Source organism: Megascapheus bottae, chromosome 14 (assembly GCF_031878675.1).
Source record: "Megascapheus bottae isolate mThoBot1 chromosome 14, mThoBot2.hap1, whole genome shotgun sequence".
In the NCBI taxonomy this organism is placed as follows: Eukaryota; Metazoa; Chordata; class Mammalia; order Rodentia; family Geomyidae; genus Megascapheus; species Megascapheus bottae.
The window spans coordinates 41,883,647-42,116,905 of record NC_143522.1 but is presented as its reverse complement, the minus strand read 5'-3'; the positions used below and the strand labels follow the sequence as shown (position 1 = coordinate 42,116,905).

Below are 233,259 nucleotides of genomic sequence, written 5' to 3'. Positions count from 1 at the left end.
GTGAGAAATGCATGAGCCCCTTAGTTAGGAAGCAGGTGTAAGCAGGCCGCTACAACCATAGTCCATTTTGTATAACTGACTACATCAATGAATCCGTAATTTTTCATAATGCACATGTGTAGTGACATGCTTCATAATTTTAAAATTCAAATGTAAACTATTAGAATGCAATAAAAACACAATACACAGGGCCGGGAGTTTGGCCTAGTGGCTCAAGTGCTTGCCTAGCTTAAGCCCAGGACTGACAAAAAAACCCCACAAACAATACACAGCTAAATGACTTTCAAGAATCCTACATAGCTACATAAATAGATATTTTCTGTATTCTTATATTAAAATACATTAGAATTAAACATTACTTAAGCATTTTTCTTAAGTCTTAATGTATAGATTTTCTTCCGGCTGAGTAATTTTACTGAGTCACATTTGAAAGTTTTTCTATCTATGATAGACTCTTCACATCTAAACCATCATATTGCATCTTTGCAGCTCTACTGATGATAATTGAATACCTGCTGCAATTTTGGACCAACAATTTCAGATGTTTCTTTACAGTTAAATAAGATGCGTATTATTTTACTTCAAGTTTAACTTTATTTCTAACGAAGGCAGGGCTGTCGTAAAGGCTTTGACAATGGATTCTTTGTCTTTTATTCCAGGAAGATCACTTAAAAACAAATACTTGAGGTTTCTGTAAAAATGAAAACAAAAATCATTTCCATTAAACCTTTCTAGCATTATGAATTAATTTCTTGAGTTTCAGAAAACTTATATGCAAAATGTTTTATATCACCTTACACTTTCAAAATGACTTTGATAGCAATTATCTTAAGAGTGCTATTTTAAATTGAAATTCAGGTACTAAACCAGATTTTAGAAATAATTGCCCTTAATTTCATCAATATTTCTCTATTTTGTCAGTAGTGGAGCTTGAACTCTGGGCCTGGGCACTGTCCCTGAGCCTTTTTGCTTAGGCTAGTGCTCTACCACTTTGAGCCACAGCGCCACTTCCACTTTCTGGTTGTTAATTGGAACTAAGAGTCTCACAGATTTTCCTGCCCAGGATGCTTTGAACTAGGATTCTCAGATCTCGGCCTTCTGAATAGCTAATAGGTGGCATAAGCCCGACCCCCAGTGCCCAGCTCATCAATATTTCTTGATCCCTAAAAAAGGAAGAAACAATAGGCATGCACTTTTTTTTTTTTTTTGCCAGTCCTGGGGCTTGAACTCAGGGCCTGAGCACTGTCCTTGGGCTTTCTCAAGGCTAGAACTCTACCACTTAAACCACAGCACCACTTCTGGCTTTTTTGGGGGGGGAGGGGGGGAGGAGGGTTTGCCAGTCCTCGGCTTGAGCTCAGGGCCTGAGCACTGTCCTTGTGCTTTCTCAAGGCTAGAGCTCTTCTACCACTTGAGCCTCAGCACCATTTCCGGCTTTTTTCTATGTATGTGGTAGTAAGGAATCGAACCCGGCAAGCACTCTACCACTAGGCCAAACTCCCGGCCCTAGCACTTCTGGCTTTTTTCTGTATATGTGGTACTGAGGAATCAAACCTGGGTCTTTGTGCATGCTAGGCAAGCACTCTATCACTAGGCCACACTCTTAGCCAGGAATGCTTTTTTTATTCATACCAGTTCTGGAGCTTGAACCTAGGACCTTATGTATTCTCTCAGCTTTCTTACTGATGGCTGGCACTCTATCACTTGAACCATGTCTCGAACCTGAGCTTTTTGCCAATTAATTTGAGATGGAATATAGGTCCACAGACTTCTGTCAGGTATAACTTTAAACTATGGTCCTTCAGGTCCTTCCTAAGTCAGTAGGATTACAGGTATGAGCTACAGGCACCTGGCTTTGGGGGAGTTCTTAAAGGTCTTCAAGTATCCACTAAGATGAAGCTTTGATGATTCAATTAATGTAAGAGATAAATAATCTAGTATTAATTTTTAAAACTTCTCAAATTTCTGTAGTACTGAGGTTATTGGCAATCTATTACATATTAAAGTAGAACTAGATATGTAAAGACCTTGACAACAGATTAAACACACTTCCATGCTTTCTTCATTATTCTGATAAAATTCAAAATACATTCTTCTCCTCAGAGCTGGCAGGAACATGGTAAGCAGGCTCTACACTACTCAGCTACATTCTGGCCTCCCTGGTAGTATTATCTGACTTTGCCTTGGGTTTAGGTAAATTGTGCAAGGCTATGCCATTGGTCTGGCTGGAGGTCAAACAGATACAGAACAGCTTTCTTTCTTTCTATTTATTTTTTGGTCAGTCCTGGGGTTTGAACTCTAGGTCTGGGCACTGTCTCTGAGCTTTTCAGCTCAAGGCTACCACCCTACCTCTTGAGCCACAGCCCCATTTCCTGTTTTCTGTGATTAACTGGAGATGAGTCAGTCACATTCTTTAGTGCCCAGGCTGTCTTTGAACCTTGATCCTCTTAACTCAGCGTCCTAAGTAACTAGGATTATAGGCATGAGCCACTGTGCCCAGCTAGAATAGCTTTCTTAAAGCAAGGTATGATGCTTCTTAAATTTATTACAGCATCAGAGTCAGAAAAGTGAACATGTCAAATTTTTCTCCAATCAGCAACTTAATTACAGGGTGAAACAGTAATTAGTAGATACTATATAGCATGAGGATACCAAAATCATGGAGAAAATGTTTTTAAAGGATGGAAAGGGAGTCAGGAGCCAGTGGCTCATACCTGTACAATTATAGCTACTCAGAAGACTGAGATCTGAGATCTGAGGACCACATCTCAAAGCATGCCTGGGCAGGAAGGTCCACGAGACATTTATTTTCAATAAAGTACCAAAAGGCTGGAAGGAAAACTCTGGCTCAAGTGGTAGAGTATTACTCTTGAGCAAAAATACTCAGTGATAGCCCACAGAACACAAGTTCAAGCCCTAGGACTGAAATAACAACAGGAAGAAAAAAAGATAGAGAGGAATCATAAATCAAAGTAGCTAATATTTAATGAGGGCTTATTATGGCAGGCACTAAGCTAGGTATTTTACAGAGCAAAAATGTCCCTTAAAAATACAATGAAGGGCCGGGAGTTTGGCCTAGTGGTTAAAGTGCTTGCCTAGCATGCATGAAGACCCGGGTTCGATTCCTCGGTACCACATACATAGAAAAAAAGCCAGAAGTGGTGCTGAGGCTCAAGTGGTAGAGCTCTAGCCTTGAGAAAAGTCCAAGGACAGTGCTCAGGCCTTGAGCTCAAGCCCAGGACTGGCAAAAAAGAAAAAAGAAAAAAAATACAATGAAATGGGCTGGAAGTTTAGCCTAGTGGTAGAGTGCTTGCCTAGCATGCACGAAGACTGGGGTTCAATTCCTTGGTACCACATACATAGAAAAAGCCGGAAGTGGTGCTGAGGCTCAAGTGGAGAGCTCTAGCCTTGAGAAAGCCCAAGGACAGTGCTCAGGCCCTGAGCCTAGTCCTCAGGACTAGCAAAAACAAAAACCAATAAAACTCTAATAACATCTAGGCTGATAATTTTAATAGCTTTTTCAGTATGATCAACTATTGGTCATTTTTTATTTTCTTCTCCTGATCATACCGGGCACTGAGCACAAGCCCTATGTAAGCAAGGCAGGTGCTCCACTACTCGTGTTACAACTCCAGTCTTTTTTGTTGTAGGGTTTTGTATTTTTCCCTGGGTCAGCTATCAAGGACCCTCCTAGCTTTCCTTCCTGAGCAGATGGAATGAAGGCATGTACCACCACAAAAGCCAGTATTTAGAGAGAGGGTCTCACAAACATTTTTGCCTAGATGACCCAGAACAGTTATCTATCTCTTTCCCAGTAGCTACGATTACAGGCATGCACTATTACACCTCATTTTCTTAAAATATATCTTTCTAGAACTTAATAAAACATATCACCCTTGGCTGTTTAAAGTTCTGATTATCCACTATATTTTATCAAGTTTTCATCTGGACTTTGAATACCTACCTGAAACGAAGCAAAGCAAAGATGCCATTGTCTGTGACATTCCCACAGGCAATGATTTCCATTTCCAATAGGCTTTTCTGTAAATTTTCAAGCTGACTAAGCTTCTGCAAACAGCTATCTTCAATATAATGACACTTGCATAACTTTATTTTTTCAACATGCTCTAGGCCCACTAGGAGAAAACAACAACATGTATTTCAAGAATCAGCTTTACCATGAAGGAAAATGACTGTCTGGGTTTGCCCGAGCAGTCTATCCTGGCTTAGGAGTAACAGGCCTATGAAAACCAGGATGACTACTCATCCTGTTAGCCGTATAAACTATTCACTACACAGGTTGTGCACATGGGCAGGTGCTCATGCCCACAGGAAAGAAATGCCCATTACCAGAAGCTGGATGAGCACAGTCTTAACCTTATTAAGGTGTTTTCCAATGACAGAAGAGTTTGACAAAGATAGCTGGACAAACAAACACAAAGTCTTTGACTTCTAAGTCAACAAAGGCACACAGGAGAGGAGAAAGGTATTAGTAACCTTTATTTACTTTAAAGAATAAGCTTGATGGGTGTCTCAGGCTTATAACCCTCACTACTTGGAATGTGACTGAAAGAATGCAGTTTGAGGTCAGCCTTGGCATAAAGTTCATGAAACTCCATATAAAAGTTGGGTGACGTTATGGATATGTGACATCCCAGTCACGCAGGAACTGTAAGCAGAAGGATCCTGGTCCAGGCTGGTCTAGGCATAAATGAGAGACACTATTTGAAAAATAACAAAATCAAGAGGCCAGGAGTTTGGCCTAGTGGTAGAGTGCTTGCCTAGCATGCACGGAGACTGGGGTTCGATTCCTTGGTACCACATACTAGAAAAGTCAGAAGTGACAGGAAGTGGGGCTTGATTCAAGGGTAGGGTAGTAGCCTTAAGCTGAAGAGCTCAGGGACAACACCCAGGCCCAGGGTAGGGCAGTAGTCTTGACCTAAAGAGCTCAGAGACAGCGCCCAGGCCAAGTTTAAGCCCTATGACCCTTTAAAAAAAAAATGAAAAGAAAAAGAAAAAAAAATCCAGAAATGCTGTGGCTCAAGTGGCAGAGCGGTAGACTTGAGGAAAAAGACCAAGGACAGTGCTCAGACCCTGAGTTCAAAAAAAAAAAAAGAAAGAAAGAAAGAAAGGAAGGAAGGAAGAAAGAAAGAAGGAAAGAAAGATCAAAAGTGACTGGGGCATGCAGTAGAGCATCTGCCTAGCAAGTTACAAACATTGAGTTCAAAACCCAGATCTACCAAAATACATATTGCCATACCAAACACAGGAAGAAGTAAACTTGATTGCACTGAAACAGGCAAAGAGGACATTCCTGTAATTGTAAGTAAACTATACCAAAATGGCTTCTTCAACTCACCCACATTTCCCATGAATAAAATGACAGAGTAGTTACCCATATGATCAAATCCGATGCTCATGATACAAGAGTCAGTGGCATCAATGGCTTGAATCTTGTACGTGTTCAGAGGGCCTGTGGGGAGGAGGTTGTAATCCTTCTGCCATTTCTCCTGGCCCCGGTAGCGTACCAAGGCCCCACAGCGCAGCAACCACTCAGATGCAGCCCTGTCTGGGCCAACAACCCTGATGCGTTCATAATCCACTCTGTTGAAGAGAAAAGAGAACAGTTTGCTTTTATTGTAATCAGCTTCTTAATGGTACAGGTGAGCAATGAATTTTCATTGCAAAATGTCTGAAGAGGGAGATAGTAATATAAATGAAATCCTCTTGAGGGTTGGAAGTTTGGCCTAGTGGTAAAGTGTGTGCCTAGCATGCACAAAGATGGGGGTTCAATTCTTCGGTACCACATACATAAAAAAAGCCGGAAGTGATGCTGTGGCTCAAGTGGTAGAGCTCTAGCCTTCAGAAAGTCCAAGGACAGCACTCAGGCCCTGAGTCTAAGCCCAAGACTGGAAAAAATGAATAAATAAAAATAATCCATGAAAAAAATGATAGCATTATCTACTATTTTTTTTTTTTGCTTTGGGTGTGAGGGCGGGGGATAGATCCTGGGGTTCACTCATGGTCTAGGAGCTGTCCCTGAGCATTTTTTGCTCAAGGCTAACACTCTACCAGTTGATCCATAGCCCCACTTTAGGCTTTTTTTGGGGGGGGGAATTGTTAATTGAAGATTGAGTCTAATGGACTTTCTGCCTAAGCCAGCTTCAAGTCACCATCTTCAGATCTGTCTCCTGAGTAGCTATGATTATAGGCTTGAGCCAATAGCTCCCAGCTTTGCTTTCACTTTTGTCTTCAGGTAAACTCTGTCATAGTGATTACTATTATTATTTCTTTTTCTTCTTCTTCCTCCTCCTCCTCCTCCTTCTCCTCCCCTTCCCCTTCCGCTTCCCCTTCCCCTTCTCCCTCTCCCTCTCCCTCTCCTTCTCCCTCTCCTTCTCCCTCTCCCTCTTCTTCTTTTCTTCCTCTTCTTCTCCTTCTTCTTCTTCTTCTTCTTCCTCTTCTTCTTCTTCTTCTTCTTCTTCTTCTTCTTCTTCTTCTTCTTCTTCTTCTTCTTCTTCTCCTTCTTCTCCTTCTTTTCCCCTCCTCCTCCTCCTCCTCCTCATTATTATTATTATTTGCAATGCCTCATTATGTAGCCCAGGTACTAGGATTACAGAAATGTGCCATGTACAACCATGTTCAACATAGTGGTATTTTTACTTCTTATTGGCAGTGCTAAGGATTTTTTTTCTGGTCCTGGGGCTTGAATTCAGGGTGTAGGTGGTATCCCTAAACCTCTTTATGCTCAAGGCTAGCACTCTACTACTTGAGCAAGAGCACCACTTCTGCCTTTTCTGAGTAGTTTATTGAAGGTAAGTATCTGGACTTTCCTCTCTGAGCTGGCTTTGAACTGTGATCCTCAGATCTCAGCCTCCTGAGTAGCTAGGATTACAGGTGTGAGCCATTAGTGCCTGGCAGTGCTAGGGATTGAACCCAAAACCTTATGCATAGCAGACACATACTTTACCACAGCGCTGCACATCAGCTACATAGTATTATTATCCCTTTTGTGTGTGTATGCCATCCTGGGGCATGAACTCAGATCCTGGATACTGTCCCTGGGCTTTTGTACTAAAGGCTAGTGTTCTACCACTTGAGCCACAGTTATATTTCTAGCATTTTTTTTTGCCAGTCCTGTGCTTGAGTTCAGGGCCTGAGCACTGTCCTTGGACCTTCTGAAGGCTAGAGCTCTACCACTTGAGCCTCAGCACCACTTCTGGCTTTTTCTATGTATGTGGTACCCAAGGAATCGAACCCAAGTCTTTGTGCGTGCTAGGCAAGCACTCTTACCACTAGGCCGAACTCCTGGCCCCTACATGTAGCTTTTTGATAGTTAATTGGAGATAATTCTTTCCTGCTTTAAACCATAATCTTCAGATCTCAGTCTCTGAGTAGCTAATTATTACTCATTTTAAAATTGTGTAGTGATGGAGCTTTCAACTCAAGTGCTCAAACATGATAGTTAAGTGTTTTACCACTGACCTAAAATCCTGACATATTTTTATATATGTTTAGAAAACTGGGTTGTCATTGATTCATATGCAGTACAGTGTTCGTTATCAGAGATACCTAGTTACTATGTAGTGAATGAATACACTTAATTAGCATTTTTATCCATGATAAGACTGAATCATTTTCAATTTTTTCATTTTCAAATTAAATCTTACATATATTAATATCTACATATGCCTTTTTATAGTTAGAAATCATAATGCTTTATTTAACAAGGAGATTATATCCATTTCAGGATGCTATTCTTAAATATGCCACTCATTAAAAAATTACCTTGATAATTGATGTTGTAGAATTAAATATTATAAAATATATTGAGTTTGCCTGTTAATAAAAGTCATAAATTCATTTCAGAAAACTTAGGAAAGATATCACAAGAACAATGACAGTTAATACTTGTTAATCTGTTCTTCTGGGTTTTTTCCATGTTTTGTATATATTTTATTTATAAACAAAATTAGGATTAAAAAAAAAAAGAACACTTGAAATACTGAGAGCTACTGAGAGGCTATCTTGAGGTAGCAATTCCCACATTTCTCCCATTCACTTACTTATTGAACACAGCGTTCAGCCATTCCCAGAAGTACCTGGAGTCACGTCGTGACCATGGGAGTTTCTTTAAGCCATACAACTGTTGGGAAATTTTTCCAAACAGCATCATTGGATCTAGATACACACAAGAGTACTAACATTAAACCATCAGCTGGCAACCAGAATCCTATAATCTACTAACTTATTTTACAACTTAAGAGCTAGTACTGATGCCAATAAAACTGATCATTCATTTGCCACACAACAGTTGTTGAGTAAGTTACTCCTCTCTCTGGTCCCTATATTTCTTTTCCTTCTTTTTCTTCTTTCTTTCTTCTTCTTCTTCTTCTTTTTTTTTTTCTTTGCCTGTCCTGAGCTCAAACTTGGAGCATGAGCACTGTCCTTGAACTTTCTCAATGCTAGCACTCTACCACTTGAGCCACTTGTTTTTTTCTGTGTATGTGGTACTAAGGAATCAAACCCAGGGCTTCGTGCATGCTAGGCAAGCACTCTATCACTAGGCTATGCTCCCAGTCCCAGGTCCCTATATTCCTGTTTCTTTTCTAGCTGAAAAACATGAGGGGTGGGATTGGCTAGTGGCTAAAATTCCTTACAGCATTCCATTGCATTGTCCAGTCCTCAGCTAGTGTCTGTCTACAGTGTTGCCATCTATTCAGGCAGTGTTAATATGAATTTGCTCAAACCACTTCTATGTCAATCTCCATTTCTAGCAGCAAAATGACAAATGATAGCACCAAGAGGGCAAAATGATGAGGCTAAGATGCCTTTGTTTATCCAGGAAGGGAAAGGAGACATGAAATCTAGCTACTTACGATAAAGCTGCAAGTGGATTCACCGGAGCAGCACAAAGAAGAGCTGGGAAAGATTGGGCAAGTAACTCCACCTCTCTCACCCTGGCCTTTTCACATTTGCAAATGGAGATTTGTTTAGGTGATTTCCAGCTGCAAAAGTTGAGAGTGACTCTTTGACTAGGTACCAATCTGATTTAACCCAATTTATGTTTCTTTTTTCTTTCTTTTTCTATTTCTTTTTTTTTTTTTTTTTTTGCCAGTCCTGGGCTTAAGCTCAGGGCCTGAGCACTATCCTTGGACTTTCTCAAGGCTAGAGCTCTACCACTTGAGCCTCAGCACCATTTGCTGGGTCTTCATGCATGCTAGGCAAGCACTCTACCACTAGACCACACTCCTGGCCCCTCATGTTTCTTTGATAGTGTGCTAGATTGTATGGAAAAACAAAGATGAATGAACATGACCTCTGCTTTTGAGTAACTCACAATTTAAAACAGGCAGAAGCAGCCAGTTACCAAATATATCAATTACTGACAGGACCTGAGAAATGCCTTGAAAGAGTTAATGTAAGGGAGAGAGAATTTAAACAGACTAAGTTGCCAGATAAGCTGATGCAGGAGCATTGTAGTTTTTGCTTAGCACATGGGGGGTTGGAAAGGGGCAGTTATGAAAAGAAGAGTCAGACAATTTGTCAGGAAAAGCCTATATTTTGCAGACAGGTAGGAGTCACAGGTTTTAAAACAGAAAGCTGCCATTGCTAGAACTATATGCCAGGAAATTTACTAAACACAATACCAACACTGAGAGTCAAGCTAGCGATTATGATACAGGCCCACAAATCCAGCTACTCCAGAGGCTGAGCCAGGAGGATTTCAGAATTCTTTGAGCCCAGGGATTCAAGCCTAGCATGAATAGCTGTCATCACCAACATTGCTAACATTGTCTTAAAGAAAACAAAAAGACAACATACATAGCCAACAGGACTTCAACCATTGTGGAAATGTGACTTATTCAAAAAGGGAAGGGAATGATATTAGAGATATGGAATGATATTAGATATGGAATCTAAATTCCATATGCCTCAGTGAGATGTAGGGGCAGGAGCCCTTTGAGGTGAAGATGACATTAAGTTTTGGTGATGGGTTACTGATAGGATGGCAATATTACTATCAGGAGATGAACATCAGAACAAGGCTGTAAGCTCCGTGGGTTTTTTTCTTAATCTTCAGATTTGCATAGTCTAAATATGATGTGTGGGTAGGACCCCTAAGTGGAATGACCAACAAATTACTGGAACCAGAATCATAAAGCCTTAGAGTGGGAAGGAACTTAGGTTGCTTAGACCAAGCTTCTCATTTAGAGATGAGGAAACTGAAGACCTGCTATTAAGTAACTTGCTGCCACCTTCAATCCTTTCTGGAACAAGGTGGGGCATTAATAAATGCATGTGTGTAAAGGGACTTGCACAATGTTTCATGGCTAATTGGTGTCAGTGCTGAAACTTGAACCCAGTTTTTGCTACTCCTAGTCTAGGGCCCTCAATCACAGGATGGTTCTAGAACTCAAGAAAGATAACTACAAAGATGTGTGAGTGGGGGGCCCGGGAGTTTGGCCTAGCGGTTAAAGTGCTTGCCTAGCATGCACAAGGACCCGGGTTTGATTCCTCGGTATCCCACATGCACAACCAAGCCGGAAGTGACAGAGACGAGACTGCAACAAGCGACAGAGAGCGGAGGCGAGATGTGTGAGTGGGAACCACGTGGAGCTGAGGAAATAAAAGATGGCAGAATCCTGAAATCATCTACTAACCCTCTTTCTTTCTCTCCAGCTCTTTCTGTCTGTCTCTCCTGCATGGAAAATTAAACCCAAGGCCATGGGAAGCCCTCTACCACTCAGCTACGACGTTAGTCCCTCTCTTCATTCTTTTTCTACCAATATTGTCTTAGTTACTAAAAGCCGCTGGCTGTTTCTTCTCTCATGTTCTCAACTCAGCTCCTTCTTTGAGCTAATCCACATACTCATCTCTAATAACTCCCTTGGTTGTCTGTTTATCTCATTTACAAATTTGGGCTTTTCTGCTGAGGTTTTTCAGTCTCTTCATTCCACCCTAGATCCTGTGTGTGGAAATTGTACCAAAAATCAAGACTATGCAAATCTTATGTCCATCATCTGTTTATTCATTCAGTCAATAAATGTTTACTGAATAACTGCTATGCTTAGTACAAAAGAAACAAAGGAAAGATGAAACAACAAAAGAGAAAATTACAAAGTGAGGAAGATCTGGTTCCTGTCTTCATAGCATGTAGAATCTACTGGAAAAGTCAGACGACAGGTAAACAGATAAACACTCTACAATATGTTATTCTTCTTAAGGAGTGTTACTAAGTGCTCTGAGAGGCTGGAAAGTGAGAGGAAAGCTTTGGGTCTGAGGTGTCTTTTGAGTTGGGTCTTAAGGGATTAAGAGTTTTTAATGAGTATGAAAGACTGCATGCAAAGCAAGAATAAGAACAGAATGGCATATCTTACTTCCTTTTCTATCAGCATGATGTAAATGTTTAGCAAAGCATTTGTTGATAGTCTTAAATAGTTGGCAAATATCCACAAATAAAAGTCAATCACAAAACTGTGGTTAAGTAGGTAAGGTCTTTGAAAACTGAATACTTTCACTTGATTCATTTCGGCCCATTTTATAATTCAGTTTAGTGGGAAGGTCAAATTTACCTTAGATATGATCTCTTAAAAAAAAAACAAAAAACAAAAAACAAAAAAACCCCAAATCCTAAGCAACAACACCCAGGCTGAGTTCAAACTCCATAACCCAGGGGAAAAAAAAAAGGCAAAAAACCCCCTAAGTGGGCCGGAAGTTTGGCCTAGTGGTTAAAGTGCTTGCCTAGCATGCACGAAGATCCAGGTTCGATTTCTCAGCACCACATACATAGAAAAAAGCCGGAAGTGGTGCTGTGGCTCAAGGATAGAGCTCTAGCCTTGAGAAAAGTCCAAGGACAGTGCTCAGGCCCTGAGCTCAAGCCCAGGACTGGCCAAAAAAACAAAACAACAACAACAAAAAACCCCAAAACCCTAAGCATTATATTTTAAATTACCATGAAAAATAAATTATATTTGGCAATAATGGTTTAAAAATAGTGCGGTTTACATTCTGAGGTGGATCTTTTAGGCATTAGTCCTAGTCCTACTTGAATTCAAAAAGCTCTCCCTGGGAATACTTTCTATATGGCCAGAAGAGACCTCTAGTGGTGAATTGGTATATTTGACTCTGAAAAATTAAAACCAATGAAAATCGAGTTGGAAAAGAACTATGATTAAATGGTGCTGTAAATAATCAAGGAATTCAAATTATGGGAAAAATTTTTACTATAAGAACATGGTTTGGCTGGGAGTTTGGCCTAGTGGTAGAGTGCACACTTAGTGTGCATGAAGACCTGGGTTCAATTCCTCGGTACCACGTACACAGAAAAAGCCAGAAGTGGTGTGGTGTTTCAAGTGGTAGAGCTCTAGCCCTGAGAAAGCCTAAGGACAGTGCTCAGGCCCTGAGTTCAAGCCCCAGGGCTGGCAACAAAAAAAAAAGAATATGGTTTATGACAAGTGTTTCTAGACTCTGAAATTATCTGTGACTTAGTGGATAGATCTCTAATAGGTTATTAAAAATATAAAGGACGGCCAGGAGTTTAACCTAGTGGTTAAAGTGCTTGCCTAGCATGCATGAAGACCCGGGTTCGATTCATCGGTACCACATACATAGAAAAAAGCTGGAAGTGGTGCTGAGGCTCAAGTGGTAGAGCTCTAGCCTTGAGAAAACCCAAGGACAGTGCTCGGGCCCTGAGCTCAAGCCCGGGACTGGCAAAATAAAATAAAATAAAAATATAAAGGAAAAAATACAAAGAGTTTTTTCTGAGCTCAACGGAGTTTTCTCATTTGTATAAAAACAAATATTTTGGGCTGGGGTGTGCTTCAAGTGGTAGGGCTCCTACCTAGCAAGTACAAGGCCATGAGTTCAAACCCCATTACTACAAAACAAACAAAGACACCCCGAAGTATTTTTTTAAGTGGATGTTAGGATTTTGTATACCAAACGCAATTACACAGCCAAGTGATAGAGGCCAGTGGCTCATGTCTATAATCCTTGATACTCAGGTAGCTCAGATCTGAGAACTGGGTTTTAAAGCTAGCCTGGGCAGGCAAATCTGAGAGACTCATAATCAGAAAGAAAAGCAAAGAAAAAGGCTGGAAGTAGAGGTATGACTCAAGTGGTAGAGCACCAACCTTGAGGAAATAAGAAAAAAAAAAAGCCAAAAAGTCAAGTGAGAGCATGAGGCTTCTGAATTCAAGCCCTAGCACCAGCACATACATACAATTAAGTAAATAAATGAAATAACTGAGTGGGATATTCAAAGTGATGGATAATTTGGTGGTTAAAAGACTATAGTTACTGACACTGGTGGCTCATGCCTATAATCCCAGCTATTCATGAAGCTGAGATCGAGGACTGTTTTCAAAGCCAGCTAGAACAGCAAAGTTCATAAGACTGTTATCTCCAACTAACTACCCAAAAAGCCACAAGTGGCTCAAGTAGTTGTTTTTGAGTAAAACAGCATAGGGATTGCACCCAGGTACTGACTTCAAGCCCAAGACTGGTGAGGATTAAGGGGGAGAAGTGGAGAAGGGCATCAGAATAGATTTCCCCTAACTGTCCCACTCATTTGTTGATTAAATGAGTAAATCACTCATTTGTTGATTGTAGTTCACTATTTGAACTGCACAGGCCTCTACCATAGGAGCCACACCCCAATCCTTTTGCTTTTTAAGTTTATCAGCTAGACCTTTCATAACTTTGATTCTGGGTGACTTTGAACTTCCAGAATACTTAAGATTACAAGTGCAAAGCTCCACCAAACCTGGCTTTCCAGTTCTTATCTTGAGGTGTGTAAAATCAAATGAAACAGAACAGCAGTAATTAATTGGAAACTAGAAGTACAGTTTCCAAAAGCCACTCTTAGGCCATCAAATAGCACTCCTGGAACTAATTTCTCCTAGACTTCAGATAGACATAAATTCTCATCTGAAGATGGGGGTCACAAACACAAAAGTCTCTACCCACAGATATTATTTATGTTATTATGAATGAAGTCAAGGTAAGCTCTTGATCTGACTTACTGAACTGAAGCAACTGCCATACAACCCTTGGTATGGGGGAAATAAGCAAAGACGATTTTATGAAAAAATATATGTATTCTGGGTTATTTACCTTTGCTAAACTAAGCACAATCTCAAAAATCACACCATATTTTTCAAATCATAACTATGAGCCTATCAGCCCAGAAAAGTCTGATAACAGCTCCTGGAATCATGTAATTCTATATTCAATCATGCATCAAATCAACTATAATCCTGTGAGAACTAAAAATAACTATCTCTACTATATATGTATCAGAATAGTTACCAAAAAATCCCATCACAATGTAATAGTCACCCAATGCTGGTGAGACTATAGCATGGTACAGTTATTTGGAAAACAGATTGTCTTTTACTAAACATGCTCTTATTACCCAGTAATTGGACTCTTGAGAACTTAGACTAGAGAAACAAAAACAGGTTCATACAAAAAAGCTGTACACTAGGGGCTGGGAATGTAGCTGAGTGGTAGAGGGCTTGCCTCTGGGTTTCATTCCTCAGTACCACATAAACAGAAAGAGCCAGCAGTGGTGCTGTGGCTCACAGGGTAAAGTGCTAGCTTTCAGCACAGAGGCTAAGGGACAGAGCGCAGGCTCTGATCAAGCCTCAGGACCAGAAAAAGAAAAAAAAAAAAGAAAGAACTGTAGGCTAATGTTCCTAACAGCTTTATTTATGACACCCAAAATCTGGAAACTCAGATTCGTACTGAAGTTTAAACTTAGATTCCTGATTGCTGTACATGACCTCTGCCACTTGCGCTATATATACCTCCAGTTGTTTGTGCTTAGTATTTTTTCAGTTTCTCAATTTTTTCCCAGGGCCCTCAGACTTTTATATTCCCACATACCTGGATTACAGATGTGCTGTAATGTCTGGCTTGTTTGCTGAAATAAGGTCTGCTAACATTTGTCTGGACCCTCTGGATGTCTGCTTCCCACAGACTATAGGAATAAGCCACATTCCCAGCCTCTCATGTCTTTCAAAGATGAAATGATTAAACACAGTACATCTATGTTGCAGAATGAAGTATTGAAACAAAAAAAACTGGATGAATCTCAAGTGATTACACTAATGCACAATGCTAATCCCCAAAGTTACATACTGGAGAAGTTGTGATGGTGTATGTGCATGTGGGGGGATCCTGGTGATTCTGCAACTGTTCTGTATTTTGACAGTGGTGATGAAAACAGGAATTTACACACAATCTAAAATTTTTTTTCTTTTTTTTTTTTTGCCAGTCCTGGGTTTAAATTCAAGGCCTCATACTTGCTGACACTCTACCACTTGAGCCACATCTCTTTGTGTGTGTTAGTCATGGGGCTTGGACTCTGGGCTTGGGCATTGTCCCTGAGCTCTTCAGCTCAAGGCTACCACCCTACCCCTTGAGCCACACTGCCACTTCCGGGTTTCTAGTGATTAACTGGAGATAAAAGTCTCACTGGACTTTAGTGCCGGGGCTGGCTTTGAATCCTGATCCTCAGATACCAGCCTCCTGTGTAGCTAGGATTACAGGTGTGAGCCACCGCACCCAGACTGACCCACATCTGTTATCGAAGATAGATTTTTTCTGGGCTGGCTCCAAACTGAGATCTCATACAGATGAGCCTCCAGAGTAATTATAGGCATAACCCATCTGTATTTGGCCACATATAATTTATATAACTACATGTAGAGAAATATAAAACTAGAAAAATCTAAATGTTTATAGATGTCAACTGCACAGTTTGATGTTGTATTATACTTTTGTGTGGTGCGCGCATGTGTGTGTGTGTGTGTGTGTGTGTGAGTGCTAGTTCTATGGCTTGAACTTGTGGCCTGGGAGTTGTTCTTGAGTTTTTTGCTCAGGACTGGTGCTCTACCACATGTCCACTTCCAGCTTTTTGCTGGCTATTGGAGATAAGCTTCTCTTGGATTTTCTACTTAGGCTGGCTTTGAAACTAGATCCTCAGATCTCAGCCTCCTGAATATCTAGGATTACAGGAATGAGCCACTGGTGCTCAGCTATGATCTTGTACTACTGTTTTACAAGGTGGTATCACCAGAGGAGATAGACAAAATATGCACAATCTTACAACTGCACAGTAACCTATCATCTCAAAAAAGGTTGACTTAAGGAAGTGGCACTGTGGCTCTAGGGGTAGCCTTGAGCTGAAGACCTCAGGGATAATGCCCAGACCCAGAGTTCAAGCCCCAGAACTGACCCCCCACCCAAAAGGTTGATTTTTAAAAATGTTTTTATTCAAGCAAGGAGCAAGGTGGCCACATTCTACTCCCCCCCCGGGCAAATAAAGCAATTATATGTAATTTTTAGGATTAAATCATTTAAACATAATAAAAGTTGCTATTTACCAATACTTCCCTGTGTCCAGCGTCTAATGAGCTGTTTCACAGGGAATCAATTCAATGGCTCTATACTACAGAAGGGATTCTGAAGTAAAGAAAGAAGTGAGTGGGTTTCCTGAGCCACCTATTTCATGACTGGAACCAAGATTCAAAGTCCTTCCAGAAATAAAAATATGCCATCCTATCATTAGTTTTAAAAATCTTAAAAATTTAAGACTGCTGTTAAGGAGAGAAGAATGCGTTTCACACTGGCAAGCTGGAAAAAAAAAATCACACATTTTTACACTTTAAAGGTCCTTTGGAAATTAGGTGGCCCATTACCCATGTTTTATAGATAAGGAAACCTGGATAAAGTAACCTACAGGGGAAAGTGAGGCCAAGGCTATTATTTAAACAAACAAACTTGTCTAGTGTCCAAATGCTGGTGGCTCAAGCTGGTAACCCTAACTACTCAGGAGGCTGAGACCTGAGGATCAAGGTGCAAAGCCTGCCTGGGCAGGAAAAGTCCAAGAATCTCTTATCTCCAATGAACACCAGAGGTGGAGCTGAGGTAGAGGTGGTAGCTGAGCGCCTAGGCATACTAGCCTTGAGCAAAAAAGCTCCAGACTAGGGAACAGGCTAAGAGTGCCCCAGAGTGGCCACTAAAAAGAATAAACAAACAAAAAGCCTGACTACTTCTTAAGGAAGAGTATAAGATCGAACTAGGTAGTACACTGTAAGATCGAACTAGGTGGTATACTCCTGTAATTTCAGCTGCCAGGGAGGCAAAGATTGGGATGACAGCGGCTCCAGGCCAGATTTGGCAAGAAAAAAAAATTGGTGAAATCTCATCTCACCCTGAAGTCCAGGAGTGCAGCTGCAATCCTAAGGCATAGGGTAAGAGGATCCTAACCGCAGGCCAGGCCAAGGGAAAAAACTAGGAGACCCTATCTGAAAAATGACCAACGCACACACAGGCTAGGGGTGAGGCTCAGGTGACAGAGAGCCGCCCAGAGAAAGCAGGAGGTCCTGAGTTCCGACCCCAGCGTACCTCAGGCCGAAGTTGTGCTGTATGGTTCATCCAGGGTCCAGTGGCCAGTCGGGAGAGCAAGCTCGAAATGCACAAGAGGAAGCGACGACGGAATAAATGACACCACTACGAGCCCATTGAGAAGTCCAGAAGGCTGCAGGTTATCAAGCATCCACCGGACCCTGAGCGTAGGAACGCAGGGGCGGGACCGGAAGAAGCCCAGTAGTTGATACAGAGCTCAACGCTGGCCGGTTGCCCAGCAACACGACTCCAGATGAGCCGGTGGGCGGGGCCAGGGGCGGGGCCGGGAGGGGCGGGGCCGGGAGGGGCCGGGAGGGGCGGGGCCTGGCCCAGAGGATAGGGCGAACGCTGGCCACCCGAACAAGATTTCGCCATAATGACGCCCACATTTTCTTCCGCAGCCCTATTCGTCTGGACAGAAAAAATTCAAGACAAGTGGGCTTGACGGGGGACATTTGTTGTCAACCCACCAGTGGGTCTGGGGAAAGGATAGAGCGTAACCACCCCCCCCAACCCCGCCCCGCCTGGGCCGGGAGCCTTTACTCACTGCGCTGCAGGGCTGCGGGGAGGGCGGGAGCGAGGGAGCGTGCCCGTGCCCGTGCCTACGTCACTGAGTTTTGCCCCTTGCCCTCCGCCCTCCGCGGCACTCATTCGCCGCCTCCCACGTGGCTCGAAGGCGCGCGTCTGATTGGCTGCTGTGGAGGCGGGACCAGAGCACAGCAGGACCCGCGCGTGGTGTGGTTGGGCTCTGGCCGCGACGTCTGGAGGTGTAGGTGGAGGACAAGGAGCCGGCGATGGTGGCGGCGCTGCGGTACCTCGGTGGTTCCTGCAGACAGGCCCTCGGAGGCTTCCTGGGAGGCTTTTCCGGGTGGTTCGGGCCGGCGTCGGGGAGACCCAGGCCTCTGTGCGCGGGTAGCCGCCGCGCCAGCACCAGGTGAGTTGCTTCGGGCCGGGCGCCAGCGCTCCTGCTTCCCTCAGGGCGTCTGGGGCCGGACTGGACGGGTGGCCCTGCCCAGGCGTCCCCGTCGCGGTGGGGATGTCACCGGAAGGAGGTGAGGTTTAGTGACGCTTTCCTTTATAGAAACTTTTCACATAGGGTCCTTGACTTCGACTGCAGCATAAGAATTTCTGGACAAGTCATGATAGTAAGAAAACTTGGCAGAGCTTTATTGAGTAAATAAATAAACAGGCAATGAGACAGATAAATAGAGAGCAGACAGAAGGTCAGGAGCACACTTACGGAGTGTGGATGCTCTCATAGGGAGCTAGACAGAGAAGCACACAGCTCCTTGGGCTGCTGGGGTATTTATAGGGTAAAGCTTGAGACGAGGAGGTGACCTGCTATCTGTATTTCGGGCAGGTAGCTTGAGTTTTCTCAGGAAGGCATACATTCTGTTAGCTGTTAAGTTGGGTGAGATATGCATCCTTCAGGAAGAAATGCATTTGGAGCAAAGATAGCTCTTCTCTCCTCCTCCTCCACTTTCTTCTTCTTCCTTCTCCTTCTGCCTCTCCATCCTGTCCTTCTTTGCTAGTCCTGGGCTTGGGCTCAGGGCCCTAGCACTGTCCTTGGGTTTTCTCAAGGCTAGAGTTCTACCACTTGAACCACAGTACCACTTCTGACTTTTTCTATGTATATAGTACTCAGGAACAGAACCCAGGTCTTCATGCATGCGAGGCAAGCACTCTATCACTAGGCCAAACTCCCGGCTCCAAGATCAACTTTTCTTAGCTTTTAAGCATTGGCTCCATAAATTCATACTGATCTTTAACGGTGCCTGATTATATCCGATTTAATAACTATCATCAACAAATATGCTATTTTAAAAAATAAAGTAGGGTTTTTTTCAAGATGGAAAGATGCACTTCACAATCTTACATCTAAGGGAATAGAGGAAGAGGCATCCTTGAGCTCTGTGAAGGTGATCTTAGGTTGAATTAAAGACAGGAAGATGTAAGCATTAGGAACAACAGAATAGGTGCATAAATCTTGAACTAAGCAGAAAGAACAGATGGGCTGTTTCATGGGCAGGATGGTGATATTGTAGGGGTGGGAATCCGCAGGCAGAGTTGAGATGATCAGTTACAGGTTTGAGGCTTTGGTGTCCCTCTCTGTCAAGGAGGTATTGGAGAATGGTTACGGGTGAGTGGAGTCTTTTTAAGGAGTTGAGAACAGGAATGTAATGTTAGGCCATAGCTTGGTGGAGTGTGTCCCAGACATTGGGGTTAATTTATGAAAGAAAGTCTTTGCATTAGGAGTCATTTTGAGTGATAGAAGACCCTGAAGGTGGAAGGAGTTGGGAGAATTGCTTTGGGTAGTGTACCTTGAATCCCAGGAAAGAGAGAGTGCTCTCAAGCAGTGAAGATCCTGACCCAATCAAGGGGATGTGCCATTGGGAAGGACTAGGAAGGAGTGAATGAAAGAATGGGACTCAAAGATGTAATGCAGTGAAGGAGTTTTTAGGGGATCTTCTGGAGTTCCCTCCATTCCAATGATGGAGAAGGTCTTTGTGCAGAAGTATCACTTTTCCCCTTAGATCAGTGGACTTGCCTGTTGCAGGGATTATACGATCCAGATCCCACCTGTCAGTCACTTAGATGGAAAAGTGTCTTGGAATCTGTTGTTCATGTAAAGAACGTGGTAATTGTGTTAGAACTCCAGGGATGTCTGCCTCCTTTGGAGGCAATCTATTTACCAATGTCTCTGTTGCCCACAGAGGGGCTTCTGCCGCGCTCTGGGGCTGATACAGACTTTGGCCCAGAGTCCTGGATTGCCAGAGCAGAAACAGGGCCCAGCCAGTAGGCTGACAGGGTGCTGGTTTGGTGGCTGCTTATGTAAGTGATCAGCATGTTGCTCCACAGAATGCCATATTCTTTCCTTCTCATACTGGGTAAGGTTGAGGAAATCCATGCCCAGGTAGACCATATGCATGGCTGGAAAATTCCCTCCTAAATTTAGTGGGGTTGTCTAAGAATGAACCCAATTTTTCTAATGTCTGTGTGATATCTGAGAATGCAAAAACAAGACCTTCAACTCCTGCTATTTCCCCAAGCTGGAGAATAGGAATGGTACTGGTGGTGTGGGACTAGATGTGAAGAGGGGACAGAGAAGACGGTGGGGGTGGGGGGGGGGGGGAGATGGTCAGGTCTGGAAGAAGGGAAAGGTTAGCTGGTCCAAAGAGAAGGTGGCAGGATCAGTGGGGATAATGGTGGGGACACAAATTGGAGGAGAATTTGGAAATTGGAAGTTTTGAATTCAGACCGTTAAGACTGGTTGTCCAGTTTCTGTGGTGTAGAGGTGAGTGAGGGTCTTTGGTTTTAGGTTACCTTTCATTTCCAGGGCAGCAGGATGTTTTAAAAGGCAGTCCAGGAGTAAGTCAGGAGAATTTTCATCACCGATTGTTGTTAATGGAAAAAGAATCAGCATTTTGGGTGCTCAGACTCCTCAGACTGTGGCAAATGGTCCATATCAGAGATCATAGGAGAAAGGGTGAGGAAGAGGGAAAAGAAAGGGAACGAGAGTAGGAGATGAATGGTAGGGATGAAGCCTGCTCCTCTTCTGTTCAAAAACTCCTCCTGGGTTTTGACACCAGATAATATAAGAGAGTGTTCAGCTAAGGGTGAACAGTCTTAATAATAGGCAAGCTTTATTGGAAAAAACCTGAAAGGGTCTTTCCCTGTCCCATCTTCCCGTCCAGAGAGAAAGAAAGATCATCTCGCATATGTTAGACACTTTGGTAATTGACCCCCGTATTAATTGAAAATCAAAATTTTGATTTACCAAGTTTATGCTAGTCCCTAGCTGTTTCTAGTTCCAGACGTGACCACAGACATGATAATGACTGTAATCAAACCATTGTGCATCTGCTGAGAAGATGCACATAGGGAGGATTCTAGAGCTTGAACTCTGTGCCTCTTGTTGTCTAACTTGTTCTTTTGCTTGGGGCTGGTACTCTACCACTTGCCCCATACAAAGTTAATTTGTTTCTTTGCTGGCTAATTGGAGAAAAGAATCTTGTAGATTTGTCTGTCTAAGCTGACTTCAAGCCTTGATTCAAATCTTAGCCTCCCAAATAGCTAAGATTATAGACATGAGCCACCAGTGTCCAGCCTCTGCTTAGCATCTTAAAATTGAAGTTTAGATCACTTTTCAAAAGGACCCAGTCCACTTACCTGACTTTACTCTGCCTGTAAAATAGATTGTCAGCATGATTTGTGGACCATAATGTTAGTGCTAAAAGTAATTTTTAAATTTTTCATTTCAGAGTTAGATAAATTATATACACTTTTTACATATTTGTAATACCTGCATAAATAATGTCATGTGGTTCTGAGCAGATCCTGACCAATTATTTCTGAAGCTTTGATTTTTCTCATTGCTTTTTCCTTAATAAAATATACATATATATTCTGTTAGGGTATGTGTTCACCTATCCCGGAGAATACTATGCATGAATTTAAAAGGATAGTTGGTAGAGAAAAAATAAAATGATTGACACAGAGTAAGCATTAATGTAACTGACCCAGCTAGCAGGTACCAAGCTGTCATTCTCCCTGTCAGGAAAGGCTATCAATAGCTAATCAAATAACCAAGCATATGTGGAACTTTTTTATTAAAGAATTCATTAACATTGATTTTTACATCTTATTTCAAATGACATGTTTAACAAACAAGTATTCAAGAAAGGAGTCTCTATATACAATCACTGGCACTTAGATTTTAGAACATAATTAAAATTAAGCTGAGGGTTTGTATGTCATAGATACATATGACATTATGTCTATAGAGTCATACATTTTTATGTTTATGTAGTTGTATTTATATTTCCAATACAATGTCTGTAGCATTGGGCACACAAATATTGAGCCATCACTCTAATACTGTTTGGATCTAATAGCTACATATGTGGAGCTTTTAAAGTTTGTTCTTAAGTGTGAAGAGAAATAGTGCAAAGCTATATATATGTGTGTGTGTATATATGTATGTGTATATATGATAGTTATTACAAATGAGTAGTTTGTTGATGATGAAAGTTGTTCATATGAAGTTTGGTGGGATCTATAGATGTCAAGTCTTTAAAAATGGCTTTTTCTTGCAGCTCGTTTGATATAGTTATTGTCGGTGGCGGAATTGTGGGACTTGCCTCTGCCAGAGCACTCACCCTGAGACATCCTCAACTTTCAATTGGTGTTCTGGAAAAGGAGAAGGATTTAGGTATGTACATTATTAATATTGTTTTGGGATTACTTGGATACTTGCTTATTGTGTCAGGTTTGAATCAATGCTGTTACTAATATCTTATTTGGGGTTCTCTTGAAAACAAAGCCTGAGTGAGACAATGACACGTATGTATAGGAGGTTGCTTTGAGAAGTTAACTGAAGAGACAGAAAGAAATGGGGAGAATAAGACAGGAAGAAAAGCCTTCAAGAGGATGGTATATTATCCAGGTTGCTGCCGGGAGCTTAATTGCACTGGATGAACATCTAAGGAGTATTGTGTTTCCCAGGAATGAATTCTTTTATCCATCAACTCCAGTCTCTTGATGATGATGGCCACTAGTGATATAGAACAGTTTCCACCATTTCTCAAAAGATAGAAAATGCCCTGAGGCAGAGTACAGAGAACCTTAGTGGGCCCTGAAATGGGTTAGTTGGTAATAGTAGATATGTCTTATTCAAAAGTTTAGTTAAAATCAGATGTACAGGTGATGTGACATGGTTATCAGGGACAGCTGCTAGTGGAAGTTACCAATAATCTGAAGACAAATTTTTGCTGGGTGTTGTGGCTCAGGCCTGTAATCCTAGCTACTCAGGAGGCTGAGATCTGAGGATAATGCTTCAAAGCCAGCCCCGGCACTAAAGAATGTGAGATTCTTATCTCCAATTAATCAGCAGGAAAAAAGTGGGAAGTGGGGCTATGGCTCAGGGGGAGGGTAATAGCCTTAAGCTGAAGAGCTCAGGGACAGAGCCCAGGCCCAGAGTTCAAGACCCACAACCCACAAAAAAAAAGAAATTTAGGCAAATTTTTAAATGATAAGGTATCTTAATAATGTTAGGTATAATTGTTCTCAGACCTGTTAGGATTTATATGAATCATATACTTCCTCTTACCCTCTTTTTCTGGTTTGATAGCTGTTCACCAGACTGGACATAATAGTGGTGTCATACACAGTGGAATTTATTACAAACCAGAATCTCTGAAAGCTAAATTATGTGTGAAAGGTTCAGCTCTCATCTATGAATACTGTAAACAAAAGGGAATTCCCTACAAGCAATGTGGCAAGGTATGGCATATGACTAGCTTATTATTATCACTAAAAATTCACTGTTGGGAGCCAGGGACATGGACTAGTGGTAGAGTGCTTGCCTAGCATGCACAAAGCCCTAGGTTTAATTTCTTGGTAAATACACAGAAAAAGCCAGAAGTGGTGCTGTGACTCAGGTAGTAGAGTGCTAGTCTTTAGAAAGCTCCAGGACAGTGCCCAGGCCCTGAGTTCAAGCCCCACAACTGGCAGAAAGAAAATCACTTTTGGGTTGTTTATACCTATAATCTTAGCTGCTCAGGAGGCTAAATTAGAAGGATAGTGGTTCAAAACCAGCCTGTCAGGGAAGCTTTTGAGACTCTTCTGTCAGTCTTGAGCAAAAAAGCTTAGGGCCCTAAGTTAAACCCCAGGACTAGCAAAAAAAAAAAAAAAGGATTAACTTTTAGGGCTTTAAACTCAGGGCCTGAGCACTGTCCTTGGGTTTTCTCAAGGCTAGAGCTTTACCACTTGAACCACAGCTCCATTTCTGGCTTTTTTTATGTATATGTGGTACCAAGGAATTAAACCTGAGTCTTCATGCATGCTAAGCAAGCACTCTACCACAAATCCAAACTCCTGGCCAAAAGCATTAATTTTTTTAATAGTATTGAAACCATGTTGACAAAAGGTTTCATAAAAAGGCAAGATACTCTGGGTGCTGGTGGCTCAAATCTATAATCCTAGCTACTCAGGAGGTTGAGATCTGAGGACCTGGGTTTGAAGCCAGCCTGCGCAGGAAAGTTTGTGAGACACTTGTCTCCAATAAACTACTCAGAAAAGGCCAGAAGTGGAGCTGTGGCTCATGAGGCAGAGTACTAGGTTTAAGCAAAAAGAAGCTCAGGGGCAGCACCCAGTCCCTGATTCAAGCCCTAGGATGAGATACACACAAAAAGCAAGATACAAAATCATGTCGTTTTTGTTGTTAAATTGTAAAGGTTCTTTAGGTTCTCAGGAAGCTGAGATCTGAGGCTTACAGTTCGGAGCCAACCTGGCTAGGAAAATCTTGAGGCTCTTTTTTTTTTTTGGGGGGGGGGGTCAGTCATGGGACTTGAAGTCTGGGCCTGGGTGCTGTCCCTGAGATCTTCAACGCAACACTAGCACTCTATCACTTTGAGCCACAGCGCTGCTTCCGTTTTCTGGTGGTTAATTGGAGATTAGTGTTTCACAGACTTTAGTGCCCAGGCTTGCTTTGAACTGTGATCCTCAGATCTCAGCCTCTTGAGTAGCTAGGGTTCCAGGCACTAGGCTGTAGGTCTATCTGGATAATAGACCTTTATCAGCTTTATGATTTACATAAATATCCTCCCATTCTGTGAGTGGTCTTACTTTCTTGATGTCTTTTGACTTCTTTTCTAGTTTTAAAATGATTTCTTGATCTAAATAGTCTTTATAATTTACTCTTACATAGCCAATGTATTTAGTTGTACCCACACTTGTTATTTTATTTTGAAGTTAATAGTAGCTGTTGATCAAGAAGAAATCCCCAAACTTCAGGCCCTATATGAGAGAGGTCTACAGAATGGTGTCCAAGGCTTGAGACTGATCCGGCAGGAAGATATAAAAAAGATGGAGCCATATTGCAGGGTGAGTGATTCACCAGCCTTACACACATGGGAAAAGGGGTATTTTCATGTAGGTCTCAGTCCTGTCCCAAGAAGGGTCAGTTTGTAGGGGACAGGAATGATCAATAAGTTAGATAACCTGTCACAGTAGCAGGGAAGTGGCAGACACAAGAGGGCATTGCTAATATAGTTCTTCTTTTTCTGTGAGAAAGAACTGGGTCTGACAAACAAAGGGCAAGGGGAAGTCTGAGACCACGTGACATGTCTGGGAAACACTGAACAGAGTGATGTGGTTGGAGCATAAGGTATTTAGGGAGAGATAGAGACAAGGCTAAAAAGGCAGGATTATGCCCCTGTAAAAGGACTGTCATTCATATTAATAACTTTGAAGTTTTCCGGTAGGCATGGGGAACAAGTGAAAACTTTTAAGAAGGGTATTGATAGTGTCTGCTCTGTATTTCAGAAAGATCAGCCTGGTATATATGTGAAGGGTGAGTTGTCAAGTATATTGCTTAAAAAAACACTATAGGGAAAAATATCTTTATTCTTAAAAGACATATAAATAATAATATGAGAGCTGCTCTGCATGTATCTTTCAGTGATTACCTTTTAGAGACTGTCAGTTCACTAACAGTTCCGTAAATTGTTCCCATAAAAGGTTATATGTCTCTTAATCTGCCTCATTTTACTAACATTATGTACAAATTGGACTCCAAGTAACCTGGCAGAGCATGATCTTGAAATCATAACTTGGCAAAAATTTGATTTCAAGAATTTCTAGGGCCAGGGCCGGGAATTTGGCCCAGTGATAGAGTGTTTGCCTAGCATGCACAAAGACCTCAGTTCAATTCCTTGGTATCATATGCATAAGAAAGAAAGGAAAAAAGGAGAAAATTAAAAAAAAGAACTACTAGGGTCAAAGCCAGGCACACATCTGTAATCCTAGCTACTCAGGAGGCTGAGATCTGAGGATTGTGGTTCAAAGCCAGCCTGAGCACTAAAGTCTGTGAGACTCTTATCTCCAATTAACCACCAGAAAACCAGAAGTGGCCCTGTGGCTCAAGTGGTAGAGCACTAGCCTTCAGCTGAAGAGCTCAGGAACAGTGCCCAGGCCCAGAGTTCAAGCCCCATGACTGACCAAAAAAAAAAAAAGAATTACTAGGGCCAGAGCATGACCTAATGGTAGAGTGCTTCCTTCCATGCATGAAGCTCTGGGTTCAATTCCCTGGTAACACATACATAGAAAAAGCTGGAAGTAGTGCCGTGGCTCAAGTGGTAGAGCACTATCCTTGGGAAAGCCCATGGATAGTGCTCAGGTCCTGAGTTCAAGCCCCAGGACTGGCAAAAAAAAAATTCCTAGTGATCTGAGGTATCTGGAGGATATGTAGACTAAATATTACTCGTGTATATCTCTCCAGATCATCAATGTAATGCCTCTAAATTTCAGTGTCTTCCCTCTCCTGTTTCTTGACTACAGTTACTTTGTTTTGTATCGTGCTTTGGTTTTTTGGCATCAGCTTATGGAGAAGGCCATTGTGTCACTCATTGTGGTCTCTGCTGTAGCGATGTGGTTGAGAAAATACATTGTTCACTATATTACACAACATCATTCTCTGAGAATCTTAAGGAGAAATTTCTGTCAGATCTTAGTTCTCAGAATGGTTTTGTGTTTTCTGAGTACAGTGAACTTGTTTTGATTACATGGGCACTGAATCATTTAACTGACTATTGTCCCATTTGCATTGACTACAAGGAAGCTCTGAAACCCACTTGTGCCTCATCCTGCCAGAGAGCTAAGACTTTAAGTATATTTTTTTTATTTCTTGCCAGTCCTGGGGCTTGAACTCAGAGCCTGAGCACTGTCCTTGGCCTTTTTCCTCAAGGCCAGAGCTCTACCACTTAAGCCACAGCACCTCTTCTGGCTTTTTCTATGTATGTGGTACCAAGGAATTGAACCCCAGTCTTCATGCATGCTAGGCAAGCACTTTATTACTAGGCTAAATCCCAGCCTTTCACCATGCATGAGCATTAACTCAAAATGGATCAAAGACTTCAATATCAGACCTGAAACTCTGAAACTGCTACACGACAGAGTAGAAGAGTCATTGGAACTCATAGGCATGGGCAAAAACTTCTTGAAAAGAGTCCCAGGGTCACAGCAGATTGGAGAGAGACTCAACAAATGGGACTACCTAAAAATAAAAAATTTCTGCACAAAAACAGCTGCTAAGTAGAAAGACAGCCAATAAATTAGGAAAAGCTATTTACTAATAATACATCAGACAAATGTTTAATATCCAATATCTATAGAGAACTCAAGAAACTAATCCCCTTCCCTCCCCGCACAAACCCAACAAACCAATCACTAAATGGGCAAGGGAACTAAAGAGAAACTTATCAGAGGAAAAATGGCAAAAAAAAAAAACCATGAGAAAATGTTCATCATCCATGGTCATAAAGGAAATGCAAATCAAAACAACCCTAAGATACCACCTTACCTCAATCAGAATAGCCCATATTCTGAACTCAGACAACAACAAATGCTGGTGGGATTATGGAGAAAGAGGAACCCTACTGCACTGCTGGTAGGAATGTAAACTAGTTCAGCTACTCTGGCAGGCAGTTTGGAGGTTCCTCAAAAAAGTAAGAATAGACCATATCACCCCTAGACATCTACCCTGAACATCATTACCTAGGATATGATAAGGACACCTGCACAGCCATGTTCATCGCTGCCCTATTCACAATCACCAAGCAACAGAAACAACCCAGATGCTGTACTACAGATGAATGAATACAAAAAATGTGGTACAGGGGCCAGGAGTTTGGCCTACTGGTAGAGTGCTTGCTACCATGCACAGAGACCCAGGTTTGATTCCTCTGTACCACATACATAGAAAAAGCTGGAAATGGTGCTTTGGTTCAAATGGCAGAACTCTAGCCTTGAGAAAGCCCCAAGGACAGTGCTTAAGCCCTGAATTCAACCCCAGGACTGGAAAAAAAAAAATGTGGTACATATGTACAATGGAATTCTACATAGTCACCACACAAGATGAAATAATTGCATTCGCTGGGACATAGATGGAACTAGAGCAAATCATGTTGAGTGAGATAAGCCAAAACCAAAGGAACAAAAGGCGCATGGTCTCCTTGATATGTGAATATTAGATCCAAACAGTACAAGAGCTGTACCTCAATACTCAGGTACTCAGGGTCATTTATGTGAACTCGGAGATATAAATATAACTACATAGACATAAAAATCTATGACGGGAAATATTTTGTATAGATAGGTTGATATGTTATATAAATTGATATGTATCTATGACATACAAAGACTCAGCTTAATTTTTTTTAATTTTTTATTGTAATTAATAAAAAGGTTACATGATATTTGCCAGATAGAAAGTGCATTAATTCACATATATTGATACCCGTTCTCATGTCTTGGTCCCCATTACCCTCCCCTCCACCCCCTCAGCTTAATTTTAATTATGTTCTTAAATTTATGTGCCAGTGATTCCCTTCTTGAATACTTGTTTGTTGTTTTGGGTGTTTTTTTTTTTGCCAGTTCTGGGGCTTGTACTCAGGGTGTAAGCACTGTCCTTGGGCTTTCTCAAGGCTAGAGCTCTACCACTTGAGCCATAGCACCACTTCCAGCTTTTTTCTATGTATGTGGTACTGAGGAGTCGAACCCAGGTCTTTGCGCATGCTAGGCAAGTACTCTACCACTAGGCCAAACTCCCGGCCCTAAATACTTGTTTGTTAAGCTTTGAAAATGATGTAAAAAAAATCAGTGTTAATAAAATCTTTTAACTAAAAAAAAAAGATGGCCTCTACAGAAGTGTTTCGTGTAGTTCCAAATCTTTACTGGTTGGCAACACAGGCAACACATAGTGGAAGGATGACCCAGCTGCTTTATCATCGGCCCTCTAGAAAGACGACATGAATCAGGGTGATGCTGAAGCACTTCTTGGATCAGATCCCTTTATAAAGACTCAAGTCCCATCAGGAAGAGGATCTTATGAATTTTGCACACACACACCCTGGTCCTTGACCTTAGGTCCTAGGCGCTGTCTGTAAGCCTCTTTGTGCTCAAGGCTAGCACTCTACCACCTTGAGCTACAGAGCCACTTGTGGCTTTTTCTGAGTAGTTCATTAGTGATGAGGGTCTCACAGGCTTCTTGCCTGGGCTAGCTTGGAACCGTGATCCTCAGATCTTAGCCTCCTGAGTAGGGAGGAATGCAGCTGTGAGCCATCGGCATCTGGCCATGAACTTTTGTTTTGTTTCTGGTTTTTCAATGTATTTTTATTGTTACTATAAAGGTAATATAAAGAGAGGTTACTGTTACATAATTTAGGTAAAGAGTACATTTCTTTTTGGATGGTGTCACCCCTTCCCTGGCTCTTTCACAGGTTTTCCCCTCCTGTCTCACCCACAAGTTGTATAGTTCATTTTCCACACAGTGTCTATAGTGAATACCAGTGTTGAACTTGTTCATCCTTTGTCATCTGTGTCATTGGTGGTGGGTTTTTTTTTCCTGTGGTTCTTGAACTCAGGGCCTGGATGTTGTCCCTGAACTCTTTTGTTCAAGATTAGCAGTCGACCGCTTTGAGCCACAGTGCCACTTGTCGTTGTTGTTGTTGTTATTAAAAGATTTTATTAACACTGAGTTCTTACATCATATTTCAAATGATGTATTTAACAAACAAGTATTCAAGAAGGGAATTGCTATATGCAATCACTGGCACATAAATTTAAGAACATAATTAAAATTAAGCCGAGTCTTTGTACGTCATAGATACATAAGAATCTGTATATCAATACACTGTGGAGTATATATCCCATCATAGACATTCTATATAGATATATTTACATCTCCAAATTCATGCCAATGACTTGGAGTGTTGAGTCATGGCTCTTGTATTGTTTGGATATAATACCCACATATCAAGGAGACCATGTGCCTTTTGTTCCTTTGGTCTTGGCTTATCTCACTCAACAAGATTTGCTCTAGATCCATCCACTTTCCAGTAAATGCCATTATTTTATCTTGTCTGGTGGCCATAAACTTTTAAGTTGCCTTTTTAAACTTTTTTACATGGAAAAAACTTTTTTTCTCTCAGTACTGAGGATTGGGCCTAAGGCCTTCTGTGTATTAGGAAAGCACTCTATCTTTTGAGTCATACCCATAACCTTTTTGTTGTGGTGTTTTGTTTCTGAGATAGGGTCTCACTGACTTTCCACGGGCTGGTCTTGAACTTGCCATCCTCCTGTCTTGGCCTCCTGAGTAGCTGGATTACAGGTGGACGATAACTTGACAGCTTGTGTGGCTAGGCAAATTCTCCCTGGTGCTGGTTTCTCTGATCCATCTGCCTTTTAGCATTGTTGGTCAACCACACACTCATTCGTTTCTCTGTTTGTTTTCTAATTGTGTACTCACCCAATATTCCTTGTACAGCATATCTTGTACCTTGTACTGTTCTTTTCTAGCCACTTGGAAAAAATGTGTGCGCACATACCATATATACTATATGTGATATATCTACCATATGCGCATATATACCATATGTGATAAATTTACCAATGTGAGGTATCCAGGTCCTAGTAGCTCACACTTGTAATCCTCATCTTGTAATCAGATGGGAATCAGTTCAGAATCAGAAACAGTGGGGGCTAAATACATCTGGAAAACTCATGATAGTCTCTGGAAGGGCCTGGCAAGCTTAACTCCTCTAAGCAGGGAGCATGGTTCCTGATTATAGAAATGTTCTTAGTTAGCTGGGCACGGTGGCTCATGCCTGTGATCTTAGCTACTCAGGAGGCTCAAATCTGAGGATCGAGGTTCAAAGCCAGCCTGAGCACTAAAGTCCAGAAGACTCTTTTTTTTGGGGGGGGGGAGAGTTTGAACTTTATTTTTTTTTAATTTTTTATTGTAATTAATAAAAGGGTTACATGATATTTGCCAGCTAGAAGGTGCACTAATTCACATACATTGATACCCTTTCACATGTCCATATGACTCTTATCTCCAATTAACTGCCAGAAAACTGGAAGTGGCACTGTGGCTCAAGGGTAGGGCAGTAACCTTGAGCTGAAGAGCTCAGGGACAATGCCCAGGCCTAGAGTTCAAGTCCCACAACTGACAAGAATTGTTCTTATTTATAATTTCTCATCTCTGTTCAACACATTACACTTGTGCTTACTATCAAGTTTAGGTACTTAATGAAGCAAACTTTTAAGCTACTTCTTTAAAACTTTGTTTTTGTCAGGCAAGGACAATATACACATCACCTATCAAAACAAACAAGTAATGACTTCAGCCAGAAGTAAAATTTGAATGAACCTTACTTGTTCTTCTTTGTATTTTGACTTTTTTGTGATTCTCTTCCAGGGCCTAATGGCTATTGATTGTCCCTATACTGGCATTGTGGACTATCGGCAGGTAGCTTTGTCATTTGCCCAGGACTTCCAAGAAGCAGGTGGCTCAATCTTAACCAGTTTTGAAGTAGAAAGTATTGGAATGGCTAAAGAAAGTGTTTCAGAAAGTAAAGAAGGTAGGCCATTCTTGCCGTTTCTCTTGAATGCTTGTCCTGATTTTAATGAGCTACTCTATTTTTGTTACTTGGTTAAAAAGGGGGGGGTAGGGGCAAGGAAAGTGGGAGAAAAACATTGGAAGAGGGATATCAATGTTCAAGCAGTAATGTACTCACTACTTGATGAATGTGACTGTAATCCCTCTATATATCATCTCAACAGTAAAAAAAATAAAACCTCAGAATGAAAACTAGGGTGCAATTTTGACAGAAGAATGTCAATTAATTAAATTTGTTATTAGTGTATTTCAAGAAATTGTAGTTGAGTTTTGCTTTAAAAACTCCTCTCATTGCTTTTTTTTCCAGAGAATGAATTTCCAGTTGTTATAAAGAATACTAAGGTAATACTTCTTAAGTAAAAGTTGATGTTCACTTCTATCCCTTTCCCTTTCTTAAAATGTCTTATTAACCCCCAGTGCTGTATTTTAAATCATTTAATGAAATTTGTCTAATATAAAAGTTAACTCTGAAAAAGTTTGTTTGGGATACATAGCCCAGACATCAAACTTATGATTATCCTGCCTCAAGATTCTTGAGTGTTTGATTATAGGTATGTGCCATCACACTCAGCTCAAAAATTCTTTTTTCTTTTTTTTTTTCGTCTGAGACTGGGACTTGGTACTGATGCTTTTGCTTATTGGCTAGCACTCTTACAACTGAGCCATACCTCCAACTCCAAGAAATTCTTTGAGTAATTTAATAGTCTTTATTCTAAGATGAATTTCAACTTAGAATGTCATCGTGATGTGACTATGCTAGCAAAGAAAAGAATTGTAAGAAATTAGAATGCTTTATGTGTTTGGCAGCGTGGGGGGCGAGGTAACTGGGACTTGAACTCAGATCCTTGCTCAAATTTTGTGCTCATGGTTGGTGTTCTGCCACTCATCCACTCATTTTTTGCTGGTTAGTTGGAGATAAGAGTCTCTAGTGTTTTCTGCCTCAGCCCTCAAATCTCAGCCTCCTGAATAACTAGAAATATAGATGTGAATCACCAGTGTCCATCTGGGATGCTTAATTTTCAGTAAAAACTAATACATGCTTTAACACTTCCACAGATGTTACATTCACTTGTTAACTCTACTAATTTGAGAACTTTGGGAGAGATGGGGAGGCTGTGCAGAGGGAAGTGGACCGCTTTTCTTTATCTTCACATGGTCTAAAACAAGAAGCATTGAATGTCATGGAGCATTCTTTCTAACAAGGAATCAGAGGATTAGAGGGGAGAGCAGAGTCACTCATGAGTATGAGAGGATTTATTGTAAGAATTAGGCCTGAGACAGTTGTGAGGAGGTCTGGAGAGTTGGCACAGTTGCCACTGTGTCTAAACTCAAGTGGTGACCTGGGGGTAGGTCATGGCTCATGAGAATCAGTAGTTGACATGATTCATTGGGCAGTATATGTCTACACTTGAGGAGGATACCTTCAGAAAATAGAGACTACTGATTTACTTTTACCTATCAAGCCATAGGCAGTTCCACTTTGGGTCATCTTTAAGTTGGAAACATTCAAAGGAGAAGATTGTCAAGCACAGTCCCCATTTACCAAACCACCACAGTTCAAACCCCTGCTGACTTCTTGTCAACTTGGTATCCACATGTGTTTCATAGATTTACATTTGTTTTTGAGATAAAGTTTCACTCCGTGGTGGCCTTGAATTAATAATTCTGCCCTAGCCTCCTAAATTCTTGGATTATAGGCAAATAGTGCCACCACTGGCCTGGCCCTTAAAACCATATTTATCTTACCTGAGATTTCAAATGGTTAGATTTCCTGAAACTGAATTGAGGGGGAAAGCTTACTGTAGCCCTGCAAAGAAACTTCTGAAGTTGAATTAAATGCTGAAAAGGGAACATGAACAATTGGGTAACTTAGACATTTTATGTCAGTTTTAACTAAACTGAGAAAAACCTAGTTCTTATTTTCAGTTTGAATTATAGATTTTGAATAGGTAGTCATGAGGTATTGAGGGCATAATTTGTATTGATATGAGCAACTATGGTTAATCAGTACTCCTGTATGCTTAGAACCTGCAGGAATGTACACACTGAGTGACTTACAGGTGTGAGCAACCAGCACTCCACTGAATTCAGATTGTCTTCACCCTCTGAGGAGTGGAGTGGCCAGTTTAAATAGCTTTTCTTCGGAGCTTGTTTTTACTGACCATCTGATTAAACAATTAGTGTGATAGCACATAAAGCTATCTTCCATATTACTATGAGTTTTTCCAGCTTCTACACCTAGATCAATGAGTATTTCTAATCATGCTCTTTCTTTGCTTAGGGAGAGGAAATCCGGTGTCACTATGTGGTGACATGTGCAGGACTTTACTCCGACCGTATTTCAGAGTTGAGTGGCTGCAGTCGTCATCCTACTATTGTTCCGTTCCGGGGAGATTACCTACTCCTGAAGCCAGAAAAAAGCTATCTTGTGAAAGGAAATATTTATCCGGTAGGTAATAAGCTGGGAAGGAAGTACTGTGGAGAAGATCCAGCTTCTTCCTCCTTCCTCCTAAGAGAGGTTTCCTTGGGGGAAATCCAGTATGATATCCAGCCCTTTTTCTCAGTTCACTGTCTGGAGGTACAGAAAAAGGATGTGGCTACTGTGTGGTTCTAGGGAGTAAAGACAAGCATTTTAAGTAAGAGTTCCTCCTCCTGTCTGGAACTACCCTGGGAATGCAAATGCCTTAAAATATTGCATATTGAACCAGGTGTTTTGGCTCTCATCTAGTCAGTTGCATCATGGCTTGAGGTGCATTGTCCCTAATCAAGCAATTCACTCTCACTTAGTTGCTCATCTCATGCCTCCAGGTATAATTTTGCTTCTCTAATAAATTAGTTGTTGCTAAAAATTAGTTCAGCTAGTTTGATTTTCTCTGGGGGGAGAGTGTGTGTGTGTGTGTGTGTGTGTGTGTGTGTGTGTGTGTTTGGCGTGCATACATGCATGCATGCACACAGACCAATTCTCAGAGCTTCATGCTCTTCCCCAGCTTTTTCTTTTCTTTTCTTTTCTTTGTGTGGGTCATGGGGCTTGAACTTGGCCTGGGCGCTGTCCCTGAGCTTTTCAGCTCAAGGCTACCACCCTACGCTTGAGCCAAGCCCCACTTCCTTCTTTTTTTTGTTTTGTTTTGTTTTGTTTTGTTTTAGTCTGTCTTGGGGCTTGGACTCTGGCCCTGAGTACTGTCCCTGAGCTCTTCAGCTCAAGGCCACTGCGCTACACCTTGAGCCACAACGCCACTTCTGGTTTTCTACTGGTTAATTGAGTGCCCAGGCTGGCTTTGAACCTCAAGCCCCAGATCTCAGCCTCCTGAGTAGCTAGGATTATAGGCAGGAGTTACCAAAACTGGCTTCCCCAGCTTTTTCGTTCGGTGTTGGTGCTCTGCCACCAGAGCCATACCTCCACTTTTGGCTTTTTTGTTGTTGTTAATTGGAAATAAGAGTCTCTTGGATTTGTTCGAGTAGGCTGGCTTCATACTGTGATTCTCATTATCTCAGCCTCATTAGTAGCTAGAATAATAGACATTAGGCATCAGTGCCCAGCTTAATTGATGTTTTTGACTTTGCCAAAACATCATGTATGTTTCACCACATACATTCCCACTTTACAAAAGTCTGGGCTATGTATGGATGCTTTTATTTTGGTAACCCTGACCTTACTTACTTGCTTGTCACACATCTCTAGTGTATCATTTGAGGTGATAATCTAGAGTGGGACTATTCATCCTCTCCTTTACCCAGAAACACGAATAGATGAGTGAGTGTGTGTAAGGGTTAATGGCACCAGTGTTTCCTGGGTGGCATGTCTAAGCAAGAAGCAAGTTAATAGGTAAATCTAAGTAGAACATACAAGCACAATTAATACATAGAAGAAAGCATTTCAGATTACCAGGTGGACAGTCATGTCTGTGATAAAGTAAAATGTTCTTTGCCATGTTCGATCTGTAGGTCCCAGATAGCCGGTTTCCTTTCCTAGGAATTCATTTCACACCAAGGATGGATGGCAGCATTTGGCTAGGGCCTAATGCAGTGCTTGCCTTTAAACGGGAAGGCTACAAGTTCTTTGACTTCAGTGCCAGAGATTTTATGGAAATAATTACGAACAGGTAACAACTTTTTTTTTTAAAGGAGTTTTGTGCTTATATGTTTGACGTGAGGACTTTATTATTTTTTAGTGGGATAACTACAGTTCAGTAAATTCTGTTTTATAATTGATATTGATTTTATTTATCTAAGTTATAATCTTCGTGGAAGAAGCAGTTCTCCAAGAGCCGTTCGTACATCTGGCAGTCCAAGTAAATAAAAGATGCTCTTAAATTAAGTAAATAGCTTAATTAAGATAATATAATTTTTTTTCTTTGCCAGTCCTGGGCGTGAGCTCATGGCCTGAGCACTGTCCTTGGATTTTCTCCAGGCTAGCACTTGAGCCTCAGCATCACTTCTGGCTTTTTTCTATGTATGTGGTACCAAGGAATCGACCCTGGTCTTTATGCATGCTAGGCAAGCACTCTACCACTAGGCCAAACTCTTGGACCAAGATAATATAATTTTACACTACTTGTCATTCTCTTATAAACCACTAAGAAATAACTGATGACCAAAGTGGTCCCTTTTATGGAATACTAACAGTACTGTTGTGTTGACCTAAGGTACCCTTTCTTTACTATGGTAAGAAATCACTTCATGAAGTATTTTTTGTTGGTCTGTTCAGTAGAAAGCACTTTAGACTATATACTAGTTTTCACCCTCTGTTGATTCTGAAATACAAGGGTTAGGATGTATTTCTCAGCCTGGGTGACTTGTAAAAGCTTACACATAGATTCTCAGATCTTAGCCTCCTGAGTAGCTGGGATTACAAGCATGTACCACCAGCACCAGATTAGGAAAAACAGTATTTTTGAGAGATCCATTTATATTTTGTTTCACTTGTTATTGTGAATAAAGTTTTATATTTAGAAAAAAGCTCACACATACATAGGCTCTGCAGAGTCTTATTTGAGAATCACTACTAGAGTATCATACCTTTGCTGACTAAAAGTGGGTTAGGTAACTCATTGCTTAGGTGTGTTCTGATGCCACTTGCATTAGAAAGCCTTGGTGTTGGAAAGTTGAAACAGACAACCTTTGGGAATTTGAAGTTGGAAGGAATTTACCTCTTCATTTGGTGAAGTTTCCTTATATTGGCTAAAAATTTTCCCTTGAGAGCCAGGCATTGTGGTTCACACCTGTAATCCTAGCCACTTAGGAGGCTGAGATCTAAGGATCTTGGTTCAAAGCCAGCCCAGCCACTGAAGTCTGTGAAACTATCTCCAATTAACCACTGGAAAACAGTAGCTCAAGGGGTAGGGTGGTAGCCTTGAGCTAAAGAGCTCAGGGACGGCGCCCAGGTCCAGAGTTCAAGCCCCATGACCTACCAAAAGAAAAAAGATTCTGCTCTTGAGCTCACCAGGAATGAAAGAAAGCTCCACCTGCCCTCCAGGAACAGCTGTGAAGTTCCTCTCCACAAGCACCTTCCATCCACTTGCCTTCGTGGGGCTGCTCCTGGTGGAGTCACAAGAGAAGATGTCACCTTACATGGACCAACTATGCCTCCACACATGCTGAAGACCAGATTTTATATGCCCTCATGAAAAATGGCATAAATCAAGATGAAATAGTCTGGCCTAGCCCAACTGCAAGTGCTTTCTTGTTGGAAAAGCTGTAGTCACAGAAAGAATGGCGGAAGAGCATGGTAATTCACTTCGTCCAGCCTCGAGGATTTCTTGCAGTACAGTGTGAGGGACGTTCGGCACCTGAAATTCATGGCAGCTAAGATTTATGAGTATATGGGCATTCCTTCCTATGGTCAGGACAGAACCATCCCTGTCCATTGGGGATCTACCTTAAGTTCTCTGCAAAGAACTGACAGTATGAACATTAGTACACTATGTTAATTAATGTTTATTTATTGATAATTTAAATATGAATTAATTTATATGTGATTGCTATTTATAATTGGGGGGGGGTATCATGGGGCTTGAATTCTAGGCCTGGGCACTGTCCCTGAGCTCTTCAGCTCAAGGCTGCTGCTCTACCCTTGAGCCACAGCTCCACTTCTCTAGTGATTAATTGGAGATAAGAGTCTCAAGACTTTGTAGTGCCTGGGATGGCTTTGTACCAAGATTTTCAGATCTCAGCTTCCTAAGTAGCAAGTGTCATTTGAATCTTAAATGTCATGGCTTTGAAATGACAATTAAAAGAGTCTAGGCAGTTTGAATAGCCTCTGTTTCAGAACCAGAATTGTTTTTTTGGAATGTGTAAACTTACCTCAATAAATTATGCACATTAAAAAAATGTTTTCCCTTGAATATGTAGTTTTCTGATTTTGCATAGATTTCTGAGATGTTGCTAAAAATCTAATAGGTATATTTTATAATAATAAGGAATTCTTTTCTCATAGTGTTTTCTTTCTTTACTTTCAGTGGCTTGATTAAACTAGTGCTCCAGAATTTCTCCTATTCAGTTAGTGAAATGTATAAAGCCTGTTTTCTTGCTGTAACAGTGAAGAACCTTCAAAAGTTTGTCCCTGAAATTACTATCAATGATATCCAAAGGTAAGAAACAGATAAAGGATTATAAATACAGTCCTGACTTAAGTAAACTTTAGATATACTTTACATAGGGTTCAACTGGTGATTAGTAAACTGCCTCCTGAATATTGGCATTACAGGCAAGTACCGCCACATCTGGCTAATAAGATTATTGCTTGAACTTTAAAAAATTTATCTTCTAAAGCCTTTGGATTTTAATTCTATGTGAAATCATAGCCAGGAGCCCATGGCTCTGACCTGTAATCCTAGCTGCTCAGGCTACCTGGAGGCTGATATCTGAAGATTGAAGTTTGAAGCCAGCCCAGGCAGGAAAGTCTCTGAGACTTATCTATAATTAATTTACAATAAAGCAGAGGTGAAACAGCAGCTCAAGTGATGGAGCACTAGCCTTGAGCAAAAAAAGCTCAAGGAACAGTATCCAGGCCCTGAGTTTAAACGCTAAGACCAGTACACACACACACACACACACACAATTGATAACCATGTTAACTAATTCGATAATTAATATATTGAAACTTCTTTGATTTTACCTTGCTCTCTGCTTCTTTTGTCCTTTCTGAGGCCCTCCCTCTCTTAGGGACTCTACTGACAGGACAGAAGTGTTAAACAGTGTCCTAATAATTAAAGTTCTTGATACAGGAGTTTAAGGCAAAGGGAAGGGAGAATGAAAGGAAGGAAGGAAGTTTTCTTAGACTAAAAGACTTTCTAGATTTGATCTGTAGAGTATCATAAATACCATCCAAGCCTATTATTTTTTTCTCTTTGATATTTTTAGTTTTACCTTCTTTCCTGCCAAGCCATCTGTTAGGCCTAATCAGCAATGTACTCAAAGGTTCTCATGCTACATTTAGAGTCCATCCCTCCAGAACACTGACGGACTGCTCCTCTGTAACAGCTGCTGAAGTAGCCTGGTGTAAAGTGTCAGTGGGCTGAACTGTCTTATCTGGAAAGATGTCAGCTGTCTCCCTTTGGGGATCATCCCGATCTAAATCTGACTCTAATGCATCACTCTAAGACTTGCCTCTTTGAGTCCTCAGTACTCTTAAACCTAGCTAATGTTTTACCCTTATCTCCTTTCTCCTACTTACCTCCTAAAATGAAAGGGATAAAAATATCTAGGCTGTATTTTCTTATACTCACTATACATAAAGCCTTTTCTGTTTTCAGTGGTTTGCTTTAGCAAACATGTAATGTTTTCTATCTAGTCAAATCTGCTTTCTATTACTGCTATTAATACTCCTTGGAAAACATACTAGGTGAGCATAGTACATTCTGTGTAGAAGTAGTTGAAGTAAGTCCACTCCCCGTATTGAATTACCACCCTTTCATAGAGGCCTTATGAAAGCCTAGTAGACCCATGGGTTTCATAGGATGGAGATGGATTTGGAGATTATGAGCATTAGTGATTCTGTCTCTGGGTGTAAGGATGTGAATTTCAGTTACTAGCTTCATTGGCCTCAGGTAGAAAAGGACACAGAGCACTGTAGACCAGGTGCATTTGAGATGAGGTTGAACTCAGTTACAGTTGGTTTCCTTGTTCTAGGCCAGGATGCTAGGCATAGTGGCATATGCCTGTAATTCCATTCACTTGGGAGATGGAGATGAGAAGAATCATGAAGTCCAGCTCAGGTGAAAAGTTAGTAAGACATCCGTCTTAACAAACCTGACTTAGTGCTTCATGCCTATAATCCAGGTGTGCAGGTGATCATAGATGCGGATCACAGTCAAAATGGTAGGAGAGGCAGAGAGAGAGAGAGAACACTGAGTATTGACCCTTGGGCTTTTCAGCTTTTTTCTCAAGTCTGATGTTCCGCTTCCTAGCTTTCTGGTGGTTAACTGGAAATAAAAGTCTCATAGACTTTCCTGCCTGGGCTAGCATTGAGCCAGTATCCTCAGATCTCAACCTTCCTAGTAGCTAGGATTATAAGCATGAGCCATTGGTGCCTAGCCTCATGTCAATTTTGTTTTTTTGATGGTCCTGAGGCTTGAACTGAGCCTGGGAAAGGCCGAGTGGTAGAGTGCTTGCCTAGCATGTACAAAGCCCTGGGTTCGATTCCTTGGTACCACATACACAGAAAAAGCCAGAAATAATGGGAGCCGGGAGTTTGATCTAGTGGTAAAGTGCTTGCTTAGCATGCGCGAAGACCCAGGTTCGATTCCTTGGTACCACATACATAGAAAAAGCTGGAAATGGTGCTGTGGCTCAGGTGGTAGAGCTCTAGCCTTGAGAAAACCCAAGGATAGTATTCAGGTCCTGAGCTCAAGCCCAGGACTGCCCTTCACCCCCCCAAAAAAGCCAGAATAGTGCTGTGGCTCAAGTGGTACAGCATTAGTCTTAAGAAAGCCCAAGGACAGTGCCTGGCCCTGAGTTCAAGCCCCAAGACTGGCAAAGAGAGAGAGAGAGAGAGAGAGAGAGAGAGAGAGAGAGAGAGAGAGAGAGAGAGAGAGAGAGAGAGAGAGAGAGAGAGAGAGAGAGATGAGAGAGAGAGGAGAGAGAGGGAGAGGGAGAGGGAGAGAGAGAGGGAGAGAGAGAGAAAGAGAAAGAGAGAGAGAGAGAGAGAGACACTGATCTGCCACACATAAAAGCAGGTCCAGGAAAACTCAAACGCAGAAAACTCTGAATAGCAGTGGCAACTTTTTCTAAGAAGGAAGGAAGCTGCTTTGATGAATTGAGATAAACTATGAAAAAGATGCAGAGTGAACTGCCCACTGGCCAGTACATCTTGTCCTAAGAAATGGCATCCTTTTGGTGTTATTCTTTTTGTGCTCTAGGTGATGTATCAGATTCTTACTTGGAAATTCTAGCTTAAGAATCTCCTAGCCACATGCCCTCCAGGATTACGTAGGGTAGATTCTTAACTTTGTATACAGTCTTTATTTTTGTAATTCTTACCACTCTAAAAAAAATGACCAGCATAGTCTTAAGACTTCTGGCATGAGAGTTAATCTGTTTCTTTGCTGCTAAATATAAACTACATCAACTTCTTGTTATGAAGAGGCATGAGATGGCTCCTAATACAATTTAAATAACAGCCATTCTTATCATTATCTCCCCATCCAGGCAGAGATCTAGAGGACAGCTGTGTTCAGTTCATTCTTTGTGTCTTCCTCAAGTACTTATCTTGACTTGTACCAGAATCAGTAAGAAGCGTTTCATATTGTGGCTGATTTGTGCAGTGTGTGAATGATACGTACAAGATAGTCTTTTTCACACTGCATTTCCTTGAACAGTTTCAAAGGAGGTAATTTTGGAATCAAAGTACTTAACTCATATGTTATGAATCCATTTTAATTGTGTAAACAAACAAGAAAAACCTAATTTGTGGCTAGGAGTTTGGCCTAGTGGTAGAGTGCTTGCCTAGCATGCACGAGGACCTGGGTTGGATTCCTCGGTACCACAGACATAGAAAATACTGGAAGTGGTGCTGTTGCTCAAGTGCTAGAGCTCTAGTCTTGAGAAAGCACAAGGACAGTGCTCAGGCCCTGAGATTAAACCCCAGGACTGGCAAAAAAAAAAAAAAAGAAAGAAAAGAAAAAAAGGAATTTAATTTGTGAACACAGTGATTGAAAAATCTTTAGATAGTTAAGTTTCTTACTGTTTAATATTGCTGCTAAATTAATTTACTTTGGTTTTTCTTATTATCTTTTAAATTGAAGGATTTCATAATATTGAAAGTTAAGCTGTTAAAAATAAAAATATTATAGAGTGGAGTAAATTTTAATGTTTTTCTCTGTAATTTTTGTGGTAGTATGCGAGCTTATACTCAGGGTCTCATGCTCTCGCATACTTTTCTTGGTCATGCCTGGTGCTCTGTTACTTGATCCCATGACTCCAGCCCTGCCTTTTTTTTTAAATTTGTAGAGATGGAGTCTCACAGATTTTTCTGCCTGTGTTGGCTTTGAATTGAGATCCTCTAGATCTCAGCCTCCTGTAACTAGATAATAGGCATAAGCCATTAGTGCCTCACTTTTCCTTAAATATTAATTGTTCAGTCACAATACAAAAAGCAAGTTGAATAAAGAATGACATGCAATGCCTAGCTTCTGCTTTCATATTAGCCAGAAGGGCTTGACTATTGCCATTAATTGATTTTTATGATAAATTTAAATACATATATTATCTCAGTTAGAATACATCTACTTTTAAGTGCTATTTTTGGTAAACAGGTGTTTAGCTATAATTATGTATATGCTTATTTTATGAGCATTTATTCCACGCATGTGTGATAGACATTATGCTCTAGTTAGGGGTATAGTTTTTCCAGGCTACCATCAAAAGCCTTTGGGAGAATGAAGACTATTGCTTTAAGAATGCTTTGAAGACCACTAACTTGTAAAGTGTCTTCTCTCTGAGTCAGTTGACCAGTTTTTTTTTTCTTTCACAGAGGTCCAGCTGGAGTCAGAGCCCAAGCCATGGATAGAGATGGAAGTTTGATAGAAGATTTTGTGTTTGATGGAGGTGTCGGGGCTATTGGAAACCACATTCTTCATGTGAGAAATGCACCTTCCCCTGCTGCCACTTCTTCCCTGGCAATTTCAGAAATGATTGCAGATGAAGTAAAGCAAAGATTTGGATTATAAATCTTGAAGAGAGGGGTAGGGAGTTTGGCCTAGTGGTAGAGTACTTGCCTAGCATGCATGAAGACCCGGGTTCGATTCCTCAGTACCACATACATAGAAAAAAAGCCAAAAGTGGTGCTGAAGCTCAAGTGGTAGAGCTCTAGCCTTGAGAAAGTCCAAGGACAGTGCTCAGGCCCTGAGCTCCAACCCAGGACTGGCAAAAAAAACAAAACAAAACAAAACAAAACAAAAAAAAACTTGGGGCCGGGAATTTGGCCTAGTGGTAGAGTGCTTGCCTAGCATGCACAAAGACCCGGGTTCAATTCCTGGGTACCACATACATAGAAAAAAGCCCGAAGTGGTGCTGAGGCTCAAGTGGTAGAGCTGTAGCCTTGAGAAAGTCCAACGACAGGGTTCATGCCCTGAGCTCAAGCCCAGGACTGGCAAAAAAAAAAAAAAAAAAAAACTTGAAGGGAGAAGGATCTGAGTGAATGTTTATCAACAACAGGAATGTAATACTTGGATTTTCTAAGTAGAACTTAGGAAAATGGTTTTGAACTCTCACTTTATGGTCACATTTTAAGAAACCACTCAATTACTAGTAAGATACAACATATAAGTAATAGTTTTTTAAAATTAAAGTCCATACTACGTCTCTTTTATTTTGTGAATGAAGAAGCATGGTGCAGTTTTATCTGTTCTAAATCCCTACTTCGTTAATGGTCTGTCTTTATTAACTATGGTCCACAAAAGATTGACCACCATTTTGGGGAAAATAGCATGAAATGGTGATTGTTCTCTTAAAGTTTTGGATTTATACTATGTAAGCTCTTTTGTCTTTCCTAGATAAGAGAAAATATGTTACAGTATATTGTAAGTTGTAAACATTTTTTGTGTGTGTGCCAAATCTGGAGCTTGAACTCAGGGCCTGTGCACGCTCCCTTAGCATTTTTGCTCAGGGCTGGTGTTGTGCCACATGAGCCACAAGAGAGTAGGCAGTGCACCTGGAAACAGGATGTCCCAAGACTCACATTATTTATAGCAACATTTCTATTTGAAAATCAAACATTCTTGATATTTAAGAAAATACATAAAACTTTTCATTTCTCAAAACAAAAACCTTAAGACATTTATTACAGTTTTTGTTTTTTGGGTTTTTTTTTTTTTTTTTTTTTTTGCCAGTCCTGGGCTTGAGCTCAGGGCCTGAGCACTATCCTTGGACTTTCTCAAGGCTAGAGCTCTACCACTTGAGCCTCAGCACCACTTCCGGCTTTTTTCTATGTATGTGGTACCAAGGAATCGAACCCAGGTCTTCATGCAGGCAAGCACTTTAACCACTAGGCCAAACTCCCAGCCCTCTTTGTAACATGTTGTTTAGTATCCTCACTGCATCTAAACATTTGCATACTGTGTGTGATTATGACTTGCCCTTCAGTCTTCTGTAGGATCCAAAAGCACCTAGAACTGCTAGGTTTTAAAACAGCAGTCTTGGAATCCTGACACTGATACGTAGAACTCTATGATTACAACAGATACTTATTTCTTAGATCTGTTCTTCAGTCACACTTCAGTTCTCAAGACATTGGTCAAGAGCATTAGTGAGTCACACCCATTTAGTTCTTTTAGGGTTTCTCTAAATTTTTGTGAGGGTATTTCTCCATGTTTGGTACTTATCTAACTTGGAGGCATTCACTTTTGTAAACCGCAATGGTGCCTTACATTCACGTGTACTTCATAAGTGCTTTAAGTTGGTGCCAGTGCCATGCTATGTATTGCGCGTGCATGTGATTAATTGGAGGAAACATATTGTAATTCAGAAACTTGGAAGTAAGCATATCAGTAAAAATGTGGACTGCCTGGACTGGGGATAGCCCCACCACTGTGAGACATTTTCATCTGTTCTTCATATGATCTCTCAGGACTAATCTTACACTCTTCTCCTTCCCTGCCCTCCCATTTCTCTAAGGCTGTGGGAACCATGTTTATGTTGGTTAATAGAAAAACCTTTTTCATTTTCTTCCTTTCTATTCAGCCCTGGGTGATTGCGTAGATTGTTCTACCTCGTGTATTAATTTGCTCCAGTTTCCAAAGCAGCCATCTTAGGAACAAGGCAAGTTTCTCAGCACTTGGGATGAGCTATTGAAAGCATTCTGAAATCAGTCACAGAAAAAAAAAAAAAAAAGCCCTACTGCTTCTTCATAACAAGCAGTTGCTACAAGAAAAATGCAGGGTAATCTTCTGTTCTGCTAAATGAGCACTAGGAGCTGGAAAACATTATCGGTTTTATTTATTTCATCAGTAGTAAGACTCAAAAATACACAGTAAGCTGTGAAAGACGAAGTTACAAAAATAATTGTCCTAATTGAAACCATCTTCATTCCATTTGTGTACAACCCTTCAAAATGTGATAGAACATTTGTTGAAGGTGTTTTGAATATGTAGGTTACTCTGTTTGTAAAACGGCAGATATTTATGTCAATAAGGTTTTGTTGTTAAATGTTGACAGTATTTAATAATTTTGTGTCTTTCTGAAAGAAGAAATATATATTGAATTAAAATATTTTAATGATCATGTATTGTGTTGAACATTTTTTAGTTCCTTAAAAGTTATTACTTGCATATTCTGTAAAACTGCCATAGCTTTAGTTAGCAGTTGATCTTAAAAGAACATTTCTGAAGGATGAAAATATGGTTCCAGTGGTAGCACATCAACTTATCCAGCATACAGCCCTGAGTTCAAATGCCTGTACTGACAAAAGAAAAAGGAAAGAAAAAACAGAGTGGGGAGGGGTTGGGAGTTTGGCCTAATGGTAGAGTACTTGGCTAGCATGTATGAAAACCTGGGTTCGATTCCTTAGTACCACATACATAGAGGAAAAAGCTGTAAGTGGTGCCGTGGCTCAAACTTCTGAAGCTACATTTTGTTGGCCGTACCTATAAACCCTGTACTCTGGAGACAGAAGCACAAGGAAGGAAGACCTCAAGTTGCAGGCCCAGCAGCTAGGCCACATAGGGAAACTGCCTCAAAACAAACCCTCCACCCCCTGCCATGTACCACCAAGGTTTTTAGTTTGTTTTTTCTTTTTTTGGTCAGTCCTGGGGCTTGAACTCGGCCTGGGTGCTGTTCTTGAGCTGTTCAGCTTAAGATTAGCACACTATGGCTTGAGCCACAGTCTACTTCCAGTTTTCTGGTGGTTAATTGGAGATAAGAGTCTCACAGACTTTAGTGCCCCACTGGCTTTGAACCTTGATCCTCAGATCTCATCCTCCTACGTGGGTAGATTACAGACATGAGCCACTGGTGTCCTGCTTTGTTTTGTTTTTTAAAGCCACCACTTCTGTATTTGTCCTATGAGAATGAGGTTTAAAAAAAGGTTTATATTTGGGGGTAAAAGTGAAGCACTTTAGGTTCTAGCTTCAATGTATTTGTACTTTTTTTTGTGTGTGTGGGTCATGGGGCTTGAACTCAGCCTGGGCGCTGTCCCTGAGCTCTTCAGCTCAAGGCTACTGCCTTACCCTTGAGCCACAGTCCCACTTGCCATTTTCTCGAGGTTAATTGCAGATAAGAGTCTCAGATCCGTTTTTTTTTTTTGCCCAGGCTGGCTTTGAACCTTGATCCTCAGATCTCATCCTCCTGAGTATCTAGGATTACAGGTGTGAGCCACCACACCAGCTGTACATTACTTAGCTCTTTTTTTTTTTTTTTTTGGTGGGTCACGAGGCTTGAACTCTGCCTGGGTGCTGTCCCTGAGCTCTTCAGCTCAAGGCTACCACCCTATACCCTTGAGCCAAGCCCCACTTCTCATTTTCTAGAAGTTAATTGGAGATAAGTGTCTCAGGCCCTTTTGTGCCTGGGCTAGCTTTGTACCTTGACCCTCAGATCTCAGCCTCCAGAGTGGCTAGGATTACAGGTGTGAGCCACCTCACCCAGGCAACTTAACTCTTTTATCCTTACATATACATCAAAGTCCTTCCCTTTGAACCTCTTAAGGTTTGAGCTCTTGGGATGTTGCCTTCCACTGCAGAGTTCCCCCTCCTTGAGGCCATTTGGAAATCTGCCTGTCTGACTGTAGGGTAACCTTCACCCTCAGAACTTTGTTCAAAGGGTTGTAGTGAGAGTGGTTTGTATTGCCAGACACTGGCATTTCCAAGTTTGTTGGGACCTTGGAAGCTGTCCAGTCCTGATGACAGCAGCAGCCCTGTTCTTCCAGTGAACCCAGGAGAGGTGGTCATAGTAAGGGATGGCTTTTTTCTGGGCCTTTGATTATGTATTGGTTTCTGAGTTTACACTAAAAATCTTGAAAACTGCTTTTTGCCAATCCTGGGCTTGAGCTCAGGGCCTTACCACTGTCCTTGGGCTTTCTCGAGATTAGAGCTCTACCACTTGAGCCACAGCACCACTTCTGGATTTTTCTACGTGTGTGGTACACAAGGAATTGAACCTGGGTTTTCCTGCATGCTAGGCAAGGACACTACCACTAGGCCAAACTCCTGGCCCTTGAAAACATTTTTGAGGAGCAATTGTGAAGTCACTTGCTTTAAGTTTTTCTAATGCATTTATAGGGAGTTTTTGAAATGTGTTCATTAGGATTTAATGTAAGAGGATGCCTAAGAGATGTTGTTAAATGCTTTATACTCATTAAAGTGTTTAAGAGTGCAAACAAATCCCCGAAGGAAAGAACAATGGCAATTTTAACCAGCTTTTTAGCCTCCGATTCCAGAAAGGACCACCTTCTTTTCTGCTAAGTGCTATTTTCTACTATGGTAAAGATCTCACATCAAAGTTGTCTTTTAAGATTGTTTTATCTTGCTAAGCACCACCGGCCCGTGACTATAATCCTAGCTACTCCAGAGTCAGAGATCTGGGGATTGCAGTGTTAAGTCAGCCAGGACAGAACACCTGTGAGACCCTTATTTTCAAAAAATCAGACATAGAGATGTAGTTCAAGTGAGAGAGTGTTGGCCTTGAGTGAAAAGGTGTAGGTTCAGCACTCAGAATAGAAGCACCTCTTAATTTTGTTGCACAAAAGCTATGATAGAATAGAATAAAAAAACCAGGGGTAGGGCAGTAGCCTTGAGCTGAAGAGCTCAGGACCAGCACCCAGACTGAGTTCAAGCCCCATGACCCACAAAAAAAAGGGGGGAGCCAGGAGTTTAGCCTAGTGCTAGTCCTTGCCTCGCATGTACAAAGACCAGGGTTCAATTCCTCGGTACCACATACATAAAAAAAAAAAGCCAGAAATGGTGATGTGGCTCAAGTGGTAGAGATTGAACCTTGAGAAAGCTCAAGGACAGTGCTCAGGCCCTGAATTCAAGGCCCAAGTCTGGCAACAACAACAACAAAAAGAATAGAATAAAAAAGCTGTAGCAGCTATTTTCCTGTGCCTTTCAGACATTTTTTAACTTTCTGCATGGGGTGGAATATCTTTGTGTGTCCGGGTGACATTGAAGACAGGCTTCCTAAGCCGCACTGGTTATGTAATCAGTTGCTTTTCCCATAATATCTAGCTCATTCAATCTTTGTCTTGATCTCAGATTGACGCACATGCGTGTGTGTGTGTGTGTGTGTGTGTGTCTCCTAAGGCTTGAACTCAGCACACCTGGCCACTGACCTGGAGCATTTCTTTTTCTTTTTCTTTTTTTGCCTCTCCTGGGGCTTGAACTCAGGGCCTGGGCACTGTCCTTGAGCTTTCTCAAGCCTAGTGCTCTACCACTTAAGCTACAGCGCTGCTTCTGGCTTTTTCTGTGTATGTGGTACCAAGGAATTGATCCCAGGGCTTCATGCATGCTAGGTGAGCCCTCTACCAGTAGGCTATACTCTCGGCTCTGTCCTTGAGCTTTTTGTCTGAAGGCTAGCACTCTAACATTAGAGTCACAGCTATTCTTCCAGCTTTTTTTTGGGGGGGGGATTAGTTGGAGGTAAGAATCTTATTTCCTTGCCCCAGCTGGCTTGGCTTCAAACCACAATCTTCACATCTCAGCCTCCTGAGTTGCTAGGATTATAGGTGTGAGCCACTGGTAGTCAGTCAGTGTGTATGAGTGTGTGTGAGTGTGTGTGTATGTGTGTGTGTGTGTGTGTGTGTGTGTGCTACAATATAGAGCGTGGACACTATCCCTTAGATTTTTTTGCCAGTCTTTGGGCTTCAACTCAGGGCCTGAGCACTGTCTTTGGGTTTTCTCAAGGCTGGCACTCTACCACTTGAGCCACAGCACCACTTTTTCTATGCATGTAGTACACCAAGGAATGGAACCTGGATCTTTGTGCATGCTAGGCAAGCACTCACTCTACCACTAGGCCAAACTCCTGGCCCCAATCCCTTAGTTTTTTCATTTAAGCCTGGCGCACTACCACTTTGGCCTTACCTTTCAGATTTTTGATGGCCAATTGGAGGTAAAAGTGTCATGGACTTTTTTTTGCCCAGGCTAGCTTTGAACCATGATCCTCAGATTTCAAATGGTGTGAGCCAACAGTACCTGGTTCTAATACTCTTAAGGGTGGTATTATTGAATGTTTTCTCCTCAGAATCAAGAACTAGACAAAGATATCTGCTTTTGCAGGCAAAAAGAAAGGTATCAGGACTAGAAAGGAATAGAACTAAAAATGTGAAGGCTAAGCTGGGCACTGATGGTTTACCCCACGTAGCACAGGCATGAGCCACCAGTACTCAGCTTCTTTTCCTCAGATTCTTGATCAGTCATTTTACCCAAGGCATACAAAAGTCTGGTTGTACAGATGCTTCTAAATAGGAGCCAACTGCATTGAGGTATTCAAAAGTAGAACATGTGCTTGATACTTACTCATGAGGCCCTGGTTCACTCTCTAGCACTATAAAAGTAAGTAGCCAAGCACAAGTGCTTTACTCTTGTGATTTCAGCACTTAAGAGGCTCAAGTAGGAGGATCCTGAGTTCAAGCCCTGACTGGACCTATCTTAAAAAAATTAAATAAATAAATGGAAATAAATACCAGGAAGCAAGTATGCTATTAATGTTATAGGTCAATAGGGAAAAACATCTGATCTACAATATGGTGATTCAGAATTTAAAGGTATAAAGATGCTTAAATAATTCTCTTATCATTACTATTAATGAGTAGCTACCATTTCAAAAATCAGGTCATGAGTACATATCTTTTTTCAGACAATGTCACCCCTTCCTTTGCTTTCTACCAGTTCCCCCCATCCCTATCCACAAGTTACACAGATCATTTTCTGTATAGTGTATAATGAACAGCATGATTGTATCTGTTTATCTTTCTTCCCTCCCTTTCTATACCTCTCTCTCCCCCTTTTATCCCTTCCAGAAGAAAAACAAAACCAAAACCAAAAACAACCACTACTATCACCAATGACAACGAAATTTTTTTTCATATCCTGCAGTTCATTTCAATAAATAATATTTTAAATGTTCAGAGAAGTTATACCTTTATGTTCCTCCCCTAAGGATATCCTCCTTTAGTCTGACTATGTGTGAATGCATAAAGTCCTGTATAGGCTATTGTGTCCAGTTATATTTTTGATCTAGCCACTAAATATGAAAGAAAATGTATCATTTGTTTCTTTGAGCTGGCTTACCTCACTTGAGTGAACTTTTGAATGTTTCTTCTTCATCATCATCATCATCATCATCATCATCATTATCATCATCATTATTTTGCCAGTCCTAGGGACTGAACTCAGGGCCCAAGCACTGTCCTTGGGCTTTGTCATGGCTAGTGCTCTACCACTTGAGCCACAGCACCACTTCTGGCTTTTTCTATGTACGTAATATCAAGGAATCAAACATGGGTCTTCATGCATGCTAGGCAAGCACTCTTACTACTAGGCCAAATGTACTTTTAATTTAGACTTCTCTCCAAAATAACTTGTTAAATCTGCTGGAATTAAGCCAAGTGTGTACTTCAGCAGCTTGTATACGAAGATTATAGTAGTAAAGATTACCATGGCTCCTGCTCAAGGATGACACATTTGTGAAAGATTCCAAACTTTTTCTTTCTTTTTTGTTTTTTATTTTTTATTTTTTGGTGGTTTATGGGGTTTGAACTCTGGGCCCTGGGCACTGTCCCTCAGCTCTTTAGCTCAAGGCTACCATCCTACCAAATTCCATACTTATAAAAAAGAAAAGATTGAAGGTGAAGATATTACATTCTTTCAATCGCTGGGAAGTTTTATTTTACCTAAAAACATCTCTTTTTGATGATGGTGAATTTGTGGGGGGTTGTTTGTTCTTTTGGGGGCTTCTTTGTGAAGGTTTTTGTTTCTGTTTTATGCCTCCATTAGCTGGGTGCCAATGGCACATACTTGTAATCCTAGCTATTCAGAACGCTGAAATCTGATGGAACAGTTCAAAGGTAGCCCAGGTAGAAAGTTCATGAGACTTTTAATCTCCAGGAAGCTACTGAAAAGCTCAAGTGGAGCTATGGCTCAAGTGGGAGATCACTAGCCTTGAGCAAAAATGTTACCGGGAAGATTGTTTTTATTTTTATTTATTTATTTATTTGCCAGTCCTGGGCTTTAAGCTCAGGGCCTGAGCACTGTCCTTGGATTTTCTCAAGGCTAGAACTCTACCACTTGAGCCTCAGGACCACTTCCAGCTTTTTCCTATGTATGTGGTACCAAGGAATTGAACCCAGGTCTTGGTGCATGCTAGGCAAGCACTCTACCACTAGGCCAAATTCCTAGCCCCAGATTAAAGGAGATTTAAGATATACTAATACAGAATATGAGTCATGTTTATGTCCTTTTGAAACAAACCCAATTATAAGAAAGTATTTATACAATAGATACATTTTAATGGTAGCAAAATATTTGAAAGTACTAAGACATCAGTTTTTATATGTGATAATGTTATGTTAATTATTTTAGAGAGTTAGAGACAAATACTTCAATATAAGTGAAATGATACAGTGTCTTAGATTTTTTGTTTCCATTCCTAGGGCTTGACCTCAGTGCCTAAGCACTGTCCTTTTGCTTTCCTCAAGGCTAGCGGCTCTACCACTGAAGCCACAGCACCACTTCTGGCTTTTTTATGTATGTGGTACTGAGGAGTTGAACCCAGGTCTTCATGCATGCTAGGCAAACACTCTACCACTCGGCCAAACTCCCAGCCCCAGATTGTTGTTTTTAATGTACTATGTTATTTCTCTTCTCTTTTGTTGCCCTTTGGTTAATCTCATATTGTTACTGTATCTGACTTTGTTACCTGGTATATCATATATACATTTATTTGATTATTTGAAATACGATAGGGAAAGGGGGAAAACGATGATTGGGAGGAGTTGGGGGAGGGCAATGGGAACAAAAACATGAGAAGGGACATCAATGTGTGAGAAGTAATGCACCTACTATCTGGCAAAATAACTGTAACCCCTCTATATATTACCCTGAAAATAAAAAATAAAATTAAAAAATGTTATGGGACAGGGGCTGGGATTTTGGCCTAGTGGTAGAGTGCTTGTCTTGCATGCACGAAGACCCGGATTCAATTCCACAATACCACATACACAGAAAAAAAGCCAGAAGTGGTGCTGAGGCTCAAATGGTAGAGCTCTAGCCTTGAGAAAGTCCAAGGACAGTGCTCAGGCCCTGAGCTCAAGCCCAGGACTGCCCCCCCCCTCAATGTTATGGGATAGTGCCCATGTCAAATTCAAGTCTGAGGACACACACACACATACACAAGGAGAAAGAGAAAGAGAAAGAGAGAGAGAGGAGAGAGAGGGGGGAAGGGAAGGAGGGAGAGGGAGAGAGAGAGGAGGGGGGGGAGGTAGGGAGGGAGAGGGAGAGAGGGAGAGGGAAGGAGGCTGAGATCTGGGCCTCTTGGATTCCAGATGTGAGCCACTGGTGCCCAGACTGACCAGAATGCTTAGGAGCACCCCATGAATGAACCACACTGTTTCTTCCTAAGCAGAGAATTGCGCATATCTTTAGAAAGCTAAAGAAATAGTGCGGTGTTCAGGTGGAAGTATCTATACAGCCCATTACTCAGAAAGCAAGAGGATTATTTGAGACCAGTGTAGGAGACATAAAGAGACAATGTGTCAAAACAACAAAAACAAATGACTGAGCATGAATAGAGTAGAATGCTGCAATCATAAAACAATACTTTGTTGCAGAAAGGTGATATAAACTAACATAAGGACTCATTTTCTTTCCCTGAAGGAGATTTGTATTTCTTTGTGTTTTTTATTTTTGAGTTCAGTTGGAAGGAATAGAACCTAGTCCAGTTAATTGAATGACAATAAATTGATTCTAGGGCATATAAAATCATTTGAAAGGTAATGAAGTAGACTCTAGGTACGGCTTTCTGGAACGCATCAGGCCACTAACAGAGCAGTTCCAAACAACTGTGATCCTTCTACAGGAAACAATCACACCATGAGGCTGGCTAGCCTTTGCTGTTGCCACTGTACAGAACTAGTAACTGGGGCTGGGAGTTTGGCCTAGCGGTAGAGTGCTTGCCTAGTGTGCACGAAGGCCTGGGTTCGATTCCTCAGTACCACATACATACATAGAAAAAAGCCAGAAGTGGTGCTGAGGCTCAAGTGGTAGAGCTCTAGTCTTGAGAAAGTCCAAGGACAGTGCTCAGGCCCTGAGCTTAAGCCCAGCACTGGCAAAAAAAAAAAAAAAAAGAAAAGAAAAGAACTAGTAACTGAGTAGTGCTTGTCCCCACAAATAGCCAAGGTGGAACTTCATGCCACTTCTGCTTTCTGAATCTCACTCAAATGTGTCTGACAGGCTCAACCTAAAAGAAATCACATCCTACATTGACTGCCAGGGAATCCAGTTTTCTAATCTGCAATAATAAGAGGGTACAATGTATTTTCCCTACCATATATCTATGTCACACCTAGTAATTAGTCACAAATAGTAAACAGTTTATGTAAATTGCTATAATTGTTAACACTTTGGGGCAAACAAATCCATGTTTGTTTTACTTCTTTTCTCTTTACTGAGCGTCCTAGCCTATAATCAGGCTGCATATACATACATGATTTCCAGCCCTCAACATCTGGCTGGAATCTGTACTGAACAGATTTTGAATACATTGTTGACAACTCAACTGATAACTGTCAGGACTTGGAAGGATTTGATTGCATTGATACAAATAGTAAGAACTTGAATGGGCTTCTACCACAGGCTGCAGAACCTGTAGCATCAAGCTGTGGGGGTGGGAAGTTGTAGTCATGCGGAACTGAACAAGGACATCTAAAGACATTTATCCTAGAAACATCTTTTGGGCACAGAAAGTGTTTGCAAAGAAAACTATATCAAGGACTGACACCTGTCTTGAAGGGAACATCCAGCAGAACCCATGCACAAATATCTATCTTGTAATGACCCATATTTAATAAGCAGACTAACCTCGGCATCTCTGGGTCCAACTGATGAAATAATGTAACAGCAAGAATGATAGGGGGGCTCAGTCATAGAGTGCTCCAGTAGCATGCATGAAGCCATGAGTTTGACGACTCAGTACCACATAAACAGAAAAGGCCATAAGTGGCACTGTGGCTCAAGTGGTAGAATGCTAGCCTTGAGCAAAAGAAGCTCAAGGGCAGTGCCCAAGCCCTGAGTTCAAGGCCTAGGACAAAAAAAGGGGGTGGTGGCAGTAGTTTGGCCTAGTGGTAGAGTGCTTGCCTAGCATGCACAAAGACCTGGGTTCGATTCCTTGATACCACATACATAGAAAAAAGCCATAAGGGGCACTGAGGCTCAAGGGGTAGAGCTCTAGCCTTGAGAAAGTCCAAGGACAGTGCTCAAGTCCTGAGCTCAAGCCCAGGACTGGCACACACACAAAAAAAAGATGGATCATGTAGGTATCAGAACCAAGTGCTGTACTCTCATGTACTCTCACTATAAACATTCCAGTGTTAGAGCACACATTCCACCAGTTTACAGATGTGTTGCATCTATGACTGGGTTGTATTCTGTCCTTTTCTCTTCCTTTTGTTTTCCCAATAAACTTCCTTGGTCCATAATAATTAATCAAAGAACCTGAATGGTGAATTCTTTATGATAGAAATTGTTATTTGGGGCAACTACTTAGAAAAAAATGAGTCTCCATCTTTCGGGAGGGGAGACCTTGAACTCAGACCATGGGCACTGTCCCTGAGCTTCTTTTGCTCAAGACTAGCATTCTACCACTTGAGCCCCAGCACCACTTCTGGTTTTTTGTTTTCATGTGGTACTGGGGAATCAGACTCAGGGCTTCATGCATGCTAGGCAAGCATTCTACCACTACCACTAAGTCACATTCATAGCCCCCTACCATGTGGGTTTTGGGTGTGTTTTTTGTTGTTGTTGTTGTTTTGTTTTGGCTTTTTTTTTTGCCAGTCCTGGGCTTGTACTCAGGGCCTGAGCACTGTCCTTGGACTTTCTCAAGGCTAGAGCTCTCCACTTGAGCCTCAGCACCACTTCCGGCTTTTTTGTATGTATTTGGTACTGAAGAATCGAACCCAGGTCTTCATGCATGCTAGGCAAGCACTCTAACCACTAGGCAAAACTCCCGGCCCCTACCATGTGTTTTTAAAAATAAATTTATTGCTCACTGAAGATTGTGAAGCCAGGCTGAGCAAGAGTCTGTATGACACTTGTCCCCAATTATCCACCAAAAGCTAGAAGTGGAGCTGTGGCTCAACTGGTAGAGTGCTATCCTCAAGCCTTGAGAAAGTCCAAGGACAGTGCTTAGGTCCTGAGCTCAAGCCCAGGACTGGCACAAATAAAAATAAAAATAAAAATAAAGCACAAAGACAGCACCCAGGCCCTAAGTTCAAATTCCAGAGCTGGAATGTATGTGCACACATACACACACCATCCAATTTATTAATCAAGATACTTGTGTCATACAATGATATTTTTTTCATATAAATCTTTGACACATTAGGACTTTCTGGCTGTGTAGCAATAAAGGATATGGATCCAGTACTTTTGTCTAGATGGCTCGCTTAACTGGACAAGAATCTTCTTTAGTAGTACCATTCTAGGGTTATATTCCACATTGCATGTGGATCACATTTCTGTTTGCCTAGCCCAGAGATCACAACTCAGAGCTGAGGCAAGTTATATAAAAGGGTGAAGACTGCCAGGTGGAGAACACAGCCAACTAGCAATGGGATGGCACACTTTTCTGAAGAAGGCAGCCACTACCCTGCTCCTGCTGATTAGTCCTTCACACAAATGCAGCAGGGCACAAGGGTGTCAGACCTTTGTCAAGAAAGCTGGAAATATAAATAAAAAAATATATATGTATAGATATGCAAGCTCGTAGTTTTAATGTAGTAGTAACAATTTAAACTTTAATACAGCTTTGGCTAATTGTTTTCAGGCCAGATTTGGCCCAGAGGAGCCTTCGTATATGTTTATCCAAGAATGAAACTTTGCCTAGCAACTTTCCCATGAGAAAATACAATTTGCTAATTTAACTGCCTGGTCGTTTATAGCTGTGATCTGGGAAGGGAGAGGAAAGGAAGGATGCTCTACCCAAGCCAAACTCTACCTTCATGGACTGAAAAGATGAACTGGAGACATACAAACTTTTGACTGCCTGCTTTTTATCTAAGTACATGGGAGTAAAATGTGTGGTGTCATTTATGAAAGGACCTTTTTGACTCAACGGATACTTCGATTAGAAAAACGATCTTTTAAAATTTCCAACGTTGCCATTCCCATTCTGCCAGGGTGACAAAATAGCGAAGGTTGGAGGTAATCCCTGCTCAGCGGCGGGTTCTTGGCAAGGGAAGAAGGACATGACTGCTAAAGTCACGTGTTCAGCGACAGAATTGATGTGGATCACAGAAATTTTCTAGAATTTGTGTCTCTCCCATGCAGTAAAGTCAGGGCGTCTTTTCTGGGCTGTTCCTGTGTATGCCTGCATCTCAGGGATCCAGGTCTGCAGCGCCTGAAAACGCCCTGATTTGAAAGTGTTATGAAAACAAGATCCGCCTTCGGTGAGCGCACAGCGGCCCTTTCGAGCGAAGCCTCCCTGCTCCAGTCGGTGAGAACATTGTTGCCTTCTTTCCCTTCGGGGGCCCCGCAGCCCTGCGCTGAGCTTTCCACGACCACAACGTGACTTTATAAAACAGCTACTGTCGCCTCTATGGAAAAGAGCCATGCAGGGCACAAACACTTGACGTGCGCGGTGTCCGTCCCACCCCGCCCCGGTCCCCGGTAACTGCAGTCCAGAGCGGCGTGGAGGCAGGGCAGCCCAGGGGAAAGACGACCGAAGGGAGTCCGCGCATTAAACGCAGCAGGAAAAAGTTGGAGAGGACGTCCTCCCGCCACAACCCCAGCCCAGCTCCCGGGGAGGCAACTCCCCTCCCGGCCCCCGGGCCCCCCACCCCCGCGCCCGGCCCGCGCCTCCACTCGCTCCGCGCCGCGCATGCTCAGTGCGGGTCGTCGCGAGCGGCCCGGGAGAATGAGCGCGGGGCCGAGGAGGCGGGCCGAGTCGCGGCTTCAGGGACCCAGAGCTCGGCGGTGGCGGCGGCGGCGGCCCCGGGGCGCTCGCGGCGGCTGCTGAAGGGGTGGCGGCCGGCACCCCGCACGCCGGAGTAGGGCGGGGGGGGGGTCTGCTGGCTCGCCGCGCACGCCCAGTCGGTCCCCAGGGCCCTCCGGAGGTGACTCGGTCGGGCCGGGCGGCGTTGCCTGCGGGGAGGGCGGGGATGGGGCGATGAGGAGACCGCCCGCCGCCGCCGCCGTCCGCCCGCCGCCGCCGTAGCGGGAGCCAGGGCGGGGGCGAGGCCCGCGGCGCAGTCACCCGGCCGCCGCGAACGCAGACAAAGGAGGAGAAGCCGCCCGGGGAGCGGGCCGGAGCCGCGAGGTACCGCCGGGGGGTGGTCCGGGCTCCTCCGGAGGCCGCTCGGCCGAGGCCACCCACGCCCGCCGCCCGCTCGCCGGCGCCGCCCCCGAGCCGCCTCGGCCGTCACCGCGGGCCGGGCGGGAGGCGGCGGCCGCCGGCGAGGCGAGGCGAGGCGGCCCAGCGCCCGGCCTGACAGGCCAGCGGCCCCGCGGGCCGCCCCCGATGCGGAGGCGCTGCCGCCGGTGCCATGCAGCCGGCCCCGCAGCCCTACGAGTTCTTCAGCGAAGAGAACAGCCCGAAATGGCGGGGACTCCTGGTCTCGGCCCTGCGGAAGGTCAGTGCGGGGCGGCCCGGACTCGGGGTGGGGGGGGCGGGGACCCCCTAGGTTGTAACGGGGAGCGGCGTCTCGCGCGGCGGGTAGCGGGGGCCCGAGGCGGCGTCGCGGCTCCGGCAGGCACGCAGAGGTGCCTGTTGCATCCGGAGGACGTTTTCTTAAGTGCGTGCGTGTGCGTGGCTTTTCATTTCTTCTTTTCCCTCCCCACTTTGGCCTGGTCCCGGAAGGAAGGTTTTGTTATGATCATAAAACTGGATTTCATGTGGTAGTCATTTCGTCAGCCAGCTTCCGCCCTTGACCAATGTGTTGTCCTCGGGCTGGATTCGGGCAAGAGAAAGTCCCGCTGGCATTTTTAAGACACTTTCTAAAACAAAAGCACATGCTGCAGCCGAGAGGGGACTTCCAATTAAGTTCTGGGGCGTCGGGGTGTGGGGAGGGCTCGCCCCAGGCACATTTGCTTACTGCGGTGGTCCAGGGCGTCAAAGGCTGTGCTTTTCCCCCTCTCCTTGCCTTGCCTTTCTTTCTTCATGGATGTGTTTCACATGTGGGAAATGTCCGTGACTCACGACGCCCGCTTTCCAGTTGTGGAGGTAAATCTGGAGCCTCCCGACTTCCTGCAGAAGGTATCTTACCTGAATATAAGAGATGGCACAGCATGGAGCGGCTCGCACAAAATCTGTCTTTCAAGCCCGTGTGCATTGCTCTCTTGCCTCTCTCTCGTTCATGGGGTCGGTCTGATGTGAAATTAGGTAATAATTATACTTTTATTTTTGCCCTTTTGTTGGTCAGGACGTTTGAAGAGTGTTCATGGATAAAGGGTTTGTTATCGTGTCTACTGAATTTCCTTTGCCATTCACGGGAATTTAGTTCCTTTCGTCTTTTGTGCAGAACAACCATGAATAAAAATTTAAATAATAAAAAAATATTAATTCAAGTCGGGCACTGTGGCTCACACTGAAATCCTAGCTACTCGAGACGCTGAGCTCCGAGAATCGCCGTTCAAAGCCATTCCAGGCACTAAAGACAGTGAGACTCTTGTCTCCAATTAACCACTAGAAAACTAGAAGTGGCGTTGTGGCTCAAGGGGTAGGGCAGTAGTCTTGAGCTGAAGAGTTCAGGGGCAGCATCCAGGCCCGGAGTCCAAGCCCCACGACCGACCCCCCCCCAAAATTAAAAAAGATGGTGCTAGCTAAATAATTCACTATTCACTAAATTCTTAGAAATGGGAGGAAATAGTGCATTTTAAAGGTAATCACATTTTTCTCATACTTTCAGAATTTTGAATTTTCTATTTTCATAATACTTGCAAGGAGGTATGGCTTCCCTTGATGCACTCACCACCTCTTCTCTTTTTGTAGAACTTGATGAAGGCAACCATCATTGCACTAGTGCACCAGGTGTTAAAGTATCAGATTGACCTTCCTTCTGTAAGGAGGCTGGGAGAAGTGGAAAGTGTGCCAAGCAGTGATAATGAACCCTGTCCTGAATTAGAAACAAAGGGATGCGTGGGGGGGGGGGGATTTTTGAGACTGTAATTGGCCCTTCTACCGGGGAGAAATGTGAGTACAGCTATCAGAGATAGGCCTGTGTTGTCAGCAGTGTGATAAGTATAATATACTCATCAGTACTCTTGGGTAGTAAATAGTATTTGAGTGTAGGTGGCATTGACTTTGATAATTCCATCCATCCATCCATCTCCATCCATCCATCCATCCATCCATTTATTTATTTATTTATTTGTTTGTTTATTTTTGCCAGTCCTGGGGCTTGAACTCAGTGCCTGAGCACTGTCCTTGGACTTTCTCAGGGCCAGAGCTCTACCACTAGAGCCACAAAACCACTTCTGGCACCTGATACCAAGGAATTGACCCCAGGTCTTTGAGCATGCTAGGCAAGCACTCTACCTCTAGGCTAAACTCCCTGCCAGATTTTTTTTTTTTAGGTTAGGTTACACTAGGGTCTGGTTTTAATTCATTGCTTTCGTCCTGTTATTTTTTATTCATGTATTGTGCTCATATTCCAGGTGCTCTTTATTCTGCTATATCTTTTGCTAACGAAATAAAGACATCTAGGATATTCAGTCCCTTAAAAACAGGATCTATTATTGATAGAATTGACACTTTTAAAAAAGTATTTTTAGGTTTAGTGCCTGCTAATAAGTATTATAGCTCTTATGGTGCTCAAGATTTACTCTTCACAGGAAATCTTAAATGCTAGTATGTATCTATCTGCCAACTGTGTCTGTGTGCAGTGCAGTGAGAATTCTACCAGTGCAGGAGAGACTATCTTTTTGTTGTTGTTGTTTGTTTTGGCCTGTCCTGGGTCTTGAAGTCTGTGCCTTGAAGTCTGGGCCTGGGTGCTGTCCTTGAGCTGCTTTTGCTCAAGATGAGCATGCTACCACTTCAGGCACAGCACTATTTCTGGTGGCGGCAGCAGCAGCAGCACCACTGCCACCGCTGTCTCCTCCTCCTCCTCCTCCTCCTCCTCTTCCTCCTCCTCCTGCTGCTGCTGCTGCTGCTGCTGCTGCTGCTGCTGCTGCTGCTGCTGCTGCTACTACTACTCCTGCTCCTCCTCCTCCTCCTCCTCTGCCTCCTCCTCTTCCTCTTCCTTCTCCTTCTCTTTCTCCTTCTCCTCCTTCTCTTGGCTTATTGGAGATAAGAGTCTCATGTAGTTTTCTATAGGGGCCGGCTTCAAATTGTGATCCTCAGATCTCAGCCTCCTGAGTAGCTGGATTACAGATGTGAGCCACTGGCTCCCTAGTTGGTCTGGCTAGGAGGCTATCTTAGCTTTTTTTGTGTATGTGGTATCAAGTAGTTGAACCCAGGGGTTTGTGCATGCTAGGCAAACACTACCACTAGGCCATGCTCCCAGTCGTAGGAGGCTGTCTTGATACTAAAAGCCTCTAGAACTTGGCTTCATTCTTTCCCTGATTATGTAGTTGCAAAGACTACTAAGATATGACTAAAGTTGACTAAAGATTCTCTGCTGTAGTTTGTATTGACATTGAACACGGTGGTATATTCTAGCTTTATTCACTAACATATATTGAACACATTTTAGATACTTTGTACCATTCATGCTGAAACCTAAGTATACAAAGTTGTTTTTTTTTTTTTTTGCCTGTTCTGGAGGTTGAACTCAGGGTCTGAGCACTATCCTTGAGCTTTCTCTCAAGGCTACTGTTCTATCATTTGAGCCACAGCAGCACTTCTGGCTTTCTCAAGGCTATTGCTCTACCACTTAAGCCACAGCACCACTTCTGGCCTTTTCTGCATATGTGCATGCTTTGTGCATGCTGGGTAAACATTCTACCACTAAGTCACAGTCTCAGCTCCTGTAGCTCTGGCCTGAAAGAGTTTTTTTTTTTTTTTTTAAAAGAAGTAAAGGCCATGCTGTAAAGGTACTTACCATCTAGACCAAAGTTTTGCATTTATTTTGGTTTATGTAAAGGAGAGCAATTTGAATTCAGATTCCTGTAAGGACTATTTATATGTATGTCAAATGAACAGTGTAATGTCATTGATTGTGTCAGATTTACAACTGTTAGAACAGAATTTTCAGAAAGTTTAAAATCATGACTTTCATGTAACTGGAAGTGAACTTGTCAGTAATTTCAGCTCATTGTTGTTGTTATTATTTTGCCAGTCCTGGGTTTGCTCAGGGCCTGGGCACTGTTCCTGAGCTTCTTTTGACCAAGGCTAACTCTATCACTTGAGCCACATCATTTTTGGCTTTTTGTTTATGTGGTACTGAGGAATCAAACCTACAACTTCATGTATGCTGGGCAAGCACTCTACCACTAAGTCACATTCTCAGATCCTATAGCTCATTATTAAATGGTGGATATAGTAAGATGTTAAGGCCACTCATAAGAACAATTATTTGAGGATTTATGGGTTATTTAATAAAGACACAGTAAGATTGTATTAGTCATAGAACATAGGAGAGTAAATTTTGGGTTGTCTTTTCCACTGGATAGAAATTCTTTGCATCTTGATCAGCCAAAATTCTGTGAGTTCATCTTAGAAGTTTGTGCAGTAGTCTAGTAAATAAAAAAATCATCAAAGGTCCAAGCAAAGAACTGCCATGGAAAATGCCTAGTATTATTTTTTGCTTACTTTTAAGTTTTGACTACTCTTTATGGAGACTGTGTGTGTGTGTATGTCTTTGGCAAAGTTAGCAATGTCACCACTGAAAATGTAGTATCACCTATGTAATACTTACCTAAAATTGAAACAACACAGAGAAGATTAACATGGTTTCTGCACAAGTTTGAAAGCAACTGTGTAAAGTATTCCATTAAAAATAAAAGGAAGGAGGGGCTGGGAGTTTGGCCTAATGATAAGAGTGCTTGCCTAGCATGCACGAAGACCCGGGTTTGATTCCTCAGCACCCCACATAGAAAAAGCTAGAAGTGGTGCTGTGGCTCAAGTGGTAGAGTGCTAGCCTTGAGAAAATCCAAGGACAATGCTCAGGCCCTGAGCTCAAGCCACAGGACTGGCAAAAATAAATAAATAGATAGATAGATAGCTAAATAAATAAATAAATGGAAGGAAAGAAAATGTAAAATGCTGATTTTTTTCTTTTTTATTGACTTTTATTTTTAATTGTATTTTATTGTTGGGATATAAAATGCTGATTTTTTTAAACCAACATTTTCATTTCATAAGGTAGAAACATAAAGGATGAGAAATAGATTTGCAGAAAAATAATTTCAAAAATAGAAATGTGTTTTTTCTTTTTTTTCTGGGTATTGGTACGAGGGTCTGAACTCAGAGCCTAGGTGCTGTCCCTTAGCTTTTTTGCTCAAGGCTGTTGCTCTACCACTTGACCCACAGCTCCACTTCTGAGATTTTTTTGGTAGTTAATTTGAGATACGACTCTCATGGATTTTTTGGGGGGGGGAGTTGGGTGGGGCCTGGGCTTTCTTCCAACCTTGATCCTTAGATTTTAATCTCTTGAATAGCTAGGATAACAGGTGTAAACCACTGATGCCTGGCCTTGTTCTTCCTTTTTTTTTTTTGCAAACTTTTTTTTTTGGTGGTGATAGAGGTTGAACCCAGGACCTCATGCATACTCAGCATCTGCTCTACAATATCCATGCCCCAGGCATACCATTAAAAACAAAACCTCACTTTGGGCATTTAAAAATATATAAGCTATAAAGCAGAGTGAAACTACTAATGGATGATACGTGGACTGTTAACATTACTGCTAAATTATGTATCTTCCCTAAAAGAGCCAGGAATACAAATGCCTTTACTACTACTCCCCAAGAATATTGAAGCGATCATATTACTTGGGGGAGGGATCTATTTATAAATGCATTTTATTACCTTTGTCTTTCTAGTACCTTTGTGTGTTTGTGCTACTTGGTTGAATGCCGAGATAAATCAACAGTCTTCATATGGGGAATATGCCTTAAAGTAATTTTATCGGGTTTTCCAGTCTTTCATGTTTCCTTTGGTTAGATGCCTTTTTTGTAAGATTTTCTTTACCAAGCTAGCCAGGGAGATGAAAATGTCTATTTTATCCATCTGTGGTTACAAATAGAGTATGAAAGAACTGATTGAATTCCCGGGCAAGAATTTGGCTTGAAACCCAAATTTGATTTGGGTTTGTATACTGACCTTTTTATCTAGTGATGATTTGCTTTTAGATATCTGTCTAAAAGGCAAGTGATGTGAGAGAGCATCTAGGTTAATTACTAACAAGGCAAAAGAAGATAGCATCTTTTGTGGAATCTGAAAGGTTGTAGTATTTTGGCCTTTATATTAATATCTCTTGAAAATAGTTTTTAGAAGACTGGAAAGGATCTTTTGGATGCACATAGAAAAATGTAGAGTGATTTCAGAAAGTACAAGTTTGTTTCATTGATATATAATAGAATCAAAGAAACCATCTTTAAGGAAGTGCAGTGTTCTAGGATCTACATTTAAAAATATTAATGAATGCCTTTCATGTGTCAGTCACTAGGATTTAGTAAGTGCCCTGCTGTAGAAAGCTTGCATTCTAAGTGGCTGTAGCAGAGGCGTGGGGAAAGGCAAAGTAATCTGAAAAATTAGGAGGAATCAGTGAAGCAATGGGAGAAAAGATTTAAGGTAAAAGGAAAGGTGGTAGATGATAAGCACTTGTTTAAAAGAACTAGGAGAATAAGAATGTGAGGTTCATGTGGTAGATTATATGTAGCCAAGATGAAGTCTTTATTTAAGAATAGGATAGCCTTCAGGATTTTCATTTTGTCTGGGAAAATAATTAGATAAACTTTATCATATTTGCTTTTTGAAAAAATCATTCCAGGTGAAATCCAGAAACTAATAGAGATTCTGTGATTTTTTTTTTTTTCAGTGTGACAACTATTCTGGACCATAACAGGTAGAACTCAAGTGAATCATGTGAAATGATTCCATACAAAAAAAACAAAATGACCCAAACTGACATAAGGGATTCAGCTAAAACTACATGACCATTAAGAATGCATTTTGACATAGTGCATTTATCTCCCTATTACCCATGTAAAGTGTTTGAGCATCACTGTATTACCACTTGACATAAAAGTATATAACTTTTATATTAATCATGATCTCTCTTTTAAAGGAACAATAATTTGACTATATCTTCTGTTAGCTTGCATATATGAATCAGGAAATAATTTTAATGGAACTATTGGGTTGAACATTATTATTATAGTCATGTTAGAAATTAACAACCTAAAAGTATTTTTTTTATAAAAAGAAAGTTTTTACAGTGATTGCATCTAGAGATTCCCTTGTCGAATACTTGTTTGTTAAACATGACATTTGAAATATGATGTAAAAAAATCAGTGTTAATAAAATCTTTTAATAAAAAAGAAAGTTTTATTAAAAACGTGATAATAAGCCAAGCATGGTGGCTCACGCCTGTAATCCTAGCTACTCAGGAGGCCGAGATCTGAGGATCACGGTTCAAAGCCAGCCCCAGCATAAAAGGACTTAAGACTCTTATTTCCAATTAACCTCTAGAAAATGGGAAGTGGGGCTTGGTTCAAGGTAGGGGCTGTAACCTTGAGCTGAAGAGCTCAGGGACAGCTTCCAGGCTGAGTTCAAGCCCCATGACCCACCCACACACACACACACAAAAGTGATAGTAGAAAGCTGTTTGAAATGTATAAAACCTTATTGACTTTATTTTTCGTGTTTGGTAGTGAAACAATAGAATGAAAATAATATGGCAGTTGAGATATGAATACTAATATTGACTCTTCCAAATGAAAGTTTTCTGTGCTATAGTTGTTGTTCATTAAATTGTTTTGTGAGCTGCGGGCTGAGAGTTTGGCCTAGTGGTAGGAGTGCTTGCCTAGCATGTGTAAAGACCCGGGTTCAATTCCTTGGTACCACATACACAGAAAAAGCCAGAAGTGGTGCTGTGGCTCAAGTGGTAGAGCTCTAGCCTTGAGAAAGCCCAAGGACAGTCAGTGTTCAGGTCCTGAATTCGAGTCCCAGGTCTGGCAAAAAAAAAATTGTTTTGTAGCTGAAACACTGCTTCTGATTCCTCCTTATTTCAGACTTACCAGCCACATCATTTGGATCCTTCCAGATATTAGTTGTTATGGATTTCTGTTCTTTATACCGTCACTCTCTTAGAAATCCTCCTACTCAGCTTTCTCTCCTGATTTACACATCATCTATATTTGATGATTTCTACATTATTCAAATTATTTCTTTCTCTCTTATTCTCTCTGTCTCTCTCTCTCTGTCTCTCTCTCTCTGTCTCTCTCTCTCTCTGTCTCTCTCTCTGTCTCTCTCTCTGTCTCTCTCTCTGTCTCTCTCTCTCTCTCTCCCTCTCTCCCTCTCTCCCTCTCTCCCTCTCCCTCTCCCTCTCCCTCTCCCTCTCCCTCTCCCTCTCCCTCTCCCTTTGGTACTAGAGATTAAACAGGGCTATGTACATGCCAGGAAAATGTTTTCCTACTAAACTACATCCCTGCTCCAATTCTTTTTTTTTTTTTCTTTTTTTTTTTGCCAGTTCTGGGGCCTGAACTTAGGGCCTGGGCACTGCCCTTGATCACTTTTTGCTCAAGGCTAGTGCTTTGCCACTTGAGCACCACTTCTGGCTTTTTCTAAGTATGTGGTACTGAGGAATTGAATCCAGGGCTTCATGTATGTTATGTGAGCACTGTACCACTAGGCTATGCTCCTGGGCCCTCCCTGCTCCAATTCTAATAACTAGAACTTGCTCTTTTTTTTTTTTTTGTCATAGTGCCCATGAGAGTATATGGCTGCTCTGTTTTTTTAGTTACTCAAAGTAAAATTCTGGAGTTATTTCTGAATCCTGTATTTTTTTTTCATACCACACATCAAATCTGTCAGAAAATTATTTTTAGCTCTATTTCAGACTGTAAGTATGTGCAGTCTCCATTTTATACTTGTGTTCCTCTTCTACAACCTGGGATCATGTTATCACCAATCTTCTGGAAAATTGGAGAAGCCTCTTTTTTTTGGGGGGGGGGGTGGGCAGTCCTAGGCTTGAAATCATGGTCTGAGCACTGTCCTTGGATTTTTCTCAAGGCTAGAGCTCTACCACTTGAGCCACAGCACCACTTCTGGCTTTTTCTATGTATGTGATACCGAGGAATCAAATCCTGGTCTTTGTGCATGCTAGGTAAGCACTCTACCGCTAGACCAAACTCCTAGCCTCCAATCATGTATTTTTATCATTTTTTTCTTATTGAACTTTTAAGATTGCTTTTTAATTTCTAGATGAGTTTTTTTAAATTTTATGTGCTATATTTATCTTCTCCCAAACTTATGTTTTTACTTTCTTTTTAAAATATATTTTTTATTGTAATTAATAGAAGGGTTATATTATATTCGCCAGATAGAAGTGCATTACTTCACAAACATTGCTACTGTTTCTCATGTTTTTGTCTCCATTTCTCTCCCCTACTCCTTTCCCTCATCTTGTTTTCCCCCTTCCCTATCCAATTTTAAGATTAACCCCCTTCCCTATCCAATTTTAAGATTAACAAATAAACATATATACAATATATTAGATAACAAGGTAAGATACTGTAACAATATGAGATAACCAAGGGACAACAAAAGAGATGAGAAATAACATAGTACATTAAGAACAGCAATCATACATTGTATGGCTCTTATTTCTATATTCTGGAGGTCCTTTCATTTAGCCTCATCCTATATGGCCTTATGTATCTAGGCTTTGACCTATTGTAAACCTCTGCTAGGAGAGTCCAAGGTTTACACTAATTATGATAAATGAGAGAAACCATTGAGCCTGTGTTCCTTTGAGTCTGGCTTACTTCACTTAATATGATTTTTTTCCAAGTCTTTCCATTTCCTTACAAATGGGGCAATGTCCTTCTTTCTGACAGCAGCATAGAATCCCATTGTGTATAAATATCACATCTTGTTGATCCACTCATCAACTGAGGGGCATCTGGGTTGGTTCCATATCTTTGATATGGTAAATAGTGCTGCAATGAACATTGTTGTGCAAGTGGATTTAGTCTGTCCTTGTTTCTGGATGATTGGGTAAATGCCAAGTAGTGGAATTGCTGGGTCATAGGGGAGCTCTATTTTTAGTCTTTTGAGGAACTGCCATACTGCTTTCCATAGTGGTTGAACGAGTTTAAGTTTACACTCCCACCAACACTGTAGTAGTGATCCTTCTTGGCCACATCATGTTTTTACTTTCTTTAAAGGTTTTTTTTTTTTGTGGTCAGTTGTGGGACTTGAACTCAGACTAGGCTCTGTCCTTGAGCTCTTCAGCTTATAGTGCCACTTCCAGTTTTCTGGTGGTTGAGGTAAGGGTCTCAAGGACTTTTGTGCTTGGGCTGGCATTGAACCATGATCCTCAGATCTCAGCCTCCTGAGTAGCTAAGATTACAGGTGTGAGCTAACATGCCTGGCTGGTAGTGTGCAGAGCCAGCCTGCACACTTTGACTTCTTTTTTATGAAGTAAAATAATTTTTCCAGTAAGTTATTAGTTTGGAGTCTCTAGAGAATCAAAATGAATAGAATACACACACTCACTTTTTTTGTTTGTATGTGTGTGTATGTGTATGCTAGTCCTAGGTTTTAAATTTAGGGTCTCATGCTCCTCTTTTGTGTTTTTCATTCAAGGCTGATATTCTGCCACTTAAGCTTTAGCTTTACTTTTGGCTCTGTTTGGTTGTTAATTGAAGATAAGACTCTCAGACTTTCCTGTGTGGTCTGTCTTCAAACTAAAATTTTTAGATCTCAGCCTCTGGAGAAGCTAAGATTAAAGGCATGAACCCAAGTACTTTAAAAATAAATTTATTTAAAGATAAGAATGACAGCTGGGTGCCAGTGACTCACACTTGAAATCCTAGCTACTCAAAAGGCTGTGATCTGAGGATTTTGATTTGAAGCCTGTCTGGGTAGAAAAGACCCTGAGACTTTTTCTTTCTTTCTTTCTTTTTTTCTTTTTGCCAGTCCTGGGCTTGAACTGAGGAATCGAACCCAGGGCTTCATGCATGGTAGGCGAGCACTCTATCATTAAGCCACATTCCCAACCCCCTCCCAAGACTCTTATCGCCAATAAACTACTCAGAAAAATCAGCAGATGGCTAGGAGTTTGGCCTAGTGGTAGAGTGCTTGCCTAGCATGCACAAAGACCCAGGTTTGATTCCTCGGTACCACATACATAGAAAGTACATAGAAAAAAGCTGGAAGTGGTGCTTGAGAAAGTCCAGGACTGGGGGAAAAAAAAAAAGAAAAACCAGTAGAGTGGTAGAGCACTAGCCTTGAGCACAAAGAGGCTCAGGAGAGCTGCTAGGCCTTGAGTTCAAGCCCTAGGACTGGCAAAAGAAAACAAACAAGAAAAACACATTCACAAAAGAATAAGAACAGCAACAACAAAAGCTCAGCATAGGTAGGTCGAAACAATAGGGAGCATATTTGAACACACTGTCTTTTTTTAGAGCATCTTTCTAGTTTGAGATGTAATAAGGTTTTTGAGAAGTGCTTGAATTGCTGGTGTTTATGACCTGTAGTATGCATAGGCTTCTAGTTTTCTAGTTTTTTTTTTTTTTAAAACTTGGCTTTAGGATAGCTGTGATTCTTCTGAAACTGAAGAGAATTTTTTTTTTTTTTTTGGTGGGTCATGGGGCTTGAACTCAGGGCCAGGGTGTGGACTGTGAACTCTTTTTGCTCAAGACTATTGATGTACCACTTTGAGCCACAGCTCTACCAGTTGTCTGGTAGTTACTTGGAAAATAAGAGTCTCAAAGCCTTTCATGCCTGAGTGGGCATGAAAGGATCCTCAGATCTCAGCCTCCTTCTGCATAGCTAGGAGTACAGATGTGAGCCACCAGCACCTGGCACAGTACTTTATGTGTTACTGTTGGTGGAGGGAGAAGTGCAGTGGCTTCCTAACAGTTTTGTCAAAAAAACCCCATTACTCTGTAGATTAAGAAAAGTTTACACGAACCAACAAATAGTTTCTTTTTGTTCTGTGTTTATGGTCACGTTTGAGTGACAATCTTAATCCATAAGATTGTCATTGATTTTTATTCATTTTATACTATTTTACCAGAATTTCAACTGAAAATCTTTCTTTTAAAGGTTCAGGAACAAGTACATCCCAATCTTTCAGCTAATGAAGAATCTCTCTACTATATTGAAGAGCTGATTTTTCAGCTACTTAATAAATTATGCATGGCCCAGCCAAGGACTGTTCAAGATGTGGAGGTAAAAATAATTCTGTTGTTTAAAAAGCCATTGAATTAACTTTTGTATCTAAATATGTATTGCTGTAAATTATTATGAAGCCAGGCATGGTGGCTTATCCCTGTAATCCTAGCTACTCAGGAGGCTGAGATTGGAGGATCATGGTTCAAAGCCAGCACGGGCACTAAAGTCTGTCAGAATCTTATCTCCAATTAACCACTAGAAAATTGAAGTGGGGCTGTAGCTCAAGGGGTAGGGCGATAGATAGCCTTGAGCTGAAGAGCTCAGGGCCTAGAGTTTAAGGCCCCCCCCCCCAAAAAAAATTGTGAAAACTGGACTCATTAAAACAATATCACATAGTTTTAATATAGTATATAATTGTAATCTGTATCAATATCAATCTGTGTGTGTGTGTGTGTGTGTGTGTGTGTGTGTGTGTGTGTGTGTATTACGAAACTCTTTTTCTTTATTTTTTGCCAGTCCTGGGGCCTGAACTCAGGGCCTGGGCACTGTCCTTGGGCTTTCTCAAGGCTAGAACTCTACCCCTTGAGCCACAGCACCATTTCTGGCTTTTTTTTTTCCCTGTGTGTATGTGGTACCAAAGAATCAAAGCCAGGACTTTATGTATGCTCGGTGAGCACTCTACCACCAGGCCATACTTCTGGCCTCATTTTTTTTTCTTTATTGTTGGTCATGGGGCCTGAACTCAGGGCCTGGGCACTTTCTCTGAGCTCTTTCACTTAAGGCTAGCATTCTGCCACGTAGAGAGACAGTACCACTTCTGGTTTTCCTGTGGTTAATTGGAGATAAGTCTCACAGACTTTCCTGCCTCCGCTGGCTTTGAACCGTGATCCTCAGATCTCAGCTTCCTGAGTAGCTAGAATTATAGGTGTGAGCCACCAGAGCCTGATTAAAGCTCAATTTCAATGAAGATACCAAGGTAATTCCTTGAGGAAAGCAAAAAATCTCAACAAAAACCAAACTACTAGCAAAACTGGGTAGATTTATAGATGAAGAAACTTTGGAATATATTTCACAAACTTGGGGAACCATAAAAGAAAATAAGCTGAGGGCCGGGAGTTTGGCCTAGTGGTAGAGTGCTTGACTAGCTTGCACGAAGACCCAGGTTCAATTCCTCAGTATCACATACGTAGAAAAAAGCCAGAAGTGGTGCTGTAGTTCAAGTGGTAGAGCTCTAGCCTTGAGAAAACCCAAGGATAGTGCACTCAGACCCTGGATTCAAGCCCAGGACTGACAAAAAGAAAAAAAATAGGAGGAGGAGAAGGAAGAGGAGGAGGAGGAGGGAAGGAGAAAATAAACTATTAGTGACTCAAGTCTGTAATTCTAGTTACTCAGTAGGCTGAGTTCTAAGGGTCTTGATTTGAAGCCAGCATGCACACACATACATACAGATAGTAATGAAGTTAAATTTTGTATGAGTTTTCTATTTATGATCTTTTATTAATAATGCTACTGTCCTGCTATGATCTGAACAGGAACGAGTCCAAAAGACCTTTCCTCATCCAATTGATAAGTGGGCTATTGCTGATGCACAATCTGCCATAGAGAAAAGAAAACGAAGAAACCCTCTTTTACTGCCTGTAGACAAAATCCATCCTTCATTGAAGGTAATATAAGATTAGACATTGGGAAAATGCCTTATAATATATAATACTTTACATAGTATTGGAGTATTTACATAGTATGTTCTGTTGTATATATGCGTCTACATATACATGCAGATACATATATGCATATGTTGTATATATGTATATATCTGTACATATACATGTTTATATATACAAACATATGTATGTATATAATGTACAAAATAAAGATAAATGTTGATGGTGTAGATCAGTAGCACAGTATATGTTTAGTAAGTATGAAAGTTTAGGTTCAAACTCCAGCTTCTTCTGCTAACAAAAGAACAAAAACAAACAAAAGTATTCCGATAAGATACGTTGCCTTTCAAATAATCAAGGAAAATAATCACAAATAATCCTTACAGTTTGTGGCATCTTGGTGGTATCTCTCAATGACAGCTACTCCTGACTGGTTCCTATATAGTAGACTTGAATTCTCAATCATTTATTGTTGGAAAAAAAAAAGTATGTCAAAAGCTACTGTGAGTCTAGAATTGTTTTAAAATTAATCTATATATTAAATAAATAAACTAGATAATATTTCACTATGGGCTTTTTTTTTTCCCTCTAAATTATTGTGGTAGTATTGGAACTTAAACTTGGGGCATGGTCGCTGTACTTGAGCTCTTTTGCTCAAGGCTAGCATTCTACCACTTGAGCCACAACTCCATTTCTGGCTTTATGTGATAAACTGAAGTGAGTCTCTCAGTTTTCCTGCCTGAATGGGCTTTAAAACATAATCCTTACTTTTCAGGATCCTAGGTAAATAGAATTATAGATATGAGCCACCAATGCCCAAATGTTTTAATCTATGAATATACTTGGTTGTACATGGATTTTGAAGTAATTTCAGGAATTCTCAACCTCTTCCTCATGTATTCCTCTTCTCCAAATCAAACTAGTTTAAATAAAAGATAGTTTTTTTTAAGGTTTGTAGAGAAAGGGGATGTTAATGCTGTTTAGTGCAAGATTTCTGTGTTAGAAGCAATTATTCTTGTAAACTTACTAGATCTTAAAAAAAAAGAAGCTTGTAATTCTCAGGGCAAAAGCTAACTTTATATCTTATGCTTTCTGTAAATTGAAAAATTTGCTGTATAGAAAGTTATTTATAAGGGCTGGGAGTTCAGCATGCACAGAAGACCGGGTTCAATTCCTCTGTACCACATACATAGAAAAAAGCCAGAAGTGGGGACAGGAGTTTGGCCTAGTGGTTAAAGTGCTTGCCTAGCATGCACAAAGACCTGGGTTCAATTCCTCCGTACCACATACATAGAAAGAAGCCAGAAGTGGTGCTGTGGCTCAAGTGGTAGAGCTCTAGCCTTGAGAAAACCCAAGGACAATGCTCAGGCCCTGAGCCCAAGCCCAGGACTGGTGGGAAAAAAAAAAAAAAGTTATTTATAAGCAAGATGTTATAGAGGAATTTATTTTCTTCAGTTCTCACCATTTCATCTAACCTTTTGAATATATGCCACTGAGATAATTTCTTCTCTCCCAATCACCATTAAGTAGAATTTTTTAAGTTATTAAACTAGTACTTGACAGTGCAGTTTTTAAAAATCAAATTGTTTTTTTCCACAGGAAGTTTTGGGGTATAAAGTGGACTATCATGTGTCCCTATATATTGTGGCTGTTCTAGAGTATATCTCGGCAGACATTTTAAAATTGGCTGGTAATTATGTTTTTAATATCCGACATTATGAAATATCTCAACAGGACATTAAAGTGTCAATGTGTGCAGATAAGGTAAGTAAGGTTAAAAGGCATTTAAACTTGAATAGTAACAACTGTAGGTCTTGGTGTGTGTGTGTGTGTGTGTGTGTTAGTTGTGAGGTTTGAACTTAGGGCTTGGGTACTGTCCCAGAGCCTCTTTGTGCTCAAGGCCAGTGCTCTACTACTTGAGCCACAGCACCACTTCCAGTTTTTGATTCTTTTATTGGGGAAAAGAGTTTCATGGACTTTCTTGTCTGGGTTGGCTTCAAACCATGATCTTTAGATCTCAGCCTCCTGAGTAGCTAGGATTACAGACATGAACCACTGGCACCTGGCCAAAAATGCATCTGTATTTTGCTTTATCCAATTTTATTTTAACATTTTTCACCTCTTTTTCATTTTTCTCTTTTTCTAAATTTTCTAACAAAATTTGCTTCTAGTATTTCTCATTGTTTGATAATGTCTTAGTATGAGACGTAAAAATAATTTTATAAAGAGGAAATGACTTTATACATTCATGATTTGTGTTTCTCAGGTCTTGATGGACATGTTTGACCAGGATGACATAGGTTTGGTTTCTCTCTGTGAAGATGAACCTAGTTCTTCAGGTGAATTAAATTACTATGACCTTGTGAGGACTGAAATTGCAGAAGAAAGACAGTATCTGCGGGAGTTAAATATGATCATAAAAGTATTTCGAGAGGCCTTTCTTTCTGATAGAAACTTGTTTAAGCCTTCTGTAAGTATTTCTGGGGGTTTGAAGTTCTGTAGACCCCTAAATACCAGTTTGAAAATAATCCGTACCAGTGTTATTTACTAGTATATAAAAATATTCCTTTTACATATTTGTGGATTTCACATGTGAGTTATACAGTATGACAAGGAAACTGGACACAGAATTAGAAGGGGGATTACACTGGCATGGCAGCCTTTTCTGCTTCACAGTGTAATGAAAAGAAAAATCTATGTTTTTTTACCCATCTTTTGGCAAGTCCTTTAAGGCTGTGACATTTTAGCAGTGGAATTCTTTAAAAGGTAAATTCTTTTAACTTTATTTTTTACCTGGCCTGGGACTTCATATGTGGGCCAGCATGCTATCCCTGAGGTTTTTTGCTCAAGGCTATCACTCTGCCATTTGAACTACTTCTGGCTTTTTTGATGCTTAACTGGAGATAAGTATCACATAGACTTTTTTTTGCCAGGGCTGGCAAGAACCATGATCCTCTTGCTACTCCTGGGGCTTGAATGAGCACTGTCCTTGGGCTTTCTCACGGCTAGAGCTCTACCACTTGAGCCTCAGCACCACTTCCGGCTTTTTTCTATGTATGTGGTACCAAGGAATTGAACCCGGGTCTTCATGCATGCTAGGCAAGCACTTTAACCACTAGGCCAAACTCCCGGCCCCCCCGAATTCTTTATGTAAAGATTTACTTACAATTTATGAAAGAAAGATATGTAGAATTTATATTTTCTGGTATGTTTATGGTCTGAAGCCCAGGAGATTTTACTGTGCCTTCAAATCTATGAGATTGGGTGATACTACATCCTTAACCCTTGCTTTCTATTTCTGTTTAGTAATTTTTAGGTGAAATTTTCAACCTTAAATGCCTTTACTTTTCTGTTTCTTTCAGGATATTGAAAGGATTTTCAGTAACATTTCAGATATACATGAATTGACTGTGAAACTTTTAGGTTTGATTGAAGACACAGTTGAAATGACTGATGAAAGTAGCCCTCATCCCCTAGCAGGCAGCTGTTTTGAGGATTTAGCCGAGGTAAGGTTGTAAAATTAAATTCTCATTTAAATACCTGATTTCTATATTAAGAAATTTAGTAATCTATTTTTTGTGACAAATTAGAAGAAACTGCTGGATATTGTTAAAATTTAACTAAAAGTAAGCTTAAATTAGATTGTTTATATTTTTAGTGACTTTTTTCTGTTTTTTCTTTTTCTTTTTTTTTTTTGCCTGTCCTGGGGCTTGAATTCAGGGCATGGGCACTGTCCTTAGGCTTTCTCAAGGCTAGAGTTCTACCACTTGAGCCAAAGTACCACTCCGGCTTTTTTTTTTTTAATGAATGTGGTATTAAAGAATCAACCCAGGTCTTTGTGGATGCTTGCTAGGCAAGCACTCTACCACTAGGCCAAACCCCCAACCCCTTATTTTTAATTTTTATTTTCTGTCAGTACTGGTCTTAAACTCAGAACCTTAAGGTCTGGTTTCACTTTTTCGTCAACACTGCCACTCTACCACCTGAGCTATACCTTCTAGCTTTTTTGCTTTTTAACTGGAGATATGTGCCTCAAAGACCCTCATATTTTAACCTCCTGAGTAGCTAGGATTATAGGCATGAGACACTGGTGCCCAGCCCAGCCTTAATTCGTAATAGAATGTTTTCATATTATAATATCATACTAGTTTATAACCTCTTATTTATTTTGATGCTCTACCAGTTGAGTCATGCCTCAAGTCCAGCTTTTTGCCAGCTAATTAAAGATAGAGTCTTGGGGATGTTTATTCCCCTGCTGGCTTCACAACATCATCTTTAATCTTAGGATCCTGAATAAGTGGGATTATAGGTGTTAGCTACAGGTACCTGGCTCTGAATTAGTTATTTTCAGAGTGATTGTCTATGTCTAGACAGACCTGGACTGTGATTTCGTATTTGTATTTTGTGCATAGCTTTGATGACAGATGGCACATGTCATCATGCCCAAACACTGGCTGGAATGTCAGAAACTTTTTTTGTCTGAGCTAACCATGAACTGAGATACCCCAATCTCTACCTACTAGCCAGGATTATAGGCTTGAAGTGTACTTGGCTAAGACTTGTTATCTCTTGTCTTCTTTTGTCCAAAGTCTGTGCTTTCATAAAGTCTGTGCTTTAAATTAATCAGCCCTAATTATTATTTGTCCCTGAAAAGTAAGAGAAAAAGGATAAAACCTAGTGGACTTGTGGGCCAGAAATTTGGCGTAGTGGTAGAGTGCTTGCCTAGCATGCATGAAGACCCGGGTTCGATTCCTTGGTACCACATGCATAGAAAAAGCTGGAAGTGGTGTTGTGGCTCAAGTGGTAAGGTTCTAGCCTTGAGAAAGCCCAAGGATAGTGCTCAGGCCCTGAGCTCAAGCCTGGACTGGCAAAACAAACAAACAAAAACCCTAGTGGACTTGAATAAAAATCGTTACTAATCTGTCATATTAGAAGAAAAGATTGTTTTAAAACCTAACACATTTTTATTTTTTAAATTTATTGTAATGTATAGAGGGGTTATAGTTACATTCACCAGATAATAGGTGCATTACTTCTCACACATTGATACCCCTTCTCGTGTTTTTGTCCTCATTTCCCTCCCTCCACCCTCTCCCAATCATTTTGTTTACATTTTCAATTTTTTAAAAACAGGAACAAGCATTTGATCCATATGAAACTTTATCACAGGACATTCTTTCACCTGAGTTTAATGAGCACTTCAGTAAATTGATGGCCAAGCCTACTGTTGCTTTACACTTTCAGGTAACTTAAATTTACTGTGCTTAAAAAAAAAGATGTAAAGAAATATTCTGTTGAAATGCTGGAGGGGATGTGGCTGGGAGGGATCACTACTACACTGTTGGTGGGAATGCAGACTTGTTCAACCACTATGGAAAGCACTATGGCAGTGCCTCAAAAGGCTAAACATAGAGCTCCCTTATGACCCAGCAATTCCACTACATGGCATTTACCCAATTGTCCAGAAACAAGGACATACTAAATCCACTAGCACAACAGTGTTCATTGCAGCACTATTTACTATAGCAAAGATATGGAACCAACCCAGATGCCCCTCAGTTGATAATTGGATCAACAAGATGTGGAATTTATACACAATGGAATTCTATGCTGCTATCAGAAAGAATGACATCACCCCATTTGTAAGGAAATGGAAAGACTTAGAAAAAATCATATTAAGGGAAGTAAGCCAGACTCAAAGGAACATAGGCTCAATGGTTTCCCTCATTTGTCATAATTATTAGAAACCTTGGGCTCTCCTAGCAGAGATTTACAATAGAACAAAACCTAGATACATAAGGCCATATAGAATGACGCTAAATGAAAGGACCTTCAGGATATAGAAACAAAAGCCATATAATGAGTGATTGTTGTTCTTAACGTACTATGTTATTTGTCATCTCTTTTGTTGTCCCTTGGTTATCTCATATTGTTACAGTATTTCAGCTGGTTATCTGATATATTGTCTATATGCGTATTTGGTTATTTGAAGCCGGATAGGGAAGGGAGGAAAACAAGATGAGAGGCAGGGGTGGGGGCAGGGAAATGGGACCAAGACATGAGACAGGATATCAATATATGTGAAGTAATGCACCTTCTATTTGGTGAATATAATGTTACCCTTCTATTAATTACAGTAAAAAATATATGTAAAAAGAAAGCAATATGGAGTTTATGGATAATATCTTGAGAGTATTAAATATATGAATAATGAAGCAAAAAAAAAGAGAAATATTCTATTGAGCATAGCCTAGTAGTAGAGTACTCTCCTCTCATGCACAAAGCCCTGGGTTCAAGTCCTCGGTACCACATACATAGAAAGAGCTGGAAATTGGGCTGGGAGTTTGGCCTAGTGGTAGAGTGCTTGCCTAGCAAGCACGAAGACCCGGGTTCGATTCCTTAGTACCACATGCATAGCAAAAAGCCGGAAGTGGTGCTGAGGCTCAAATGGTAGAGTGCTAACCTTGAGAAAGTCCAAGGACAGTGCTCAGGCCCTGAGCCCACGCCCCGGGCTGGCAAAAGAAAAAAAAAAAGAAAAAAAGAGATGGAAATGGTACTGTGGCTCAAGTGGTATAGCTCTAGCCTTGAGCAAAGCCCAAGGACAGTGCTCAGGCCCTGAGTTTAAGCCCCAGAACTGTCAAAAGACTCTCTGGAGAGTGTTGTGGCTCACACCTGGACTCTATGATGTGAGGATCACAGTTCAAAGCCAGCCAAGGCAGACAAGCTCATAAGACTTATCTCCAGTTAACCACTAGAAAATTGGAAGTGACACTGTGGCTCAAGTAGTAAAGTGCTAGCTTTGAGCTGAAGAGCTCAGAGACAGTGTCCAGGCCCAGAGTTCAAGCCCCTCTGCTGACACCCTACCTCCCCCCCCCAAAAAAAAGACAAAAGAGTCTAATGGACTTTGCTGCCCAGGCTAGCTTCAAACCATGATCCTCAGATCTCAACCTCTGAGTAGCTACGGGTACCAGGCCATAACAAGCAGCTTTTATAAATCTAAATGTGAAACTTATCTATTCATTAATGAACTATATTTGAATCATATTTGCAGTATGAAACATTCACCAAAATACATCCTTTCAAAGTATTTAAACCTAGAACATTCAGCCTCTTACTGCTGGAATTTATGTGTGCCTATGTACACTTAAATTTTTTTTCTTTTTGTTTTAATGCTGTTGTTGTGAGTCATGGGATTGAAGTTGGTCTGGGCACTGTCCCTGAGCTCTTCAGCTCAAGGCTCCTGCCCTACCCTTGAGCCAAGCCCCACTTCCCATTTTCTAGTGGTTAATTGGAGATAAGTCTCAGGTCCTTTTGTGCCTGGGCTGCCTTTGAATCTTGATCCTCAGATCTCAGCCTCCTACAGGTGTGAGCCACCTCTCCCGGCTCACTTAAAATATTTTTAATGGCAATTCAAAAAGTACAGCAAATTAAATAGTTATTCAGAGTTCTTTTAGAATATGTGGCAGCCTAAATTTTTGTAGAAAAGCTGTAGAAGTCTATGTCAGTTATTTAGCCAGAGAAGATACAAGAAAAGGCACATACTTGTCTAATAACTTAAACATGGAATGAAAGGGGAGGTGAATTTCTTTTTCTTTTTTTTTTTGTCAGTCATGGGGCTTGAACTCTGGGCATGGGCACTCTCTGAACTCTTCAGCTCAAGGCTACCACCCTACCCCTTGCCACAGCCCCAGTTCTCGTTTTCTAGAGATTAATTGAAGATAAGAGTCTCACAGTCTCAGGCTGGCTTTGAACCAAGATCCTCACATCTTAGCCTCCTGGATAGCTAGGATTACAGGCGTGAGCCATAGCTCATGCCCGGCTAGGGGGGTGAAATTCTATCTCATAAACTTCAATTTCAGTATAAGAAGTGCTTCCTGTTATGGCTTTATTAAGTCTGTCATATATTTTTAAGAGCTACTTCTGCTAGGTACTATAGTTCTGTGTCCATGATGTCTTTTTGCATTTCAGACCATTGCTGATGGCTTTAAGGAGGCAGTTCGTTATGTTCTTCCAAGACTTATGTTGGTGCCAGTGTATCATTGTTGGCATTATTTTGAATTGCTCAAGGTAAGGTAAAGACTTTATAAGACAAAAGTACTTGAGTTTCTGTGGCCTAAAACAGTGACACGGGTTTTTTTGTTATTTTTTTTTTAAATTTCTCCTAGTTGTGGGACTTGCACTCAGGGCCTAGGTGCTGTCTCTAAGCTTTTTGTTCAAGAATAGTGCTTTATCACTTGAACCACAGCACTGCTTCTGGTTTTCTGGGGACTAATTGGAGATTAGAGTCTCTCATACTTTCCTGTCCAGGTTGGCTTTGAACTGCAATCCTCAGCTCTAGCCTCCTATGTAGCTAGGATGGCAAACGTGAGCTACCAGTGCCCAGCTTAGAACCTAGTAGTTTTTTTTTAATTGAAGAATTTATTAGCATTGATTTTTACATCATATTTCAAATGTTATGTTTAACAAAAAAGTATTCAAGAAGGGAATCTCTATATACAATCACTGGCACATAGATTTTTTAGAACGTAATTAAAATTAAGCTAAGGGTTTATTGTCATATACATATTAATATATGTAATAAAACATAATGTCTATAGAGTATATAACCCATCATAGACCTAGTTTTTGACTCAATCATATTATTATAAATACTTTTTACTCATAATAGTAAAATACCTTATGACTTATGAAATGCTTGACTAGCTTGAAGGGGCTTTGGATTGATCCCTTACACTACAAATATAAATGTGTGTATATACACATATGTACATATGTATACATGTGTATAATTACACACGTATACATATGTATATCTGTATACATAGAGAAAGAGATAGCAATATTTTTAACATCTTTTCAAACGTCTTGACAAAATCCTGTATATTTATTTGACTCACCTGAAGATATCTGTCGGTTGGGTAAGGAGGGCAGAGGCTGATATGTACTAAGCTATGGAGGCATGAGAGAGTGTGACTCATAGTTTAGTATTTTCTATGTGGCATTTATGAAGTTTAAAATGTATTGTTCAAATAATCTTAACTTGGTAATTTATTAGGTGATAGCTCTTACTGCTGAAAATGAAAAAAAAATTAGCAGATTGCTGAAGTAAGGTTATATCAGACCTTGGCTTTACATATATCTATCACTGGGAACCCCCATTCTCTATATACCCTGACTTTCTTTTTCCCCATGGGTATTTGGAAGTGACATGCAGAAGAGTTTGTTTCACCAGACTTAAGCTAAGTAGATAGTAGAAGTTTGGTGTCTTTACATTCTTCAATTGACAAGCATTTCCCATTTTGGTAGAATCTCACTGTGATAATTTTGAAAGTTCTGTCAACAAAAAATCAATAATAAAAAACTTGTAAGCGTTTTATATTATTAACAGCCATCTTGATAAAAGTAGGTCTGAGAAGAATTGTTTTTTTTCAGTCCTTGGGCTTGAACTCAGGGCCTGAGCAGTCCTTGGGTTTTTTTTTCAAGGCTAGAGCTCTACCACTTGAGCCACAGCACTATTTTTGGATTTTTCTATGTTATACTGAGGAATCGAATCTTGGTCTTCGTGCTTACTAGGCAGGCACTCTACCACCAGGCCAAAATCCTGGCTCTCTGAGAATTTTTTTTTGGTAAGAAATCTATTTTTGCCAGTCCTGGGGTTTAGACTCAGTGCCTGGGCACTGTCTTTGGGTTTTCTTAAGGCTAGTGCTCTACCACTTGAGCCACAGCACCACTTCTGGCTTTTTCTATGTATATGGTACCAAGGAATCAAACCTGAGTCTCCGTGCATGCTAGACAAGCACTCTACCACCAGGCCAAATTCCTGGCCCTGTAAGAAATCTTTTAGCAAAGCAGAATATGTGCTCTTGCCAATTATTTTCACCTTTACATGTCAGAATAACTAAGAATTGCTCTTCTTTAAGCTTTCAATGAATTTTATTCTGCCCTTTATATTTTTAGTATTTTATATTTTAATTACAAGTTAGGGCATTAATTCTACTGAAAGTCACTAATTTTCATTGCTAATCATTGATACTAAGACTTTTTAAAACTTTTTTGCCAGTTGTGGAGCTTGAACTCAGGGCATGGGCACTGTTCTTGGGTACTTTTTGCTCAAGGCTTGCACCTTGCCACTTAGGGCTAGTGCTCTACCACTTGAGCCACAGCACCACTTCCAGCTTTTTCTAAGTATGTCATACTGAGGAATTGAACCCAGGGCTTTGTGCATGCTAGGCGAGCAGTACCACTAGGCTACACTCCCGGTCCCCATAGTAAGATTGATCTATCTATCCTTCTTTCTTTCTTTCTTTCTTTCTTTCTTTCTTTCTTTCTTTCTTTCTTTCTTTCTTTCTTTCTTTTTTTGGTGGGTCATGGGGCTTGAACTTGGCCTGGGCACTGTCCCTGAGCTCTTCGGCTCAAGGCTACCGCCCTACCCTTCCCACCACATCCAGCTCTATGAGCATCTTTTAAAAATAATCTGTCTTCTAACTTCTCAAACAGTTTCATTATCTACCTAATTCTTGTGAAGGAAGCGGAACCATTGATCAGTATTTTTGAGATGGTTCTTAGATTATAAGAAAAATTTAAACTTACCACAGGATTTCTAGTTAAGTTAAGGATAATAAAGTAGACCAGTGCACAGGGCCTGAGTTCAACCCCTCAACTGGAAAAAAAAAAAAAAGCCAGGTGTGATGGTTTACATCTGTAATCCTAGTTACTCAGGAGGCTGAGATCTGAGGATCAAGGTTCAAAGCCAGCCCAGGCACAAAAGGACCTGAGACTCTTATCTCCAATTAACCTCTGGAAAACAGGAAGTGGGGCTTGACTCAAGAATAGGTAGGTAGCCTTGAGCTAAAGAGCTCAAGAATAGTGCCAAGGCCCAGGGGTAGGGCAGTAGCCTTGAGCTAAAGAGCTCAGGGACAGTGCCCAGGCAGAGTTCAAGCCCCATGAACCACCAAAAAAAAAAACCCATTTCTGGGAATGTGTCTTAGTGGTAGAGTGTTTGCCTAGCACACATAAAGCCCTGGGTTTCATTCCTCAAAACAGAAAAAAAAACAAAACAAAACCCAGAAATGGCATTGTGGCTCTAAAGGTAGAGTGCTAGCCTTGAGCATGAAAAGCTCAGGGACAAGCCAGGCACAGTGCCACACACCTGTAAACCTAGTTACACAAGATGCTGAGATCCCAGGATTGCTGTTCAAAGCCACCTGGGCACTAAATATCACGAGACTCTTATCTCCAATTAACCACTAGAAAACTGGAAGTGGCACTGAGGCTTAAGGGATAGGGTAGTAACCTTGAGCTGAAGAGCTCTGGGACAGCACCCAGGCCAAGAGTCCAAGCCCCATGACTGACCAAAAAAAAAATTTCAGGGACAGTGTCCAGTCCCTGAATTCAAGCCCCAGGACTGGCATAAACAAACAAAGAAATAAGACATGTAATAGGGAAGACCAAATTATGAATCTTGACTCCGTGCAAGTTATAAAAAAAGGTTCTCTTGAGAAATTAAAATTTAAAAATATTTTTTCTGAAGAGATCGTTTTCCATAGTTATTATGTAAGTGCACATTTATATTTATAAAATATGTAGTACTTCATTCTGAGCTCATTAAAAGGTTTGAAACATATCAGTAAAATTTTCTAAATTTTAATTTATTTTTTAATTTTGAGAATTACTAAACATGAACTATTTATTTTAAGGTGAATTTTCCTGCCCTCTGAGAGATATAAGAGAAATTTTTGTACAAATGAAATAAAACCAAGGAGTCGGGAGTGTGGCCTAGTGATATAGTGCTTGCCTAGTATGCATGAAGATCTGGATTTGATTTCTCCATACCGCATACATAGAAAAATGTTGGAAGTGGTGCTATGACTCAAGTGGTAGAGCTCTAGCCTTGAGAAAGCCCAAGGCTCTGAGTTTAAGTCCTAGGACTGGCAAAAAAAGAAAAAGAAAAAAAAGAAATCAAGCCAAAGTTTGAGAGATTAACAAATTCATTTTAAAACTTTATTTCTTAGGGTTATTAGCTTCCAGGTTTCTTTTCGTTTGCCAGTCCTGGGGCTTAAACTCAGGACCTGGGTACTTTGCCTGATCTGCTTTTCTTTGCTCAAAGCTAGCACTCTACCACTTGAGCCACAGTGCCACTTCTAGCTTTTCTGTTTATATCATAGTGAGGAATCAAAACCAGGGTTTCATGCACATTAGACAAGCACTCCACCATTAAGCCACACTCCCAGCCCTAGGTTTCTTGATATTTGCTAGGATGGTTGAATTTTATATTATAAGAAACTTTAGTGGAGCAGGGTGTCAGTGGCTCATGCCTATAATCCTATCTACTCAGAAGGCTAATATCTGAGGATCACAGTGCAAAGCCAGCTGGGTACAGAAGTCCATGAGACTCTTCTCTGCAGTCCTCGGATCTCAGCGTCCTGAGTAGCTAGGACTACAGGAGTGAGCCACTGGTGTGCCTGGCTAAGAATGTCTTTTCCTGTATTTATATTATTACTGAATAAAAATAATTTGTAGGCTTCATGGGATAGATAATTTAAACATTTTATATGACTTTTTAAAGTGTCTTAATTTTTACAGTTACTTTTTTGTTGTTTACTAATTGCTATGTTAACAGAACTTTGTATTATATTTGTAGGGTTGGTTTGAGGGGTCAAGAGATATACATAATTAAAGTTATAGTTGCTATTCAGTACATTTAAAATTTATTTGAAGTATTTAGTATATGTTGCTGCTTTCCATGTGAAAGTTCAAGGAAGAATCTTAACAGTGTATTTTATTTTTTTCTGTCTTAGCAACTGAAAGCATGTAGTGAAGAGCAGGAAGACAGAGAATGTTTGAATCAAGCTATTACAGCTCTCATGAATCTACAAGGTAGTATGGATCGAATTTACAAGCAGTATTCACCTAGACGCCGACCTGGGTAATTCCAATTTGTTCAAAATATGAATGATTTTGAATGCTTCTTTGTATCTGATGCCTGATTTTTCTCTAGAAGTGATTTATAGTGATACTTACATTTTTTTTTTTTTTTTTTTTTGCCAGTCCTGGGCTTGAGCTCAGGGCCTGAGCACTGTCCTTGGACTTTCTCAAGGCTAGAGCTCTACCACTTGAGCCTCAGCACCACTTCCAGCTTTTTTTCTATGTATGTGGTACCAAGGAATTGAACCAGGGTCTTCATGCATGCTAGGCAAGCACTCTACCACTAGGCTAAACTCCCGGCCCCAATACTTACATTCTTGAATGCAGTGTTTTTTCTTCACCTTTTTTGTTGAGGGAAGGAAGTTAAAGATTACTTTTGGTATAATGTTAAGATATACTTAAATAAATCTTAAAACATTTAAGATTCTTTATAAATTTAGTTTTTATAGCTATAGGAATTCTAGAACTTACACTGCTTCTGTTTTACAGTAATGAAATTAGGGCATTTATTATTCAGCAGTAAGGTTAGAGAAAAGTAAATGTTGTATATAAAATCTAATACTTGGCTGTACATATAATAAGCATGTACTCAATCACTAAGTTACACCTCCCCAGTCCAATTTATTCCTTTTGTCTCTTGACTTGAGGTAGTTTATTCTTGAAGCAGTTAGGCTTACCTCATCATTGAAAAAACTTCATTTATCCTCTTTTTCTCTCCCCTTCCCCCCAGGGATCCTGTTTGCCCTTTTTATAATCGTCAATTAAGAAGCAAACATCTAGCCATCAAAAAAATGAATGAAATTCAGAAAAACATAGATGGATGGGAAGGCAAAGATATTGGACAATGTTGTAATGAATTTATAATGGAAGGACCATTGACAAGAGTTGGTGCTAAGCATGAACGGCACATTTTCCTCTTTGATGGCTTAATGATCAGCTGTAAACCTAATCATTGCCAGACCCGGCTTCCAGGTTATAGTAGTGCAGAATACAGATTAAAAGAAAAGTTTGTCATGAGGAAAACACTAATCTGTGATAAAGAAGATACCTGTGAGTGCAAACATGCTTTTGAATTAGTATCCAAAGATGAAAACAGCATAATATTTGCTGCTAAATCTGCTGAAGAGAAAAATAATTGGATGGCAGCCCTTATTTCTCTTCATTATCGTAGTACTCTAGATCGAATGCTTGATTCAGTATTATTGAAAGAAGAAAATGAGCAACCACTAAGATTACCAAGCCCAGAAGTGTATCGTTTTGTGGTAAAAGACTCAGAGGAAAACATTGTTTTTGAAGACAACTTGCAAAGTAGAAGTGGAATCCCCATTATTAAAGGAGGAACTGTGGTGAAATTAATTGAAAGGTTAACATATCATATGTATGCTGGTATGTGAAATTCATTACAAGTACTAACCTGGGGTCAAGAATAAAATGCTTTTAAAGGATGTCAAAAAATTGATTGCCGATCCAGAGTGTGGCCTAGTGGTAGAGTGCTTGACTAGCATACATAAAACCCTGGGTTCGATTCCTTGGTACCATATACACAGAAAAAGCCGGAAGTGGCACTGTGGCTGAAGTGGCAGAGCACTAACCTTGAACAAAAAGTGCCCAGTCCCTGAGTTCAAACAAAAAAAAAAAAGAAAATGAAAAAAAAAAAAAAAAAAGAAAATGATTACCTCCAAAATATAAAAGTACTTCAGAAATCACAAGGATTAGCCAGGCGCAGTGGCTAACACCTGAATTGTTTATTTCATTCAGTTATTCATAATAAAATATGCATATTTGTAAATTTGAAAACAATCCCTCATTTATCAAGAAATACCAGAATTGCTTTAAAAAAATAAAGTCTCAGTAGAGCCAAATTAAAAGGGCAAAGATGCCAGGCACCCGTGGCTCACACCTGTAATCCTAGCCACTCAGGAGGCTGAGATCTGAGGATTGTGGTTCAAAGCCAGCCTGAGCACTAAAGTCTGTGAGACTCTTATCTCCAATTAACTACCAGAAAAACGGTGGTGTGTGGCTCAAGGGGTAAAGTGCTAGCTTTGAGCTGAAGAGCTCAGGGACAGCGCGTAGGCCCAGAGTTCAAGTCTCATGACTGACTCCCCCGAAAAAAAGAAAAGGAAAAAAAGAAAAAAAAAAGGCAAAGAGGAAAAATATGGTACCTTTAATTAATTAAGTAATAAATTGAATATGAAATCTATACTGTTTTCTGCTTTTACAGATCCCAATTTTGTGCGGACCTTTCTTACTACATATCGTTCATTTTGTAAACCACAGGAATTGCTAAATTTGCTGATTGAACGGTAAGAAAAACATACATTTTCTGGTATTAACTTTTTTTTTTTTGTCAGTAGTGAGGTAGTGAGGCTTGAACTCTGAGTGTTGTGCCTGAGCTCTTCCGCTCAAGGCTAGTGCTCTACCACTTGAGCTACACACCACTTTTCCCGTATATGTGATACCAAGGAATCGAACCCAGAGCTTAGTGCTAGCACGTTAACTGCTTTACACCTTGCAGAGTACCTAGCACCTAGTATACACTCCATTATTGAGCATAATTTATTTGGCATTAATATTAGAATTACTGTTTTTTATCAGTGCCTAACTGAGGTAAAAATTAATTGTGTGTTTTATTAAAATCTACTTAGTTCCCTTTAAAAGGGATTTTCACCTTTTGTTTTTTTCTTTGGACAATCCTGGGGCTTGAACTCAGGATCTGGGCACTGTCCTTGAACTCAAAGCTAGTACTCTTCCACTTGAGGCACAGCACCACTTCTGGCTTTTTCTATTTATGTGGTGCTAAGGAATCCAACCCAGAGCTTCATGCATGCATGCATGAAGCCACATTCTCAGTCTCCCAGTTTTCACTTTTAAAGCTTGTTATGGAATTTTTGAAACCTGTTATGGAAAGTTTCAAGAGTCTTATTATGATGAGTAACTTGAAGAACATAATAAAACCATGTATTCATTGTTCAACTTCAATATTTACCAACTTGTGTTTTCCTATAGATTTGAAATCCTTGCACCCTAGGATTACTTTGTAGTAGATTGCAGACCATGTATGTCATCTGTAAATATTTCAGTGTGTTTCTAAAATATTTCTTTTAGTGTTTTTGTCTGTTTTAAACTGAGGATTATGCTTGGCATTATACTTTTTATACTCTACCATTTAAGTCATACTTCTAGGCCTTTTGATGTTTATTTTTCAGATAGAGTCTCTGGCTAATTTTGCCTGGACTTAGTCTGAAATCCTTCTCCCTCCACCTCTTTAGTAGCTGGATTACAGGTGTGGACCACCATGTCTGACTTGTGCTTCTTTACTTTCTTTCTTCTTCTTCTTTTTTTTTTTGTGGGTACTGGTGTTTGAAATCAGGATCTCATGCTTGCGGGTAAAACAAACTTACTGAAGAGCCAAGCATCCATCCAGTCTTGTTTTTTTGCTGAGTATTTTGAGATTGGGTCCCAATTCTTTCCCTAACATGCCCTGGGTACCATCTACTTATTCTGTTGTAGCTAGGATAATAGATGTCAGTAACACACTCAAGCTACCTTATCCAGATCTCCATTGACAGGGGGTTGTCTTGAACTTTTCTGCATAGTCTGGCCTTAAACTGTGATTCTATCAGTCTACCTCTCCAAAGTAGCTAGACCTATAGGCATGTACCATTAGTGCTTGGCTGTGGCTTATGAGTTTTTTTTTTTCCCCTGCCAATTTTGGGGTTTGAACTCAGGCCCTGGACACTGTCCTTGGGCTTTCTCAAAGCTAGTGCTCTCCCATTTGAGCCACAGCACCACTTCCAGCTTTTTCTACATATGTGGTACTGGAAATCAAACCAGGGCTTCATGTATGCTAGGCAAGCACTTTACCAGTAGTTCACATTCTCGGCCCTTGTGACTTACGTTTTTGTGGTGGGATCTCACAAACTTTTATTGAGGCTGGCTGGCCTTGATCCTCTTGTCTTGTAGGATTACAATTGTGAACCATCATGCCCAGTCAGTCCTAGGATTCTTATTTATGGAAGTCATTTATAAATTCTAATAAAATGAACAGTTCCTTTATTTAAACAAATTTTTTTCTTTTTATTAGAGTCCTTTACTATTGAAACGTTACAGATTATGTTACCTTTAAGAATAAAGCAATAGTTTTATTTATTTTTTGAAGCAAATAGCTGTTAGGAATTTCACTTTGGCTAGAGTCCAAGTTTATTACACCACCAGGATTTTGTCCCTTATGTTAAAATCTCTCTACCTATTGCCTATAAGAAACACAGCAGAGTATCTCTGTATGCCAACATTTAATGTGTTTTCACCCTTCTACCCTGGCTTATTTTTTTTTACATTATTAAAGGATAACAAAGCAGTCAGATCTTATTGATGACACGAGAGTTTTTAGAAATAGTAATTGATTTTTACATGTTTTAGAAGTCAGATTTCAGGGGTTTGGTGTTTTGCTTTGTTTAGTTTGTTTTTTTTTGGTTTTGTCTTTCTTGTAACCCAAACATTTTAGGAAGAATCCTTACTAATTAACTTTCATAATTTCTTGTAAATGAAGCTGAACTCCCCATGCATGCATATTGAAAAGGAAGGGAGACGAGACCGGGAATGGGTCAGTGGCATGAAAAGTTTTTTTCTTCTTCAAATCCAAATAACTTATATTTGTGTATGCCACATAAATTGACTTAGTTCTCCCAGTAATTTAGACATATAAAACAGTTTCTTCTAAAATATTTATGCCCTTTTGGATAGGAGGAATGAATCATTCAGTTACATTTCACAATCCTATTCTAAGACTAATTTACTGTCCACCACCATTCTTAGCTGTAAGTGAGCATAACGCATAATATGTTAAGGCGTCTCCTTTTCTAATCTTTAGGACTTGAATTTAAACCAATTTTTAAATAGAAAATTTTTTGTGTTTTTAACACTAAAATTACTGGTATTTTAACAGCTCTATAGGTTTCTATAGGTTAAATAAAGCCGTTAAAATACAGACTTGAGAATCCAGAATGATTCACGTCTCACATTTGAAAATTTAATAGACTATATCTTCATGCGTATGTATGTATGTGCGTGTGTGCACACGCGCACCCATACTGTGCTTGAACTCATGGAACTCATGGTCTTGGTGCTCAAAGCTCGTGTTCTACTTTTTGAACAGCTCTACTTTTGACTATTTTGGTAGTTAACTGGAGATAAATCACTTTCCCTGGCTAACTTAGAACTGGGATCCTCAGATCTCAGCCACCTAACTAGGTAGGATTGCAGATGTAAGCCATCAGCACCTGGCCAGAATTTTATCTTCACCTCTATCACTGTTTTTCTAGGAGATTAAATTTACTAGATAAAGTTAGTATAATGTCTTATGAACATCTGCTCTCTCCAGAATAAGGAAAACACATTTGTTAAGACTTATATTTTAGCCCCATTTCCTACAGAAGGACAAGGTTTTGTGGGGGTTTTTTGTTTGTTTTTTTGTTTTTTGGGGTTTTTTTGCCAGTTCTGGGCTTGAGCTCAGGGCCTGAGCACTGTCCTTGGACTTTCTCAAGGCTAGAGCTCTACCACTTGAGCCTCAGCACCATTTCCGGCTTTTTTCTATGTATGTGGTACCGAGGAATCGAACCCGGGTCTTCATGCATGCTAGGCAAGCACTCTACCACTAGGCCAAACTCCCAGCCCAAGGTTTTGTGTTTTATGATTTTTTTTTTACCTTTTTTTTTTAACCTTATCCTCATAGGGGATCCTTTAAATACTATTAAAAATGTCAATTGTGCCTCCTGTTTTTTTTCTTTTAATTGTTGTTATAAAAATGATATACAAGTGAGGCACCAGTTGCTCATGCCTGTAATCCTAGCTTCTCAAGAGGCTGACATCTAAGAATCACAGTTCAAAGCCAGCCAAAGCAGTAAAGTCTGTAAGATTCTTATCTCCAGTTAATCACCAGAAAACTGGAATTAGAGCTGTGGCCTAAAGTGGTAGAGTACTACCTTGTGTGATAAAGCTCATGGATAGTGCCTAGATCCTGAGTCTTTTCAACCCACCAATAAAATAAAAATAAATAAAATTTTTAAAATAAAGGTATTTTACAGAGGGTTACAGTTATATAAGTCAGGTAATGAGTACAATTCTTTCTGGACAGTGTTACCCCTTCCTTTGCTTTCCCAGTTTTTATCCTCCTGTTACCACTCACAAGTTGTATAGTTTATTCTCAGCATATTGTCTAGTGAGTATCAGTGCTGCATTTGCTCATCCCTGTGCCTCTTGTTTTGTTTAAGATGTATTCATTTATTTAGGGAAACTTATTTGTCTACCTTTATTTTAATAATATAAATGTTAAGGATAAATATGCCCTTTCTTTAAAGAAATTGCCTTTTCATGTTATTTAAAGAAGTTATTTTCTTCATGGATTAATTTATTGGCTTTTTTCCTTGGACTTTTTCTTCTGTTGATCAGTGCTAGTTATGATACTCTTTTTATTTTTTTTTTAATTTGAAGGTGGTTTTTATTTTGAAATAAAAATATTAAGTTTTTAATATTAAATTTCTCTCTCAGAGATGCTCCCATGTTTAAGCCAGAATGACACAATTCAGGAGCACTTTAAATATGAAATTCTTTTTGATCATATAATACAAAACCTTAGTTCTCTGTAGCTGAATGGTAGTTTTTTGTAGTATATAGTTCCTTAAGTACATGCTGAACAGTATTGTTTTTTATGGAGTGGTAGAAAAGAGGCTTGCTTAGTAAATATTATTCCTACTGCATTTGAGATCGTTACATGTCAATAAATTTCTCTCCTTTTGATTTTATTCTTAGATTTGAGATTCCAGAGCCAGAACCTACTGAAGCAGACAAATTGGCAATAGAGAAAGGCGAGCAGCCTATCAGTGCAGACCTTAAAAGATTTCGCAAGGAATATGTTCAACCAGTACAACTTAGGTTTGACCTGAATTTTATATTTTTATGTGCTGTTCAGTTTTCAGTATATAGTTAACACAAACTTCCTTAGCCCTTACTTAAATTGTGGTATTATAATTAACTTTTTTTTAATTGTAATTAGTAAAAGGGTTACATGATATTATAATTAACTTTATATTAGTTAAATCTGTTTCTTTTTTTGTGAAGCTACTTTTAAATAAATACCCTGAAAATTTTTCATTATTTAAATATTCCATGTTTGCACCATTTGTCTCTGACATGTAAAGATGCTTACATACTCAGATACCTATTTGTTGTAAGTAAACATAACAAAATTCTTATAAACTTGCCTACTGTACAGAGTAGGGCTGTGAATGTGGCTCATATGGTAGAGTATTTGATGAGCAAGCCTAAGGTTCTGTGTTCAAGCTCTAGCTAGTATTTCAAGGAGAGATATGAAAAGGAGAGAAGAGAAGGAAGAGAGGGGAGATAAATGATATGGCTGGGGTAAGATAGGTAAAGAAACTGGCCTTAGAAGAAACAGATAAAGTAATAGTGAGATGATATTAACCACATGGATTGGGGTAGAGTTGAAAATGATCTTGATATAATCAAGCCAGCCGAGTTGTTGAACCTGTTCTGTATTGAAGGATTTTCAGTAAAATTCAATATAATTTTTTGTGACATGAGTTTTTGTTTTTGTTTTGTTAGTCATGGGACTTGAACTCTGGGCCTGGGCATTGTCCCTGAGCTCTTCAGCTCAAGGCTCCCTCCCACCCCTAACCCTTGAGCCACAGTGCCACTTCTTGTTTCCTGGTAGTTAACTGAAGATAAGAGTCTCATGGACTGGCATGCCTGGGCTGGCTTTTTGAACCTCGATCCTCCGTTTTCATCCTTCTGAGTAGCTAGCCTGTCCTGGATATTTATGAGATTTTTTTTTTTTTTTGCCAGTCCTAGGCCTTGAACTCAGGGCCTGAGCACTGTCCTTGGACTTTTTTCCCAAGGCTAAAGCTTTCCCACTTGAGCCACTTCTGGCTTTTTTCTATGTATGTGGCTCTGAGGAATCAAATTCGGGTCTTCCTGTATGCTAGGCAAGCACTCTTACCACTAGGCCAAACTCCCAGCCTATTTATGACATTTTTAAGTAGAACAAAAGTGAATTTAACAGGAAATACCAATAAATCCCACTACCCAGCTCTATTGTTAACATTTTATTGCATTTTACCACATAGCCATGTATCATTTATCTGTACATATCTCCTTAAAATACTTCAACTTGTATGTCAGCAATTCAGTATTTATTGTTCATTTGCTTAAAAAATATATATAATGAAATATATACATCTGAAGTATACTTTGAATTTTAACAAATAGCATTTGTGTGTGTGTGTGCCACGTACTAGGGCTTGAACTCAGAGCCTGATCACTGTCCCTTAGTGTTTTTGTTTTTCTGTTTGTTGGCCAGTCCTGGGCTTGAACTCAGGGCCTAGGTACTATCCCTGAGCTACTTTGGCTCAAGGCTAGCCACAGTGCCACTTCTGGCTTTTTCCCCTCTTTTTTTTTTGGTACTGAGGAAATGAATCCAAGGCTTCATGCATGCTAGGCAAGCACTCTACCACTAAGTCACATTCCCAGCCCTGTCCCTTAGTTTTACTCAAGGTTTGTGATTTACCTTTTGAACCACAACTCTCACTTCTGGCTTATTTTTTGCTGTTTAATTGGAGATAAGAGTCTCATGGATTTTCCTGCCTGGGCTGACAAATACACGTCTTTATAACCCCTTCAAGGTATAGAATGCTGTCATGCTCTAAAAAGATCTTTTATGCCTCTTCTAATCAAATTTTGTCCCAACTCTACTGATTTTACCCTACATAGGCTAGTTTTACCTATTTTAGAATTTCACAAAATAGTGTCTTATTTTTTGTTAGACCACTTTCATTCAACATGCTTTTGAAGGCTAGAAGAGATGGCTCAGCAGTAGAGCAGCTCCATAGAAAGCATTAGGCCCTGACTTGAAACCCCAGTCTTGCAAAAACAAACAAACAAAAACCAAAAATCCTTTTGAGACTCATCCATGTTGCATTATTACTATTTTTTTTCTGTTTTTATTACTTAGGTAGTGTTTCATTGTATAAATATACCACAGTTTCTATATTCATTTTTCCCATTGAAGACTATGTGGAAACTCAGAATGTAATGGCTAGGTCATAAGATTAGGTTTGGATTTATTTTTTGGTGCCACTCCTGGGACTTGAACTCAGGGTATGAGTGCTGTCCCTGTTGAGTATTGTGCTTAAGACTAGTGCTGTACCACTTGAGCCCAGCTCCAATTGCAGCTTTTGGTGGCTAATTATAGGTAAGAGTCCCATACACTTTCCTTCCCTGTATGACTTTGTACCATGGTCCTCAAGTCTCAGCCTCCTTAGTAGCTAGGATTACAGGTGTGGGCTAGGCCATAAGATTAGTTTTAAAGGAAATTGTCAAGACTTTTAAAAAACATTTTCACCATCAATACTTGAGAGTTCTGGCTGTTTCATCTCCTCACTACTGTTTGGTGATGTCAATTTTCATGTCTTACAATCATACTGTTAGGTGTGTAGTGGATCTTTTAGTAGATATTAGGGTTAATTTGTATTTTCTTGATGACTAATGATATAAAGGATTTTTTTTTTTTGGTAGGTCATGAGGCTTGGGTGTTGTCCCTGAGCTCTTCAGCTCAAGGCTACCGCTCTACCCTAGAGCTAAGCCTCACTTCCCTTTTTTTAGAGATTAATTGGAGATAAGAGTCTCAAGGTTTTGTAGTGCCTGGGCTAGCCTTGAACCTCAGTCCTCAGATCTCAACCTTAATTATGTTGTCCAGGTGATGTCCTGAAGGGAAGATTATATTGGGATCTTGTCTTTTTGTTGATATTGAGTTCTTAGCCTTTTTTATTACTGAGTTGTAGTGTATATGAAGTAAGACTAGAATGTGGTCAGTCTTTACCAGAAAAATGTTTCACAAATATTTTCTTCATGTCTGTTAGATTTGTTTTTGTTATTGTTGTTGTTTAATGCTTTGATGAGCTGAAGATTTTCATTTTCTTTTCTTTTTTTCGTTTTTTGGTCAGTCCTGGATCTTGAAGCAGGACTTAGTTGCTGGCCCTGAGCTTTTGTGCTCAAAGCTTGTGCTCTACCACTTGAGCCACAGCTTTACTTCTGGCTTTTTGTGGTTAATTGGAGACAAAAGTCTCTCAGACTTTCCCGCCTGGTCTGGCTTTGAACTGCAGTCTTCAGATTACATGCATGAGCTCCTGGCACCTGGCTCATTTAAAATTTTTATATAATAATTTAAAAATTGTATCAATACTGGAGAAAACTGAAGAACTATTTGAACTAATCTCAGTGAAACCTGAAATCTTAACAGTTTTTTGATCTCTTAATATATTCTCTAAGTCACTGAGCTAACCAAAATAGAAGAACTTAAAGTTGCTTTAGGCCAGTAGCATGACAAAAACTGATATTAATGTGTCTTCCTTCCTTTCTACCTACTTACCTTTCTTTCTTTTTCTTTTTCTTTTTCTGCTGTTCCTGGGGCTTGAACACAGGGCTTAGCACTGTGTTTGAGCTTTTTTTTCTCAAGGCTAGTGCTCTACCACTTGATTCATAGCTCCACTTTCTGCTTTTAGGAAGGTAATTGGAGATAAGTCTTTCAGCTTTCCTTCCTGGGCTGGCTTCTTACTGTGATCCTCAGATCTGTCTCCTGAGTAGATTACAGACGTAAGCCATTGGCATTTGGCTAAATGTGTTTTTGTAGCCTTTGAGAAATATTATTGCTTATTAAGGAATACTAGAAACTAACCCGGTTTTGATCACTTGCTGAAATAATGAAAAAATGCTATTGTGGCTAAGTTACACTACTGATATAGCTTTATAGTAGTAAGTTAAAAGTTATATTTACATGTTTAATTTTCTTATCTACTTGTAAGGTTGTAAATGATCATTTTGTGATACTGTAAAAGAACCAGCTGTCAAAAGTATTTTTCATATTTGGTAGTGAACTAAGAAATTTTAGGCATATTTGTATATTTCATAGAAATTTGATGATAAAATTTAGTCAGGATATTTGTGCACAGCTATAATCCCAGCAAGGAAGCTGAGGCAGTCAGATCATGAATTCAAGCCAGACTAGCTACATAATGAATTTGAGAATAGTGAGACCCTGTCTCAAAAATACGCCAGGTATAGGTAATTCAAGCCCATAATTCTAGCTACTCTGGGAGGCAGAGATTATGATCAAGATTTAAGCCCTGCCAGAGAATTAGTGAGACTCCATCTTGACCAGTAGTTAGAAGCAATGATGTGTGCCTGTCACCCCAACCTATGAGGGGAAGCACAATAGCTGGATGCAGTAGGAAATACCTGTCATTTCACAACACTGGAAAGCACAAATAGGAAGAGTGCAGTCCAAGCTGTCCCAGGCATAATTAGTAAGGTACTGTCTAAAAATAACCAAGGCAAAAAGGAGCTGTTAACTGTATTGGCAGAGCACTTGCTTAGGAAGTTCAAGATTCTATGTTCAAACCCAGTGCTACTGACTTCCCCTCACCAAAAACAACTCCCTACATGTACATATATGTATAGAGTTTGCTCTTAACATCCTTTCAGCTTTAGAACTTAAAAATAGCTTTGCACTCTAGAGCATGAATTGTCAATACTTTAACATACTGGGCAATTAAGGATAAAAATCAATTTTTATAATTAAAATATTTTTGAAATGTAGTTTTAAAATAAGGAACAATCTAGAAGCTGGCTTTCTTCATATTACTGAATACTTAAGGTAGTAATTAAATATGGATTAGAGACTGTTTAAGTATTATATTGGTCTTTGTATGTAAAACTCACCAAAGCATTGGTGAAGTTAAAGAAGCATAAGTGAATACTTAGCTTTTACTAAAATATGTTTCTTTCCATTTTATCAGGGTCTTAAATGTGTTTCGGCACTGGGTTGAGCACCATTTTTATGACTTTGAAAGAGATTTGGAATTGCTTGAAAGACTAGAATCTTTCATTTCAAGTGTAAGAGGTACATTATTTAATGGTTTGATTGATGCTTATGTTGCATATGAGTATTTTAAAAGATTTATGACTTAAATTTTCATTTGTAAAAAGCTGAAATAACATTTTGTATAATTGTTATAGACTTGAAAAGCTTACGTATGTTTAGAATCATCTGTCATCTTAGAATCTTTTCAAGTGTGTTTGCTTTTCTCTAGAGTGATAGGGATGGAATCCAGAGCATTGGCCATGCCAGGCAACATTATCACTGCCCTCCCTGCCCTCTCTAAATTCTTGAGAATGTCTCTTTTAAAGATGTCAACACTGGGGCTAGAAGTTTGGCCTGGTGGTAGAGTGCTTGCATAGCATACACGAAGACCCGGGTTTGATTCCTCAGTACCACATACATAGAAAAAAAGCCGGAAGTGGCTCTGAGGCTCAAGTGGTAGAGTGCTAGCCTTGAGCAAAATAAAGTCCAAGAACAGTGCTCAGACCCTGAGCTTAAGCCCAGGACTGACAAAAAAAAAAAGATGTCAACATTTCTCTTTAATAAATTTTAAACTGACTTTGTCTTACCACAAAGTTGTTACCACAAAGCTCTTCCTTCAACTAAATATAAATATGCATAATTCTTTTTTTCATTTCCTTTAATTTTAAATGATGAACAACTTTTGCTAAAATACTTTATTGTCAAGGTGATATACAGAGGAGTTACAGTTACATATGTAAGATAGAATACATTTCTTGGCGAACATTGTTACTTCCACTTTCCCTCCCTTCCCCAGGCTGCAACCCCCACCCCAAGTGTAAAGTTCATTTGTAAGATACTGTCTTGGGAATACTGATGTTGCATTGGTTTACCCTTTGTCCTTTGTCTCTACTATTTTGTTGTTCCCCTTCCCTTCCCCAATTCGGATAAACATATATATATATATATATGATATATATGATATATATCATCTATGTACACGTATATATAGGTACATGATATATGTACACATATCATATATATTGATGTATATATATATTGATTTTGATACACAGGGTATCAAAATCAAATATGATGACAGTGGGATAAACCATGGTTGGGGGAATGAAAGAAAAAAGGAATAACTTCATATAGTATATTAAAACAACAACCACAAAGAAAAACCTCTTGTTTCCATATCTTGGAGTTCATTTTATGCTTAGCATCATCCTATATGGTCATATGTACATACCTGTTGACTATTGTGATCCTCTGTTAGAACTATCTTAGACATAAACTAATTATTACAAATGAGAGAAACCATGGAGTCTTATGTTTCTTTGGGTCTGGCTTACTTCACTTAATATGATTTTTTTTCCAAGATTTTCCACTGAAATATTTTTTTTGTACCTAAAAGACATGAATTTCTACTTGAAGTTTCAGAATCCTGGTCAATGAAATGAAACTCTAGGTCAGGAATTTTTAACAAATGTATATGTCATTAAGTATATGTCATTAAGTATACTTAATTAAACACATTTGTTTTTTTTTATCTAACAGTCTTAAAACATGGATTAAAAACAAAAAAAAGCCTAGCTTAATTCATGGCCTACTTGCTCGTTAAGGGGAATTTTAAATAAAACAGTTTGTGATTCTTGTGTTCTAACTTTGAAATATTTAAGCTACATTTTTATTGCATTTATTTAAAAAATGCTCGTAATGCTAGATTAATTTTTAAATGATATTCTTAATGAAAACATTAGATTATATGTAGTCTAATAAGTTTGTAAAATAAGACATATTAGAACAAACGAAGTAAATTGTTATGTTAATGTGTTAAAGTTTTTCTGCACAAATTATACTTTAAGATAACCAAATAGTTCATGAGGGATAGTTGTGTGTGTGTGTGTGTGTGTGTGTGTGTTGGTTCTAGGGCTTGAACTCATGGCCTGGGTACAGTTTCTGAGCTGTTTTGCTCAAGGCTAGCAATCTTTATCACATGGGCCACAGCTCTACTTCCAGATTTTTGGCATTTAATTGGTGATAAGAGTCTCATGAACTTTCCTGTACTGGCTAGTTTTTGTTTGTTTGTTTGTTTGTTTTTTGGTTTTTTTTGTGGGGCATCGGGTTTGAACTCTGGGCCTCGGCCCAGTCCCTGAGCTCTTCAGCTCAAGGCTACCGCCTACCCCTTGAGCCACTGCCCCACTTCCTGTTTTCTTGTGATTAATTGGAGATGAGTCTCATGTTCTTTAGTGCCTGGGCTGGCTTTGTACAGTGATCTTCAGATCGCAGTATCCTGAGTAGCTAGGATTACAGACAGTAGCTAGGATTATAGGCATGAGCCACCAAACCCAGTGGAAAATTGATTTTTAATAGAACTCTTTAAGATTTCACATGACTGTTGCTTAGTTCTAAAAAAATAATAGATCTAGAAATTTGAATGAATGAATGCTTAACATCACAAAAAGAGAGATAACCAGATATTGTGTGCTCCCTTTTAGAAATATTCTTGGCTACTCTTCTTGTAAAAAAAAACAAATTGATCCTTGAGGCCAGGAGTTTGGCCTAGTAGTAGAGTGCTTGCCTAGCATGCATGGAGACCTGAGTTCGATTCCTTGGTACCACATACTTAGAAAAAGTTGGAAGTGGTGGTGTGGCTCAAGTGATAGAGCTCTAACCTTGAGAAAGCCCAAGGTCAGTGCTCAGGTCCTAAGTTCAAGCCCCAGGACTGGGGAAAAAAAAAAAAAGTTGATCCTAGCCAGGCACTGGTGGCCCTTGCCTGTAATCCTAGCTGCTAAGGAGGCTGAGATCTGAAGACTGCAGATTGAAGCAAACCCAGGCAGAAAAGTCTATAAGATTTAAGGGAAAGAAAGAAAGAGAGAAAGAGAGAGGGGGGGAGGGAGGAAGGAAGGAAGGAAGGAAGGAAAGAAAGAAAGAAAGAAAGAAAGAAAGAAAGAAAGAAAGAAAGAAAAAAAAGGAAATGGAGCTGTGGCTCAAGTAGAAGAGCATTATCCTTGAGCACCAGGGACAGAGTGTAGACCCTGAATTCAAGCCCCCGGACCAGAAAAAAATTTTTTTTTAAATTCCAAATTAAACTAAGTTTCTATGTGTTTGGTTTTCAGAAAATACAGAGGCTAGATATGCATGGCACATTATACCATAGGAGTGGAATTGGTCAAATCTGAATTGGGAAAAACCATGGGACAAGCACTGCAGGATAATATAATTCACTTTTTTTTTTTTAAACAACCAGATTACAAGCATTTTGGTCTAGCATGGTAGAGGTGAAGGTATGAAATGGAAAATTTGAGGCCAATCTGGATTATATAGGAAGACCTTGCAAAAATAAACAAAAATGAAAATTAAAAAACTGATCATATTTTGAATGATAATAAGGAGAGTTATAAATTAAAGGAGAGTTATAAATTAAAGGAGATTTAAAAAAAATTTTTTTTTATTTTATCAGTCCTGGGCTTGAGCTCAGGGCCTGAGCATTGTCCTTGGACTTTCTCAAGGCTAGAGCTCTACCACTTGAGCCTCAGCACCACTTTCAGCTTTTTTTCTATATATGTGGTCTCAAGGAATCAAACTCAGGTCTTGGTGCATGCTAGGCAAGCACTCTACCACTAGGCCAAAATCCTAGCCCCAGATTAAAGATTTAAGATATACTAATACAGAATATGAGTCATGTTTATGTCCTTTTGAAACAAACCCAACTATATGAAAATATTTATACAATAGATACATTTTAATGGTAGCAAAATATTTGAAAATACTAAGACATCAGTTTTTATATGTTATGTTAATTATTTTAGAGAGTTAGAGACAAATACTTCAATATAAGTGAAATGATACAGTGTCTTAAATTTTTTTTTTCCATTCCTGGGGCTTGACCTCAGTGCCTAAGCACTGTCCTTTTGCTTTCCTCAAGGCTAGCAGCTCTGCCACCGAAGCCACAGCACCACTTCTGGCTTTTTTATGTATGTGGTACTGAGGAGTTGAACCCAGGTCTTCATGCATGTTAGGCAAGCACTCTACTATGAGGCCAAACTCCCAGCCTTAGATTGGTTTTAAGAATAGCATACTGAAGTTATAAGTAGGATTATATAAAACAAAAATTGGGTTATGAGTTGATAATTATTGAAGCTATGTGAAAGTTACAGATTGTATGATTATACATATTATATGTCTGTCAGGTAAAATACTTTTCTGTTTATATATCTTTTCCCCAGGAAAAGCTATGAAGAAATGGGTAGAGTCAATTGCCAAGATCATCAAGAGAAAGAAGCAAGCTCAGGCAAATGGAATAAGCCATAATATTACCTTTGAAAGTCCACCCCCACCAATTGAATGGCATATCAATAGACCAGGACAATTTGAATTATTTGAGCTTATGACACTTCATCCAATAGAAATTGCACGCCAACTAACACTTTTAGAATCTGATCTCTATAGGTAATTATTTTTAAAACATTTTACTAATCATGAGTTGAAAAATACTTGGTCTATTCTCTTGAGCTAGGTGTTTTTATTGTGTGTATGTATGTATGTATGTATGTATTTTTGCCAGTCTTGGGGCTTGAACTCAGGACCTGGGCACTGTCCGTGGACCCTTTTTGCTCAAGGCTAGCACTCTGCCACCTGAGCCACAGCACCAGCCACTTCTGGCTTTTTCTGTGTATGTGGTACCAAGGACTTAAACCCAGGGCTTTGTGCATGCTAGGAGAGCACACTGCCACTAGGTTATACTCCAGGCTTTTCTTTTTTATTTCTGAGACAGAGTCTTGCCATATAGCCTATACTGGCCTAGAGCTCAGCATAGTTTTAAACACTATTCTGTCCTGTAGATGAATGTCTTCTATCATACTGTTATTTAGGCCTGCATTAGGGACAAGAAAACCTTCACAGGAGGAATGGCAGGGAGATTACTCTAGTAGAATAGCAACTACTTCCAAGTCAGTACTTTCTCAGGTTGCCTTGGTTTGAAATTATTCAGATAAGCCATTCACTATGGATGCTAGGCTCTTATCTCAGAGAGAGAGAGAGACAGACAGACAGACAGACAGACAGACAGATGTGGATTTTTCTTCCTGGACAGGCTTCAAATTAAGATCCTCAGATTTCAGCCTTGTGAGTAGCTAGGATTACAGGTGTGAACCACTAGTGCCTAGATGGATGTTTTGTGAGGTTTGTGACAGGTAGGATTGAAAGAGTTTGTTATTTGAGGAAACAGCAAATTTAGTGAGCCAACTCTTTTGTTTTTTGTTGTTTTTTTGTTTTTTTTTTTAAATAGAGTGACTGTTACATGAGTGGACATTCGAAATAAACAAAACACTTCAGATACGTAAGGACCTAACTTCAGGAGATAGAAATACCTTTTTTAAGTAATGTGTGTTATAGAAGGGTAAAAATACATAAAACATTACTACTATCTTAAAAGTAAATAAGGAATATCTTCTTAAGAAAACATTCTAAAAACTGTTAGTCAAGTACAAGTTTGTACTACTGATTTAAAACAGGCTATTCAGCCATGACTGTAGGCAGTTTTAAAGTTAAATAATCCTGTCTTTTTTTAAAAATTGGCTGTTCTAAACATTCCAAAAAGTATAGAAAACAATGAGTACCTATGACTACAAAAAATTACAGATAAAACAAATTTTTCTTATAATTCTTCCAAATCTCACTTTTTTTGGGGGGGGGGGAATCTGTGGGGCTTGAACTCTGTGTCTGGGTGCTGCCCCTAAACTCTTCAGCTCAAGACTAGTACTCTCCTACTTGAGATACAGCACCGCTTCTGGTTTTCTGGTAGTTAGTTGGAGATAAGAGTCACAGACTTTCGTGCCTGGGCTGGATTTGAACCGCAGTCCTCACATCTCAGCCTCTTGAGTACCTAGGATTACAAGCATGAGCCATGGAGCTCGCTCCTATAATCCTAGCTACTCAGAAGGCTTAGATTTGAGAATCGAAGTTCAAACCCAGCCCTGGCTCTAAAGTCCATGAGACTCTTATCTCCAATTAACCACTAGAAAACTAGAAGTGGGGCGTGGCTCAAGGGGTAGGGCCATAGCCTTGAGCTGAAGAGCTCAGGGACAGTGCCCAGGCCCAGAGTTCAAGCCCCACGACCGACCAAGAAAAAAAAAAAAGTTACACAAATCAGAATTTGATGTTTATTGTTTCTCTGTCTTTATAATCTGTATTTTAGGAAAATAAATTTAGGAGATCTTTAGTTGTATTGATTTTTGATTTCCATAGGAAAGTTCAACCTTCTGAACTTGTTGGGAGTGTGTGGACCAAAGAAGATAAAGAAATAAATTCCCCAAATTTATTAAAAATGATTCGTCATACAACAAATCTCACACTGTGGTTTGAAAAGTAAGTTTTTATTTACTCTTTTACTGAATCTTAATAATGATAACATTGAGTCATATTAAAGTTCTAGCTATAGAGTTTTTTTTTTTAATTTTCTACATGAGATGAGAAAAATTTTCTAAGCATGAATATTTTGTTGTTATTAGATGCATTGTGGAAGCAGAAAATTTTGAAGAACGGGTGGCAATACTAAGTAGAATTATAGAAATTCTGCAAGTTTTTCAAGATTTGAACAATTTCAATGGTGTATTGGAGATAGTCAGTGCGGTAAATTCAGTGTCAGTATACAGATTAGACCATACATTTGAGGTAAGTTTTAGGTATAAATATTTCATTCTTTTGGGGGAAGATAAAATTAATGAAAGAGATTAATTTTATCTATCAGTAAAAAGTAAACTTTTCATAAGTCCATCTTTTCCTCTTATGTACAAGATAAATTCATGCGTACTAAGCTTAGGATGTATTAAAGAAAATGAGACTCATACCTCTATTTAATATACCTAACCTAAATATGAAAATTACAAGTAGATTTTTTTTTCTTGACATACTGATAGTCTTGTATAAATGATAAATAACTTCTAATGTGCTTTCTATACAGTTAAGAGAACAAAATGGAGAGAACTTTTCTCAAACTTAAATTTAAGTAATTATTTTATCTTAAATTCTAAAATGATGTGTTTTGATGTTTGTACCAGAAAATTCAGGAGTATAGAAAAATACTGCACATTTTAATTTAAAAATTGAGATTTAACAATTCTTTCTTTTTCTCAACTAGATTTGAACTCAGGCCTTTTCACTATCACTCAGCTTTTTTACCCACAGTTGGCACTTTATCACTCAAGTCTTGCTTTCACTTCTGGCTTATGTTTTCCTTTTTCTTTCAAGTCTTTGGACTTGAACTCAGGGCCTGAGCACTGTTCTTGGGCTTTCCACAAGGCTAGTGCTCTACCACTGAGCCACAGCGTCACATCTAGCTTTTTCTATGTATGTGGTTCCAAGGAATCGAACCCCGGTCTTTGTGCATGCTAGGCAAGCACTCTACCACTAGGCCAAACTTCACTTCTGGCTTTTTGCTGGCTCAATGGAAACAAGAGTCTCATAGACTTTCCTGCCCAGATTGGCTCTGAACCTCAATCCTCAGATCTCAGCTTCCTGAGTAGGATTATTTTAGTCATTGGAACCTGGCTTGTCTCACAGATTTTTATGCTGTTCATCTTTTTTCAAAAACCTGTTTCTATTTTATTAACTTATCTTAACAAACAGAGTTTAAGAATGACTACACAGGGCTGCGAGTGTGGCCTACTGGTAGATTGCTTGCCTAGCATGCACATAGCCATGGGTCCAATTCCTTAGAACCACATACACAGAAAATGCTAGAAGTAGTGCTATGTGGCTCAAGTAGTAGAGCACTAGCTTTGAGCAAAAGAAGCTTAAGGACATAATGCAAGACTTGAGTTCAAGACCAGGACTGGCTAAAAAAAAAATGGCTACATAAGTTCTGTCTTGTAAATAAACTATAATTTATTCCATCATTCTGCTTTCAGATGATTATTTCTAAGTTTGTGGGAGTAGGTGGGGGGTAAGGGAGCAACAAATCTTTGTGAATCTTTGATTATTTCCCTAAAATAAGCTACTAGAGGTCAGAGTCTTTTGGGCTTACAATATTTGTACATTTTAAGACCTTTGCAGGAAGGAAGGAGAATGACAGAAAGGGTGATGAAGATGCATTGCATACCTAAATGGACATGCTAAATTTGTTTTTTTTTAAAAGCTTTATAAAATGTTCTTGAATCCAGAAATGAAGTGTTTTCGGTTGTGATACTTGAACTCTGGGCTTGGGCTTTGTCCCTGAGCTCTTCAGCTTAAGTCTACCGCCCTACCCCTTGAGCCACAGCGCCACTTCCTCCACTTCCAGTTTTCTGGTGGTTAATTGCAGATAAGAGCCAGCCCAGGCTGGTTTTGAACTGAGATCCTTAGTTCTCAACCTCCTTGGTAACTAGGATTACAGGTCTGAGTCACTGAGCCTGACTGTTCTTTTGTTTTTGTTTTTTGTTTTGCCAGTCCTGAGGCTTGATTTCAGGAACTGAGCACTGTCCTTGGACTGTCTCAAGGCTAAAGCTCTGCCACTGAGCCACAGCCCCATTTCTGCCTTTTTTTTCTATGTATGTGGTACCAAGGAATTGAACCAAGGTCTTCATGCATGCTAGGCAAGAAGTCTACCACTAAGACAAATTCCTGGCCCAAGAAATGAAGTTTTTTTGTGAGAGGTAGAACTGAGATTTGAATTCAGGGCTTCTCTAACCCTTGCTAAGCAATCACGTGTTCTATCACTTGACCTATGCCCCTAGCTTTATTTTCTTTACTTATTTTTCAGTTAGAGCTTTATATTTTTATCTGAAGTCAGACTCCGGCAGTGATCATACTATCCACTGACTCTGCATAGTTGGAATCATGGATGGATATTAACTACTATACCCAGGTTACTGATTGAAGTGGGATCTCATTAACCCTTTTGCCCATGCTGGCCTCAAACTTCTGCTTATCTTTCCCTTTCAAGTGGCTGGAAATAAGAGCATAGGCAAGTCAACATACGTGACTAAGAAATAAAATCTTAAGAAAATAAGCCCTAAAGTATATAACTTTACAGAGATAAAGTGATTGCAGCACTACTTGTAATGGCAGAATGCTAGAAACAATCTGAATATGTATATGTATATGTATGTGTGTATATATGTATATATTCATTATCCATATATTCATTGACAGGTGAATAAATAAAACATTATCTTATATGTGTAATATAGATAATTGTTCAACTGTAGATAAGAAATGAATGGGATCATTGTGTTTTCCCTGCAGAGAATATTTGTGGTATTTATGGGAAAAAATATAAGGCTTGCCAGGCCACCTGGTAGCTCACACCTGTAATCCTAGCTACTCAGGAGGCTGAGATCTGAGGATCATGGTTCAAACCCAGTCTGAGCATGGAAGTCAGTCCGTGACACTCTTTATCTTCAATTAACCACCAGAAAACTGATCTTCAATTAACCACCAGAAAACTGTCAGTGGAGCTGTGGCTCAAATGGTAGAGCTCAAAAGTTCAGGGACAGTGCTCAGGCCAAGTTCAAGCCCCATGACTGACAGACAAATAAAAAAACAAGAAAACAACAACAATAAAAAAAACCCATAAGGCTTCAGAATGACTACAATATTATTCCATTTTAGTGTAACGAAACAGAACTGATCCTAAATTTCTTGAAGTGGGGTTGTGTAAGTATTAAAAAGAGTGTGGAAAAAATATACAAGCCTCTGAACTACTCTGATGGATGGTTTTTTCTATTCATGTATTTGCATTTTATTAAATCACTAACTTTATTAAGGATATTGGGTGCAGTTTTTATTTTCTATTTATTTATTTATTTTTTGTAGGTCATGGGGCTTGAACTCTGGGCCTGGGCGCTGTCCCTGAGCTCTTTAGCTCAAAGCTACTGCTCTACCCCTGGGTCTGGGTGTTTTCCCTGAGCTCTTCAGCTCAACGCTACTGCCATACCCTTGAGCCACAGCCCCATTTCTCCTTTTCTAGTGATTGATTGGAGATAGGAGTCTCAGGTTCTTTAGTGCCTGGGCTGGCTTTGAACCTTGATCCTCAGATCTCAGCCTCCTGAGTAGCTAGGGTTACAGGTGTGAGCCACCACTTCCAGCATTTGAAGCAGTCTTTTGAGATTAATGATTTCAATTTCTTTCTTTTTTTTTTTTTTAAACAAGTCCTGGGCTTGAGCTCAGGGCCTGAGCCCTGTCCTTGGACTTTCTCAAGGCTAGAGCTCTACTACTTGAACCTCAGCACCATTTCTGTTTTGTTTTTTTTTTCTATGTATGTGATACCGAGGAATCGAACCCGGGTCTTCGTGCATGTGAAGCAAGCACTCTACCTCTAAGACAGACTCCCGGCCCCTGATTTCAATTTTGATTCTAAAAAAATCTGAAATAACTTCTTGAATACCTGTTTGTTAAACACGTCATTTGAAATATGATGTAAAAATCAATGTTAATAAATTCTTTAATTTAAAAACATCTGAAATATGGCTGGGAGCATGGCCTAGTGGTAATGTGCCTGCCTAGCACGCATGAAAAGCCCTGGGTTCGATTCCCCAGAACCACATACATTGAAAAAACAGGAAGTAGGGCTGTGGCTCAAGTGGCAGAGTGATAGCCTTGAGCAAAATATGTCCACAGACAGTGTCCAGGCCCTGAGTACAAGCCCCAAGACTGGCAAAAAAAAAAAATCTGAAATATGTAGAGGTTAATCATTAGTTTAAAAATCGGCATTTGGGCCGGGTGTGGTGGCTCACACCTGTAATCCTAGCTACTCAGGAGGCTGAGATCTGAGGATCAAGGTTGAAAGCCAGCTGAGGCACAAAAGGACCTGAGATTCTTAACTCCAGTTAACCTTGGCTCAAGGGTAGGACCAAGGGTAGGACCGTAGCCTTGAACTGAAGAGCTCAGGGACAACACCCAACCCAGTTCAAGCCTCATGACCCCCCCCACACACACAAAAAATTGTATTTGTAGAATTATATATAAAGTATAGAGAATAAAAACAAAATCTATATTTGGCATCTAGTTCAAGAGCCCCTCCAATTCCAGCTCCTTCCTTTGCCTCTTCAGAACCATATATTATGAATTTTATGCCTTAGTTCTCTTTTTCTATAGTTTTATTATTTGTATCCATAACTTATAATGTTTCTTAATTTCATGTGAATATAGTTCAGTGTGTTTTACTCAACATATCCCTAGGAGTTATTTATTACAATTTTTTATGATTTTATCATCATAGAAATAAATTTATCAGAATTAATTAACTTGTTCACTAGTTTTGGGTTATTTCTAGTTTGAAGCCATTATCAAAAGTATTGCTATGGGGGCCAGGAGTTTGCCCTAGTGATAGAGTGCTTGCGTAACATGCACGGAGACCCGGGTTCCATCCCTCTGTACCACATACATAGAAAAAAGCTGGAAGTGGTGCTGAGGCTAAAATGGTAGAGCTCTAGCCTTGAGAAAGCCCAAGGACAGTACCAAGGCCCTGAGCTTAAGCCCAAGACTGGCAAAAAAAAAAAAAAAGTACTGCTTTGAATGTGATTTATATATATATTCTGGTATGAACACACATATTATTTTAAGTAGGATTTGGGGAAGAACTGTGCTATAATAGGATATGAATGTCTTGACATTTCCCGGACAATAACAACTTTTTCCAGATAGTTATACCACTTTATAATCATATCATAAATGCATGAAATATGATTATTTCACTTTATTAACAACACTTGATATTGTCAAGACAGTCACGATTTTGTCTTATATTTTCCTGATTTTTTTTCCCTTATATTTCTCCTATTTTCATATGTTTATTGATCCTTTGTATTCCTCTTATAGAAAGTCTTGAAACATTTTTGCTATTTTCTTGTGAGTTCTCTTATTTTCTGGATTGTAATATGCTGTTATTTTTGCTATAAATAACTTTTCTACATTTTTAAGGCATTGCAGGAAAGAAAGCGGAGAATTTTGGATGAAGCTGTGGAATTAAGCCAGGATCACTTTAAAAAATACCTAGTAAAGCTTAAATCAATCAATCCACCTTGCGTGCCTTTTTTTGGTAAGTTACTGAATATGTATATACTATTTTGAGAGTCTTTTTTTTGACCAAAGTTGTCAGTTTTTAGGGGCAGATTGTATATCTGTCTATATTTATTAGTTATGTTGATAAAACTTAAACTTACAATTTCCTTATCTATAAAATGAAGATTATAATTGCCTCATAGAGTTAAAAGAATTTGAAGTATTTTGTATGTTATACAGAGTATAACATAGCAAAGGCCCTCATGAACTGGTAAATTATTTCTTTCCTTCCTTCCTTCCTTCCTTCCTTCCTTCCTTCCTTCCTTCCTTCCTTCCTTCTTTCCTTCCTCCCTTCCTTCCTTCCTCCCTTCCTTCTTTCCTTCCTTCCGTCTCAATCATCTATAATATTTTAACTTGCTAAAGGTTTTATAGTGGCTTTCATTTATTAAAGGCCATAAAGCAATTTTTAAACTAAGAATTAAAACGTGTGTTAGATACTTTATAAAGGGCACTTTTTTTTGTTTTGATTTTGAGATAAGGTCTCTAATTTTTGCCTGGGCTGGCCTTAAACTTGTGATCCCCCTATCTCCTTTTCAGAGTAGCTGGGATCATAGGCATGTACCACCATATTCATCTGAACTTTTGTATAAATACAATTATGCTTCATTTAATGACAAACATGCATGCCTCAGAACTGCATTAGGCAGTTTTGTTGTACAAACAAACAGATGTACTTAATAAACCTAGATGGTCAATTAATTTGATATGACAAACAAAAGTTTGTTTTGTTTAAAACAGGATCTTATATTGCCTAGGCTGATGTCAAACTCCTGGACTTAACCAATATTTTTGTCTTAGGCTTCTACGTAGACAGGACTCCAGGCTCACATTATTATATCCAGACTTCTGTGTGGCCTGGAGATACAATAAACACCAGGTCAAATGAGTCTTTTGTTAGCCTAACCTAGCATATACTGTTTTACCATGAACTTTTTCTTTTTAGGTATACATGTACTCTAAAATAATGACAAAAGTGTCATATGATAGATGTAATAAAGCAGTAGCATAGTTGTTTTCAAGTATTCTGTCCTATATATAACTGTATTTGCTACACTATGATGAGCATGAATATATATATATATGTAAACTTATTTATGTTAGCATCACCAGAAATACTTGAGTAATACACTTTACTTCATTTACAACAAGTGCAACCATTTTTCAGTATTTTTTTCTTGGTGCAGAGGATTGAGCACATGGCCTTATACACTCCTATCATTTAATTAAACTTTAAACCTCAGATCCTCCATTAATCTTACAATTGTCACTATTGTATGTATAATTATTCCTTTGTTTACTTAAAACCATGAGGCATGTGTACTACTGAAATTGAATGATCTATTATATCAAAGTTTATCATCTTCAGCATTATTTGAACAAAATAATTATTGTGAGGGGCTGTCACATGCATGGTAGCCTACTTGTAGCTCATTCAGTAAAACTCAGAAATCTCTAGTTGTGATCCTGCAAATATCTCCAGATAGTTCCAAATATACTCTGAGACAAAATTGTTCTGAGTTGAGATCTGATATTTATGTAACTCAGTGTAATTATGCAAGAAAAAAGATTAAATGCCTTTTTACTGTATATAGATAAATAATTTTATATTTCTATGATATGGTTGTATCTCCGTGATCCCAATACTTGGAAGACTGAGGTAGAAGGATCTGAGTTCAGAGCACTCTAGGCTACATAGGAAGTTCCAGGTCAACCTAGGTTATATAGTGAGATCCTACCAAGAGAGACAGAGATGGAGATGTGAGAGACGATGGGGAGAGAGGCAAGGAGGAGAGAGAGGATGGGAAATTGGGAAAGGTAGAGAGAGAAGGAGAAAAAAAAAAGAAGAAAAGATGGGGAAATGAATGTATGAATTTTTAAAATTAAATCACAGGCCCTGAGCAATATTTTCTGTCTGTATTCTAACAAAATTACTTACTGCTATTTACTTGAAGACACTGAATATTTGTCATCAAACATTGAAATATTTGGTTGAATAAGATTTTGACACTCAGGATTTAAGAACGCTCCATCTTCCATTTCTTAGACTAGCAGCCTTTAATTTAGTAGACTTATAGCTTTTACTAATTCAGTTGTTAGAAAGTTCTATGTAAATAAATAGTCAAAGTCTATCCAAGTCTTGCTTTAGTAACATAGGAGACGATCGCTGAGTTCTGCAGTGTTTTTCAACTTCACTAGATCAGTTGTTTTCCTTAATGATGAATTCAATAACCAATTTAAATATAACTTTTCTTTAAATACCTTTCCACTAGGAATATATTTAACAAATATTCTGAAGACGGAAGAGGGAAATAATGATTTTCTAAAAAAGAAAGGGAAAGATTTAATCAATTTCAGTAAGAGGAGGAAAGTAGCTGAAATTACGGGAGAAATTCAGCAATATCAGAATCAGCCTTACTGTTTACGGATAGAACCAGAAATGAGGGTAACTATTTTTCTTTGCTTATCTTTAAAAAAGAAACTGTTAAGTCCTGTGTGATCTTTAAGAAATATCTTAATCACACATCATGCTGTTTATTTAACTTTGAAAATAATGTGCTAATAGTCAAATAGTGCTAAATATTAGGTATATACAAAATCTGCAATTATTAAGTACTTTCTCTTGAAAATATTGCTTCTTTGTGCAATTGATTTGAGCAAGACTTCCAAAAAGTGATTGACAAAAGAGAGTGGAAGAAGGCTTCTGATGTCCTTGCAGTAACAAGAAAAAACATTACTGTAATTGAGTAATAGTCTTTTTAGAAATTATATATGCCAGCATAACATTTTCATATCACTGGGTTTAGATGGATGAACAAGGTGGGCACTGGTGGCTCATGCCTGTAATCCTAACTACTTAGTAGATCTGAGGATTGTGGTTAGAAGCCAAGCATTCAGGGAAGTTTGTGAGACTCTTATTTATAAAAATGTAAAATACATTTTTGAAAAAAAAAAGATAGTAAGCTACAAGTGATCACCTATTTCATCCTATTCCTTTGCCATTGAGACTAAACCAGTTATAAGCATATTTCCTATAGAAGTAATGTTACATTGTAATTGGGTATACATGAAAGAACACTTTCAGCATTCATGTCTGAATGTAAATATATCTGCTAGTGGATGTTGGTGATCTAGTTAAACTTCTTATCATTTGTAAAGCATTTTGCAATTTAAAATGTAGACAAAATATCTATTCACTTTTCTATCAGTTTAAACAGTATTGAAAAATAGAGCAAAAGATGGAAAAAATTAAGAATAGAGCTGTTACAACTTTCTAAACATTATTACTGGTCCATAAAATTTAACTTAGCTCATTTGAGTATAAGAAAAATATTTGGGGGCCAGGAGTTTGGCCTAGTGTTAGAGTGCTTGCCTAGCATGCACAAAGACCCAAGTTCAATTCCTTGGTACCACATACATAGAAAAAAGCCAGAAGTGGTGCTGTGACTTAAGTGGTAGAGCTCTAGCCTTGAGGACAGCCCAAAGACAGTGCTCAGGCCCTGAGTTCAAACCCTAAGACTGGAAAAAAAAAAAGAAAAATATTTGTTAGGGAAATCTTTAGTACAATTTTCTTAAAATTGACAGAATGCCTGAAATACTGGTGTCTCATGCCTTGTAATCCTAGCTACTCAGAAGGCTGAGATCTGAGGATTGTGGTTCAAAGCCAGCCTGGGCAGAAGACCCTGAGAGACTCTTATCTCCAATCAGTAGTTTATTGGAGATAAGCCAGATGTGGTGCTGTGGCTCAAGTGGTTAAACATTAGCCTTGAGCACAAAGAGGCTCAGAGACAAAACCCAGGCCCTGAGTTCAAGTCCCAAGACTGTCGAGAGAGAGAGAGAGAGAGAGAGAGAGAGAGAGAGAGAGAGAGAGAGAGAGAGAGAGAGAGAGAGAGAGAGAGAGAGAGGGGGGGGGGGGAGAGGGAGAATGAGAGAGGAGTATGAGAGAGAAGGTAGGTTCATTTATCCTATTGCTAAAGTTAAACCCAGTGCCTACTTTTGTATTTGCTTCTAATCCCCTTCAAAATTAATAATCCTAACACTGTGGAGACTAAGAGAATTGTTAGTTGGAGTACAGCTTAGCTACACAATAAGAACTTGTCTCAACAAAATTAAAGCTAAACCCAGTAATTTGTGTGTATAGATTTTTAAAATAAGAAATGTACAGGAAAGTTTAATTTTATTTGATCAAAATACATTATATTTATGTATGACATACCACAACCCCTTTGTACAATTAAAATGGTTTTAAAATGCTATTATTGCAAGGAATTAGAAAGTATCTATATGTATAACATTGTATATGGAGATTAGTGAAATAAATTTGGAATATCTGTATAATGAAATACTGTAGAGTCAGAATTTGTACTTTGTGAGATAAGTAAACTGTGGAAAAACTCAATTGATTATACACTGTAAGATTTAAAATAACTGATGTTATCACAATTTTTCAGTAAAACCCTTTCATGCATTTACACATAGTGAAAAAAATAGAAGATATCCTAATAGTAAAATGTAAGCATGAAGTCTCAAGTAAGATTGCTGATTTTTCTTTTTTTCAAAGATATTTCCTTGGGACTGTGAATGTGGCTCACTGATAAGAGTGCTTACCTAGCATGCATGAAGCCCTGGGTTCTATTCTTCAGTTACACATAAACAGGAAAAAGTCAGAAGTGGCACTGTGGTTCAAGTGGTAGAGTGCTTACCTTGGGCAAAAGAAGCTCAGAAACAGATGCCCAGGCCCCAACCAAATTCAAGTCCCCAAACTGGCCAAAAAAAAAAAAAGTTTCCTAATTCCTTTCTGCTTTTTACTTAAACACACACACACACACACACACACACACACACACACACACACACACACACACACACACACACACACACACACACACACACACACACACACACACACACACACACACACACACACACACACACACACACACACACACACACACACACACACACACACACACACACACTCTCTCCCCTGTATCTTATTTATGAGCCTTTTTGTGCTCAAGGTTAGTGCTCCAAAACTTGAGCCCAAAGCATCACTCCTGGCCTTTTCTGAGTAGTGTATTGGAGATAAGATTCCAATGGACTTTCTTGCCTGATTTACTTTGAACTGTGATCTTCAGATCTCAGCTTACTGAAAAGCCAGGATTATAGGCATGAGCCACCATCACCTGGCTAAAATATACATTTTTGATAAATATAATTTTTTTGTGTGTGTGCTGATTCTGGGGCTTCACCTCAAGCCTTTTGTGAGTGGGGGGGAGCAGTATAAGTGAATTCAAGCTTTTTCATTAGAGGCTGGCCCTCTACTACTTAGGTCACATCTCCACTTACAACGTTTTGGTAGTTAATTGGAGGGAGTCTCATAGGATTTGCTGCCAGAGCTAGCCTCAAACCTTGATTGTGAAATTTCAGCCTAATCCACACCCAGCATACATTATTTTTGTATTAGAGGTTAACCTAGCTAAGTTTAAAGTTGATAGTTTTTCTTAAAAATTACTTTTTAATGACCTTGATCAAATTTATCTTTTTTTGTTGTTTATTCATACTTTATTGTGGTTTTTAACTATTATTTTTGTTTCTAAATTTTATTATAATAAGAACAGAGTTTACTAAGGGACAAATGATGTTTAACTACTAAAGTATGGTAGTAAGAAATCAAAATCTGTTAATCTTATTAATAGAATTGCTGGACTAGGCTGTAACTACATAGAAGTTGTATAATTTTACTCAAAATTAGAATAAAATAAGACTGTACTCTTTTGTAATTTTTCATACTGGTAATTTGTTGATCATTTTTGATATTGAAAGTATGAAATAATTTTTATCAAAAATTTTAATAAGATCTTATTGTAGTGAAATCTATAAAGTACTGTATGAAAGGAAATGTAATTGTAATCTATGTGTATATCACTTATAATAATAAAGTAAATTAATTTATAAAATGTAAAGGATATACTGATGGATATTTATTTAATTCCAGAGATTCTTTGAAAACCTTAACCCTATGGGAAGTTTATCTGAAAAAGAATTTACAGACTATTTGTTCAATAAGTCACTAGAAATTGAACCACGAAGTTGTAAACAACCACCTCGATTTGTAAGTCCATTGTAATTTTGGGGAAAAAAATAATATTGTGTTCAGTGTTTAACAACCTACCTTAAAATTGTAATCTAGTCAAATAGCTGTTCTTGGGTCTGTATTTTACAGTGCTGTACTATTTCTAAAATAGTGTAGGGCTGGGATACAGCTTATTGGTAGACAGCCTGCCTGGCATGTGTGAGGTCTGAATTTAGTACCTAGTACCACAAAAAGGAGAGAAGAAAGATTATGCTAGAGAGGGAAAATCTGTCTGTTGATAAAATCTGAACTTTTATCTTAGTACCCTGTATTATCTATCATCTCTCTTACTAGAATTTGCTCCTACTATCCTAGTTATTCTCGGATTTTGGATTTTGCAGTGGCACCAGAAATAGTAGAAGACTATTTCTTTTCTTTTTTCTTTTTTTGTTGGTTATGGGGCTTGAAGTCTGGGCCTGGGCGCTGTCCCTGAGCTCTTCAGCCCAAGGCTACCACACTGCCCCTTGAGCCAAAGCACCACTTTGGTTTTCTGGTCATTATTTGGAATCTCATGGACTTTCCGACTTTTGTGCCCAGGCTAGCTTTGAACCTCAGTCCTCAGATTTCAGCCTCCTGAGTAGCTAGGATTACAGGTGTGAGCCACAGTGCCGAACTAGAAGACTAATTCTAAGAACTGAAAGTGAAGCAAGATATAGAAAGAACATTAAACCTACTGGGTTTGAGCAAAGCAGTAAGCATGTTATTTTTACAACAGTTGTACTACAGTCCTTAATTCCTTCCTTTCTTACCTCCCCCCTCTGCCATCTTTTCATTCCTCCCTCTCCCTCCTTTCCTTTATTTTCTACTTTCCTCTTTCCTTCACAGTCCTGCCTTCCTTCTCCTTTCTTCCTCTCTTCCACCCTCTTCTCTCCCTTTTTTCCCAAGACCCATGAACACAAATCAAGCACTCTACCATGGAGCCACATGCTGAGCTCAGTTAGGATATAGATCTTTTCTTCTTTTTACAAATGAAAACACACTGAGTTGCAAAAGGACTAAATAACTTTTTTCTGGGCTTTATACCCCAGGTTCTGTGATTTTCACTATGAGTTTAACAAACGGGATGGAGGTTAGGGTTGGAGGATGGTGAAAGCAGTTTTCCTCAAAGACTTCTATGAAGTAGGCAGAATAATACGTTGCAAAATCACATTCCCTGTAAATGTTTGTAAAATTAACTTAGGTAATTTGAAAAAGGTTTAGGTTCAGGAATTTTAAAGAAAAAAGTTTCCCACAAAGATTGAAGAAATTTTATAGTTTTGTAAAAAGATTTACTTACATTGAAGTCCATCTTAGAGTTAATCCAATTCAGTCCGGCTGCCTTTTCAGATTGAGAGATTATTACATTCTCTTAAGTATAGCCTTGAGAATTAATAAGGTATCTCTCCAAGTCATTAAAAACAAACTACAGGGCAGGGAGTTTGGCTCAGTGGTAGAGTGCTTGCCTAGCATGCCCAAAGACCTGGGTTCTATTCTTACGTACCGCATTCATAGAAAAAGCCGGAAGTGGTGCTATGGCTCAAGTAGTAGAGCTCTAGCCTTGAGAAAGTCCAAGTAGAGCTCTAGCCTTGAGAAAGTCCAAGTACAGTGCTCATGCCCTGAGTTCAAGCACCAGGACTGGAAAACAAAAACATACAAATTAGTTATATTAATTATGTTATTTTCTTAGCCTAGGAAATCAACTTTCTCCTTAAAATCTCCTGGAATAAGGCCTAATACAGGTCGACATGGCTCTACCTCAGGCACTTTACGAGGTCATCCAACACCATTAGAAAGAGAACCATATAAAATAAGCTTTAGTAGGATTGCTGAAACTGAGCTTGAATCAACAGTATCGGCACCAACATCTCCAAATACACCATCTACTCCACCAGTATCTGCTTCTTCAGATGTGAGTGTGTTTTTAGACGTGGATCTCAATAGTTCCTGTGGTAAGTATTTTATGTAAACCATTTGCTAAGAAAGAAATTTCATGTTTAAGATAATTCTTACCTTTCAAACGAAGAAACGGTAAAATCCTTTGTAATCTATACTAGTGTAAAAAGAGATATCTGAATGCAAAAATAATGCTTAACACAAGATAGTAAAGTATCATTTATGCATTGCTTATACATCCTAATTGTTTTGTGGTTTTGGGGTTTTTTGTTGTTTGTTTGGTTTTTTGTGAGTCATGGGGTTTAAACTCTGCCTGGGCACTGTACCTGAGCTCTTCAGTTCAAGGCTACCACCCTACTCCTGGGCCTAGGCGTTATCCCTGAGCTTTTCAGCTCCAGTCTTCCACTGTCCTATCCTTGAGCCAAGCTCCACTTTCTGTTTTCTACAGGTTAATTGGAGATAAGAGGTACTTTTGTGCCCTGGCTGGCTTTGAACCTTGATCCTCAGGTCTCAGCCTCCTGAGTAGCTAGGATTACAGGTGTGAGCTACCCGGCCTGGCCATCCTGTTTTTTAATTTAGTCAACAAAAATTATCTTATTACTTTTTAGACCCTGCTGCCATTTAAAAGGGAGCAGTAAATAATCAGAAAGTTAATTACATTAGTTCTACGAGAGAAATTAAAAGGGACTATTGTAGGGAATCATGTGTGGTAAACATTCTAAGTAAATTTTGAAAAACTAGCATGGCATAAAGATAGCAATAAAATTTTATGTACATGTATATTACATATTCCGAAAGCATTAAAAAATAGTACCATACTTGTTACCTCTTTTGCAAATTATTCTTTCTCATTCAATAGGCAGCAATAGCATCTTTGCTCCAGTGCTCTTGCCACACTCAAGTAAGTAAAAATATAAATTGATTCTAATGAGATGACTGTAAAAATAATAAGCTTGTTTGTTTAATTTGTATTTGAATGGTTTGAGCTTAGAAACGTTTAAAGAATAAGAAATTAAAGGAATTTTTGTTTCCCTTTCCTCTTTTTTCCATTCCCTTCCTCTTTCACTTCCTCTCCCCCTTTCCTTCTCTTCTTAGTTATTTCATAATTTAACTCCTAAATTTTTGTTAACTCACTGTGATCATTTGTATAAAATAAGATAAAAGGGAACACAGCAACATCAGGAATAATTCAGAGGACCTTTGCTATATAGTAAAGGGTGTATAAGTCAAATAATAGTTAAGAATCCCCATCAGAAGAAAAGTAAAATAGTGATAAAATATTCTAAATGAAATTAACTCCAGCTCCTTACTTCTCTCCTTTTTCTGTTTTTGGCTCTCCAGTGATATTTCCACATTGCTAAATGATGTTTCTATATTGTTCTCTCTTCTGAATCATAACTTTTAGGCAAGATTTACTGATTTCCTATGATAGCAATGATAATTGTATGTTCTTTTACTTGTCATATTGAGAGCAAGTGTTCATTGCTAAATCAAGTATAATTCATGTTATACTTTAGACTTTTTTCCTTCCTTCTTTTTTCTTGTGTCATACTGGGCTTAAACTTGGCACTCAGCTCATACTAGGCTTTTTCAAGATGGTGCTCTACCACTTGAATCATGCCTCCACTTACAGGTTTTTGCTGGATAGTTGGAGAAAAGGGTCTGCAATCTGTCTCTTCTAGCTGACTTCAAACCTCAGTCCTCAGATCTCAGTCTCCTGAGTAGAATTACAAATGTGAACCACTAGCACCAAGCTATACTTCTTTCTTATGAAACTCTTATTTCCTGGAATTAATAATTACCTGAGTAATTTTTTGGTTGGTTGGTTGCTCAGTCTGCCCATACCTTATGTAACAGTTTTCTATAAGGTCAATTATCAGAAATTTTTCTTTTTGGTCATCCTAGAAATTCCACCTTCTACCTGTTTTGAATCTTTTTTTAATTTAATTTAATTTATTTTTATTTCTTGCCTTCCTTCTTGATTATTTTGGTAGGAATTTTTGTTGTTATTTATTTTATTTTATTTTTTTTTATTTTTCTCTGTCGTGTGGTTTGTACTGTGGGCCTGGGCACTGTCCCTGAGCTCTTCAGCTCAAAGCTACTGCCCTACCCCTTGAGTCAGAGTGTCACTTCTGGTTTTCTAGAGGTTAATTGGAAATCAGAGTTTCATGGACTTTTTAGTGCCTGGGCTGGCTTTGAACCGTGATTTTAGATCTCAGCCTCCTGAGTAGCTAGGATTATAGGTGTGAGCTGCTGCTCCTGGCTTTCTCTCCTGGCTCCCTCTCCATTTTTTTCTGCATCCCCTTCCTACTGAATATTTCTCTTACAATTTGTAGTTATTATATTTTTACTTATTCTCTCTCAAACCAGAATATAAATTCTGTAAGAACACAAATTTCACTTGTTTCACATGCTAGGGGGAAAAAACTATAGCAACAAACCCAGTGCTTATTGAAAGAACAAATACATGACTGAATGACTTTTAAAATAAGTGCCAGGTGCTAGTAGCTTGCATCTGTAATCCTAGCTACTCAGGAGGCTGAGAACTGTGAATCATGATTCAAAGCCACCCTAAGCAGAAAAGAAACTCCTTTTTTGTTGGTCATGGTGCTTGAACTCTGGGCTTGAGTGCTGTCCCTGAGCTCCTCAAGGTAGTATTCTACCACTTTGAGCCACAGTGCCACTTCTTGTTTTCTGGTGGTTAATTGGAGATAAGAAACTTGTGGACTTTCGTACCCCAGCTGGCTTTGAAGTGCAATGGTCAGATCTCAGCCTCCTAAAGAAAGTAAGATTATAGGCATGAGCCACCAGCGCCCGGCTCTGCGAAACTTTTTATCTCAAATTAACCACCAAAAAAGCCAGAAATGGAACTGTGGCTTAAGTGGTAGAATGTTAGCCTTAAGTATGCACGTGTGTGTGTGTGTGTGTGTGTGTGTGTGTGTGTATACACACACATAAATATATATATATATATATATACATACATACATACATACATACATACATACATACAAGCAAATAGCTTAGGTAGGAAATTGACATTGCAGAAACAGTCCAGTAAATAATCCTACATTCACTAGTTTGGAATATTGCAGACATTTGAAATGTTCCTGAAAACTAATTCAGTAGGAAAATGCTCTTAATAGAAAATAAACTTATTTGCACAGCAAATGTTATTGTGTGCCTGAGGGACTTGTGCCTTACATGCTGCATCACTTGAGCCAAATATTTAGCCCTTGAACTGTAAAATTTCTGTTTTGTGTTTTATAATTTCCAGATAATAAAAAAGGTAGATTTATTTATGACTTTGTAGATTTGTTTATGAGTGAAATAAAGTATAAAGCACATTGAAAAGAGTATGTTTACAGAAAATTTCTTCAATGTATCTTATGTCTTAAATGCATATTTTTAAAAGGCATATTTAAGTAATATTTAAGAAGCCAAACAAAATAATTATACAGTTAAAATGCTGTATATATTGTCAGTGAAAAAAAAACTATTTTGGTGGTATTAGGGGAGAAAAGAAATCTCAGTTTGGATGTTCCAAACTTCTGGTATATTTAAAGTTAAAATTGTCAACTTCTTGTTCATCTTATATCCTGTGAACCCTAACCCTATTTTGGTATAATGAGAAACAAAACATATTATGCCTTTATAATATGTGTGTGTGTGTGGAGACATGGACCATGTTTTTATGGACCATAATTGTGGATTTCTTAAATCATATGAAAAAGACGAAAAACCCATCAAAACAAATAGTTCGGGCCGGAGTTTGGCCTAGTGGTTAAAGTGCTTGCCTAGCATGCATGAAGACCCAGGTTCGATTCCTCAGTACCACATACATAGAAAAAAGCCAGAAGTGGTGCTGAGGCTCAAGTGGTAGAGCTCTAGCCTTGAGAAAGTCCAAGGACAGTGCTCAGGCCCTGAGCTCAAGCCCAGGACTGGCAAAAAAAAAACAACAACAACAAAAAAATCAAATAGTTCTTATTCTTTGTCTGATTGGGGTGAATTTCTCTTAAGGATCTTGTAATTTTATGAGTTTTTTTTAAACATGGCTTTGTATATGTAGACTTAGAGTTGCATGGTACGATCCTACCTTACGGTCTTCTATATGGAGATTTTATTATGTGCTTAGTAATGTTCCTAACTTCAAAATATATGGCCTCTGCTTAGGATGGTTTTCCTTTGGAGGTTACTACACACACACACACACACACACACACACACACACACACACACACACAAATATGCTTTTGCTTTTTTGCTTTTATTAAGTTTTGTTTAACATTAAAAAAAAAATTACCAGTCCTGGGGCTTGAACTCTAGGCCTGGGCACTGTCCCTGAACTTCTTTTGCTCAAGGATAGCACTCTACTGCTTGAGCCACAGTGGCACTTCTGGCTTTTTCTTTTAATGTGTAACTGAGAACTCGAACCCAGTGCTTCATGCATGCTAGGCAAGCACTCTACCACTAAGCCACATTTTCAGTGCTTCGTTTAACATTTTAATATCTTTTTCTTTTTTTCTGCCAGTCCTGGGCTTGAGCTCAGGGACTGAGCACTGTCCTTGGACTTTCTCTAGGCTAGAGCTCTGCCACTTGAACCTCAGCACCACTTCCTGCCTTTGGGTCTTTTGTGCACGCTAGGCAAGCACTCTACTACTAGGCCAAACTCTCAGTCCTGTTTAACATTTTAAAAGAGCTTTTAGGAAAATAAATAAAAGAGCTTTTAGAAGAGCAGAATTTCATTACTAAACTTGATTAAATAGTTAGACTTCATTTTGCCAACGTTCTATTATGCCAGACACTTTTGTAGTTAGTGATACAAGGGATATAAAAATATACAGTTTTGTAGGATGGATAGATAAAGCAACTTCCAGCTATATAAGAGATAATACCATCTGACAAACACCATGGCAGAAGTGATCATAAGTTGTGATGAAGCTTTGTCATAATTGCACTGTGAATTATGATTAATCTTTTCCTCCTCCAGAGTCTTTCTTCAGTTCATGTGGTAGTTTACATAAACTAAGTGAAGAGCCACTGATTCCTCCTCCTCTGCCTCCTCGAAAAAAGTTTGATCATGATGCTTCAAATTCTAAGGTAGTCAACAGGACCTGCATTTGCCATTCAAAATTGTTGATTCTCAGAACTATACTTTTAGTCTGTCAGTTGTATTTTGGCTAGCCTCTATGATTTTTCAACATTTAGATTGTTGTATTTGGGAATTACTTTAAGTTGTGTAATCATAAAACCTTACCTTGAAAGGAAGTAAAAAGGTGGATACACTCACATATACTGAGAAGTCCATTTTCTTCTTGGTACAGATGGAAAGAACTTTAGAATTCTAAGGATTTTTAAACTTCCAGTACTTCTCATGCATCAAAACACCTGGAAATTTTGTTAAAACATGATTGTTGAACTTAATCTGAATTTGTGGTTCAGTATGGTATGGGCCCAAAAATTTTCCTCTTGAACCAGTTCTCTGTTGGTGCTGATGTTGCTAGTCCCTGGGTCTCACTTTGAGATCCACTGCTGTAAACCTCTTGGGGTAAAGTAGAAATAGATACCCAGTATGTAAAACTTAGTATTGAGCCCCCTCTTGATAGCATATCCTTTTATGTCCACATAACAATTCATCTTTTTATTTAACCTGAAATTCATGAAATAAGGTAACTCACTGAAGATAAAGCTTTATGTTTCAAGATTTCAATGAAAGTATTGGGTATTTTCAGCTATTCAACTGGGGCCTTAAAACTGGAAATATACTAAAACTGGTTTTAGCCTCTAGTTTTAACAAAGAAGAATTCTTTAGTCTTTTTTTTTTTTTTTTTTTTTTTTTTGCCAGTCCTGGGCTTGGGCTCAGGGCTTGAGCACTGTCCTTGGACTTTCTCAAGGCTAGAGCTCTACCACTTGAGCCTCAGCACCACTTCCGGCTTTTTCTGTATGTATATGGTACCAAGGAATTGAACCCGGGTCTTCGTGCATGCTAGGCAAGCACTTTAACCACTGGGCCAAACTCCCAGCCGAATTCTTTAGTCTTTTAAAATCATCTTACAAATTTTTCAGAGTACAAGTACAGTTTAATTCTTTTTTGTTTTTAAGGGAACTATGAAACCTGATGATGACCCTCCTGCTATTCCACCAAGACAGCCTCCCCCTCCAAAGGTAAAACCCAGAGTTCCTGTTCCCACTGGTGCATTTGATGGGCAGCTGCACAGTCCACCTCCACCACCGCCAAGAGATCCTCTTCCTGACACGCCTCCACCAGTTCCCCTTCGGCCTCCAGAACACTTTATAAACTGTCCTTTTAATCTTCAGCCCCCTCCATTGGGACATCTTCACCGAGATTCAGAGTGGTTCAGAGATGTTAGCACATGTCCAAATTCACCAAGCACTCCTCCTAGCACACCCTCTCCAAGAGTACCACGTCGATGCTATGTGCTCAGTTCTAGTAACAACAGTCTTGTTCATCCTCCAGCTCCCCCTGTTCCACCAAGGCAGAATTCAAGCCCTCACCTACCAAAACTGCCACCAAAGACTTACAAGAGGGAGCTTTCGCATCCCCCATTGTACAGACTGCCTTTTCTAGAAAATGCAGAAACTCCTCAATGACCTTTGCCGTATATAGTCATTGACACTGGAATAGTATTTGTAAAGCTTTTTTTTAAATTATTCAAAAATGCATAGTATTTTAGTACTTTTTACAAATAATGCTCTTACAAAAATGCTACTGGTCAAATAAGCTTTTAAGAATTGGGGAAAACAATTACAAAAGTCCTTCGCCATTATCCTCAGGTGATCAGTAGCATTGCCCTGTCTTGGATCCTCAGTGCTGCCGGAAGGCCAGTAAAATGAATTTATATTTGCACTGTAGACTCTGCTCAAATATGGCTTAAAGTGATTTTGACTGCACTGAAAGGGGATAGTGCTTTTATGGATTTTTTTTCAAGTTTGAGTAATAGATGCCTTTTTAAGGCAATGAATTTACACAAATTGAGAGGGTGTATTATGGTTTTTAACCCTCTTTGACCATCTTCCAGTTTTTACTTCTAGTTTTTACATCTAAGAGAATTGTGAATAACACCCACTGTTCTTAAACTCTTTAATGCCATGTCTTAAATGCCAGTATTTGCTGCTGAAGACAAATGAGAAGTAGAATGGAAATAAAAGAATGAACTGTGTTTATTACTTTGTCAAAATGTAAACAAAGGCTTCATAATACAATTATAAAGGAACAAAAGGGCATGTTATCTCATTCAGATGTGCCTTTTGTTTTTGCAGAGTATGTTGTCTTTAGCTAATGAATTGCATATTGTTTTGGAAAACAAAGTTAATATGCCATGTATGTACAGTTTTGTTTATATTGTATATTTAAAGATAATGCTAATAACCTATATAAATTTAAGTGACTTGAGGCCTATAATACAATCTGCTACTTTACTAATTCATAAATTCAAAACAAAAGTTTCTTATGGCATGGAAACCAATTGAATCGCCTTCAAAATTTAGCAATGTTTTCTCTAAATCTCATGTTAACTGAAATTTTTTAAAAAGATATTTTGTTAGATTGGTAATATTTAAACCAGCAGGTAGTTAAAGCTTTATTAAACTTTTTAAACAGAGAAGTGAGTAAAACTTTCATTAGCTATTCGGACCCTTTCATTCAAAGTGATGAGAGTGTTACGCTAATAGTGCAGTAGCAGCAGTTGTAAAGTAGCCAAAAGCCACGTTGTTTATTTACTGGTCTGTGGCCTTTTACTGTGCTTTGTATCAGAGTTCTTAACAAGATTAATAAATCACCTCAGTCTTAATTTTTCAAAGGCTTTAAAAATATGTGTTTTCATTATAAGAAACAAGGGGAGATTGAGTCCTGAAGAGAAATGTATATGCATACACCCATTATTTTCAGTATCTTATGCAATGTAAGCTACATGATCTCAACAAATTGGTGGCCTAAAGGGTTGACTGTTTTCACTGTTAACCCAAGTGGCAGGTTTCCAGCAAGCATTTTAATACATTTATGCCAAAAACTAGAAAAGTGCCTATTGCCACTTTTGATACCTTTTGGAAAACCACTAGAATTTATGGTCATTAACTACTGTGAGCCGTCTCCAACTAGATATAAAAACACCCTAGGGGTTTACTTCGTTTATAAAGCGCAGATCATGGCATTAGATGAGTCTGAAGAAATTTAAACTGCCTGTTTGTTAAGGAATGGGAAAGTCGTGGGTTGCCCTGGGTTGTTTGCATTCCGGCCTTCGTTACTGCGGGTCCAGCGCGCGCATGCGCTGCGGTGCCAGCTCCGTCTTTAGGAAGTGAGGGCCGGGCCTGCGTGGATGTGACGTCACCGCGCACGCCACGTCCGGTAGTGACCCGCAATGGCGGCTGCCCCAGACCCGTCCGCCGAAGATCCGCTGCGGAGTTTTGTGCGAGTTTTGGAGAAACGGGATGGGACAGTGCTACGGCTGCAGCAGTATGGCTCCGGCGGCGTGGGTTGCGTTGTATGGGATGCTGCTATTGTCCTTTCTAAGTACCTGGAAACGCCCGCGTTTTCTCTCGAGGGGACCCACGCGCTGAGCCGGCGGTCGGTGCTGGAGCTGGGCTCGGGCACCGGGGCCGTGGGACTTATGGCCGCCACCCTCGGGTAAGAGCTGCGGGAGGACTAGCACCGGCCTTCCCCCGAACCCCTGTGGGAGACTTCATTCAAGGTTATTTTATAGGGCAGATGTTGTGGTCACCGATCTTGAGGAATTGCAAGACCTGCTGAAGATGAATATTAAAATGAACAAACATCTTGTCACTGGTTCTGTTCAAGCCAAGGTACTGAAATGGTTTGTATGGCCTTTCAGCTTGTTTTAAGATAATGATACGTAGTTTGTTTTACATTGTCCTCCATTAAAAGCATGGGCAAATAATACTTACGGGACTATTGTAATTTCTTGTATAGAAAGCAAGTGTTTTCAATTGTTAAAGATAGTTATTTGACGTTTTTAAGGGGGGAAGAAATAGAAGACATTGCTCCACCAGACTACATACTGATGGCTGACTGCATATACTACGAAGAGGTGAGTGCTCAGTGGGAGAGGTCTCTGGCAAATGAATCATATTTCCTGTATTCTGAAGCACACATTTCTTCATATTTAACAACTTTTGGTTCCGTTGTCTTGGCCTTACAGTTAATGAAGTTATGAAGAGAAGATAAAAATCACAGGCAACCATTTGTGGTTACCATGTATGTAGACCTGCAAATCATGTTGTGAAGAGTTGTGTGATCTGACTAGTGGCTTCTGTAAACATATCAGATTTTACATTCAGTCCCTGGTACTGCCAGAAATAAAGTATTTTGTTGGCTGGATATGTTAGGAAAAGCTGAAACCACTACTCCCCCCTCTTAGTTGTGCCCAATAAACATGTCAACACATTGTTAAGGCATGATATGCAGAATTAAGATGCATTGTAAAGAATGGATTCTTCTGTGGCAAGACTTGTTAGACCCATGGAATGATTTTTTTTTTAATACAATTTATGTAGTACTGTGGCCATCATGTTTTAAAATGAATATTGGGCCAACACACATTCAAATTAGGATTAAACTTTTTTTGTGTGGGTCATGGGATTTGAACTCCGATCAAACTAGTAGGATAAATCTTTGATTGTTTAAATTGTATGTTAGATGATGTTAAACTTACTTTTTCCTTTTCTTTTTTGGCATCAGTGCAGAGATTTGAACAGTTTCCTTATGGGATTGTCAAAAATGTAGTCACTTAAATCCTTATTCTAGAAGCAAATCAATGTAATAGTTGATCAGTGCTTACCAGCCACTAGTTAAAGGATTTAATGTGTGCTTTATTGGAATGATTAACGGTGAGAGGTTGTATGGAGAGTTAGTACGTCTATGTCTCAGCCCCTTGTAAATTAGGTTATATTTTTAGTCATAAATTTTAAAAATAATTTCTTTTTTGAATAGTCTTTGGAGCCATTACTGAAAACTCTAAAAGATCTCAGTGGATCTGAAACTTGTATTATATGTTGTTATGAACAGCGTACAATGGGAAAAAATCCAGAAATTGAGAAAAAATATTTTGAGGTAAGTACCCATTAGATCCTTCTTTGTGGTGATTACCCCTCAGAGAGGGTGTGCGTGATTGTTGTGTATTTTTGAGGGGGAAATGTTCTCTTTGAACCCAAAGAGAGGATCTTTCCACAGTCCACCATCCTACAAAGCCTTCTCCATTTTGATCTTTCTAAGTCTTTTATTTCTTTCTTTTATAGTTGTTCATATTGTCTCTACAGAATGATGTAAAATGATAATGATACTCTGCTTTTGTAAGAAAGTTTTCAATGTTCCTTTATTAGCACAGTGCTGGCATCTTTAACTTATCAGTGACTTGTATGGATATATGCCTTTTGGAGAATATATGATAAAAATGTGAAGATGATAACTTCCACTTCTGTAATATTTTTTATTTTTTATTTTATTTTTTTTTGTCATGGGGCTTGAACTCTGGGCCTGGGTGCTGTCCCTGAGCTCTTCAGGTCAAGGCCTACCCTGTGAGCCAAAGCCCCAGTCCTGGTTTTCTAGAGATTGATTAGAGATTGGGTCTTATGGTCTTTAGTGCCCGGACTGGCTTTGAACCTTGATCCTCAGATCTCAGCCTCCTGAGTAGCTAGGGTTACAGGCGTGAACCACCGTGCCTAGCTTATAATTTTTTTTTTTTGCCAGTCCTAGGGCTGGAACTCAGAGCCTTGGCCCTGTCCTTACACTTTCTCAAGGCTAGAACTTTACCACTTAAGCCACAGCACCACTTCCAACTTTTTCTGTGTCTATGGTACCGAGGAATTAAACCCAGGGCTTTGTGCATGCTAGACAAGCACTCTACCACTAGGCCATACTCCTGGCCCCATACTTCTGTATTTTTAATGAAACCTCTGACCTTAAAATTTTCAGCCTTTTTTTTTTTTATGGTTAGACTCACAGGAAGTTGTAAAGGAATACATACCACCTTAGGTATTTTTTTACCTCTTTCCCCAGCTGTAACCTAATGCATCCTGTAAGTGACTCTTGAGAATGCATCTGTTTAAAAGACAACTTCAGTTTATTGGAAAAGGGATTATATGGGTGCCGTTGATCAAGATGCATGGTACTTATAAACCAACTTGTTGAATCAAAACTCCTCTATACCACTACATAGAGATTACAAAAACCTCTTAAATGACTTCTTCAGATACTTCTCTAAAACAATGAAGAATGTTAGAAAGCTTTTGAAGTTATATGTAGTTGAAATTTTTGTAATATTTTTGTTGAAGTAAAGCATATAAAATACACCTACCAAGTATATTTTAATTTTTCATGTACTCCCATCCAACTGTTACCCAATATAAAGATACAGAACATACTTAAGGCCTCAAAGTTTCCACATTGCTTATTGCCAGTCAGCATTAGAGCAGCAATCTGATTTCTGCCACTACAAACCAGTTCATATTACTGAGTTTGATGTATATTTCTTTTCAACTTAAGCTCCTTCAGCTAGACTTTGACTTTGAAAAAATTCCTTTGGAAAAACATGATGAAGAATATCGAAGTGAAGATATTCATATTATTTACATCAGAAAGAAAAAATTGGTAAGTATACTCTGATTTTTTTTTTTAGCCTCTTTAGACTTTATCAGCTAGTTACAGTCCCTGGGATAGATATGTTCCAGGCCTTTATCTTGATATAAAAAGCTATAATGGTTCACTGACTCAGGTACTGAAGCACGCTAGTAAGATAACTTCATCTGCCTTCCCTTGGATTCTTGCTCTAAAGTAAAGCAGAACCAGGCCATAGTGTTCCATACACTCTGGTTGCAGCATTCGAAAGGCTGAGACAGTGGTGAGCCCATGCCAGCCTTGGCTATGGAGCAAAGGTACTGTCCCTAAAGAAATAAAGGCAGACTAGTTTTGCTTGCTTTGGTAATTTGTTTCTGTGACCCTGGGGATGGAACCAGAGTCTTAAGCACGTGGGTCTGAACGTTATCACTGAGTTATATCTCCACCCAGCCTTTTTTCTTTCTTTGGCAGGGCTTGATTAAATTTAGGACCTCATACTCTTGCTTGGCTCATCCCAGCTTTTAGCTGGTTATTTTGGAGAGGGAATCTCAGGGACATTTTGGCCTGAGTTGCTTTTGAATCTTGGTTCTTCAGCTCTCAACCTTCTGAGTAGCTAGGATTGCAGGTGTGAGCTGCCAGCACCCAGCCTGGTAGACTTTCAGAAAGATTTTTACCAACTGTAAATTATAATGAGTAGTCATGTACGTGTGGCAGAGGAAACCTGTTTACCTCGTGGCTGGAAAACGAAGGAGAGAGAAAAGTTAGGGAAGGGTCCAGCTATCACTCTCAAGGCACACTCCTCATTGCTTCAGAAACCTCCTGCTAGACTTCATCCCTTTAAGTCTGTAACACCTACCAAAGCAACTCCCTGCCCTGGGATCCAATCCTTTAACACATAGGTCTTTGAGGGTACTTAATCCAGACCACAGCTTTGGGCATTACTTTCAAACAGGTAATTAATTAGTCTTTTTTAAGTTTCTCTTCTGTAAGTTTTTAAAAGACTAGTTGTAACTTTTGAACTACCTCTAGTAATTTTAGTTTTATAGGGTTTTTTTTAGGGGGGGGGGTGTCTTGGGTTTGCTTTTTTTTTTTTTTAAAGGAAAATGAAAATGTAAGCTGCAGGCAGATCATTCCATAAAGGATGCTCAAAACTAAATAGAATTGGTTTTTCATTTTTTATTGTTATTGTAAAGGTAATACACAGAGTACAATTTATTATTTTGGACAGTGGGTTGTGAGGCTTGAGCTCTGGTTTTGGGTGTTGTCCCTGAACTCTTCAGCTCAAGGCTACTTCCCTACCCCTTGAGTCACGGGCCCACTTCCTCGTTTAAAAATTTCTTCTTTTTTGGGGGGGAAGGGGCAAGTCCTGGGGCTTGAACTCAGGGCCTGAGCACTGTTCTTGGGCTTTCTCAAGGCTAGAGCTCTACCACTTGAGCCACAGCATCCCTTTCAGTGTTTTTTCTATACATGTGGTATTGAGGAATTGAACTGGAGTCTTCATGCATGCTAGGCAAGCACTCTATCACTAGGTCAAGCTCCTTGCCCTTGTTTAGAATTTTTTATGTCCTTTTTTGGTTCAATTCTTTTTATGATACAAAAAGGCCCCATTTATTCAAGTTTTGCCTATGCATCTAGAATTTGCCCCTATGAAGGGAAGAATGGTGCCTGTGTTGTACCTCTAACACTTTCTATAAAGGTGACTTCTATAAGGTTTTATGACATTCTGTCTTAAATTGATGACTTAAAATTTAGTAGCCCCACTGGTTTCTATTATCTTTGCTCTGATTGAATTTGTTCAGGAAAGTTTTCTAATTATGTTCTAAAGAGAGAGATGGGGTTAATAATTCAATGAACATTTCTATGGCATGCTGTTGGAGATACAAAGTAAATATTTGTATTTTAAGGAATTGAGTTTTATCTGAAACTAACTTTAAGTAGGTGTGTACATGCTTGTACTCCTACTCAGGAAGCTGAGATCTGGAAGATTGCAGATTGAAATGACCAATCCAATTACTGTTAGTTCTGGAACGAATTTTAAAGTAGGTTTTGTGTGTGTGTGTGTGTGTGTGTGTGTGTGTGTGTGTGTGTTTGTTTGTTTGTTTTTTCTCAGTTGTGGGACTCTGGGCCTGGGTGCTGTCCCTGGGCTCTTCAACTCAAGACTACTGCTTTACCCCTGGAGCACAGCACCACTTCTGGTTTTCTGGGGGTTAATTGGAGATGAGTCTCACAGATTTTAGTCTCCAGGCTGGCTTTGAACCTCTATCCTCAGATCTCAGCCTCCTGAGTAGTTAGGATTACAAGCTTGAGCCACTGTACCTGGTGTGTTTTGTTGTTGTTGTTGTTGTTGATACACACACACACACACACACACACACACACACACACACACACAGATTTTGTGTTCCTGAATATAAAGGCTTTTTCCCCCAAAATAAATCCTTTCTCTTAAACTGGTCTGAGTCTGATGTTATAAAACTTGCCCTTTTAAAATGTGCAACTTAGTGTTTTTACAACATCCATACAGAGTTGCACAAACTGTCACTAGTTTCTAATTTTTAACATTTCATCACCCTAAAAAGAAACCCTTTGTCTATTAGTCCTGATTCCTTATTTTTCTCCTGTTATGATATCTTTCTAGGCATTGTTTCATTCTGCCCTTCATATAAATGTAATCACATACTATGTGCCTTTTGTGTCTAGCTATTGTCATTCTGTATAATATTGCCAAGGTTCATCCATGTTGTGTCATTCTTGAACATTTTACTCCTATGTCTGAATATCCTTTGTTCACATACATCTTAGCCATCCCATCATCTGTCGGTAGCATTATGCTTGCTTACTTTTAGGCTGTGGCAAATAATGTTGTTGTGAATGTTTATGTCGAAATCTTTCTTGGATGTATACCTAGAGTGGAACTGTTATGTTCTGTGAGAACTCTGTAACTATTTTGAGGAATTGGCAACCTATTCTAAAGACACACTACCATTTTACATCCCATCAGCAGTATATGTCTTCCTTTTTCTCCACATCCTAACACTTGTCACTGCCTATCATAGATGACTATAGCCATCATATTAATTATGAAATAGAATCTGACATGGTTTTTATTTTCATTTCTTTAATGACTTTATGATACTGAGTTTCTTTTTATGTCCCCAGAGAAATATTTGCCCCATTTTCAAATTGAGGGTTTTTTTCCTTTTGTTTTTGTTTTAAATTTTCAATTCTACAAGTTCTTTACATATTCTGGATTCTAGATACCAGATACATAATGTACAAACACTTCTTGAATGTTTGGGGACTTGCTTTCTGGGTTCTATTCTTACTTGAGCTCTGTACTATAATTACTGGAGCTTTGTGCTCAAGTCACACCTCCTGTTTCACATTTTGGTGGTTAATTGGAGGTGGAAACTCCCAAGCTGGCTGGCTTAAATAGCTCTGATCCTCCAGATCTCAGCCTCTTGAATTGGATCACAAATAGGAGCACTTTCGTTTTTTAAGGTCTTCAATTTTTAAATAAAACTTGTATATCCTATTTTTTTTAACTTTTAAATTAGTGTATATTAATTGTACAAAAGGATTTGACTGGATCTCCTGTCATACGTACAATGTGCTTATAGTTTTTACTTATTACTCTTTTACCACCAAAGGTTTTTCATTTTGATAATGTCCATCATACCTGTTTTTCCCTTCAGATGTTTGTGTTTTAGGTGTCAGCTGACCCATCCATCTCTTATACATGGTTATTCATTTCCATTTTTTTCCTCACAGAAATTGCCACCGTGAAACCTTTAGCCATCTGCCCCCAAGCTTCTTACAACCTGCGGGAGCTAGACATGGGGATGGAGCATGTGAATGTGGCATGGGAAGACTCTGTTTACAGATTTTTTCAGCATGTCCTTTGAGATCTGATACATGGATGACAACCACGTATGCTGCCTGCAGTATGTAATGACTGACTGCCTTGCCTGCCAGTGGGCCTGAAACCCAACTTAGATTTACTTACCCTCAGCATCAAGTTCTGCATATAAAAGACAGTGGAAATTGATTACTCAAATAAACTAGGTAGTATAATGTTAGCCTACAGTCTGCCAATATGAATAAATAATAAGCAGCATGATCCACTCAGCATAGTTCAGGAAACTAGAGATAAATTGATCCATTTTCTAAAGATACGTATCTATTACTATATACTGTTTTAAATTCAGACTAGTAAAGTTTAGTTTATTCTTGAAGATAAATTTGAAAGGTGACTTCACTTGTACAGAGGTATAGTAGTATTATCTTTTACTTCATCTTCAGTGTAGGTATTCACGAAACTTTTGTTCTGGTCCTCCACTGTGTGTGAACGCTTTTAGTAGTAAGTGAAGAACAAAGATATCTTTATACTTCTCATTTGGGAAGGATGACAATAGGAGCCTAGTTTCAGACTCTTGAATTTTTGTGGTTTGTACAGTTCTACTTGTGTGTAACTTCCAGGAAAATCTGGTTTTTAAAACACTTATTAATGGGGTTGGGGATTTAGCTCAGTAGAAGAGCCCTTGCCTGGCAAGGTCCTCAGCTCTGGGGGGGAGGGGAGCCACTTATTTGTTTACATGAACAATGGAAGTTGTTGTTTTTTTTTTAAATAACTTCAAATGTGGTTCTAAACCACTTATCAAATGATTTTTTTTTAAACTGTCCTCTCCATTTCTTTGTTAGGATAATCATTTGCTCATTTAGTCTAATCTGTGAAGGACTTAATCATGTCATCCAGAATAGTAACCAGATGGGATTCTGGTATTTACAGGCATTGGTGCTAGGTGCAAATTTTATGTGTTCAAATAAACATTGTCTTTGAGAACCTGTGACTTGATCTCAGAAATAGTTTTGAGGAGAATGAACGTTCAGAATAGGGGACTGCTTTCCAGAAAGTGCATGAGCAGCCCAGTGGAGAGACTAAAGATCAAAGTCAGTGGAACGTTTCTTCACTTTCAGTTTGCTTTTCCTCTGCTTTTCCAGAATACTTCATATTACCCTTAGCATTTCATTAAGGGTTTTCCCCAAAGCAGTTATTACTTAATCACATTGACTGAAGTGGCCCAGATTCCTCACACGACTCTTTTTCACTCTCCAGTTTCTAGGTTCTCCTCTTACTTTCTGTGGCTGAGGAGCTGATGGGCCCCTAGGTCCACTACTGGAAAGCCCAGCTCTTTTACCTCAGTGAGGTGCAACTTACAGGCCAAGCTTTCCTGGAGAAAGCAGGCCAAAGTCAGCCTCTAAACTCTCCTGAAATCACACCCATGCTTACCTTAGCTCCTGGTCTTGCTGGTCCACTCCCTTATTCACCACCTCCATAAGAAGTCATTCCTCTAGAGAATGACCTAAGATACTTACAAGAGAAGGGAGAGATCTATGAAAAACCCAAATCACGAAGTCACTGGTGCCATGTCCATGCCCCTCATTCTAAGATCAGAGAGCCACGGGTGGCCGGCCAGTGCTCTACCACCACTGCCATCCCACGCTGCCAGGGAAGTGAGGGTTCAGTATCAGGTATGGATGTGGCCCTGTGCAGGTAACTGTCTGCACTCCAGAACTATAAGAAGGAGGGTTGAGGGAATAACTCAAGATCTAAACGCTTGTTAAAAGGAGAACAGCATTTCTAACTTTGTTTGTATTTGTATTTATCCATCAGATTAACTCTAGTTGTTTTATTCCAAAGCCTGGAGACAGAACTGGAGGGGGTACATGATGTGGGCACATTGACAAAAAGGGCTAGGGAGGCCCTGCCAGCCTGGCACTTGAGGGCTAGAAGACTTCCACCGGGGTGAGGCAGTGGAAAGGCAGGTGCAGCCACATGAGGTGTGATGCCCCTAACTGTTCAGTCTGAATAGATCTTAACTGTCCAATCTCAAGGCAGGTGCCAGTCTTTTGGGAAACCACTCGAGTGACCCAGGGACTTTTGAGCAAGTGGGGGTGGCCAGTGTATAATGTAAACCAGTTGTAGTTAGCTTAGGAAAGGATTATGACCCTACTGAAAGGCAGTGTGTCTTGAACCAGGCTGCACAGGAGATCGCCTGGAAGATTGAAAGCAAGCAGAAGCCATCTCCCAGTTTCAGTTAAGTCATGTGTGCCATTGTTACTAAAGGATGACAGATGGTTTCAATATTTAACCTAAGTTGAAAACCATTGCAATAAAATCTTTCAGCATTTCCATCCCAAGGGGAAAAGAGCAGACTAGGAAGAAAACATATATTTAAAAAATGAAGTGCCTGTTAAGTGTTGCATAGTGAGGGAAAACAATCTGATACGGAATAGTCCATGAAATAGGTTTTAAAGAAAACAGGGCTGAGCTGTAGAAACTGAAGTAGACAAAATCACTGAAAATCCAGGGAATCTGGTCAATGACAAAGCAAAGGTGAGAATACCTGTGGACAGGAAGGGAGACTGAACAGGTGGAAAAAAGAAATGTGTTGGAAGTTTCATTTCCAAAGACTTGAATTTCTTCTATGCTATTTATAGCCAAAGATACTTGGGGTGGCATAGCTTTGTGTCTGCTCCAGTTCACCACCAACGGTCCATGTGTTATGACTAGTGAATTGGAGGGTAAGATTGGGTTCAATTGTAAGATGTATCAATAATTCAGAATGTTATTGGCAATTTTTATACCACATCTTTCCTTTTTTTCTTTTCTTTGAAGTTATCTGAATTAAATACATTAATCAAATTTTAGACATTCGGGCCATAGAGATATGACTGCTGTTCTACTTGTTCCCTGTAGGTGGCATTACTTGGCTTCGACTTTACTAAGCAGTTCATAACAGAAATTATAAAAACCAAATCTATTTTGAATTGGAGTCATTATTGGATTTTAAAGATGAATTTAAAAAACAAACCTATTACAAGTTCCTTGGAAAAAATAACATGTAAATAAAGCTGGATTGTTGTTTTATAAAATTGTACCTGACTTATCTGTTCATTTCGTTCGGATGCACATTTCGCATGTCATTCACAAAGCTTCAGAAATTGCAATTCATAAAACATTTTATCTGTTACTAAGATCTTTGAGTGGGAGACAGACATTTAAGAGGCTAATTTAGTTCAAGTGAGGCTCTAAAACAGACTCACCTTGAAAGTGCCTTTTACATAATGTATGATTTTTACATCTGAGATATTTGGAACTTCTAATTAATTTTAATTAGTTTTTCAAATCAGTGTTCTTTTGAAAAGATTTTCCACATAGAAGCCTAATTTTAAAAATCATGGCAACAAAGTCGTTACTGAGATGATGGAAAAACAAGGTTTCTGCTTTTCATAATTTTGCATAGGAAAAGCAATAATTATTCAAACTATTCTCCATAGTTAAGTTTAAACTGTTGTCTATTTGCAATCATTTTAGGTGTTAAGATCTTATGGGTTGTTGTGAGTACTTAAGTTTGCTAGATAGCCACTCTACCACCTGAGCCATGCCCCCCACTCCATTTTTGCTTTGGTTGTTTTTCAGATGGGGCTTGCATTTTTGCCCTAGACTGGCCTTGAACCTATGAACTCCTGAGTAACTGTTATTACAGGCATGAACCAACACACTAACCCAGTAATTTAATATTACAAGATATCAATAGTTTGCAAATGCAAAAGTATGCCAGCAACTTATTTATGTAAGTTGTTTTATCGTTTGCTTTTTGAAAGGACTATAGAGTATATATATGCCCTGGGACCAGATTATCTAGATTTGAATCCCAGTTCTATAATTTCCTAGTTGTGTAACTTTACATATTTAAACTGAAAATAGTTTTCCTCATGTATTTTGTTTTTCTATGACAGTAGAGGGTTTTAAGTTGGGAACCTGAGCTTGCTAGTTAGGTACTTTGCTACTTGAGCCACAGCCCTGGTCTGCATACATATTGAGGATTATATCTATCTCATAGGCTGCCTTTGGGGGATTCATGTTAACACACACAGTGTACCCCTCTGGCACTTCCTGTCAGCTCTGTGAGAGTAGGAGTGGGGCCTTAAGCTGGTACCGTATGAAAGCTGCCTGTCTTTTTCTGAGAGTGTGGAATGTGTTCCTTTCCCTAGATATAGCTAAGAGGAAAAAGGCCAAGAACTGTGGTTCAGACTATTAGTTGAACAATTCAGCAGGTGGAAGAAAGTCACTTTTATAGTCTTAAAGCATGGTGTGAATTGAAAGCCCAGTGGGGTCAAAGGAGAGCCTGCTTTTTAGCTGTGGAAGCTGGTTTCTACAGCCACGGCTACCAGATTAACATCCCATTGCCCTGAATCCTTCATTAATTATTTCTTAAAGGTTCTTATCTCGAACCTAAGAACAACTAGTTCTGTAGCAGGTAATTAAAGTACAGCAGGTCCTTCTGTCTTTATGTCAGTGTTTTCAGGATAGATGGTAGATTAACTCAAGTGTTGAAGCAGTGGCCTCCTGGTAAATGGTCTTTCCTGTGCTGGTGTGCAGGGGCTTCACTAATTCTTCAAGCTTCCTGACAGTGTTTTTACCATGCTGATGATGGTGTCTTTACCACACCTCAAGTTGTTTCTGCTTCTCCATCAGCCAGTATAAAGTGGCACATACACTTTATCCTAATGAACTTTCAAGGCCTTTTCAAAATATTTCATTATTAGAAAGGTGTTGTGCAGAGGGGTTATTTTATAAGTCAGGTAATGAGGTTACTTCTTTTTGGACAACGTCACCCCTTCCTTTGCTCTCTCCCACTTCCCAAGGCATTTTTTTTTGTTCTCAATTCATATAAAAGTGGTTGTGAATACTAAATAACTCAAATTTTAGAAACTTTTGTCACTTATCTGTAATATATTACCTACTTTAATCAGTGCACATTTTTAATATTCATAAGGTTGAAAAGCTTGCAAAGCAAAATTAAGATGTGAAAAAGAGCTAGCCTTTGTAGGTATTAATGTTTGAGTAGTTGGCAGATATTTTTTGGATTTTTAGCTACAACAAGCTGCTGATGACCATAAGTTAAACTCTGTATGGATCAGTGTGTTTAAACATTCTTTAGTAATTTTGAGGGAATTAATTTTAACACAGATTTGTTCTTGGACTCACATCTAGGCAATAACAGTATGAGTTCCAGGTCCAAGAGTTGGCTCATCTTTGCTTTGGTGAATCATTGCCAGTTGTTTGTGCAGTACAACAATCTTACGTATCTACATTCAATACTTGACCTTAGCCTTTGAAAAAAGAGCTGGAGATTGAAGTGCTGTAAATATAAATAGCAGGTTGTACCCAATACTTATAGTAGAGATGCTTTATACTTACTTATATTTGCAATAAGTATAAATAATAATCTCAATGTACATCATTCATTTAGAATATAGGAGTGGTTTCTTGAGGCTATAAAACAGGAAAAACAAGTTTAACACATCCACAAAACAATAAACATTTAACTAGAGAAAGTCTTCAGATTATAGTATCATTGATATAAGTACAATAACGTTCTTTGAAAGTAGTTATCTTTCTAAATCTTGTCTAAATCTTACAGTTTTGCTGGTCAAAATTTTCACTCTGAAGCTCATATTGCATGCTTGCTTCATTCTGTTACCCTCTTTGTGTGTCCCTGTGACATGAGATTCTGGTTGTTAATCTGAGATTCCCTAGGACAGGAGAGGCCTAATAGCTTGTAGGAACAGAGTAACTGGAACCTGGAAGACCCAGTTTCTTGAAGACCCAGTTTAGTCCTAAATGACCTTTACTTCTATGCACCCAAGTCTTGAAGAGTCTTTCTTCTCCTAAGGATAAAATGACTCATTTGTCACTTAATCTAGCTATATGTCCTTGGGCAATTTAAACTCAGAGTGTAAGTTTGCTTGCCTGTGAACTGAGAATGATGCTAATATTAGCCTTGAGGTGATGGTTAAACTGGAAAGTTTATGTGAGCCCAGGGTAAAGAAGGAGGCATTTGCCCCAGCTTAAGCATAAAGGTTTCTTATGAGACACAAAGCTCATATTCAAGTGCCATCTAGGGGAGTTTTGAAAAAGACTCAGTTGTCAGAAAGGAAGGAAAGGGGGATGGGGAGGAGAGAGGAGAGCCAGTACTGAGCCTGTCTTGTAGCTTTTTTGCTCAAGGCTGGTGGTATTCTACCACGCCTCTCTTTGATTAACTTCCTCTTAGATTCCACCTTCATTACAGAAGAGAGTAAGAAGATATAGAGGAAAAGAATTGAGAGGTTACTCTTTTAAAATAAGTAAAAGTCCTACATTGCTGGTCACTAGTGGCTCACGTCTGTAACTCAGGCTACTCATCCTCATGAGATAAGAAGGATTGTGGTTCAAGACTACATGGGGCAGAAAAATATGTGAAACTCTTATTCCAAAATAACCACCAAAAACTTGGCTTAGAGATATGGCTCGATTGGTTAAGTGTCAGTCCAGCAAGTGGAAGGCCCAGAGTTCAAGCTCCAGTTACCAGCTCCCAATCCCTGCCCCCCAAAACAAACAAAAACAGGTGACTTACACCTGTTATTCTAGCTGTCTAGAAGGCTGAGCTATGAGAGGATCCCAGTTCAAAACCAGCTCAAGCTGGCTTTGAACTTTTCTCCATTTAATCATCAAAAAGCTAGAAGTAGAACTGTGGTTCAAGTGGTAGAAAACAAGCCTTGAGCAAAAATGCTCAGTGATTGTGCCCAAGCCCTGAGTTCACACCCCAATAGAAGGAAGGAAAGAAGGAAGGAAGGAAGGAAGGAAGGAAGGAAGGAAGGAAGGAAGGAAGGAAGGAAGGAAGGAGTATTATAACTGGTCTGGTACTTGCCAATAAAATGTAATGCTAAACACAGAATCAGAGAAATAGTTGTCCTGTGAAAGCAGGCTGGTCCTGAGACAGCAGACCATGACAGCAGACAGAAGTTACTGGAGATGCCCACCCACTACACACTTACACACACCAATGTTTATAGAAAAGGTCAGAAAATGAAACTTGGCTTGTTGCTGTTACTTTCTCCACTGAAAGCTGAGCTTTAGTAAGTAAAATCTAGAATAACTAATGTAAAGGACCCTCAAGGACCAGAGGTGGCGCCAGTATAGAGCACTTGCCTAGAATGCGCAAGGCCAAGGTTTCAGGCTGCAGCTCCCCAAACCAACCAGGTATAATACCAAAAAGCCATTTGGAATGTCACTGCCTCCACCTAGGTATCATGGGTGTTCCTGTTTCTTCCTACTGTCTCTTGCTGTATTCCATTAACCTTTACTAAATTTCAAAACAATTTCTGTTCCCTTCTCTCATCAAATCAGTGCTCCGTGGCGTCTCTGAAACATTCAGCACATTTTTCATTTAGTTCAATCAACAGGCACTGTGTTGAGTATACACCATTATTCTGGCTAGGTATTAGGGACAAATAACCTATCTCCTCCAGAGCCCGGAACCTGCCACTCATTCATACTCTGAGGCAGAGACAGAAGAATTGCAATCTTAGGAGAAGTACCATAGCAAAGATATAAATGGGTATAGGGACTACAACAACAGCCATGTAGAGGAGGCAAGATGAATTTTACCTGAATTGTGCAATTCATCAGGGGCCCCCTGACTTGGCTAAAAAAAAAAAAATCTTCCCTAAAGATTTTTTTGGATGGTGGGGGTAGAGGGCTCGAACTCAGGGCTTGCTGTCCCTGAACTCTTTTGTCAAGGCCAGCACCCTAGCACTTTGAGCCACTGCTCCACTTCTGATTTTCTGGTGGTTCATTGGAGGTAAGAGTCTCATAGACTTTCCTGCTGGAGCTGTCTTTGAACTGTGATCCTCAGAACTCAGCCTCCTATGTAGCTAGGATTACAGGCGCGAGCCACCAGCGCCTGGCTCCTGAAGAGTTTTTAAATTGGCATACATTAATTGTGATGGAGAGATTGTTCCATTGTAACAATTTCACACATATATACAATTTATTCCAATCAGTCTCACTCATCACATTCTCCTTTATATCACTCCCCCTTCTTAAAACAATGCCAAGAGATCTCAGTGCTCTTCTCATGCCTGCAAGTAAACTGTGAGGGCTGTAGTCATCCTCACCCTCTTTGTTAGCCTTCCTCCCCCACACTAGAACCCACCTTTTCATTACAGCCTATTTTATTTTGCTGTCATTCTCTTTTTTTAAGTGTATATTTTGCTTCGAATAGCCTGGGGGACAGCCTGAACATCGAGGGTTTGGTGGCAGCTGCCAGTACTGTTCAGAGACAGTTCTGCCTGCAGCTTCTCAAAGGCCACATCCTGAAGGTTATGGAAGAGGAGGGCCAGAGTGCAGAAAATCACCCTGAAATTGTTGCCCGGGCACCATGTCTTCAGATGATCACCCTTCAGTTGCTGGCTAGAAGAACTGGGGATGCACGGCTCTGGAGACCAGGACCATGGACAGACTTCAGTCACGCAGACACGTGGGAGTCCTGAGTGTCCTGTGCTGCCTTCCTCCTTGCAGTGACACCATCTTGAGAAGGCTCCAGATATTTCTGACAGGCGCATATGGTATGCAAATTCCAGGTATGGCATTCACTATGGCTGGTGCTTGCACTTAACTATAAATTTATTCACACTCATATACAGAGAAGAGATAGCAGCTTTGGTGCCCCCCCAACCCTTAATTTGAAGGATTTTGTTCCTTTTGGGGTTCTGTTGACATTTTCCCATGATTCTCTAGCTGGCTAATTCCTCAGCCCTGTCCTTGAAGGCAAGAGTAAGACGTTGGCATCTTGCACTATCTCTGTATTTCTCTCTCAAGGAATATTTGAATATCCAATTCAATAGTTAATCTCCTGGCTTTACTTGAACACCTAAGATATATATGCCAGGCCCTGGAGAGTACAGAAATGAGTCAATGCAAATGAAAAATAGGCCAAAAGTGGATGGAGAGGAGGAGTGCCTTTCAGTTTGATGGGATGAAAAAGTCATTGCTGGAAGCTGGGTGAGGTTGCTCATGGCTGTAATCCTAGCTACTCAGGAGGCTGAGATCTGAAGATCAAGGTTCAAAGCCAGCCCAGGCACAAAAGAACCTGAGACTATCTCCAATTAATCTCTAGAAACAGGAAGTGGTGCTGTGGCTCTAGAAGTAGGGTGGTATCCTGGAGCTGAAGAGCTCAGTGGATGCCACCAAAAGCGGACATGGCATGTGTAACTCAGATATAGCCCAGAGGCCCTCATGGCGGAGGGCCAGCAGAAAGGAATGCGAGGATAGGGAAGAAGGGATCCTCTGCCTCTGGGTGGTGCAAAGGGACTTAGCCAGCCTTTTGGCACCTTGCAGGGCAGAGCTACAAACGTCTCCCCATTGTCACTAAACTAAATCCAAACACATTCTTATAGAAACACCCAGAATAATGTTTAATCAAATACATGGGCATGGTGGTCCAACAGCATTGTTGTCTAACTCAGCCATGAGTCTGCTTTGAGATCTTCTACAACCCAACCCATACCTCCACCCCTAGCTTCCCTGAAAACATGACAAAGGGCTGTGGGATAAAGTTGAGTCTTTGAACCCAATGCTTTCATCCTTCAGAAGAAAAGTGCTGGTAGTGAAGCAACATACTTGGTTTCTTAGACTGGTAAGGTTATGGGTGAACATGTCATTTCTTTTGATATGGTTAAATGCTTTCATTACATAGTAATTACAAGCTTGCCTGCAACTTAGTACACTAGAAAAAAATGGCTATAATCTTTACACTAACTGAGGTACTTGTTTAAGGTTAAACACTTCGCATTTTTTTTTTGCCAGTCCTGGGCTTGAGCTCAGGGCCTGAGCACTGTCCTTGGGCTTTCTCAAGGTTAGAGCTCTACCACTTGAGCCTCAGCACCATTTCCGGCTTTTTTCTATGTATGTGGTACCAAGGAATCGAACCTGGGTCTTCATGCATGCTAGGCAAGCACTCTACCACTAGGCCAAACTCCCTGCCAACACTTCGCATTTTTAAGTACATTTTTATGATTTAAAGTTTTTTGATTTGCTTACTTCAAAACTGGATATAAAAACACTCAATGTCTATGTGGAAATGGTGTAAAATTGAAAGCTAAGTTCTCTTCTCAAGGGAAGTATCACTCTTTAAGGCCAGGGAAAGGACACTCCTTAGAAACTCACCACTAGGTGGAGATGAGCCTGAAGTTCAGGCTCAAACAAAAGGGGTAGGTTTGTTGTGGCCATTAAGTAGAAGTTTCCCCCAGTAATCAATGGGAGCAGATCTGAGGCGTGTCAAATGAAGGAATCTACTAAATAAATTAACCACTTTTTTTTGTCTGTCTTGGAACTTGAACTAAGGGCCTGGGTACTGTCGCTGAGCTGTTTTTGTTTGTTTGTTTGTTTGTTTATTTGTTGCACAAGGTTAGGGCTCTACCATTTTGAGCCATAGCTCCACTTCTGGTTTTTTCGGTAGTTAGTTGGACATAAGAGTCTCACAGGCCCAGCACTGGTGGCTCACGCCACCAGGAGTTGAAATCTGAAGATTTCAGTTCAAAGACAACCCAGGCACAAAAGTCTGTGAGACTCTTATCTCCAATCAACCAGTAGACAACCAGAAGTGTTCGCTGTGGCTCAAGTGGTAGAGTGCTAGTCTTGAGCTGAAGAACTCAGGGACAGCACCCAGGCACACGGTACAAGCCCTAAGCCCCATGACACAGAGGGGGGGGAGGGACGGGGGGAGGGAGAGAACATGAATTTCCTGCTTTGAGCCACAGTATTCAGATTTCAGCCTCCTGAGCCGCAGGGATCACAGGTATGAGCCACTGGTGCCTAGCTAACCACCTGATATTTATCTGGCACTGTAAGATTTTGAAAGGTCTTCCATTTCCATCAAAACTGCTTGATTTGATCCTTACAATCATCTGTGTCACAGGAGAGCCTACCAGGGTCATCCTCCCCACTGAAACAGAGATCCCAGACCACATAGCCAGGACACGCCTGGGACCAGAAGAGCTACAATTAAAGTCTTTCTTCCTTATGCTCAGACCAGCATCCTTGCTGGATGCCTAGGATCGATAGTCAGGGAGAAGGAGTGAGGGGAGGAGACCCAAGGACCTAGCCCTACTTTACTAGTTAACCCATTTCAAAGAAAAGCAGAGTCAAAATGGCATTGTCTAGTTTGAATATGATTGAGTCATATGACTGTGTGGGTCTGTTCAGATATGCTAGAGCCAGAATCTGAAAAGGAAAGATGAGAACTTTAACACAGTTTACAGATGTCCTCCTTTTTCATTAAAAAAAAAAAATTCTCCTAAGCCTTGAGGAATAGAAGTGGAGAAAGGCTGGGGAGGGCGGGCCCAGGACACCAATTCCCGAGATGAGGGTATCATACGATCACATGTGAAAAATGAATCATGAATCATGTCTTCTACATCAGGACTTTGCCCAGATTTCCTGAGAAACTTGTCAGTGAGGGGGAACAACGGATATATGGCTGTCCTTTTTGGGAACTTGGCATTTTCTAGGGAAGAGTGTAGAACCATTGGGGTGAAACTGCAAATCAAAATGCTAATTACACATATGTCCTGTGAGGGCTGGGAATGTGGCTTAGTGGTAGAGTGCTAGAGTGCCAGCCCTGAACAAAAGTTCAGGGATAGGGACAGTGCCCAGGCTCTGAGTTCAAGCCCCAGAATTGGCACATGTGCCAGTGGCTTCACCTTCCCAGAGGTCAGCATTATCAGTTTCCTTGCTAGAGACTGTGGCAGACATGATGGACGTGTGTTTTAGTCCCACCTTTCTCCCTCAGGGTGGCCCCCCTGGGTGTATGAGCCACTTTCATTAGCATCATTGTACTTGAGATTCACTGAAGAAGATTTATGGGCCATATTTACTAAATGAGACCACAGCCATGTGGGCATGTCTGTGAGATTTCAGTTCAAAGTCCATGCCCCGTCCACTCAGCCACCAAATGGTTAGATGGGATCATGAACGCCAGGCCTCTCCACAGCTCTAGACACAGACACAGGCACTGCTCATAGTACGTGTGGATGCTTCTAACACTGTCTGAGAGTGCAGTGAATTCTTGCTCTTGGAGCCTCAGCCCTAGAAGAGGAAGATGGCTCCAGTTATTCCTGAATGGCTGAGGGCATGAGAACTCAGACTTAACACTTTCTTTTTTTCCCTACCAAGCTCCCTTCTGGAGCTTGAACTCAGTCCTGGGTCTGCTCCTGATCTTTTGTGCTCAAGGATAGCACTCTACTATTTGAGTCACAGCTCTACTTCTGCCTTTTTTTGGTAGCTAATTGGAGATAAGAATGTGACTGTTTCAGGCTTTGAACTTGGATGCTCAGATCTCAGCACTCGGCTACTTCTGCTTTCTTGTCCGGGGATAGGCTTGATTTTTTTTTAAATGTCTTTATTCTGAACTATAAAATATATTTGAAGAGTGAGCAAATGAATGAGAATGTGTGACAGAGAGAGAGAGAGAGAGAGAGAGAGAGAGAGAGAGAGAGAAATCAGCTGAGTACACTGAAATGCTTGACACAGGGAAAGCACATAAGACTAATTCTCCATTGCAGGAGACTCAGAGACTTAGCTATGTGTTTTGGAACCGGAAAGTGAGACCACACAGCTCTGCTGTGGTTCAGCTCTGCCCCAGCCTGATGCACTGGGACCCCACAGGAGAGAAATGGTGCAGGGCACTGACACCTGGAGAGGCAGAAAGTTTGGAATCAAGGGCTGCTTTATAAAATCAGCATGTGGAAAACAACACAACTTCAAAAGGTCCAGCCCAGGGATGGTGGTGTCTTTCCATGCCTGGTACATAAAGAGGAATCGCCCTGGATCAGGACCCCATCCCATCCCTACCCTCTGCCCAATGCACCAGAATGGGAAGACCAATTCCATGGATCTCCACTTCCAGAATGGCATAGAGCTGGAAGGGGCTGTAGTAATCCAGTCAAGATTCCTCTTTTTCATCTTGGTGCCGTTTAGTAAAGGCTTGAACTCAGTACCTGAGAGTTGTCCTTTCATTTCTTTTCACTTAAGACTTGTGCTCTCACACTTGAGCTTCAGCTCTACTTTCGGCTTTTTGGTGGTTCATTGGAGAGACGAGTCTCATGGACTGGGCTGGCTATGAACCATGATCTCAGCCTCCTGAGCACCAAGGCCTCTGTTGACCTCTGTGGCTATTTCGAAAGTGAATAGCTACCCAACAGGTTTATAGGGCAGCTCAAGTGTGATGATACTAAGTAACCAGCCCTTCCGTCCTCTGTAAAGGGAATTGTTTTGGTTTCAGCACATCTCTGTGTTCGGGTGGGTGGCAGGAGCTGTTTCTGTGAAGAGAGTCAGCTTCCTGAGACCGAGATCTTATCCAGTCGGAGCCTTTTGGACTGCAAAGAGCAGAATGGACTGTTCAATTCAACCTCTTCTTGGAGATGAGGAAGCAGGTCCCTGACAAGCAGGTGCTTGCTCACATCCCAAGCCCTGCAGCCCAGGGAAACTCCACGAGAACCTTCTACAGCAGGGGGCTCTAACACCACACATCGAGCCTCTGCAGGGTCTTTTCAACACCACCATCACCTCCATCTCTGCCACCTCCATAAGCTCAGAACTTTTCCTAAGGGAATGAAAGATGCTGCCTTTTCTCAAACACCCCTCCCCCCCAGATCATAATTAAGTCCCAAGGCAAGTCTGGCTTTGAAATTAATGACTGTGTGATTCAAAAATGATTTTTAGATAAAAGGAGGCATTTATGTATATCACCAGAGACAACATTGCATAGGGAAAAGTCCTCTGTAGAACTTTGAGAGACAAAGATCAGATCTGCTATTTTATTCAAACCTCAAGAGGCTTGGAGAGGAGGGACAGGGAGAGTTTTGAAATTTTGCTTACTGTGCTGAAATAGAACTGTTCTCTCTCTCTCTCTCTCTGAATTAGCTTAGGTTCCCATCCCCCGCCTCCTGCTTTTTGGGCCACTACTGAGGCTTGGCTCAGGATTTGCGTGCTGTCCCTGTGTTTTGTTGCTCTAGGCCAGTCCTCTGCCAGTTGAGCCATGGTTCTACATCTGGCTTTTTGGTGGTCAGTGGGAGATAAAATCTCACACAGTTTTCCAGCCTGGACTGGCTAGATCTCAGCCTCTTGAAGAGCCAGGATTACAGACATGAGCCACAGGTACCCAGCTAGCTCAGCTTTTAAGGAGGTAGTATTCTCTGACCCTAGTTATGTATATGCTATGTATTATATTTCTCTTTTTTAAATTTCCATGAACTCTTTAGGAGACAGGTACTAGAATTATCCCCAGCATGGAGGAGAAAATCAAGGGCAGAGAGTAGCTTTTTCAAGGTCAGATAGTTAGGAAATAGCAATAGCAAGGCATGTCTGACAATGGAGTATGCTTTTCTGTGCTGTGCTTATCATCTTTGGAGAATCAAGGAATGGAACTAAAGCTAGAAACCACTTAGCCCATTCTCACCTCACTACCTCAAGGTTAGCAAATGAGTTAAAACATAGACAAAGTCCCTGACACCAAGTTCTACCCTGCTGTACTGCTAGACTGCAAATTTCTTGAAAAGACAAACAGCTTTTTATCATAATCTCCTGTATTCATCTCTTATGTTTACATGGCTGGAAGGATATCAGGGCTCAGCTCTGCTGTTGAGTTTATACAGGGCAGAAGGACACAGCACTGCTCAATTGTACATAGATTATTTTTAAGATACCTCTCAGAAGCCAGGGATTGCAACTTCAAGGGAATGAGTGTTATATTTGATTAAGGAGGATTATGACAGTCAATGGCAGTCACTCTATTTCTGATTTTTTTCTTCTTGGATTATAAAGCTCCAAGTATTTTTTCCAATATCTTTCTTTTCTTTCCTATTTTTTTCATAGATGATGATGCATAGCTTACTTACTAGAATAAATTAAATTATATAATCATTTTTCAGAGAACTACAGTGAAGTTAATAGAAGCCATGGAGAAGAGCCACTTAGCTACAATTTAATAAGAATAAATCCTATCTTTGATAGACAAGGAAGGATTGTACACTTTACATAGTCTCACACCCTATATCTACTCCTTTGCACTTTTGATTTCTGTGTCTTTATTTATCTTGTAGTGTGTGTGTGTGTGTGTGTGTGTGTGTGTGTGTGTGTGTGTGTGTGTGGCTTTGAACTTTAGGGCTTATTGCTGTCCCTACATTTTCGTGCTAAAGGCTAGTACTCTACCACTTGAATCACAACTCTACTTCCAGCTTTTTTTCTTTTTCTTTTCGTGTGTGTGTGTGTGTGTGTGTGTGTGTGTGTGTGTGTGTGTCTGTGTTTAATTGGAGATAAAGAGCCTCACAGACTTTCCTGCCTGAGCTGGCTTTGAAGCACAATCCTCGAATTTTAGTCATCTAAGTAGCTATGATTATAGGACATGTGTCACCAGTGCCCAGCTTCTCGCAGAACATTCTATGTTCAATATTGCTTAAAGATTTACCTCATTCTGATGGATATGACAGTGCATACCTGTAATCTCAGCATTTAGGAGGCTGAGATAGGTGGTTTTGAGTTCCAAGCCAGCTTGGGCTACATAATTAGATTCTGTCTTAATAACAAAACTTGGGCTGAGAGTTTGACCTAGTGATAGAGTGCTTGCCTAGCATGCATGAAGACCTTGTTTGATTCCTCAATACCACATACACAGAAAAAGCTGGAAGTGGTGCTGTGGCTCAAGTGGCAGAGCATGCACTAGCCTTGAGAAAGCTCAAGGACAGTGCCCAGGCCCTGAGTTCAAGCCCCAGGCCTGGCCAAAAAAAAAACAAAAAAAAACCAACACTATGTCAGTTACAAATAATACTGAAATAAATATTTTTATACCCTTGCATATATTTTTATTTTGCCCTGCTTTCTGTTGTTATTTATGAAAACAAATACCCTAGAAGTGGAATAGTTAGGAATAGTCTCTCCATGTTTGCAAATCATAAAGAATTGTCTAAGTGCTGAGTCCAGCTGTGTTTCCTCATATACGTGCTGTGTGGTCAGAGGGAAGTTAGGAAGCAGTGAATATGTTGAATGAATGGAATACTAGCCAAAATACCTGGACTGCATAGAGGAAGGAGCGGGGCTGAACATCCCAGTTTCCTGACCGACAAGAATCACTTGCGTGAGACCCTGGCCGTGCAGCATGGGGGTCTCTCACGCTCTACTTGGGATCTAGTCTTGCGCTAATGAAGGGAACACGTGTGATAGGACCTTGCACACTGCTCTAAAAGTTACATCATGCAGAGCATGTAGCTCTCAGCTCCACAGCCCCCAACCCTTGAAATTCACATTCCCAGCCATGCATGCCAACATTGGGTTAAACTTACAGGACTTGAGTTTTCTCCTCCAGTTCTCATTCCTTAAAATTCACTCATCCTTTAGATTTGTCGACTCCCACCTAAGCTACAGGTAATTAATACCTGGGACCTCTTGTCTCCATCTGAACTTGTGATAGAGGAACAAAACTATCCACAACCTAATCAGCAGGAGAAGATTACAGCTCTATAGATTAGCTCTATACTCTCCATGTAAATTCTAGCTTTATTTATTTATTTATTTTTGCCAGTCCTAGGCTTGGGCTTGGGTTCTGAGCACTGTCCTTGGGTTTTCTCAAGACTAGAGCTCTACCACTTGAATCACAGCACCACTTCTGGCTTTTTTCTATATATGTGGTACTGAGGAATCGAACCTAGGTCTTTGTGCATGGTGGGCAAGCACCCTACCACTAGGCCAAACTCCCAGCCCCTAGCTTTATTTTTTATTACCACAGATAGCGTAAAAAAAAAAGTCAACCACATTCCCAGGCTAGTCTGTATCTGGCATAATTTTGCTATTCTTCTCTTTCTAAAGTACAGATGGCTCATGCCTGAATGTAATCCTAGCTACTCAGGAGGAAGAGATCTGAGGATCATGGTTCAAAGCCAGCATAGGCATGAAAGGCCACGAGATTCTTATCTCCAATTAATCACTAGAAAATCAGAAGTGGTGCAGTGGCTCAAGTGGTAGAGCACTAGCCTTGAGCTGAAGAGCTCAGGAACAGGGCCCAGGCCCAGAAGTTAGACACAGGCACATGGGAACAGAAAAGAATAGATAGAACCGTTGGCTAACTGTTCAGAAACAAGATGGGGAGAGCCTGAACTGCCAGAGTCCTAGCAAAGACACAGAGGAAGCAGCAAATGTGGTGCCACCCGAAGCAGAACCAATCAATCAGGCTAAAGGGCAGTGTAGTTAGGATTACAGGCTGGAGTCCAAGCTTCCTTACAACTGCGTGACCTCAATTTTCTACCTAAAAATACTCTACTAACTTGTGATTTTACTGGGCTACTAAGAAGAGCAGTGAAGGCTCCATGCTCACAGTGAGAAGCTCATGCCTGTAATCCCAGCTACTCCGAAGCCTGAGATCTGAGGACTACGGTTTGAAGCCAACCCAGACAGGAAAGTCTGTGAGACTCTTACCTCTAATTAACTTAAAAAAAAAAAAAAAAAAAAAGCAGAAGTTGAGCTATGGTAGAATGATAGCCTAAAGGACTGTCACATACACACACACACACACACACACACACACACCACGCGTGCACACACAAATGCATATGCTTTCTAGGTGGAGTTGTAAAACATGTAAAAGATTTAAAAAGGGAACTTTTCAGAAGGGGAAAAAAAGGGTTTGAAATGGGGAGTCTAAAGTAATGGGGAGACAGCTGTGCTGGTAGCTAGAAGCCCAAGGGCTGAAGTGTAGAGAGGTAAGTCAGAGAATTGGGGCGTGGCTGTGAGAGGAGGCGGGGTTGTATCTGAGGTCCTCACTCAGGCAGGGCCTCACTGCAGAGTTAACAGCTGCCACAGCTTGGCTGGGCATTGTGTGGTGTTAACTTCACTCCCCACCAAGTGACCAGGACTGTCATGGGTGCTGCACCCCAAACCAAGCCCAAGTAAGTCTTCTTGCTCAAGACCGTAAGCCCCTTCTCATCTTCCCACATGGAGACAAGAGGGACAGCCAGCAGGATCTCAAGGCCAGAGAATGTGGATAAAGAAGAGAAGGTAGGCACTGCTGGAGTGTGGAGGCCCAGCAGTGAGGTCTTCAAAGTGAAGCAGACATTGCATCACATAACACTCATGGAGTCTTAGCTGCTCTGGTTATGGGTTTCTGCAGTTCAAAATCCAACGCCTCATGGATGCTAATCACCCTCATCTCAAGTCATGGTAGACTTGAATTCAGAGCCTATTGTCTGTGCTCTAGCCCTTAAGCCGTACTCCCAGTCCTCTTTGCACTTAGTTTTTCGGATAGACTCTCATACTAACTTTGCCAGGGCTGGCCTTTGACTACTATCCTATCTTAGATTATTGGCTCCACCACCACACGTGGCCTTTTCATAGAACTTTACTTTTGTGTGCCAGTATTGGGACTTGAACTTAAGGCCTTGCTCAAGGCTGGTACTCTACCACTTGCTTCATACCTCTACTTTCAGTTTTATGATAGTTCAATGGAGATAAGAATTTTACAGACTTTTCTGTCCCAGCTAGCCTCAATCCTCTGTCAACCTCCTGAGTAGCTAGGATTACAGGCATGAGCCAATGGTAAGACTCTCTCTCTCTCTCTCTCTCTCTCTCTCTCTCTCTCTCTCTCTCTCTCTCTCTCTCCCCTCTCCCTCTCCCTCTCCCCCCCTCTCTCTCTCTCTCCCCCTCTCCCTCTCCCTCTCCCCCTCCCCCTCTCCCCTCCCCCCCCCTCTCTCTAAGTACGTTTTTGAAACAAAGGTCTGCTATGTAGCCAAGGCTGGCCTGGAACTGACTATGTAGCCCAAACTAGCCTTTAACTAGCCTCTTACCTCAGATTCCCAAGTGCTGGAATGTGTATGGTTAGTTATCGCCACCCTCTGGGGGCTGACAACATAGGAGGACATATCAAGACCCATTGTCAGGATTTCTGACTGTAGCTGATACCAACAGACAGGGTAGGAAAAAATAGAGCTCAGATTCTTCAACTTGCCACTTTTATGAGCTTGGGCAAGTCACAAAGACCTCTGAGACACCATCTTCTTTCTACAATCACAAACACCTCAGCATCACCACTGTTTTTGTTTTGTTTTTGCCAGTTCTAGGGTTTGAACTCAGGGCCTGAACATTGTCCTTGGGCTTTTCTTAAGGTTAGCACTCTACCACTTGAGCCACAGCATCACTTCCAGCTTTTTCTATGTATGTGCTACCAAGAAATCTTCGTGCATGTTAGGCAAGCATTCTACCACTAGGCCAAACTCCTGGCCCCCACCAGTGGGTTTCAATGAGCACATAGACTGGTTACAATACATGGTAGAACAAAGCTTCTTACCTCATGGCAGCCAGCGCAGGGAGAGAGGTAAGGATAAGGAAAGTTAGTTAGCTAGCTAGATAGCTAGATTGACTGATAGAGTTTGGATAAGATCCTTCCCTCCCCTTAATCCTATTAAGCTATGGGTCTATAAACAGATGTACACATTCATGAAGTCAATGTTCTCACAGCCCAGTAGTGTCTCCAAAACCCCACCCTCTGAATGTTGCTACACTAAGCCTTCAACACATGAGTTTAAGATCCAAACCAAACCATTCTTACTCAAGATATCTTTTAAACATGCATTTCTCACCGGGCCCTGGTGGTTCACAACTGTAATCCTAGATACTCAGGAGGCTGAGATCTGAGGGTTATGGTTTGAAGCAGTCTGGGCAGGAAAGTCCATGAGATTCCTTATCTCCAATTAACTAGCAGAAACCAGAAGTGATGTTGTAGTTCAAAGTGGCAGAGTGCAACCCTTGGTAGAGAAGCTTTGGGGTATCACCTAGGCCCTGAGTCCAAGCCCCACAACCTACAAAAAAAAAAAAAAGAACCAACAAAAGCATGCCTTTCCCTCTCCTCTTCCAAAAGGCATTTATTCTACACCTTTTCTTCCCCTTTGCTTTTTCTATCCAACTATGTGTCTTGAGAATTGCCCCATAACATCATGCAGAAACACTATATTCCTTTAGAGAATTGCACAGAACTCCACCATGTGTGTGGGCATACTACAGTGTTTTTAATCACTGCAGTTTTTCCTTTTTCGAAATTAAAAAAAAAAATGGCAGTAATTGAAATTTGAAGTCAAAGTCTTGTGCTTGCTAAGCAGGCCCTCTACCAAGGCCTGTCCTTGGAAAGCTGAATTCTCAAGCCTTGCACACTTGAGTCATACAACTCTTTTGCGTGTTATTTTATGCTATTTTATTTTGTGGCTTGTGGGGCTTGAACTCGGGGCCTGGGCCCTGTCCCTGAGCTTATCGGCTTGAGGCTACTGCTCTACCACTTGGAGCCATAGCTCCCTTTCCTTTTTTTGAGTGGTTAATTGGAGATAAGAGTCTCACAGGGACTTTTCTGTCTGGGCTGACTTTGAATCATTATCCTCAGATCTCAACCTCCTGAGAAGCTGGACTACAGGCATGAGCCATTGGCTGTGCTTCTCCCCCCCTCCCCCACCCCCGGCAATTGTGGGGCTTGAACTCAGGGTCTAGACTCTATCCCCAAGCCTCTCTGCGCTCAAGGCTAGAACTCTCCCACTTGAGCCACAGTGCCACTTCTGGCTTTTTCTGTTTATGTGGAACTGAGGAATCGAACTCAGGGCTTCATGTGGCCTACCAGAAGGCCACATATAGCCCCTGCACATTTTGTCCATGACCAGCCTCTTGACCCCTTTCCTCCTCCATATACACCACCACATTTGTTCAAATGTTGTCTTGCTTTAATTGTTTTGCCTAAACCCCAGACCTTGATCGTCCTGATCTCTGATGCGAGAATCGCTAGGTTATAGACAGGCCCTGACCGTGACCAGTTCAGTGTTAGTGGGCATTTGTGTTGTTGCCTGTCTTTTGCTATGACACAGGGTGGCGATGAACACACGATGTATATATCTCCTGTTTTTATTAGGCTGTCTTTGGAAAGGAATCTCAGAGCATTGTACTGCTGTCCTCATCCCCCTCGCTGCTCTTCAGAATGACAACACCAACCTCTACAGCCTTCTTCTCACACTGGGGACTAAGTATGGGCAGCAGTAGAAAGATGACCTCTGCTTCATGCTCGTCCTTGGAGTCTCACACCAGCACATGGATTAGCAGGCTTCATTCATAGCAAGAACTCTAGCTGCAAAGGAGTCTGGGAAAAAGTAGTTTTTATTCTTTGTCCTATAGGAGAAATGGATACTCCAATCAGCACATTTAAGTGACCAACTCAATTCTTTTGCTTATAAATAAGAAAATGGAGGCTTGGGAGGCTTATTTGCTCCAGGTCATAGAACTGGCCCCTAGCTAACTGCCTAGCTTTGTCACGTCACTCTCCTGGCTGTTGATCAGCAGGAATCTTTGTGAATGGGACTTCAGAGAACACTCGAGAAAATCCTTAGGCACTTCACACACCAAGAACTTTTCATGTGCTCTCTACAGCAAAACAGCATCCCCAAAGGCTCCTTTTGGGTGTATTATCATCAGTCACTGCGTGAGCTTCTGGTCCATCTCCCAAATCCTATGTTGAAACTGTAGCTCCTAAATCTCCCGAGGCTGGGTCTTTGCAGACTGAATTAAATGAAGTCAACTAGGCTAGCTCTAATCCAGTCTGACTGGTGCCCTGATAAGTCCACAAAGTTCTTCTAATTTTCTCTCCCAGGATGTAGTCCCTCTGTTCATTTGACAATTCTCACTCCGTTGAAGAAAGGTTGTTTCTATTCAGCCATCTTAGCCAAAGCTCCCTGGTGTCCTTCTAAGAACAGGAAATTCCTATGCACAAAGGGAAGATAAAGTAAGGACGTGGGGACAAGATAGCCATCCACCAGGCAATAGGTGACACCAGGGACAGGTCCTTTTCTCAGAGCCCTCAAAAGAAACCAATCCTGTGACACCTGTATCTCAGCTCTGATGCCTCTACAACTGTAAGCAAAGCAACCTCTACCCTAGCTTCAGGACTGGGTGATAGCAGTCCTGGCCGTGTATAATACAGTCTGTATAGTATATGTCTAATGCACTGGCTAAGATCTGGCAAGATCTGTTTTTGCCAAGCCAGGCACTTTCTAGACTCTTTTCCCAGGAGAGGGCCTGACTCAAAAACCACTTTCTGCTCTTTGCACAGTGGATTGGCTGCGGCTTTGAATGGCAACTGTGCCATCAACCCCACACAAGGCGACTGGAGCAGTTCAGAGCTCTTGCCTCATTGGCTGCCCAGTAAGGAGTAACCCCTCCTTTTCTAACCCACCCTCTTGGAGTACCATGGCAGTCTTGCCCTAAATATACTGCCCCATTTTCAAAAGGAGGCAAATGTAGCATGCCAAATGTATTTTTAATGATTGAACTGTGCATTTAAATATATTTTCCATCTTTGCTGGGTCATTAAGTTTCTAAACCTTTAAATATTTTAATGTTTTTTTTTTGTTGTTGTTGGTTGTGGGGCTTGAACCCTCAGTTTGGGCACTGTCCCTGAGCTCTTTAGCTCAAGGCTAGCAATCTACCACTTGAGCCACATCACCATTTCCTTAAATGATTTTTTTTTTTTATAGTCCAGTGATGTGTAGGTTTGCTTAAGTTATTATTCCTCTGTGCTCCTTGCACATAAGAGGCTTAGACAAGAAGACACTGAAGGGGCCTTGAACACATGATATCATTCTGAATGGGTCATTTCCTGGCATCAAAAGCCAGTCTGGAGGCCAGGAGTGTAGCTTAGTGGTAGAGTGCTTTTGCCTAGCTTGCATGAAGCCCTGAGTTCGATTCCTCGGTACCACATACATAGAAAAAGCTGGAAGTGGTGCTGTGGCTCCAGTGGTAGGATTCTATCTTTGAGAAAACCTAAGGACTGTGCTCAGGCCCTGAGCTCAAGGACTGGCAAAAAAAAAAAGACTATTTGTAGATAGATAGATAGATAGATAGATAGATAGATAGACAGACAGATAGATAAATAGATAAAAATATACTACTCATGAGAAGCTAGGATTATAGCTACTGGGACCTGGCTTGATAATTTATTTTTATGTCACACTTCTCTCAAAATTCTAGATATTTGCTGGGCACGGTGGTTCACACACACACACAATCTAGATATTTTAAGAATTTAGAAGAGCATTCCTCAGCCAGTTTCTAATTTCCTTGGGAATTAGTTGTCATGAATTGCTACAACAGGATATTATAGACTATGTGGTTTATAATTCCTTTGTAATTGTTTTGGAAACTTGGAAATTTGAGATGAAGGGCCTGACAGATTATGTGTCTAGTGAGGTTTCCTGGTGGCTTACACAGGTAATCTTCATCTCCAGAGGCTGAGATCTGACGATCTGAGTCTTGGAGACTCTCATCTCTAACTCACCAGCAAAAAATGTGGAAGTAGAGCTGTGGCTCAAGTGGAAAACACATACATACAAATTTGCTGTAAAAAAAAAAAAAAAAGCCAGGGGCCGGGAGTTTGTCCTAGTGGTAGAGTGCTTGCCTAGCATGCACAAAGACCCGGGTTCAAATACTGGGTACCACAAGCATAGAAAAAAGCTGGAAGTGGTGCTGAGGCCAATCCTGGAGTTTGAACTCAGGCCCTGGGCACTGTCCTTGGGCTTACTTAAGGCTAACACTCTATCACTGAGCCACAGCACTATTTCCGCCTTTTTCTGTGTATGTGGTACTGAGGAATCAAACCCAGGGCTTCATACATGTGAGCCAAGTACTCTACCAGTAGGCCATGTTCCTGGCCCAGCTTTGTCTTTTTTTTTTTTTTTTTGCCAGTCCTGAGCTTGGGCTCAGGGCCTGAGCACTGTCCTTGGATTTTCTCAAGGCTAGAGCTCTACCACTTGAGCCTCAGCACCACTTCTGGCTTTTTGCTACATATGTGGTACCGAGGAATCGAACCCCGGTCTTCGTGCATGCTAGGCAAGCACTCTACCACTAGGCCAAACTCCCAGCCCTCTTTTTTTTTTTTTTTTAACTCAGGGCCTCACACTTGCTAAGCTCGTACTCTACCACTGAGCCACTCCACTAGCTCTTTGTGTTTTGCTGGCCCTGCAAATGTGTATAAGTACCCTCTCTCATGTTCACATCATGGCAAAATTGCCCAATGATGCATTTAGTGCAGGGAGTTCTGCCATTCAGGGCATTTGTATCTAGAATACATGGGCTCAGGGATTCTGATGAATGTTCTCCTGTTTTCTGCCCTATTTGGGCTGTTCCTGAGCCCAGCCTACACTGCTGTTATACTGTGGTCTTGGTGCATTTGATGCTACAGTCTCCCTCTCCTTTTCCAAAGTGATTTCTAAGCTCGGTACTGGTGGCTCATGCCTGTAATCCTAGCTACTCGGAAGGCTGAGGTTTGAGGATACCAGTTTTAAAGCCCATCTGCACAGGGCAGCCCTTGAGACTCCCCTCCCTCCATTATGGAGCTTGAACTCAGGGTCTGGGCACTGTTCCTGAGCGTTCTACCACTTGGAAAAAAAGAGTCGCACAGGGACTTTTTCTGCCCAGGTTAGCTTTGAACTACAGTCCTCAGATCTCAGCCTCTTGAGTAGCTAGGATTACAGTTGTGAGCCACTGTCACTGGGCTGAGACTCTTATCTTTAGTAAACCACTGAAAACCTGGAAGTAGGGCTGTGGCTCAAGTGGTAGAGCATTAGCCTCAAGCAAAAAAAGCTCAAGATATCATCCAGGCCCTGAGTTCAAGCCCTACTGTCGACACACACACACACACACACACACACACACACACACACACACACAAGTTTTTCAAAAAGGAATCTAATGAAAAAAAAAACTTTTTTTTTTTTTTTGGTTAGTAGTGGGGCTTGAACTCTGGGCCTGGGCTCTGTCCCTGAGCTCTTCAGCTCAAAGCTATTTATTGCTCTACCACTTGAGCCACAGCACCACTTCTAATGAAACTTTTGATTGGCGTTGGTCTGAATTTATAGTTTATTTATTTGTATAATTGGTTTTTTTATAGTCATTCAATATAAACCATCTCATATAAGTTTACCCTACCTGTAAGCCTAGAATGTGCCCTATTTATACAAATCATTTCCTGTTTCTTTATTAGAATTTTAAAAGTATTTGTAGAAGTGGTGTCTGTTCTTGGTTAGCCAATGCTTGTCAATTTTGTAATTCTTGTTGCTATTGTGGATGGTATCTTTGTTTTTGTTTTTGTGTTCTTTTGGCCAGTCCTGGGGCTTGAACTCAGGGCCTGGGCACTGTGTCTGAGCTTCTCTTGCTCAAGGTAAGCACACTACCACTCAAGCCACAGCTCCATTTCTGGATTTTCTCTTTATGTGGTACTGAAGAATCGAACCCAGGGCTTCATGCCTGCTAGGCAAGCACTCTACCACTCAGCCCTGTGTTAATATTTCCTAGCAGCTTTTGTGGACTGAAATGGAAGAGATATTGAGCTTTGCAAGTTCATCTTGTTTCTGGTACACTTGCTAAACCTTGCTAGTTCTGGTTTGTTGGAATCTTGGGGATTTTTTTTTCCCAAACTAACAGACATTTTGTTTTTATACTGCAGTAGGTAACCCCCCCACACACACACCTCCATAGCCCCACTGTGGTCCGTGAGTGGTGAGGGTTGGGGGAAGTGTGACTCATTGGAAAGTTGTAGGTGATGTCTGGCCTCCATGACCACGACACTTGCCTTTCTTCTAGCTTCAGGAACTTGCTATCAGGCCACCCACCATGGAGGACAAAAGGTGGCCTAAAGTGCTGATAATGTGGGGAGAAAGAGATGGAAAAACACAGGAAGAAGGAAGAAGGGAGATAAAAGGCCGAACACCTCTTAGCCTGAGAAAGATGGAAAAACACAGGAAGAAGGGAGATAAAAGACCGAACACCTCTTAGCCTGAGAAACATCAGGGATGGGAGATGATAAAAGGTACAGGAACCCCAGAAAGGTAGCTGTCTAGAAGCTGGTGTATGTGGGGGGGGGGGGGGAAGCCGTCCTGGGGATCATTGGTCACATAATGGAAGGAACTCTACTTGGCAGATAGACAGGAGCTCTGCAGCCCTTCCCATACTGACCAGTGATAGTGGCCCTGCCCTGTCACAAGGGACTCTAGCCCAGCCTGGGCACTTCCCCTGGGTCTAACCCTACTCCAGGCCCATGTGCCTACAACTCAGAGTCCAGCACACAAGACATCCAGTGGGGGTGCCAAAGAGAAGTTCTTGGAGGCAGGGTGGCAGTGTTGAGAACCTTTTCCCCAGGCAGCTTGCTTGCCCAGTCAGTGACAAGCTGGAGACAGAGAGCTTTGTTCTGGAAACTTCTCTGCAAGGAGAGGCAATGAGTGGGACTGGCCTGTGCCCTGCATGGGGTTTGGCCGTTCTAGAGGCAGGATGTGGTTGAGCAGCCTGATTAGTGGCTCTGATCTCAACTGCTGGCTGAATTACTACAAAACCAGGAAGGGAGGGAGGAGGGCTTTGTGTGCATTGCACAGTGCCTGCAGCCTTCCCGGGTGGACATTACAGACACACTGTGGGAGCTGTGACTGAAATCTAAGTGTGCCCCCCTTTTCAGCCCCTAAAATCTCCGGAGAGGACTTGCTTTTTTTTTTCAACTGGAGTTTGAACTCAGGGCCATATGCTAGCTAGACAGTTATTCTATTGCAGAGCCATGCTTCCAGCTTTCCTTCCTTCCTTCCTTCCTTCCTTCCTTCCTTCCTTCCTTCCTTCCTTCCTTCCTTCCTTCCTCCCTCCCTCCCTCCCTCCCCCTCCCTCTCTTCTTTCTTTCTCACTGTTTGAGTTAGGGTCTTGAGATCCTAGGCAGACTTGAACTTGGTCCTCCTTTGGTTTCCTGAAATAGCTGGGATGACGAGTGTGAGCCACTACTCTCAGGTGCTTTCCATTGACATGGCGCCGTGTGGATTTGGCTATCAGTTCTTTCAATTCACTTTGCCAGGCAGGAATCTCAATTCTCATCTCAGATGACGACAGGCCTGTGCAACTGCACCCAGCTACCAGTTGAGGAGGGGTGTGTGTGTGCGTGCGTGCGTGTGTGTGTGTGCGTGTGTGTGTGCGTGTGTGCGTGCGTGTGTGTGTGTGTGTGCGCGTGCGTGCGTGTGTGTGTGTGTGTCTGTGTGTGCGTGTGTGTGTGTGTGTGGCGGGAGAGGTCTGGCCTCAAACATCAATCCTCTAGCTCACAGGTGTGAGCTACCCCGTGCCAGCTGGTTTTGAAATGCTTGGGGTGAGCAGAAACACCCAGGCAGGTCTGTTCTTGTGAGGAAGTGAAGATGCCCTCGGACCACACTGAATGCCAGACCCCAGGTTTCCCACGAGACAGGCTTGGCGTAGCTGGGATCAAAACCTTCAAGAGGCCAGACTTGCCTGCCAACACGTAAGTGAAATGAGAGGAGAGAGAGAGAGAGAGAGAGAGAGAGAGAGAGAGAGAGAGAGAGAGAGAGAGAGAGGGAGGGAGGGAGGGAGGGAGGGAGGGAGGGAGGGAGGGAGGGAGGGAGGGAGGGAAGAAGAGAGAGAGAGAGGGGGAGCAGGGGAGAAGGGGGGAAAGGGAGAGGGAGAGAGAGAGGGGAAGAGGCTGGGAGAGAGGATCAGGAGCTGCAATCTATTTTGGAGTAAAGGAGCCATGTTAAGGACTGGTGAGGGAACAGGGAGAGAGGCAGAGTGACCAGCTGGACCAGCTGCAGTCACCCAAATCCTCTGAGCTTGTCAAGGGCTTCCAAGGGCCACGCAGCTCAGCCTTGGCAGGACCCTGGCAACCCACCAAGGCCTGGGGTGAGGCGGTGTGTGTTGAGATGGTATGTGTCCCGGGTGCTGTTTCAGGTTGTGACCTGTCTCTTCTCTTCGGTGCTGGTGACTCAGCATTAGAACTAGGCCACTGACTGGGACAACGACAGGAAATTCTCCTGCTGGGCTGATTTTAAGTGTGCCCACAGCCAAGCTGGGTCCGCCTCTGCCCCTCCCCCCTTCCCTCTCCGCAGTGTCGTTGGGCGCCTGACTGTAGGCTGCCCAGGCAGGGGGAGACCACCTTGTGCCGTGGTCAGATGCCCCAGTCGGATGTCTAAAGCAGGACACCTGAGTTTCCACTGCAGAGCCCGAGCCATCCGTGCTCCCCCGCCCTCCAGTCGGATCAGCACTTGCAGACCAGGAAGCTAGAATTCCAACCAGCATATGACTCACCAGGAGATGAGCCACGTCCTCACCCTGAACACGGGCTAGGAAGGCGAACGGATCTCAGGAAAGGGGAACCCGCATTTTCTGGGTGAAGGGCGGTATCCTGGAGCCTTTGGCTCTTTCTCTCCTGCTCTCCCCGCTCCTTGTCTCCCTCCCCCTTCCTTCCTTCTTTCCTTCTCTCCTCCCTCCCCCCCTTCTTTTCCTTTCTTTCTTTCTCCCAATGACACATTTCTTGGCAGGAGCTCTCTGGAAAGGCAGAGTGGAGACTGGAGTTATGCAATGTCCCTGGCTGTGAGTGGCTTCGCTGGGAAAGCGGAGGGAGCTGCTTGCAGCCTGTGTGGGGTTGGAGGCAGCAGGCTCAGGCCCTAAATGCTGCTCAGCTATTTGCCCAACAATCCCCAGTGTGCTTTGGAATGAGCCAGCAGTCCTGGCTGAGAAGCCAGATGCTGAGACAGTCCACAGAAATGTGCACACACAATGTCTTCTAATGGCTCCCAGCTTCTTCTTGGCCAGGATCCGCTCCCCAAGGGGCCTGAGGACAAGGGAGGCCTCTGCTGTTGGGCTGCTGGACATGGTGACACCTTCTGGATTCTTTGGAGCAAGCTGGCACACCCATGCCATCCTCCGGCAGCTGGCACTGCCCACATGTTTCTGCATTCCAGAATTGTACCCCCAACCATCTGTGAGGCTTCTCTCCCTGCCTGTCCTTGAGCTTCTAAACTCTCCAGGTTCAAACTAGAGCAGCCGGCCAGCTGCCAGTGGCTCATGCTATGATGTTTTTCATAAGAATTCAACAGAGGTGATAGTTGATCCTTCTCAGACCTGACATTGAAACAAGATGCTATGGGCGGAGCTCCCCGACAGGAGGTGGTACCTGCTAGATTGCGCCATGTACTGCAAAGCAACACCTGACCTTTATACCTGGAATAATTCAACAAGCTTTGAACGGGCTTCAACTCAGGGAGACACTCCCTGTCTGCTCTTTGGAACTGTAGTCTGTGTTGGTCTCTCTTTGCCTCCGTGTGTGTGTGTGTGTGTGTGTGTGTGTGTGTGTGTGTGTCTATGTGTTTGTCTCTCTGTCTCTATGTCCCTATAAGAGCACCTACACTCTGTTAGAATGTGACTCTGACCTTCTGTTTGTCTGCTTCTTGTCTGTTTTTGTCTGTTTTCCTGCTTGTTAATTTACTCAGCAAAGCACTGACAAGTTTTCTTACCATTGTGTCCTGTCCAGAAATTCTTATTCTGTGATCCAAGTCAAGGACCCCACATGAAGAATTCCTGTATTTACAGGGAAGCTTCACTAAACCTCACCTCCGTCCAGTGACGAGAGCAGGGGCGACTCTCCTGACCTCATCTCAGCTGAATCACTCCGCAAAGATCCCATCTCCAAATGGCATCTTATTGAAGATTAGGGTTCAACACTCACATTCTGAAAGAACAAAACCCAATCCATCACATCCACAGTCACTGACTCACAAAACAGAGGGCTCCAGCACCCCATCTGCATTAGGCCAGTGATATTCTGATTAATCAGTGCCCAGAAAGAGCTTCGTAACTACCTGCTGGATGGTGCATGATAGAGCCGGGCACAGTGCCATGTGCATAGAATCCCAGCCATTGGGAGGATGAGACAGGAGAATCACTGCAGCCCAGGGGCCCAAGGCTGGCCTGAGCAGCATGGTAAGATTCTGTCTCTGAAAAGAAAGAAGGAAGGACAGGAGAGAGGAAAGGATGAGGAGGGGTAAGGGAGATGGTAAAAGGGTGGGGGAAAGCGAAGAAAAATAAAAATTAAGAAAAATACCAAGCATCAGTTTTCTGCGGTTTAAGACAGCAGTTTTCTGCTGTTTTTAAACAGCAGAAATAGCATGATAGGAAATAGCATGCTGGAAACAATATAGGATTTGTGTGTTAAAAAAATGAAAAAGAAAAAAACCCAAACTTTGTGCCTGCTTCCCTCCCTCCCTCCTTCCTTCCTTGTCTCCCTCTCCCTCCTCCCGCCACTTCCCTCAGGGCAGCCCTAGAGCTTAAACTCAGGCTCTTGCTTAGCTGGTTCTGTACCACTTGAGCTACATTTCCAGCTAGGCTTTTTTTCCTGATCGATTGAAGATGGGCAGGGGTGGCAGAGTCTGTCTCTTCTTTCTAGGTCCTCACTGCTTCAATCCACAGCCGACAGGCGACCTCCAGATCGTGATGTCCAACCTGGCGCATGCTTGGTGTCTGCCAGTGACATCATGGAGTCCCTACTTGGGGTGTGGCCTCACCCATCCGGAGCCACCGCCCTGACCCAGCCTCTGTCAGGGATGAGGGCTGAGGCAGAACATGGGCCTGGCCACCATCTTATGGGTAGAGAATGGGGGGGTGGTCCAGGTGGGATTTAGTGCTTTAGACAGCAGGGAGCAATAAAAGACAGGACTTGCCAAGATTTCAAGTCCAACGCCAAAGGCACGTGTCATTATCCCATTAGACCTCACTTACAAAACGCAAATTCGATGATATAATGAACACCAAATTCAGAGCTGGTCGCCAGAGGCTCACAGCTGTAATCCTAGCTACTCAGAAGGCTGAAAACTGAGGATCACCATTCAAACCAGACCGGGCATAGAGTCTGTGAGACTGATATCTCCAATTCGCCACCAGAAAACCAGAAATGGTGCTGTGGCTCAGAGTGGTACAGTGCTAGCTTTGAGCTGAAGAACTCAGGGACACTGCCCAGGCCCAGAGTTCAAGCCCCAGGACCAACAACAACAACAAAGAACCCACTCCCAACCACCCACACTCAAAAAATCCAAATCAGAGTAGAGGAGCAAAGGAGAATAATGCAGAAGGACAGGGAGAGAGAAGACCAGAAGGAAGAGCGGGGGTTAAATTTGAGACACCAACCTGGACCTTGGTGATATCAGATGCCAAATATGTCCTTCTTGTGCAAGCCCCTTCACCTTCTCAATTCTGAGGACCTGCAGGAACCAGAGCACAGTGGCTGCTCTAACAGAGAGCCACAGCAGTGCCTGCTTGCATTCGACTCTCCACTATACAAACATCTTAAGGCCTCCCCTTATATACCGTTAAATGAGTAAGAAATTTCCAACCAGGGAAGATGGACAGGAGTGGTGGCAGGGTGTGTGTGCCTGATGAGAGCCACCTGCCAGCTTTCTAGGTTCTGGCAGGCCACTGGTTGAGGCTGAGTGACCCAGAGAAGGTCCTACATCCACGAAAGCATTCCACAGCCTTTGCTGAGATGCTACACTCAGAGGAGTGGAAGCGCCATCCTGATTTGATCTCACCATCATCCCTCTCTAACCACTATTCAAAGTTAGTCACTTGGCTGGGAATATAGCTTAGTGGTAGAATGTTTGCCTATCATGCATGAAGACCTAGGTTCGATTCCTCAGTACCACCTAAATAGAAAAGACTGGAAGTGGTGCTGTGGCTCAAGTGGTAAGGGGAAAAAAAAGTCACTTACAACCTCCCTGGGGCAGTAGAGCCCTGGAAAGGTTAGTGGAAAGAAATTAAGCTAAAGATAATGTCTTCAGGGTGTGGCGCTGTGGCTCAAGGGGAGGGCGGTAGCCTTGAGCTGAAGAGCTCAGAGACAGTGCCCAGGCCCAGAGTTCAAGTCCCACAACAAAAAAAGAAAGAAAGAAAGCAAATATCTTCAACCCATTCATTTAGAATGACCTGAAAGAAAAGGAAATGTTCTGCCCTGTTTCTCTCCTTCAGGCTGTGGAGAGGTGTTTTGGATAAGTGCTGACTGAAGCAAAGAACTCAAACCATGGCCATTTAACTGAGGGTAGACATTTAACTGAGGGTAGACAGCATTGGGCAGTGTAGCCTTTTTTTTTTTTTTGCCAGTCCTTGGGCTTAAACTCAGGGACTGGGCACTATCCTTGAATGCTTTTTGTTCAAGGCTAGTGCTTTGCCACCTAAGCCACAGCACCACTACCGGCTTTTTCTGTGTATATAGTACTGAGGAATCGAACCCAGTGCTTTGTGCATGCTAGGCAAGCACTCTACCATTAGGCTACACTCCTTGTCCCAACGTAGCTTTTTTGTTTTGCTTTACAATTGCCTACAGGAAGGAAGGGAAGAACTCCAAGAGAAAAGTCAAGGAAGCAGTGAGTTAGAAGAAGTACAATGAGAGTTCAGGAGTAGCTCAAAGGAAAGTAGTTGTTTGTTATGTATGAGGTCCTGGGATCCACCTCCAACACTGCAAAGAGGAGGAAAAAGAGGAAGATGAAGAAGGAATTTCAACACCTTAGAGCCTGGACTTCAGCGGTATGCATGAGACTGTTCAAGACGGGCATGCAAGAGCAGGATGCTTTTTGTCATCCTTGGTTGGGGGTGGGCCTTGAACTCATGGCCTGGGTACTGTTCCTGGTCTTCTTTTGCTCAGAGGTACCACTTTATTACTTGAGCCAAAGCTCTACTTCTGGGTTTTTGTTGTTGTTGTTGTGTTTGTTTGTTTTTAGGTAGCTTGTTGGAAATCAGAGTCTCATGGACTTTATTGCCTGGCTTTGAACCAAAACCCTCAGATATCAGTCTCCTGAGCAGCTGGGATTACAGGTATGAGTCACCAGTGCCCAGCCTAGTTTGGTTTTTTGAATTATGATATCTGTGCGTTTTCCAGGCTCCTGCCCAGCCCCATAGAGGAATGTTGCTAAGTCTCAGGAAGTCCCTCGTACCAGCTACTTACCTTACATGCAGGCCTGCAGATAAGGTATATGAAAAAACATCAGGCTTGGGGACTTCTGGAAATGGTTTTCTTATTGCTTAAAATAAAACGCAAAATGAAGCCGGGCATGCTGGCTCATTCCTGTAATCCTAGCTACTGAGGAGGCTGAGATCTGAGGATCAAGGTTCAAAGCCAGCCTGGGCACAAAAGGACCTGAGATTCATCTCCAATTAACCTCTAGAAAACGGGAAGTGGGCCTTGACTCAAGGGTAGGATGGTAACCTTGAGCTGAAGAGCTCAGGGACAGCGCGCAGGCTTAGTTCAAGCCCCATGACCCCCCCCAAAAAATAAATAAATAAAAAATAAAACACAAAATGAGTACTTGCCATATCCTGACTTTAGACCGTATGGTGTGAGGAGGTGAGTGCGGAGCCACGGCAGCCACTGGAGCCACTGAGAGGATCTGAGATGCATTTTTTCCCCTCCCTCTCCTTTGTTTTTGTTTCTTCCTTATTGTTAGGCTGTGGCACATCCTATGCTCCAGCTTAGATCATTCTGGGAAGATGAAGACCTTGTCGAGGAAGAGCTTTTCCTCCTTTCACTGGATCTAGACCCTCCTCTCCAACCTGCACCCCACACCTGACACTTCGTTCTTTCCACTCAGTAAGTTTGCCCCAGCTTATTCCATCTTAGAGCTTTTGTGCTAGATCTTCCTCTTTCCTTTGACTTTGTCTTCCACAGATGGACATTGCTTGACTTGGAAGCTGCAACTTAAACATCACCTCTTCAGGGAGACATTCCCAGAAGCCTTTCCAGTCTACAGACCACCCATTCTCCATTACACTGTGCCATTTTGAGAAGCTCTTACTACTATGAGTGTTTTTCTATTCACCTCTGTATTTGTCTTCTCTCTCCTCTGCAGCAGGCAGTCCCAAAATGGCAGCCATTATGTCCTTCTCTCATTATCCATGCATACAGCCCCTCTGGTCATAGAATGATGCCTGTTTCTCCTTCTGTTGAATCTGCCAGGATTTGGATGGTTAACTGGAGATAAGAGTTTCACATATTTTCCTGTTGGAACTGGCTTGGAATCCCAATCATCAACTCTCCGCTTTCTGAGTAGCTAGGATTATACATGTGAGGCCCGGCACTGGGAAGAATCTAATTTCAAAGAAGGTTAAGAGGACTCAATGAAGGATCCGTGGGAGTCAATGGAAAAGAGAACTCAGGACCAGAGGTCCCCAATTCAACTCACAGAAACAGTCTCTAGGGACATTCTTTGCAGTGGGTGGGGTGGGGCTGAAGGTTGAAATGAGCACAGATGAGTCTTCACTCTGGGCAGGAAGGGAAGGGCGACCCCATGACAACACTAGGAAGGTTAGCTGGCCACAAGATTTGGGCTGGCCTCAAGGAATAAATATTTGATTTTCCTGCCAACACGTCCAGAAGATCGATAACGTTCACTGTTGGCAGTAACAGCAGCAACCTGAGACTGTGCTGGGGATTCCAAATGAAACACTGGCGAGCTGCGCGCAGGGCTGTGGGAGGCCCAGGCCAGCAAGCTCCGGACGCGCCTGGCCCTGTGGGCCAGCATGTCTGACAAAAGGGAGGAGCAGGTGTTCTGGGGTGCTCCGTGGAGCTGGGCTTCACAAGAAGAGGTAGCAGGGCTGCTCACAGCTAGCTAGATAGGATCGAAGTCTACATAGCACACTGGATATGTAAACAGACTAGGACTGAATCTTCAAATCCTGCGGAATAAAAAAAAAACCCACCTCATCATTGTTCTCTAATCCCCCCCCCCCTCTCTCTCACACACACACACACACATATAGAGAGAGAGAGAGAGAGAAAAACAAGTATAACATAAAAACTTACATTTTCAAATCCCCAAGACAAAAGGCCTTCCACTCCTGTCTCATTCTATGTATATAACAATGAACAAAAATCTGATGAATCTTTAATGCATCATTAAATTCTCATTTTAATAACTCATTGGTGGTCTCCATTCTTGGCCTTTTCTCAAGTGAAATGGAATCTAGCACAGGAGTGGTGATAGAAGCAAACTGAGTACTCCTTCCTATTATTCAAACTAAAAGAAATTTTCTGAAAGACATTTACACGCTAGTCAGAGCACTCTTGATTTTAAGGGACTGACTGAAACAGTTTAGGCCATACATATGAAACATACTGGTTCATTACAAAGAAAAAGTGGAGAGAAGAAGGAAAAGGAGGAGAAGGAGGGGGAGAAAAGAAGAAAACTAAAGCCAATTAGGTCAGTTGCTGAGTTCAATTATTGTGCCTTACTTCAGGCAGTATTCCCCAACCAGCCCCCCTGCAGCACTATCATGGCTTCCAGCCAACCTACCATCCCCAGCAAACCCCATCAAAATTCTGAGGGATGGTTCTCATTGGGTGAACCAGGGTCACATGATCATCCACAACCAGTTATGCAGAGAGGATGCAATGCTCTCATTGGCTAGAGTAGATCATGTTACCAGTGGGGACTGGTGTGGTTTGTCAGTTCCATTCCCGTCACAGAGATAGGGAGATAGGATTGCACAACGGGAGTAAACAATGAGCAGATCTGAGGGTCACTATTGGAAGCCAGATCAGGTGGGAAAGTCTTAAGACTCTTACCTCCAACTAATCACAGAAAAGCAGGAAGTGGCACTGTGCCTCAAGTGGTAAAGTGCTCCCTTTGAGCACAAAGAGACTCAGGGACAGTGCTCAGGCCCTGAGTTCAAGCCCCAGGACCGGGTGTTAGGAAAATGGAGGAGGAAGGAAAAGGCATAGACCAGATTCCATTGTCAACAGGTGAGGACTATTTATTGCCAATGAGGAGCACAGACTTTCCCGCGGGTTTGGAAGACAGTTTATACGGGTCTTAACAAGGAAATAAAAGAGTAAAAATCAGGCTGTAATTCCTGGGGGCTGGGTCTGTCCCTCCTGGAGTGATGCAGTCTTTTGTCCAGGCCTAGGTTGGAATAACCTGCCCGTAGCCAAGCATGTGGTCAACACTGCTCAGTGCACTTGGTGTCCTGCTTGACATGGAGGCATAAGGAAGGAGTCAATCCTTCACTGGCAAAAAGAAAAGAATAATAATTTTGAGCTAGAGGCTCTGCATTTTCACTTTTCACTGGGTCCTACTCATTTGGGAGCTGATGTTGCATGCATACTTCTGTGTGCGTGAGAAGGTTTCAAGACACCCATAAAGCACTGTTCCCTGAGAGGAAAAAAACCACGGGGAGAAGGCACAATGAAGCCAGTAAGGAAACAGGGGAAAGCACATTCCTTCATTCCTTCATTCAATATTTGGTTAAGGAGTTAAGGTGCCAAGGAGTAAGGAGAGAGAAAGAAATGGTTGTCACATCTCTCAAAAAGCACCTGCTATGTTGGGTGTATATATATGTGTGTGTGTGTGTGTGTGTGTGTGTGTGTGTGTGTGTGTGTGTGTGTGTGTACACACACAAAGGTTTAGACCAGCAGAATACAAATTGAATGGGAATCCACATGGAAAGCTTTGGCACTACAGCTCATCGCTGAGAAGGGAGAAGGTGCTTGTTCCAAAGCGGTAAGTCTGTGATTAGCTAATTGAAGTCAACAGCAGAATTGTGTGCTGAGCTTTTTTATTTTTTTCTTGGCCAGTCCTGGGCTTCAGCTCAGGGCATGAGCACTGTTCTTGGGCTTTCTCAAAGCCAGAGCTCTACCACTTGAGCCACAGCACCAGTTCTGGCTTTTTTTTTTTTTCTAAGTATGTGGGACTGAGGAATCGAACCTGGGTCTTCGTGCATGCTAGGCAAGCACTCTACCACTAGGCCAAACTCCCGGTCCCTGTGCTGAGCCTTTTGATTGACAACTGATAGGAAAGCTTCCAGAGATGACGAGACAGTGCAGGGCAATCAGGAGCACTGCTTGCCAGCTGTGCCTGAGCTGTCGTATAGACTAGTGACACTTCTCACCCGGTGTCACCCGAAGCCCCACACACAACCAGCAGCTGTGCACCTCATACCTGAATTGTTCAGTCATCCTGCACCTGATTTGAGGTTTCACAGTTTATGCAATTAAATTCAGCAGGTCTTTCTCTTTTAATATCTTTTTTTTTTTTTGCCAGTCCAGGGGCTTGAACTCAGGGCCTGAGCACTGTCCTTAGGCTTTTTCCTCAAGGCTAGCACTCTGCCACTTGAGCCACAGCACCACTCTGGCTTTTTCTATGTATTTGGTACCCAGGAATCAAATCTGGGTCTTTGTGCATGCTTGGCAAGTACTCTACCACTAAGCCAAACTCCTGGCCTCTTTTAAGATCTTTAAAAAAACATGTTGTTAAAAAAAATTTGTTATTATAAAGGTGATACACAGAGGGGTTACAGTTTTTAGGCAATGTCAGAGTTTGGCATAGAGTATCATAACTTCTGAATTACTCAAGGCAGACAGAGTATTAAATCACTTGGAAGCATTGTGCTGTACAATCCCTGGGCTTTTTGTATAGAGGAGTCATTTATATGGTATTGTAACAATAGAACCATTTGTTCTCAGTCCGATTTAATTTTAATAATACACAGCAGCATCGTTTTGTTTTGTCACAATTGCAGTGATTTATTTCTTCATCAGATGATCATAGATTTGACTTCATAAATTCAACCGGTCTCAGGCAACTAGAATTCTTTTCAATGCTAAAAAACAAAAAAAGAATAAAAACTAAAACAGGGTCACTGCCCTCAAGAAACTTAGATTCTTTTTGGAAAAAATAAGATCGAATGTGCATGAGAAACAAAGTGAGCAGAAAAATATCCGCAGTGTTCAGGGCTCTTCTGACGTACACAGATTTTCATGGAAGCTAAATGTCTTTCTCTGGGACAATAGCTTAAATCCAGTCCTTGTAGATTCAAATGTCTGATGAGAAATTGAGAAATTGGGGGGAAGATGGAGGTTGGCTAAGTCTCAGGCTATTGGGGAATGAAGAGCAATTGAGCATCGGGAGAGTTCACAGACCAACATGAGACTTCCTTACACCAAGTACAGAAAGACTCTTTACGATCAACGCAGGCTCTAGATCATCTTTTAGGTTGTTAATGGGAAATTGCCATCACTTTATCCATATACACATGGTTCTGGTATTGACCGGGATCATCGAGACTGGGATCACAGGGTTTCTCATCTCTGATTTTGGTGGTTAGTGCTGAGTGGTGCTGTAACTGGAGTAATCGCAAAAGCTTCCTTGCGTTTATACTGAGTGTTGGCTTGAACCTCAGCTAGGACTTTCTGCCAGAACACACCTCTCTGTGCCACCTGACTTCCTCAAGGATGGGTTCTGGGTTCTAGAAGTGGCACAGGACTTGGAAACTGCCAGCTTTTGGAGGCTTGGAACCTTTGTACAGGGCCCTGGCCCCTGTACCATTCTGGATGCAAGGCCCAGAGAAATTAGAATCTGCTTTTCAGCTTTCTTATACCATTTTAGGTATGTTCTATCTCTCAATTTTTCACAGTCAAAAAAAAAAAAAGCTCAGGGAGTAGAATTGGAGGCAAAAATAGCAACTCGGTGCTGACTCAGCACATTGACTTTGACCAAATCACCCAGTGTCTTGTCTTTAGTACTTTGTTTTTGGCCAGAATAATCCTTCTCCAGCAGGCAGTGATGCTAAGTCAACTGCTTAGAGTTTATAATGAGCTGCTTATATCTGTAATCCTACCTCCTTAGGAGACTGAGATTTGAGAATCCCAGTTCAAAACCGGCCCAGGCAGGAATGTCTGTGTGACTCTTATTTCCAGTTAACCACCAAAAAGCCAGAACTGGACCTGTGGCTCAAGTAGTAGCGCGCCAACCTTGAGCAAGATAATCAGAAGGGGCTAGAATTGTGTAAGGTCTATTCTTGCCTGTCTTCGTGTGAATCCAGGATGCTGAAAATTGTCTGTGTGTGGCTTCCTCCTGGTTTTGAAATGTAGTTACTAGAAAATACTGCTTCTTGTCCATGCCTTTTAGCTATTGCCTAATGTGCGACTAGAAGGCCCGGCCCCTCGACAAAGCAAGGTTTCCAGTGATGGCTACAAAATGTCTTTCAAATGTAGACTTGTCCAAGGCCCCCTGGAAACTGGAGATGGGGCCTGGGCCCCCAGAGCAACACACGTCAGACCAGATAACCAGTTCCTAGATAACCAGTCCCCAAAGCCAGAAGACAGTGCACGTGTTTTCTTAGAAGTGAATCACTGCCAGTCCTCATGAATGCCTTTCTCCAGTGCTCCCTGAGAGGCAGCCTTGGCCTCTGAGCTGCTGCCTAATGACACACGCCACCCCTGAGTCTTACAAAAAGGAAACAGGAAGTGGCTCAGAGTTGTATGGAGCACAGTCTAGAGAAGAGCTGTGGTGGAAGTTTCTTTGTCTCAGCTGCAATAACTTCCAGAGCGGGGCTATGACAGCCTCTCTTCCCCTCCATTGCCACCATGCCCTCTGGCCTGATGGGGGAGTGTCAGTGGAGGGTGGGTGCTGGGGTACTGTGCAGAGTCACAGAGGAGCGAGCCATGGCTACAGGATCTCTGGCCTCTTTCCACAGTGAGCCCCGGTGGGGTGACCTGCCCTCTCCACCCCATCTCTGTCACTGAGTTTGGGCTCTTGGGATGAACATGGCTAGATTTTATGAACACAGAGAAGACTTGAAGAAGTGCTTCCAAAAGCTAGACGTGGTGGCGCATGTTATGGAAGCTAAAGCAGGAATTGGAGAGTTTGGGCCAGCCTGGGTTACAAAATGAAATGTTATCTTGAGGCTGAGATTCCGTGGATTATGGTTCAAAGTCAGCCCAGGCAGAAAATCCCTTGAGATGCTCTCTTTAAAATAATCAGCAAAAAGCTGGACTGAAAATGTTGTCAGCAGAGTGAGGAAGCTGAGCCTGCACAAAGCCCTGAGTTCAAACTCCAGTACTGCCAAAAGGGGCGATGGGGGAGAGGAAAGTGCTTTCAATATCTCCTCCAAGAAGAAAAAGAACTTCTAACACTTTGTGAGAGTGTCTGAAACATACTCCAACATAGTGTCTGAAAACCGTTCCGGAAGGGTTTCCCTTCGTGGGCAGGGAGCCGAATGCAGCTGAATGCAGTGGCTCAAATGTAGTGGCTCAAGCCTCCCAGCTACACACGAGGAGGAGATCAGGTGATTGTGGTTTGAGGCTTGCGCACGCAAAAAGAATTTCATGAGCCTCCATCTCAACTAACGCTGCGTAGTGCACAGGGTGTGCCTGACCTCCCAGGGTAGGAATCACAAGTAGCAAGACTGTAGTCTAGGCTGACACAGGCATAAATAGATCATCTAAATAATCAACACAAAAATGGTAGCATACTTGCTTAGCAAGCATAAAGCCCTGAGTTGAATTCCCAGGACCAAAAAGGAAGAAAACACAAAATCCATGGTCATCCCCAGGAGAATCCCAGAGGGCGTCTGGCCCTGGGACATTCCAGCTGCAGGAAGGATGGCTGGCCCAGGGGAGAGCAGAGCACTGGCTTCCATCACTCAGGCAGAGTTTTCCCTTCCTTTCTGTCTTAAGGCAAAGGACCCTGGCAGTTGGGCTGGTGAAGACTGAGTCATCTAAGTGGTTCCTCTCAGCCCCTCTGAATACCTTTCCCAGACTCCACCCTGTACCTCCCTCATGAGGAGGAGGACAAGAATGTGCTTCTGTGGGGGTTTGTGGTTTAAATTTTAGTTATTTATTTATTTTGTCTGTCTTGGAGCTTGAACTTTGGGCCTGGGTGTTGTTCCTGAGCTCTTTTTTGCTCAAGGCTACTGCTCTACTACTTTGAGCCACCTCTCCACTTCTGGTTTTCTGGTGGTAAACTGATGATAAGAGTCTCAGTGATCCCCTCCCCCCCCCACCCAGTACTGGCCTTAAACTAGATCTCAGCCTCCTAAATAGCTAGGATTCTCGGCATGAGTCACCAGTACCCAGTGCTTCTGTATATCTATGCTTTTCCTGAAGAATCCTGCCTAATTCTGAACACCTATCCCAGCAGAGGAATCCTGAAAACCCACAGCTAGGCAAGGCCATGCCTGCCACTAAAGGAGGATCCCAGGGCGAGGTCAGTTCTACATGTAAATGACTCCACTGGACTCAGTTCTTTGCAACAGGTGTGTGGGGTGTTGTACAGGACGGCTCTCAGCCCTCTCTGCAGACCTCTAGCATCTTGGGTCCCCAGTGGAAGTCCTGCAGTGTGTCTAGAAGCACCTTCGTTGCCAGGCTGGCCAACAGGATAGCTTTTAAGAACCTCTCTATAGTAATTCCAGTCTCCTTTACTAGCCTTCCCAGGAAAAGAAAATGCTTCCTTTTCAACATCTTGAGACCACTAGAAATAAATCTGCAGTACTGGGGGTCTACTTACAGAAGACTTGAAATCACCTGTGCCCTACGTGGGCCAGGATAGAAGGGAGCCAACCCTAGATTGCCAGGCTACCAGTATCTGCCTTCCCACGGGCTTGCTGTCGTTCCTTACACACGCCTGTGCAGTTTCTCTTCTCCTTTCCATAAGAAAATAAGTGTGCTGGGGGAGGAAGCTGAGCTTCTGGCTTCTTCCACTCCGGGCAGTGCAGACCACCTTCCCATTCACAGGGGAGTGGGAGAGGAGTCCATCGATGTCTCCGCACGAAAAACACTAGCCTGATGGTCATGAATGCCACCAGGCTGTTGGGAAGCAGAGGACTAAGCACTCTGGGCTCTGATCCTCCCCTCAGCCATGCTCTTCTCCAGCATCCCCGACTCTCTACCCTTTGTGAGTAACAGAGTGGGTGCTGGTAAAGTGGCTTGCTTTCTGGAAAACAAACAAACAAGAACCTGACTTGTCGCATTGGCCATTTTTTTTTCCCCCCGCAGGTCCTGGGCACTGTCCCTGAGCTTCTTTATGTCCAAGGCTATGGCTCTACCACTTGAGCCACAGCACCACTTCTGGCTTTTTTTTTTCTGCGTATGTGGTACTGAGGAATCGAATCCAGGGTTTCACGCATGCTAGGCAAGCACTCTATACCACTAAGCTACAGTCCCAGCCTATATTGGTCAATTCTTGTTGGGTAAATTCTCACCATGGCAACTTTCCAGTGGTGAAACAACCGCTTCCCAAAAGTGTTGACTACTCAGTGATTGCCTCCTGCAAACCAGGAAGCAACAACTCCAGGAAGTCATCACCTTAGTCCTCTCCTCAACTCCCCCCCGCCTCACCCCACCACATGCAACCTGAGGATTGCTTTCGCTATGCCAGAAGCAGCAGTGGTTGAAGACCACAAGGGTGACAGGAGATGGACCCAATACAGGGGAGAGTTTGTGTCTCCTAAGTTGGCGATGAATCCTGGCATCGCAGTCTTGCTGTATCTCCCTTCAGGGCTGGGGAGTTTGGATGAGCCCTGGAGGGCTCCATGGGACCAGTTGAGGCACGCTCACCCCTGAGGCCAAGGCCGCACGCACTCTCTCTTGAGCCCTTCTTTAGACTCCTGTGACTCCATTGTCAAAGAGCACAGCATCCCTTTTATCCCTAATAAGATGAGTTTGAAGTGGTAGATAGGTTGGGAGTCTCTGGATTCTTGATTCTGCCTTTTATTTAAATACTAAAACAGACTTCTTAAAAAGCTGGCTTCAGGATGTGTCTGTATCATCTACAACATGAAAGCTGAACAATGATCTTTTTCTGACTTTCTAAGGGCATTTTTTGAGCAAGAAGGGCAAAAGATGGGACAGTAGTGCTGGCAAAAATCACCCAATCCCTCCTTCCCCTTTAGAGTGTGGGAGTGATGTGGGACCTCCTTTCTCCACACCACCCCCTCCCTGCACCGAGCTGTAGTACGGCACTTTCACATCTAAACTCCACCCTTGTGGCTGAAGTTTCTGTTCTGCTTCCCTCCTGGGTGTGTGCTGGCCTGGGCTGGTTGTGTATGGTGAAATTGCCATGGGTGGGGGAGTCCCCAGAAGCTGGTCTGACAGTTCTGTCCTGTACCCCTCCTGTTGAGTAGGGAATTTGGGGTGCCCAAATCCTGGCAGGTATACAGCACAAAAGGACCCATTCTTGCCTAACTCAGCTGAGAAGTGAGTTAGAGAAAAGAAAAGTTGGCTGGGTCTGGTGGGGGGTGTGGGGGGGGGAGGGAAATGGGTACCAAGACATGTGAAAGGGTATCAATGTATGTGAATTAATGCACCTTCTATCTGGCAAATATCATGTAACCCTTTTACTAATTACAATAAAAAAAATTAAAAAAATATTAAAAAAAAAAAAAAGAAAAAAAAAAGTTGGCTGGGAGTTTGGCCTAGTGGTAGAGTGCTTGCCTAGGCTGCACAAAGACCCAGGCTCGATTCCTCGGTACCACATACATAGAAAAAGCTGGAAGTGGTGCTGTGGCTCAAGGGGCAGAGCGCTAGCCTTGAGAAAAGCCTAAGGATAGTGCTCAGGTCCTGAGTTCAAGCCCCACAACTAGCAAAAAAGAAAAAGAAAAAAGAAAAGGAAAGTTGGCTAGATGTTGGCTCATGCCAGTAATCCTAGCTACTCAGGAGCCTGAGATCTGAGGACTGCCGCTAGAAGTCAGTCCAAGCAGGAAAGTCTGTGAGACTCTTATCTCCAACGAACCACCACAAAGCCAAATGTGGAGCTGTGGCCTTGAGTGTAGAGCTCCAGCCTTGAGTGAAAAAGCTAAGGGATAGCACCCAGACCCTGAGTTCAAGCCCCAGTATGGTACAAAGAAAAAATAAAGCAAAGGGACCAGGAATTTGGCCTAGTGGTAGAGTGCTTGCCTAGCATGCATGAAGACCCGGGTTCGAGTCCTCAGTACACATATATAGAAAAGCCAGAAGTGGTGCTGTGGCTCAAATGGTCGGGTACTAACCTTGAGGAAAACCCAAGGACAGTACTCAGGCCCTGAGTTCAGGCCCCAGGACTGGCAAAAAAAAAGTAAGCAAGCAAGCAAGAGTCTCACTGAAAATGGCTTTGAATGTGGAATATTTGAATCACTCCAAGTCAGTCACTTTCCAAATAAATCTCTGAGTGTAAAACCACTGAGTTTTATGGAGCCAGGAGTTTGGCCTAGGGGCAGAGAGCTCTAGCCTTGAGAAAGTCCAAGGACAGTGCTCAGGCCCTGAGCTCAAGCCCAGGAGTGGCAACAACAACAACAACACTGAGTTTGGGTCATTTGTTATTGTAGTATAACAGCTTATCCTGACACGTGAAGATCAAGTCAGGTTTCAAGAATATGCGATAAATGCAAGAGAAGGATAAAGGGGAAGCAGTGCTGAGAAGTCAGGCCAGGAATCCAGATGTCAGGGAAGAAGGACTTGAAGCTAGGTGATAAGAAATGGAACAGGGAAGTTTGGCCTAGTGGTAGAGCGCTTGCCTAGCGTGCACGGAGGCCCAGTTCAATTTCTTGGCACCACGTACATAGAAAAAAAGCCAGAAGTGGTTCTGTGGCTCAAGTGGTAGAGCTCTAGCCTTGGGAAAGTCTAAGGACAGTGCTCAGGCCCTGAGTACAAGCTCACGACTGGGAAAAAAAAAAATAGAAGAAGAAAATTTCAAGAGCCATTGTGAAGCAACATAGATCAGGTTTTGGTAACAAGTTGGAAACTATTTTGTTTAAGCTTCCATAACAACATACTCCAGCCTGTGAGTTAAACAACAGACACTGGTTTTCTAACAGTTCTGGAAGCCAGAAGTCCAAGATCAAGGTGCCAACTGAACTCATTTCTTTGGTGTCCTCTTTGTGGCTTGCAAATGGCCACTTTCTCTGCTTCCTTTTCTAGCTTTATCAGTATATGTGCACCAATGAAGAAAGAGATAGATTTCTGACATCAATTCCTCTTCTTAGAAGGATACTAATCTTGTGGGTTAGGCCTTCCTTCACCCTTGCAACCTCATTTTACCTAATTACTCCTTTAAGGGCTCTGTCTCCAAATACAGTTGTCATATGGGGGTTAGAAGTTTCGGGGAATCCTTAACGTAAAAATTTGGGAGACACATAATTTAGTATGTGAAGATTGGAACAGGAAATGAAAAGTAAAGGGGAAAAAATCCACAATCACTAGCTTAATATCACTGGAAGTTTCAATGAGTTTAAGGCCAAGATTGCAGGAGAAATTGAATCCAAGGTGTTGTAGTTGGTGACTGCCTGTGAACACTGAGTACAGGGCTCAGAGCAGGATGAGATTTCAGTCATCAGCAGGATACGAAAGGCTGCACTCATGAGTTGATGGAAACCGCCTCTGAGGATTTGTAAAAAACAAACAAGCAAACAAAACTTGGTTGTGAGAAATGGAGCCGAAACCCCATTTAGGGAGAGGTTTAGCAATATCTAATGATTGGAAAGAAGTAGAGCAAATAAAACAAAGATCTTCCCCACCCCCTCCACCAATGTGGGGAGGTGCCAGGGCCACTCAGTCGGCCTTCCAGAGAGTTCTTTTGGTCTGGTATGGCAGGCAGGCCAGGAGGAGATCTCACATGGATCCCTGGCAGCCTGGCCTGTGCTGTTCAAATGTTCCTGAATTGTTGTTATTAGTATGATGGGTCCGGCATCATTAAATGTAAGTTAGAGATCCTTTTCCAATGTTCAAACCTCATTCACACATATCCTTTCATTAACAACTCCCCCCAGAAAGCCCATAAGATAGGCATTATCTCCATCACCGAGCAGATGAGCCATTCAGAGACACAAAGGGGCAGAGAGCTAGGAAGTGGCGGAAGCAGGACTTGAATTCTGTGCTCTTGCTGGCACCCGACATTGCCTCTGTGTGTGATTCTTGGGGACTGTGCAAGATGTGGTTTTAGCACAGTTCAAGGCAGGACATGGTATCACATGAAGTAACCATTTCCTGGCTCTGCAGATCTCTTTCTTTCCTATGCACATTTCATTCTTGCAAAGTTTGGCTTTTCTCTGAAAAAGATTTGCATTGGATTTGAGAAAGGCCCCAAATAAAAGGTACACTATTTACATTTCCTCTTGTGTGAAGAGGCCACCAGTGCAACCACCACTCACTGGCGTGTCTGTGGAATCTCCATGCTCTGCAGTGGGCATCCCCTATCCCCTCAGATTCTGAAAGAGTAAATCCACATGTTTCCCTGGTGAGGTTCTCAGAGCAGGAACTGAATGTCCACCGTGGATTGTCACACTCCTGGAGGGTGCTTGCTGCTGGGTGACAGGCCAAAGCACAATGGTTCCCATTGTTCCTGTTGGCAGAAACTGACTTCTGGCTCCAACTTCACTTTCTTCTACATTTCAGTCTCCTTTAGGAGATTGAAAAACAGCTGAAGAGACGAGGTGGCTGGCTCTCACACAATAGACCCTGAGAATGCCTCCTGTTCTCTTCCAGCCATACCAAAGTAACTTGGCATGATTCTGTACAGTAGGAAAACGTGGCATGACAGAGTGACATCAGCCATTGCTGCCTTCCTCAACCCCATAGTGACAATCCCACACTGCTCTCATGTGTTCCACCAAAATCTCTCCCACAAGAAGGGGAACAGGCGTATTCTTGTCTAATCTTTAAACTAAGAAGCTAGGAAGTTTCCCAGAGGCTCTAAATCTACACTTCAAGGGCAAGTTAAGTAAAAGAAAGAAAAAGAAAAAGCATCATTTTAGCTGTTTTTGGAAATAAATGCTAGGCACCTGAAAGCTTCTAGCCATAGACTTTCCAGAGGAAAACCAAGACAGAGCTCAACTGGGGATGTGTAATGAGTAGGATGGAGGCTGTTGCTGAGATCCTGCCATTCTGGGGCCTCTGATGAGGAAGTCTGTCAGGAAAATGCACATGTGGCTAAAAGCTGCCAACTGGGTGCATTTATAGGTGCTTGTTGATCTGGCATTTTTCAAAGAACTTCCTGTCTTGGAAGTGTTCTTATGGTAGCCTGAGAGGGATCGACAGGGTAACTGGGGGGTGAGGGGGGAGATAGGCTGGGTGCAGGATCTGAAAAAAGAAGCAAAACAACCCCCCCAAAAAAAACATAGCATGGAAATGCCATCCTAAAGGGAAGCTGGAATCATGAGAAGTCATTCCATTGCCTTTAAGATTCAGAACTGCTACTGAACACTTTGAGAGTGGTAGGCGGTTCGTATATTAAGCATTTTATTTGGTTAACATTCGCACTGACCACACGATCACAACCTCTATGTTTTCACAGCCCAACCACTGGAATTCTTTCCTTTAGGCCTGGAAAGATCACTGAGTCTGTACCAATGAGCATCTATCCCTGAGCCTTCCTTTATTCTGGGGAAGCTTCTTTTATTCTGCCATGCCATGGTTTTATCCTTCAGAGCGATATAGGACAAGGCCTTGGCTGGTGAGGATGGGAGCAGGAATTTACCTTCATTTTACTTTTCCAGAGGGGGGAAAATGCTGTTCTCTATTACCATAGAACATATAACATAGGGGCCGGGAGTGTGGCCTAGTGGTAGACTGCTTGCCTAGCATGCACAAAGACCCCGGTTTGATTCCTCGGTACCACATACATAGAAAAAGCTGGAAGTGGTGCTGTGGCTCAAGTGGTAGAGTTCTAACCTTGAGAAAGCCCAAGGACAGTGCTCAGGCCTGAGTTCAAGCCCCAGGACTGGCCAAAGAGAGAAAAAAAGAGAAAAAAGAACATATAACATAGAGAAAAATGTTTTCCTCTGTTTGCCAACAACTCTTCAACTTAGTAGCTTAAAACAATAGGTATATACTATCTCACAGATTTTGTTGTTGTTGTTGGTCTTGGTGCTTGAACTCCAGTTGGGCTCTGTCTCTGAGCAATTCAGCTCAAGGCTAGCACTCTACCACTTGAGCCACAGTGCCACTTCTAGTTTTTTGGTGGTTAATTGAAGGTAAGAGTCTCACTGAGGGGTTGGGAATTTGGCCTAGTGGTAGAATGCTTGCCTAGCATGCACAAAGACCCAGGTTTGATTCCATATACCACATACATAGTAAAAGCTGTAAATTTTGGAAGTGGTGCTGTGGCTCAAGTGGTAGAGTTCTATCCTTGAGAAAGCCCAAGAACAGTGCTCAGGCCCTGACTTCAAGCCCCAGGACTGGAAAAAAAAAAAAGAAAGAAAGAAAGAAAAGAGAGAGTCTCATGGACTCTTAGTGCCCAGCCTACTGTTGAACCTCCTCAGATCTCAGCCTCCTGAGTAGCTAGGATTACAGGCGTGAGCCACTGGTACCCAGCTATCTCAGAGTTTTGTAGGGTAGAAATACCTGGTAGCTCATGGGCTCTTACAAAGGCAGCCAAGGTGTTGGCAGGGAATGTTACCTGAAGGCCTGGCCCAGGAAGGATCTGCTTACAAGCTCAGTCATGTGCTTGTTGTGGGCCTTAGTTTCTTACTGGATGTTGGCCCGATATATCAGTGTCTCACTACTGGAGCCTCTCATAACTTGTCTGAATGTGGTCAGGCAGCTAGATTCCCCAAAAAAGGAAGCCAAGAGAGCAAGAGTGTAGTGGGAGGGAGACAAGAAAGACCAAGCCAGAAACCACAGATAGTCCTTTATACTTCTCTTAGTAGTAACATCCTATCCTGAGGGGAGGCTGGACCTGTTCTGAGTTATATAGAATGACAGTTTAGGGCTGAGCCTAGTTTGGGCTTGCTTTGTTTTAGATAGCAACAGTTTCGACCTCAGTTACTCTATTTTGAGCGTAAGCACCGAAGTAGAATAATTCGTTTATACAAGTAATCCACCATTGGCAGGCACACTGGGAGGCACAAACTGACTGATAAATTATTTGAACATGCCCCTCCTCTGGGACTACAAAAGAATGAATAGCCCGAGACTGAGTTGTAGCAGGTACTCGGACCCACATCACTCAGTCAACTTATCATGAAAATTGCCAGAGGAGGCCGGGAGCATGGCCTAGTGGTAGTGTGCTTGCTTAGCATTCATGAAGCCCTGGGTTCAATTCCTCAGAACCTTATACACAGAAAAAGCTGGAAGTGGTGCTGTGGTTCAAGTGGCAGAGTGCTAGCCTTGAGCAAAAAGTGTCCAAGGACAGTGCCCAGGCTCCAAATTCAAGCCCCAGGACTGGCAAAAAAAAAAAAAAAATGCCAGAGGAAAAGACCTTGACCTCTGCCTTGGACTCCAGGAGCAGTGTAGTTTCTCCTGGCCAAGACACATAGCCCACTTCAAATTCACACTGTAAACTGCCTGCCACTCAGGTCTGCATGTGGCAAATCTGTACCCCAAACAACTCTGCACCTGAGGTTCAGAAAACTTCTCTGGTTCTCTTCAGAGACTTTACTTTGCATCTGTATATATATTTGTGGGTCATGGGGCTTGAACTCTAGGCCTGGGCATTGTTCCTGAGTTCTTCAGCTTTAGGCTCTCACCTTAACCCTGGAGCCACAGCACCACTTCCAGTTTTCTGCTCGTTAATTGGAGAGAAGAGTTTCATGGATTTTAGCTCCGGGCTAGTTTTGAACCACCACCCTCAGACCTCAGTCTCCTGAATAGCTAGGGCCATGGCGTAAGCTGTCACACCCAGTCAGAGTGCCAGCTTTGAGGGAAAAAATTAAGAGATATCACCTAGGTCCTGAGGTCAAGCCATAGTACTGGTACAAAAGAAAAGAAAGAGAGAAGTAAAGGAAGGAAGGAAGGAACACTTGAGAATGGTAAGCTCTAATTTAATATCTGTTGCCTTGTTCAGCCCTTCCAGGAATTTTTTAAACTATATATTTTATTTACTTATTTATTTATTTATTTATTTATTTATTTATTTATTTATTTGTCAGTTGTGGGGCGTGGATTCTGGTCCTGGGCGCTGTCCCTGAGCTCTTCAGCTCAAGGCTACCACCCTACTCTTTGAGCCACAGCACCACTTCTGCTCTTGTAGTGGTTAATTGGAGATAAGAGTCTCACGGACTTTAGTGCCCAGGCTGGCTTTGAACTGTGATCCTCAGATCTCAGCCTCCTGAGTAGTTAGGATTACTGGCATGAACCACTGTACCTGGCTAAAACTGGATTTTTTGTCTTTTCTTTCTTGGTATTGGGGATCGAACCCAGGACATTGCACTTGCTAGGCAAGTGCTTTACCACTGAGCTACATTCCAGCCCCCTTTCAAATATTTGTATCTGAGTGACGAATCCAGTGGGCCAGGTAGATTGTACTATTCAATCTGATGAGTTAGTTCACTTTATGTTTTATAACAAAATGCATAGACAGTTACTTATAAAGAATGGAAATTTGGGGCTGGGAATGTGACTAAATGGTACATGCTTGCCTAATATGCAGGAAGCTCTGGGTTTGATTCCTCAGTACCACGTACACAGAAAAAGCATGCAAGTGGCACTGTGGCTCAAGTGGTACAGTACTAGCCTTAAGCAAAAAAGCTCAGGGATGATGCCCAGGTCCTTAGTGCAAGCCCCAGGACTGGCAAAACAAAAACAGAAACAGAAATTTATTTCTCACAGTTCTGGAGGCTACTGAATCCAAAAGCATTGTGCCAATGTCCGTTCAGGCTCTCCATTGTGTCAAAATAAGGCCAAATTAGTCAGAGAGGCCAATCAGGAGAGCTCAATTCTCTCTTCTTTCTCTTCTTTTTCTTTTTAAATAAAGCTACGAATCCCATTTCAGGGACCCCACCTACAGGAGCTCATCTAACACTGCCTCTCCAAGGCCCCACCTCCAAATTACTAGGAAACTGGGGATTAAGTTTCTAAAGCATGTGTTTCAGGAGCCCAATTCAAACCAAATCAGACTAAGCCTTCTTGTGCATGCTGCTGGCTGAAAGATCAGGACTAGATTTAGTGCCTTCCTTTCTTTGGGTTCAGCATCAGGTAATTCTCAAAAGAGAAATGCATGGAGTTTTGCAATTCTTAAAGTGAGCAATTTTACGCAGAGATGAGCTATCAACTTCAGTAACAGTCTGGAGCGTTTCTGGGAGTGCCAAGGCCTCGTGATTACCACTGTCATGTTTTGGCATGGTTGGTCTGAGTCATCCCAGGAAGCATCCTGAAGGTCTATTCCCAAATGCTGAGGTTTGGTCCTCAAGGTTTGAGCTTCCCCTTATGACAGCGTCCAGTTCCAAGGTTCTCATTATTCAATCACGATCTTCAACTCCATCAAGAAGCCCCCAGGGTAAAGGGCTAGGGATAGGTCCAGGATTTGCCTCCGACAAAATCACCCAATACTCCTGCAGAGTTGGAATGAGACTGTAGGGGACTTACAGATGGGTTCTGGTTGAGCCAATCTGAAAAGCTAAAATCCTCAGCAAGGTTTCCTTCTTGAAAAAGTGAAAGAAGCCTACATGGAGAGAAAGTGGATTATCTAAAAGCCAACTAAGGGTTTTGCACACAGTAGATCTGAGACTGAGTGTCATCATTTGAACTGAGCTGGACTAAAAGTTGCATTCTCATATTAGTAGTCTCCCGAATAGCTCTGACACCTGGCACAGAGCTCGTTGGCCTAAGAAAGATCTAGAAGATCTACTTCCCAACCCTGAAGGGCTCAGGATGCTGGGCTCCTCAAGGAATAATAAACCAATTAACCACCACGAATTGGCCAGACTCCATTAGGATTTCAGCTTCCTTCTCTTTTCCTTTTCTTTCTCATTCCTTCTCTTGCCTGTGTTGGTCTCATAAGGACACTGAGTGATTCCAGATTCAGAGGTTCATGACTTTTTTTACCATCATAACCCAAGAGGTAAATAGGCCCTTAGAGATTATCTAGTTCAATCTCTACCCTAATTCATACATCGTCAAAGACTTGGTGGACATCTTTGCAAAAGAGAGGACACTGTGGCTCAAAGGAATCCATTTTCCTTGGAAGACGCTATGAAAACCAATTTTCCTATGGACTATCTTATTCTACAATCTACCTTCCTGAAACTCACATTGACTCTTATTTTTCCTTCTGGGACAAACCAGAATATAGCTACTCCTCTATAATAGCGTTTCAGATGTTTGAACAAAATTGCTATGAGGCAGAGTGACAGTCTAGTCAAGCACAGACTGGATTGGGGCTGAGGTCTAGATCTGCCACTATGGGTCATGAGTGACTTGGGGAAAGTTTCAAATGACCACAGAGTCCAGTGCTGGGCCCGCTGTATCTCCTCCCGCTTCTGCCTCCAGTAGCCTCACATTAGTCACTTGATATTAGCATTGTAGACGTATGTATGCCATGGAAATTGGCAAATTATACAAATTAGGTGGTTTGGAGGATTTTTGTTTTGTTTTGTCAGTTATGGGGCTTGAACTCAGGGCCTGGGCTCTGTCCCTGAGCTCTTTTGCTCAAGGATAGCACTTTAGCACTTTGAGCCACAGCACGAGTTGTGGTTTTCTGGTGGTTATTGGAGATGAGTCTCACAAACTTTTCTGTTCCAGCTGTCTTTGAACCGCAATCTGAGGACCTCAGCCTCCTAAGTATCTAGGATTCTGGGCATGAGCCACTGGCACCCTGCTTGGAGATTCTTACTTTACCAGCACGCTGCTAACCATATCTCAGTTTGATTACAATGTTCAAATAAGTGAGTACAGGTAAAGTTCGTTTTGTTCTTTTGCTGGTCCCGCAGCTTGAATACAGTCCCTGAGCTTCTTTTATTTGACTACCACTCTACCACTTGAGCCGCAGCGCCACTCCCAGCTTTTCCTGAGTAATTTATTGGAAGATGAGTCCCATGGACTTTCCTACAGCCAGTCCCCGTGTGTTCCGGCCATCCCGGCTGTGGCAGCAGACCAGTAAGGGAAGTCGTACGGACTCTCCCAGCCACAGGGGACCTGTCAGCTGCCTCCAGGTTTAGCAATGAGCCCAGCCCACACCGTGGCACTGCACATGAACAAATGTACAGCTGTTAGTTTACGACACTAACTTGTAGGTGTGGTTTCTACACAGTCACAGAAGTCTATTATGGTGATTATCAGGCCTCTTCAAGTCTTCCCTTGGCCAAGTCAAACTCTACCAGGTTCTCTGGCTGGCATCCTGGTCTTCCTCTGAGTGTGTGGGGCACCAGTGCCTGGGCTGTTCCTGGGGTGGATGTGAGTTTCTCTCCCCTTCTCAGTCTGTGCAGAGCCCTGGGGGATGTACACCCTGGATTCTGGCTCATCGCTACCATCAGAGACAGAACCTGGGCTTTTGGCACTCACAGCTGACTCTGTGAGCTCATCCCAAGCATTCTCGGTCTGCTCAGACCTCAGGCTGTGAAACTAAGCCCTCCCATCCTTACATCTTCTTAAACCTCTAAGTGTCAAATTTATAGTCATCACCATTATCTTGCCACTTTCGACTTGTTATTTCCGACTTTCAAAATCTAGATGCTAATTTGATCAAAAAATATGCAATGGTAGCATTTCTAAATGCGTCCCCTGAAGTCCGTGTGTTACAAAGGCAGCAATAGTGAGAAGTAGGGTGCTTAAGAGGTGATTGGATTATGTGGCTCTGTTCCCGTGGATGGACGAATGTCGCTGTAACAGGAGTGAGTTCATTAGCCCAGAGTGGTTTGTTATAAACTAAGTTTGGCTTCTCCCTCACCGCCCCCTCCCTCCCTCCTTCCTTCCCTGTGATGCTTTTCACCATGTTAGGAGACAACAAGAAAACACACAAGCCGCCAGCACCATAGTCTTGGACTTCCTACACGCCAAGACCACAAAGCAAAGACATTTCTGTCCATTCTAAGTTATTCATTCTGGTCGGGTGCCGATGGCTCACTTTTGTAATCCTAGCTACTCAGGAGGCTGAGATCTGAGGATAGTAATTCAAAGCCCATCCAGGCAGGAAAGTACATAAGACTCTTATTTCCAACTAACCTCCATAAAGCCAGAAGTGGAGCAAGGGCTCAAGTGGTAAGTTCTAGCCTTGACCAGAAATACTCAGGGGCAGTGTTCAGGCCCCGAGTTCAAGCCCTAGTACTGGCTCCAAAGAAACCCATACTGTGGTGTTCTATTGCAGCAGCATGAAATTAACCAAAGCAATTTCCTTACAACCATACATCCACTCCCACACCCAAAGCTGTGTCTATCCACATAGTGGCAATTAGTCGCTAGCGCACAAGCATGTCACAAAAGACAGAAATTCATTTCAGTCTTAACAGCAGCTACAGTGTCTTCCTAATTGTCTTGGTTCTCTGGCCTGCCTTCTCATTTCCTTCTCAGCTTGTCTCCTCAGTATTCCCTGTTTCAGTAGTAAAAGTACAGTTCTACTAACATAACCAAGGAGGTTTGGTTTTCTCAGGCTTTCAGCCTGGAAGTTGGGTGTCCATGCTTAGAAGTCCCACGATGCCTCCGCAATCAGTACATTTCTGTCTTTCCATTCTGCCATTCTCTGCAGAAATCATTCTCATGATTTCAAGATGGCTACCCAACTCCTAAGTGTTTTTACACACATGATTCCCCAGGAAAGAGACAGATAAGGAACAAAAGAAAAGGAAAAAGGCAAGTGCCACTGAATCTGTTCCCTTTTATTCAGAAAACAACAGCTTTCCTGAAGGTTCTGTTCAGGAGATTTCTGGGTATACTCATTAGCCAGAAATGGGTCACATGGTGACCGCAGCTGTTAGGCAATCTGAGGGGAGTGAGTATTTGTGACTGGGCACATTGCCACCCTGAAAATATTACTGAGATGCTGTTAATCAGAAAGAAATGAATAATGAACAGGGACCTAGCAGCGTTTGCCACATTCTCCCACGCATACTACAAGTTGTTATCTTTGTATGTCCAGACACATGCTGCATTTATTGAAAAAGAGTTATAGAAAACGAGATATGGCAGTTGAAAAACAAAAGCCACAAATTCCTCTTATTCCTGTAAAACAGCCCTTTCCCACCTGACTCCAAAATTCTGTCAAGAGTCTAGTTCTCAAGCTGGGAGACGTGGCACATACCACCTCACACCAATAATCCCAGCCCTTGGAAAGCTGAGGCAGGAGAATCACATGCTCCAGGTTAGTCAAGGCTACAAGAGTGAATGTCTCCAGAGTAAGACTCTGTCTCAAAACAAATAAGCAAGCAAAGCCAAACAGAGCCACAGAGTCGGTTCCTTCACTCCTTTTATCTCAGCACTCATGACTTGCTTTCATTGGTAAATTTTGCAAAAAGTGGTATTATGTCCTAGCTTGAACTTGGAGAGGCTTTTCAGCTTCCAGTCCTGCCCTCTTAGAACTTAGTACTACATATGAAGAGTGTCAGGGAAGCCTCCTTGAGGATGAGACTCCATTTATCTATCCATAGAAAAGCTCAGCCAACAGCTTGCATTGACTGTCAGATGCTTAGGTGAGGACATCTCAGCTGAATCAGCCCCATTCCAGCCTCTAGATGACAAGCACTGGCTCAGGAAGGAAAGAAGGAAGGAAGGGAGGGAGGGAGAAAAGGAGGGAGGGAGGACAAAGAAAGGAAGGAAAGTTATTCAGGAGGCTGAGATCTGAGGATCAAGGTTCAACACCAGCCAGGGCACAAAAGGACCTGAGACTCTTATCTCTAATCTCTAGAAAACGGGAAGTGGGGCTTGGCTCAAGGGTAGGGTGGTAGCCTTGAGCTGAAGATCTCAGGGACAGCACCCAGGCCGAGTTCAAGCCCCCTGACCCACAAAAAATGAAAGAAAGAAAGAAAGAAAGAAAGAAAGAAAGAAAGAAAGAAAGAAAGAAAGAAAGAAAAGAAAAAGAAAAGAAAAAAGAGGGGCCGGGAGTTTGGCCTAGTGGTTAAAGTGCTTGCCTAGCATGCACGAAGACCCTGGTTCAAATCCTCAGTACCATATACATAGAAAAAAGCCGGAAGTGGTGCTGAGGTTCAAGTGGTAGAGCTCTAGCCTTGAGAAAGTCCAAGGACAGTGCTCAGACCCTGAGCTCAAGTCCAGGACTGGCAGAAAAAGAAAAAGAAAAGAAAACAAAGGAAGGAAAGAAGGAAGGAAGGGAAATAAAAGAAAAGAGAGCCTGGGTCAAATCATTCCAGAGGCTTCTTCTGAGCTCAGTTCTCTTCCAGGGAGCAGAAGGATCAGGGAACGCTGTAGCAGAAAACAGTAAACACATACTCTGTCTAGACAGTGTAGTCCATACAGCCAGGAGAGCTCAGTGTGGTCACATGTACACTTTTGAGATGTCTTATTGTTTGGTGGTACTGGGTGTTGAACTCGGGTCTCTTCCTCACTAGGCAGGTGCTCTACGACTTGATCCACACTCCTAGCCCCTCACATTTTTCATTTCTGTTTCCTCAAAAGAACCCATAAGTCTGTGGCTCTCCTCACTTATAAATGTTGGGTTGAGTGGATCTGCAGTTTTGTCGGGTGCCAGTGGCTCACACCTATAATCCTAGCTACTTAAGAGGATGAGATCTGAGGATCACACAATAGACAAATCTGGTGACCCTTACCTCCAATCAACCAGCAAAAAGTCAGAACTAGAGGAAGGATGGCTCCAGTGATAGAGCTCTCGTCATGGGTGAAAAAGTTGAGCCAAGAGCTCAGGCACTAAGTGCAAGTTCTAGTACTGAGCCAAAAAAAGAAAGTCTATAGTCTTTTTTTTTTTTTTGCCGGTCCTGGGCTTGAGCTCAGGGCCTGAGCACTGTCCTTGGACTTTCTCAAGGCTAGAGCTCTACCACTTGAGCCTCAGCACCACTTCCAGCTTTTTTCTATGCATGTGGTGCCGAGGAATCGAACCCGGGTCTTCATGCATGCTAGGCAAGCACTTTAACCACTAGGCCAAACTCCCGGCCCCGAAAGTCTATAGTCTTATACAACAACAAATCTGTATACTCAATGTGTTCCCAAGCTTGTCAGTTACTACCATGGCAAATCTAGTCTGTGTTAGCTTTCTGTCACTGTGACACATATCTGAATTAACAACTTATAAGAAATAAAAGTTTCTCTGGGCCTGTACTGTAGCCTCAGTGCTGTGGGCCTGTGTGGTACAACACATCATAGCAAGAGCCACAGCTTAGAAAGCTATTCACCTCAAGGAAGCTGAAAGTAGAAAGAGAAAGGGCTAGAGTCCCCATATCCCCTTCAAGGGCACAATCACAGTGACCTCAACTCCTCCCACTAGGCCTCTCCTCTTAAAGGTCCCATCACCTCCCCATAGGACACAGGCTGGGAATCAAGACTTTGTAACTATAGGCCTCTGGGGGATATGCCCAATTCAAACTGCAGCAGAATCTAACAAAACCAGAATCCTGGATTCTAGGTCTTAGATTCAGCTTCTGATCTGCTCTGGATTTCCCTGCACTACTTCAACGCTGGTCCGTGGGTAACGGGGGTTGCCTCCTACCTGTGGACCCATCTCCTCCCCTCCAGACCCCTAAACTCTTCTCTGGCTTCTTCTTCCCAGGTTTTAACTGACTGCTGTGCATGCACATGCCTTCTAATAGATGAGACCTGCAGCTAAAAGTGAACCCTCCGTCAGCAGATGTTGCACTCTGCTTGGCTGATGGAATTCATGCAGATGCATCCTGGGTACCTGCGAACCATAGCAGGAGTGTTAGTGGCCAATCAGGCAAGAAGCAGAAAGAGAGGCTCTCTGGAAAATCTCTGATGGCAGATCCAGGAGGCAGCCATCCACGCCCCAGCCTTCTGCCTGCTGAAATCTCAGCCCCACTCCACTGAAATATCACTGCCTATGACACCGAGTCAAGAGAGCTGTTGACTTTCACAGAGGAACAGCAGGCAGGGGCTTGGGATTTGCTTTGTAGACTCTTTTCCTGGCCTCTTATTTCAGAAGTTAGGAGCAAGAGCCCCAGTGCTGTTCCTTTTATTGACCCAGAAAGAAAGAACCCAGGGGGTAATTCTCTGGAAAGTGCTCACCTCTTGCCTTGATTTCAGGGGATTCCATTCTAATCGGATAAGCCTTAATTTCTTGACATCTGTGATTTCCAGTCATATCCACCTGCTATGTATCATGGTCTTCCTCTCACAGGGCCTTAGCTGTTTTGTCCTTCAATTCACAATTGGGATTTCCTACCCTCTTCCTTTTGCCCTGCTAGCTTCTCCCTGCCCCCCCCCCCACTCTGTGTTGGTACTGGGGTTTGAACTCAGCATTGCCCCTTAGCTTTTTCACTGAAGGCTTACTCTCTACCACTCTCTACCAGCTCTTCTTCTGACATTTTGCTGATAAATTGGAGATAAACATTTCTTGGACTGTCCTGCTGAGGCTGGACTTCCAACTGGGATTCTCAGATCTCAGGCCTCTAACATATCCCTAAATAAAAGTCAATGATTTGGGGCCGGGAGTTTGGCCTAGCATGCACGAAGACCTGGGGTCGATTCCTCAGTACCACATACATAGAAAAAAAGCCGTAAGCGGTGCTGAGGCTCAAGTGGTAGAGCTCTAGCCTTGAGAAAGTCCAAGGACAGCGCTCAGGCCCTGAGCTCAAGCCCAGGACTGGCACCAAAAAACCCCCACAAAAGTCAATGATTTGTCATGGGATACAGTCTGCCAAGTTACACCACCCTGCTCTGGGGATACTTCTCTATGTTAAAGTGCTTTAAAATGTGAACCCAAGCCAGACACTGGTAGGTCACACCTGTAATCCTAGCTCCTGCAGAGATGCAAGGACAGCACCCAGGCCCTGGCCTGTGACAAGCTCAGGGACCACTATTTCCCTCCCTGGAACTGTGACTGTCAACATGGGAGAAGGTGGTTGAAGTTTCTGGCTACCACATCTGTCCTTCATTCACCCTGAGCTTGCAGGCAGCTTCCTTTAGAACCCCATCAAATGGGTTGTCAATGTTTTTTCTTTTGAATTGGAAGTGGGAAACTCTACGTCTACTCCTTCTAAATCTTTACCTTCTTTTTGACTCATGGTTCCTTAGCTTCAGAGGAGGAAGTGACAATTCAGGCCTGTCAAGTGACTGAGCCCCACTGGCACAGTCTTTTTTAGTCTATGCAGGTACCTCTGAGCTCCCTATGGACAACAAGCACACTTCAGAAAGGCGTGTGCTGTCTTGTTTTACTCTCCATGGACATTTTATCCTGTCTGCAGTCTCTCAGCACTCCTGACAAAAGTTCCCTGAAGATGAATTCCAAGCCAAACAGCTGGGGCTGGGCATGGTGGCTGATGTGTGAACCCAGCTACTGGGGGAGGGCGAGTAAAGGCAGGAGGATGGAAGCACGAGGCCTGCTCAGGAAAAAGCTGAAATCCCTACTTAAAAAAACAAAGGAAAGCAAGTGGCTTGTGTTTATAATCCTAGCTACTCAGGAGGCTGAGTTCTGAGGATGGTGTTTCGAAACCAGCCTGGGCGGGAAAGTCCATGAAACTCTGAACTCTAATTGACTACCAAACAGCTGGAAACAGAGCAAAAAGCTGAGGAACAGCTTCTAGGCCCTGAGTTCAAGACCCAGTACCCCCGCCACACACACACACACACACACACACAGTAAATGGATTGGAGATGAGGCTCACAGGTTAGAGAACTTGTCTAGGAAATGTGAAGTTCTGAGTTCAAATCTCAGTACCACCAAAAAAGATTCAATAGAAAACCAGTTCTCAGGAAAATCCATGTGCTTCAGAAATTGTTTTCAGTCTTATAGAGTACAAGGAAGGGAAGAAGCTATAAAGTTACAGAGTTATTTTACATTAATCAGAGGCAAAATGAGGCAGGACCAGCTTTTGAAGCAGATAACAGGCACATCAAAAGGTTTTGCTGCTGAACAGGTTCTTGTTCTTGTTTTGTTTTGTTTTTTTCAGTTATGGGCTTCAAGTTGGGGCTTGGGCACTGTCCTTGAGCCTGTTTGTGTTCAGGCTAGTGCTCTACCAGTTGAACTACAGTGCCACTTCTGGTTTTTGAGAGACTAATTGGAGAGAGGAGTCTCACCGGGAATTTTCTGCCTGGGCTGGCTTTGAACCGCGATCCTCAGATCTCGGGCTCCTGAGTAGTTAGGATTACAGATGTGAGCCACTGGTGCCTGGCCACGGAACAGGTTTTTACAAGAACACTGTTCTACCTGTGAGTCCCCAAGACCTGGCCACATGAGCCATAGCACCCCTACTCTGGTCTTTCAGAAGACTGATACAGGGATTTTGAAGTCAGCTTCTTTAGGATACTTCCAAGCTGGGCATGGTGGTACACACCTTTAATTCCAGCCCTCTGGAGACTGAGACAGGTGGATTGTGGGGTTGAGGCCAGCCTGAGCTACAAACCCTAACTTTAAAGGACCAAGGACTGGGGATATAGTTCAATGGTAGAGAGCTGTAGCCTGTTCAGGGCCCCAGATTCAATGAACCCCAATATAATAAAAAATAATAAGTATACAAAATTATTAAAGCAGGAAGCAGAACATCATGACTTTTCTGTTGATTAAAAATAAATTGGCATGAAATGGGTGGTCTTTTGAAATACCTCTGCTTTTTCTATTAAATCTAAGTTCCTTTGGGGCAGTCTGGAACTACCCACAGAGCTTAACACAATCCTTTGTACATGGGAATAGCTATTAATACTTCATAATAACAAAGAGGAGCATGTTTTTCCCCCTGGAGCCTTGAGGCCTATATTCCATTACTATTTCCCTAGCCAACCATCATCTGAAGCAGTTTACAAATGTCAGCAGGTAACTGGGGTAGGTAGGTTTCCTTCCCCAAGGTTGTCACATGACTGTTAATGGCCTGCCAAGATGGAGAGTACAGTTACCGGTCACCTCGGCTGCAGAAGGCGCTCAGACAGCCTTGAGTGGAATCCCACAGCTCACTTAATTATAAACAGCCCCTCTGTATCAATTAGTAGTGAAGCTAGCTTATCACGAAGCACTTCTCACTTCAGTTCTTCTTGAACAAAGCTGCTATTGTCTAAGCTCAGCCAGACGGGTCAAGTGGGGACAGGGCTCCCTTCTTTGGCCTCTGGCTCCTGTGGGCCTCCTATTATTGTAAGGCTAGCACTGGAGGTCTGCCTACCTATGGGTGATGCTCTCCCAGGGATTCAGGATGAAGGCCCGGAGGTAGCCTAGTGCACAAAGCCTTGGGTTCGATTTCTCAGTACCACATACACAGAAAAAGCTGGGAGTGGTGCTGTAGCTTAAGTGGTAGAGCACTGACCTTAAAAAAACTCAGGGCCAGCGCCCAGGCCCTGAGTTCAAGCCTCAGGACTGGTGAAAAAAAGGGAGGGAAAAAAGAGCTAGGATGGAGAACGATGGGGAAGTTCCCTCTGTGGTCCTGGTCCAGGCCATTCTATTAGCACCTGGAACAGGATTAAATATTTACAGATACGTCCCAAATAGTCGTTTCTGTCACCCAGGATCCTCCTGACAGTAGCTTGCCAGGAGGATAGCGATTCCTATGAAGATCTTGCTGTGGCAACTCAGATTCATCCGTTATGGCAGAGCTTCCTAGAGTCTGATGTGTGTGTGTGTGTGTGTGTGTGTGTGTGTGTGTGTGTGTGTGTGTATGTGTGTGCGTGTGTCCATGTGTGTGCGTGTGTGTACACTCCAACATGGGGGCTTGAATTCAGCCTTATACTCTGACTTAGCTTTTTCCACTCAAGGCTGGCACTTTACTACTTGAGTCACAGCTCCACTTCCAGCTTTTTGGCGGCTCATTGGAGATAAGAGTCCCAAGTACTTTTCCGCGTGGGCTGGCTTCACACCATGATCCTCAGATCTTCGCCTCCTGTGTACCTAGAATTATAGGTATGAGCCACCACAGCCCAGAAAGTTTCAGGGGTTTTTTGGTGGGGAAGGGTCATGGGGCTTGAACTCAGCCTAGGTGCTGTCCCTGAGCTCTTCAGCTCAAGACTACCACCCTACCCCTGAGCCTAGGTGCTGTCCCTGAGCTCTTCAGCTCAAGACTACCACCCTACCCCTGAGCCTGGGTGTTGTCCTTGAGCTCTTCAGCTCAAGGCTACTGTCCTACCCTTGTGCCAAGCCCCACTTCCTGTTTTCTAGTGGTTAATTAATCAGGTCCTTTTGTGCCTTGATCCTCAGATCTCAGCCTGCTGAGTAGCTAGGATTACAGGCATGAGCCACCACGCCAGGCTCCAGAAAAGTTTTTTGTTCTGTTTTGCTTTGCTTGTGTTCTATCCTGGGCCTTGAACTTAGGGACTAGGTGCTGCTCTTTAGTCTTCTCACTCAAGGCTGGAGCCTCCCCATTACCTTTCTTCCTTGATAGCCGACCCCCAATGTGTAGCTGGCACACAGAAGACAGAACACCTTCTCACCTCCCTCGCCCACACCCCTGCTCTAGCTGGTGATGCCAGTGGAAGTGGTATGTGGGTGGAAAGCAGGCTGGCCAGGAAGGAGGGGATGTGTATGCCCAGCGCTGAGAGGCTGGGAAAGTAGGTAGAAAATACCAGGCCCACAGCTTCAGGAAGCCAAAGTCCAGACTTCATTTTCATGAGAAAAAGGTAGATGTCTATCTTGTTCATAGCATTTGGGGGTGGAGGATGCGATCATGAGAAGCTGAATCTAAACTCTCATTCGCAGCTGGGTGGAACATGGAGTTGCTTGTCCCAAGAAGTCAACTTCAGCCTGAAGCTTGGAAGACTTCTGGATGGAGTATGTACCCCATGAATTACTTTCCTAGTGATGGACCAGTCCTTGTGGCCAATGCAGGAGCAGGCAAGGGACAGGGGTGTCGATTCCAACAAGAGAGGAATCCTTAGGGAATACCCCACTGTCACCTAAACACTGCATGCCCAGGGTAAGTCCCTCACATGTGCTAAAAATGCAATAGAGGGGAAAGAAAGCCTCTATTGCAGTCAATATAAAAACAAAAAGATCAGCTGATCAGCCATCTGCTTGCAGAATTGAAAGTCTTGGGGCATCACAAATGTCAGCAATGTCTTCGGGCTGTCTTCTCTCAAACCCCTTTCTTCTAGATGGCCCCAGAGGCTGCCATATTGGAATATGTTAGCAAGCCCTGTTTCTAGTAGAGCAAACATCCTGGAACTGGCCTTATTTGACTGTCTTGGGTGGGCAGCCATCCTTGATGATATGTCACAAAAAAAGCAGGGCAATGCTGAGTAGTCAAAACAGCATAGGTTTCCTGATATGATGCCCAGGGCACTTGGATTTCATAAATCCAGCCCAGGAGGCAACCTAGCCTGCTCTTTTCAGTGCTATGTACTGGAAAGACACAAGGAACAGAGAAGAAGGCAAATTAGAGGAGAAGGAAAGAAACTATTTCCCCCACCAAGTTCGGTGTCAACTGTATCTGGGTTAGGCAAAGGAGATGCCAAGAGTGTGGTGACATATAGTATAAAGAGCAAGGGTTTAGAAATGGATCATCTATAGTATCTACTACACTACTTCTGTATTATACTCACTCCTGACTCACTCCTGTATCTGGGCTGGCCCTTAGAACACTCATCCTTAGGAAGCAAGCCGTGCTTTTGTGCACATCACAGACGAGGAAGCTAAGACAGACAGGCCTTGAGCAAGACTCCCTATCTCTAAGACAATCCTGCCACCATGCTACCTGCACTGGTATGGAGGGAGGGCAACTGGGCCAAGGCTGAAGCGTGGTGGATTCTGCCTACTTCTTCAGCCTGGAAAATACAGTAGAGTTTGGCCTCCACCATTATCTGAGCCTTGGCAAGCAGACATGTCCACCAGAAGAGGAAGGAGTATTCTTTTCTCTGCTCCTGCCACACTGGGTGGTTGGGTGCTTTAGACTTGAAACGTCTAGGAGTTTAATTTATCTGCCATTTATAGCTGAAAATCTAGAATGGCCACTTTCTAACACCCTTTCTTAAGTCATTTCCCCAAATTAATTAAGATTACAGTCATCTCCAGGAGATCAAGACTGGAGACCATCTTCGATCCAACCTAGAGATGTTTATTCTCATGGACTAAACCAAACATAATCCATTTTTCCCTTTTAATCAAGACCAGAAGTCTCTTAATATTCAAATTTCATAGACCAATAGAATGTGTACCACAGAGTTAAATATAATAAATAAGTCATAGTGACAAATATTAAAGGTATTACAACACAAAAGCATCAGAGACAGCACCAAAATTTTGCTGAGGCCACCATTTAATGAATCCAAGTAGTACATATGGCATTGGTTACATCTGGTTCCCAGCCAGAGGCATGAAAGCCAGCGTTTATGGGAGAGCCAGGAGGAGAAGCTGCCAAGTCAGGCCACAGAGCAAGGATTGCCCTTCCCTCCCATACTGTGTCACTCAGGTCCCGGTGTCACACAGTATGCCTATCACCCAACTTGACCCTGCACCCACTCCACTCTCAGAATATGGCATTGCGAGATTCCTTCTTTCTTCTGTCAGCTTTGGGGTTTGAATTCAGGGCCTTGTGCCTTTTCAGCTTGCATGTTTGTTTGCTTAGCTGGTGCTCTACTTAGTTGAGCCATGCTTCCAGTTCTGCTTTTTGCTGGTTAATTGGAGATGGAAGTCTCAAGGAATTTTCTGCCCCTCTGGCTTTGAACCACAGTCCTCTGTTCCTGAATAGCTAGGATTACAGATCTAAGCCACAGGCACCTGTTCGTTCATTTCCTGAAAATGTTAATGTTGCTTAATTCTTTGTAGAAGCTGTGGCGTGCTTGTGGAGAAAATGAATGAATAATCAAGCAAGATGAATAGAAAGAGACAGGGAAAGGACAAGGAAACTTAATTTGCTAGAAAAATCCTCTATGGTCCTGGAGGGAGTTGGCTGAACAAAAGGCAATTATGGTTTATTCCAAATGTTCCTCACATTTTTAATTAGCTCGTAATATTTGCACATATTTACAGGCAGCATGTGATTATTTCAACACATGTATACAATGTGTAATAATCAGATCAGAATAGCATAAACCATCACTTCACCTAGTTAGCTTTTTTCTGTGTATTGGTACTGGGTCTGGGCATTGTCCCTTAGCTTGTCTGCTCAAGGCTGGTGTTTCGCCACTTAAGCCATACCTCTATTATTTACTTTTTGCTGGCTAACTTGGAGATAAGAATTTCATAAAGCTGGGCAGTGGTGGCTCACACCTGTAATTCTAGCTACTCAGGAGGCTAAGATCTGAGGATTGCAGTTCAAGGCCAACCCAGGCACAAAAGTCCCTGAGACTCTTATCCCTAGTTAATCCTCAGAAATGCGAAGTGGTGCTGTGGCTCTAGTGGTAGAGTGCTAGTTTTGCACTAGAGTGCTAGTCTTGCACTAAAGAGCTCGAGGACAGTGCCCAGGCTCTGAGTTCTAGTGAAACCTGGTTTAAACTGGAAACCGGTTTAAAGTGGCATTGTAGTGCAAGGAGTAGGTCACTAACCTTGAGCTGAAGAGCTCAGGGACAGTGCCCAGGCCCACAGTTCATGCCCCAAGATGGATTTAAAAAAAAGAGAGAGTTCCACAGACTTGCCTAGGCTGGCTTTGAACCAAGACCAGATTTCAGACACCTGAGAAGCTAGGATTATAGGCATGAGCTACTGGCACCCAGCTACATTTTTTTATGTCTTTTTTTTTTTTATGTGTGGAAACATTTAAAATCTTGCTTGCTGTTTTTAAGTATTTAAGTAACTGCTGTCAACCATATTGTGCTATAGAACATTAATCTTCCTATCCATCAGCTCCTCTGTACTCATTAAAATCATCTCCCATGCCAAGCACCAGTGTCTCACACTTACAATTTTAGCTACTCAGGAGGCTGAGATCTGAGGACTGTGGTTTGAAGCCAGCCTGGGGAAGGAAAGTTTATGAGACTCTTACCTCCAATTAAAAGCTGGAAGTGGAGCTGGGGCTCAAGTGGTTGAGTGCTAGCCTTGAGCAAAAATGCTCAGGGAGGCCAGACACTGGGGGTGGCTCACGCCTGTAATCCTTGATTACGCTTGAGATCTGAGGACCTTGGTCCAAAGCCAGCCCTGGCAAGAAAGTCAGTGAGACTCTTATCCCCAGTTAATCATCAGAAATGGGAAGTGGTGCTGTGGCTCTAGTGGTAGAGTGCTAGTCTTGCACTAAAGAGCTCGGGGACAGTGCCCAGGCTCTGAGTTCAAGCCCTAGGACTAGGAAAGAAGAAAGAAAGAAAGAAAGAAAGAAAGAAAGAAAGAAAGAAAGAAAGAAAGAAAGAGAAAAAGAAAGAGAGAGAAAGAAAGAGAGAGAGAAAAGAGAGAGAGAGAAACGAAAGGATGAAAGAGAAGGGAAGAAGTTTACTATTATGCCACTCTTCGCTTCTCTGCCATCCCCTTTCTCAGCCTCTTCGTATGAGAAATTCATTGGTCTTTCTGGGTCTGGCTTATTCCATCTGCCATATTGCTATCTTATAGTTTTATCCATGTTGTGGCAAATGACAGGACTTCATTCTCTCTTGCAGCTGAAGAGTATTCCATTATGTAGGAACAGTGCACTTTTTCTTCTTCTCATGCTGAGGATTGGAGTTAGGATCTCTGAATGTGAGGCAAGCTCTCGATTAGTGAAAAGCATGCCTTGCTCTGCTCCTTTGTTTGGTGGTGTTTAGGCAAGTGCTCTACCACTTGAGCCACACCTCCAGACAATTTTGCTTTTAGTAATTTTTTTGCAGAGTATCTCCTGTTTATGCTCAAGCTGGCTTGAACCTCAGTCCTACTTACGTTTCCCCATAGATAAGTTCATGCTTATCACAATATACCCAGCATTTATTGATTGAGATGGGAGTCTTTCAAACTATTTTCCAAGGGTCTCCTCCAACCATGATTCCCCTAATCTCTACCTCTCAAGTTCCTGCTATTACAGATGTGAGACACTGCACCTGGCTCTCTCATGTTTTTCTTTACCCATGGAAGATAACCTTCATTTATCTCCATCTCTTTGGCTATGGTGACTAGTGTTGGAATACACAGGGGAATGCAAAGATTTCTTCCAGATTCTGATTTAATTTCCTCTGGATCTGCACCCACAAATGGGACTGCTGGATCTGATGGGAGTTCTATTTCTAGTCTGAAGGAACTTCTATACTGTTTTCCATAATGACTGTACTCATTTGCATTCCCAACACTGAGATATGCTTTTATTACTTATATAATTATAGTTTTATTACCATCTAACATACCAAGTTATTATGGGAGGTGACAGTATGCATCAAGGACTTTTCCTAGGAGGAAGCAAAGACTTACACATTTCCCTCAGGCACTGTGGACTTTCTTTGAAGGCCACATATGGATCAGAAAGTAAGGACCACACACCAAATGATTAGTCTGATGGCAGCTCAGGAAAAACCACAGCACTTAGCACTTAGGGAGGTAAGGGGAGCAGCAGAACTGTGTGGAGCTGCTAGAGACCCCAGTGCAGCCCAGAACCCAGAGTCTCTCAGGAGCAAACACAAGGGCTTGGGTTTAATTAGGAGCAGAGGGGGAAGAGGAGGAGGGAGAGAGAAAGACAGAGACTGGGAAAGGCAGAAAGAGAGGGGGGGGCAGGGAAGGAAGGGGGAGGGAAAGAAGGGGAAGGAGGGAAGGAAGGAAGGAGGGAAGGAAGGAAGGAAGGAGGGAAGGAAGGAAGGCAGGCAGGATGTAGCTCCACACTCTAGTTCAGGGAGTCAGGTTGTTATCTCTGTATGTGCTCTTCCTGTATTTGTTGAGTGCTGACTGGTATCTTCAGACACCTGCTTTTCCTCTTTCTTGTACTACCAAAAATCCAAATACTCTCCTTTTAGTTCTCCTCGTCAACTCTGCAGGCACAGGGCCCTCAGTGTTGTGGTCAGACTGTATCTTCCTCTGCTGGCTGCCAACCAGCAAGTAAGCTGCTGCTTGAACCCATGTCTGTATACAACTGGCTCAGCCAGGCCTGGCCCTGGGTCATGGGATGACTGAGAAGTGGGGAGCTGGACAGATGCTCCTGGCAGGGCAGAGGGAAAGAAGGCCTTCTGAGGCCCAAACCAGACATGGCATGCCCAGGGTGGCAGAGATTACATGAAATACGTTGAGTTTGTATACTTTGGATAGTTGTAACTTATTTCTAGAAAGCATGGAGATTTCTTATATACTGCAAAGGTGGAAAGTGCATATTCCTAATGTCAACGTATGTTCCAGGGAAGGCAGAGGGTTCAGAAAGTGAACAGTAGGCTTTTTTGTGTGTGCATGGGTCATGGGGCTTGAACTTGGGTGCTGTCCCTGAGCTCTTCAGCTCAAGGCTACCGCTCTACCCCTGAGTTTGGGCGTTGTCCCTACACTCGAGCCAAACCCCACTTCCCATTTTCTAGGGGTTAATTGAAGATAAGAGTCTCAGGTCCTTTTTGTGCCTGGGCTGGCTTTGAACCTTGATCCTCAGATCCCAGCCGCTTGAGTAGCAAGGATTACAGACGTGAGCCACTGTGCCCAGCTAACAGTAGGCATTTTAATGTGCATTTCAAATGCTAATAGAAGGTTAATGGGGACTGATTTAAGGAATCAGCCACCCATTAATGGAATCTACAGCGGTAAATCTGCTTCAAAGAGGGTAAGAGAAACAAGGAATGCTGAAGAAAGATGGCAAAAATTAGATACAAAACTGTTCAAGTCAGCCGGTGCTGGTGGTTCACACTTGCAGTCCTAGCTATTCAGGAGGCTGAGGGCTGAGGATCACAGTTCAAAGCCAGCCCAGACAGGAAAGGCCATGAGACTCTTACCTCCAATTAACCACTAGAAAACATGACGTGGCACTGTGGCTCGAGTGGTAGAGAGTTAGCTTTGAGCTGGAGAGCTCAGGGGCAACTCCCAGGCCTAGAGTTCAGGCCCCATGACTGACCAAAGAATAAACAGACAAATAAACAAAAACTATTAAATTCCTGCAGAGCCACAGAATTGTAATCTTTTGTGTTAATTTCTTTGGTGGGGGGAGAAGTTATTTTCCCTATCTGAGAGAAATTATTTGCATTTCTACTGAATGGAAAGATCATTTACATTTTAACAGTTTCCACACAAGAACACCCAATTTTACAGTTATAAATGTCTAGGGTCTAGTTAACAACAACTAGTAGGTGGTGGTGGTGGTGAGTGTGTGCACGTGCACATACTGGGACTTGTTCTCAGGGCTGTTCCTTAGCCTTCTCCCTCAAGGCTGGAACTCTACCACTTGTGCAATCGCTCCACTTCCAGCTTCTTGTTGGTCTCACAGACTTTCTTTCCCAGGCTTGAAACCTCAATCCTCAGCTCTCAGCCTCCAGAGTAGTTAGGATTCCAGGCATGAGCCACGAGACCCAGGCATTGCATGGCTCTTAAATACACTGGACGCTCCACAGTAGTGTGGGGACTCCTTACCCTTGCAACAGGAAGTCTAGGAATGAACAGTCAAAAGGCCCTTGTGTTTCCACTGAACTGAAACACCTTCAGGACTCTGGGGAACCAGGAAGTGAAGACAACAGGAAGGAGGCCAGGGCTTCAGGAAACCACAGCGAGGATGACCTCACAAAGAAACCAGTGTGACAGACTCCTAACGCAGTCCGGCTGGCGTGAGGCGACACATTCTGAGCCACAGAAGGAGTAGTGTGACCCGTGCTTTTCATTTGCGTGGTTCAAGGAAATGAAAATAGCCCAGGTGGTTGGAGAATCGCTTGGGGATGAAATGATACAAATGCTGACAGATGGTTTGGAAATCTCCTGGCCTGCCAGCCAGCCAACCTCACCATGGAAAGCCTTGCCTGGGAGGTGGGTCACAGCAGCTCTGGTGAGAGGCTGGAAATAGAAGCCCAGACAGACCCAATAGCAGCCACAGTCCTCAGATGTTCAGAGGGGACTGAGAGAAGCATAGCCGAGTGAGGAGCCAGGGTCCCCTGCTCTACAAAACACAAAGAGTGGAGTGTTCAAGTCCAAGGATCAGGTTTCTCAAGATGGACACCTGAGCAGTGCCCGCTGAGCCTCAGACTCTCCTCCAAGGGTCAGGAGTACAAAACTATGCCTCTTCCCTTCCAGGAGGTGCCACTTTGCACCCCCATTCCTCCCAGAAACCTGGCAAGGATCTAGGGGGTGACAGGGCTCTGCTGCTTCCTCAGTAATCCTGGGGGAGCCATGCAGTGGCTGTCAGGGAATCCATTTCCCCAACTCCCACCCTCACCACCCCAGGTTTGCATATCTAGGTTCTGTTCTCCAAGGAGTCTAGGCTAACTCAAAGCTTCTCTCTGTGCAGTTTAGAAGCTGCTGGCACTTCAGTTTTCCAGTATAACTGGATGGACTGGTGCCTGGGCCCCTCTGTTCAACAGCACTCATCCAAGGAGAGACAGAGAAAGCTGCCTCACTTCTCCATGGCCGAGGGAGGCCTCTGCCTCAGCCTGATTCGGGTGGGGTGGAGGGGGCAGGACACATGGACTCTGTTTTCTTATAGATCACAGTCAGTTTATTAAACTTGGATGACAGCAAACCACAAACTGAGTTATCAGAACCACAAGCCTGGAGGCCCGGGCAGTTTCCTCTTCTGGAATCTCTCTTAGCCTCCGGTTCCCTAAACAACTCGCCTCACCAATCTGAAACCATCTTTGGTCACCTTCACCTCCCCTTAAGGTCGGTTCTGCAGGCATCATGGCTTCACGGCTCACCCCACCATCCCTGTCCACTGTAAGAACGTGGGGGCGGGGGTTGGGGAAGGGAATGAACTCATAGGCCACAGTACAACCCCAAGTCCTGCTAGGGCCCCCAAGAGACCATGATAGAAGGCTCCAACCCAAACCAAAGCCACTCAGCAGAGCTTCCTGTGTGGCGGCAGCCAGCGCTGGAGGGCACAGCGTGCAGCCCGGAGTGGCCCTGAGCTCTCCATTGTGTGAGAAGTTGCTGAGAACTTCAAAGTGACAAGAGGCCCCCCAGTTGCTTCAAAGACTGACTCCTGCAAGCCCGAATCTTCTGGGGAATATTTCCCCCCAGTTCCTGAAGCGACATAAAAAGGGTTGCTGAGGTTTACAATGAGTCCCTGGGGGCCCTTGTGTGTTTCTACCTTTAATCTATCCCCTCCCCCCTCCTCCTCCTGCCCCACACCCCAGGCCTCTGAAGCAACACGAGGACTCCACCTGTTTGAGGATGCTACCTTCAGGTGTCTCCAGCCCCAAACTGCCTCCCCCTCCTGTGCAGGTGCCTTAGCCTTTCATCATACGCAGCTGCCCTTCTCCAGCTGGGGTGGAGGGCGGGGCTTTGGGGGTGGGTGTGGTGCTGGGACTTGGACATGCCCTCTGAACTCAGGTGTTGGAAAGCTAATGCCCAATGCACCAGGGAGATGGGTGGAAATAATTCCTTTTTTTTTTCCTTCTCTTTTTCTTTTTTTTTTTTCTTTCAATCCTGGAACTTGAACTCAGGCCCTAGGTGCTGTCCCTGAGTCATTCTGTGCTCCAGGCTAGTGCTCTACTACTTGAGCCACAGTGACTTCTGCTTATGTGGTACTAAGTGATCGAACCCAGGGCTTCATGCATGCTTGCAAGCACTCTACCACTGAGCCCTAAACCTGGATCTTTAAGATTTTTTTTTTTTTTTTTACCAAGTCTGCTCTCCTGATGACAACATTTATTCTGACTATGGTCATGGGGCAAGCTTGTCAGAAAAGGGGCCGCCCGGCTCCTGCACGCTCCACCTCACTTCCCTGTCATCTGGCCATACCTGGGCCAAATTAGGACCAAGCAGAGTGTGCTCCCCACATACAGCTCCTTCGTCCCTGCATTTCCCAGCCCCCAGAACCTTGAAGCAAATGCATCTCTGTTCTTTGTAAATAACCCAGTCAGTGCTCTCCTATTATAGCAGCGCAAAGACGCGTGGGCTGTGTGACCATTATGCAGCCTTCTAGAACAGATTTCTAGTTGGAGTTGTTTCAGTTAAAAAGTATGGGCTGGGAGTTTGGCCTAGTGATAGAGTGCTTGCCTAGCATGCACGAAGTCCCGGGTTCAATTCCTCGGTACCACATACATGGAAAAAAAAAAAAAGCCGGAAGTGGTGCTGAGGCTCAAGTGGTAGAGCTCTAGCCTTGAGAAAGCCCAAGGACAGTGCTCAGGCCCTGAGCTCAAGCCCAGGACTGGCAAGATAGAGATTGAGAGGATTGTGGTGCTAAGCCAGAGTAGACAACAAATTCCTGTGGTCCTATTTCAGCAGATAAACTTGAGTGTAGTGGTGCACACATATCATCTCATCTATGTGGGAATTGTAAATAGGAGGATTATGGTCCAGATTATGGCCCTGGTGTAAGCCTAAGAACCTATCTCCAATAATAATGAATGCAAAAAGAACCAGAAGTGTGGCTCATGTGGTAGACTGCCTGGTAGACAAGCACCATCACAACTTCACACACACACACACACACACACACACACACACACACACACAAATGAACAAAGCAATAGTAAGGCCAGGTGTGTGGCCTAGTTGGTAGAGTGCTTGCCTAGCATACACAAAGCCTTGAGTTCTATTCCTCAGTACCACATATACAAAAAAAGCCAGAAGTGGTGCTGTGGCTTAAGTGGTAGAATGCTAGCCTTAAGCAAGAGTAAGGAATTGTCTGATGTTTAATCTTATGGTCTTCCCAGGAAAGCAGTAGGGGTCTCAAGAGATGGTGTTTATCACATTATCATTTCCTAAAGGAACAATATATAGTTTCTTTCTGTGCTCAAGATGGTTGTATATGTGTTCAGGTGAAATGCACGTTGAACAATTGCACACATATGGCCGCACATCTCCTTCACCATCTCAGCCTGTGTATTGAGCAAACTAGATGAGCCTGTTGGACAGAGCATTTGAGACAAAGAAATTCTACAGAGCTCTACACAAAAAGTGTAACTATGGCTATCCTGGGAATTGGCCCGAAGCCTCCACCTGCACTAGAAGATGCTCAGGGAAGAGTTTGCTTACTGCAACCATGACTTCCTGGCTGACCAGGAAGAAGCGCCATCTGCACCTGGGGGCAGATGTAAAGAGCAGTGATTGCAGCAGTGGCCCGGGACAGATGAAGCCCAGTGGACCTGTTTCTTTTCTTTTTTCTTCTTTGCCAGTCCTGGGCTTGAGCTCAGAGTCTGAGCACTGTCCTTGGGCTTTCTCAAGGCTAGAGCTCTACCACTTGAGCCACACCACCACTTCCAAACTTTTTCTATGTATGTGGTACAGAGGAATTGAACCCTAATCTTAGTGCACGCTAAGCAAGCACTCTACCACTAGGCCAAAGTCCCGACCCAAGCTGTTTCTGTTTTGAAGTGGTTTTCTTAGCCAGGCATAGGTGGCTCATGCGGGTGATCCTAGCTACTCAGGAAAATCGAGAGCTGAACATTGTAGTTTGAAACCAGCTCAGGCAGGAAAGTCTGGGAGGCTCTCCATCTCACCACCAAAAAAGCTGAAAGTGGAGGCTGAAAGTATGGCTCAAGTGGTAGAAAATTAGCCTTGAACAATAAAAGCTCTAGGACCACACCCACACCCTGAGTTCAAGCCTCAGGACTGGCATAAAAATGATGTTTGACAGTCAAACTATCTATTAGCAGATCAATTTAAGCGAGAATAGCATGAGCTCCTTCCAGCTGCTGATGACAGGTTTTCTCAGAAGGAATGATGGCCTTACAGTTAGTTATTAAATGCAATGATAGCCACCAATTTGGTGGAGGGTTGGTGGCTGGTGGGATTATTGATTTAAACACTGAAACTCACTGATTGAATACTTTAAAATACCAAACAGCAGCATTATGGTACCAGGAAGAATTCAACCACTTTCTGACAAGCAATGAGTATTTGGTCTAAATTATTCTATTTTAAATTGGTTTAAATTATTCTACTTATTCTACTTCTACTTTTCTAGAGCTTAAAAGTCTTTCAAAAGTGAGCTGTGACATGGGTGGGCCTAGATCTGAGGCACTCATGCTTGGTGTCTCTTAATTAAGCGAATCCTAAAAGGTTCTAGAATATACTCCGAGACGTACCTTGCTGGCTAACTGTTGCCAACAAGCCAGGACATTAAGCCCAGCAGGCTGCTGATTGGTAACCGTGAGTCATCCTGTCTCTGGAGGAGCCCATGGGGAAGGCAGCGCGGACATTCTTGACATTTTGCCCAGACTTGACTTTTGCAAGAAGCAGGTTTGGTTTTGTTCCGGTGCCTCAGTCGGGTGATAAGAATGCATTCTCTTGGTGTAGGGCCATTTCAAAGTTCTTAGCCTTAAAAGTATTTTTTTTTCCTAGAGCAGTGGGGGCCCACATTGCAATGAGTTGTTCTGATATCATCATGCCCATTTTCTTTCTTTTACATTAGGGTTTTCTAGAGCAACAGAAGCGGGAGATAGATGATAAGCAAGTAAATAATAGGTAGATAGACAGATGACAGATTAATCATAGATGGCATAGATAGATGACAGACCAATCTTAATTAGATTGATAGATAGATGATAGATAGATGATTGATTGATAGATAGATGACAGATAGATACCACGAGGGACTGGCTTAGGTGGTTATAGAGGATGAGAAATCCGTCAATCAGCTACCTACAGAGGATTTGATGGTATAGGTCTCAATTGAGGGCTGGAGATATCTGTCCCAGTTCAAGCAATGGGGCAGGCATTAGAGGACAAAAGCATCCTTCCTCTGCCTTTTGTTATCTAGGCTCTCGTGGACTGAGTAAGTGGCCACTTTCCCCATTCACCAGGGCACATACCCTGCTGCTCACTGACCCCAGCACACGTCAGACAGCCCCTCTCTACTTCCTGCTTAGCATGTGCCTGGCCTGCAAGGGGCGGCCAACAAACTGCGGCATGAGATGTCTAGATACACATTTCCTGGCTCACAAAGAAGCCCAGAAAGCCCAGGGTTTTGGGTTTGTTTTTTTTTGCCTCCTGATTTATGAAGTCAAAGAATGTCAGGATTAACAAAGAATGTCAGGATTAACTCCCGATGAGCACAAGGCATCATTAGCCTTAGCATTCCAAGCTCTTCATTAACACAGGGGTCTTCTGTAACTTGGGGACAGCTGAAGACATGTGACTGTGGATAGAGAAGCCCATATGGAGGGTGCCAGCCTCAAGGGAGGCCGGAAAGGATTTGCTCTCTGCTCTTTGGACTCAGGCCAGCTGGACCTGGCGTTCTAGCCCTTAATACAATGAGTGGTAGAGCAAGTGAGGGGGTGACTGCTCTTTCGGCCTCTGGTGAGCCTGCACACAGGCTCCAAAGCCATGCTGCTACTCCCAGTTAGTCCCTCACACCAAACCAGCCACACACCCTGCAATGTCGGGGTGCTCTTGGGGACCACGCCTTCTCTCATGGGAGTTGACTAGAAAGTTTGGCCATGTCCTTCGAGCTAAACTGTGTGGATAATTACGGGATGTGCTTAAGGGACTGGAGTCTGAAGACATAACAATAGCATTTATCCTGTGCTTCCAACAGCCTACATTTTTTCAGAATCATCTAGAACACTTCAAAACATAGTTTCCTAGGCTCTAGTACCCCACTCCCCACCCTGTCTAATGCACACACATGTGTGCTAGAAAATTTCCGTGAGCAGTGAGAATTGGGGAACCACGGAGACCGTCAGGTCTCCTACCTGAGTTTCTCAGGCACAGTGTTAGGTTCAGCAACTTCCAAGGGCGCACAGCAGGCTTGCCAGGCCTGGGCTTCAGCACAAAGCTCCTGACTGGATCTGTGGCAGTATCTACGCACACACCCTTTGGAAGAACTCGCGGAGAAGCTGTCAGAACAGCCAAGACTTCTGGATGTGGAAAACACATAGTGAGCACTGTTATTAGGCCTGTCAAGTGACCTGGGTCATTTCCCCAGACTGGCCTCTGGAGATTTGTCATCCAGATGTCCCAGTGCTGTCTACACAGTCAAGACTCTCTACCTCGCTGGATAGCCGGTGCCTCATACCTGTAATCTTACCTACTTAGGAAGCTGAGAACTGAGGCTCACAGTTCAAAGCTAGCAAAGTCCATGAGATTCTTCTTTCTTCCTTCCTTTCTTTTAAACCAATCCTGGCTTGAACTCAGAGCCTGGGCACTGTCCTTGGGCTTTTTTCAAGGCTAGCAGTGTACCACTTGAGCCACAGCACCACTTCTGGCTTTTCTATGTATGTGGTACCAAGGAATTGAATCTGGGTCTTCGTGTATGCTAGGCAAACATTCTACCACTAGGCCAAACTCCTGGCCCCATGCAATTCTTATCTCCAGTTACTAACCAAAAAGCTAGAAGTAGAACTATGGCTCTAGTGGTAGAGCATCAGCCTTGAGCAAAAGAAACAAGCAAGAGCATATAAGGCTTTGAGTTCAAGCCCTAGTACCAGCACACAGTAACACACACACACACACACACACACACACACACACACACACACACACACACACACAGTGTGTTTCTAGGTCTATAATTACTGTGCTTCTGCTTGTCCATATTGTATATATGTGGAGACTTCTGTGCCTCAGTTTTCCTCTTTTTAAACTTGACAAGATGGCTGGCACCCTTCTACCTTATTCCTTGGGGCTCTACAAATGAGTTAAATGATCACACAGAGAAATCCTGGGATTCCCCTCAGGCTAGGAAGAGGCTTTCTATACCCACCCAGTGGCCTCTTTAAAGACAGGGCTGTTCTTGTCACATATGGCAATTAGGCAGATGTTGTCAAACCCCTCATTTGAGTAGAACCTCTGGTTATACTCTATGCTTTGCAGGAAGGTCTGCTTCTTCCAGTTTAGGGAGGGCTGGTGAAATTTTTCCTAAAGGTAATCTCAAGGAGTATCTCAATTTCACAATACTGAACAAGATAAAAAATCAAATTCTACTGAATATTATAATCATAGCTACTCAGGAGGCTGAGATCTGAGGATCCACTCAGACTCAGCCAGAAAAGGTAAATTAGAGAGACTCCTCATCTTCAATTAACCAGCAAAAAGCTACAACTGGAGGTATGGATTAAGAGGTACAGTGCCAGCTGTAAGCAAAGAGCTTAAGACACACACAAAATTAAATACTACCACTACTACTAATAAATAGCATTGAGATGTCGCTATGATGTAGACATCATACCAAATATTTTTTCTTTTACTGTTTTTGTAAAGGTGGTGTACCTGACTTCGTAAGTCAGATAGTGAGTTCATTTCTTTTGAACAGTGTCACCCTTTCCTCTCTTCCTCCCAGTTCTCCTCCCCTACAAGTTGTATGGTTCATTTTCGACATAGTGTCTAGTGAGTATCACTGCTGCATTCTTTTCACCATTTGTCTCACCATTTCTGTGCTCTTCCTTTACCCTCCTCAAAACAGATAAACTTATAAACAACACAAAAGGTACAGAAAACAAAAATAGTAACAAAGGAAAAACAACAACAACAAAAAAATACCTCTTGTTTTCATTTCTTTGAGTTCATTTCGACATCTCATTTTATGTGATCATACGTACACAGCGATTGAGCCTTTGTGATCCTCTCCTAAGAATATCCTCTTTGGCTTCACAGTGTAAACGACTAGAGACCTGTACAACTTACCATGTCCAAGTCAAACAGAACCTGTCTTATCACATTTGGTCTCTTACAACAGCTCCCGTATGTAACATTAAATTTAAAAGTATAACTGTAAGTGTTCCCATTGCACAGATGTGCAAGATGAAACTTGGAAAAGTTAAAGAATTTCCTGAAATCATTCAAGTGCTAAATGGCACACCCCAGACTCAAAGTCCAACAGACTCAAGGAGCAAAGAGCTGACAAAGCAGTTGGTGACTGGTTGTTGTTATAAGCTTGAACTTTCCCCTTGGGGCCTCCGACCTCTGACACAGTTAAGGCCCAAGGGTGGCACGGGAGTGGTGCCTGTGACTGAACCACCACAGCAGCTCAGGAACTGCCTGACCCAACCTGGCCAAAGTAGAATGAGCTCTGGGTGTGTCATCATTTGACAGGTACAGTGGTAATGGACCCCCATGGGAGAAGGTTTTAAATAGAGACAAAATACCATGCTGTGAACTATTTGGATTATGAAACTCTTGGGCTCTGAATCTGACAGGAAGAATGAATTGTGTCATCAAAAACTGACAAGACCCAGGAAGTGGCTCTGGAGCATGAGGCCAGAAGCCAGCTGGGCTGGGGAAGGCCTGTGACAGATTTCACTGTCACTTCCTATCACCTTACTCTCCCCACTCCCCTCCCCTCCCCTCCTGCCCGCCCTCTGCCAATAATCCAAACTTGAACTAAGTACTCTATCTACCCAGCACCCCCTGAGAGGGCCTGCAAACTGCACTTACAAAGCCAGACCCAGAGAACTGAGAATTCTAGGTCAATCTGGGCAACATAACAAGACCCTGCTGAAAAAGACAGACACAAAAAGACAGAACACTGGACCATCCTTGACTTGTTGATCTCCTTTATCAGGTCTTACTGGAAGCCATTCACTTCCCAACAACATCTAGACTTCTTGGTAGTGGGAGAGAATAAAGAGATAAATATATAATACCTTTTTTCTTTTTTCTTTTTTTTTTGTTGGTCATGGAGCTTGAACTCTGGGCCTGGGCTCTATCCCTGAGCTCTTCAGCTCAAGGCTAGCACTCTACCACTTGAGCCATACCGCCACTTCCAATAATACCTTTTAATAACTAAGCTCAGAGACTATTTTGTCATTTCAAATCACCTTATCATACAATTAAACAAGGTAACGGGTCACTGAGCAACTCAATTTGACAGCAAGTTCAACCTTATACTATCTAAGAACCCTTAAGACACTTGTGATATCCCAAGTGAATGAGGAAGAATGGTTTCAACAAAATGTGAGCATCCTCTCTGGAAGAAGGGAAGCTTATTTCCATCTCCAAGGAAGGCTGGAATCATTGAGCCTGCAGCCCTACACTGTCATCAGTCTTCTGTCTTCTTTGTTCTCTCCTTAGTTATATGGCTTTCAGTTTTAGATAACTTTATGGCCCAATATAGCAGCTAGAGTTTCAGCCCTCGCATTGATTCTCTTATTCCAGGAAGATAAAGAGGAAGGGAAAATCAGGATAGAAGGGTGCACTGGTAGCCTGTCCCCTCTTCTAGAGTCACCCCAAAACATCTGCTTAATACCTCATTGGTTTAATAGCTCAGGCTGCCAAGAGTGGCAGCCCTTGGGAGGGGGGCAGGGAAAGAAGAGAGGGAACACTAGCTAGGCATCTGGCAGTTTCTACCCCACCCTACTTTTTAAACAAGACCAGCTTCTGTGTTCAGCTCTGCTGCTCAGTGTCCACTCCTCCAAAGAGACCTGTTGTTGAAAAAAAAATACTATCCCCATAGCCTTTAACATGGAAATCTGGGATCCTCCCTTAAGACACCCCCGCCCCAAGGATCCTTCAACTAGCATTTTCCTTTCTTCCCAATGAAGGCTATTCACTGAGCACCCTGTATTGTTTGTAATCTCCACGGTGTGTGAGTGTATCTTTATGTGTGTGTCTGTGTCTGTGTGGGCTCACACATGTGTGCCTATACTGGAGCTTGAACTCAGTACTTCACACTATTGATTAGTTTTTTTGCCCCAACTACACTTTTGGCTTTTTATTAACCAGCCTCCCCCTTCTCCCCACCTCCTAACACACAAATGAAGATACAAATTTCATTAATTTTCCTAACTGGACTGTCTTCAGATCATGATCCTCAGATCTCAGAGTCCTGAGTAGCTGGGATGAGACTCATGAGCCACCAGCTCCTGGCCAGAATCTCTACTTAGCTCATAGCACACTTGAATTTCTTTTCTGAAAAGGCTCCAGTCACAGCCCATTCTTATGTACCTACCTTCCTCCAGGAGGCTCTCCCTGGAACCAGATTCTTTCTAGCATAGTCTATCTTGGCTAGGCTCTCTTCTAATCCAGGGTGTAAGGGCAACACAGCCAAGTGGGGGCAGGTCCTCCCCAAACACCCTGAAAGACAGGCTATAGTTTGCTGGGAACTGGGGACCAGGTAAGGTGGATGCAAGGATGTTGTCTTTTCACTTTTTCCAAGGCTTCTGGACCCCTACTTCTATTTCAGACCCCACAGATAGCTTTGCAATAGCCTTGCACAGCACAAACAATGTGAAGTCAAATAAGATATGAATATTGTCTCAAGAAAAACATCTCCTCTGCAAGAAGCTTCAGAAATAAGGGCTAGGAAAAGTCTGCTAACACGAACAAAACGTGTTACCTTGACTCCTCAGAGAGAGAAGGCCTTCCAGAAGTATGTGCTTCCATTCACATTTGAATTTTAATTATAAATGGAAAACTATGGTAACACATTGCTATATATTCTCTTTTCAAATACAAGAGTCATCACACAGATGGGAACAATTATCCCCAGTTGTGAATTTAAAACAAAAGAAACACACACACACACACACACACACACACCAGCTTTGCGCATTGGCGACACACCTAAACTGTGTTTTCCATTACTGCTGCAAAGGGCATGGTGATTCACACTTGCCATCCAGTCTTTGTGAAGCTGAGACTGCAAGATCTTTAGTTCAAGGCCACTACCTGTGCAGTCTAGGGAAGACCCTGTCTCACAATCAAATCTAAAACAAACAAACCAAAAAACCCTGAGGCCTGATTGACCAGACTGTAATTAATATAGCCATCTCTTTTGACAAATAAGAACTGATGATAAGTGATAGAGGGTAAGTGGTAAGAAGTTTGAGGTTTGCAAAGCTCTGCTACCCAATTACCACCCTAAGACAGTAAGCAAAGAAATTCCAGGCTAGGATGTGGCTTAGTGGTAGAATGCTCACCTAGCATGCATGAAGCCCTGGGTTAGATTCCTCAGTACCACATACACAGAAAAAAACAAAAATGGTGGTAGACAAAAAAAAAGTGGTAGAGTGCTACCTCTGAGAAAAAGAAGCTCAAAAGAAGTTTAAGACTGGCAAAAAAAAAAAATGTAATTCCAGAGAAGGTGTTGGCCTGTGTTCTCTGCTCTTCTATTTCCTGCAACAAACAATCACGGCACAGTTGCAAACATTGATTGTTTGGACTGAACAGAGCAGGCAAAACAGGCTACATTAACTTGAACAAGGTGAATTTTGCTGATAAGCCACCCCGATTTCAGTGTGAAAGTGGCCCTGGTATGACACTACACCCCTAGAAGCACCCAGTGACCAGTATCCAAGGGTGACAGGAGAATGGGTGGACAGCAGAGGTCACATCTACAGGCAGCTGAGGGGACAGCCTGAACGTGGGCACAGGCAGGACTTAGCTGAGAAAGGTCATTTGAAGGAGAATTTGCCCAGGAGTGTTATCTCTTCTGCCTGAGGGTTGAAGACCAGCCAGGTCTCTGGCAGTCCTTCTGCCCAGGCTTCTATCAGGGCTTCTCTACCCCTCTAGGCAAGTGAACACTGTAACACCAGGCAGGTCTCCCAGGCTCACTTTTGGAGTCCTTGTGGCCACTGTGGCTTTGGGAACTCCCTTTTCTCTCCCAGCATGGCAGATCTTGATTGGTTTTTCTCTCTCCTTCTATGATAGTATTTTGCAAGGTCTATACAGCTAGCTGTGTGATACTGGGCAAGTCATTTACCTTCTCCGTGCCTTGGATCTCATAATGGGAAAAGGGACATTAGACTAGCATTCACTTCCTCAAACCGCTAATGGGTATCACTGAAATTTCACTTGTAAAGCCCAGGAGAACAAATAATGCCTGGGTATTTGTTACTTGATGCTCCCTGAAGGAGTTATTGCTACAATGACAGGTGAGCACTTCCTTCAACTGTGCTTTCTCCCTGATTTCTAGCCCATGAAAAACTATTCACGAGACAAGGATGGGGGGAAAATGGATAGAGTTCTTACCTGTAATCCTAGGATTTGGAAGATGGAGGTAGGAGTATGGTGAGTTCAAGGTCAGCAGTCTTGGAATCCCTTAATTCTGTCAGTAGTTTTAAATGCAATCAGAAGACTAAGGATGCATGTTGGGAGTATAGATTCTTTCAGTTATATGGTCTATGCTGATTAGGTTACATCTTAATCTACTGGTAAACACTAACTCACATGTGTTCAACTATCAGCACTCTAGGCCTTCAGGAACACAAGAATAAAACGTAACCAACATTATCTTGGTTTCAAATTCCGCTTTTTGTGGCTGACATCTGTCTGGCTCAATGAATCTCTGCAAGGTTTTTGTTTGTCTTCTTGGTTACTGTAGAGAGTAAAGTAAGAGCATCCAACCCTTTGCACACAGAGATAGAGCTAGACCAATGCCAAGCGAGGTTTGTGGAGACCTCATTTTGGCTTCTTTGGTCATCATCCAGAATGTAATTTCATGCACCTTGAAGACAATCCATTAGTTCTTGGCAAGGAAAAGTAAGTTTTGAAAATTGCTCTTTCTAACAAGACACTCCTTTCTTGTACAAGAAACTTCTCTAGAAACAAGAATCTCTCCCAAGTTTGTTTGTTTTTTTGTTTGTTTATGCTGGCACTGGGCTTTGAACTCAGGGCCTGAGTGCTGTCCCTGAGCTTTATTACTCAAAGCTGGTGCTCTACCACTTGAGCTACAGCTCTACCTCTGCCTTTTGGGTGCTTGATTGGAGATAAAAGTCTCATTGGCTTTCCTCATGGTTTTGAACCACGATCCTCCCATCTCAGCCGCCTGAGATCTTTGTGAAGAGAGGAAAACTCCAATAGTCCTGCTAGAATCTCACCCATCTTCACACTATCATGTACTAGACTAAAAACTCTCCTTTTCTTCCAGTAAAAGCCAAATTTTCATTTCAAAAATGATGTCATACAGGCTTTACCTCTAGAAAGGCATATCCATCCCCTTCCCTCCGTTCCCCGCACACTGACCCTTCTGTGGTAGCATTCGTGGAGGGTCTGGGCTCTAAAAGTTCTGCTCCTGTCATAATGGAGGCCATCGTCATGGGCATAGTGCCAATTTGCGCCTGGGATCCAGGGAGGAAAATTCAACAGATTTATTGTATGCCACCTAACCACCACTGGGTGTGGACTCTTTGACCTAAAAATGTTCTCTGAGCCCAGCCTCCTTCCTGTAGCACGTGAACACTGTAGTAAAAGGTGCAAAGATCAATATTTACCAGCAGCCAGCATTTTGGAACACGGTTACCATGGAAACATTGTCAGCCCCAAATGACTGTCATGAGGTGGAAAAAGAATACTCTTAAAATAAATGAAACCAGGAAAGGTATATTTATAAACCTCTTACCAAGTACCTTGCTGTTTACAGAGCAGGCCATGCCTTTTAAGCCACAGAGACGCAAAGACTGGGGAAATTTCCATGACAGGATTTTTCTTAAGTTCAAAAAATTGTTATTCTTACCTCCTCTTCCAAACGATGCATAAAAGTAACTAATGTGAAATTCTTAAAGGGAAATAACTCTAAGAAATATGGACTTGTATTCTTAGATATTACTCAGCTAAATTCTGTGTGTGTGTGTGCGCGCGCGCGGCGCGCGCACGTGCGCGCGCATGCGCACGCATGTGAATACTGGAGCTTAGACTCAAGTCCTGGGCAATGCCCCTGAGTTTTTAAATTTATTTTCCTCAAAGCTAGCACCCTACTACTTGAGCTACAGCTCCACTTCCAGCATTTTGATGGCTAATTGGAGATTAGACTTACCTGCCCAGGCTGAACTTGACCCATGATCCTCAGCTTTCAGCCTCCTGAATGCTAGGATTACAGGCATGAATCACCAGCTTCTGGCTATACTAAACATATTTCATATTAGTAAAATAGTAGTTGGTTGAAATTAAAAGTTCTGCCAATTATTTATAGAAGGATCGGTAAATACGGGCCATGAAAATTTTTGTGCAATTAAAAAATACATGCCTGGGGCTGGGAGTTTGGCCTAGTGATAGAGTGCTTGCCTAGCATGCACGAAGACCCGGGTTTGATTCCTTAGTACCACATACATAGAAAAAGCCAGAAGTGGTGCTGTGGTTCAACTGGTAGAGCTCCAGCCTTGAGAAAGTCCAAGGACAGTGTTTAGGCCCTGAGCTCAAGCCCAGGACTGGCACCAAAATAAAAGATATGCCTGCCACACATTTAGATTTTAAAAATAAAGGAAGTAAACCCTAGTTCACAGTATTTGTCTTGCACATTTGTCACTTAACTCCTTCCTATGAGACCCAAAAATATATTTGGAGCAGCAATTTGCTCTTGATGCTCAATTCATAACTTCCCTCACATCAATCATGGCCACATGACAGTTCCAACCAGTAATTCAGAGAAGAAATTGGGAGACAATTCTCCATTGTTTCCTTACAGTTAGATTCCACCTTTTACTTGACTACCACCACAGGGATTTTTTTCCCCCATGCAGTCTTAGAAGATAGACACCTTTACTTTCCAGAAAAAGGCTTGCTTAGATCCTTGGAAGACAGAGAAAACATTTCCATCTAGGGCAAAAGGAAGGCTTGTTATCGATCCCTTATATAAGATGTGGGGTGGGCCCAGGGGTTTGGCCTAGTAATAGAGTGCTTGCCTAGCATGCATGCAGACCTGGGTTCAATTCCTTGATACCACATACATAGAAAAAGCTGGAAGTGGTGCTGTGGCTCAAGTGGTAGAGTTCTAGCCTTGAGAAAGCCTTCAAGCCCTGGGACTGTCAAAAAAAAAAAAGATGAAGAAGAAGGGGGAGGAGGAGAAGGAAAAGGAGAAGGAAGAGGAGGAGGAAGAAGAAGAAGAAGACCCTAGATGATGAAAACACCTCCTGTGTTCATGGGCTAGCAGAATTAGTTTCCTGGGATGACTAATTATCAAAAGTGGCCTATACATTTAAGGAGATCCTAGTGGAAATCTTAGTTCTTAGCAGAACTAGAAAAAACAATCTAAACTTTTATAGAGAAAACCAAAAGATCCCAGAATAGACAAAGCCATTTGGAGTAAAAAAGAACAAATGCTAGAAGTATCACAATACCTTACGTCAAATGATGCTACTGAGCCATAACAAAAAAAACAGGATGGTATTGGCCCCAAATCCAACATTGTAGCCAATGGAACAGAATAGAGGACCCAGAACCAAGCCCACATAACTACAAGCCATCTGATTGTTGACAAGGCTCAACAAGCCACTATGCTGAAGAAAAGACAGCCTCTTCCACAAATGGTTCTGGGAAAACTGAATATCCACATGTAGGTAACCCAAACTATCTTATCTCTCACATTACCCAAAAACCAATTCAAAATGGATCAAAGATCTCAACGTAAGATCTGAAATTTTGAAACTACTAGAGGAAAACACTTTAGAATATAAGCACATGCAAAAACTTTCGGATTAGAACACCAGTCACTCAGGAAATAAGAACAAGCACTGATAAACTTAAGATTACATCAAATTAAAGTTTTTGCACTGAAAAGAAATAATTGTCACAATAAACAGTATGGAGGGGAGAAAATGTATGAAAGCTACAAAGGAACTAACATTCAGAATATATAAAATCTTCAAAAAATAAATGCTAGAAGAACAAATAATCAATAGCCTGTTTTGCTCAAGACTAACGCTTTGGCACTTGGCCACAGCTCCATTTCTGGCTTTTTTGATGGTTTATTTGAGATAAGAGTCTCACAAACTTTCCTGCCAAGGCTGCCTTTGAACCATGATCCTCAGATCTCGTCTTCCTGAGGAGCTAGGATTACAGGTATGAGCCACTGTGCCCGGCAGAAACCTATTTTTATTTGCAATAAAGATATAAAAGTGAGGCAGCAAATAAGAAAGAGAAATAGAGGAAATGAATATAATCTAAGTATATTATAGGTATGTATGGAAATATCACAAAGAAAACCCTTGCATTGTCCAGTTAATATACTCTAGTAAAAATCAAGGAGTGTGCAGACGGGATTCCTGGGGACACATCAGTATTTCCCCTGCTATGAGACTACCAGTCAATGGGAGCTGCCTCAGTTACACTGTTTCCCAAATTCTGGCCAATCAAGTCCTTGGCCTGTGAGCCAGGAGTGTCATGTCTTCTGCCAGCATGATGTGCCCAGGCCACCCAGACCTGCTGGCTTCTAAGTAGGATAAAATCACAGATTGTTTGTGGTTCTGGATATTCTTTTCAGTATTAAATAAGGTAGAGACCTGGACATAAATCAAGATCCTACTTCTACAATCAGGAGCTAAGAGTGTGGCTCAAGTGATACAGGGTGTGACTTGAAAGGCTGAATCCCTGAGTTCAATTCCCAATACCACGGTCTGTGAAATAAGCTCAAGAGATATTGTGTCAGGAAGAGAAAATAGAACCAACTTTAAAGTTGTTTCTGACTGCTTGTGCCATGAAGCCATGACTACGATGTTGATGACATTGTTGAAGCTTTCAGACTGCCACTAAGTGGTCAGAGTTGTCAGGAGCTCCTATGCCACAGGGAAAAATACATAGTTGGGCAATTTTGTTCCAGTTTTTCAGGTCATGGGAGGTTGTGTCATCAGCAATTCCTCTAGCTCCCTAAACCTGTATTGTGCCAGAATTTATTCATAAGAAAGTATTAGTTTAGGATTTCTTCCACTTCTCTCATCCGTATGCTTTCCTTCCTGTATGTTTCATAACGGAGCACAAGGAGTTCTGATTCAGCAGTTAAAACCATCAGTGCATTAGCCACACTTCCTTGTGAGCCACTTTCTCCACACTGTGCCATTAAAAGTTGAGCTTTCAAAAAAAAATATCTCTGGGACTAATGTATGTTTTTGAGGCAAAAAAGAATAGAAAAGACAGTGGCTGAGAGGCCTAATGTCTGTTGGTAGCACTCAGATGATGCCCAAGGGTGCCTCCCTTCGCCCCTGCTCAGCCCTGGGCTTCCCATTCAACCCCTTTCCTACCCCGTTCTCAAACTTGCCAGGTGCTGAGGGCTCACACCTGCAACTCTAGCTACTTGGGAGGCTGAGATCTGAAGATTTCAGTTTGAAGCCAGCCAGGGCAAGAAAGTCCATCAGACACTTATCTCCAATAAAACACACACACAAGCCGGAAGTGGCAGAGTGCTAGCCTTAAACAAAAAGTCTCAGGGACAGCCCAGGCCCTGAGTTCAATCCCCGGGACCAGCACACAGCTACACCCACCCCTACACACACATACATAACTCTCAAACTTTATCCTCTCCTTCCATCCTTATATCATCACCTTCCAAGGAAATATCTTGTGTGTCCACAAAACACTTGGGACTACTGGGCATTGTTGTAGTGCTATGGGAACACCAAGATACAAGGACAGATCTCTGTTCCTCACACCAGAGATACTCTTCCCCCAGGTCAGCCCACAGCTGGATGCGGACCAGGGAGCCCAGCCCAGGAGATGGGCACTCAGACAATCCTGAGTGGGGCTGTCAGACTGCATTTGTGGAAGCACCGCCACTGGAGGCGAAGTGGTAGGTAGGCTCTGTGTTAGTCTGTGTGAGGCCTGCAGCCCAGGAGAGAAGAGAGCAATAAGGGGAGAATTTGTGAAAGAGGAGACTGGACAGGATGGAGGAGGCTGGCACTGTCAACTGTTGCCATTCAGCACAGAATATGAAGGCAAGACTGGGCCACGTTTTTCATACTCCCAGCCTAGGTAACACTTCTGCAGCAACCCATATGATGACATCAAATTATCTGCTAGCAGAGGTCCCTGGACAAAGGCCTTACTCACCCCAGCCTTAGGTGACGGGTGACATTACTAGTGCCGCAAGCTTGGCAAGAATTAAGGAAACCTTGCTGGGCACCAGTGGCTCATACCTGTAAATCCTAGTTACTAAGGAGGCTGAGATCTGAGTTTCACAGTTCAAAGCCAGGCCTGACAAGACTATCTGTGAGACTCTAATCTCTAATTAACGCCCAGAAAACCCAGTGATACTATGGTTTAAGTGGTAGAGTGTAAGCCTTGAGCTGAAGAGCTCAGGGACAGTTCCTAGTCCCAGAGTTCAAGCCCCATGACCAACCAAAAACAAAAATTAAGGAAGCTAACGTGTAAGTTCTACCAATGCACAATTATCATGAATACATGATGAATACTCTATTTCTTATTCTAGATTTTTCTTTGGCTAGAGTCCTAAAAATGTGATTACTGGAACAAAGAATCTTATAAATGTAAGAGATACATATGGAAACTGGCATACAGTTGCGTGTGTGTGTGTGTGTGTGTGTGTGTGTGTGTGTGTGTGTGTATGCTGGTACTAGGGATTGAATTCAGAACCTGGACATTGGCCTTTAGCTTTTCTGCTCAAGACTAGTGATCAACCACTCGAGCCCTAACTTCATTTCAAGCTTCTTGCTGGTTAATTAGATATAAGAGTATCACATACTTTCCAGCTCAGGCTGGCTTTGAACTGAGAACTGAGAACCTCAGCTCTCAGCTTTCCCCCTTCCCTCCCTTCAGTCATGGGGCTTGAACTCTGGGTCTGAGCACTGTCCTTGAGCTCTTCAGCACAAGGCTACCACTGTATCACTCTGAGCCTTAGTGCCACTTCCCACTTTTTGGTGATTAATTGGTGATAGCGTCTCAAGGACTTTTGGGTGGGCTGATTGAACAGTGATTCTCCGATCTCAGCCTCCTGAGTAGCTGGGATTACAGGTGTGAGGCACAGGCACCTGGATTAATTTTCATTTAAGTTTCCAAAAAGTAGCTTAATTTGACTTGTGGAGATGAAAAAAATCCATGTTTCTCTGTGAAGACACATGCCACAGCATTAGCAGGGGTGACCTTTGGGCGACAAGGGCAATGGGTATTCTGTATTCTCTTTGCCAAATTGATAATGGAAGTCATTATCTTCATCCTCCTCCACTTCCTCCTCTTCCTTTTCCTCTCATATTTACTCCTTCCCCATTTTAATCTCTCCTCTCTCTCTCTCTCTCTCTCTCTCTCTCTCTCTCTCTCTCTCTCTCTCTCTCTCTCACACACACACACACACACACACACACACACACACACTTCTTAATTCTGGAAATTCCTTTTAAGTAGTATTTCTCCTCAGGGTCCTTTATTGCAATGCAAATACATTTCCTGAGAAATGGAGCTTCTGGCCTCATTACATTCCTTTCCTCTGTTTATTGAGCCATTTGCATGACTCTTCATACCTGGCCCAAAGGCAGGACAGAAAAAAAGTTCTCTGGACAGGGCTCTCATCCTGGAAGGAGGTGGCAGTAGGAATCCTGAGAATCAGAAGTAATCTAAGAGTCATCAGATGCTCAAGATAAGGAAACCTAAAAATACAAAGCCACAGGCAGACAGCCAGCAGAGCCATTGCTGTTGTCTGGATGGCTTGTGTGTGAAGGCAGGAGGCAGAAAGAAGACCCAAGAACCTTTAGAGAGCTCCTGCACACTTGTATGAAAGCCCAGTCCCTAGGCAGAAAAAAAATGATCATGAGACAGATGGCCTATCTGCGTGCCTTGAGCTTCTTGGCATGTATTTTACACCAGAAGGCCACAGTTTATGCTGATGCATTCCAAAGTACTGACAAGTGAATCACTCTGGAAGCAATTGTAAATCTCAGATGTTTCAGAGTGATTCATTAATATCTCTTCTATATGAAAACTCCTCTTTCTTGATTATCTCATTACAGCGTTGTACAGGGTTGTTTTAGGCAAACAAAAAAAAATCTCTTTTAACATATCATTTCCTCTTGTGATGGAAATCCAGTGCACTGGAGCAAATATTTGAGAAATTCCCAGTTCTGAAACACAACATTGCTGCTTTGGCATTTTCCAAATTCCCTTAATTCCAATTTGGAGCCAAACATCAGTGGCTCATGCCTGTAATCATAACTACTGAGGATGCTGAGATCTGAGGATCCTGGCTCAAAATCAGCCTAGGCAGGAAAGCCTGTGAGATTCTTGGTTCCAGTTAATCACCCAACATCCATCCAGAAGTGGAGCTATAGCTCAAGTGGCAGAATGCCAGTCTTGAGTGAAAAACCTAAGGGACAATACCCAGGCCTTTCTAAGCCCCAGTGCATGTGTGTGCGCACGACACACACACACACACACACACACACACACACACACACACACTAAATAAATAAGTAAATAAATTGAAGCAGAAAACTTTGTAGCTCTTTGAAAAAGCCCAAGTACCTTCAGATTGCTCTGTGGAGAAACTTTTTTCCTGAAAGGGCAGAGGAGTCTCTGTCCAGTTCAGAATTTAAATATCATATCAAAAATCCAAGCATTGGGGCCAGAAGTTTGGCTTAGTGGGAGAGCGCTTGACTAGCATGCATGAAGACCCAGGTTCAACTCCTCAGTACTACACACATAGAAAAAAGCCAAAAGTGGTGCTGAGGCTCAAGTGGTAGAGATTTAGCCTTGAGAAAGTCCAAGGAGAGGGCTCAGGCCCTGAGGTCAAGCCTAGGACTGGCAAAAAAAACAAAACAAAACAAAACAAAAAGCTTTGTGAGGAACAAGGTGGCTCATGTCTGTGATTCTAGCTACTCAGGAGACTGAGGTCTGAGGATCATGGTTCCAAGCCAGCCAGGACAGGAAATACCATGAGATTTATCTCTAAACCACCAGAAAACAGGAAATGACACTGTGGCACAAGTGGTAGAGTGTTAGCCTTGAGGGGCAAATCTCAGGGACAGCTCCGAGGCCCTGAGTTCAAGCCACGTGATCAGAAAAAAAAAAAAAAAACAAGCATTAAAAAACAAAGAGATTTCCAGTTCAAGCTGACAGAGTCAGGATGGAAGGGAAGATACCCAGGCTGTCACAAAGACAAACAAAGATTGATCCTGTCTTATGTTTATTATAACAAAAGGAGGTAAGAGACCAAAGATAAGGTGCTAGGCAGGCTTTATCTGCTTTCTCCAACCTCAGCAAAACTGCTCTGACTAGCTCTGTATACCCTTGTTATCCCAACAAACACATCCTCAAGGGAGAAAAAAGGTCATATTCTTTCTCCAGTAGAAGATGGGAACAAGGAGCGTGACATATCCAGAGTGGCAGCTGCACATGACAGCACATTTTCCCAAGTGCCTAAAACTTGGAGATTCAGCTCTGCAGTACTGTGGCAGAGCTGCTCAGCAGAGAGCTCAGAAAGGTCTAGTGTGAATTTAGGAGGTTGAGCAGTACAGATAATGGAGCAGGCAGAAGCCAGGGTGCCCATCTTCTCAACTCAAGCCTCTCCAGGTGAGTTGCCCTGTGATCTGGAAGACACAGATTGCAATCCGCTTGCCGTACCCGGATCTGCATCTTCATCAGATTTGACCTTGATGGGTTTGACCTTGATTCCTGACAAAGACCTTGCTCCATCCACATCCAGCTGGGCTAGAGAACTGAAGGAAGTGATGGTCTTTGCCATAGCAATGTCCTGTGCTAGGAGGAGGTGGGAGAGAGGGACTTTCTGGGGTCATCGTGGGAGAGGGGCTTTCTTCCTACTAAAGTCAGGTCCAGGGGAGACAGTGAGGAGCTTCCAAAAACGTGAAAATTACTGCAGGCTTCCCTTTCTCAGGCTATGCCCCAGAGTCTGGGGGCCTCCCCTACAATCTGCTCCCTGAGAAGCCTTGCTCAGCCCCTACCCCCAACTTGTTAAACTGAGCCCTCCAGCTTGACTTCTCAAAGGCCCAAACCCCACCCTGGAAGTCAGGCCGCTGTACTTCCCTAGAGGGGTGTGGCAGTCTCCTCTCTGCTCTCCCAGCCCAGCTCCTCCCGCTCCTCATGGTGAGGCAGGGATCCCTTCAGATGAGCCACTCACTTCAAGCCCCTTCCCAGGGCCACGTTCCTATACAATATTTCCTTTACTTTATTATTTTTGTGCCAGTAATGAGGCTTGAACTCAGGACCTCATATGTTTATTTGGCTTTTGTGCTCCAGGCTAGAACTCTACCTCTACCAGTTGAGCCCATTTCACTTTTTTTTTTTTGCCAGCCTTGGGCTTGAACTCAGGGCCTGAGCACTGTCCTTGGACTTTCTCAAGGCTAGAGCTCTATCACTTGAGCCCAGCACCGCTTCCAGCTTTTATCTATGTATGTAGTACCGAGGAATCGAACCTGGATCTTTGTGCATGCTAGGCAAGCACTCTACCACTAGGCCAAACTCCCAGCCCAAGGGTGTTTTGGGGTTTTTTTGTTGGTTTTTTTTTTTTTAAAGAATTTATTAACGTTGATTTTTACATCATATTTTAAATGACAAGTTTAACAAACAAGTGTTCAAGGAGGGAATGATTTACAATCACTGGGACTTAGTATTTAGAACTTAATCAAAATTAGGCTAAGGGTTTGTATGTCATAGAAACATATTAATTTAAGAAATAAAACATTATGTCTATAGAGTCATAGGTTTTTATGTCTATATAGTTATGCTTATATTTCCGTTACCATGTCCACAGCTTTGGGTATGCAGTCATTAAATCCTCGCTCTTGTACTCTTTGGATTTAACTGTATTTTTTTTTTGTCTTTTCTTTTTTGGCACTGGGGATTGAACCCAGGATGTTGCACTTGCTAGGCAAGCGCTTTGCCACTGAGCTACATCCCAGCCCCACTTCTATCTTTTTTTGCCAATTAATTAGAAATAAGAGACTCACAGATTTTTCTGTCCAAACCGGATTCAAACCACAATCCTCGGATCCCAGCCTGCAGAGTAGCTAGGGCATGAGCTACCTGATGTACTTTCTAAAGGTACATTGCAATGTAAAATCCCACAAAAAGGCACAAAGAATACAACAACACACATCCCTATCTTCTAACTTGAAAGTAAAAGGTTAATCCCTGTGCTGGAATCTCACATCTGTAATCCTAGATACTAAGGAGGTTAAGATCTGATTGTCATGGTTCCAAGCTACCCAGAGCAGAAAAGTCCAGGAGACTTTTTATCACCAATTAACCACCAAAAAGCCAGAAGAGGAGCTATGACTCAAGTGGTATCCTGAGCACAAAAGGTCAGGAACAGTACCCAGGCCCTGAGTTCAAGCCCCAGGACTGTGATACACACACACACACACACACGCACACACACACACACACACACACGAAAAAGTTAGTGGAACAATGGACACTGCCTATGGACTTACACAGTCCACTTCTTCCTGATGAGGTAACTAGGGTCCTGAATGCGTCATTATTCGAGCGTTCTCTTACCTAACACGGCTTCTTTATTTCATTGTAACTTAGCTGTCTTTCCTCAGGCCTCTCTGGCTGGTTGTTAATACAGTGCAGGAAATGGCATGTTGAAATCACTGAAATAGAGTCAATGGTCCCTTCAGGCCCAATCTCCCCAGCTCTCTCTCTCTTGGTCCAGAGGGCTCTCTGGGCAGCTGCCAGTTCCGCGAGTAGGGTCTTTTGTGATCTTGTGGTGGGAGTTTGAAGAGTTAGAAGATGAGGTTCTGGAGCCCCTAGAGTGTCCTTTAGATGCTCATGAAGCCCCCCTGCTCAGGGTCTGGAATTCTCTCTCAGTTTAGCAAGGGCTCCAGGATTCCCCTAGGTATATTCAGTCCTATCTTATCTCACCCAGAAGTGAATCTCACTCTAGAAGTTCCCTGCTAGTCTCCTATCCAAGGCCTGAGAGGCCCAGCAGCCTTTGCTGTGGACTTACTTTTCCCTCCATTACTGAGGCTTCAGAGTAGGTCCTCTGGCACTCCATTAAAGCATCCCACAACACAGAGGAGCTTTGCTCCAACTCAAACCACATGGAAACCAAAAGGGGGTTCTGAGAGGCTATATCCCAGCCCTTCTGTTTCGTCCCCTTCTTTTATCTGCATCACTGTGATGGGTCAGGACAGACTCAGAGGTGTTCCTGTTCCTGGTTCTAAATATGAAGAAGGGTTACCACCCCCTCCCCAGGGCTGTTGTTCACATCAGCCTACCTGACCGCTGATGAAACCATCACTCCTTTTAGCCCTCTTACCTCCATGGTAGGTGTCTCTCAACAAGTTAAGTGACAATTCATCTTTCCCTCTATTTTCATATTGGTCTTCTCACCAAGAAGTATGGGCCGTTTCCTCTCTCCACTCAGGGCTGGCCTTGTGACTTGCTTTGGTGAACAGAATGCCAGTCGGAAATGGGACTTGTTAGGAAACCAAGTCATGAGAGTATTAGACAGAATAAAGAAAGAGCAGAAAATGACCTCAACAGATGAGATCAACTTTAATGGAAAGGTGGAGAGGGACACCATGGCAACTTGAGGGTCAAAGAGTAGTAATGGGGCCAGGGTGGGAACAGGGTCCCAGGGAGCTGGAGAGTTCAAAGAGCTTCAAGAGTTTAAGGCATAGATCTGGCTCTGGGAGCCTATTGTTTGAGCAAGTCTCCTGCCTGGTTTCTCAGGCTCTTTTCACCTAAGAGAGTGGTTTCATATTTAGGTTAAGAGTCTGGGCTGGAGAATTTTCTGGAAGATCCCCTCGGGGAAGAGTAGTCAGTGGGGCCAAGCTATGGGCACCATATTGAGTTCTGAGAACAAAGCAGATTCCCATCAGAATGTAATGAAAGCAATATCCTGGTACTCCTGAGATCAGACCTTAAAGGAACCCGCAACGTCCTCTTTCTCTCACCTACAAGCCATCCACCATTTAAGAAGTCCAACTACTTGGACATTACCATGCCATGAAGAAGCCCAAATCTGCCACACAGAGAGACTTTGTGAAGCGAGAGAATGCCAGGCAGGTGACCAGCTACCGACACGATCACGGCCAGAACCCCCAGTCATCAGTGTTGAATCTCCACACACACTATGTGAACAGAAGATGCACCCAGCGGTAGACTGGCTCAGATGTAGAAGTTTGAGAAGTGATATGAGTCTCAGAAACCACTTACTCTGGGGAGTAGCTGGTTCTGTAACATCTCCCTCTCTAGCAGGATTCCCCATGACTGCTGGCTGGCCTCTACTTCATGCTCTAACAACTCAGGCCTTCGTATAGCCTGCACAGGCTCCTCTCTGTCTCGCTCCCATGCATTTTCTGAAGCTACAATCTCCCCTCCCATCTCTCTTATTTTCTGCCTGGTCTAGTTCAATTTCACTTTTGTTTCATTTCTTCTTTTCCCTTGGGTACCCATGACTCACTATGCACATCACTATCATTGCACTAAAGATGCTCTTGTATAACTGATGTTTTATGCAACTGCTTCCCAGCCTGGTCTCTGGACATGGCGTCCTTTCCAGCTTGGAAATCTCATTTTATGTAGAAATGGAAGTGAATCAAAGTGCAACTCAGATTCTCTGAATCGGAGAGGGATTGTATTCAGTTGTCTTCAATAGAAATCCAACCTGACTGGATTCATCAAGTAATACTTTTTTGTTCTCCCCACAAAGCAAATCTAAAGGTCCTTTGGATCCAGAGAGGTTCGGTGACTCTACAATGTGAGAAAGACCTCAGATGCCTTTTATTTTCCAATTCTACCACCCTCTGAATGTGGCTTTTCTCTTTGTGGTTGCCTCAAGACTATAACCTGGTTTCTGTGTCTTTTGCCTCACACCACTAATCCAGGCAGAAAGGAGGAAGAAGAAGCAATGCCCATATCCAGTGCCCATATACAACTCCAGAAATCCCCAAACCTCCAGTTATTTCACTAACCGGATACTAAGGACCTTCAAAGCTTTAGGAGAAACCAAAGCAATCATTCAGGAGAGCCTGAACTTTGATTCAGAAGTAGTCACTTCTTAGAGCTACCTCCCTGTGAGGAGCAAGGAGAAAACAGAACGAGGAGAGACTCACCCTAAAAAGTTAATGACAAGCCGGTGGTGGCTCACGTCCGTAATCCTAGCTACTCAGGAGGCTGAGATCTGAGGATCAAGGTTCAAAGCCAGCCAGGCACAAAAGGACCTGAGACTCTTATCTCCAATTAACCTCTGGAAAAAGGGAAGTGGGGCTTGGCTCAAGGATAGGGCAGTAGCCTTGAGCTGAAGAGCTCAGGGACAGCGCCCAGGCCCTGGCCGAAATCAAGCCCTATGACCCACACACAAAAAAAGTTAATGACATTAAGAGAAAATATGGGCAACATAGTTCTTATCAAATAGGCACCAGTGGCTCAGGCCTGTAATCCTAGCTATTCAGGAGACTGAGATCTGAGGATCATGGTTCAAAGCCAACCAGCCAGGCAGGAAAATCTCTGAGACTATTCTCTCCAATTAGCCATCAAAAAGCCAGAAGTGGAGCTGAAGCTCAAGTGATAGAACACTAGCTTTGAGCAAAAATGTTAAGAGATAGCTGGGCACTGGTGGCTCATGCTTATTGTAATCCTAGCTACTGAGGAGGTTGAAATCTGAGGATCATGGCTCAAAGACAGCCTGGGCAGAAAAGTTCTCAGACTCTTACCTCCAATTAACCCTCAAAAGGTGGAAGTAGAGCTATGGTTCAAAGTGGTAGAGTGCTAGCCTTAGGCAACAAAGCTTAGAGACAGCACCCAGACCCTGAGTTCAAGTTCCCATCAACAAGAAAGGAAGGAAGGAAGGAAGGAAGGAAGGAAGGAAGGAAGGAAGGAAGGAAGGAAGGTAGTTTGGCTTAGTGGGAGAGACTAGCATGCATGAAGACCCAGGTTTGATTCCTCAGTACCACATACATAGAAAAAAGCCCGAAGTGGTGCTGAGGCTCAAGTGGTAGAGCTCTAGCCTTGAGAAAGTCCAAGGACAGTGCTCAGGCCCTGAGCTCAAGCCCAGGACTGGAAAAAAAAAAAAAAAAAAAAAAAAGCATTGTGAGGAACAAGGTGGCTCATGTCTGTGATTCTAGCTACTCAGGAGACTGAGGTCTGAGGATCATGGTTCCAAGCCAGCCAGGACAGGAAATACCATGAGATTTATCGCTAAACCACCAGAAAACAGGAAATGACACTGTGGCACAAGTGGAAGAGTGTTAGCCTTGAGGGGCAAATCTCAGGGACAGCTCCGAGGCCCTGAGTTCAAGCCACGTGATCAGAAAAAAAAAAAAAAAACAAAGAGATTTCCAGTTCAAGCTGACAGAGTCAGGATGGAAAGGAAGGTACCCAGGCAGGCAGGAAGGAAGGAAGGAAGGAAGGAAGGAAGGGAGAAAAGAAAAGGAAAAAAAAAGTTAAGAGCACCCAGGCCCTGATTTTTAGCTCAGTAAATACACACACTCTGTGTCTCTGTCTCTGTGTCTCTGTGTCTGTGTCTGTCTCTGTCTGTCTGTCTGTCTGTCTGTCTGTCTGTCTGTCTGTCTCTCTCTCTCTCTCTCTCTCTCTCTCTCTCTCTCTCTCTCTCTCTCTCTCTCTCTCTCTCACACACACACACACACACACACACAGATTTAACAATCACCAAAAGTTTTTCTATATTTTTTGTATTTCCAGATGAGGCTCTTAATTCAAATACCTAAGAGTTTTCCTTGAAAGGTAGAAAATTCCTTGGTAAAGCGAGTTGTCCCAAGCGGTCTACAATTCTTCTACAAAGAGATTACTTCTTGATTAATGAACCTTTTCTCAATAGTCTATTCATCTGTAATAAACACAAACTGGACTGTCATTATGACTCTTCACTTTTGTGTAACACAGAAAAAACAAAGCTTGGAGAGACACAAAAGGCAAGTGGAGTGTTTTCATTGCTTTGTAGCTACAGGGCTGCATATTTCTTTTCTGATTCATGGAAAAATATCCAGCACACAGAAGTCAGCTAGATCCGTGAAATACTTTGGAATGAGCAGTTCAAGAACAGAATTTCAATATCTTAGTCCCTGGGTCCTAGGAAGTTGATGTGGAAGGTGTTTGCTATAGGAAGACCATGTCATGAATCGGAGGCTCCTTCTAACCCCCACCCCTGTTTCTTTATAAAACAGATCATAAACATTTTAGAATCGGTCAAGATTTTCCGGTTAGGGATAAGTCAAACACAGCATGAAATGACGTAAAAAGTAAATTTATTGGGTGACTGAAATGTCTGAGTGTAGAGTTTCAGTCCACTAGATCCATGAGCTCAAATGAAGAATTTAGGAATATCTCTATTTTGACAGTTTCCCTTCTATGGTGATAAGACAAGTCCTTGAAATTTCTGAATGACAAACCACTAGCTTAAGAACCGCAGCAGGAAGAGGAAATCTTTTCCCCAATAGTTCAGGCAAAAACTTTAGGACTGTGACCAACTGGGTCATACTACCACTCCCGAGCCAACTATTCTAAGAAAATGTAGCTCTCTTATTGGCCAGTCACACGCTCATTCCTGACTCAATTATTATGGTAAGAGGATTCTGTTTTCTATTGGCCAGTCCGGATCACATACCCATCCCAGAACCAATCAATATACTCAGGGGAGATAGCTCTCTTATTGGCCAATCTAGGTTACATCCATTCTTTAGAGCTTATGTAGGCCAGCCTCAGCCAAACCACTTAGACTGAGAGCAGAAGGAAGGTGGATAGTTTTCTCTTGCCAGCAAAAGTAGGCTGAGCCCTGAAAAAGCTCTATGATAAAATTAGATAACAGATATTACAGAGCAGTATTACTATAGTAATACTAGTGACACCCTTTCCATCTGTCACTATCCCACTCATTTTTCAGACTCATTTCGAATGTCACCATAAACAAATCTCCCTAATGAGATTAATTTTCCACCGGCGCTTTATTTGTTTTTCTCTCCTAGTATGTATCATATCTTGCTATGCGTTATGGTGAGTCACACATTCATTTATCTTCCCTCTGATTTGGAAGAAATGTATGGCAAAGCCTGAGCCTGGCACACCTCCCATTCATCACAGAGCCTGAGGATGAACGACTTGCTGGCTGCTAGTCCTGAAGGGACCAGACTGTGGAATGAAAGGAATTCAGGATGGTAGGGAGGGAAGAAATCCCATCCAAGGAGCAAGAGTGGGCTTTAGCAAATAGACTGGCTTTTCCTTTTTTCAAGTCTTTTGTTGTTGTTGTTGTTGTTGCAATTCTGGGGCTTGCTTGAATTCAGGGCCTGAGTGCTGTTCCTTCCTGGATTTACTCAAGGTTAGTGCACTACCACTTGAGCCTCAGCTCCACTTCTGACTTTTTTTGTGGTTAATTGGAGATCTCATGGACTTTCTTGCCTGGCTGGCTTCAAACGGCAATCCTCAGATCTCAGTTTCCTGAGTAGCTAGGGTTATTGGTGTGAGTCACCAGGTCCCAGCTCAAGTCATATTTGAAACTGTGCTTCTTCACTGTATGTGGTAAAACCTGGTGTGGAGCTGAGAACAAATCCAAACGTTAAGTTGGCAATTGTCTTAGAACTTTATATTGTGAATGAATTAGAGAGATAGAGACAGAGACAGGCTTAGTTGTTATTGATGGCCCTTCCTTCAATAAGCAAAAATAGAAATATCTCAGATACATTTATATGCTCCCCAGAGCTGACACCTTTCTAATAGGTCCAGAATCTTTCTCTGCAGCTTGTATTTTATGAGTTGTCTGTTTCCTCTCCTGTTGTTGGTAGCTTTACTCCAGGGACAACCACCTTGGGCCCCGCATATCAAGGTCCTAGCTTCTCCCTTGCTTGTGGGTACCTGCAATTTTCCCTCAAATGTATTCTGCTCAACTCAACAGCATTTAATTATGTGAACTAATATTTGCTCACTATTAAAACTGTGTTTACTCTTATAAAAGGCAAACTCTCAAAGACTGGGATTAGGCAAGCAAAATGTTTACACAAACACGCTCGTGTTTCCTGCCACCTCAAGCTGCTCTGTCATCATAGATATACTGATTTGGGTGGGGAGGAGGGAGACGAGGGACGGGAATCTACCTCCTGGTCTTCTCATTACTAAGTCCATGAGTTCTCTCTTTCCAATGCTCACCTCTGCCTGGGGAAGCAGGAGGGAGCTATCCCTCAGATCACTGTCCTCCCATATAGAAGTGGCATTTGCTGGCTCCTTAGCAAAGACTGTGACACCTGTTGGGGAGCTGTTAGATGCTTCCCTTCCTGTAGCTTGTACGTCAGTTTCTGGATCAGAAATTGAGAGCTAGCTGGCTTCTGGTGGCTCACACCTGTAATCCTCGCTACTTAGGAGGTTGAGATCAGGGGAGCACAGTCCAGAGCCAGCCTGTGCGATTCATGTCTCTAATTCACCACCGAAAAGCCAGAAGTAGAACAGCAGTTCAATTGACAAAGCCTCAGCCTTGAGGACAAAAGTTAAAGGACAGTATCCAGGCCTAAATTGAAGCCCCAGTACAGGCACTAAAAGAGAAAAGTAAAAAAGAGAGGAGAAGAAGAAAAGGAAATGAGAACTGTCTGAGATACATTGTTTCTCAGTTCTTGTCAAGGAAAGCTCATAGTTTGTTCCACTGCCAAGTTTCTTTCATAATTCTGACATGTTTGTCCCAAAACACACTCATTTCCCATAACCAGAAGAGCCTGAAGGGGGGAAAATACATCAGAACTCAAAGACTAGAAAGATGGAAACTAATTACATGGGACTTCGCTTATTATGAAAGTGAATTCAAGAGTTTCTAATGTATTACTTCTGACGGTTGCCAGAATCCAGTGTCCTCATTTTGAGCTTAAAGATAATTCAAAGCCCCATCATGTACACACAAAGCTGCTCACAATGGAGAGTATTTGGAGAATGGAAACAGAAATCAAGTCACAATCTCTCAAGCATCCACAAAAGAACCATTTACTCCATAAAGTCAACTGGAGGAGGAGCGTGTAAGTAGCCTTTCTCCCATGAGAAAGCCCAGAAACAAATTACCAGAAATTCAAAACTCTCCATAAGTTCTCCATGCAGTAGATACTTAACAAAGCAAAACACACATCCTTCTTCTGCTCTAAACTAGCTCTGGGAAGGTGGCAGAATGAAAGGCTTTGGTTTTCAATACACATTACTCAGATATAAATAGCTGCCTCTGGTGACCTCAGACTTCCTCAGAGCTTAGGACTTACTTCCCGTAACCTGTGGTCAAATACACCTGTTCCTCTAAAAAATGGCTCACTGGCTTCTCCTAAGTGAATGTTTTCTGGACGGAGGGTTGGTGCTGGGGTTTAAACTGAGGGCCTGCACACTATCCCTGAGCTTTTATTGCTCAGGTTTGGCACTTGACTTACAGTTCCAATTCAGCTTTTTTGGTGATTAGGTGGAGCTAAGAGTTTCACAGACTTTCCTGCCTGGGCGGTCATCAAACCTCAACCTTCAAATCTCAGCCTTCTGAGTAACTAGGACTACAGGTATGAGCTACAGGTACCCAGCCAAAATGAATTTTCCGAGGTAGGGTCCAGAAGGAAGACAAAATAACTATTCCCTACACATCAGTTACATTTATATGTAAGATTCTCCATTGTATTTCTCAAAAGACATGAAATCACAAATATGTGATTTTTGAAATCAAAGGAAATTTGCCATACTCTATGGTCTTTAATCACAGCCTGTCTGAATGGATTACCAGTTCAGCCACAATACATGCTCATGCAGACAATCCTAAGTACTGCACTTGGGGGCACACACACACACACACACACACACACACACACACACTGTCCTATGTAACAGACAATAGCAAATTCCATGCTTTCAGAACCAGCACCAAATTCTTAAAACATGATATTGTGAATGCAAGCAGGAAAGCCTGTGATTTCGGGCCACTTGGATTCTATTTCTGGAGCTATGCCAACAGAGCAATTTCCAAGAAAAGCAGCTCTGACAGTTGCCTGCTCAGCTCTCCTGTCTCAACCAAGCTCTTTGTCAAGCTAAGTGGAATCTTCTCTCCTTAGCTCAGGCTCTAGTACCACAGGCTGGTAACTAACAAGAAATCTATTCACACCAAAAGTGTGTAAAGGAAAAGGAGAAGCAAGACTAGTAAGATCACCTCACACTGTGAGCAATCAGACAATTATAAGTAGAACACTACCACCCAGGCATGAGTACACTGAATTCAAATGTATTTCCTTCCTACTGTCACCTTGACACCAATAACCAGCCAGATTTACTCAGCTGGACACCTATAATCCTAACTACTCCACAAGGTTGAGTTATGAGGATCACAGTTGAAAGCCAGTCCAGGCAGGAAGGCCAATGAGACTGATTTCCAATTAACCACCAAGAAGGCAGAAGTAGAGCTCTGGCCCAAGAGGATGAGAACCAGCCTTGAGCAAAAAAGCCAAGGGATAGTGCTCAGTTTAAGCTGAGATCAAGCTTCAATGTGAGCTCCCCCTACACGTGCAGAGAGAGAGAGAGAGAGAGAGAGAGAGAGAGAGAGAGAGAGAGAGAGAGAGAGGGAA

General features: G+C 42.1%; 4 protein-coding genes, 2 long non-coding RNA genes and 1 other non-coding gene across 17 annotated transcripts; 5 read left to right on the top strand and 2 right to left on the bottom strand.

The window, feature by feature from the left end:
• Nucleotides 1–238: 238 nt before the first annotated feature.
• Nucleotides 239–18,031, bottom strand: Dmac2l (distal membrane arm assembly component 2 like). 5 transcript variants are annotated; one of them, XM_090345065.1, is made up of 8 exons: nucleotides 17,960–18,031; nucleotides 17,413–17,573; nucleotides 14,887–15,048; nucleotides 8,874–9,002; nucleotides 8,061–8,175; nucleotides 5,393–5,601; nucleotides 3,962–4,133; nucleotides 240–691 (listed from the first exon to the last, which is right to left on the bottom strand). In XM_090345065.1, exons 5-8 carry the CDS (start codon nucleotides 8,168–8,170, stop codon nucleotides 577–579), a joined length of 606 nt encoding a protein of 201 aa, XP_090201191.1. In that variant the 5' UTR covers nucleotides 8,171–8,175; nucleotides 8,874–9,002; nucleotides 14,887–15,048; nucleotides 17,413–17,573; nucleotides 17,960–18,031; the 3' UTR covers nucleotides 240–576. The 5 variants fall into 5 exon arrangements, with proteins under 5 accessions (XP_090201192.1, XP_090201191.1, XP_090201188.1 ...); XM_090345066.1 differs by lacking the exon at nucleotides 8,874–9,002 and having other exon boundaries at nucleotides 239–691; XM_090345062.1 differs by lacking the exon at nucleotides 14,887–15,048.
• A 104-nt stretch (nucleotides 18,032–18,135) lies between these two features.
• Nucleotides 18,136–45,549, top strand: L2hgdh (L-2-hydroxyglutarate dehydrogenase). 3 transcript variants are annotated; one of them, XM_090345060.1, is made up of 11 exons: nucleotides 18,136–18,346; nucleotides 22,509–22,624; nucleotides 23,543–23,694; nucleotides 25,165–25,296; nucleotides 31,670–31,832; nucleotides 32,178–32,212; nucleotides 34,152–34,319; nucleotides 35,813–35,970; nucleotides 38,326–38,457; nucleotides 42,840–42,945; nucleotides 45,047–45,549. In XM_090345060.1, the coding sequence occupies exons 1-11, from the start codon at nucleotides 18,207–18,209 to the stop codon at nucleotides 45,062–45,064; spliced, it is 1,320 nt and encodes a 439-aa protein (XP_090201186.1). In that variant the 5' UTR covers nucleotides 18,136–18,206; the 3' UTR covers nucleotides 45,065–45,549. The 3 variants fall into 3 exon arrangements, with proteins under 3 accessions (XP_090201186.1, XP_090201185.1, XP_090201187.1); XM_090345059.1 differs by lacking the exon at nucleotides 45,047–45,549 and having other exon boundaries at nucleotides 42,840–43,249; XM_090345061.1 differs by lacking the exons at nucleotides 18,136–18,346; nucleotides 23,543–23,694; nucleotides 45,047–45,549 and having other exon boundaries at nucleotides 22,545–22,624; nucleotides 42,840–43,249.
• Nucleotides 45,550–57,684: 12,135 nt separating this feature from the next.
• On the top strand, nucleotides 57,685–124,160 carry Sos2 (SOS Ras/Rho guanine nucleotide exchange factor 2). Its single transcript, XM_090345057.1, has 23 exons — nucleotides 57,685–58,139; nucleotides 69,726–69,851; nucleotides 71,327–71,458; nucleotides 73,055–73,219; nucleotides 73,722–73,925; nucleotides 74,818–74,961; nucleotides 76,589–76,699; nucleotides 79,424–79,522; nucleotides 84,253–84,380; nucleotides 85,110–85,765; nucleotides 86,601–86,682; nucleotides 91,187–91,309; nucleotides 96,247–96,350; nucleotides 100,523–100,745; nucleotides 102,543–102,662; nucleotides 102,806–102,968; nucleotides 108,195–108,312; nucleotides 110,606–110,778; nucleotides 114,331–114,447; nucleotides 116,135–116,396; nucleotides 117,200–117,241; nucleotides 121,331–121,440; nucleotides 122,443–124,160. The coding sequence occupies exons 1-23, from the start codon at nucleotides 58,053–58,055 to the stop codon at nucleotides 122,950–122,952; spliced, it is 3,999 nt and encodes a 1,332-aa protein (XP_090201183.1). The 5' UTR covers nucleotides 57,685–58,052; the 3' UTR covers nucleotides 122,953–124,160.
• Nucleotides 62,343–62,445, top strand: LOC150055119 (U6 spliceosomal RNA). Its single transcript, XR_016537704.1, has one exon. It is a non-coding gene; the product is annotated as a U6 spliceosomal RNA (small nuclear RNA).
• A 401-nt stretch (nucleotides 124,161–124,561) lies between the features above and the next one.
• On the top strand, nucleotides 124,562–134,844 carry Vcpkmt (valosin containing protein lysine methyltransferase). Of its 5 annotated transcripts, none has more exons than XR_016537621.1 (7): nucleotides 124,562–124,984; nucleotides 125,061–125,171; nucleotides 125,336–125,405; nucleotides 126,308–126,427; nucleotides 127,859–127,963; nucleotides 131,702–131,874; nucleotides 134,691–134,777. XR_016537621.1 is itself a non-coding variant. In XM_090345055.1 (6 exons), the coding sequence occupies exons 1-6, from the start codon at nucleotides 124,719–124,721 to the stop codon at nucleotides 134,841–134,843; spliced, it is 825 nt and encodes a 274-aa protein (XP_090201181.1). In that variant the 5' UTR covers nucleotides 124,562–124,718; the 3' UTR covers nucleotide 134,844. The 5 variants fall into 5 exon arrangements, 2 of the variants coding, with proteins under 2 accessions (XP_090201181.1, XP_090201182.1); XR_016537620.1 differs by having other exon boundaries at nucleotides 131,702–131,995; nucleotides 134,691–134,767; XR_016537622.1 differs by having other exon boundaries at nucleotides 131,702–131,860; nucleotides 134,691–134,747.
• A 34,348-nt stretch (nucleotides 134,845–169,192) lies between these two features.
• LOC150055115 (uncharacterized) lies at nucleotides 169,193–213,140 on the bottom strand. The gene is made up of 4 exons (XR_016537682.1): nucleotides 213,035–213,140; nucleotides 206,821–206,985; nucleotides 173,081–173,389; nucleotides 169,193–169,277 (listed from the first exon to the last, which is right to left on the bottom strand). It is a non-coding gene; the product is annotated as an uncharacterized LOC150055115 (long non-coding RNA).
• Nucleotides 200,830–202,213, top strand: LOC150055116 (uncharacterized). Its single transcript, XR_016537681.1, has 3 exons — nucleotides 200,830–200,992; nucleotides 201,666–201,841; nucleotides 202,024–202,213. It is a non-coding gene; the product is annotated as an uncharacterized LOC150055116 (long non-coding RNA).
• Nucleotides 213,141–233,259: the final 20,119 nt, after the last annotated feature.

Bases quoted from the DNA above. Each gene is read 5' to 3' on its own strand.
- Dmac2l (XM_090345066.1), bottom strand. From the start codon at position 8,170: ATGATGCTGTTTGGAAAAATTTCCCAACAGTTGTATGGCTTAAAGAAA. The intron at 5,602-8,060 runs GTAAGTGAATGG...TCTCTTCAACAG, and splicing joins CTGAACGCTGTGTTCAATAA to AGTGGATTATGAACGCATCA. The intron at 4,134-5,392 runs GTAACTACTCTG...GTTTTCTCCTAG, and splicing joins CATCGGATTTGATCATATGG to TGGGCCTAGAGCATGTTGAA.
- L2hgdh (XM_090345059.1), top strand. From the start codon at position 18,207: ATGGTGGCGGCGCTGCGGTACCTCGGTGGTTCCTGCAGACAGGCCCTC. The intron at 32,213-34,151 runs GTAATACTTCTT...TTCTTTGCTTAG, and splicing joins TTGTTATAAAGAATACTAAG to GGAGAGGAAATCCGGTGTCA. The intron at 38,458-42,839 runs GTAAGAAACAGA...TTTCTTTCACAG, and splicing joins ACTATCAATGATATCCAAAG to AGGTCCAGCTGGAGTCAGAG.
- Sos2 (XM_090345057.1), top strand. From the start codon at position 58,053: ATGCAGCCGGCCCCGCAGCCCTACGAGTTCTTCAGCGAAGAGAACAGC. The intron at 69,852-71,326 runs GTAAAAATAATT...TGATCTGAACAG, and splicing joins GGACTGTTCAAGATGTGGAG to GAACGAGTCCAAAAGACCTT. The intron at 73,220-73,721 runs GTAAGTAAGGTT...TGTGTTTCTCAG, and splicing joins TGTCAATGTGTGCAGATAAG to GTCTTGATGGACATGTTTGA.
- Vcpkmt (XM_090345055.1), top strand. From the start codon at position 124,719: ATGGCGGCTGCCCCAGACCCGTCCGCCGAAGATCCGCTGCGGAGTTTT. The intron at 126,428-127,858 runs GTAAGTACCCAT...TTTCAACTTAAG, and splicing joins TTGAGAAAAAATATTTTGAG to CTCCTTCAGCTAGACTTTGA. The intron at 127,964-134,690 runs GTAAGTATACTC...TGTTCCCTGTAG, and splicing joins ACATCAGAAAGAAAAAATTG to GTGGCATTACTTGGCTTCGA.